Source organism: Tenrec ecaudatus, chromosome 16 (genome assembly GCF_050624435.1).
Source record: "Tenrec ecaudatus isolate mTenEca1 chromosome 16, mTenEca1.hap1, whole genome shotgun sequence".
Lineage (NCBI taxonomy): Eukaryota > Metazoa > Chordata > Mammalia > Afrosoricida > Tenrecidae > Tenrec > Tenrec ecaudatus.
The window spans coordinates 192852-474596 of record NC_134545.1 but is presented as its reverse complement, the minus strand read 5'-3'; the positions used below and the strand labels follow the sequence as shown (position 1 = coordinate 474596).

The 281745-nt window shown below is 51.8% G+C and overlaps 8 protein-coding genes and 2 pseudogenes across 23 annotated transcripts; 6 read left to right on the top strand and 4 right to left on the bottom strand.

The window, feature by feature from the left end:
• The first annotated feature begins 39546 nt into the window (after window positions 1–39546).
• FBRSL1 (fibrosin like 1) lies at window positions 39547–81002 on the top strand. Of its 9 annotated transcripts, none has more exons than XM_075533817.1 (19): window positions 39547–40280; window positions 47326–47523; window positions 55130–55243; window positions 56580–56615; window positions 64152–64181; window positions 70021–70066; window positions 70590–70947; window positions 71040–71278; window positions 71878–72041; window positions 72905–72955; window positions 73071–73166; window positions 73396–73464; window positions 73606–73635; window positions 73796–73867; window positions 73973–74105; window positions 77861–77938; window positions 78133–78207; window positions 78387–78582; window positions 79377–81001. In XM_075533817.1, exons 1-19 carry the CDS (start codon window positions 39978–39980, stop codon window positions 80053–80055), a joined length of 2967 nt encoding a protein of 988 aa, XP_075389932.1. In that variant the 5' UTR covers window positions 39547–39977; the 3' UTR covers window positions 80056–81001. The 9 variants fall into 9 exon arrangements, with proteins under 9 accessions (XP_075389932.1, XP_075389931.1, XP_075389930.1 ...); XM_075533816.1 differs by having other exon boundaries at window positions 71037–71278; XM_075533815.1 differs by lacking the exon at window positions 71878–72041 and adding an exon at window positions 72105–72319 and having other exon boundaries at window positions 71037–71278; window positions 73799–73867; window positions 79377–80951.
• Window positions 81003–99223: 18221 nt separating this feature from the next.
• Window positions 99224–101723, top strand: P2RX2 (purinergic receptor P2X 2). The gene is made up of 12 exons (XM_075534615.1): window positions 99224–99396; window positions 99498–99633; window positions 99739–99810; window positions 99889–99964; window positions 100039–100135; window positions 100206–100286; window positions 100380–100518; window positions 100745–100875; window positions 100990–101080; window positions 101263–101328; window positions 101396–101570; window positions 101605–101723. Exons 1-12 carry the CDS (start codon window positions 99224–99226, stop codon window positions 101721–101723), a joined length of 1356 nt encoding a protein of 451 aa, XP_075390730.1.
• A 3527-nt stretch (window positions 101724–105250) lies between these two features.
• Window positions 105251–141837, bottom strand: POLE (DNA polymerase epsilon, catalytic subunit). Of its 2 annotated transcripts, none has more exons than XM_075533395.1 (49): window positions 141705–141837; window positions 134610–134751; window positions 134037–134117; window positions 133491–133535; window positions 133252–133344; window positions 132759–132913; window positions 131167–131308; window positions 130455–130535; window positions 129479–129586; window positions 128885–128995; window positions 128558–128643; window positions 128243–128362; window positions 127341–127473; window positions 127039–127152; window positions 126195–126407; window positions 125695–125802; window positions 125060–125188; window positions 124875–124977; window positions 124602–124748; window positions 124325–124470; window positions 123846–123994; window positions 123558–123650; window positions 123313–123457; window positions 122470–122627; window positions 121959–122154; window positions 121399–121613; window positions 120816–120918; window positions 120401–120481; window positions 120197–120319; window positions 118429–118638; window positions 118098–118307; window positions 117768–117911; window positions 117111–117251; window positions 116868–117021; window positions 116682–116788; window positions 116343–116519; window positions 115943–116166; window positions 115607–115827; window positions 115328–115532; window positions 114665–114838; window positions 113002–113127; window positions 112623–112755; window positions 112175–112352; window positions 111291–111422; window positions 110994–111187; window positions 106341–106541; window positions 106104–106229; window positions 105723–105812; window positions 105251–105632 (listed from the first exon to the last, which is right to left on the bottom strand). In XM_075533395.1, exons 1-49 carry the CDS (start codon window positions 141764–141766, stop codon window positions 105519–105521), a joined length of 6843 nt encoding a protein of 2280 aa, XP_075389510.1. In that variant the 5' UTR covers window positions 141767–141837; the 3' UTR covers window positions 105251–105518. The 2 variants fall into 2 exon arrangements, with proteins under 2 accessions (XP_075389510.1, XP_075389511.1); XM_075533396.1 differs by having other exon boundaries at window positions 112175–112349.
• A 224-nt stretch (window positions 141838–142061) lies between these two features.
• Window positions 142062–156747, top strand: PXMP2 (peroxisomal membrane protein 2). Its single transcript, XM_075534368.1, has 5 exons — window positions 142062–142257; window positions 145125–145238; window positions 146926–147088; window positions 154300–154419; window positions 156401–156747. The coding sequence occupies exons 1-5, from the start codon at window positions 142136–142138 to the stop codon at window positions 156467–156469; spliced, it is 588 nt and encodes a 195-aa protein (XP_075390483.1). The 5' UTR covers window positions 142062–142135; the 3' UTR covers window positions 156470–156747.
• LOC142429370 (NADH dehydrogenase [ubiquinone] 1 alpha subcomplex subunit 1-like) lies at window positions 149565–150188 on the top strand (annotated as a pseudogene).
• A 2178-nt stretch (window positions 156748–158925) lies between the features above and the next one.
• PGAM5 (PGAM family member 5, mitochondrial serine/threonine protein phosphatase) lies at window positions 158926–165760 on the top strand. 2 transcript variants are annotated; one of them, XM_075534798.1, is made up of 6 exons: window positions 158926–159201; window positions 161039–161217; window positions 163333–163458; window positions 163553–163641; window positions 163883–164013; window positions 164716–165760. In XM_075534798.1, the coding sequence occupies exons 1-6, from the start codon at window positions 159011–159013 to the stop codon at window positions 164864–164866; spliced, it is 867 nt and encodes a 288-aa protein (XP_075390913.1). In that variant the 5' UTR covers window positions 158926–159010; the 3' UTR covers window positions 164867–165760. The 2 variants fall into 2 exon arrangements, with proteins under 2 accessions (XP_075390913.1, XP_075390912.1); XM_075534797.1 differs by having other exon boundaries at window positions 158927–159201; window positions 163880–164013.
• Window positions 165761–166763: 1003 nt separating this feature from the next.
• On the bottom strand, window positions 166764–187073 carry ANKLE2 (ankyrin repeat and LEM domain containing 2). 3 transcript variants are annotated; one of them, XM_075534794.1, is made up of 13 exons: window positions 186819–187073; window positions 179497–179961; window positions 177806–178012; window positions 176548–176741; window positions 176257–176445; window positions 175189–175311; window positions 174069–174135; window positions 173098–173270; window positions 172207–172313; window positions 171178–171362; window positions 168863–169445; window positions 168207–168338; window positions 166764–167771 (listed from the first exon to the last, which is right to left on the bottom strand). In XM_075534794.1, exons 1-13 carry the CDS (start codon window positions 187015–187017, stop codon window positions 167570–167572), a joined length of 2826 nt encoding a protein of 941 aa, XP_075390909.1. In that variant the 5' UTR covers window positions 187018–187073; the 3' UTR covers window positions 166764–167569. The 3 variants fall into 3 exon arrangements, with proteins under 3 accessions (XP_075390909.1, XP_075390910.1, XP_075390911.1); XM_075534795.1 differs by having other exon boundaries at window positions 176548–176723; window positions 186819–187072; XM_075534796.1 differs by lacking the exon at window positions 186819–187073 and adding an exon at window positions 186446–186573.
• A 5299-nt stretch (window positions 187074–192372) lies between these two features.
• GOLGA3 (golgin A3) lies at window positions 192373–235835 on the bottom strand. Of its 3 annotated transcripts, none has more exons than XM_075534455.1 (24): window positions 235548–235835; window positions 226138–226449; window positions 224854–225135; window positions 222456–222568; window positions 221330–222009; window positions 220814–220925; window positions 219303–219609; window positions 217613–217815; window positions 216000–216137; window positions 215093–215254; window positions 214490–214858; window positions 212157–212234; window positions 211091–211354; window positions 210624–210718; window positions 209487–209706; window positions 208028–208171; window positions 207090–207287; window positions 206356–206472; window positions 202748–202887; window positions 201696–201828; window positions 200757–200879; window positions 198048–198212; window positions 196572–196735; window positions 192373–196045 (listed from the first exon to the last, which is right to left on the bottom strand). In XM_075534455.1, the coding sequence occupies exons 2-24, from the start codon at window positions 226262–226264 to the stop codon at window positions 195841–195843; spliced, it is 4539 nt and encodes a 1512-aa protein (XP_075390570.1). In that variant the 5' UTR covers window positions 226265–226449; window positions 235548–235835; the 3' UTR covers window positions 192373–195840. The 3 variants fall into 3 exon arrangements, with proteins under 3 accessions (XP_075390570.1, XP_075390572.1, XP_075390571.1); XM_075534457.1 differs by having other exon boundaries at window positions 224974–225135; XM_075534456.1 differs by lacking the exon at window positions 235548–235835 and adding an exon at window positions 235127–235144.
• A 5407-nt stretch (window positions 235836–241242) lies between these two features.
• LOC142429176 (large ribosomal subunit protein eL27-like) lies at window positions 241243–241673 on the top strand (annotated as a pseudogene).
• A 181-nt stretch (window positions 241674–241854) lies between these two features.
• CHFR (checkpoint with forkhead and ring finger domains) lies at window positions 241855–275466 on the bottom strand. Of its 2 annotated transcripts, none has more exons than XM_075534466.1 (18): window positions 275341–275466; window positions 274999–275157; window positions 270078–270177; window positions 263628–263737; window positions 262072–262131; window positions 261735–261950; window positions 258931–259080; window positions 256534–256672; window positions 255879–256033; window positions 255636–255798; window positions 254668–254807; window positions 254321–254440; window positions 252511–252594; window positions 252029–252099; window positions 251575–251662; window positions 250913–251020; window positions 249093–249165; window positions 241855–247991 (listed from the first exon to the last, which is right to left on the bottom strand). In XM_075534466.1, the coding sequence occupies exons 2-18, from the start codon at window positions 275144–275146 to the stop codon at window positions 247949–247951; spliced, it is 1968 nt and encodes a 655-aa protein (XP_075390581.1). In that variant the 5' UTR covers window positions 275147–275157; window positions 275341–275466; the 3' UTR covers window positions 241855–247948. The 2 variants fall into 2 exon arrangements, with proteins under 2 accessions (XP_075390581.1, XP_075390582.1); XM_075534467.1 differs by having other exon boundaries at window positions 254321–254437.
• Between the last annotated feature and the right edge of the window lie 6279 nt (window positions 275467–281745).

Genomic DNA, 281745 nt, shown 5'->3' with positions numbered 1-281745 from the left:
GGGGGGAGGGGTGTGGCCCAGAAGCCCAGAAGAGGGTGGTCTCGAGGCCTGGGGGAAGCAGACGAGCCTTTGCATGGTGGGGTCCCCCGGCAGGGGTGAACGTGTGACCCTGAGAAGAGGGCCCATGAGCCTGAGGCTGGAGCAGCGACGATGACACCAGGCGTGAAGGTGTGCCAACAGCGCCCAGGCCACATGTGCTGCTTCCCTGGCAGGTGTGTGGTGAGACAGGGCAGCAGGGTTGGGGGGTAGGGCAGGCAGCGGAGAAGGGGTCTAACACCACAGGGAGCTCCTGACCCACTAGCTAGCTCATGTCCGGGCTGCCGTGGTTTGTCCTGGGCCAGCCGGAGTGGGGTACATTTGTGCCTAAGGGTGTGTACATGTGTGTACACACATGTCTGAGCAGACACATGTATATACATGTGTGCAGACCTGCATGGCTGAGCGCTTGCACGTGGGGGTGTGTCTGGGCGAATGCAAACACGTGTAATTGTATGCCTGCTGCATGTGTGTCTGTGTGTGTGTACCTGTGTTAGTGCACACTGTGTGTGTCTGGAGAGATGTGTGCGCATGTACTGTGCACGTGTGTGAGTACGTGCACATCTGAGGGTGTGCGTGGACGTATGTGGATATGTTGCCTGCGCGCACCGGTGCACATGGATGGACTGCGTGCCTGTCTGTGTGTGTGTGTGTGTGTGTGTTTACGTGACTCTGTGTGTGTCTACATGCAGCAGGGGCTCCCCCTAGCTGGGCAGGCATGTGGGACAAATGCTGGGGAAGCTTCCAGAGAAGCATGGCCTCCCCGCCAGCCCGAGGCACCTCGCTCTGAGCAGAGAGGAGGCCGGAGAGGCGGCCGAGATGCCTTGGCTGTGTGTTCCCTCCACTCCCCCTCGGAGGCCATCACTCCGACTCCACTTCAGACTCTTCTTCCCAGAAACGTGGGTCAGTGGGTCTCCCACTGATCCTGTGGGAGAGTGGGAGTCTGCAGCACGGCACAGCAGCAGCCCCGGGTGGCCATTTCCAGAGGACACAGGCCTGGGGTGGGGACAGGACAAGAAGACTGGCTACAGTCCTGGGAGGATTCACTGGCACCGGCTGGGAGAGTGACAGTCCTGGCACAGCTGCCTCACAGCCAAGGGGAGTGAGGTGCTGACACAGCGGCCCACCTGAGGACCCTTCCACCAGAGGTGGGGATGACGCTGGGGGGTGTGTGTGTGTGGTGTGTGTGTGATGTGAGCAGAAGTGGGAGTAGGATGGAACATTCTAGGCAGGAAACCTCCTTGCTGCAAGAGACTCAGAGCAGCCTAGGGGCCACACAGCAGGGGCCAGTGCAGGGACGGTGGTGATGGGTCCCTCCGAAGGCCCAAGGACCTGGTGTGTGGACAGAAGGAAGACAGGGGTGGGGGCACTCATGGAAGCCAGCAGGCCAGACACAGGGGAAGGGCAGGGGCAGGATTGGCAGCATGGAAGTCACCAGTGACCCCCAGATGGGCAGCCAGAGGGAGAGGACACTGGCAGGACCATAAGAGGGAGGCAGGGGGTGGGGGCACCACTGCCAACACTGGATTGTTCTTTGGACACCAAATTGGAGCACAGCTTGCTCAGCATGCTGGGCTATAAGGGGGGCTGCTGAGAGGGGAAAAGAGGTTCCCAGGGGTCCCCTCAGCCCCCATGATACCCCGCCCACGGGGGGCATGCCTACAAGTGTTGGATTCACAACATAAAATCCTTGGAGAGCCCCCACTCCTCCTGCACCTGCAGTTCAGCCATCCCCTCCTCACACACATTCCCTCCCCCACAGGCAAGCATTCACTCCCGACCTTGACCCAGCCCCCACCCCCACGATTCCAGGAGACCAGCCCAGGCCAGGGCATCCCTCCCTCCCCACCCCCAGGCAGCCTGGACTTATCAGTCATGCAGTATTGATCGTAGGAAACGTTCCTCCCCCTGGTGGATTTTCTCGGATCCTTGGGCTGAAGAATTTGTGATATTTATAAGACTCATTAAATTCCTGCTTCTCACTTCCATGGGCTCCCGAGCCCTGATGCTATTTCACAGTGTTCCCCGGTGCTTTCCGAAAAGACTGCTCCCTGCACCCACCCGGCCTTCCCTCTGAGCAGAGGCTGAAGCAGAAAGCAACTCCCACCGGCCCTCTGGGGACTGAACCCCACCCCACCCACTTCCCCAGGCCAGCAGGCAGCAGAAAGAAAACAGGTCACACACACACACACACACACAGTATATATAACACACTTACACACACATTGCATGCACATACTCCCAGGGGCACACACAGTCACAATCAATCAATCAATCAATCAAGGGCCTTCCCAGAACCAAGGAAACGCACTCTGGAGTAATCTGCTGCCTCGATGGTGAAGCAAAAGGAGTCCTGATGGCATCGTGGTTACACGTTGGCAGTCTGACACCATCAGCCGCTCCGCTGGAGAAGCTGGGGCCCCTGCTGCACTGAGGAGTGATAGCTCAGAACCCCAGGGACAGTTCTACCCTGTCCTACAGGGACGCTACGGGGCGGCATCGACTTGATGGCAGTGAATTTGGAGTTTCTCAGTGAGATGATGAAGCAGCCCAGCCCCACCATGAGGGCAGGACGTGGCCTTGATCTAGCCGAGACTGCGTCCTGGCTCCTGACTGGTGTACTGTGGCTGAAGAAATGCAGGCACAGTGAGTGCTGCCACTGGGCCAAGGTCACAAGGTCACACAGCTAGAAAATAGTTGAAATCCAGGGTCTAGCAAAGGGATCTCAGAATCAAACAGGGGCCGGGGGGAGTGAGGGGGTGTTAGGAGGAAGAGACTGGATGAGGAGGTGGAAGGTGAGGACGAAGAGACAGGAGAGACTCAGAGAGACAGAGGACCCCTGGAGACCTCACACTGGAGTCCAGGGCCAGCCTGAGGGCACAGATCCCCTGAGCTCAGGCCTCCCAGCACCTCTTCTGACCTTCAGCCCACAGCTCAGGCCTGGCTGCCCCCAGAGTGAGGGGCCAGCCAAACTATAGGGCTTTGCTGACCCCTGGTGGGCAGTTTGGGCCATGCCATTCGCCCCAGCCAGGACAGGTGGGACCAGCAGGTGCCCGTGGGTTCACAGTAAGCAGGTTAATTGTGTCCACTTACTAAGTTGCAGAGAACGGTGGCACCTGGACGTGGTGAAGCCCAGGTGAAGTGATTCACTATCGATCAGCAGGTAAACATAATTAAGTCTGTACATTTCTTGTGCATGGGACAATCCCTGTCACCTGATAGCTTGCCCTTCTGGGGCCCAGATCCACGTTCTTCTCATTTCAGGGGCCCTGAAATCAAGCAGGGGTTGCTACACAGGACCACCCCCAAGTCTAGCAGGTGACCCTGAAATCCCAGCGCCAAGAGATTGGTCACCATGAAACTGTATCTGCAGGGTCTGATGGCACTGAGCTCCCACCGCCTCCTGCCGTTCAGTACCAATACGACCATCATCATCATCACCACCACCATCACCATCACCACCACCATTGTTTCCACCACCATCCCACTACCATTATGATCGACATAAGTCTCAAGGCCCCTCAGGGCATAAGGGATATCTGTGAGCTTCAGAAGCTGAGGCTCCTTTGGAATTGTTTTAGATTTGCAGAAAAGTCGCAAAGATGCTATGGATTTGCGGTGCATCCGTGTTTCTCAAAGTGGGGAGTGCTGCCCCCTGGCGGGAAGTGCTGGGACGATCCGGGGTGGGGGCTGCAAAAGCTGAGACCTACGGTACTTTATCCTGAATGATGGGTTGCAGTACTGACGATTTTTATTGCCAAGGGGGCACTGAGTAATGTTTTTTTCTGAAAAGGAAGCCGCTCAATCCACCTTCCCCTTTCATCCTCTTCAGCACCGTTCAGCCTGAGACAGTTCTGATAACTCAGAAAGAATACTGGGAACTCAGACAAGTCATCCGAGTTATGTCAAGTCGTCTCTGACTCGTGGCAGCCCTACAGGGCAGAGCTTGACTGCCTGGAAGTTTCCAAGACTGTCAGTACTTAATGGAAGTAGACTGATACCTCGTTGGTCGGTTTGAACGGCCGACCTTGTGGTTAGCAGCCCAATGCTTAACTCACAGAGCCACCGGGTGACTGGGTTACTATTCTGACTCAGAAGAACACTGTTAGGGCTTCCAAGGCTCTCTGTGCTTACAGGGGCAGAAAGCCTCTTCTTTCTTGCTTGGAACTGCTGGTGGGTTTGAACCACTGACCTTGCAGTTAGCAGTACAACGAGCACCCAACAGTGCCTAAAATACTGGTACACACACCAAAAAAAACCCTCACTGCCATTGAATCCATTCCAACTCATAGTGACCCTACATTAAAGAGTAGAACTGCTACTGCTCCTGTGGGCTCTGAGGCTATAAACCTTTACAGGAGCAGAAAACGTTTAGTGGGTTTGAACTGCCAACCTCACAGTTAGCAACCCAGCATGGTTCCCACGACACCACAGGGCCCCTTTACATCCTGCTGCAGATGGAAGCTAATCGTGCACAGAAGCACCAACCAGCTGCAGGCGCTGCCTGCGTGAAACCTTGCCTGTCCTAGGATCCAGGCCCACGTATGCTTAGCCTGTGTCCGCTGGCTTCTTGTGACTTCCAAGGGTTTGAACACCAATGCCGGTCATGTGTGTTCTAGGCCGCCTCTCAGTTTGGGTTGCTGTGGTGTTTTCTTGTGACTCATTTAGGCTGGTAGATTTGGGAGGAATTCCCTTCTGGTCCTGGTGGCATAGTGGTGACTAGTTGGGCGAGTTCAAAACCACCAGCGGCTCTTTGGGAGAAAGATGAGGTTTCCTACTCCTGTAGAGTTGGTCTCAGAAACCCACAGGGGCAGTTCTACCCTATCCTGTAGGATGGAGAAGAGTTGGGTGTAACACCCGGCATGGCCACTAGGTGTCGCTGGTTGATCGTGCTTTGTCCAGGCTCGGTTCTGCCCAGGGGGGCAGCTGGGACACTGGCCGGTCTCCAGGGTCACAGAGGTCACGCGGCTTGTTTTAGTGCAGCCTGAACATGCACAAATGATGAAGTCCCATCGTATATTCCCAATATTGAGAATTGAGCATTTGAAACCCACCCCCTGGGGGCTGCTGGGATTTAGGGTCTTAGTGGGTGTACCCGTCAGCTCCACCTCTTGGCACTTCATAGATCTGCTTGTGGAGCAGGACCCCCAGAAGCATGGTTGAGCATCGGCCAGTACACCAGGGTCCAGGTCCCCTCAGCCACCTGTCAGCCAGCTCCTCTGGGAGGGGGCAGGGGGTGGGGCACTGTCCCATAAGTCACCACCGTCATCCCCAGGAAGCCCGTGAGGGCCAGAGGCTTCCTGGGGATGACGGCCAGGGTGGGGCTGGTGTCACAACCACAGCCCTGCGGGGTCTAGAGAAGAAAGCGGGGTGGGGGCTGTGCCGGCCAGGGTGGGGCTGGTGTCTTCAGGACTCTGTGACAGCACCTACTCCACAGCAGGGACAGGTGGAAAGCAGCAGGCAGCCTGACACACGGCCTGCGTTGTCGGGTTAGGACTGGTGTGACCACAGTCCCAAGTGCCCTGCGATTGGGCACAGGGAGGTGTGATGCCGGCCTTACCCAGGGACCCTCACAGGTAGCCCCTGGAGGAAGGACTGCTTCCTTAGGAAGCCCCCTCCTTGTCAGTGGCCCCCGTACCCTATCTTAAAGGGGTTTGTGGGCTACTTTAACAACTAGGAGTGAAAACATCCCACATGATAAAGCAACCTTCCCCAAAGGTTCCCTAGGTGATGTGATGGTTCATGGGCTCAGCTGTGCCTCCAAAGAAGGGCCTCATGATCCATTTCCCCAGAAATGAGCCGAGGAAACCAATGGAGCCCAGCCTGCTCTGACAGACGTGGGGCTTTGGTTTTACTTACTAAAATTGCTGACCCCTCAGGGCATTGTCCCCAGGATGGGCAGTGATTGAAGGAGAGAGGTTGGGGTAGCCTGTCCCTTCACACCAACGCAGCACCCGAGCATGTGCAAAGGGGTCAGTGAGGTGGTAAGCCTGGTGCCCCGAGTGGCTGTCTGGAGTGCAGCTCCGGGTCTCTCCCTCCCTGAAGTAAAGAAGAACGAGGACCGTCCATGACACATGGGCACAAGCAGTCCAGTGGACTAATGGACCGTGTGCACATCAGTTGCTATGACGCTGAGTCCAGAACTAGGTGAAGCCCCATGGCCACTCCTGGCTGCTCAGAAAGAGATGACACTATTAGGTCTCAGATAGAGTGGGAGGAAAATGTAGAGCAAAACTCAGAATCATGGAAAAAACCAGGCTGCCTGGTTGGAGAGAAACTGGTGGGACCCCTAAGACTCAGCCTTTCGTCAGCCTGCAGGTCTGTAAATGAGCTCACCCCACCCGGCTCCAAGGCTCCATTTTCAGCCAAACTAGACCCACTCCATCAAGTCAACACTGACCCTACAGGGCGGAGTGAAAGTGCACCCTGGGGCTCCCGAGAATGTACATCCTCATGGGAGCAGACAGCCTCTTCTTTCTCTCTCCATGGCCAGTGAATTCGAATTGGTGACCTCACTGAGAGGTCTATAAAGCGAACAATAACTCCTTAGAACAATCAGCTAATTGAGATGAACAGGGTAGCGTTTCCCAAGGACAAAGCTTGGAAAGGAGAAGGAATGGAGACGGAAACACAGGCAGGAAGTGGGATGAGGGGTGCACTGCACACGAGAGGACACAAAACACTATGAACTGTTGACAGACCTGCTCCCAACGCTCCCCTCAATTCACAATACAGACGCTGCTGCCCTGTGACAGACGAGAACACCGAGGCCCACAGGCGGCGTGGTCATCTCTGGCTGTGTAACAAACGACTACCCCAAATCTGGCCACTTGAAACAACTGCTGTTTTTCGACTTTCTCTCTCTTGGGCGGACTCATGGGGGTGGGGGCTGCATGGGCAGCTCGTCTCTGCTGTGCATGTCCGTCCGCTGGGCCAGACCTGCTCCTGATGGCTCTTCCTTAACACACAGGGACTTGACGCAGGTGGCTCACAAGCTCAGGGTGGTGCCCACTGGGGCTGGAGAGGGAAGCGAGTCTTCTTTCTCCCAGGTCCTCTGGGGCCCTCCTCCTCCAGGCGGGCCCTCCCCCTCCAAGTGGGCTCCCAGATAGCCTCCCATCTGTGAACTAACTAGGCCGACCCTGCTTATGCTTAGTCTCTGTGATGAGGCACTCGGGGTGACTAGGCTGCAGCCTCTGCGGCTCTCTCCACAGGCAGTGGAGGCCCAGGTTCACACCGGAAGCTTCCCGGCCACCTAAACTGTCAGAGCGCTGCTCACACAGCCTCCTTTGCTTAAGGGAGGGGACTCCCTGCCCTCGGCTGTGAGCACCATGCCACTGGTGGGACGATCTGTCTTCCACCACGCGTCCTCCCTCCCACCCCCACCTCCCCAACCCTGCAGACTGGCCCAGCATGTACTGGGCCCTGCAGACTGCTGCATTGGCACCCTTGGGCCCTTGGTTTTGGATTGGACCCCAGGGTGCTCACATCTCCCCAGGAGCCCTCCACAGCCGGCTTTTCTCTACGGACAGAGGAGGCAATCAGGGCCTGCAGTGCGTGGGGTTTCTGAGCCATGCCAAGCAAGTCCTGAATGGGAGCTGCAGTGGAAGTCCTCAGGGAGCGAGGCTGCAGATAATGCCTGCCTGGGAGAGGGCGCCCTGGACCAGCCTCTCCACAGCCCCTGATCATGATGGAACTGGGATGCTCTCAGGGAGTGGGGTAGCACCTCTCTCTCTAGATTTAAGGAAGTGGCTCTGGTGGCTGGAGCACGGCCCCACCCAAGGTCAGGGGCTCCAGCCCACTGCACACACAGGAGCAGACTGACGGCCCTCCATCACAGCAGACGGGGGTGGCGGGGGGAGGTAGAGGGGCTTACCTCTGGGGGCTCCACATTTTCTAGCATGGTGGTGGCCTTGTTACTCCTGTTTGTTCCACCAAATAGGTGGATGATGGCAAGCACTTCACAGGGATACGAGAAGAGAGGTCCTGGAATCAATCTATTGATCTGCCCTGGCATAGTGCCTCATCCCTGGGGGTTCCCTATGATGCTTAGCACACCTTTGCCACCCTGTTCCAGTGTGCCATGATGGACTAAAGGACTGTCAGGCAGATTTACATCATCACCATTTCCATCACCAACACTAACCATCATTACCATCAACAATACCACCATCATGCTTGTCACCATCACCACGATCATCATCATCACTATCACCAATATCACCATCCTTACCATCACCAAGACCATCATTTTCATGATCATCATTACCATCACCATCAATATTGTCGCCTTCACCAATGCCCCATCATCGTCATCACCATCACCACTACCACCACCATCACCATCCCCACCACCACCACCGCCACCACCGTAGTCCCTGTCATCATCACCAGCACCTCACCACCATTACCTTACCACCACCACGGTCATTATCATCAAGTGCCAGCCTTAGGATATTGACCTTTGTCTGCTCTGGGGTCATTTTCATGCATGCATGCTCCTGCCCACAAACACATTATCCAAACACTACCTGTACATCAGGAACATGACACAATGACTACAGAAACAAGTCTAGACTCAAATGGTCAGGACGCTGGGATTCAGGGGTCATGGGGGATCTTCACAACACTGAAAGTCCAAGCTCCAAGCTGTGAGTTCTCAGGGCTCTGGGAAGCTCAGCTGGGATGCTTGCCCCAGCCACCCAGATTCCAAGGCAGTCTGGTCCACTCCCTGTCCCTGGGCTTCTCCCAGCACCATGCCATCCCACTGTGCAGCTGGACTTGAGAATCGGCTCCCACTAGATCCCTGCTGCAGTGGCTACAGAAACAAAGATCTTCCGGCCCCTCCCAACGCCTTCACCAGCACCACCAATCTGTTCTCTGGAGGCAGTTCCCCACAAATATGTTTAGATCCCTGAGACAGATCAAAGGCAAGCTTTGACTCTTGGGAGAAACACAGTTGGGTAATTTCAGAAACGTTTAGTTCAACTCCTGGCTTCCTGCAAGAATTCATTTAATTATCTTTAACTTCAATGTCATCTGATGGGGATATGAAAATTGTGTGTGTCAAAGATTGCTTGCCTCTACACTTGCTGTGGCATGTTGACAACATACTGCATTTATCGGGGAGGGGCTGCAAGCTGTTCTCTGTCAGTGCCAGTTGTATCTCACATTACCTTCCACCTGTCAGAGCTGGAACACCCACATGCCCCTGAGTCACTCCCGCTTGGTGAAAGGTAGGTGGAAAGATGAGGTTTTGAACCTCAGTATTAGGCAAAAGGCAACAAAGAGACAGGCTGTAATGATACTTGGAAATTATCTAGGGGTTCTGGGTCCAGGAATTGGACCAAACACCCATACTTACACCCTTGTTCTCGCTATTGGATGCTGTCAAGTCTGATCTGACTCGTAGCACCCCCATGCACAGCAGGAGGGCGCCCTGCCCAGTGCTGCACTATCGCTGGTGCACTAGATCCCATGGTAGCAGCCACAGTGTCCATCCACCCCAGGAAGACCCACTGTCATGAAATGCTTCTTCCTCTCCACTCAGTGCTGGGTCATGAGATGAACCTTTGAGGGTGGTGGCAAATAATCGACCGCTTCTTGGCTACTGAGAATAGTACTATGACGAACATGTGGCATGTTATTTAAATACCTGCTTTCAACTTGTTTGGGTATGTCCTTAAGGAGTAGAATAGCGGGGCCGGATGGCGGTGCTGTGGGTAAGCATTGGACCGCCGACAACAATGAATATGACTCAGCTCACCAGACAATTGTAGGGAGAAAGATGAGGCTGTCTGCTCAGGAAGGACTCTGCCTCCAAACTCCTAGGCAGGGTCCCCGTGAGCTGGAATGAACTCAATGGCAGCAGGTTTGGCATTTGGTTAGTTTGTGCTACTTCTCTGGTCCACTCTTTGAGGGACCATCGGCTTGTGGCCCACAGTGGTTGGGGGAGGGGGGACTCACTCAATGGGAGCAAGGTTTTCTAGGGCAGGGGTGTCAAACTGGCAGACAAAGGGCCACATGCAGCCCTGAGGTAATTTTTGTGACACATGATGCTCTGAAATAAAACGTAACGAGGGAATTGTGTGTACAGTATTGCCTCGATCTCCCCTAAGTACGATTTTCTTTATAACATTTTTTTCTATTTTCATTTCTCCTCCAACCTTACCCTTACACTCCTGGTATGGCTAATCTCGTTATTGGTCCTGAGGGGCTTATCTGTCCTGGATTCCCTGTGTTTCCAGCTCTTATCTGTACCTGTGTACATGCTCTGGTCTAGCCGGATTTTTAAGGTAGAACTGGGATCATGATAGTGGGGGGGAGGGAGCATTAATTTACTAGAGGAAAGTTGTATGTTTCGTCGGTGCTATACTGCACCCTGACTGGTTCATCTCTTCCTTGTGACCCTTCTATAAGGGGATATCCAATTGCCTACTGAGGTAGTTTATTGTGCCAAGCTGGCCGATAAACATATGTGGAGTTAATTGAGGGGCGGAGGGATAAATGGCTCAGTGAGCCTCACCTTTCTAGTTCTCGGGTCTCTTGCTTTGTGATGGTCGGACCAAGGTGCAGCTGCCTTAGTCAGTTCCCTACTTCAGCTGGCAAGACACACTTCCTGCAAGACATCCCTGAGGAGAAGCCACATGGACTTACCTTGATGCAGCCCTGGGTGCTGGAGCAGCCGTGTGGAGACCCCTGCCAGCACTGAGATACTTACACGCTCACTGACTCAGCTTTCCTCCTGCATTCGGCATCATAGTGTGTGTTTTGTGAGACAGAGGAGGACTTTGTGGATTGGTGTCGGACATATGGGTTAATGGGTTGATGTTGGACTTGTGGGCTTGGGCAGCACTGGGTTGGGATGTTTTCTTAAAGTGAAAACCTTTCACTTAACCTTTATATAAAACTCTCTCTTCTACATGAGTTTCTGTGGATTTGTTTATCTAAAGTACCCAGACTAACACCTACAGATGGGCTTTGGGTCTCCACTCTGCACTCCCCCTCACTCACATTTATGATTTTTTGGGTCTTTGATAACTGATCCTATTGACACCTCATGATCACACCGGATGGTATGTTTCTTCCATATGGGCTTTGTTGTTTCTCAGCTATATGGCTGCTTGTTTATCTTCAAGCCTTTAAGACCCCAGATGCTATATCTTTTGATAGCCAGGCACCATCACCATGTCTTCACCACATTTGCTATGCACCCATTTTGTCTTCAGATATAGGGTCGGGCAGGTGAGCATCATGGAATGCTAGGTTATTAGAACAAAGTGTTCTTGTGTTGAGAGAGTACTTGAATAGAGGCCCAATGTCCGTCAAGCAGCCTGAAGCTTAACCCACTGCATCACCTGACGCTTAAGGAGGCTCAAAGCCCACCTACCGCCACAAGCCCACCTCTGGAGCCCAAGCCCCAGGCCAGGGCCCTACTTGTCAGCAGCCCTGTCTCAGCTTCTTCGGCCTAATTGAATTTCCTTGTAAGACATAACGGGCTGCATCCGGGAGGCTCATTTTCTGCAGGATTGAATTCCGGAAATGTGTTGGGGCTGCGGGGGTGTTGTGCGAGAGAGAAGGGGTGGATGGAAGGGGCTGTATGTTAATAGACTTTAGAGTGAAATCCTGACAGCCTGGGATTGTTTCTGCAGCTGGAGAAAGCTGAGCGCAGAGGGGAGATGGGGCTGCCTGTGACCCAGCAGGGAGCATGGGGTCCCAGTGTAGGAACTGAGAGGTAGCCCCATGAGCCAAAGTTGGGTGGGCACGAGACTTCATGATGTCATCAAGGACCTGGTATGGGCACAGTGCAGGGGCAGTATGAACATCATGCAATCACAGCGTCTGAAGTGGCCACGGGGGCCTCTGCTCCCAACTGTGGAGGGGACGTGGGGGGTGGGGAGAGGCTCAATTCCTCTCACTCATCCGCCTGATCCAGGAGGGCGCAGGGGCCGTGTCAGTAGGGGCTGGAGGCTCCCCAGGCACAGACGGCCCTCTGGGCAGGACCTGCTTCCAGGTTCCCCCACGGGACTGTGGGGGTCCCAGGGTTCGAGTCCCATGAGATATTGCCCTGGGGCTTCAGCCCGCTGCCACGTGCGCCTCGGAAGGCCACTCACAGGCAAGACAGCAATTCTGGGGCCAGAAAAAAAGGGCAGAGAGCTAGCAGAGGCCTGTGGGGCCCCAAATTCCCTAGGAGCACCAGTCCCCGTCCAGCCTCCCCCTGCGCGTCTGACTGTGGGATTGGCGAGGATACCCACTTAACCCGCTGGCCGGGACACCCACTTGGGCTCCTGGCTGGACGCCGGCTGGTGAGGATTTGTAATCTGTTGCAAGGCTGCAGACAGGCTCCCCAGGCTGTTGCCGCAGCAACGGCTGAGAGGCGGAGTCAGAGATTGGCGCCCCGCCCACCGCAGTGACTCCGCCCCACTGGGGCCCAGGAGAGCGTTGGGGGCGGTGCTTGAGTGTTCCCCACCAAGAAAAAACAGCAGATGGGCGGCAGGAAGTCAGGTCACAAAATACTACCTGAATTCATTCGTCACCCAACTGACTCTTACCCGGGAACTGTCAACAGGGTCAGGTGGCACCCTCTACAGCACAGGGCACCCTCCCCCTCAAACAGCACCTTCTTCCTCTGCAGGCAGCACTTCTATTCCCGCCCCCCCTGCAAACTCAGAGCTGAACTCACAGAAGAGGGAGGCGTCCAGCTGGCCTCCAGGACCCGGAGGAAGTGGGAACAAGCCCTCTGCCTGGGCTGTGGCTTAAAAGAACGACTCCAGAGAAACCCTGCCCAAACCAGGCCTTCCCTCAGCCCCCTCCCCTGCTGCCCAGGAGTCCACCCCAGAACATGATGAGCTCCTCTCAGACAGGCCTCCAGGCCTTGCTCCTGCTGCCTCAAGACAGCCTGTCAGCCAGGGTTCCACCGTGTTCCCGAGCATACACCTGGAAGCCCAGCAGGAGGCAGGAGGGCAGAAGTAAGCTGGCCAGGCCCTCCTCCCTGCCATTCGGCCACTTGGGCAGGAAGCTCAGAGCCTAGGCCAAGCAGCACAGGCCTCTTAAGGTGGAAGTTGCAGGTGCCCATGGGGCTGGGAGCCTATTTAGGGCAAAGGGACTGGGCAGAATGTGCTAAGGGGTACAGCCTCTGAAGCCTTCCCAGCACCCAGAGGAAAATGCAGGGATACACACCAGGCCACAGACTCAGTCAGCACCCATGGCCACCCCTACGAGGAGCCACCAGAAGGGGTCTGACCTCCTAATGGGATGCAACCTGGACACAGCACTGGGTGACCACCAGGTGGCAATGTGAGAGCATTCGGCCTGGCCTTCTGGCCTGGCCCAGCCAATGGGGAGGGTACCCCCAGCACCCAAGGCAGTGGGGCAGGAGCCGCCTAGGCTAAGATCCTGTGTTCCTGGGCTCCGCAGTCAACACACCTGCAGATACCTGTGCACACACCTGTTGTGAAGATGAGTTGGATTGGTGCCCATAAAGTACAGCGCAGTGCCTTGGGGGCTGCCTCGCTGTTACAGGCATGCCTCGCCTTACCATGCTTCGATTCACTGCACTCCACGAGGCCAGGCCTTCTTACCAAGTGAGGGCGCGTGGCCACTCCACGTCCAGCAATTCTCCCAACAGCGTGTGCGCCCTTGTGGCTCTGGGGACGGTCATTCTCATCACGCCAAAACATTTCGTCATGTGTCTGCACAGTTCAGACTTCAATCTACGGTCAACATCGCTTCCTACGTGAGGGGAGACAACTAGTCCTTGTGGCTGGATCTACTGTGGCAGCAGGTGGGACTGAACCACAGCATCGTCCAAGTACCATACCTGGTGTCATAGTGGCTACACATCTGGCTGTGTGTTAGTCTGGGTGGACTACAGAAACAAATCCAAGGAAACTCACAGGTGTGTAAGAAAGAGCTTTATATACAAGAGCAATTGGATATTGAGAACCCATCCCAGCCCCACCCAGATCAAGTCCATAAGTCATATATTAGCCCATATGTCTGATACTAATCTAAAAATTTCTCTTCAGACTCACGCAGCCATGCAATGACATGGAATGCAGGAAGGTCACAGGCGAGTGCATGCAAAGTCTTGTGGAACCCGTGGTGGTAGAGGCATCTCAGTGCTGGCTGGGTTCTCCAGGTGGCTCCTTCAGCTCCAGGGCTCTAGCACAACTCCATGTGTCTTGTCCGCAGGAATGTCTTGCAGGGAGTGAGTATATATCCCACCTCCAGTGAGCTATTTATCTCTCTAGTGCCTCCAACCTGGTTAACAGGCTAACCTCCACCCCTTCACTCTTAAGTCTCAAATCGGCAGCAGATTATGTAACTACCAGACTGCTTACCCACAAGGTTAGAGCTTGAAACCACCAGTTGTTCCATAGGAGAAAGATGAGGATCCCTACTCCCCTAAAAACTTAGACTCAGAAAGACAGGTGACAGTTCTACCTTGTCCTATAGAATTGACTTGGCTGTGAGTTTGTGGTTTGGCTTAGCGCATCTGGTGTATCTGAATGTGTTATCAGGAGGGACCTGGAGAAGAACATCCTGCTGGCCAGAGCAGAGGGACCATGAAAGAGGAAGGCCTTCCTGGAGATGGACTGACACAGTGGCTGCAACCATGGGCCCCAGCACGGTGGCGATTGTGAGCCTGGCTTGGTGTTTTCTTCTGTTGTACACGGGGTCACGCTGCGTCAGACCTGACTCACCTGCCAACACTGAACAACACCAACTTCCTATGATTACCCTGCCCCCTTTGAGATTATACCCGTGTCCCCCGTGTCCCCCGTGTCATACCCTGTCGCAGCTCCCTCTCAAGCAGGCGCCCCAACTGAGATGGGCAGATGAAGTCTGCTGAGAATGGGCCCAAGTGCACAAGCCCCCAGTAGCTCCGCTGTAATCAGCTGGAGAGCGCTGGGGGTGCTGGGGGTTAGGTGCAAGCCAGCCCTTGAGAGCCGCCAGCTGCTCCCTGGGAGACAGAGGCTACTCCTGTCCGGTTGACAGTCTCAGAAACCCCGTGTGGGATGGTTATGAGCTGGAGTCAACTGGGAGCTGTGTTGTTTACAGGGAGTGTTGGGAACTGGACTGACCAGAGAGTGCAGCACCCTGCAGCTCTTACAGGGTGCGGATTCACTGTGGCTGCGGCTTCCGGTCTTTCCAGAGCACCCTCGCTCTCGTGTCTGGATCTGGGGGTAAGAATCCCATCTTCGCCATGTTCACGGGCTGGTGTCTTAGGGTTCAGGTGGGCCTTGGTTCTGCCTCTGGGCTGGCTGCACTTTGAGCAGCGGCCGAGTCACCAGCAACCTGTGCTGTCTCTTCCTGTGTCCAGCGGCGATGGTGACCCCTGACTTGGCAGTGACCCTGCCAACATCCTAGAAAAGAGAAGCTGGACCCGGAGCTGGTAGGTATCTGAAAGCCCAGGATCGCCTGAGGCACCAGAAGCTGGAAAGGCATGGGTACTGCTCCTTGCCCCCAGCCTTCAGAGAGAGCACAGCCCTGCTGACAGCCAGGACCCAGACTCCAGAGAGAATGACAATCCCACAATCCCCTTTGTGGCAACAGCCCCAGGGAAGGCAGAGACATTTAATGATGAAGATGCTCAATCAACAGAGAAAGTGGGGTCCACAGTCCTTTCTGATGGGGGGTGTCCTGGGTAGGGTCACACTCGTTCTGCTGCCCCTCTCCTCCGAGGGGGTGGGCCTGATGCTGGGAACCAGGCCCACTAGTAGGTGCCACAGAGACAGCCATGCCCTGTCTAGGCCTGGGCCCCTTTCCCTGAGACACTGCCTGGGGCAGCCTGGGCCCTGGGACCGGAGAGCCTTCAGGTGTTGGGCAGGCCTCTGCACTGCCCAGCTCAAAGGGCCAGGGCAGAGGGGGCCAAGCCTGAGACAAGACTGTCAGGGGCACTGGGAAGAAGAGGAGACAGCCCTTGGGGTGAGGGTGTGGGGATGTGGCTCAACTCCACAAGGAAGGGGACGCCAGAAGTGGCCTTGGAAGCCTGCCGCAGCCAGGCTGTCAGCCAGCCTTTCTTTTTGGATGGGACACCTGTCTATCCACCTAATTACCTGTTGTCATGGCAACCAGAACCCCCCTTCCTCTCAACCAGCTGGTTCCTCACTACCACCCTCATGACCACTGCTAGGACCAGGAGTGGTGAGGAGGGGTGATCATGGGGCGAGAAAGAAAGGAACTGGGGCGGGGGAACCCACGTGGTGTAGTGGTTATTCACTGCGGGTAACCACAGGTCAGCAGTTCAAAACACCAGCTGCTCCTCAAGATAAAGACAGGCTTTCTACTCCTATAAAGAGTTTCAGTCTCAGGAACCCACAGGGCACCGAGCAGGGCAGGCTGGGCACGAGGCTGTGAGGGCCGACACCTAGAACCACCGTTGTGCTGAACACACTGAGGGTCCACTTGACCCAGCAGACCCCCCGGCCCAAAGTTAGGAGGCCACGTGACCCTGAGACTCCGTGCTGGCTGCCTCCCAGTCACCCTAGTCTATGGGGCAGGCTGAGATGGGGGCTCCATGTGCGGGGACAGCCCCTGGGACCCGCCTCTGTTGCTTGACATTCAGGATGGGCTGGGCTGGGGGGGTCAGTCAACAGCCACCTGCTCATGGACTGGGGGTGGGGCACTGCCCCTGAGGAGGTTGGTGCAGGGAGAATGGGGTGCTAAGCATGTCCTCACTCAGCCAGGAGGAAGTACCCTAACACCCCATGTCCTCTCTAACACACCCGGTTACAAACAACCTGCAAGGCAACAAGGTCTTTACCCTTTAGAGCAGTGGTTCTCAACCTTCCTAATGCTGCGGCCCTTTAATACAGCTCCTCATGAATTGACCCACCCCACCCATAAAATTATTTTCGTTGCTACCTCATAACTGTCATTTTGCTACTGCTATGAATCGGGCGACCCCTGTGAAAGGGTCGTTTGGCCTCCAAAGGGGCTGTGACCCACAGGTTGAGAACTGCTGCTTTAAAGCATCTGCTCAGAGCCCACTGCTCATCTGTGCGACATGACCAGTGACACAAAGGGACAAGGTGCCAGCCGGCCAAACCCGATTACCTGGGAGCTGACTTGAGGCCCACTCCCTCCAGCCCTGGAAAAATGGGGATCTAGTGCAGAAGACAGGAGGCACTCCAGAAGCAGCTGGCTCCTCTTGGAAAAGCGGGCCCTGGTGGCACTGTGGGTTAAATGCCACTCCAGGGGAGAAAGATGAGGCTGTGTGTGCTCGTAACGACTGTCGGTCTCAGAACCCCTCAGAAGCAGTGCTACTCTGCCCAATGGGGCCCCAGCGTGGAATCGACAGGATAGCAGAGGGTGTGAGCTTGCAAGAGCCAGGTCTACCATTTGTAACTGCAGGGCATCCTGCCCACAGGACTCCCTGGCAAGGCTGGCTCACAGTGGGTCAGGCCCGCTGTTGCCTGACCCTTCCACACAGTATTCGGCATCATCCCACTTCCTCATGTCTGTGCTCACTGGCATTGCACCAGGGTTGACTGGGGACCCTCTGCTGCTCCTCAGTTCCGCCTCTGTGGGTTCACGGCCCCCAGTCCCTCTGCCCGGAGTTCTTGCTCTCCCTGGGCCCTGTCTCCACAGCCCAAGGTCAACAAGCAGCAAGCTGGGCAAGCAGAAGGCGCTCCTCACTGCTTCCTGGCCAGTAGAACAGACACGTCTGCCTAGACCAGTGGTTATCAACCTTCTGCGACCCTTCATACAGTTCCTCATGTGGTGGTAACCCCCCCCCCCAACCATAACATTTTCGTTGGTACTTCATCACTGTCATTTTGCTGCTGTGATGAATTGGGCGACCCTTGTGAAAGGTCATTCAAACCTCCAAAGGGGTCGCAACCCACAGGTCGAGAACCGATGGTCTAGACGAAGTCTAGCCAGAACTTTCCATGGGAAAGAGGATGGTGAAACTTCCTCTCACATGTTGTTGGGAGAGACCAGTTCCTGGAGAAGACTACAAAGCCCGGTCAAGAGGAAGACCCTCAGGGCGACAGACGGATGCAGAGGCTGGCTCAGGATGACGAGGACGATGGGGGCCAGGACGGTGTTTCGCTCTGCTGAATATGGTTTCACTGTGCACGGGGCCCAACACACCAGCACCTGATAAGGCTGCCCAGGCAAGAGAGATCAATGTCCTTTTTGACCTGATATTCGGGGGTTCAAGAGGGAGGTAATGCCCATCTTTGCCAGGCGGCGAAGCTCTCTGATTTGTGTATCTTCACTGGAGTGTTTCAGAGACGCACCAAGGGCATGCTGTGTGGCCACAGGAGACTCCCTCGGCCCGGGCACGCCCAGGGAGGCTCAGAGCCAGCTCCGACCTCTGCTTTCAGCCCTCCCCACCCACCAAGGACACGCTGCCCTCACGCCCACCCTCTCTCCACTTTATGGCTTCCATCAATTTCATCTTGTGGGACTTCTTTCCTTCCTCCTCCTCCTCCTCATTTATTCTTTATCACCGCCTGTGGCAGAGCAGGCCGACAAGGGCAGAACTGTAGATGCCGTCACAGAACCGAGTCCGCCGAAGACGTGTGCGATGACCCCAGGCCAGGCTTCTCAGCACTGTGCCCTTAGCCTCCACTCCGTGACTTGACGGGATTGCCTCATGCGCTATAAACCCTCCCCTTTATGATGTGAGGGAAGCGGTATGTGAAGGAAGCAGGGTGTCGTCTACAGGGTAAGGTGGCACTTTGAGTCAATCTCTTTCCAAATATAAAAGGGATTAAACCGTGAGCAGAAACGAGAGGGACCCAACTACCACCCAGAGGAGCCGGGAGCAAAGCACATCCTTGGGTCCCAGGGTCCCCGAGCTGGGAACTTCCTAGACCCATGGGAAGATTGATGCCCAGGCATGTGGCGATTGCCAAGGAAGACTGATCACACAGATACCAAACGGAGACAAGAAACTTTTTCCAGAGGCAACAGAGAAAAAACGCCTTCCCTGGAGCCGGCGCCCGACATTCAGGCTCTTAGTCACCTAAGTGGTTACACATTGGACTGTTAACTGCAGGGTCAGCAGTCTGAAACCGCCAGCCGCTCTCTGGGAGAGTCGGGACGTTTCACTCCCATAAAGAGTCACAGTCTTGGAAATGGACCGCGGTAGTTTGCACTTTGGGGCCATTGAGTCGGCGGCAGTGAGAGCCACTAAAACTAGGAGAGTACATTTCTCTTTCTCTGTTACAGCAGCAGTAGATACCTAAGATCAAAAATACAAACCCACCGCTGTAGAGTTGATTCTGACACAGGGTTTCCCACACTAAATCTTTATGGGAGCAGACAGCCTCATCATTCCCCCTCAGAGCTGCTTGAAGTTTGAAAACACTGACCTTGCAGTTAACCGCCCACTAGGACTCCCTTTAGATAATCAGGACAGATACTACAAATTCATTATTTAAAAATGACACTCCATCCATAAGGCATAAGGAGCCCTGGTGTCATAGCAGGTTATGTGTTGGGCTCTTAACCTCGACGTCAGCAGTTCGAACCTACAAGCCGCTTAGAGGGAGGAAGATGAGGTTATCTTCTTCCATAAAGACGTGCAGCCGTGGAAACCCACAGCCACAGTTCTACTCTGTCCCGCAGAGTTGCTGTGAGTTAGAATCAACTTGATGGCAGTGAGTTTGGGGCTTTGGCTATAAGGGATGGCCCGCACTCTGTGTCCTCATCTGTCTACTGGGCACCCAGAACCCTGCAGCAGAAATGCCTCAGAGTAACTGTTTCCTGTGCCACCCAAGGGCCCCACCTTCTTGCAGGATGAGCCCAAAATCCACTGGTTCTCCACTGGCCTGACCACACACCATCGAGCTCCACCGTGGAAAAGCAGGGCTCCCTAACATGGTTGTTCTAGAATTACATTGTAAACATGACAATGGCCAAGACCTGCTGACGGTAGAGCACTGGCTTCTGTGTGGAACTCACCCCAGGTTGAGGAGGAAGCAGGCACCCAGGGTGTGTGTGTGTGTGTGTGTGTGTGTGCATGTGTGGCACCTTCCACCCCCTCCCTCAGTCGCCAGGATATGTGCCATGTCAGGCTGGCAGCTGCTTCGAGCATGAATGACCTCAGTGGGCTGCATACCACTTCCTTCTGCAGTCCTAAGGTCCGCTGTCACTCCCCACCCAGATCCACCCATGGTAGCCACCCTCTGGGGGTGAGGACGGAAGGTCAGGGTGAAGGTCAGTGCTGGAAGCTCAGCCCACCTATTCCCACACACCAGCAGCCTACAGGATGCCTCCCACTGCCCCTACCTCCTCCCAGCTTGCATGAAAGGATAGCATCCCTTTAGACTCCACCACTTGAGCAAGGACAGAGGAGCCTGTTACCTAAGTATGAATGCTGCTCCAAGACTGTGTCCATACCAGTAGTCCCTAATGGACGCTGGCCCCACGCGGACGGCCCTGGGCTGCCTTGTACCACAGTAACAGGTGGCAGTGAGACACCAAGTGAGTTCCTGGGCTGGGCCCCAGAAACCTGGTATTTCCCACCCTGGTTTTGTGGAAGGCAGGCTAGCTGCCATGGGAGAAGTTAGGCCCTTGGAGAGAGAGGTGTCAGGCCAGTCTCCAGACATGGCAACCAGGTGAAGGAAGAAGCTAAGGTATTCAGGGCCTGCTCTGCCTTGACTATGCCACACAAGGCACTTGCCAAGCAAGAACCGCCCAGCTGAGCCCAGTCAACTTGCAGTGCTGTAATGATAGTAATAAGTGGCCACTTCAAGCCACAACATTTTGAGGTGTTCATGACACACAATGGGAAGAAAGTGCCCTTTATTAACTAGTGTTTATAATGTTTGCCAACACAGTTGTGAGTGCGTGGCTGTAATACCACACACTTGAGGGAGAAGCCAATCCAATCAAGCATTAGATATTTCCAGCCACATGAACGAGACGAAGCAAAAAAAAAAACCAAACCACCAGCTGAACTGAATATTAAGTGAAGCCAGTGTTAGTACCCGGGGAGTGGTGCTTTGGTGGCGCAGTGGGTTATGAGTGGAGCTACTAACTACAAAGTCACCAGTTTGAACTCACCGGCTGCTTCACAAGACATGGCTGTCTACTCCTATAAAAATTTAAGGTCTCAGAAGCCCGCAGGAGCAACTTGACCCTACCCTATAGTCGCTATGAGCTGGATTGTAGCAGGGTAGTGGTGGTGGCAGGGGTATCCTCGTCAGAGACTCCCCAAGAGAAGAGACCATGTTGGCCTCCAGGCCTTCATGCTTTCCCCAGAGCTGCTGATTGTCACCCTCCCTCAGGCTTGGTGGACTCTTCCTGCTCAGCGAAAGGCCATCCCAGGTTGGTCTTCAACCCAGGAGCTCTCCCGTTTTTTGACAAATTCCGCAACGGACACTCAGTCCTTTTGGTCTTGCTACAGCCCAGAGTGGAGTCCCTGGGCAGGACAGTCAAGCAGGTCTACTAGCCAAACTTACCCAGGAGAAAACAGCCACAGTGATCTGCTTCAACCTTGAGAACACAGTGGAGCCCGTTCAACTCGGCACACACGGGGTCCCCAGGAGCCCAAATAGACTTGATGGCAGCCAGCAAGGTCACCCACATCTCAGCCTACAGTCACCACCATTCTTTATGAATCACTGTAAATTCTAAAAGTGAAACTCTGGGTCAGAGGACCTAGACTGCTGGAACAATGGCTCTCAAATGGGCTGTTGGCTTGTTATCTACTCCTCACTCAACCCATTCATTTTTGTTTTCCAGTGCTGCCATCGCAGACACACCACAAACAGCTGCCTTTAACAAACAGAACGTCCGTAGACTAGAAGTCCAAATTCAGAATTTCAGCTCCAAGGAAGAACTCTGTCAGCTCTGGGGGGAGGTCTTCATCGCCTTTCAAAATCTCCACACCCAGCATCCCTTGGAGCACTCCGTGTGTCAAGACACTGATCTTCTCCAGGGTCTAAAGGAACCGTGGGGGCTGGGTTAGCCTAGGTTGCCTACAGAAACAAATCCAGAGACACTCGTGTGTGTGTAAGAGGTTTTTTTCCCAAGAGTTATTGTATATTAAGAAAACATCCCAGCCCAGTCCAGGTCATGTCCAGAAGTACGATAGTAGCTCATGTGTCTGATACTAGTCCATAAATTCTTTTACAGATGCACGCAGCACATGCAATGATGCCGAAAGGAGGAAGCTCACAGGCCAGTGGGTGGAAAGTATCTCAGTGGCAGCATCTCAGTGCTGGTGTGGCTCTTCATGTGGCTCCTCCAGCTCCAGGGCTCTGGCTGCCATCAGCATAGCTTCATGTGGCTTGTCAACAGAATGTGAAGCAGAGAGACTGTGTGCCCTACCTCCAGGGATGAAGACAGGAGTTCCCAGAATCCTCAGAAGGCCAGGCCCACCCACAGGCATCACTGGCTATGACCTGATTGACAGGCTAGAGTCCACTCCTTCGCTCCAGTTGACAGGAGATTCTGTAACTGTCACAGGGCTTCTTGGGTGAGTGACCATCATCCAGTTTCCCACTTGGCACCATCCCTGACATAGCATAGTGGTGTTATGGTTTGAATTGTGTCCCTCCCCCACGGCTTCCCCCACCAAAATAAGTGTCAACTTGGCTAGACCATGACCCTCAGTATTATGTAATCACCCCCCATTCTGAGATTTGATCTCAGCCCAGGGACCCAAGGTCCACAGGACATGCTCTGCTCCCAGCTCTTCTTCATGGGTGTGCTAAGGGTCCTCTCATCCTGCTCACTTGTTTAATCTCCTTCATATCTCATAAGAGATTGGCTCGAGATATATCTGATTCTGTAGATCATTTCTGTCTTGACTCATGAATAGCGCTGTCTCTGGTCCTGCCCCCTTCACATGACAGTGCGGACGACTTACAGCACGGAGGGCGACTGCACAGATCATACCAATGGCGGGTCCTCACACAACACGGGGTCATGGCCTAACCAAGGTGACACGTAGTTTGGGGACTCAATTCGATCCATAATGACGTCAGGGACTGTGCCATGGGTGAGAGACTGGATGATGGACACTCATCCAAGCCCCCACTACTCCTCATCACTGCACCCCATTTTCCTCTTCACGAAAAGCACCCAATCTTACTTACTTACTTGCTTGTTTTCATACCACTCTATCTATATACCCGTGATTCCCATTTGATATGGGTTAAGTAAATCTATAATTATATAAAAATTCTTTTAATAAATTCTCAGAGCAAATAATTGGAGGGCAAGTTCTCCGCCATTTGTCAGCCAGGCATCGTGCATGGCTTGCATGTCACTGTGATGCTGGAAACCAAGCAACCACTCTTTCCTCCCCTAGCAGGGTCGCTCACAGTGGGCAGGTTTGGGCAGTGTCCATAGGATGGACTGGAGAGAAAGGCATGGGGTGGACTTCCGAAAGCTAGCCAGGGAAAACCCTACGGATCACAAGCGAACAGTGAGCACTGTTGAGCTGAAGACGAAGACGAGCCCCGGGGTTGGGAGCCCCTGAACACACATCATGGCTGCAGCCACACACGCGAGCACGCCCGCAACCATGCAGGTGGGCCCAGGGGCCTTGGACACCATCCTCGGTCGAGCTCCTGATGTGCGTTCTTATATTTCATGGTTTGCTGGCTCCCATTGAGTCTTTTTTCTCAAGTGTCAGTTCTCTGCTGAAAGTCTCCACATTGCGTGCTACCTGACATACTGAACGGTTAGTTGACACTGGTGCATCTGTTTCTGGTATTTCCTCTCTCAAACCTGCTGCTATTTGGGATCTGTCTCCTGGCGTGCCTAGTAATTTCTTGCTGAATTCCATGTATTGTGAATTTTTAAAATGACGGTGGTCTGACATGGTGTCCGCTTCCTCTGAGGGAAACGTCCTTTTACTCTGGGTGGTCATCAGAATAGGAGCCAATCACCTTGATCCTACTGTGACTGACATCGGGGAGGCTGGGCCTTTATCGGGGCTGGTCTAGCATTGGATCCCCTTACTCTTGGGGTGTAGCACTCCAAACGTCTCAGCAAAAAGCCCAAAGGAGGCTCTTCATTGCAGCGTTGTCTCCCCAGTACCGTGAAACTGCTGAACACACAGCTTCCCTTTTAAGACTCTCTTCTCTGTTTCACAGCTCGGAATTTTGCCTTGGGAGTCGGCATCTTCAAAGAAAAAGCAGCCCACAGCATGCTGGACTCAGTTCTGGGGTGGCTCCCAGTTCCCTGAACCTTGGACACCCCGGTAGCGCTGAAGTCCCGTCTTGTCCTCCTCCACAAGCGGAGAGCGTGGTAAGCTCTGAACTCCTGGCCTCTGCTTGGCAATGCAGGTCCACAGTGATTGTCTTCACGGATGCCCCTGGAGAAAAAATGTGTTTCCCTTCTCTCAGGATCCTGGCCCCTCAAGATCTTGCTGTTTCTGATGGCTCCAAACAGCTGCAGCTCACAAGCACAGCCCTTGCAGCTGCACTCACAAGGAGCTTCTGTCTCACACGGGCGACTCCACCAGAAACCGAGGTGACCCTGCAAATGTGCGATCGGCTCGTGCTTATCTGGGGCCCAGACACACCCCTTGCTCCCCCTCTGTTAGTGGCCCTTAGAAGCCGCACGCCAGAAAGGTTAAGACAGCAGTCATTCACTCTCTCACATAAGTCCAGAATCAAGTTACCCGCTGGGCCGAGCACCCTCTGACAGCTCAGGAGAAGATCCTGCCTGGCCCTTTCCCGCTTCCAGGGGCCCTGGACCTTCCTTGGCTGGTGACCTCATCACTCCAATCTTAGCCTCCATCTTCCCATGGCCCTCTGCTCTGTGTGTCTGTGTTCCAGATGGCCTCATGCTCACTGGGAACATCCTTACAGACCCGATTCTGAGCAGGGCCGTATGCTGAGCATTCAGGTGGGCATGAATTGTAGTGTGTGTGTTGGGATGGACTATTCAAACCAATATGCCTTCTCACCCCAAGTAGAAGCCAATTTCCTTAAGGTGGCCCCAAAGCCCCACTTACTCTGACCTTCTGACCTCCTCAAGGGCTGCTGTCCCCATCATACTGACTATCCGTGCTGTCCTCTGCCCTGCCCTGCGCCTCAAATACAATAGGCTCAGGGCCTTTGCACTGGCTGTAACCTCTGCCTGGTCCCCCAGGACTCACCCCTGACTTTCTATTCCACCAACTCCTCCTCAGAAAACCTTCCCTGACTCCCACCTAATACTGAAGGCAATCCCTGGCCACAGCACTATCAGGCAATTTCTAAAGCCACCATGTCTAGCTGGATTCTAAGCCTCCTGTGGACAGGGGCTCTGTTTCCTGCACCCATGTGCCTAAGATTCCCAGGATGGCGCCTGGAGCAAATGCATGGGGGGGGGGCTGGAGGGGGTGAGATGGCCCCTGGGCTCTGCAGGGGGAGTGGGGGGAGGCCTGGGAGCATCCCTAGCAGCAGATCCATTTTGCTCCCAGAGCAATTCCCCGTGGCCAGCTCCTAATTAACTGGTCCAGAGTCGGCTGTTCCCTGCACCTGGCAGGAGGAGGAAGGCTGGTTTAATTGAATTCAGAGTCCCCTCCATGAACAGGGAAATTTATACCTACAATTTGGGGGGGGGGGGGAGCTGAGCAGGCAGATGCCTTTGGGGCCTCATTACTCATCAAATGGGAGGATTTATTGGAGCCAACGAGCTCTGGGGGGCGGTTCTGAGCTGGTGGCTGCTCTGCACTTTGTTCCAATTAACCTGCTGGTCCAGAAGAGCAGCAGTGGGCAGCGGTCTGCCAGCCAGGGCACCTTGCCTGGGCGCCCTGCATAGATGGTGCCCTGGGACTGGGCTGTGGGAAGGGGCCACTTGGCACTCAGCATCAGGGCAACTTTATTAGTCCCATGGGTATCTTAAGGCCTCCCAGGCTGGCAGAGAGGTGCCGGGACAGGGATAGGATGGCGGGGTGGATGGGTAGAAGCCCCATGTGGGGCAGCACCTCCCCAGAGCTCTGGCAATGGAGGGAGAAGATTCTACACCCACCCATCCCCCGCCCTCCCTCCACACACACAAACACACATGGTGCTAACAGCTCACCAAGAGGACGGGGAGGTTCATGTCCACCCAGAAGTGCTGCTTTGGCACCAAGGCAGCTGCGAACCTTAGAATAGAGCTGAGTCTACTCTGACCAGCAAGCACTGGTGGCTTTGGGCGGTTGGGTGGTCAGGGGGTGGGGGAGGGGTGGCCAGAGCCAGCTTTCCTAAACTCTGTGCTATGGCATGGAGCCCCGCCAGGGGAAAGCCAGCGCGGCCCGGAGGTGCTTGGGCAGGTGGGCAGACAGCACTGGTAGCTGAGCCAACAACGGGCTGCAGGGAGGGCTGACCTAGTTTGGGGTCTGGGCAGAAGTGATATTTGATCTGAGACAGGAAGAGCCTGCCCTGTAGGCAGGAGATCCAGGAGGCCAGAGCACCAGGTGCCGCCCTACACCTCAGTCACAGGCATGGTGTGCAGGGCCTCTGTCCGTCCTCACCTCCAGAGGGAATGCATCCTCGTGGGCTCCTCACCCCACAGGCCCTTCCAAGTTCTCCCACTCTCTGCTCTCTGAGGCAGTGGCCAGTTCCAGGAGACTTGGGTCCCTGGGGGCCTTCTCTGGGCCCTCCCTGTGTCCACGCCGGGTGTCACTTGGTGAGCATCTAGCACTGCACAGTGGGCTCCCCCAGCCTCAGCAGCTATGACAACAGTCAGTGCTGGTCAGCCTCCAGCCTGGGCTCCGCTGACCATGCCGAGCTCACACACACGCTGGGTCACCCAGCTGTCCAGGTTTCAGGCTACCTCTACTGGGGTGGCCAGAACTCCTTCAGCCAATCAGCCTGGGCCTGATGTAGAAACACACACACGAATGTCCAAGCTAGTGCCCTGCCTGCTAATGACCCAAGGTGAACCCAAGTCCCCAGGCTGGGACCCCAGGCCCAACCCAAGTCACCAGCTGGGACCTCAGGCCCTAAATCAGGGTTCTAAGGAAGAGAAAAATGGGGGAGGTGAAAAATCAGGGTGTTCAAAGCACTATTGGGTCACAAGATCCATAGCTTCCTGGGTGAAGGGAGATGTCGGAGAGTGTAAGATATAACACAATAATAATTTATAAATTATGAAGCATTCATAAGGAAGGGGGGAGTGAGGAGGGAGAGGGAGAGGGAAAAATGAGGAGCTGATGCCAGGGGCTTACGTGGAGAGCAAATATTTTGAAAATGATGAGGGCAAGGAATGTACCAATGTGCTTTACACAAATGATGTACGTATGGATTGTGATAAGAGTTGTATGAGCCCCCCCAAAATGATTTAAAAAACAAACCACAGCTTCCACCAACCCAAGACCAGAAGAACCCCACTGCACATTTAAGAAAATAATGATGTATTATACAGACTTCTCAAACCACACAATCCCCTAATGAATTAGCTCCCTCCGTGCGACATGATGGCGCCTGCGTACCACTACTGACCACTCCGATCAGGGACACAACAGAAGGTCCTGGACAGAGTGGGAGGAAAAGATGGACCAGAATCCAACATCATAGAAAAGACCAGAAGTGCTGGTCTGATAGTGGCTGGTGGAACCCCCGAGCCTGTGTCCTTGGACAACCTTCCAGCCTGGACCGGAGCTTACTCCCCAGGGTCACCTTTCATTCAACCGGCAGGACAATCAAGCACATGGACCACAAGGGCAGCAGGTGCCTCCAAATAAAGTCCCCTGAAGGCAGGAAGGGGCAGGGATGATGGGCAAAGGGAAATGGGGTCAGAGAGGGGGAGGCAGGAGAGGGCTGTGACATCGAGACCATGGCAACCGAAAGTGGGCTTCCTTGTTGCCTGGGAAGCTGCTCTGTAAACTTTCACAAGACAATGTCTCCAAAGAGAGGAGGGGAAAGCGTCCAGAGGGAGGGCCTGCAGGAGGGACACGTGGTGTGGGGTAGAGCAGCGGGCCAGGGAGACCCTGAGGGAGACCATGAACTGGGCCAGGCCGATGATGAGGAGGACCATCGCAGACAGTGCACAGGCAGCGAGGGCGGGTCAGAATCGACTCAGACTAAGTAGCTACTGTCTCTCACAAGAGCCCCGGCAGCTAACCGTAAGGTGTGTGGTTTGAAGGCACTCGTCCCTCAGAGCGAGGAATATCGGCAGTCTGCTTTCATAAAGCTGGTGGCTGCTGTCAGGTGACACCTGTGGTGGGCTTCACCCCACAGCAGCCTCATGTACATCGGAGCAAAGCACTGCCCAGGCCTGGGCTGTGCTAACCAGCATCGCCATGCCGGAGCTCACTGTGGCCGCCCAGTCCATCCATCTCGTTGAGGGACTTCCTCTCTCTCACTGACCCTCGGCTTTCCAAGCGTGATGTCCTCCTACAGAAATTGGCCTCCTGATAATGTGCCCAAAGTATGTGAGACAGTCTCACCACCCCCGCATCTAAGGAACAGTCTGGCTGTACTTCTTCCAAGATGGATCTGATCATTCTTTTAGAAGTCCGTGGTATTCTCAACATTCTTCCGCAGCACTGTCACTCAAAAGCCTCCAGCCTTCCTTTTTAATCGGCCAGTTTTCACCTGCATGTCAGTCAACTGAACACACCCTGGCGTGGGTCAGGTGTACCCTAGTCCTCAAAGTGACCCCCTTGCTCGCCAACACTTGCAAGAGATCTTGTGCAGCAATACAACCGGCCGCCTGGTTTCTTGACTGGCACTTCCAGGCGCAATGCCAATCCTTGCTCTGCTTATCAGCCTTAGGACCGTGTGGGCAGTTTTCTGTCCTATGGGGCCACTGAGTCAGAACTGGGCTTGGCAGTGTACTTGGTCGGGTTCATGTGAGGATTCCCTCATTACACACGTGCTGGGTGTACAGAGCTGTCTCACGCTGGCAGGGAAATCTTGGAATGTGGTGACCAGGATGAGATCTGAACAAGGGCTCTGGGTGGAGAGTGAGAATGCTTTATGAAACCTGTTCCTCCTTGCAGACAGACCCTCACTAGGAAGCAACTGCTAGGAGGCACGGATTAGTGTCCTGGAGAGGCTATGTGTGCTGCCCTGTTTTAATGGATATCCCCTCAGACCACAGTACTCTCTCCCAGTCAAAAAAACAAGATCTCTCCGCCCAGGAGCTTCAGCTCTGCCAACCCCTGGTCTCCAAAGAGAATGGGAGGGGGCTGTCAGAGATGAGGGGAGGAGGGGCTGGCTCCCCTTAGGACCATAGGGTAAGATCCCGCTGTTTGAGCCCTGGGCCAGCCACACACACCCTCTCCTCCCCACCTTCCCCTCTCCTCTCCTTTCCCATTGCCCTCCTCCCTCCACTCAACTTCAGCAGAGTTGGAGGCAACCTTGGAGGAATGGACAGCAACAAGTCTGGAGCCAGGCAGAAAACCCGGGCTAATCCATCTGCACACTACAGCTATGGCAAGGCTGGCCCCCTGGTGCCCAGCCACCCTCCCGGAGGGCAAAAACAGCTAGTAGGTAACAAATCCATCTAAAACCCAGCAGCTCACAGCAGCAGCCTCTGCTGGAGTGCTCAGGTTCCAAACACGCACCATGGAGCCAGCTCGCCTCTGCCCACGCAGCGTCCACTGGAGAAGGTCTGTGGTGCTCCAAGCTGGCGCCTGGCAAGGCTGGCTAATTGGAACTGGCTGTGAGTGGGGTGCACAGGCAGGGCTGAGGGATTGGGGTCAGTTCCTCTGCACAGGCCCTTTCCACCTGGGCCTTCTACAACTACTTAGGTCACCTTGCAACACGGTGGCCAGGTGGCCAGCTTGCAGGGACCATCAAGGAGCTGCTGGTGGCCTTCTGTAACCCAGCCCCCAGAGTCACTGAATGGCTGTCCCGTGACTTAAAATCTTGTGGGGTGAGCTGAACATAAGGCATAGAAGCATCGTAGTTTTCCTCTCCCCACCCTTAGTCCAGGTGGCTAGCACAGGTTGGATGGATAGCTCAAGTCTGGACTGGCCGGTCGACTACCAGCCAGGGAGGCAGCCGGCCTGGGCTCCAACCCAACTTGGGACTGAAGCTAAACAGCCTTGGGGCAAGCTATTCCACCTGTTTGCACCCACCCTGCTTTCCTGGGCTGTCCACACAGAGGCTAGGAGCCTCCATCTTGGGAGCTAGGAAGCCTGCCTGTCTCTCCAGGTCTGCTCCCCGGCCTGACGTCTGGGAATACTTATGCTCACCCAGTGTGCATTCCTCCTTTATAAACTGGGATAGAAGGGGCAGCCTCACTACACACCCAGATAGAGAGTGAAGGCTGAGGCACATAACAACGCCAAGGACCTGCTAACTGTTGCTATCACTGTCCCCAAGCCCTGGGCACAGAACTTGACCCAAGGATAGTTGGTCTCGTGACAGCAAACCCAGACTGCACTGAGCCTGTCTCTTGGGGGCGCCGTGCTGGTGCAGTGGGAGGTTGGTTTCATTTCATTTGTTCATTCACCTTGCCGATCCAAAGCATGAGCCTGCTCCCACACACGGCCAGCACGGGGGACAACAGAGCCGGTGGGGGGCAGGGTTTTGGTGGATTGACCCAAGACCCTAGAGGTCAGCGTTTCTCAACCTGTGGGTTGCAACCCCTTTGGGGGGGTTGAACGACCCTTTCACAGGGGTCGCCCAATTCCTAACAGTAGCAAAATGACAGTGATGAAGTAGCAACAAAATAATTTTATGGTTGGTGGGGTCACCACAACATGAGGAACTGTATTTAAGGGTCGCGAAATTAGGAAGGTTGAGAACCACTGCCCTAGGTTAAGCTGGCCTGCCCTTTTCAGCTACATGAATAAAGTCCTTATCTTCTCCCTAAGTCAGTGGGTGGCTGGTATAAAGGGTGAAGCACTGGGCTGCTAAACAAAAGTTGGCAGTTCAAATCCATCAGCCGCTCCACAGGAGGAAGGTGAGGCTATCTGCTTCTATATAGATGTCTGACCTTGGAGACCCTATGGGACAGTTCTGTGTTCCGTGAGGTCGCCATCCAGTATAGGGCAGTGGGTTAGTTATTTGACGTTTAGGATTTGGAAAGGGTTCTAACCGATTCCTGGGAGCCAGCGCAGATGGCTGAGGCCTGAGGGTGTGTGAGGGTTGGTCAGTCACGCAAAGTCTGACCAACGAGGTCATAGAGGCAACAACTCAGCCCTGGGCAGTGGAACCTTCCAGAGCTACCCACCAGAGCAGGCTGTGCCTGCACAACTCCAGGGGGTATCACTTTCTCAGCCCACAGCCCTTTAGCTGGTATGACACAATGCAGTCTGAATCTCTCAGGGTCAGCTCAGGCCAGGGTAACCCATTATCTTCAGAAACATGTGGAAATTGACCTAAAGAGTAACTTGAATAGGCAGAAAAGGGCCACATCACCGGAGGTGCCCACGAGAACCAGGTGGGCAGAGGGGTGTAGGAGCTATGGGGACTGTGATGGGCAAGGCCCCCGGATGCATGGCCTTCTGACCCTCTGCCTGTTGGGACAGGCCAGCACAAAAACAAACCAAGATTGGGGTCACTGAAGTGGAGACGTTGAGCCAGATGCACAAAAGAGTCTTATGTCTTCCTGTCGCCACAAAGCTCAGAGCCCTGATAGCAGTGTCCACCTGAGTTAGCCCAAGATGGACACCTGAGAGACCTCAGGGACTGAGGGACCTTGAATGCCTGTGAGATTGCATGTTGCTGTTACCTGCATTCTCATGGACTCCAAATCTTGGTGACCCCACGTGTGCAGAGTGGAACTGCCCCACAGGGTTTTCAAGGCTGGACCCTTTGGTGCAGATGGCTGGCCTTTCTCTCAAGGCACTTCTCTGGGTGGTCTCCATCTGTTAAACTTCCATTTATAGTTGAGTGCTTAAACCAATGGTTCTCAACCGTCCTAATGCTGCCACCATTTAACCCTATAATGGAGAGCATGATGTTTTTGTAACATTTAATTAAATGTATATGTTTATATATATGTGTATATATATATATATATATAACTATGAAAGTCAAGAATAAAAACAAAATTTTTTTTCCTGAAATTAAAAATCCAGGCATTTTAGGGCTAATACAATTCCTCATGTGTGGTGACCCCCCAACCATAAAATTATTTTCGTTGCTACCTCATAACTGTAATTTTGCTACTGTTATGATTTAGGCGACCCTGTGAAAGGGTCGTTTGACCCCAAAAGGGGTTGTGATGTATAGGTTGAGAACTGCTGCCTTAAACCTTTGCACCAAAGGACCCGAACACAAGTCCTCTGCCCGTGAGTATAGGGCACTCATCTACCGAAAGCCAAGAGCTCACACACAGAATCCTTCCTACCCTCCTGAGGCTGTTGTAAGTCCCAGGAGAGACTGCTGCATGCAGGGACGGCTCACAGGATGAACACAAGTGTCTGAAAACTCTTGAGAAGCAAGCATGGCGAGCCTCGGCCCCGCCTCTGGACTGCTGCCCAGGCCCCTAGCACATGAAGTCCCACATCTGGGATCCTCCTACTCCCAGCATCTGCACCTCCACCCCTCTTCAAGGCTCTGAGACCTGCTCACTGACAACCAGGCCCCCACATTCTCAGGCCCGCTCCCTTCTAACAAACGGAACAATGCACATGGGCTTGTGTTTGACTCCCTGGGGTCTGTCAGTGCCCAGAGCCGGGTCTGGCATAGTAACCCACTGTGGTCGACTGAGTCAATTCCAACCCACAGTGACCCTGCAGCTTGACCAGAACTAGCCCCCAGGGAGGGTGAAGCAGAAGCATCCCACAGGGGGCACAGAGCAGAATTACCCCACAGGGCTTTCACGGCGATGGTCTTTCCAGAAGCAGATGGCCAGTGTGCTTCTCCCGCAGAGCAGCTGGTGGGTTTGAACCACTGATCTTACAGTTGGCAGTTGGTAACATACACTACTACATCTTTTTGGCACATAGTAGGTGCTCATACTTACAGAAATCAAGGATGGGTAGGTAATCCGGTAGCTTTGTGAGGGAAGCAAAGTCAGAATCACAGCCCAGCTTCCTATCCACACCTGGTCCCCTTCAACCCGCCCCCCTCCCCCCGCCAGCTCATCATCCTGGTGACAACGTCCCTGGGTGGGCACTCTGGTGAGGTGGGGGTGTAGGCACAATGTGTCACTTCCACATGTAACCAGACAAGAGCTGCAGAACAGGAGGTGGGTATCCTGGTGCAGCAAACTTCCAGAGAACTTTCTGGACACCAGTCCGCACGCCCAGAAACCCAGGCCTCAGGTAGCCCTGTCCATGGTCCTGGGCCCCAAATGGGGAGGAGGAGTCACTGCTTGCTGCTTTAGGATGGAGCTGGCTTTGCTGGCCCCTGTGACCAGGCCAAGGTGTCCTGGTGTGCAAAGGTTAAGCACTAAGCAGCTCACCAGGAGGTTGACAGGTGAAAGTCCTGGTGTGCACTTCTGAATAATAAGTTGTCAAAGACCCTCTAGTTTTCTCAGAAAATACTTCTACAAATGTACAAGGGAGGAGGTTTCAAAAAGCTCATGGGGAAAAGTCCCTAAAAGATGTTGGAATTTTTGACAGACACATTGAAGTCGCCTCGTATTTATGTTTGCTGCAAACAAACATATAGCCACAGAACTAGTCACTCATAAACCCCAAGGCAGGGCCCAATTCTGACTTAGAGTGGAGGGTTTCCAAGACCATGACCTCTATGGGACCAGACAGCTTTACCTTTCTCCCACAGAACAGCTGGGGGTCTGAACCGCCGACTTGCAGCTAGCAGCTTAACCCTAATCGCTTGCTGCTCCGGCAGGCTGCTTACAGGAGGTTCTCGTGCATGCTGGGCTGTCTCACCATGCTTCCCTCCCTGGTGCCCGCCTGCCTGGTGAAGGGCCTGAGCACCTGAGACTGTACTCATCTGAGCACCCACCTGTGTGGCAGGTGCGAGCCTGTTCCTCAGCTGCCTACATCACTGCCTGATGGCTGCCATCTGCCACCTCCACTCCTCCTGCCTGTCAGCCTCATGCTGCCCTCAGATACGGACAGCCCTACACCGAGGGCAGGCAATGGCCGGCCTCAGTCTGGCTGAGTCCCTGGGCCATGCCAGGTCAGGCTGGCCTGGAATTTGGCCCCCAGACATTACCTGGAACCACTGTTCCCTGGGCCCTCTCTCTCTGGCCTGGAACAGGAGTAGGTGTCACTCTGTGGCTGTGGATGCCCACAGTGTGTGTGAACACATGGTCTGGAGGACAACAGAATGGAAGCAGCCACCAGAGGCTGGAAGAGACCAGGCAGGGTGTGTCCCCGGAGCCTACCACACCCTGATCTCCGTTTCTGGCCTCCAGACACTGAGAGCACACTCCTGTTGTCTTCTGCCATCCAGTCCATGTTGACAGCATCCACAGAAAACAGCTCGGAGATCTGTCCTGAACTACTCCATCTGGCTTTGCCTGAAGCAGGCATAACACAAGCTGATGCACAAACCGCACCCCGCCCATACATGCCCCAGACTTTTACATTTTTAAGAGAAGTCTGAGTCAGGGTTTTAGTACCCTGCATGCCTAGGTGGGGGCAGCTTACTTCCAAAGGGACCAGCACCTTCTTCTAACAATCCCAAGTGGGGCACCCAGCTCATGCAATGGCTTTCCATTTACAACTCACAAGGAAACAGCCATGAGTCTGTGTGGGCCTGAGGTCAGCACAGACACCTTCCCACGCCTGCTCAGCAGGAAAGGGGCTGCAGCCACGCAGATAACAGCCAGGCCAGACAGGCGCTCACAGGACGGACGGCGAGCTCCTCAGCCCTCATGGCCAGACAGAGTCCTCATGCAGACAGGGGTCTTTGTCCGGTACTTGTGGCCATGGTCACTGAAGCCTGGGCGTCTTCCTTATGAAGCATGGTCACAGTAAGAGCCGACTGGCACACCTGCTCATCCCATGGTGGGTACCTGATGAGCTGCCCCACAGACCACATCCCCTGGAAATCACCGCAGCACGTAGAATGGACGGGATGCGGTCTCCATCCCCAGATGCCAGGAAAGCCTAGCCTTCTGTGCCACCAGAGGAGCCAACTGGCGGCTCAGAAAGGAGACTCTGCGCATACTTGTTAGAGGGAGAGCAAGCGATCGATTGTCACAAGCAAACAGCACATGGAACACCCCAAAAAAGCAGGTGGCTCGGCTAACCTATAGAGACTGACCTAAATCTGCTGGAGCAGATGGAATTGTGGAGACAATATCATGGCACTTCACCTTCTGGTCAAGAGCCCCAGTAGCGCAGTGGTTGAAGAGCCTGACTGCTAACTGATTCCTGGGTGGTTCAAACCGACCAGCTGCTCCAAAGGAGACCGTTAAGGCACTCTAGTTTTGTGAGAGTGGAGGTGGTTCCACTCTGTTCTATCAGATCACTAGGAGTTGGCATTGACTCAGTGGCAGAGGGTTTGCTTTAGGTCTTGGGTGACTCTGTTCTGTGTCACAGAAGAGCCAGGACAAGCTCTCTAAAGCAAAGCCACATGGCAGAGTGGTGAGGTGTGTCCTTACTCCTATCAGAGTCCATTGTGGGAACGAGTTCTGTGGAGGATGTGGTGGTAACAGGTGACACAACTGCAGCTGATAAACCAGCACCTTTGGGTGGGGACATCTCTGCCAACAGGGCCCACCTATGCAGGGGGTCCCATTCCACCATCAGCCCCTCCACCAGGTGACTAGAGAAGGGCAGGTCCTAATGGGTAAATGTAATACAGCTACAGGAGGGACCTGGGTACTGAGAGGCCAGGTGCCGAACCTAGGAGGTAAGGGACCAGGCACTGAGCCTGTCGTGGGAACTGGGTGGGACTCCGGCACTAGGAAGCCCGGTGCCAAGCCCTGGGGAGGGGTGGGGAGAGAAGCTGCGGGAGAACTCCTTAGACTGCAGAGATAGGGCAGACACGGAACCAGTCATGCACAGAGGCTAGGACACTGAGTGAGTTCTCAGACTCTGATGATGGGGCAGGACCTACAGACACTCACTTGTCACCTTTCCAAGGAGGTGAGAAGCTGGGCACTGGGTGCTCTCTGTGGAACAGCAGCCCTGGCAAGGGGCTTGTTAAAGATACAAATTCTCAGACCCAGCGAATCACAAACTCTGGGGTGGGCCTAGCATGCCCCTCCCCTCATGGTCCTGGAGTTTACCAACGCTCGAGAACCACTGAGTTCAAAACAGTCATAAGTTTCACCTTCAAAATACCTGTAAGGAAGCATTATGATCATCACCACGCCCATGTCATAGATGGGGAAACTGAGGCACAGAGACAGTGGTCTAATTAGAACCCAGACAATCTGGTTCCAAAACTATCCTGTCTAATAACGCAATCACGGGCTCTTAATTCTAGATTTAAATGATAACTTGTACATAAAATGACACAACTTTACCTCTGAAATCAAAGAGGACTTGAAGCACTTACTGATAAAGATCAAAGACTACAGTCTTCAACACACACACACACACACACACACACACACACACTCAAAGACAAAAGTCCTCAAGACTGGGCCAATAAGCAACATCACAATAAATGAAGCAACACTGAAGTTATCAATGATTTCATTTTACTTAGATCCACAAAAGACGCTTGTGGAAGCAGCTGTCAGGAAATCAAACACGTAGCATTAGGCAAATCTGCACACAGGAGCCAGTTAGGGTGCAGTGAAGCAATGATGAAACATACAACTTTCCTCTAGTTCTTTAATGATTCCTCACCACCCCACCCCCACTATCACGATCCTAATTATTCCTTACAAACCGGGCTAGATCAGAGGATGTACATTGGTATAGATAGGAACTGGAAACAGAGGGAATCCAGGACAGATGAACTGCTCGGGACCAGCGGTGAGAGTGGCAATGCCGAGAGGGTGGAGGGAAGGTGGGGTAGAAAGGGGGAACTGATCACAAGGATCTACATATAACCTCCTCCCTGGGGGATGGACAACAGAAAAGTGGGTGAAGGGAGATGTCGAACAGTTTAAGACATGACATGGGAAAGGTGGGGGAAATGAGGAGCTGATATCAAGGGCTCAAGTAGAAAGAAATGTGTTGAGAATGACAGTGGCAACAAATGTACAAATGTGCTTGACACAATGGATGGATGTATGGATTGTGATAAGAGTTGTGAGAGCCCCCAATAAAATTATTTTTAAAAAATCTACTGCACAAAAGTAAAGATAATACTTTGACGTCTAAGGTGTGGTGGTCCCAAACTAAGGTACATTCAATGTCCTCGTGTACTTGTGAAAGGCTGGACAATGGACAAGGGAGGTAAAACAAGAATCGAGCCCTAAAATTAGTGTTGGTGAACAATATTGAATGTATCATGGACTGTGAAAGAAATGAATAAATTTGTAGTAGAGGAAATACAGCCCAGATACTCGTGAGGAGGAGGGAGGGTGGTGAGACTGTGTCACATATTTTGTAGGTTATCAGGAGAGATCAGTCCCTGGAAAAAGACATCATGCTTATTAAAGTAGAGGGTCAGTGAAAGAGAAGACACTCAAGGAGATGGATTAGCATAGTAGTTGCAAAAAAGGCTCAACCGGACCAATAAGCACATCACAATCAACAAAGCAACCACATATGCCAAGGATTGTGAGGATGGCCCAGGACCAGGAAGGGTTCTGTTCTGCTGTACACAAGGAACCAACCTGAGCTGGAACCAACTGGCTGGAACTTGACAGCATCTAACAACATAACAGTATCTAACAACATAACAGCACCTAAAACGCCACAAACTGTTGCCCTAGCCATGTTTCAAGTGCTCAAAGAACCCTGTGACTGTGGCCCTGGTGCTGGATGGCAAAGATATGAAACTTTCCACTGGCTGCACCATGCCAAGGCCCAGCCTCCCACCGGAAGCCCTCTCACGCACCCCAGGTACTTAGCAGCAATGCTGTGTACACAAAAAGCACACCACTAGCAAGCGCAGAGAGGTGAATCACTGGGACTCTGTAAACTTGAGGTGAGAGAGAGTAAGCCCTCTTTTCAAATTGGCCAACACAAGAACGGTCAAGGGCCAGAGCTACATCAGGAAACTCCGATGGGGAGGCTGGCCAAGGCACACCCTCTGGCCTCTCCAGGAAGGGCCAGCCCACCTGGGAATGAATAGGACAGTGGAGCATGGGGCAGAAAGCCTCCTGCCTCATTCTGCAGAGCTCCAGAACCTCCGAGGGAGGCCTGAGGACCTCTCTGACCAGGTCTTCACCAAACACTCCTGTTTCAGGGACCCACAGAGCAAAGCAAGAGCCATATTTAACACTTTATATACTTGTTTCAAGCACAGAGACCCCATCTCTTCCTAAATGAATTTTGGTGGGGGGCGGGGCAGGAAAGGTTTCACAGAGGCCTAAGGGTCTTACCAGCATGTGAGCTGGAGTGGGCTCCAGGGCTGGATAGAGGAGTCCAGGGTGGGGTGTCCCAGACACATGCTGTGCCCTGCATATTTTCTGGGACTCTTCCTCCCAGAAGAATCTCTTCTGGTGGGTACTCTCCTTTCCCACACAGAAAGAGAGGGAAGTCGGGGGGTTGTGGATGGAAGTTTTCATAAGAAAACAATGGGTGGGAGGAGGAGAATGTAAAAGGAGGTGGGAAGGCGGGGAGGGGCGGGGGACTGGATGCAGAAGACCAGCAGTTGGGGGCAGGGATGCATTGCTGGGTGTCTTCAGTAACCAGACTTTTCAGTCACCTCAGGAGAGCCTCTTCTAGGGCCTGAGGCTCCTGGACACACCTTTCCTGCCGCAGGCTCCTGGTGTGGGTGTCAGTGGCCTGAGGCACCAGGTCAGCACTGCCCTCTGGGCCACCACCAGCCATGCTGCTCCCACCTCCGGATCTTTGCATTGCTAGCCGTGTCTCCACTGCTCTGGGGTCTCTCCTCTCTGGGTTCCCGTATTCCTTCTCTGGGTCCCCACTTGCCAGGGCAGCCAGGGTTCGGCTCGGAAGGCCCCTGTGGAAGCCTTCCCTCTAGCCGTTAGCAACTATCCTCGCTTTCTCATGGGGCTCTGTGCTCAGTGCCGGCCGTCGAGGTCATATGGTCAACATGTGGAGCAGGAATTAATGACGGAAGCATTGGGGCAAGGTGGCTCCCATCCCCAGGTCTGCCCCCTGACTGGCAGCACGCCCCTCCCCGCGCACAGGTGGGGGTGGATCTGGGGCCGGAGTGGCTGTGCGGAGGTGATGCCGGAGGGGACCCCCGCTTTCTACTCACAAGTGCCCGCTGAGAAACTATCCAGAGGGCAAGTCCTTGGCCTGCAAATGGGGAGGTGCCTCATAGGTACGAGGGGCGGTGCCCAGGACGGCCACCTCACGGGGCCGAGGAACTGGACGGAGACTCTGAAAGGCGCAACCCCCGACGCGAGGCCTCAGCCCCGTAGCGCCAGCTGGGCGGGGCTTGGAGGTCGGGGGCGGGGTTTCACAGAACGTAGCTCGGACTGGACGGAACCTGGGTGTTGGGGCGGGGCCTAGCTGCCGGGGGCGGGGCCTCCCGTGGAGCAGCGCGTATAAGCGGGGCCTTGCGGGCCGGGGCGGGGCTCGGGAAGCGCAGCAAGGCGCGTCTGGGCGTGACCCGGAGGCCGGGGCGGGGACGGGGCGGGGACGGGACGCGACGGGCCTTGGCCGCACCGCGGCTCACTTCCTCTGGTAATCGCAGCCGGGCGGAAGTACGTCAGTTGTTATCCGCTCTGGGCGCCGCCGCCGCTACTGCTGCCGCCGCCACAGCCTCCTGAGCCCGCCACCGAGGAAGCCCGGCCGCCCACCGGTCGATTTCTTCACCCCGCGCGCATGGGGCGCATCCCCAGCGGAGAGGCCGAGGGCCACTGAGCGCCCCGGCCCGCCTGCTGAATGCGCCGGGCGGTGGGACCGAGGTCGAGCCGGGCCCGGGGCTGAGCCACGGCGGCCGCGGGAAGCAGCACTCGGTGCGTCCCGCCCGCGCCCCGGGCATGCCCGGCCCGGCCCCGCGCGCCCGCCGCCTGCTGCCCAGTCGCCGAGCCCGCGCGGCGCACACGAGGCCCGGCGGCTCCGCGGCTGCCTAGCCGGAGAGGCCAGCCGTCAAGGTCACCAGGCCCGCTGTGCGCCCGCAGCCATGGAGGCCAAGGTCCGTCAGAGCCGGCGCTCGCGCTCGCTGCGGGACCGCGTGAGGCGCCGGGAAGCTGCCGCCGCGGCCCGCGACGCCCGCCCGCGGAGTCCGTCGTCGGGTGACGAGACCGAAGCCAGTCCGGGCAAGGAGAACACGAGCCACAACTGCGCGCCGCCCCGGGGCGCCGCCGCCCCTGCGCCCCGCACCCCGCGCCCCCCGCGCCGCCGCCGTCGCGAGTCTAGCTCACAAGAGGAGGAGCTCATCGACGGCTTTGCCATCGCCAGCTTCAGCACCCTGGAGGCCTTGGAGGTAGGTGGACGGGGGTCCCGGACCCCTGCGGCTCCCAGTCCCCGGGCCTCCCCCTCGGCCGCACCTGCAGGCCCTGCCGCGTGGGGGTTGGCGTTCTCCGCCTCGGTATCACACTTCAAACGGGGGCTGTAGCGGGGCAGCCAGTACGTTTTGCAATTATGTTTCTGTTGTCAAACTATTGTTGCATTCTTCTCAAGACGTGCCTGGGAGGGAGGCGAGGTGAAATGGATGCTTTGGGATTCTCCCAAGCCTAGTGTTTGGAGGAAGAGAGGGGACCACCCCCACCCCCTCTGTCTGCTGCGTGGGTAGGAAGTTGGCAGAAAATATTGCTTGTTTAGCTAAGTTATCTGGGCAATATTTGCTGAGCAAATATTGCTCGTCTTGCCTTGGTGCAGGTGAGCAGAAGATGGAAGGCCATCAGTTGCAGGGATGGGCTGGCTTTGCCCGTGTGTGGGGAGGGGGGAGTGTTACTCCATGGGATCTGGTGTAGTTGGGGGCTGTCTCTTTGAAAGTAGTATAGTTGGGGGCTGGCTTTGTTGGGGGACTGCTAGACCTGGCATGGTTGGGAACTCTCTAAATCTATGTAGTAGAGGCTGCACCCCTAGACCTGGAAGGACAGGATTGAAGACCTCCACCCCAGGCTGTGCCCGCCAGAGGCTCACTGTAGGGACCTGCCTCCACCCAGTCTGGGCCCTGGCAGTTTTGGTGGGTATGGGACAGTGAAGCTGGCTGCTCTGGGGCCAAGCTGCAAGGTTTCAGAGCTTGTCTATGCCTGCCCCCCTCTTCGTACCTTGGTGGCAGTTGGAAAGGGTGTGTGTGTGTGTGTCTCTGCCTGGCCTGGCCGTGACATTGTCGAACACTAACTATGGCCTCCCCGCCTGACTCTACTCCTCCAGATGGGCAGCACCCTGTCGGTGGCCACTGCTATCTCCTCCAGGCCCACAAGTTCCAACAGTCCCCATCTTCTGTTTCTCCTTGAGGACTCATGGCCTCTGAGGGGGTGGGGTTAGTTGTCCTGACCCCAGTGGGTGCTAGAGGGAGGAAGGCGTGAGCAGAAGAGAAACCAAGGCAAAGTTTTGTGTCCATGGTGGCTTGTGGCAGGGGTGTGGCACCAGCAGCATCCCTGTCAGAAGCAGTGTTTCAGGGTGAGGCTCATCAAGTGGGCCAGTTCTGAGCCAGGCGCTGCCTTTACATCACCCCAAGGTTTCTGAGCAGGTCCCTCAGGCAAGGTCAGGTGAGCACCCTCTTCTTCTCAGCTTCTTTTGTCCCAAGAGCATAGTGTCCCCCAAAGCTGAGATGCCTCATGACCATCTAGTTCACATAAGTGGTGTTGGTGGGCATGTGCCTACGTGAGGATGGCCTAAGACACTGCAGGCCGGTGTCCCTGCTCTTCATGACCAGGGCTGGCAGCCACTCTGAAGGTACAAACACTTGGCCTTGGGGACTGGATGCCTGGGGCTTGTGCCCTCCCCACCACCAAGACTTGCCACATCCATAACCTGGACCTGGCCTCTAGGAAGCAGAGGGGCACCGGCCTGACCCCTGTGCCCTGGTGGCTGTGTCCACATGGCAGGCCTTGCCCAGCCAAGACACCCACTCCTATAAGTCCCCAGGCCCAGCTGCTGGAAGGGGCTTTCCTGGGTGACCCCAGCTAGGTGCCCAGAGTTTTAAAAGCCACCAATACAGTTGGCAGCAGTTAAGGCTTTAAAGGGCCCTGCCTCTGTTAGCCTAGCAGGGGCGCGGAGGTGTGTCCCCAGGGTTCTGCTGGTCTGGGGACCATTGCCCCGGGGGCAGCAGCCGGGGGAACAAGGCTGCACTCTCAGCTGCCTGAGGCCATGAGTCTGCGGAAGGTCCCTGCAGCTGACCTCTGGGACTGCTCGTGCACACATACACACACACACTTGATTCTTCCCCCAGCGGTACCACCGCTGGGCACTTATCGAGCTACAGATTGGACTGTATGCGGTGCTGGGGGTAGGACTGAGTGAGGAAGGTTGGCAGAGTGTCTGCCCCCTCCACCGACCTTCAAGGACCCTGAGCTGGGGCCCAGACACTCAGGGCAGTGGGTGCCATGATGGCCGGGCCTGGCTTCCAGACACGATGAGTAGCTAACTGGCTGTCAGAGTCCAAGACTTTGCTCAGTGCGGCTTCCCTCTGCCTTCAGGGCTAGGGAACCCCCCACCCCACCCAAGCTAGACAAGAGCCTCTGGGCCCCTCCACCTGCGAACCCCTTCAGGACCCAGATCCAGCAAGGCTGTCCTCTTCCATTCAACCCCACTGAGCACCTCCCCTTCAACTCTGGTAAGCCCCTCACCTCTAAGCCCCCATAAGGCTTCATTCCCCTACACCCCCCCCCCCATGTGCCCAGTATGTTGTCTGAATAGCAGATTTTCACTAAGTTCAAAGTCAAGCTGTGAAGCATGTCCACTGAAAACAGCTCCCCTTGGCCCAGCCTGCCTGGCCCGCATCTCCCTTCTGGATTGCTCTGTGCAGGTGTGGCCAAGCACACATCTTCTATGCCACCTGCCCATCCAGGTGTGTGCAGGGCAGTAGCTCTCTCCTGTGTGGTCACCAGCTTTACCCCAATAGCCCACATGGGCCAACCTCCCCTGTCAAAGGTGGATCAGCTGTAGCTCAGGGTCTCAGGACGGTGCTGCACTGTGGGCAAGGTTTGTGTGCCCTGCAGGGCCGAGGACAGGGTGGCTGCTGGTGACTCGACCAGCCAAGATGTGGGTGACTGGCAGGAACTTGGCATGTACAAACTGGCCATGGTGGAGCCAGAAGGGACACAACACCCAGGTGAGCCTGGACTGGGTCTGCCCACCCAATGCCCCATGGCACTGCCATACTTGGGCCTCCACACTGGGCACTGACAACTGACATAGATGCCCTTTTATTCACTGACTGAGGCTGCACTTTCCTACCTACCTGTTGTAAGCTAACCAGATCGTCAGAACTCATCTGTCTGCCACCAGCAGGCTGGTTCCTGTGAGCTGGAGGCCGCACGAGCCTCCTTTTACCAACCTTGCACCAGTCCTGAGGCCGCCTATCCAGGCCTCACCGAACTCTGACCAGACGCACGCGTGGGCATAGGTCTTGTATGTCAGGGATGCTGCAGGTCAACTTCATGGTCAAGACTGAACTCCCCGCTTCTGGTTGACTGAGCTAGCCAGCAACCCACCCTCAGGCCTCTGGCCCAGAGGAGGGTGCTAGTTCTTCTCTTGCCGGGAGGCACTCAGCTATCCCTGGCTGGTGGGCTACCTTGTACAGGTCCTTGTTGCTCTGGCTGACTTGGACCAGCTCTGTGGTCTCACACCGTTTCCAGTGTCACTGCTCTGTCTCAGATCAAGCAGGTTCTTGGTACAAGGACCCCAGGTGCACACAACTTGCTCCCTTTCCAGTCTTTTTAAAGATAGTGCCTTCTCCTCCAACCTCTGAAGTTAACCCTTGTAAGCCTGACAGGTCATTAAAAGTTTCCAGTCGTCTTGGTAGGCCACAGCCACCTCATTTACATAATAAGGGGTCTGGTCCCTTTGCCAGACTCCATCCTAGCAGAGCCACCAGCCCCGAGCTGCAGCGTGCATGAGGTCAGCTACATCCACTTTCCATTAAGGCGGCATTTGCCCACAGTGGAAGGCTTAAGTTTCACCCACACTCACAGGCCCATCCCTCAGGATCCTGGGCAGCCCAGCACCCTGTGGGCCCCCAGCCACACACTGCCTCCCCTCAGCAGCAGTGTGCACATTTGAATGCTAAGTGCCTGGGGGAGTGTGTCTGCATGTGCCCCCAAGTGTGAGTGTGCATGTGTTGTATACATGTCCCTGTCCTGGTGAGTGCATGTTCCTCTCTGAGTGTGCATGTGATGGGTGTACATACCTCATCTGGATGTGTATACATGGGTGGATGTGTCTGTCTGCAATGTAGGTGTCCTGTCTGGACCCCACTTGCCCCTTGCCCTCACACTGCTGTCTGCTGACACACTGACCGTCCCTCCGTGTCTGTGTGATAGGCCCACTGCTCTGCTCTACTGTGGTCTGTGTGCAGCCTGAGTGGGGGAACATGGGATATATCCCACCCTCTGCCCTGCCTGCCTGTCTTTGAGACTTGTGTTTGTTGAACCTCACTGAGTCTATGCATTTGGGAGCCACCTGGGGCCGTGAGTGCCTCCCGGGGGTGTCTAGCCATGTCCTTTGCCGAGTCTTGTGGGTGTCTTGGTAGCACCAATGCTGTGCCCCTCGACCATGACCACACTGCTGTGGCTGGAGTCTTGGAAGGCCGCCGATTGTGCAGACCTCCTCTGCCTAACCTGGGGGCTTAAGGATGGCCAGCGTGGCTAGACTGCCAGCGCATTTGAATGACCCCACTCTGGGGTTCAGTGCTGTTCTAGGGGCTGCCCTTCCCAGGCCCAGAGGTGCCATCACAGGGTGGGTGGCAGGTGGTCTGGGAAGAAGCACAGATGGACAGAGAGCCAGAGCCAAGGGAAGGGATGAGATTCTGGGTTGGTGGCCACCTATGAGTGAGGCAGTGGGGTTGGGGTGCTCTGACAGACCCCTTTGGGCAGAGCAGCTCAGGCCACAGATTGTAGCTCTCTCAGCATGCGCATCCTGCCTAACACCTTAAACTTAAACTCTAAGCTGCCCCGAGGTCTTTGGAAGAAAGGCCTGGCAGTCTTTTGGAAAGTTGGGCTGTGAGGACTACTTGGGGACCCCGTGAGGCCCAGGTCTGCTTTGCACACACAGGTTGACTGACTCCATCTTGAATATGAGAGTGGTGTGCCAGGGTGGGTGTGCATGAGTGTGCCTATATCTGGGTATGTGTGCGAGTGTGAATGTAGAAGTGGGTGTGTGTATGTGTATAAGTGTGAATATGAGTGCATGCATGAGCATGTGTGTGTGCTTGGCTGTGTATACAGGTGGGAGTGGCTGTGTGTGAATGTGTTATGTGCCTTAGCTGTATGGGAATGGATGTGTGTTTGTGTGTTTAAGTGTGAGTATGAATGTGGGAGTGGATGTGTGTGGCTATGAGTATGTGCTTATGTGTGGGGGTGCATGAGTGTATGTGGCTGTGTGTGAATATGGAAGTGGATGTGCGTGAGTTTGAGTGTGCTTTGTGTGCATAAGAATGTGTGGGAGTGTGAGTGTGAATATGGGAGTGGGTATGCGTGTGTGTGCTTATGTGTTTAAGTGTGAATACGAATGTGTGGGTGTACATATGTGTGTAGGTGTGGTGGCTTCTTAGAATTGCCCATTTTCCCTCCTGTGCATTTTGCAGCACCAGTTTACTTTGGGACACTCTCCAGGGGAGGCCGACGTGATGAGGACGGCTTCCCCCAGGCCCCAGCTGAGTGGCCCCTTCTCTTTGGCTTCTGTCCGATCTCTATGTAGCTGAGTCCCCTCATCTGTGTCCCTTGCTCCTCGGGATTAGGGTAGCTGCTGGCTCCTCTTGGGAGCCTGAGGGCATCATGCTCCTTCATGCTTACAGAGCCCAATGAGCCATTGCTAGTTCTTGGAACAGAGAGGCTGGGGGCGCCCTCGCCACTCAATCCTGGAGTTGGCCTGATACCCACAGGCAGTCACGACTGTTTAGGATATCCTGAGTTTAGGAATGCACCCCAACACCGTGACTGGGTGGGGCTGGCCCACATTCATGCAGAGGAGGGTGGATCTGGCCCCTACAAACTCCACAGGGCTCAGAGCAGTGAGAAGATGGGTGTTGGAACCTGGAAGTGAATTGAGGCTGCAGAAACAGGCCTGTGGGAAAGTCTGTTTCTGAGTTCAAATGCTCGTGTTTCTGACCATGTCGCTAGGAGATGCCATCTGATCCCTGCCCAAGACCCTTGGTGGGTTCTAGATGAAACTTGGGCCCGGCTCACGTCCCCTTGCCATCTCCTTGCCCATTGTTGGACTCCTGGGCAGCTACAGTCACAAGATGAGCTGGTTGTTCATCTCACCTGCAGAGTCAGGGACAGGTGTTGTCAGAGATGAGTTCATGCAGGTCCAGAGGGTTACAGGTTCAACTCCTGGGAAAGTCTGTGACCTTGTCGATACTCTGATGCAGGCTTATGGTTTATCTCAGAGAGTCTTTAGCAAGGCTGACACCTTTCTGAAGGGTGTGTGTGTGTGTGTGTGTGTGTGTACATATACGTATGTGCATATGGGGTCTGTGCACCCAGCCCTTCCTGACTCTGTCTTCTCTCCTTGCCCACTGCCCCTCAGTTGGACAGGGACAGGCCCTTAACCAAGGCCACCAAGCGGAGATAGGAAATCTGGAACAACTGCCTCTGCCTAAAGGCTTGGGTCCCTGGCTGAGGGGGGGGGGGGGTCTCCCCACATCGGAGGTGTCAGACTACACAAAATCAGGCCAATGAGTTTGCAGGAGGCTCCACACCTCATCTCTGACTCATCGCTGCCTATGATCAGCTGCTGCAGCTACTGATCCCAGCCCAGGATCCCAGGGAGGACCACTCCTGGCTCTGCTTCATGCTAACATTTGTACAAAGCTCTGTACTGGACTTGGGGTCACAGGAGCAGGGATGGAAAGGGTCCATGCCCAGGTGTCCTCTGAGAGGTAGCAGGTCCCCAGAAAGAGCGATGACTTCAGAATTGGGCTTCACTCTTGTTCTTGGATTGAGAATTTGGGGAAACTTGCTCATTTCCCTCTACCATTTTCAGGTTTCAGTGAGTCTACCACTCATCTCTGATCCATCCATCTCCCTTTAACTTTAATCCATCTGTTCCCCTGCACGGAAGTGACTTGCCCAAGATATAAGACCCCTCCCCCAAAGATGTGAAACTCCCTCAGCTGAGATACCCACTCAGATGGGCCAACCCTCCAGGTATGTGCAGTCCAGGAGTAGAAGGCCCAGAGCTTCCCACATGAGCCTGGGGCAGCTCCATCATGGTGTCGCTACTGGGATGACAAGTCTTTGGATGGTGTCACTAGTGGGATATGCTGGCGTCTCACAGGGGTGGCACTCGCAAGTTCCGTGTTTGTGGCCGAGCTGAGACTCTCACACTAACCAACTCTGTCTTTCTCTCCCCTGCAGAAGGACATGGCCCTAAAGCCACATGAGCGGAAGGAAAAATGGGAACGTCGCCTCATCAAGAAGCCCCGGGAGTCAGAAAACTGCCCCTCAGCAGAGCCCAGTGAGAACGGGCGGCCCCTGGAGGCAGGCAGCCCCGAGCAGGACTTAGAACCTGCCTGCGACCGGGGAAAGAAGGTTCCATTACAGCCCACCAAGCAGGTGAGTCCTCGTCTCAGCCTGAGACCCCTCCCCTGGGCACACACTACCCCTACCTTGGGCACTTGGGTTTTACACACTCCCCGGGGGCACCTTCTGGGCCAACATCAGCACCTGGACACCACCCGCCGGCATCTGGGCCTGCCTGGCAATGTATGCCATCTTTGCAGGGCACATGGGGCTGGGGGCCAGAACAGTCAGGGCCGGTATGGGAGGGGTAGCTGCTGCCCAGGGCCACACTGTGCAGAGGCTGTGCCAGGCTGGTTAGATGGGTGGAAGCCCTGTACACTGTGTCCTCTGCGGGGGTGCACTGTGTGGTGTGTGCTTAGCCTAGGGGAGCAGCGACAACACCAGGGTGATAGGCCGGCCCCGTCTCCCTGCTGCGTCTGTCAGGTTCCGCCGAGTACAGGGTGTCCAGTGTGTCTGTAAAGACGGGGGCTGGGGGGAGAAGAGGGGAGTAGCACATGTCTGAGGTACCATTGGCTCACCCTGTGTGACACTTAGTGTCTGTGTGTGAGGGGGTGGAGCTCTTACGCTGTCTCTCGGACCACCTGACTTGTGGTTGTCTGCCCAGGTGCCAGGCTCTGTTCATCAGGCATGGTGGGGGGCACCTGTGGGAAGAGCACCAGGGCAGCGGGGCGGCGTGTGGGTTCCCGTGTGGACGGTGTGGAGTCACTGGCTTGCGCCTGCCTGCCTTCAAAGAGACTGTCTTCTTGGTGTGTCAGGCTTGCTCTGGTCTCTGCCTGGCGGCAGGGCTGCTGGTCGGGGGCCGCATGTCTTGGGCCTGGGCTGGAGGGGAGGGGGTGTGGGCACACCTGCCCAGGTGGACACGTGCTCTTTCTTCCATGCAGGTGTGCTCCCCAGAAGGGGGGCCGCTCCCAGCCAACCCCTGGGACCAGAACAGCCCGGCCCAACGCCAGCAGCAGCTCCAGCCCAGCCAGCCCCAAGGGTCACCCCCAGCCCCGTGTCAGCGCTGCCAGCCCCACCAGGCGCTCCCGGACCCCGGGCAGCACTGCCAGCCCCAGCGGTCACTCCCGGGTCAGCGCAGCTGGCCCCAGCGGTCACTTCTGGGTCTCAGACAGCCTTGCCGGCCCCGGCGGTCACTTCTGGGCCCGGGTCAGTCCTGCCAGCCCCAGCGGCTGCTTCCAGCCCCAGGTCAGCTCTGCCGGCCCCAGCGGCCACTCCTGGCCCAGCCCTCCCGACCCCACTGGGTTCTTCCCAGCCCCCGGCCCCGCTGTCGGCACCTGTCCTCCCTCACGCCGTGGCATCGCTGCCGGCCACTGCGCTCACTCCTGGTGCCGTGCCCCCGCTGCCGGCCACTGCTGTCCCTCGTGGCCCCTTGCCCCCGCTGCCGGCCGCTGCGCTCCCTCCTGGCCCTGCGGCTACGCTGCCGGCCAGCGAGGTCCTGGGCGGTCCCGTGTCTCCGCCACCAGCCAAGTAGGGCATCATCAGGTCAGCGCGGCCGACCGCTGCGCTCCCTACTGGCCCACTGTCCACGGTGCCAGCCCCCACGCTCACTCCTTACTTTGGGCCCACGCCGCCGCCCTCCCCGCTCCTTCCTGGGCCCCTGCCAGTGCTGCCAGCCCCGCAGACCCCTCCTAGGCCACCCCAGCCGTCCCCGGCAGCCCTTGCTGGCCCTCGATCAGCCCCAACAAGTAGGCAAAGTGCCCAAGCGGCCCAGCCTGCTGGGTCCTGGACAGCCCCGCCCACCTAAACGGCCATTCATGGGCCCAGGACAGCCGCACTCAGCCAAGAGACCACTCATGGGCGTGGGTCAGCCCTGCCAGCCCCTGAGGTCACTTCTGGGCCCTGGACAGCTTCGCAAGCCCCGGCCGTTACTGCCGATACCAGAGCGGCCATCGCTCCTCGGCCGGCCTACCCGCCGCCCACTGCTGGGACACCCATGCCAGCCTCGGCGGTCACTTCTGGATTTGGGTCAGGCCCGCCGACCACATGTCTCACTCCTGGCCCCGGGCCATCCCTGCCGACCCTTGAGGTCTCGACGGACTCGAACCTCCACTCTAGGGGTGGCCCGCCAGGCCCCCTACGTGAGCCCTGGGGCCTGACCCCCAGCAGGACCCTCTCTGGATGTACCCTCCGGACCTCACTGGTGGCCGGGTGTCGGAGGGCCCAGGCTGCACCGAGCTGTCTGCCGTCATGACTGAGCCCGTCAGAGCCGCCATGCGCGAAGAGGAGATGGCTCCAGCCTCCCCCCGCCCGCGTCTGTGCAGGGCACCCTGCACTGAGCAATCCCTGTGGTGCGTGTGCCCCTGAGGGGCAGCTCCCAGGGCTCAGAGCCAGGGTCCCCAGCTTCTTCCTGTGCCTCTGAAATGCCAACACTGTTGTCACTGATCCTCCACTGCGCCCTGTGCCTGGGGGGGGGGGGGCGGTGAGAGATTGTGTGTGTGTGTGTGTGTGTGTGTGTGTGTGTGTGTGAAATGGCATGTGTGTGCTCGCTTGCATGTACGACGCGCCTGGCTCCCCCTCAGACAGTGGGGACCCACTGGGGGGTGAGAGAGTATATGTGTCTATGTGCCTGTGTAAGATAGGGTGAGATGATAGGTGGGGGGGCCTGCTGGTGGTGGGCTGGCAGGGCTTGTCCAGTCCCCCTGCTCGGCACTCTGTTGGTTGGGGTTGTCCCTGGACTCTGGCCCCGTCCCTAGAGTGCCCACCCTCAGGTCATGGCCTTGCTGGCCCGGCCTTATCTCAGGGCAGCCTCATTGACCATGGCGCCACACGCCATGGTGGCAGCCTCCCAAGTCGCCCTGTTTTCTGGGCGGGGGTCCACGGTCCCCATGCCATGTTGGTTCTCAGGCCCAGGCAGGCATCCCTGCCCCCTGGGCCCCTGCCCACCTCTCCAGGACCTCCGCACACAGGCCCAGCAGCCGGGACAGCGGCAGGTTTACAGGCGTCAGGTGGTTGCCCCTCCTGCTCGGGAACACGGGTTTATTTTTCTGATGAAAGGAAATAAAGAGTCCCGTGATGTTACTTTCCACATGTGCACCTGCGTCTGTACCTTGGCCAGCGGCGTCTGTGTTGTGCACGCAATGCACACAATCCATCCTGCGTGTAGTCTGTGCCTCAGACTTAGGGCTGGTCCGAGCGCCCCCCAGGGGCTCAAATCTGGCCTGAGTTTGAAACTGACCCTCACAAGAGGGTGGGTTACAGGTGTGCCAGGGGCACCCCTAGGACAGCTGGTCCAAAGTCCAGGAGTATGGTGACCACAGTCACTGTCGGGTGGTGGGCAGGGTGTGGAAGGCCCCAAGAGTGGCCAGAGCCAGATCAGGTGGGGAGCATCCTGGGAGGGATTGGAGCAGGCAGAGGTGGCCTGGTCTGTAGATACCCTGGCTGCATCTGGCTAGGCAGACCCAGGCTGTGCAGGTAACATCAAGACAAGAAGCTGGTGGGGAGGGGGCGAGGCCCCTGCACTGAGGGGCACTTGTCAAGCAGCCCCATGCAGAGCTGAGCTGTGCCATGAGGGACAGCGTGTCATACTGGAACGGATCAGAACCCTAGACCAGGACGATGATGTTGGCACTCAGATGCCCCATGCCCGGCCCCTCCACCGAAGCAGAGCAGAACCCACCTTTACTCATCCGATAAGTAGGAGGCCAGAAAGAAATTGGGGCAGCAGCGGGGCTGGGGCCAGGGGGTCACCCTTTACTCTGGCTTCCATCCGCTCCCAGCCACAGCCAGGCAAGTCTTGCTTCCACCTTCCAAGTCTCCTCTAGACTGGGCCTCACAGGGCAATTTGGACAGAAGCCAAGTGCATTGTGATGGTACCACATCCAGCTTCAGGGCCACTAGAGGCCGCATCAGAACCGAAGCAAAGTCTACAGCCACAACAAAGGATGGGCACTTAGAAAGCTCAGAAAGAAGAGGAAGGAGATACTAGAGACCCAAGATGCACAGGAGCACATGATGCCCACGGCGTGTCTGGGAAAACATGTACACAGCGGAGAAGCCTGTGGACCGGCTTTGAGGATGAGAGCACGCCATGCCCCACTCTTGACCAGTGTAGCGTGGGGTCAGTTTTATGTCGATAAAACCATCCCCCTACATGGATTGGGCATGTTCCTTAAAGTATACACCAGAACTGACACAAAGAGACCCTCTTGTAGACCGCCGTCTGTTCTCAGCACCCTGCGGCAGTGAAACCTTGTGCTGATGGTTCATCACGCAGGATAAAGTACTAACGGCTCTCGCAGCCCCCCCCCCATTGTTCTAATGCCCCAGGGGGGGGAGCCGTCTGTCCTCTTGGAGAAGCACTGTCCAAGAAGTGGGAGTGTGTTATCGGATGCCTATTTCCCCCTCGGGTCAGTCTGCGATCACCTGCCCCAAGCCAGTTGAAGCTAGTCTGTGAAAGTCGTGTCCATGTGCTGGGTTTCTTGGTCAGCATGGAACCAACTTGTTGAACTGGCCACAACTCCATCTTGCGATTCTCCCTTTCTTTCAGATGGGGGGGTTGAGCAGAAACATTAACTAGCTTGCCCCAGTATCAGCATGGAGGGCGGCTCTTGAGTGACAGCCTCCCTCTTGGGTAGCCTTCCCTGGAAGACAGTGTCACCTCCATTAAGAATGCTGGAGGGCTCCCTCTGACCTCAGGGCAGAGTCCACACTTCCTGATAGCCCTGTCCTCTGGGTGCACACACCCTTCCAGCCACGGGCCCTCCTCTGCTATCCCCTGTGCCCCACCCTGACTTTCAGCCTGTCCCTGGGGAGTCATCTGTGGTCCTGGCTGAGCTTGTAGCTGGGTGTGAGGAGGGGCTGGGACTTGGAGACCCTTCCAGGTTAGCCAGGTGGGAGAGCAGGCTGCCTGATCCTACCGGTTTCTCACTGTTCCAGTTTCTCCTCTGCAGCACGGGGGAGGGTTTTCTTCACCTAAGGGACCTTCTCAGGACCAGGGTGGTGACAGCTGGCGTGGTGGCCCATGTGTATGTTAGGGTCAAGCTATGATCGTGGGGTTTCCAGTGACTGAGTTTTGGGGAGGGGAACCACCTTTCTTCAGGTAAATGTTTGCAGCCCTGCCCTCAGCTTTACCTGAGCACGTCCCGACCTCATGGTGGCTGCTGCCCATGCTGTAGAGCGGTGTGGATAATGGCAGGCTCAAGGGGAGGTGGGATGAGAGTACTGGCTGTCTGTTTTGAACACCCCCCACCCGCCCAGGCTACCCGGGCCATGCACATGGTTCTCAGAACTGTGAGGGCAGTGGGCAGGGTCCTAGTCACTACAGGGCTCAGAGGCTCTGACCTGGAATCCACAGTAGGGAGCAAACAGTGGGTGGGGTGCCAGGGTGTGGACGGCTCCTGTGGAGAAGCCAGCCTGGGTGGGCCTTGGTTTAGAAATATTCGATTCAGTCCACGGGCCCTCAGCATGCTAAGTGGTGCCCTGCTGGGGAGAGGGGCTGCTGTCCACCACCTGCAGGAAGTGTGCCCCTGGCACAGCTGCAGCATGCCTTCAGACCAGCAGGCTCAGGAGGAACTCGCAAGTCCAGTGGGCACTACAGTGCCCACTCCATGCCCAGTTGGGGATGGGCTAGGGTTCTTGGTAACATAGACCCTTACTGGTGCTGACCCTGTTGGGTGGCTGCAAACCAAAAAAAACATAGAGGGGCATCTGAGGGATGGGTGGGGTTCTTGGGGGGAGTCGGGGAGGCCTGGAGAGCCAGCATGAGAACAAAGCCTGAAGAACTGCGGGCACACCCTGGAGCCTGGCAGGAGGTGGTGGGGCTTTTGGCCCCTAGTGGGGGTACCCAGGGCCCATGCCTTCCCCACCTCCACTCCTCCCTATGTAGGTGCCAAGCAAGTTTCCCCATCAGGCCACTGGGGGGAGGGCTGCCTTTTCTGGGGTGTGGTTTCTGCGCTCCCTACCTGCATCCATGGGAGACGAGTTCTGGATGAAACGCTTTCCCTGGGCAGGGTCCCCTGCTTCTGGTTCTTCTAACCTGGGCGGAGGCGGGGGTGCTGTGAGACCTCCTCCCCCTCTCCCCCTGCCCCTGGAGACTGAGCCAGTGCTGAGCTCGCCCACCCGGGTTAAGGTTAGCGTCTCCATCAGGTGGAGGGCAGTGGCAGCAGGTGACAGTGCAGAGGCACAGGGCTTCTGGGCCCCTGCTCCCACTTTCAGGTCTCGGGCACTCCCACTGTGGTCCAGACTGTGGGCTGGGGAGGCCTGGAGCCCCGTGCCCCAGTTGGCCAGCCACGTACGCCTGTCTCCACATGGAGGGGCCAACTGCACATAGCAGTGGACGTAGCCTAGTGTTCCGGCTGGGCCTCCCTGCTCAACACTGCGCTCCTCCATCGCTGCTGGCCCTGCCCACAGCTGCAAACCATACCCTAAGACCATCCTCTAAGCTGTAGTGGGTGGAGGGCCCAGCAGAGGTGGGTCCTGAGTGAGGGTCTGGGGTGAGGTGACTCCAGGCAGGGGTCTAGGGTATGCTGACCCATAGGCTTGGGTGTGGACTGTGGGTTGTGACCCCATGATGGGCTGTGTGGTCTGCTGTCCTCCAGCTGGGCTGGATGTATGGTGACCCACTGGCTGGCTGGGCTGTGAATTATGAGCTAGTGACCCCAAGCTGGGCTGTAGGCTCTAGACTGTGGTTGCCCTTGGGCTGGGGTGTGAGTTAAAAAGTGTGGTGACCCCCCAGGCTGGGCAGTGGGCTGTGGTAACCGCTGGCTAAAATGTGGGGTATAGTAACCATGGAATGGGAAGGGGGGTGGAGAGGTGGGCCATGATGACACCTGGCTGGCTGGACTGTGAGCTGTGGGGACCCAGCTGACTGGGTTATATGTGGGCTGTGGGGACCCCAGCTGATTGGGTTATATGTGGGCTATGGGGACCCCAGCTGACTGGGTTATATGTGGGCTATGGGGACCCCAGCTGACTGGGTTATATGTGGGCTGTGGGGACCCCAGCTGACTGGGTTATATGTGAGCTATGGGGACCCCAGCTGACTGGGTTATATGTGGGCTATGGGAACCCCAGCTGACTGGGTTATATGCGGGCTGTGGGGACCCCAGCTGACTGGGTTATATGTGGGCTGTGGGGACCCCAGCTGACTGGGTTATATGTGAGCTATGGGGACCCCAGCTGACTGGGTTATATGTGGGCTATGGGGACCCCAGCTGACTGGGTTATATGTGGGCTATGGGGACCCCAGCTGACTGGGTTATATGTGGGCTGTGGGGACCCCAGCTGACTGGGTTATATGTGGGCTGTGGGGACCCAGCTGACTGGGTTATATGTGAGCTGTGGGGACCCCAGCTGACTGGGTTATATGTGAGCTGTGGGGACCCCAGCTGACTGGGTTATATGTGGGCTGTGGGGACCCCAGCTGACTGGGTTACATGCAGGCTGTGGATACCCAGGCTGGCCAGGTAATGGGCTGTGGGGACCCTTGCCCTGGCCTATGGGCTGTGGGATATGGTGGCTCAGGTTGGCTGTAGTGACTCCCATACTGAGATGTGGGCTGTAGGGACCCAGGCTTGCTGGACTATAGGCTGTGGGGACACACACATACACACACACCACCACCCCCAGCCTCAGCAGCAGGACACAGGCCGCCCTGCCCTGCCGCCAGTGGAGGTACTGACCCTCTTGTCTCCTTCCCCAGCTGAAGGCTGCAGTGCCCAGAGGGGGCGGTATGAACAATGGTGACGACAGTGGGCACGAGGTCACCAGCTCCAGGCGCAGCAGCTCCCGGGACCGGGACCAGCTCAGTGAGGATGTGAGTGTGGCCGGCCAGCCAGGCGGGAGCGGAGTGGGCGGGCCGCTGGCCATGAGAGGACATGCCCTCTGCTGAGAGCCTGGGGCTGAACAATAGTAATCAGAGCCCATGCCTGGCCCAGTGGTCAAGTGTACTGTGGGGCAGACACTCAGGACTGTGCTGGGGACCAGGGAATGTGGGCTGTCCTGGGAACAGGAATTGAAGGGTCCTCTCGAGGGACAAGGACTAAAGGGCTGTTTGGGGACAGGGACTGGGGGTCTTGCAGACAAGCTCAGCCTCTGTGTATGCCACCCATGTTTGTGACTCTGGCCTTGTGTTAGCACTCCCCCCCCCCCCGCAACCTGCCTAGCCCCCAGCCCACTGTGAAGGGGTCGTCCTTTGGAACCATCAGTCAGGAGGGCAGCACAGCTGGACACTTCCCATGGAGCCAACCTGGACCCTAGTAGGGGTTGCACTGGGAAGAGTATGAGAGGGGCCCCAAGCCCCAGTTTGCAGTCAGAGGGGAGGGGAGCAGAGGTGGTGGGGAGACTGTGCGCCAGTTCTTGGTCTGGTGCCCACGACCTGCAGTCACCTTCCTGCATCTGGCTGAGCTGCACCTTCCTCAGCTGGTCTCACTGTCTCCACACTCACCTCCCGCCCCCAGCAGCCTCATGTCAGGGTAGTCGGCCTGGAGTTTCATAAGCGCCCACAGTGGTGGGATACAGCTGGGTCAGCAAACCAGGACTCTCTTCCAGGCAGAATGGGCCTGACCTTCCCACTGGGCCTCACAGCCTCCTTCCTGGTCTGAGCACTGACCCCATCAGATGACATCCCCAGCCCTCCAGTGGGATGCTGTGGCCACTCTGGGGAGCTGGGCCCATGCGGAAGGAGGCTGGGGTCGGAGCAGGCAAGTGAGGTGGGTGTGCAGGGCAAGGCTAGTCTGGGTGCAGAAGGCCCTTCCCACACTCAGAACACCCTGGGCAGCAGCCCACAGCCTTCCTTTGCCCTTGGGGCCTGGCCCTCAAAGAGGGCTGATGGGCTGGCCATGACCCAAGCCCAGGGCAGCTGCAGCCAGTAGAGGAGTCCTGACGCAGGGTGGGCGGTAGGATGGGGCCCCAGAGCTGAGGCCTCCAGAGACGCTGGTCAGGCAGGTTCCTCCTGGGACCCCCAGTCTGTCTCTGGACAAGCCATTGAGGCTCCAGGAGGGGTGTTGGGACCATCAGAGCCACATTGCCCAATGAGGGTTCTGGGCAAGTGGCAGGGCTGTTCTCACGGGATGGTGTACCAGGGGAGGGGCAGAGTGCATGCACAGGCCAGTGCTGGCCCGGTCTTGACTCCCCTGCCCTTCCTCCCACAGAGCTCGGCCCAGGCGGTCTCGGGAAAAGGCTATTCGGTAAGTGTCCCTTCCCTCCTGGTGCTTCGGTTAAAGCTGTCCCATGGGAGAGCACTCTGCCCACCCCTCAAATACTCCATCTTCTCAGAACCCCTTGGGCCAGACCTCGGGGCCACTGTTGGCTCTTCCCTTCACCTGGGTGTGGCTCTCCCCAACTCTGCCATCCTGGGCGGCTAGTCACCAGCCCTAGCACGTGGACCCCATAGCCCCACATGTGTAACCCCCTCTGGAACATCCACTGGGCACCGCATGGATAGCACAGGCTCCTGCCAGGGAGTGGACATTCTGGGCAAGGGGACAGACAGGCCAGATGTGTTTCAGGACACCCTGCAGAACCTGACGGGGTTAGCGGCTTGAGATGAGGGTGCACCCAGGCCCGTCCCCTCAGCAGATGAGCAACATCCCAGCTGGCCGCTGTCTCCACACCCCAGGTTGGGTGTGAGGATTGGGTTCTAGAGCAGGACCCGTGTGTGAGGGTGACACAGTGTCTGGGGGTGTCTATGGCCCCATGCTTTGAATCTATGGCCCCCCTGGGAAGCCCATCCCAGGGGAGGGGGGACTCCTCTGATGGACAGTGGCCCTGTGACTGAGGCCCCGACTGGGGCAGCCAAGGCTCCTGGCTTTCAGCACCCACGGTCCAGTCCATCCTTGGAGGTCCTCCCTCCACCCAACCTCAGCGCGTGTTTGCAGAGAAAGAGCCTTCAGTGGCATGCTTCTTCTGGGGTCTGAGCCACAGGTGGCAGCAGGGAGGGGCTGGGCTGCGGGCCTGCCATGCACACGGGCATGAAGTGGGCAGATGTGGGGTCAGGCTGTGGGTCTGAATGGAACTGCTGCCGTGGGCACCTGTGGTCTTGTGGGCACATCCGCGTACATGTCTGGGTACCCATGTGTGCAACCCCTCCATTTGTACGATCCAGGCCTGTGTACAGACGGTGCCCCCATGACAGGGACCCCACAAGCCCTTGTCACTCCACCTGGGTTCACTGAACGGACTTCGCGGCACCTTAATTTTACAAGGATCCATTCTTAACACATTCCCAAGCACTGCTTTCACCCACACAGCCTCACCAGCACACCCGCGGAGGCCTGCTAGTTAGTGAGGCACCATCGTCCCCTGGTCATCGTAGCCAGGGAGCAGGGCCAAGCTTCCGCTGTCAGGGAGCCAGAGTCTGCCAAGCCCCAGCCCCACCCCCCGAGTGAGTGTGCTGGAGGAGGTCCTTGTGCCCAGCAGCTGTGCCCAAACTGGTTCAAAGTTGGCTAGAAGGTTCAGGACGCCCTGCCAGGGCCTAGCGGGGTTAGCAGCGTGAGATGAGGGTGCATGCATGGCCGTTCCCTCAGCAGCTGAGCCATGTCCCAGCTGACCACTGTCTCGACACCCCAGGTTGGGCGTGAGGTGTGGGTCCCAGAGCAAGGCCCATGTGTGAGGGCGAGACAGTGTCTGGGGGTGTCTGTGGCCCCACACTTTGACTCAATGGCCCCCCTCCTGAGAAGTCCATGCGCTAGGACTAGATCCTGGTAAAATTAAGGCGCCGGTAAGTCCTGACTGTGAACCCATGTAGAGTGCTAACTGCTCGTGGGGCCCCTGTCACGGGGCCAACTGTACAGCAGGTGAGCATGCTCTCCACCATCTGGCCCACGCTGCCATCATTGTCAGCATCTGCACACCCGACTGCCCCAGGTCTCCAGACTTCATCTGGGTCCTGCCAGCACTGGGAGGGAGGGGATGTGAGAGAAGGGGGAGGGGGAGGGGAGTTGGGGAGAGCAGGGACGAAGTCTCAAGGAACATGGGAGTCGTGACAGGAGGGAGGTCTCTAGACCTCTTCCCGGTGCCCTGTGTCATCCCCACACCGCCCCATGCCCTGGCAGCTCCTGGGCCTATAGGGGTCATGTACCCCCACTAGCAGGGGAAGACTCGGCCTCAGTGCCTGCTCGGCACCGGCCCCCCTCCCTGGCCACTTTTTATGAGGCAGGTTTATGACATTCATGGTCCTGTTCACGGGACCCCACGGAGCGGCCATAATTTGTACAGAAGCAATAAACCCGCCATTACTCTCCCCAGAGCCACATAGACATCCTCCTCCAACCTTAGAGAGGGAGGCTCATGGGGATGGCAAAGCATGGGCCCAGCCTAGCTTCTACCTTGCAACCAATAATGCCGCCTCTGAAGTGTCCATGTGTCCTTCTGTCCATATATCCGTCCATCTCTCTGTCAGTCTCTCAACCCATCCATTCCTCTCTCCATCTATCCATCCATCAGTCACTGTTTGCAACAGCTTGTCTGCCCATCCTTTAGTGTAGCCCTGTTTTTTCACCCACCCATTGTCTGACCAGCCACCCATCCACCTATCACCCACCCATCAGTCACTCCCTCCATCCATCCATCTGGCCAGCAGTGCCCAGCACCCCTCCCAGAAGTCCTCTCCGGGTTCCGTGGGGGTGGCCCCAGGCCCCCTAGCTGTGTCCATCCTTCATGGTGTATATACTTCCTCACCACTAGGTGGGCATTTTCAAGGTTGCCAGAGGCCTGCCCAGGACCCAGGCTCTGGGATGGGTGGGGTAAGAAGGAGTCGACTTTGAGGCTGGAGGGGTCCACAGTGCTTGGTCTCAAACAGAGGCAAAGAGATGCCTGGGAAAAGACCCCTTGATGGATGGATATCTGAGGCCAGGATAAGGGTGGGTAAGGCAGGCAGCTGAGGGGCACAACTCCAGGGACAGGCCACAGAGAGCAAGACACCCACGAGGGGTCTGGACTAAGGGATAACAGACTCCTGGCAGGACCCCCTTCAGCAGGAGGCCAGGATCAGGCTGCCAGGGAGGGTGGGCACCGGAGGGCCAGGTTACTCCTGCTTTTGGGGTCTTCCCAGAGTGGCCTGGGCACCTACCTCCTGCCAGAGTTCCTGCCTGTACCCCAGGGAACCCCCAGCTAGCTGCGGCCTATAGTGTTTAAGGTGTCTCCTGTGCCCCAGCAGCCAGAGTTGGGAACCCTGGTGTCTGAGGAGGGGTATTCCTTCCCCTGGGCAGCCCAGTAGAGGAGACCCAGCTAGGGCTTCTGACCAAGGGCCCCAGACAGCAGTATTGGGAGGGTACACTGAGGGCCTGGATCCCCTAATGGCCAGCACCAGAGGAAGGGACAGGCAGGACTGGACGGGCCTTGGGGATACATGTTGAGACCCTGGCCCCTTGCCAAGCTGCCTGAAGAATGTGGAATTCAATTATGCAGACGGGCAAGGCCACTGTGGCACAGGAGGTTAGAAATTACTGTTAACACCGCTTCTGGTTAAGACTTCTGTGTCGATAAATAATTCATGAGGCAGTTAGCACTCGGAGGCTGACAACAGGGGAATAGATGAAGGTCGGCGAGCAGCCGCAGCTCACTGCACAGCGGCATAGCCTCCGGCATCCTTGCAAGGGCCTGCCACACCGGCCACGGCTGCAGACATCCACCTCGCCCCGAGAGGAGAGCCCATGAGCAGATGAACAAGTAGGTGTGGTGTGTCAGATGGTGCAGAACGCAGGACACACTTGGGGCCGGGGATAGGTGGGGGGTGGAGAGCAATGGCGTCATGGTGTGGCTGGTACAACGGGCGGAGTGAGGAGCAGCAGGCTCGGAACCCTAGTGGGGCAGTGACTGTCCCTGTGGTGATCACTGGTTCATGTAGGGAAGATGCCTGGGGACATCTAAGCACCCACTCCCTACTGTGAGGCCAGATCCACATTCACGCTCTCTCTCGTTCATTCACCTACTCGTTCATTCTCACCCACTGACTCACTTATTCATTTCTTTTAATTCTCCCTCTCATTCATCTCTCATTCACTCACTCGTTCATCTTTCATTTTTCACCCACTTGCTTGTTCGTTCATTCATTCAGTCATCTACTCGTTCGTTCATTCATGAACCCTCCCGCTCATTCTCATTCATTCACCCTTCCCCCTCACTCATTTATCCGTTCACCAATCTGTTCACTCACTCATTCTCTCCCCTATTCTTTCACTGATTCTCTCACTCATCCACACATTCACTACCGAGCTCATTCTCACTCATTTACTACTTCCCACCCATTCAGGCCCTGACTACCGACTCCAGTTCACGCATTAACCTCCCTGGTGGACTAATTATGTCAGTAATTTTGTTCATTGAAGGGCGGAGGGATAAATGGCTCGGCGAACCTCACCTTTCTTGTCTCTTGCTCTTTGATCATCGGACCAGTGTGCTGCTGCCTTGTTTGTTCTGTGCCTCAATTTGCAAGCTACACTACCTGTGGGACACCTAACCTGTGGACTGTGTCGCTGTAATTTTGAGGTTCCTTAAGGGACTTCTCTGCAGTGTAATCCCGAGTGTGGCTCGGGGCCACCGCTTCTGACAGTGACCATTGACCCCGAGCCTCACTCGGGATCACCGCCAGGGAGGTTAACTCTCCTTGACTGGCTCACCCGCCGTCCGTTGCCCGCAGCGCTTCCCCTCTGGCCCCGTCTGCCCGAGTGCGGGCTGTCTCCAGGCTGCCCACTGAAGAACCAGGGCTCTGTTAGTGTGGGACTGAGGAGATTTTCATGTGACCAGAGGCCAGTAAACAAATTCGCAACTAACTCAAGAAGCCACATGCAGCTGAACAGCAACTGAATGAACACGGGGACAGGGTGGGCACTAGGTCCCCTGGACAACGTGCAAGTAGATGTGGCCATGAGATGCAGGAGCAGGCCTGCGGGGCCAGGCCTGGGTCTGAGCAGCCAGCCTGGTGGGGCTTCACTTTGTCTTTAGGCCATCTCAGGGATATGAGGGGTGGCTTTTCTCCAGGTTGAGTTCTGCCCTCACTGCGCCCCCCCCCCCCCCCGTGCAAGGGCTGACCCCTTGTAAGGCCAGCTGGAGGTCCCCAGGTGGTGACCATGTAGCACGCTGCTGCAGGGCGCAACTTGGGCAGCCTGCCCGTGGCTTAGGGGCCCCAGAGCTTGGGCTGTGTGCAGGGTCTCGGAGGCTGCAGTGATGTAATTGTTCATTAACTGGGCGCTTAGTGCTTCGTTTGCTTTAAAGCCTGTTCGTTCATAAAAAGTGAATGAGCTGAGTAGACAGGAGCTGTACTCTCAGGACCCACATTCCTGGTTACTGTTCACATGCACCAGACTGGAGTGTGACGCTGCTGCCCTCCCGGCCAATGGAGAGTCTCAAGTGCTGCCGGGCCCCACCCACACCTGAGAGTCCAACTCCGTGGCAGAGGGACACCCTGCGCCTCGGGTCCAGCTGGCACGTGTGTGGCCTGAGCTTTAGGTTCTTTTATCGCCATTGCTACCGGGTTCCTTGGGGCTGCTCAGGGGAGCTGAGAAGGTAGGGCTAGCCAAGACCACCTTCCCCCACCAGAGTCCCCTGGACAGTGCTCAGAACACGGTCACCTATCGGCCCTGTGCCCTGGAGTGGAGGCAGAGCAAGGTCACCAGCACTCCCAGGCCACACACCCCTCTGTCTCTGTTGCTGATCTAGCCTGGCCCCACCCCTCCCCACCTGGCAGCCCTGGACCAGGCAGCACCCCTCCTTGCTGGCATGCTTCATGCCTACCTTGTCTGACAGAGAGGAAGCCCTCCTCGCTGTGCTGTGAAGTGGTCATTAGCATTCACAAGGCTGACAGCCTGGAGATGGGAGGCCACTGCTGGTGGGGCTGATAGTGGTGCTGGCCTGCCTTGTCTCCCAGCCCTAGCCCAGCGGGAGCCACTGGCTTCTGGAAGCGGGGGAAGGACTGAGCTCTGGGTCGGGGGTTACATAGCCCCCACCTATAGTGCTGGTGGGCACACAGGCTCGGCCAGTGGGTGGCACGGACAAATGCAGACACACCCTGTGCCCGCTGAGTCACCACCATGAATCTGAACAGGACTCCTAAGGATTCCACCCTAAATCCATCTGCAGGACATAACGAGGGGCTGAGGGTGCCAGCCCCAGCCTCCTCCTCACTGCTGGAGCAGCCCCTCACCCAGCTGGGTGCTGCCAGAGATCATGGGTGCTGTAGTGTCCTGGGTCTCCCCCAAGCTCAGGGCTCCGACATACACACACACACCCGTCTCTGACAGCATAATGGGAATTGTGCCATTTCCAGCTCACTGGCGCTGCGACGCTAATTAAGTGCACCCAGCCAGCTATTTCTGTGCCAGCTGCTTCTTCAGAGGGGACCCTGCCTGACCCCTGGGCCCTCTACCAGGCTCAGGATTCCTGGCCCTTCCCCCAACCACATTGCTAGCTTCCTGCTTACTCACAAGGTCCCCACTGTCCTCAAGCCAGGCCTCAGCTTCCCGTCACCCTGACTTACACCAGTAGTGCGGCATGTTCCCTCCCTGTCCTCCTTTCTGTGCAGCCCACCAAGCATGCTCCCCACCCTCCCCTCTGTGGGCCTCAGCACACTGCCCCAGTGGCCCTCTCTCCCTGCCAGCCTGTGCCCTGTCCATGGGTGTTCCCTGCAACCAGAGGGCCAGCCCTAAGGCAGGGCTGCACGGAATTTCTGAGACCCCTGGAGCCGCTCATGGAGACCCAAAAGTGGGGATCTGGGATTGGCTGGTGGATGGCCGGAGGAGACCATGTCTGTCCCCCCTGTCACCAAGTCGGAAGTCTCTGGGGTCTGGCCCTATCATGTGTGACAGGCCTGGTGTGAGCCTGGCCTGGGCATGTCCCCTCCACCCTGCAGGCCCTAGACTGCCATCAAGTCAGTGCTTCGGGGTGTGTATCATGCAGGTGCCCGCACATCATGGTTGTGAACATCACAGCCAACCATCAGGGCACACACGAGGGAGCCCTGTCAATGGTTTATCAGGTCAGCCAGCTCATGGAACCAGCCACCCCACCCGAGTCCTGGCAGCTCCGCTCAGTGTGTCATTCCTGCACTCAGTGTGAACAGTCCCTGCTAGGGAGGGATGCTGCTGCTTCTCCGGGGGGTGGGGTAGGGGTGTAGCTGGGATTTCGCCAGCAGGCTTTTCCGTGTCCTCTGCTCACTGGCAGCAGGAGAGGGGGTTGTTTCCCCAACTCTCACAATCTTCCAGTAGCTAGCTGAGCCACCAGTTTCCCCATGGGCCCAGAGCACACCGGCCAGACTGACACTCCAGGGGTCCCAGGCCCAGACCCTCATAGGTGCTGTGTGGGACCAGAAGAGTCTGAGACAGACGGGTGTGCCCCCCTCCCCCGCTGCTCTGTCCTTGGCATGTCACACCCAGGTGACTGGGATGAAGTGGAAGGGTCCGTGTCTCGCTCTTGCCCGGGCCCATGTCCACTCTCCAGGGGCCAACCATCTGCTCCCTCCACCCTAGGCTACAGGCCCTCCCTCTGCCCACACCCGAGGGCACACCTGCTTGAGATCTGAGTGTTCCTGCTTGCTCTCAGCATCGCCAGGCTGTCCCACAGACAGACCCTGGGAAGGGGGTTGGAGGTTCACCCCCAGGCATCCTTTCTCCAGGATGCCCCTCCACCCGTGTCCAGGCCCCAGGCCCCAAGTCAGGGGATGGGAGCCCATGGGGTGGGAGGTGGCAGGTATGTAGTGACACTGACTTTCTTTCTCTCTCTGCCCCCAGTGTGACAGCGAGAGTGACGTGGATGACAAGGTAAGCACCCCTCCTTGGATTCCCACCCATCCTGCGGGCGCCCATTGTGGGTCTTCCTGGCTTGCCATCCATCTTGGTGGGCACTGGCCTAGGAGCCACCACAGAGAGCTGGCTCTTCCCACTTCCTCCAGAGCGGGGTGGTGTTAGTGGTGGTGGTGGTGGTTGCCAGCTCTTAACCAGCCCTGCCACATAGCACTTGCTATGAGGACAGGAGGACACAGGCAGATTGCGGGGGGCGGGGGGGGGGGGCAGGGAGATCCTTGTGGCAAGTTGTGACCTGGCACAGTCGGGGAAGATAAGCCCTAGTGCGTACAGCTCACCACTGTGGATGTTTTCAGATCAGTCTCCCAGTGGGCAGGGAGTGGTTCTGGCTGCAACCAGCCTGTGCTGACTCCAGGGCTCTGGACGCTAGAGGCTTTTGGACACAGGCAGGGGGAAACCTTGGAGCATGGAAGGGTTGAAAGCAGGGCAAGTATCCTGAAGCAGAGCACCAGAAGGGAAGGGCGCCTTCTTTAACTATGTGGGCGGGGCTGACAAGCTGTGGGATCCTGCTGTGGGAGGGGCTTCAGTGTGGGAGAGGCTGACTTGGGGGCAGATCTGAGGAGATGCCCCTCCCAGCCTGTAGCAGCCCTTGCTCTGAGGTGTGAAGAGGCTTCTTGGGTTGGGCGCTGACTAGAGGCTTCATCTGCCCTGATCTGATCATGGAACAAACAGAGCAGGAGTGGGGGACAGCTGGCCCACAGCAGGACCCCTCCTGCAGGGCTGGCCCCGGGGAATGGGGTTGGGGCACCACCAAGGGTGCTGTGTGTGGCAGAGGACACAGCTGGGCAGGCAGGGCCCAATCAGAGCCCTCACCTCTTCCCCCTGGCAGGCCTGGCACTGTAGGCCCCCAAGCATCATCTGTACTTTCTGCCAGGGCCACTCTTTGTGGGTGGAAGCCACGCCCAGCGTGAGGTGCTTCCCATGGGGATGTACTGGACAGGGTACTGCACATGGGGGAAAGACCAGCTGTGGCCTAGGACTGTGGCATATGGGGACCACTTTTAGACTGTCTGGCCAGGAAGCTGTCAAGCCCTGCTGACCTCTCTGCCTGGACACTTGAGAGGCCTGAGTGTGGATAGCTACAGGGGGATAGGGTGGTGACCCCATCCTGAGGGGCAGCCCTGGGTCATAACAACACATGTACACTGAGTCTGGCATGCAACCTATACACATCTGTACACAGACTTCAGAGTGCTTACATCCACATCAAGCACATGCTTCAACATATGCTTCTCCATAGACATACTTCTTTATACACACACGTATGTTCACATGCCTAGGTGCTCAGGGCCTTCAGGCAAACATTGCACATGCTATACACACACTTATGTCCACACATAAGAGGGTCCTCTGGGCTGTCAGATATTTGCTCATCTGCACATACATGCTCACATATACACGCTCAGATAGTCCTACATGCACATGCTCACACACGCTTGTATGCTCATGTGCTCACAAACACAGCCACACAAAGGAAAGGCCCTCGTGGCCATTAGGCACACAGCCATACCCATATACACATGCACATCACATGCTTTTACATGCATGTTCACACACACATGCATGAGTGAGGGTGTGTGGGGCTGTCAGGCACACACTGCACACATGCTCACCCACATCACAGGTCTACAGGGTCACCTGGAACACATCCATGCCTTTTCTCACAGGCTCGCGCACCCCCTCACTGGTGCACACACATGCACACTCCCATGTACGCACACACCAGTGTGTGCAGCACTACCACCTCGGAGGCTGAACTGAAGACATGCTCACACTCAGCAATTAACTCATGGAGGGGGGGGCACCCTCCTTTCTGGAACCTCGAGTTGCACGAGAAGCTCCAGGGAGTCCCAGAGTCCAGGGACAGCAGGGCACAGCAGCCCCACAGCATCACAGGTCCGGGGGCCTTCTTGGGGTCTGGCAACAGCACTCCCTGTCCCCTCCCAGGTGCTGTACGCCCTTTTCATAAGGACTCCCTCCCTTCCTTGGGTGTTGGTTGAGGTTCCTGAAGTCCTTAGCCCCATTCGATGACTGCAGGTGATGAGGACCCTGCTCTAGCTGCTTTCTCCAGGGGCTGAGGTCGTAGCATCAGGTGTCCGGGTGCAATCACCAGGTGCGGCTGGCCTGGCTTGTGCTTCTTTGGAGCCTTGGTCTGGGGAACCCCTGATGCACCCATGCCCCCTCCCGCTCTAGCCACCTGCTCCTAGCCCAACCTCCTGAGGGGTCCAGCATGCATGCATTAACCACCATGTGCCTGGAAATACCAGGGCTCTACATGGGGCAGGGTTTGCAGATGCAGTTCTGGGGCCCCAGGATGTTGCGGTAGATGCAAGGCCCCACTGAGGACCCACGAGATGCTGCCTCACCACCACCACTCCCACCCCCCTGCCATAAGAGGGACCGATAGTTTTACAATGTGGATTGTTGAGAGCCACCATTCAGCTCCTAAACAGATTACAGACTGGGCTTAATATCCAGCCCTCCCCATGGCCACAGGCATTTCTCCCCCTGCACGTAAACCCACTCCATTTCCTTTTAGATTGCTAACCTCATTAAACCTTCATAGCACAGCTATTTCCCTTCCTAAACAGAATTAAACACAGGCTGGCCCCAGGCTTTCTGAGTCTTGTTGCCCCCAGCCAGACGGGCAGCCAGGTTCAAGTTTGTAGCTTTGTTTTTTCATGCCCACCACTACCCAGCCTCAGACTAACTACACCAGCCTCACAGCCAGGCCCTCAGACTGGGCCTTGCTGCCCCTGATGTCTTTCCCACCCCACGACCTGGAAGCACCTGGGGGCTCTGAGGGCCTTGAGAATAAAAAGCTCAGGCAAACCAAGTGCCTGGAGCACAGAGCTCCCTGCTGCATTTCCAGGGTCCTGCGGGTCCCGGTCACAGAGCATGTGCCAGCACAGTGCTGGCTACCTGGTCCTCCTGTCTTCAGGGGACACTGCGGAGAGAAGGTTTAGCCAGTAAAGGTAAACACCCACTCCAGCTGCTTCCTCTCTCTCCCCATGCCCTGACTTGCTCTGTGTCCCTGTACAATGGAAGGGGTCAGGACTGGTCCCCTTCAGCCTCAGTGGCCTCACTATCAGAAAAAGGCAGCTGCCCACGCTCCCTCAATATCCCTGCTGCACCCTAAACTCCTGGACCACTGGGTTTACCAGGCAGGTGCCTCAGGCGCATCTTCTTCACACTTGGCCTTAGGTGTGTGGCACACCTAGGGCCTGCGTTTCACTGGCAGGGGAGGCTTAGAACTGGTCTTAACTGCCCCCAACAGCTTCCCCTGAGAGGTAGTGACATTGCTGCTCTGTGACTCCGTCTTCGCATCTGTACGGTGGATGTTGAGACCGAATGGGTCCAGCCTTACCGCTCTCATCCCCGCCCACAGGCTCGGATCCTTGAAGGCCCTTGAACCCGGGCCCTGGCCCGCTGGGCGGATCCGCGCCTCGGGGCTGGATTAGTCGGGTCTGCCTGTGCCCCGCCTCCGCCCCGCCCCTCCCCTCCTGTCTGCCGCGGCTGCCGGCCCGCCCGCCCCAGCCCCGCGCCCGGGCGCCCCAAGACCGAGCCCCCCCACCCCCGAGCCCGCGCGGCCCGCGAGCCTTCATCGGCCTAGGCTGGATGCACGCCGGGAGGGTCCGGTCGCCACAACCAGCGGGGCGGGGTGGGCTGGGCCCTGCGTTCCGTCTCCCACGTCCATGTCGCCCGAGTTGGAGGGGCGCTCGCCTACAGAGCGCGACAGACCAGGGCGCCCGGGGCCCGCGCGGTGAGTGCGGGCTCGGCCAGGGCAACGGCACTGGGGACCGCAGGTCCCTCCGGACGCGCGTCGTCCAGGACCTGGGTGCCCGGGAACCCTGTGAGGTTCTGCGGAGCGCTCCCAGGGCGCACGTGGCACGCTGGCGGGCGGGCGGGGCGAGCGCACTGAGAGCTGCCTGGGCCTGGGTGCTGTAATGGGCAGCAGCGGTGCCGGGCGCTGTGGGTGGGCGCTTTGTCTGCGCGGGACCAGGTCCCAGAGGCCCGCTCACCTGCCCGGAGTCGGGCCTCTTTGTCTGAGGCGGGGCCCAACCGACGGAGGCCTTGGCGCGTATCTGGGCCAGGGCTGCCCGGAGTCCGGGCCTCGCAGACAAAGCGCGGCCGTGACCTCCCTCTGCCCGGGTCGCCCTCGCACCTGACGGCCTCCCTGCGGACACGCCAGGGCTGCAGCCCGCCGCCCAGACCTTCAGCTCCGGCCTCCCACAAGGGCGCTGTACCCGGAATGGAGACCGTTGTGCGCGCACTGTCACGTCCCCACAGTTCCCGTGGATATGCCGGGAAGTAATGAGCGGACCCCGGCCGCCTCTCTGGGCTGACACCTGGGGAATCCCCGGAAGTCCCCAGGACGCCCACCCTGAGAGGGAACCATGCGGGGCGCAGTCTTAGCAGGCACGTCGCATGCCGTGCAGGGGAAGGGGCTGGGGACCTGCCCCCTGAAACTGGGTGCCGCTCCTGCAAGTGGCTGCCGCGCCTTCGAGGGCGTGGCACCCAGCACTGAGCCTTGAAAGACTGCTAGGTGGGGCCCGAGACCTGCGCACCCGCCCGGCCCACCCACACTTCCCCCGAGGCCCCCTGTGGGCGCGCCGACCGGGAGGCTGCGCCGGGCTTGAAGGGCCGGGAAGCGCTCTGTCCCCCTAACAACCTTCGCTAGTTGTTGACTCCGGCTATTTTTCCCGCGTTCTATGGCGCCGCCTGGTGGCCGTGGGAAGCCAGTGCGCATGTCGGGATTGGAACTGAACTAGAACGCACCTGTTTGGCTTTCCTTGAGGTAGTTGAAGTCGATTCCCTCCACTTGGCTACAGGTGGGGCAGGTAGCAACAAAAAGTCATCCTCCTGCCTGTTGAACAAGGTAGCCTGCAGGTGAGAGCTCCGTGTGCCCCGACGGACCATCTTCCCTGCTTGCCGGGTCCCCCTGCTGCACCAGAATTTGGAAGCCAGGTGGTTAGCGTCTGAGAGGTGTGGAGCATGCCAGGAGGGCCATGTACTGTCTTCAGAACGGAGCTCTTCTGATGGGATTGTTATGCTGTCATGTGAGGTGCCAGGTGCTAAGCGTTCTCTGCTGACCCTGAGGCTCACACCCACCAGCATTCTCTGCTGCCCTTCAGGGTTGCTATGAGCCAGAAGCCCCTGGTGGCAGTTTGGCTTTTGTTTCTTTTTAATCAGTGGGTCAAGGAACCCTGGTGGCATGCTGGGATAAGCGCTGGTGGACTGTTAACTGCATGGTTGGCCGTTTAAACCTACCAGCTGCTTCATGGGAGATAAATGAGACGGTCAGCTCCCATAAAGATGATGTGCTTTGGAGACCCCATGGGGCAGTTTTCCCTGGCCCTCCAAGGTTGCTGTGGCTAGGGATCGCCTCCATAGTGGGTTGGGTTTATTTCAAGTGTACCCCCATCAAATCAGTGTGACTCCATCAAATGCACAGCCATGTGGTACCCAACACCGCCAGCAAGACACATGTGCCTCCCACACAGGGCTTCCTCCCTGAAACTACCGACGCCTTCCTAGCGCTGTAGAATGTTCTAGAACTTCACACATACACAAACTGGCTGTCAGCACTTGTGCTCAGGTTCCATGGTGCAGATGCACACACTGCCCAGAGAGCCCTGGGCAGTCCCTCCCTGGTCCCCTCACGGAGAGCCTCAGCTGGGGGAGAAAGTTCCCCACGGTGCCCTGCCATCTTGCCTACCTGCCTGCCTGCAAGTGTGGTGGCTGTCAGCAGTAAGCAACTCTCGCCCTCTCATTGCCTGCCTTTTCTCTCTCCCAGGCCTCCGTGGGCTCTGAGAAGCTCTTCGCCCCAGCAACTGACAGAGGTACGCAGTTTCCTAGGTCTTGGGGACAGCTAGCCCTGTGGGTGGCCAGAGGGGGTTGCGTGGGTCCTCTGCCTGAGTGCCCAAGGTGCACTGGTGGGAGTGGCCAGGCGCTCTGGAAAGGTGTGCTCTGAACCAGGTCCCTCGGATGCCCCTGGGAAGTGTGCTACTGCCCTCTCTCAGTGGGGGTCTGAATCCTCGGGAGAGTCAGAGTGCCGCTGCTTGGTACCAAGTTGGCAGCTATGCCCCCTGGTGCTGCCAGCATGCTAGCCATCTCCTGGGTGCCCCTGCCCTCCGAGTGGGCAAAGCTGGGACTCACTGGGGTCAGGATGGCTATGGCCCAGTGCTTGCTGAGACTGAGGTGGAGGTCCCAACGCGATGCCCCACTGGAAGAGCTGTGTGGACAGAGTGAGACCTGAGGGCACTGGATATTTGAATCCCGGGGGTGCTGGTGGGCAGGGTGAAGGGAGCTCACCCTGACTCTGGCCTGTGAAGGTGGGACTCACCACCTCTCTCCCCACCCCAGGCCCGTCGCATGGGGAGAAGTTGGAGGCCAAGACTGTGATGGTGCCCAGGGTCTCGGGGCTGGAGCGAAGCCGTGAACTGAGCACCGAGACAGCCTTTTTACCTTCTGTGCCCAGCCCCACGGCTGCTCCTGCGGCCACCACCATTGCTACTGCGCCTCCAACGGGGCCCCCACCAGGCACACGGGCCAGCCCCCTGGTGAAGAAGGAGGCCCCTGCCCTGCCCCGCCACACCCCACAGCCTCTGCTGCCACCCACACATACCCAGTCCCGGGCCCTGCCCCCCACACATGTGCCTCTCTCCCTGGGCACCTTCCCGGGCCCTGGCCAGCTCTCACACAGCAGCCTGCACAGCCTCAGGTAGGGCTGGCCTTCAGGGGAAGGTGGGGGGTTGAGGGGAGCAGGAGGAGGGTGGTTCTCCAACCCTGCATGACCCAACCCACCCCCAGCAGGAGCAGCAGTGCAGCCGGTGGCCCTGGCCTCAGCCTCCCGAAGAACATGGCCCTGTCGCCCCACAGGACGGGCCCCATGCTGGCCCTGCCCAGCCCCAACCTGTCTACCTCGCACTTGGCGCTGAGGGCCCAGGCCCAGCACCAGCAGCCCCTGGCAGCAATGTTCGCTGCCCCCCCGACACTGCCTCCTCCCCCAGCGCTCCCCACCAATAGCCTGGTCCTCCCTGGGCACCCGGCAGGTAGGTGCCAAGCCGTCCACTCATAGCCCCATGGCTTTCTGCCTGCCCCCTCCGGACAGGGAGGGAGGGCGGGTCAGGGCTGCCCAGCTCAGCCCCTCCGAGGGGCTCCCAGCCACGGGCTGTGCTGAGACCATTCCCCTCCCAAACACCTGTGTGCATACTTGTGCCCACACAGAGCAGCAGGTGCACACAAAGACAGGCCTGCACATATATGTGTGCACAGGCACAAACACATGCTCACAGTGCTCAGGTACCACATGCACATTCACACATCTACGAGAGGGTTTTAAAAGGCTACAGGAAATATAATTAAGCGATAATGGCATTTTTCACAAACTTTTTGAGGCCCCTCAGGTACACTCATATGCACGTGTACACACATCTACAGTACACACAGTGTACACACGTGCATCCACCCAGATACCCATGCACACACGTGTACATAGACGTGGGTACGCCTGGCGCCTCCCTGTCCTTGCCCCACTTCCTGTGTCCAGCACATGGTCCCACCTGCCAGGGACCCGTTGCAGTGGCCCTGGTGTTGCAGGGCTGCACAGGGCCAGGGCAGGGGAGCTGACGGTCTTCTCTCTCGCCTCCAGATGCCAGCCTGTCGAACTCCCTCAGCCCACCAACCATGTACTGCCAGCCTCCCTCGGGGATTCTGATTGGTACTTGGTCACAGGCCCCTCTCTTCCCTCCACCCCTGAGTGCACAGCTGGCAGGCAGCCACTACGGCGGGGCCCACCCAGACCGGCAGTGCCAGGTGACTACCGCCTTGTCCTGGAGCCCGTGGCCGACGTGCCTCTCTGTCTCTCTTCTCTCCTAGATCGCGAGCTGCTCAGGCAGGAGCTGAACACGCGCTTTCTGGTCCAGAGCTCAGCACGGCCCGGGGCCCCCCTGGGCCCAGGGGCACCGCTGCGGGCGGAGTTCCACCAGCACCAACACACACACCAGCACACACACCAGCACCAACACTCATTCGCCCCCTTCCCACCAGGGCTGCCCCCGACGCCGCTCATGCCTCCCGCCGCACCCCTGCCGGTGCGTAGGGAGCGGGCGCAGAGGGCGGGGGGCGCGGGCGCTGCGCACTTGCACGCATACACCCATCACAGACGGGCTGTGGTCTCACACCTTTGCTGGGCGGCACCATGGGGGGGAGGGCTGCCCCTTTCCCCGTCCCCCCTGGGGTCATGCTGTGAGGTCCTTGTCCTCACACCCCATAGGATGGGTGCTGGGGCCACATGGGCCCAGGTGGGCCCAGAGGGACTTGAGGACACAGGACACACCCTGTCAGGGTCCCTGATCTCAGGGTACTCCCTGGAGCCCCAGCCCCCTCCAGGTGTCATCAGGTGGCAGCAAGGTCTGGCCCTCGAAGTAGCAGCTAGTCTCCTCTGACTGCTGACCTTCCACAGTCTGGCCAATCATTTGACTGTTGTCCACACTGCCCAGTCCTGTCCCTCCGGGGACAGCAGTGGGAGGGGTTGCTTCCTGGCTGCTGACCTGGGGATGGGGATGGGGCAGGACCGAGGCCGTCTACCACCCCACTCCAAGGGGCCTGCCTGTGGCCCAGCTGGTGTGGGGGGCTGGCCCCGTGGGGTTGTCTCACTCTGTTTTCTTTCCCTCCAGTTTGACAAGTATGCCCCCAAGCTGGACAGCCCCTACTTCCGACATTCCAATGTGAGTGTGCGTGCCCCTCAGGGTGTCCAGGCAGCACTGGGTGCAGGGCCTGACAGGGTGGGCAGGTGGAAGGGTCTGTGGGGTCGTTCAGCCACTCTCGTGCTCCTCTCTGCAGTTCTTCCCATCCTACCTTCCGACTGCCCCAGGGATGCCCGCCCTGCTGCCGCACCCCAGCCCCTTTGGGTCCCTGCAGGGTGCCTTCCAGCCTAAGGTACCAGTGGGTGGGCACTGGGGAGGCGGGGAAGGAGGTGGGTATAGGCACTCAGCCCTGACCCTGTGGGTCTCCCCAACCTGCAGCTCCCTACTCTGACATGCAGGGCCAAGGCCAGGTGTGGTAGGGAAGTCCCTCCCCACCTGGAAGGAGATCCTGCACAAAGAGGCAGGACTGGGGTGGGGGGGTGTCCCACAGGAACAAGGTGGTCACAGCCCCTCTCTCACAGACATCCAGTCCCATTGAGGTGGCAGGCCGGGCCAGTGCTGTCCACGCTTTCCTGCAGAAGGGCCCCTCGGTAGGTGCAGCCTCGCCAGATGACCGCACTTGCTTGTTGGGGCTGATGGTCGGGGGTGGAGGGCAATATCACGCTCCATCCTCCTGGGGCTTGGCCCCCTGGTGGGTGGGTGGGGTGTAAAGTCCCTCTTGCCCTCCACAGGTGCCAGGCCATTGTCGAGCAGTAGCCAGGGTAAGTGTGCCTTCACTGGTGAGTGTGTCTGCACGTGGAAAGCTGTCTCTGGGAGGAAGGGGTGAGGGGCGTCCTGGGGAGGAACCCGAGGCATGTCTGGCAGGTGGGGGTGGGGGTGGGGGTGGAGGTGAAATGGAGCCTGACTCTGGCTGTCCCACAGAAGCCTGGGAAGTGGTGTGCCGTCCACGTGCAGATTGCCTGGCAGATCCATCACCATCAGCAGAAGTTAAAGGTGGGCCAGGCTGTGCAGGGGTGTGGGAGAGGGGCCTGAGAGAGGAGGCTGCCTGCCCCGAGAACCGAGTTCTCAGACACTACCGCCCCACCCCCTGCCTCTCAGCAGATGCAGCTGGACCCTCACAAGCCAGAGATGGGTGCCAAGCTGGACCTGTTCAGTAGGCCCCCGGCCCCAGGTCTGTTTGCCGGACTCCACTGCCCACAGAACCTGGCTCGGCCCCTCTTCTCCAGCACTGGTGAGGCCCAGAGGGCAGCTGGTCCTGAGCTGACCAGGGTGGCCCAGTCACCGCCCCCCATCTTCCCCCCACTTTTCCTGACCCACTTGGCCCCAGGAGGGAGTCTGCTGGCCTCCTGGCTCTCACATGCCAGTCCCTCCCCTTGTGGGCTTCCCTGTTGTGCTCCCTCTGAGGTCAGCAGGGAGGCCTGAGGGGCTGGGCCCCACGGACAGCACAGGGAGGGGATGGGCTTCTAGGCACTGAATTCCCTCGGTGACGAGGAGACCTGAGGTCCCCAGGGAAGCTCCTTGGAGAGGCAGCACCTTGGCCCCGTCACCCCGAGGAAGGAAGTCACATTTGAAGCACGAGCCATCTTGGGCAATGGCTCCTCTCAGCAGTCTAACCTCGAGACGCCACCTGGGCCTGCTGCGGGCACACTTCTGAGCTCCGAGTCTAGCCTAGTCCTGCCTGAAAGCACCCACATGGGATTGGTTGTGGCCTATGAGGGCAGGACCTCATCCCTTCATGCGGGGACCCACAGCATGGGGCATCTGCTCAGCCATAGGTTCGCAGCCCTCTGTGTCCATGCCACACTTTCTCTGCCTTGGGCACCTGCTGTTCTGTCCAGGACCACCTCTGCCTGAGCCCCTGGTCCCCTGGACACACATGGGCCCTGTGTTACCGACTGCAGGCCACACGGCGCCCCTTCTTTACAACCGGGCCAGCACGGCTACCACTGTGGGCCTTTACTGAGGCCGTTAAGGGGAATGAATCCCTGTGTTTGTGGTTTTCTTTCTTTCTTTTTTTTTAAACATTTTATTAGGGGCTCATACAACTCATCACAATCCATACATATACATACATTAATTGTATAAAGCACATCTGTACATTCTTTGCCCTAATCGTTTTTTTTTATTTTTACATTTTATTAGGGACTCATACAACTCTTAACCACAATGCATACATATACATTACATCAATTGTATAAAGCACATCTGCACATTCCCTGCCCCAATCATTCTCAAAGCATTTGCTCTCCACTTAAGCCCTTTGCATCAGGTCCTCTTTTTTTTCCCCCCTCCTTCCCCTCTCCCCCCTCCCTCATGTGCCCTTGGTAATTTATACATCATTATTTTGTCATATCTTGCCCTATCCGGAGTCTCCCTTTCCCCCCTTCTCTGCCATCCATCTCCCAGGGAGGAGGTCACATGTGGATCCTTGTAATCAGTTCCCCCTTTCCAGCCCACTCACCCTCCACTCTCCCAGCATCGCCCCTCACACCCCTGGTCCTGAAGGTATTGTCCACCTTGGATTCCCTGTGCCTCCAGCCCCCATATGCACCAGTGTACAACCTCTGCCCTATCCAGTCCTGCAAGGGAGAATTCGGATCATGGTAGTTGGAGGAAGCATCCAGGATCTGGGGGAAAGCTGTGTTCTTCAAGGGTACTACATCGCACCCTGACTGACCCATCTCCTCTCCTAAACCCCTCTATGAGGGGATCTCCAGTGGCCAACAAATGGGCCTTGGGTTTCCACTCTGCACTTCCTCCTTCATTCATTATGGTGTGTGTGTATACATATATATATATGTATATATACACCATATATATTTAAAAAAGAATATATATATATATATATTTTTTGCATGATGCCTTATACCTGGTACCTTGGCACCTCGTGATCGCACAAGGCTGGTATGCTTCTTCCACGTGGGCTTTATTTCTTCTGAGCTAGATGGCCGCTTGTTCACCTTCAAGCCTTTAAGACCCCAGACACTATCTCTTTCGATAGCTGGGCATCATCAGCTTTCTTTGCCACATTTGCTTATGCACCTGTTTGTCTTCAGCGATCATATCATGGAGGTGTGCAGCCAATGATATGATTTTTTGTTCTTTGATGCCTGATAACTGATCCCTTTGGGACCACGTGATCACACAGGCTGGTGTGTTCTTCCATGTGGGCTTTGTTACTTCTGAGCTAGATGGCCGCTTGTTTATCTTCAAGCCTTTAAGACCCCAGTCACTATCTCTTTTGATAGCCGGGCACCATCAGCTTTCTTCACCACATTTACTTGTTTGTGGTTTTCTTTCTAACCACCTGCATGGTACGTCCCCTCCCCTTCATCTGTTCCTTGGTAGAATGACTCTTAGATGTTTTGTGCTGCTTGTTCGTGTTGTGACTGCAGTCTGTAACTACGGTTGCTAAGAGCTTTTGCCAGAGAGCAGAAATGCATGCTGACGTATCCATGTGTGCAGTGTGTATTCATAGGATAGGAGAGCTGAGAATCTTGCTAAGTTCTTCTCAGGCAGATAGTTCTTCATGGACTCCTTTGCATCTCCTACATAGAGTCACACGTGCAATGATGCTGCTGTGTGTCTTCCTCGAGAGGCCGCGACCCTGTCACACAGTTCCTCGGGCTGTGGTGATCCCCCAACCATAACATTATTTTCACTGCTACTTCCTCACTGTCATTGTGCTACTGTTGTGAATCGGGCGACTCCTGTGAAAGGGTCATTTGACCCCTAAAGGGGTCGTGACCCACAGGTTGAGAGCTGCTGATAAACCAAACAACTTTGGCTCCTCCTCATAGCTTGCTGGCTACCAGTACAGTGACCACAGGGCCTTACGGTTGGTCCTGCTCTTAAAGGGTGACTTCCCCGTGATGATAGCTGTTCCCACTCCCACTGGCTGCTGAGCGCCCACGCAGGCTTTCCCTGCATCGGTTGTGTTCATTGCATCGATTTTCTCTCTTCACTCGGTAAATTGACTTCTTGCTCTTCCTGGAGGCGCTTGTTGGCCATGGTTTCCTGCCTGCCGCTGTCGTCTGCCCCCCTCCCTATCTGATTCAGGAGTTGCCCATCTCCTGTGCCTGGAGGCCTTGTTCTTCTGGTGGAGCCCCCCCTGCTCTGAGAGCTGAGGCGAGACTCCAGCAGAAGCCCTTGCGTGGGGTCTTAGTTTCTGACTGGAAATTGAGCCCCACCATGAGTTCACTTGCAGATCTGAAGGTGGCTGAGAGCCAGTGTCAGGGCAGTAGTTGTGGTGTTTTAACAGATTGTCTGGGAGCGAGCTTTTATATCTACAGCAGGTGGGACTGTTTCAGCCGGAAACTAGTGGGTGCAGAGAGAGAGTTAGAAGCTCTGGGCGTGTTCAACCGCTGGCAGTGGGGCCAGGAGGGGTTGTGGAAAATGTCACTGTCCCAGGATGAAGCTGGAGTGACAGACGAGAGGTCGGTCCACGGAGACCTGACAGCCACTCTGTCTTCCCTCCACCACTACTTTCCAGGGCTGGTCCCCACCTCCACCCCCATCCCCTCATAAACAACTGCTCTTTGGCCCCATAGGGGCTCTGAGGCGGCAGCCCTGGGGGACATTGGTGGGCTTGCCCTGCAGTCTGGGACCCCTCAACGGATGGGGATCAGGTGCCATCTTCAGCTCACATGACACCTGTGCCTTCAAGACAGAAAAATCCATCCCACGTGGGGTCCTAAGGCGATGGAATCATCTGGCTCAGAGGACAAGAATAGCGCCCTCAAGGCAGTGTCTCTGGCTGTGCCTTGGCCATCTGTCCCCCCCACCCCCCGGGGGCAACCAGGGAGGGGAGCCCCTCCCTAGCAGCTTGTTGTAGGTAAAAAGTCACGAGCCTCACCCCAGAGTATGGGAGGGAGTGGTAAACTGGGGTGCCTCATCCCCCTGCAAGAACTACTAAGACCTTCTTAGTTGCCAACAGGACCCCTGGGTCTAAGGCCCTGGTCAGCAGCTACCCCCTCTTTCTACCAGGTGTCCTACACCCTGCCACCAGCCCATTCGGACCCTCTGCCCATCACAGTAGCTTCCTGCCCACCAGTCACCTAGCAGGTAGGTGCCCAGTCCCCTGCTACTCAGACCAGCTTCCTCAGCCAGCCTGAGCTAGGCATGGGAGACCTTGAGCCCAGGGCACTCCATCGTGCCTCGGTAGCACCAGGCCAAGTAAGTCCCTGGAGTGGGGGTAGGTAGGGCTTGCAGGGTCCTGCAAAGCCAACAGATTCTGAGCCCCTATCCTTACCTCACAGACTCTCTCAGCAGATCAAGCACCTTTGCCAGCCTGGGGAGTGCTGCTTTCGGGGGCCTGGGCGGCCACACACTGAGTAAGCCCCCCTCCCATGGCTCTACCCTTGTGGCCCTCCAAATATGACCCCTGGCACTGTTGGCCTCGTGTAGATGGGCAGGCAGACCCCTCTTCTCCCTGCCAGCCCAGACTTCCCAGGATGTGGCAGGTCAGCGGCCTGAGGGGGCCGCCTCACACCCTGCCTGGCTTCCCCTGCAGCCCCCAGCAGCATCTTTGCACACAAGGAGAGCCCAGCACTGCACGGCCTGCCCAGCGCCCACGAGGCCTGGAGCCAGCTGCACCGCACGCCACCCACCTTCCCCATGCTGCCCCCATGGCCCAAGCCCCTGGATATGGAGCGTGTCTCCACCCTGACCAGTCACCACCAGGAGCTGGACAAGGGCAGAGAAGATCGGTGAGTGAGTGAGTGGCAGGGCAGGAGGAAGGGGTGCCACCGGAAGACGCGGTGCATCACGTTCAGGGCCCCGGCCTCAGGTGGCTGCTGGACGCAGGTGGGAAGGGGTGTGAGCTGGCCGGGGTGGGGCTGGAGCAGCACGCTGTGCACTCTGAGGGTCTGACCCTGGCAGACAGATGACGATGAACTGAGGGGTTTTACATCCCGGAGCTAGCTGGCTGGCTGTGGACATGACTCTGTCAACAACCTAGGGAAACAGGAAACACAGCCTGGCTTCCCACCCCTTCCAAGCCCAGGCTGCGATCCCTATCAGCTCTTCCCTGTTCCCAGACTTGAGGAAGGAGGGGCACAGGTAGCACCAGGTGGCCCCCTAAGCACTGGACTTGCAGGGGTGCAGGCCTTACTCTGGTCACTGGAGGGCGATGTCTGTTTACTTTCTAGCGGCAGAGCCGTGGTCAGGTGTGGGGGTAAAGGGGTGCTGTGATGGGGGTGGTACTCTGTGGAGAGACCTCATTCCCATAAGCTTAGGTTGTACCCCCTGCAACAGGGAGGTGGATGAGAGGGGACCCTACAGGTGTGGGACCAGACTCCTGACGTCCAGAGCAGACGACATGGTCAGGGCTGCTCCGCAGGGCCAGAGGTGGCACTGGTTTGGGTGCCCTCCGTCCTGTAAGAGCTAATCAGACATCACCCACCCGACCCGAGAGCCATCGCCCGAGGGTGGGGGGTAGCAGACCTTCGGCCTCCCAAGTGACGGCCCCCCAAGTGACTGTCGCCTTGCCACCCCCACCCAGGGACATGCCGGACAAGGCGCGACTGCTGAGCAGAGCTTCGCCGGCTGCACCGCTGGGCCACCCAGTCAGCAGCCTCCTGCTCCTCCGGGCCGGCAGCCTGGGTGGACCCGGGGTCCCGGGTGAGAGAGAAGCGACGGAGCCCCGGGTCAAGGAGAGCCGCTCTCCTGCCCAGGAGGACTGCCCCAAGGCTCTGGCGCGTCCACAGTCGCCCTACAGCAAAGCGGCCCTGGGGGACAGCCTGCGCCTGGCCGGCCTGCTGGGCCGCCAGCCCGAGCCCGCTGCAGCCACGCCGCCCCAGGCCGCGGTGAAAGTCAAGGAGGAGCGGCGCGAGGAGGTGGACGCGCCCGTGCTGGGGCCCCTGGCCGGCCGCGAGCGCACAGGCTTCCCGTGGGAGCCGCGCCGGGCCTGCCCCGCCGTGCCTGAGCCCGCCGAGCGCGCCTACCGCGACCGGGAACCGCACGACTACAGTCCCGAGCGCCGGCGGACCGCGCGCCACCCGTCTCCGCACCTGGCTGCCCACCTTCCGCCCGGCGGCCCCGCGCTCGACCACTGCCCGCGCCTGCTGCCCGCCGCGCTCGGCGCCCCCCCGCCCCCGGGGGCAACGCCCCCCGCCGCCCCCCGCCGGACTACGCCCCTGGGCCCTGGCGAGGCGCACCCCCCGGAGGTGGAGGCGCGGTAGGGGCGGGCCTGGCGGGCCCACAGCACTGCCGGCACCTTTCCCACTGAAGCACAGGCCCGCAGCCCGGGGTTGGCCGGGCGCTGAGAAGAGGCGGGCGTTGCAACGGAAAAGAATTCGACTTTGTACGTTTTTTCCCAAAGGCGAAACGCGTTTTTAATGGATTTGTAATTTTTTTAATTTTGTGCTCTTTAGATCTTTTAAAGAAACGGGGGGAAAAGCGTTTGCTTTTTCGTTTTTAGTTCAATTTGCCGTTTTACCGCCTCAGATCTCTGCCTAGAACCCAACGGTTCTTTGATCCTATTTATAGAGAAATAAATGGTCACTTAGCCCAGAGCACTGTGCGGCCCAACCTGGCCCTCCGGGACTTGGAAAAAAAGCTACAGAAACACGTATATGGAAATCATTAATGATAATGTACAGAACATTTGGTTTTGCCTTATTCTATTATGCAGAGTGTAAGTTTTTTTGTAAGAAAAAAGTGTAAATAGTCTGCTAATATAAAGACGTGTTATTAAATTCTTAATCTTGGTAGACTTTACAAACCTGGTGTGTAGAAAACTCTGGCTCTGTGTGGCACGCTCACAAAGCAAGCCACACTTGCGCTCTGTGAGCAATGCTCCGAGGCTGCAGGGCACAGGCTCCCCAGTGCGAGCTCCGAGGGTGGTCTGCGGCTGTGGGGGCGGCTTGCACTCAGGAGCTTGCCACAGTGCCTTGGCTGGGACAGAGCAAAAGGGGGCAGGACAGGAGACACCGAGGGTGGCTCAAGGCCTCTAGACCGGCCAGCTCTGCACCTTCCACGGCTGCTCCTGTTCCATTTCTGGGTGTGCCCCCGCCATCTGTCACATCTCCACGTACCTCTGCTGTCACGGTGTCCACAGCAGGTGTCTCTGCTGGGCGTCTGAGCCTTTCAGAGCTGTCACTTGCAGCCCCTGGCTCTGACCATTCATGCATCCTCAGCCCCCTCCACCTGAAACAGTCTGTTCCTGTGTCCATCATAGAGGGAAATACAACCTTGATTGTGGATGGAGTCTTGTGTTTGGTGTGCCACTAGCAATGAGAGCGGACACACACACACACCACCCCCCCACCCCCGGTCATCCTTGTCAGGAGCCTCCTAGACCTGCTGCTTCCCACACCTCCTTTCACCCAGATTGGAAGACTGCCAGCTCCTGCCCCGGGCCTTTTGACACCTGCTCCTCTGTCTCCTGATACACCGTCCTTCCCAGCCTCAGTGGTAGCTCCTGGGCCATGGGATCTCACTTGTCCCAGAGTCCTGCCCTTCCCAAGTGACGTCACAGCCCCTTCCCCAGTCGCCTGCCCTCACCCCACCCCTAGGGTACTGTTTGCTTACGTCAAGCCCTTCAGGTGAGTCTTCATGCCAGCTGTCACAGCACTATGAACCCCAACCTAGCAGAGCTGAGACTGGAGGATACAGGGAGGTGGGGTAACGCAGACAAAAGAGGACAAGGGTGCTGTCCTTGACGGCTCTGGTGTTCGGTGGTGGTACCCCGGAGCCCCTGGCCTTGGTCGTTCTGGGGGCGCGTCCCTGTGGCAGTGTTGGGGCCAGCAGTCTCCTACCAGGTATTCTTCCCTGCTGAGCCTGAGGGGAGGCTGTTACCACGCTGACTGCTACCCTGGGCCCTCTGAGGATGTGACCTGCACGCTGTGAGGTCTCCTGGTAGCTGAACCCTTTCCACACTGAGCTCTTTCCTGAGAAGAGAATTCAGACCAAGCCTCTGTCCACTCTGAGGTTTTCTTCATTTCAAAGGTATTCAATTTCTTCTGGTTTACTGGAGACGCGGTGAGCAATCTCCCAGGGGAGAAGCGTGTGTCGGTTCTGTAACCTGCTGCTTTTCTGCCTTACAATTCCAGCCTTTCTCAATTGTACCTCTCATCAACCTCATTTGATCGCTTTTATTTTTGTCTTCAAAAAACAAAACTGCTGTTTTCCTTCCTTCTCGGTGTCCCCTCCCTGCTCTCTCTTCCCTCTCTATTCGCTCACTCACGCCCCACTCCAGTGAGTCAGCCCCGACTGTGAGCAGATAAAAATCAAGCAAGTTTCCCCAGGCTCTGCACGTCCACCATGCTCTTCAGGCCTCAAAAGAAAGCCTTCCTCTAGCCACCTCCTTCCTAGCTCCAGCTGCCCCTGAGTGGGCCCTGCCATGTATCTGAGCTGGCTGGCCACCCCACGAGCCACCCACCGCTGGGCCCGCTGCATTTCCTCAGAGAGCACAGGGCACACAGCAGTTGGTGCTCCTTGCAGCCAGGGATTGTGGTGAAGGATGTGGGGGGCAAAACAGACAGTTCTGTAAGGGGACAACACTAAGCAGGTAGTCCCCCCTGGAATCACTAATCACAGCTGCTCCCCCAAGTGTAGACAGATCAACCCGTGAAAAACAATCCATGTAATTCACCACCTCAGGCCTTGGGTCCAGGATGCATAAAGAACTCCCTCAACTGAGCAGTAGAAATACAATGCCGTCCCAAAGGATCTCAACAGACCTTCCAACACAGGTCTGTGACAGCCACCAACACAGGTCGTCACTGGAAAAGTACAACTTGAACATAACATGACACCACTGCACGCCTATTTAAGTCGCTCAAGTGAAAACGGCCAGGTCTGGTGAGGGAGTGGAGCCGCGGGAACGGCACGCAGAGGGATGGTGGGTGGCAAAACGACATCACTGCTTGAGTACACTGGCAAGCAGCTTACTATACAACCCAGAAATGTCACTCCTGGGTTTCTCCAATAGAAAAGGAACCTGTGCGCACACGGACACCTGCACAGGAACATTTGTGGCGGCTGAATTCATCATAATCACCAACTAGGTGAACAACAAAGACAACCTGCAGCAGGTGAATGGCAGAGCCGAAGCCTGGCAGCCTGCTCAGCACAGAAAGGAAGGAGCCACCCACACAGCTCAGCCTGGGTGAACCGCCGCCCCCCTTCGCTGAGTGGAAGAGGTCAGAGCTGCCCCACCCCCTCCAAGGCTCTATACTGAATGATCCCACGGAAAAGGTCAACAACTCCGGGAAGCGCAATAGAACACATATGGACGGGGTGGTAGACACGCTCCCGCTCACTGGAGGCCGAGCGCCACAGCGCCAGCCTCACCACTGCCCAGCCCTGGCACCAGTGAGGCGCCCTGGATCCCAGAGAGCTCACACCCGCCTCCGCCTCTGCGTCCTCACCTTGCACACGTACTTGGTGAACTCCAGGGCCAGGTTTTTGAGCACCAGGTGTGAACCTGGGAGCTGTGGGAACATCTCTGAGGGCTCCGTCAAGTTCCGTGAGCCCGTGACCTTCTTCTGAATCTTCTGCGTGATGGTGAAGAAGTTCTGGGTGAGCTCATTTGCCACGTAGTCCTGAGAGAAGGTGATCATTCCTGGGGGAGAGGGAGCGTCCTCTCGTCTCAGCAGTGACATGGATGCCGGGAGAGGGTCTGGGCTGGACCACCCACGTGCCAGCTGTCAGGCAGGGCAGGCAGAGCTCCCTGGAGCTGGAAAACACTTCGAGGATGCTGCCAGAGGCCAGGCCTCCCCCTCCACTTCAGTGACCTCCCAGCCCAGGTGTAGAAGACTGGCCGGTACACACAACTGTGGACATTGTTGCGGACCTGCAGACAGCAAAGGTGCAGTGGGAACTCCCCGTACTCCCTCCCCTAGACCGGGCTACAAAACTCCTCACCTCACCCTGGACAGTGGGACTTCGAGGGCCCCCAGCTGGGAACCTGGGAACCTCACCCGGGAGCTCAGGATGTTCCTGTCCCTTTCTCTGTACTCCCCTCATGGGCAGAGGGACTTCTCTGGCCCCCATTAGGCCCCTGAGAACCTTGCCTGAGAGCTCTGAAATAAACCTTTGAAACATTTTTTACCTCTGCCTTCTTTCTTTCCATTGCCAAGTATACTGCACACCAGCCTCTGAGTCCATTCACTCACCAGCAGAGCCCCAGCTGTGCCCTCTGTCTCCTGAGAGAACTGGCTGACCCAGATCCTCTTTACAGGGGCGAGGGAGTGCCAGGGCGGGAGGAGCAGGCCCCAGCCTGGCTGAAACCCCGGGGTGGGCTGTGACTCATTGCTGCCCGTAAAAGGGGCACCGAGTCTTGAGAGAAGCAGACAGGATCCACAGTGCAGGCCCGCACGGACACGCGCGTCCCTTCTTCATGGGGACAGCGAGAGAGAGAATCCAGCAGGACCAAGCAGAGACAGTGTAGGGGCAATGCTCCTTGGACACTGGGGGCCATACGCCCTGAAGGAGGAGGTCCAAGGGCAAAGGGACAAAGGCAGAAAGCAGTCACAAATCCAACCACCCGCCTCTACTCCCAGAGGGTGTGGGGCACGTCTGTCTGTTCACAGTTGGATCTCAACCACTGGCCCTAGTACCCAGCACGTGGTTGATGCACTCGGTCCCCTGGAGAGCTGACCACAGACATGAGAGGGAGGTGCAGGTGTGCAGGAGACTGAGCACCGGGCAGAGAGTGTGCGCAGGCTTTCCCTCCATGCTCACACGTCCAGGAGCCTGGGAAGCGTACACTCCGTAGAGGGAGGCCTTCACGTCCGTGGGTTAGGATGCATCTCAGTCCCATTCAGTAACTACGGTTGCTCCCCACGATGCCCCCCCCCTGTAATAAGGCCCATGTTAAGGTGCTGCTGCGAGCACATGGCTGCTACTCTACTCAGGAAGGTTCACTGCTTGAAGGTTCACTGAGCCTGAAGGTCAGCTGCCATCAAAAGCAACCAGACCATCTGACCTTCCGTAGGGCCCATTCCCTTCTGATTACCATCAGACTGTCCCCCTTGAGAAGAGCTCAGGGACACTTGAGGTCAAGCCAGCTCCGAGAGGACCACGGCGAGGCCACCACTTTGACTAGAACCCGCCCATCTTGTTGCATACATGCCGTCCTGTCACATGTATGCCTCTGATGCCTGCCCTTCCCACTGCATGTGTGCCCCGGCTTGCGGCCCTCCTGTTTTGTGTATGCCTCTGAAAAAGCGCCTTCCCACTACTCGTGGGAGTGACCTGGCTTACATGCCTGAGATTATATAAGCTTGTGGGAGAATGCATTTGCCCCTCTCTCTCAGACCTTGCTCCTGATACCATGGAGGTGAGCACCCCAAAACTTTTGTCTGCCTCTTAATTTCTTCCCACCAATTACACAACTGTTCTTTCGTATGCAACCAGATGTGGGCTGGATCCCACACAGGTGTCTTGCAGCAGGGAGGCCTTAGAATGCTGGTGACTGGCTTCTACAGTCCCTAATCTCTTGGGGTGGGGGGGGACTTATCTGAGCAGATCTGAGAGCCTCCAGGGCTCACTCAAGAGTGGCCCCTCTACCCAGAGCTCTTGGGTGTCACTTCTCTGAGAACTATCTGGGAAACGACCTCATACAGACTTGTTCTCCATAGTGCAGAAGACAGACACAGGCTCTCAGCCTGATGGAACTTGCAGGGACATTCCTCCAGCTCCAAAGCTCTCCCCTGGGGCTCAACAACCCAGCCCTAGTGCTCACCAAGTATGTTGCAAGGTGAGGAGGTAGAGGTGGGCTTGAGGGCTTTCCTGGGCCCACAGAGCCCAATGGTGCCAAGCTGGGCAGGAGATGAGGCTGGCGCTATGATGCAGGACCAGGTGCAGCAGGTCCCAGTACAGATTGCTGACCTGGTTTGTGATGTCTGGGTCCACGGTCAGCACCTACAGGGCAGCATGTCAGGTGGCTGGTCATCCACTCCCACTGCTTTGAGTGTCCGTACGGCTGGGGTTCTGAAGATGCCCCACCTCCTAGCACACCAACCTTCAGAAGCTCGGAGATGCCCCACACCTAGGCCCACCAGACATTCCATGGGAAAAAGTTGGGCTTGGCAACAGAAAAGGGGGTGAAGGGAGACGTCGGACAGGGCAAGATATGACAAAATAATAATTTATAAATTATCAAGGGTTCATGAGGGAGGGGGGAGTGGGGAGGGAGGGGGGAAAATGAGGAGCTGATGCCAGGGGCTTAACTGGAGAGCAAATGTTTTGAGAATGATGAGGGCAACGAATGTACAAATGTGCATTACATAATTGATGTATGGATTGTGATAAGAGTTGTATGAGCCCCTAATAAAACGATTTTTAAAAATTTAGTCTTGGAAACCCACAGGGGCAGTTCTACCCTGTTTTACAGGGTCACTATGAGTCGGCATCGACTTTTTAAATACTATCTATATGCTCCAGGTTTATTATTCACAGTCTTAATGATGGACCAGACATTCACAAAACAAGCCGTCAATGCAAAACACAGCCTTTTATACCATTAACACCAACAATAGGGAGCCTAGCGTCAATAGGTGTAGTTCTTCTCACAGGTTTTTATTAAAAAATCTTACTCACTGAGACTGCTAATAAATACATTTTATACCAAGGTCTGAGCCCTTTCATTAACTGTAGTCACAACATCTCTTTAGCAGCCGGTTCAGCAGTTTCTTTGCTCATCATCAACCCCATTTCCCCCATGAACTCTAATGGATGAAAAACAACCCTAATTGATGCCATTAAGTACCTTGCATTAGGAAGTATTTCATCTTTTCATGAACCCTCCCTGTAACAACCACCCCTCATTTCACAACACCAAACTACCCCTCCTTCACAGGACCACCAGTAACCTGATAGGGTTTTTCCCTAGCCACTGACCTAAATCTATTAACCCATACCTGAAACTTAACACTCCCTTCTAGTCACATCCGTTTTCTAATATATTTCCCTGTTAATATATATCAATTTTCTCCCTTCTCTAGCCTAACTACTAGTCAGAACTTGGCTTCTACTACCCTTGACTTAATTTGATTAGAAAAATCTTTACCAAAAAATCTAGTCCAATTCAAAAAACAGCCTCCACACTTCTAACCAAAAAGACATGATTAAATTTTATTACCTCTTCTTTTTAACCTCATTATTACCTGGCCTTATTTTATTAATCTAATGCCCCCAGGTAATTTCAGTAACAAGAAAAACACTAAAAATAAAGATCACCCAGCTGTAACTTACTCAACTTCCCTAGTTACACTGTGAACACCACCTACATCATTCTCTGGATTATAACCCGTTTCCTCACCACCAATGGAAGTTACATACTCAAGTGTCAACCGGAGACTATTAAGAGTGAAGGGGTGGTCTAGCCTGTCAATCAGGTCACAGCCTGATGATGCCTCCTTGTGGGGGTGGCCTTCTCATGAGGATTCTGGGAACTTCTTCTCTTTCTACAGGGAGGGGGGCCACAGGCAGAAAGCTGGAGGAATCACGTTGAGACCCTTGCCAGCACTGAGATGCTTCCACTCTTCCACCCTCTGGCCAGTTATCTTCCTGCATTCAGCATCATTGTGTGCTGCGTGCATCTGAAAAGGAATTTATAGACTGGTATCTGGCATATGGGCTAATATCAGACTCGCTGACTTGATCTGGACTGGGCTGGGATGTTTTCTCAATATACAATTGCTCTTTGGTCCAAAGCTCTCTCATACACACATATGAGTGCCTCTGGATTTGTTTCTCTAGTCAACCTGGACTAACATACCACCATAGAAAGCTAAACCTTCCAAACCATTTCAATCATATTCTAAATTACCTCTATTCTCCATATAATAAGTTGTTATTCTTTTTATTAATAAACCCATGCATGACACCCCTAAAGCTGTATGAGGTCCCCAGGTCTCTGGATATTTCCCCTAAATATGTTAAAAATTATATTAATTAAAAAAAAGACCTACCAAAATTTAATACATTTGCACATCCCACACCACTAATAACAATCAAACTTAAACTCCCACTAGAAGTCTTAGAAGCAAATACCTTAAAACGAATCAGTTACCACACTTATGAAAACTGTGTATTTCCTAATTCTGACAGACTTAAACCCGCAGCCAATGACCAAAAAAAAAAATCATTGTAATTCAAGTTTTCCCCCCAAAAGTTGGCAAAATACTGCATTACGTGTTTTTTCTCTAATAAATCGTTTTATTCGGGGCTCTTACAACTCTTATAACAATCCATACATCAATTCTATCGAGCACATTTGTACATGTGTTGCCACCAGCATTTTCAAAACATTTTCTTTATACTTGAGCCCTTAGTATAATCTCTTCTTTTTTCTCTCCCTCCACAACTTCGTGACCCCTTAATACACTGTAGTTTTCATATCTTACACTGTCCGCTGTCTCCCTTCACGCACGTTTCGGTTTGTCCCATGGGGTGGGGGTGGGGTCGAAGATTGTGATCGGTTCTCCCTTTCACCCCTCATCTTCCCCCTGCCTTCATGGGTCCGCTACTCCCATGATTGCATCTGTGCCGGATTCCATGTGTTTCCAGCTCTTACCTGTACCTGCGACATGCTCCGGGCGAGCCGGATTTGTAAGGTGGAACTGGGGTCATGAGAGTGGGGGCGGGGGAGGGAGGAAGCATGAAAGACCGGGAGGACTGTGTCGTCGGCGCTGTACTGCACCTTGAGTGGCTCATCCCATAACAGAGTCTAAGAGCCCTTCGTGAGCACCCTTCGCAAGCTCGCCATTAATTAAAGTCAACCGTTCTTTCCCTGATCACCAGACACCTCAGCAGGATGCACGCTTCCCTCACGGGCGCGGCGGCGGCGGCGGCGGCGGCCGCGCCCACATCCCTCCCGCGTGCTCGGATGCAGTGGCGCCACGTCGAGCTCGCCCGAGACCCCCGGGATCCGCGCGGACGCCCCGCGGCCAGGAGGGCCCGGGCGGCGCTCACCGTCCGCCCTCGGTTCGTCAGGACCAGCCGGCCGCTCCGAGCCCCTCGCAGCAAACTCCCGACAGCGATTGCCGCGCTCCGACCAACTCTCGCGAGAAAACCCGCCGCACGCTCCGCCGCGGCCTAACCTCGGCGTGGCCGCCCCGCCGCGCCCCGCCCCGCCGCGCCCCGCGAGGGACTGAGGGTGAAGTGCGCGCGCGCGCCCCGCGCCCCCCCGCCCCCCCGCGGCGGTGTTCTGGGGCGCCTACCTGAGCTGCCAGAGGAGACCGGCGACGCTCCGTGGAGAGTCACGCTCGCGCCGTGTGGAGCGAGGCGCAGAATCAACATCAGGAATGGGCCTGACTGGAATTCCAGTGACCCGATGGGCAAGGAACTCGAAATCTCCTAAGGCCGAAATCGCCGCTGAGAAGCGCAGCCCCTGACTCCCTGAATGGTAAAATACAGTCCACGTGACTTCAGTCACCGCCTTGGCCGGCACCATAAATAATTGCAGCTGTGAGCCGGCTGACCACACGTGTGGGCGCACGTGGGCTCGCACCTGCCACCGCCGGCCCGCCCTGAACCGCGCTCCGGCCGCCACTGGCCGCCCCCACGCAGGACTGCGCCCCAGGGCCCCGGCGGTGGAGGCGCGGCAGCGGGAGCCCGCCCTGCTGGCCTCGAATGGCCGCTGTCACGTTTTCACCTGTAGTTTCCCACTTCAACACAGGTGCACGGGCCGGCGTTGGGCTGAGGCTCTGAAAAGAGGCGATCTTTGGTAGGAGTGGCTCTCACCACCCACCCCACCTTGTGGGGGGTAATGGAGTTTGAACGTTATTTCCCAAAGGTGAGATGTGCTAATGAATTTTTGATTTTTAAATTCTGTGCTCGTTCGACTTTTAAAGAAACAACAAAAAGCATTTGCATTTTCGTTTTTAGTTCGATTTGCAGTTTAGCCACCTATTTCTGCAGAGCCCAGGGTCCTAGTTCGTATTGATAAGGAAATAGCCCAGCACTGTGCAAAGCAGCCTGGCCCCTCTCACGTGGCACAGAAGCTACAGATATTGAAATAATGGTGCTAATGGACATAACTTAGTTTGGGCCTGTTCTAGTGTACAGAAGTGTAAGTTTTGTTTTTGTTTATTCCCAAGAACACAAGTGTAAGCAGTGTCATGTTCCACAGAGCTGGCCCTCGTGGCTTAACCAGGAACAATTGTAATGGCTGTCTCTCTGGAAGGGATTCCCAGCTCGGAGCAGGCCACACGTGTGTCCAGTCCCCATCAATGACCAGAGCCCGAGGGGGAGTGAGAAGCAGGAGCCATGCTTCACGCTGAACCGGTCCCGGGCACGACCACATCCAGCACAGACATCTCCAGGGTGCAGTTCTTGAGGGCGAGAGCCGGGCTCTTAACGCTACAGGAAAATGTCACACGTTAGACAGCTTGAAAGCACAGACACAGGTGGCTGTTGTTCCTAGGGGCTGCCACGGCAGTCCAAGCTGGCTGTGACCCCTGGGGACAGTCACCTGCCCACAGGGTTTCATGGGCGCCCATCACTAGGAGCATCTCCACACCTTTCTCACGCAGAAAGTGGGCTTCAACAGCAGTGGCAGCGACAGTGGGGGGGGGGCCTCACCGACAGTGGGAGGGGCCTCACCGACAGGGGCAGCGACAGGGGGAGGGGGGCCTCACCGACAGGGGCAGCGACAGGGGGAGGGGGGCCTCACCGACAGGGGCAGTGACAGTGGGAGGGGGGCCTCACCGACAGTGGGAGGGGCCTCAGCGACAGGGGCAGCGACAGAGTGAGGGGGGCCTCACCGACAGGGGCAGCGACAGGGGGAGGGGGGCCTCAGCGACAGGGGCAGCGACAGGGGGAGGGGGGCCTCACCGACAGGGGCAGCGACAGGGGGAGGGGGGGCCTCCCTCACCGACAGGGGCAGCGACAGGGGGAGGGGGGCCTCACCGACAGGGGCAGCGACAGGGGGAGGGGGCCCTCACCGACAGGGGCGGCGACAGTGGGAGGGGGGCCTCACCGACAGTGGGAGGGGGGCCTCACCGACAGGGGCGGCAACAGTGGGAGGGGCCTCACCGACAGGGGCGGCGACAGTGGGATGGGGGCCTCACCGACAGGGGCAGGCACTGGGCGATGAGGCCTCTCCGCGGGAGGCACTGGTGGTGGCTGTGCTCCCTCAGCTTGATGCAGCACCTGCTCAAGCACTCGTCGTGGTGGCTGCAGAACTCCATGTTGGACTGCCGAGACATGAGTCAGCCGGCCTCCAGACGCCTGGGCCCCACCCCCCTCAGGCTGGGTCCCTGGGACGATGGGCTCACCTTGCGCCAGGGCACACACTGTAGGAAGAGAGTCTTGGCCTTGCACAACTTATGCACCCTATCCTCACTCAAGGCGCAGCAAGAGCTCTGGCACTCCTTGTTCTCCGAGCAGCTGTACCTGAGGGGCTGCAGGAATCCGGAGCCTTCCCTTCCTCCAGACCAGTCCGCCCTACCCTCCTTGGCCTCCTCCCCAACCCCAAGGCAGCTGGGACCCACCTTTTTCCAGGGTAGACAGCGAAGGAAGATGGTCTGGGGGGTGCAGAACTTCTGGGGGCTCAGGCTGTTGGTGACGCAGCACTGGCTCTGGCACTCCTGGTGCTCCTGGCACACCTCGCCGATGCCCTGTAAAGCCAGGCTGCCCCTGTGTCACTGCCCCTGGCCCAGGGCCCCTCAGGGAAGGGCTCCTGGGTTTGGAAAAGCTCAGCTTCAAGTCTCCTCATGGCCTGACCCATGACTGGAGCTGTACCGTTTGGGAAGCCTGCCAGAAGGGCTCCCACTGTCAGGGGAGGCAAGAGGGACCTGCAGTCACAGCGTGTGCCCTGATCACAAAGGTAAACTGAGGCACCAGGAGAAGGAAGTTGGTGGGGTGCAGAGCAGCAGGGCCTGGAGGAGACAGCGTCCATGATGGACAGTGCTGGACAGCCGCACAGGACACTACAGCTTAGCTGAAGAAATGGGCTCACATGGGAAGGGAACCAGAGTAAACAGCAAAGGGCCAGGCTTTGCGTCCAGCACCGGAGCCCAGCACTTCCATCACCCTCCAGAGCACGTGAGCCACACGTGCGCTCAACCTGTGTCCCTGCAAACAGAAACTTTAGGCCAAAGCCTTTGGTCTCGAAATGCCATTACAACCTGAGCCAATCCCCGAGGACCCAAGAGCTTCTGTGTATGTGGGTTCTCCGCCGAATTTGACTGTATCTGACACGGATAGAGAACAGTTTCAACTGTGCCTACGGCAGTTAGCCTGTAAATAACAATAATAAATCCCCATGGAGTGGATCTTCATGAAGTATACTTTCCAAACTGGAAATTTAAAAAGTTAACAAGTTTTCAAAGTCTCTATGTCCTGTGTTAGTGCAGATCTTTCAGCATCCAGCTGAGCCCTTTCAAGATGTAGGTATTTTCTGATTTTTGTGTTGTTACTGAAACCACATGTTTTCAGTCATAGGAGGCATTTAGAATGACCTGGGAAAATAGGGATTTTTATAGAATTAGCGATGTACAAATGTCCTGAGGAGTCTCTGGTGCAGAGGGGTGGTTGGATAAGGTACATTTCTTCAAATCCACAAAATTATACAAGCCCTGCCACGAGATGGTAGTGTGATGTTCTGCACCATGTGGACACTCCACTGGATGCCTGAGAAGGGAGAGGGACACAGCTCAGAGTTGGTGTGAATCTAACTTTGACGCCCTGGCCCCCAAAGGCCTGGAGCACCTGGACATGCTGGACCACATGAGGCTGGTTGTCACCAAGGGGATGAAGAAGAGCTGAGTGACTGAGAGGATGTGGGCCAGAGGGAGAACATACGGGAAGTCAGGTCCTAAGGCTGGCTCCCCATTCCCTGGGGGGACAACTTGGGGAGCTCCAGCCAGAGCCTGAGCTTCTGGGGGACCTTTGCTGAGAAGGGAACCAGGAGGAGACCCCTGGGGAAGGATGCGGGAACCCTGCCAGATGATGGCCTCCTACTGTCTTCAGTTCCCAGGCTTCCCCACTGAGAGCTCATGGCAGGACCCAGCTCAAGAGCTTGCTGAGAAGAGCTGACTGCTGATGGAGCCCCAAGGCCCTGTCGGGAGTGGAGGGTCGTACCCCATGTGTGGGAGCACCCTGCACAGACCCTCTTGGGGGGTTGGGGCCCAGATAAGTGGCCAGGAGCACCCAGCGCGTGTGCTCACCTTGTGGTTGTACGTCTGATGGTTGTGACTCCGAGCCTGCTGGAGGAGCACTGGCCTGGGCAGTAGAAACAGCAGCAGCAGCAGAGTCACCGAAGACTGCTCCATGCAAGCCATGTGATCAGTCTGTGGGGGCAGGACCCGTGAGCCTGCACAGCCCACCTCTCCTGGAGCCAAACCAGAGGTGGCAGTCCCTCGCTGTGCTACTCAAAAGGCATCTGCAATGCCCGGGGCTGGGGCAGTCTGGGAGCTCTCTGGGTTTCCCCCATGACCACTGCCCACATTCTTAAGCACTGCACCTGCCTGCCTTCCCCTCCTGATTTGCTGCCCTGCCCCACCTGGTGTGTGGGGACTTTGGGTGGCACTATTCTGGGGAAGAGGCTGTGAGGGTCTGTAGGGCCTTGCTTCTTCTGTTCCTCACTTGCACCCCGTGTGGAGTGCAAGCCTAGCAAGGATGACTCCATCTCCTACCTCCCTCCCTCCCTCCACCAGGAATGGAGTACTCATTCAGCAAGGTACCATCAGAAGAAGCCAAACCCACTACCATAGCCAAGCCTTAGTCCATCACCCTGCCGGCAGAGAACTGCCCCGTGGTGTCTGCAGCTGTCATCTTCCAAGACTCACACCACTTCCTCGTTCCAGGCACAGCCGGTGGGTCTGACAGCTGACCTTAGGGTTAGCAGCCCAACCCTGAACCCCTGCACCACTCAAACCCCTTAGTGAGGCACACGCAGCCTGCTGGTGCTCTCCGACTAGCCCGCAGTGAACCGCCTCCCCTGGGTATCCCCACAGCAAACAGTTCACTACAGATGGAACAGACAAAGGACATACTGCATGTCTACAGTCAGGAACCACGTCAAAGTGGTGTCCTCTTACCGTACTTACTCAATCTGTCTGTTGAGCGAATAAACAGAGAAGCTGGACAGGTGACAAACGTGGCGTCAGGCATAAGCCACCATCAGCGTGCTTGCTTACTGAAAGGAGGGCTTGAGGCACTTGCTCAGGAAGCTCAAGGACCTCAGCCTTCAGTAAGGTTACAACTCATAAAGACCCAAATCTTCACAACTGGTCCAGTGGGTCACATTATGATCAATGGAGAAAAGGTTGAAGTTGTCAAGGATTTTGTCTTGCTTGGATGCAATCAATGCTCATGAAGCAGCAGTCAAGAGAGCAAAACACATTGCACTAGGTGCATCTGCTGCACAAGGCCTCTCCAGAGTACGGAAAAGCAGGATGTTACTCTGAGGACAAAGGTGCATCTGACCCAAGCCACGGCATCTTCAGTCGCCTCGTATGCATGTGAAATAAATAAATGACATTGAATAAAGAAGACCAAGGAAGAATGGATGCATTAGAAACTGTGGTGCTGGCAAAGAATATTGAAAATCTCAAGGACTGCTAAAAGGACAAGCCAAGTAGTCTTGGAAGAGGTACGGCCAGAGTGCTCCTTAGAGGGAAGGGTGGTGAGACCCTGTCTTACATACTCTGCTCATGATGCCAGGAGATCAGTCCCTGTAGAAGGACATCGTGTTTGGTAAAATGGAGGGGCAGCAAAAGAGAGGAAGGAGAGAGAGGTCGACATGGTGGCTTCAACAAAGGGCTCAAACAGGAAAAACAGGCTGCCTCTGTTGTACATAGGACCAAGGGCACCTAACCCCCACCCAATTCCGTGCCCACGTGCTTACTGACACCCCCCCCACCCCCCACCCCCCCTCCCCCCGCCACACACACACACACACACACACACACACACACACACACACACACACACACACACACACACACACACACAGGGCTCTCTCCAGGTTAGCTCTGAGCCTGCCCAGCCCGTCCGCAGCCTCCCTGACGCCCTCTGGCGGGTGGCGGTGGCACCTCCTCTCACCCAGTTGCCGGGATTCCCACTAGGGCTTCTAGCTCACTGGCCGTGAGTTGCCTGAGGACATCTCTGCACCCCCAAGGCTACAGCTTCCTCGCCTCTGTGACAAGGGGCCCTGGGGCCTCTCTGAGCCCGAGACTGGATGGAGCATGTCCAAAGTGTCTCACTGGCTCTGCCCTTGGGTTACAGGAACCCTGGTGGCCTAGTGGGCTGCTGACCCCAAGGTCAAGGTCAAAACCACCAGCCACTCCTCCGAAGAGACCGTGTGCTCTTATAAAAACGCACAGCCTCTGGAATCCCATGGCAGTGGCTGAGGGCCCTGTGGCCAGGTAGCCTTGGGTTTTGATCTTTATAAGTTCCCATATATCCCCCTCCCTGAGCTTCCACAAGGGTGAAGTCCTGGCCATGAGAGCTGACCCTCTGCCCCCGACCTCTCCAGCTCTGTCTGCTTGCCATCCCTCCGGTGGGAGAGGGAGGTGAGACTTGCAGAGTTAGGGGGCTTCTGAGGTTTGGAGGGAAGGTGAATATGGGAGCACCTCAGAAGTGTGGGGCTGGGTGGCTGGGTAGAGAGCATCATAAGGTCAGTCATGAGCCACCTAGTAGGTGTGCGGGGGTTGAGGGGAGAATGGATCTGGGTAACTCAATGCTGGGGGCATCTGACTCTTTGTTCCAAGGTTCCCCAAAGTACGGATGTGGGCTGCACACAGGAAGTGGGGTCTCCTCCAAGCCCTTGGCCTACATCCAGCCACACCTTGTCCGGCTGTGTCCTCCACAGACAGAAGGCTATGACAACCCCCATCCTGCAGGTTGCTCAGCACCATGGTGTAGCAGCACCTGCTCCCAGGCGGCTCAGGGTCCTCCTCTTGATACCTCCACGCCTCTCACTGTGTTGCTGCACACACCATGGACCACAGCAGGCAGGTCTGTTTTGTAAGCACTGTTTTGAAACCACAGATGGTACGCCTCCCCTTTCTGCAATATTCGCTGCAGTAGGGACAGCAGGAAGAGGACCTGAAATACCTCCAAAGCCCACCTATAGCCAAGATTCATATTGTGCCCCCAAGACAGCCAAGCAGCGCCCTGATGCCAGTGTGAACAGACTGCTTCTGCTACTGACCACTCACAGCACAGCAGGGACACGGCCGCTCCACAAAACCTGTCTGTCACCAGGCATAGCCTGGCCACGCTTGGCTTTTTCTGTGCGGGGAGGTTTGAGCTCCCCTATGAAGAAAATCTCATGCAACAAGGTACCTGGGCTGTCTTTTCCCTGCGATATACGGGAGACTCAGCATTGCTGAGCAGATCAGGACGCCATCACTTCCCCCCAACAAAACCGCTATGGAAACCAGTCAGTGCACACACTGAACACAGTCCGTCAGCAAGTCCACATGGTCTCCAGGTGTGCCCAGGTTGTGGGAACAAGGCCACTCTGGCCGCCTTTCCCAGGTGCCTCTGGGAGAGTAAAACTCCAGCCCCCAGACAAGCAGCTCAACGGCCTCACAAGTGCCCTTAAGCCCTGGCTACCTTTCTGAGCATCACACCTCGGGGGGGCTATACCCACCCTGGTTCCCATCACTCCCAGAGCAGCACAAGAAGATGGGCTTCCACCTCCTGGTCCCAATGAAAAGGTCACATCACTACCAACACCCCCAGTCGGCAAGAAGCTGACCTCAGGCCCAACCCAGGTGAGATGGTCCCCAAGTTCCCCAGGGCCTCCTGCTAGCTACACATCAGAAAAGTGAAACACGCAAAGCAGATACAGGCGATGGCTGACTCAGCCGTTTCCTGTCATTCTCGCAGTTAATAACTGAGTGAAGCCTCCAGCAGGCCTACCTATTGGTCCCAGGTCCCACCTGCTCATCTAAGACAGAAGCAAGACCGGCTGGCAAGGCTGCTGCTCTCAGATGCTCACCAAATGCCCACAGGAACAGAGAGGCAGTGAGGTGAATCCTGGCCCTCCCCTTGTACCTGCTCCCGCTCCATCTCCACCTCCACTCCGTGAAAAAGCCTTTGATCTTCCCCTCAAGGGCAGAATGTACGAACAAACCACGCCAGAATGGCCTGAACCTGGTTCACAGCTGCCAATTTCCTTAATCTGTGTTCCTTCTTCCAGCTCAGGACCCTCAGAGGAAGCTAAACACGGTGTTCCTGTGAAGCACCCAAGAAGCAAGCATCCCCATGCCCCCAGGCTCCAGTGGGGCACACCTGAAACCTCCCCTTATTTACTGGAAAATTCTCATTCCCAGGCCCCAAATCTGTGCCAAGGGCAGCAATGGAATTGGACCACTGCCCCCACCCCCCAGAGCTTCCACATGCTCTCCGGGCTGTTTCACCTTTGCACACCGCTGTGCATTTGTAGTCATTGTGTTAGCATCTAGTGTGCCAGAGGCCTGCTGACACCGCAGGTGTGCTTGGCGGATAACCTGAAGGTTGGTGGTTTGTACCTACCAGCTGCCTCACTGGAGAAAGATGAGGCAGTGTTTCCATAAAGATTATAGCCTCGTGGTCACTTAGGGGATAGTAAGTTTGTCAATGGTGGTGGAATAATTTGGAAAAGGATATTGATAATGGTTGTACAACACCATTGTATAATCAATGGCACTGAATTATACAAGTAGAAAGTTCTGGAACTGGAGAATATTTTCTTGTGTGTATTTTTGCCACAATTAGGAAAAATACACGAATAACGATGAGTACAAGGGGAAAATGTTCAAGAACTGAACATGGTGACAAATGTACCTCTCCTTGATGACTAAATGCATGACATGTGGATGAAGTGCTATTAAAACTACTCAAAGCCCCATGGGGCAGTTCTACTGAATCCTTTCGGCTAAGTGAAAACCCACTTGGCTGCAATGGTCTGTTTCGGGATGTATCAGGTACTGCTGGCTCCAAGTGGTCCCTCCCCAAACATCAACTCCCAGTTTGCTTCCAGTCCTCAATCTGCCAAGTAGAAGATTGGTGCTAAAGACAGGACATGTGTCCACAAATGAGTCCCTTCATCTGCAGTCTCTTGATTCCTGGTAGTTGGAGTTCTGGGACTACAGTGTGAAATGAGATGTTTCTATGGGAGATCTGAGCAGGTTGAGGGGAAGGAAGACTTGGGTTGACAAGGGGGCTGGCTGCTCTTCTGGAGAGGACAGGGGGGCTAACAGGTGATGGATGGCAGAGGTCACCCTTACAGGTGAGGCTGACCCCCACCCCACAGCGTGTGGCCAGCAGCAGCTCCTGAATCGTCTTGATCTGTAAGCACAGTGAGCATACAGGACAGCCCCTCTCCTGCCAGCAGCAGGCCCCCTCGGCTCGTCCTTGAACTTGGACCAATACTAGGGTGGGTCCTAGTCCGTGTGGACACTCAAATATGGTCCTAAGCTTCCCCCCCAACCCCCACATGGCCCGTGTCCTTACAGGAACCATGCTGTGGGCCCATGGGCCCTCTCAGAATCATCAGAGGAATGTCATTGATGTGTGTGTGTCGGGGGGGGGGTGTGTGTGGAGGGTCTGGGCTGAGGTTTTGCCCACAGTCCTCTGCCCAGCTGATGCCAGTACCTCACTGGGATTCATTTAAAAAAAATAGGGGAGAGGGAACATAAAAATTGCCATTAAAAAAGCACCACTGGCGGACAGACAACAGAAAAGTGGGTAAAGGGATATATCGGACAGTGTAAGATATGACAAAATAATTTATAAATTATCAAGGATTCATGAATGAAGGCGGAGCTGGGAGGGAGGGGGGTAAATGAGGACCCAATACCAGGGACTTAGGTGGAGCAAATGTTTTGAGAATGATGAGGGCTATGAATGTACAAATGTGCTAAACACAATGGATGGTGATGAGTTGGATGAGCCCTTAATGATTTAAAAAATAAGTACCTGATATAAAAAAAAAACCCACCACCACTTTGGTTTCTAAGGGAAAGCTTAGAAATGGGTGGAAGCCTGATGCAGGTGGGTTGGTAGGGACACACACCCACGGGGCACTTGGACAAGGCAGCGCTCGCAATGCTTGTGCAGAGCCACTGGGTGGCTCTGGAGCCTTTGTTGGCCGGACTTGGGGTCCACTTGGGCTTTACAGGGCGGTGCTCAGTGCCCACGAGGAGACGCCAGGGGGCTGTCTGCTAGTTTCGGCTCACCAGGCTTGCAAACCAAGTCCTCATTGCCGTGGCAGCTGCTCTGCGCAGGGCAGCAGAGACCTATTTCTACCCTCACCCAACAGACCTGGCACAGGAGAGGCACACCTGAGTCACCTGCCTGGGCCAGTAAGACTGGAGCCAGGGCGGGACGGGGGGAGCTGGGGCGGAGCTGCGCGGGCAGCGAGGCGCAGGGTGAGCCCCGGCTCGCAGGGGTCCGGCTATGGCCGCGGTGGAGCCCAAGCCCCCAGAGACAAGTGCAGCACGCCGCCTGGCTCGCGGCTGCTGGTCGGCGTTCTGGGACTACGAGACGCCCAAGGTGGTGGTGGTGAAGGACCGGCCCCTGGGCGTAGTGTACCGCGCGGTGCAGCTCCTCATCCTGCTCTACTTCGTGTGGTACGGAGGGCGGGGCAGGGGGCCGTGGGCTCCGCTGGGCAGGGTCCCTGGGGCAGAACTCTTGGGTCCTGCTCCCCCTGGTCACCTGCCCGTTCCCACAGGTACGTGTTCATTGTGCAGAAGAGCTACCAGGACAGGGAAACCGGCCCAGAGAGCTCTGTCATCACCAAGGTCAAGGGCATCAGCATTTCCGAGCACAAAGTGTGGGATGTGGAGGAGTACGTGAAGCCCCCAGAGGTGCGGCTCTCCCTGACCTAACCACGCCCCTCCCACCCCGCCTGGCAGCCCCCGGTGGCCCAGAAGGGGTGGTGAGGACTGTGGCCCCCTCCCCTCTCTGAGCAGGGAGGCAGTGTGTTCAGCATCATCACGAGAATTGAGGTCACCCCCTCCCAGACCCTTGGAACCTGCCCGGAGGTGAGGATGAGGCTTCCAGGGGTAACCCTAGGGGTGGGGGCCTGTCTATTCGAGGCCAAACCAGCCCCTCTCCCACAGAGCATCAGGGTCAGCAATGCCAGCTGTGACTCAGATGAGGACTGCAAGGCTGGGGAGCTGGACATGCTGGGAAATGGTCTGTGGGAGCCACTGGGGGCAGGGCGGGGGGCAGAGGGGGTGGCCTGTGGTCACTTGGAGTGTTTGCTGCAGGGCTGCGCACCGGGCGCTGTGTGCCCTATTACTACGGCCCCTCAAAGACTTGTGAAGTGTCCGCCTGGTGCCCAGTAGAGGATGGAGCCTCTGTCAGGTGAGTGTGGGGATGGGGGAATGATACCTGGGCCCCAAGGAGAGGGAACAGAGTCTGTCTGTCTCCCCAGCCAGTTTCTGGGCAAGATGGCCCCCAACTTCACCATCCTCATCAAGAATAGCATCCACTACCCCAAGTTCCGGTTCTCCAAGTAAGACTGGATGGGGTGCCTGCTGGGAGCAAGTGTGGGGAGGGGCTTGGGCATCCTCCGGGCTCCTGACCCCTGCCCGCTCTGTTCGCTCAGGGGCAACATCGCCAGCAGGAAGGACAACTACCTGAAGCACTGCACCTTCGATGAGCTCTCCGACCTTTACTGCCCCATCTTCAAGCTGGGCTTCATCGTGCAGGCGGCGGGAGAGAACTTCACGGAGCTGGCCCACAAGGCCAGTGGGCTGCTGGGGAGGACAGGCTCAGGTGGGGGAGCAGGAGCCCTTCCAGCCCCGAGCAGGCAGAGGAAACCCAATCGGCTTGAGCCACTGGGTGTGGGTGGCAGCTGCTGAATTATTGACACCTGGTGTTCCCAGCCAGTCGCCAGTGTCCCCTCAGGATCCCCCGAGGGCTCACGGTCAGGGTCCACCCTAAACTTAGAACAGGGCCCCTCCTCTGCAGGGTGGGGTCATTGGAGTTATCATCAACTGGGACTGTGACCTGGACCTGTCAGCATCCAAATGCAACCCCAAGTACTCCTTCCGGCGGCTCGACCCCAAGCACGTGCCCGCCTCCTCCGGCTACAACTTCAGGTGTGCGCTGCCTCACAGGTGGTCCGCCAGCTGCCCAGTTGCCACACTGCACTCCCCACAGGTAGGGTGGGTGGGCACGGGATCACCCCTGACTTCTCTCCATCTGCCCACCAGGTTTGCCAAGTATTACAATGTGAACGGTACCACCTCCCGCACACTCATCAAGGCCTATGGGATCCGGATTGACGTCATTGTGCACGGACAGGTGGGCAGGGCCTGGGCTGCTCTCCGACGCACTGACCGGCCCCTCGCACCCCATCCCTCCATTGACTAGCCCTTCACACTCTAACCTCCACCCCCTCACCCCCCCCCCCAACTTCTCTGATCGCACGGGCATTAGACTGGCAGGTTGGGACAGGGCAGGGTGCTCACGGCCTATTCTCCTAGGCAGGGAAGTTCAGCCTGATCCCCACCATCATCAACCTGGCCACGGCGCTGACGTCCATCGGGGTGGTAAGGACCTCTGGGGCGGGGTGGGTGGGGGCTGGCCAGGCCCTGAGCAACATCTCTGCTGGCCCAGGGTTCCTTCCTGTGCGACTGGATCCTGCTCACGTTCATGAACAAGAACAAGGTCTACAGCCACAAGAAGTTTGACAAGGTGTGTACACCGCCGAAGCAGGCTACCGCCAGCTGGCCTGTGACCCTGGCCCTGGTGCTGGGCCAGGCCCCTCCCCCAACCCCACATCACCCATCAGGCCGGCCACCCAGCCCTCCCCCGGGACTGGGCAGCTAGCCAGCTCTCTGCCCGGCCCAAGCAGATGGTGGATGGTCCTGGCGCAACTGTGGGACAATGGTTTTCTGCCTCCGAGCCTCCCCAGCAGGACCCCAAAGGTCTGGCCCAACTCTGAGCCTCCGATAACCCACCTTCCTAACACGCTGTGCTGCAGACCCAGGCACGGTGGGAGTTGGCCCCTGAAACCTCAGCTCAAGGCTGAGCCCTGCTCCCCCAGCACCACCAGGGACTCCAGCAATATGGGATGGGTCCTGCCATACATGAACACTGCCCATCTGTAAGCACTAGGACCCGAGGGCCCGTTGGGAGGGCCTCGCCCCAGCCCACCCCCAACCCTCCAGGTCTCCAACAGGAAGAGGCAAGTTCATGTAGAGCTCTTCACCAATCCTGCTCCCCCAGACAGGCCCAGGGCCCCTACATCTCTGCTCCTGGTGAGGGAGGAGCCTGGGCTCTCCATCCTTAGCTCTAGCCTGTCTGTCCCAACCTGTCAAGAGCCTTGTGGCCAGGAGGCCAGCCTATGCTCAGAGCCCATTAAATCAGTGCCCAGACCATCGTCTTGTTTACTGGGGGTACAGGAGGACAACACTGTGGGTGGGTGTCAGCCGGTGTCCTCAGCTGGGATGTGCAAACATGGGCAGCTCATGGCCACTGCCACACCAGCAGCCCTCTGACCAGGGCACTAGTGGCAGTGAGGGCTAAGGCTGGGGCACTGGACCCACCCAGTGCTACCTCAGCCCTCCCAGCCAGGCTCTCCTATAGGAGGCACCCCAGACCCATGTGTGCTGCCCCCAAGTTGAAGTGCAGGGTGAGCTGCCAAGGGCGGGATGTGGGGGACGCAGCTGGCCTCCATGGCCCATATGAAGAACTTGACTCAAACCAGAGCTGGAGGGGGTGGGGGGGCAGTGGGGCCAAGGCGACGGCTAAAGAGGCGGAGAGGAAGGAGCTGGAGCTTAGGGGCTGGCGCAAACCGATCAGGCGGCATGTCATCTGGTTAGGAAGTCCTTGGATGCCGTGGCTGGCGCCTGCCCGGCACAGAACTTGGCTCTGGGTCCTCCCTGGCACTGTGAACAAGGATGGCACTGAGCTCAGTGCACCAGCTCCCCAAGGAGGACCACAGAGGCCAGGAGGCGGGTCCAGACCCACATGGACCCTCCTGTAGCTGTGCCCACGTGTTCTGTGTGGTCCCAGCAACCTCCTCAGTCCACAGGTATTCTCTCTGGGCTCCTGTAGTCAGGCTGGCCGGCTGGCTCTTGCATACAGGGGTCTAGTGTCACAGGTCACCAGGGTCAGTGGCCTCCCACGTACTTGGCTCAAGAGATGTCCAGCTTCTTTTGGGGGAACTGGTTTTTCCAGTTGGGTCCATGCTACAGCCCAGATCCAGGTCAGCTCATGTTTCGGCCCCTCTGAGGCCTCATATGCCCTGTCCTCAGCAAATGGGGCCATGTGTGTAGGACCCAGTGCAGTCACCAGCCCAGGTCCAAACTTCTCAGCTCCAGAGACCCTGGTCCTGCAAGCCAAGCCTGTGCAATGGTCCAGGTAGAGTCCACAGATGGCACGTGGTGTCCCCTGAGCAGATCAGATTCCACCATACCCATCCCTGACCGGCAGCGGCTCCCTTCCAGGAAACTTCATTAGCCCGCTCATCAAGCACAGCCCCCACCCCAGCCCCCGCCAACCCTAATTTGATTTGAGTCCACTCTCGAAGCCTCAGTGCGAGGCTGATGCCGGCTCATCCAGCTGCAGGAACCTCGGGTTTCCTGGGCAGGGGGGTGGCAGACATAGGGGCTCCTTGCTTCTGCTTCCTCAGATGAGGCTCCTCAGATGGTTGTCCTTGTGAGGTACCATCCAGTCAGCCCCGACTCACAGCGGTGGCCCCGCGGATGACAGAACCAACCAGCCCCCAGGCCTGTGCCAGCCTCAGTGTTGCAGCCAGTGTCAACCCACCTCGTAGTCTTCCTCTTCTCCACAGACCCTTGACTTTACCCAGTGCGATGCTCTTCTCCAGGGCCTGGTCCCTCCAGAGAACACACTCAGAGTTTGTGTAGTGAAGTCTTGCCACCCACCCTTCCTCAAAGGGGCACTCCGGCTGTACTTCTTTTGGCTCTCCAGGTAACGCGCCTTTCTTTGGAATGGGCACACACACGGATCTCTTCCAGTCAGTCCGATAGGGAGCTGTCATTCCGATGGGAGCGTCCGGCACTGCATTTGTTTGTGGGAACATCTCGCTAGGTCATCCATCCATTTCGGGAACCTTGTTTTCGCCAGTGCCTCTCGTGCAACTTCGATGTCTCCCTTCAACGGCAGGCACTACCTCTTGAAGCAACTGAGGAGGACTGTTTTCCTTCAGCTTCTGGCGCTTCTGGCCCCAGACCGTGCTTTGCCTCCTGACTCCAGGTGTTTGCACATTTCATATTTTACTTTGTGTCTCGAGCTGCCCTGAGATGTCCTGTCAGTGCTCTTATTTAACCCTTTCTTCCTACTCCTTTAGCTCCTGTATGCTCAAGTGGAAGTTTTCAGAGCCTCTTCTGACATCCACTCTAGTCTTTTTTTCCCTGCTTGTTTTACTGACCTTTCTGCTTTCTTCATGTTTGATGTTCTTGATGTCATCCCACAGCTCATTAGATCTTTAGCGCTCAATGTTCACTCATCAGTGTTCTCTGCACTGACTTTAGAGACAGACAATACATTCAGGTCAGATATACGTACGGTCCTACTTTGGTTCCCTGTGGACTTGTTTTTAATTTTCTCCATCATGAACTTGCAGATGAGCAATTGATGGTCTGTTCCACAGCTGGCCCCTGATCTTGTTCTGACTGATGGTATGGAGCTCACAGATAATAAGCATGTAAGGAAAGGGCAGGTGCAAACTCAGAGTGGAGCAGTGGTCACTGGGTGACCACTCAGGTTCTACCCCTCAGGCTGTTCCCAGGCCAGCCCAGGTCCCATGAGGCACTGTCACTCATGCAGCCGTAAGACGATCTGTGTCTAACAGCTGTCTGTAGCCTCTCTATTTGCTTTTCCTGCCTGCCTTCCGCCAGTCCCAAAGGGTCTGACTCTCCCAGGGACCAGTACAGGCCTGAAGGAATGTGGGCCCTGAGGTTCCGGGAAGCAGGGCCCTGCCCTGCTGAGCAGTGTACACTGAGCGAGAAAGGGCACCTGCAGAGACCTAGCTGATAAAGGAGAGTGTGTGGTGTCTGGGGAGCACCATGAAGCACACAGGTTGAGTCAGTTGAGAACCATTCAAAAGTGGCCATTGAATGCCATGGGGTCCCTGGTGAGACACCCCCGCCCCCCGATTCCCCGCACCCAAGTTCCCTGTTGTAGACCAGGCCGTGTGTGATGGGATACCTTCCCTGGCCCCACTTTGCAGTACAGCAGCACCAGCGCCATCCTCGGTTCCCTGGGGCTACCAGGCCGTCTCTTGCCCCAGTGACAGGGTGCAGGCCTCCAGAACCAGTGGGGTCCAGATGTGCCCAGCCCAGGCCCTCCCACCATGTAGGCCCCACAGCCAATGGGTGGATTCCCCCATCTCACCTGGGCCTCGGGCGCAGGGAAGCTTCCCAGGAGGCAGAAGGGGCTTGGCCCAGGGGGCATGACATTTTTCAACTTTACCCCCAACCCCAAAGAGGAGCAGACAGCAACAAAAGTTACAGTTTTCTATTCAGTGAGGAGGCACCTGCCCCAGGACCACAGTGAAATCCTCTTCACCAATAATAATTTCCCGTAGAGGCAAGTGCCCCTGGCCCACAGCCTGGCTACCACCAGCCCCCATCCTGCCCTCACACCAAGAAGACCCTCTGAGGAAGACAGGCTGCTCTGCGGGAGTGGGGTCCCTAGATGCTCCCTGAAAGCCAACATGCCTGGGTGCCCACCAAGAATGGCCAGTCAGGATCGGACCATGTGGCGTCGGCTAGCAGCATGGGGGAGGGGTCTTCTGCAGTGCCCACTCCAAAGTCTCCAGGAGGTACCACATGCCATAGTGCTGGGCGATGTTCCGGAAGATTCCCATCTGCTCTAAGAAGGCCTGTAGGAGGACACAGCCACAGTAAGACCTGCATCCCACATGGAAGACGCTGAGACTTGAGGGACAGACAGGGGACGTGCTACTGCTCACCGTGGTGTGGATGGTGAGGGTGAAGTCGCCGGCACAGCTGCAGTGGACAGGCATGTGGGTGTCCTTCACAGCGCCGCACTTCAGGCAGACCTGAGACAGGAGTCAGTCAGGATGCAGAGCTGAGGGCACTCGAGTTGAGTGTGCACCCAGACCCTCAATGTCACAGAAGGCCCTCAGCGGGGGGAGTCAGTCACAGACCCTGTGTCCAGACATGTATATATACACCCATGTGTCAACACGCACACGAATCCTCAGGTTCGTGCACACAGACACACGCATTCAGTCCCACGGGCACCTGGACAGAGGCACAGACATTTCATGAAATCCCCCTCTTTGCTGGAGGCTGACTGCAGCGCCACACCCAACAGTCAGGTGTCTCACCAGGTCTTGCTGCATGAAGGCCATCAGCTTTTTCTGTAGCGCTTCCACCAGGGCGGCCTCGATGACAGTGGGGTCATAGGGCTCCTCACAGTTGGAGCAGAGCCACTGAGGCAGGATCGCCCCATCCTGGCAGAGGAGAGACAGGTGGCCCCACAGCCCAGTCCAAGTTACAGGAAGTGCGGGTGTAACAATGGTGCCTGCCCCCCCCCCCCCCATAGGGCGGGTCCCCTGACCCACCTGGGAGAAGGCAGAGTCTTTGCACAGGTCCAGGTCCCGGCAGAAGTTGCAGCTGTGGCAGATGACCTCTGGGAGCACGTAGGAACGGCAAGGGTCTTGGAACTGTGCCTCTGGCGAGAACTCCCCGACACCCACCAGGCGCATCAGGTCCCGGCGCAGCTTGTTGACCTGGTTCGTGATGTTTGTGTCCAGGGACAGCACCTACAGGGCAGCATGTCAGGCGGAGAGAGACACCCCAAGGCTGCTGTCCAGGCTCTCCCAGTGCACCAGCTCCCTGAAGCTCCCAGTGGCCCACAGCTATAACTCACAGCTTCTAGACCCCCTAGATGTTGGGATGTCTGCCGGGCAGTTCCCTGCAAACCCCTCCCCTGCCCCTCTTGGCACCTGCCTCTCAGCCCACAACACACCCAGCTCTTCCATCGGCTGAATGACTCGGGACACTCAAGAAAGAGGGGCTGGGAGGCAGCCCCCTACAAAACTCTTTCTCTGTATTTCTTTTCCAAACAAGGACAGTAACAGAATCCTGCTCAAACTTGAACTCAGAACCTTCTCCAGAAATAACAGCAAAAGCTGTCAGCCACTAAAACCCAGACCCGTGAGGAGAAAGTCTGGTTGTAGAAACCAGAGTCAGGTGACTTGTGGGCAGCAACTGATATAGAGAAACTACCTGGAAGTGGGTGTGGCTACAAGGGCACTCAGAATCTGTAGTATTGGTTGTGAGGCCAGGTGTCCATTAGGGAGGGCTGAAGGCCCTCAGGAGACCACTGACAGCTGGAGGAAGATGCCACCAGTCCAACTCCCAGGAAGGCAGAGACAGTCTGTGGCCCCAAGAGAGCACCTCCCGGCTTAGGCTGGAGGTGAAAACCGGCTCCCTCCAGTGGTGTCGATCAGGTATTGCAAGAGGAATGAGTGGAGGAGAAACTAGTTGATCTCTGGGGGTACAAATGGTTTGTTCTCAGCTGGTAACCCAAAGGTTAGTGGCTGGAAGCCACTGCCCTGAAGAAACATTCCTGGAATCGGCTTCTGTGAGTGTCAAGGCCAAGGAAGCCCTATGGGGCAGTTCTAGGCCTTAAAAGAGGGGCAATCCCAAAAACAGCAGCAAAAGAGCACTGCTCAATAAATCAGCACTGAGGGGCATCTAGAAGGCCCAGGATAGAGCTAGCAAAAGGTTCTTTTTTAATCATTTTATTAGGGGTTCATACAACTCTTATCACAATCCATCCATACATCAATTGTGTAAAACACATCTGTGCATTCACTGCCCTCATCGTTCTCAAAACATTTGTTTTCCACTTAAGCACCTGGCATCAGGTCCCCATTTTTCCTCTCCCTCCCCACTCACTCCTCCCTCATGAGCCTTTGATAATTTATAAATTATCTTGCCCTGTCCGATGTCTCCCTTAACCCACTTTTCTGCTGTCCGTCCCCCAGGGAGGAGGTCACATGTAGATCCTTGTAATCGGTTCCCTCTTTCCCTCATTCACTATGGAAGATTTTCTTGTTCTGATGACAGCAAAAGGTTCTTGAAGTAGTCAATGGCCGCAGTTCATGAGCACACTGGCATGGCCCTTAGTCACCTTTCAGTCTAGAAATAAACTCTCCCAGTGGCTCCATTTCCAGCCACACACAGCCAGTCCTGTGAGAGAAACAACACTAGGGAGACACCCACCCCCTGGATAATCATCCCTGAGAGCCAAAGCACAGCCTTTATCCAAGGAAAAACTTCCGAAGGGCTAGGGAAGGAGCAGATGTGGACAGACAACATACAGGGAGGAGTGGGATACGTAATATTATATTATGTGGAATGCCATCACCAAGATTAAAGCAAAATGTATATGGATTGTTGAATGAAAGACTGATGTCTGATCTGCTTAATAGGCCTTCACCCAATTCATATTTTTAAAAAACGAGTGAGCAATTGAATTGGGAGGAAATGTTGGGCTCTCAGGCAGAGCTCAGGTGCTCACCACTCAAAGCCAGAGAGAGTTTCTAACAAGCACAGTTGTTCCTTCCAACCAGCCCCCCAAAGTGTAGACAGATCAACCCCTGAAAACCAACCCATGCGATTCATCTTAACAGACTAAAGGAGTGGTGAAGAAAGCTTAGGGAGCCCGGCCATCAAAAGATACAGCGTCTGGGGTCTTAAAGGCTTGAAGGTAAACAAGTGGCCATCTAGCTGAGAAGCAACAAAGCCCACATGGAAGAACACACCAGCCTGTGTGATCACGAGGTGTAGAAGGGATCAGGTATCAGGCATCATAAGAACAAAAAATCTTATCACAGTGAATGAGGGGGGGAGTGCGGAGTGGAGACCCAAAGCCCATTTGTAGCCACTGGACATCCCCTTACGGAAGGGTCTCGAGGAGGAGACAAGCCAGTAAGGGTACGATGTAGCAACGATCACAAATACAACTTTCCTCTAGTTCCTAAATGCTTCCCTCCCCCCTCCCCCATCATTATCTGAATTCTACCTTGTAAGTCTGGATAGAGCAGAGGATGTACACTGGTACAGATAGGAACTGGAAACACAGGGGATCCAGGGTGGATGATCCCCTCAGAACCAGGGGTGTGAGTGGCGATACTGGGAGGGTAGAGTGAGGGTGAGTTGGAAAGGGGGAACCGATTACAAGGATCTACCTGTGACCTCCTCCCTGGGGGATGGACAACAGAAAAGTGGGTGAAGGGAGAAGTCGGACAGGGCAAGATATGACAAAATAATAATTTATAAATTATCAAGGGCTCATGAGGGAGGGGAGAGCGGGGAAAATATGAGGACCTGATGCCAGAGGCTTAAGTGGAGAGCAAATGTTTTGAGAATGATGAGGGCAATGAACGTACAGATGTGCTTTACACAATTGATGGATGGATGGATTGTGATACGAGTTGTATGAGCCCCTAATAAAATGATTTTAAAAAAGATAACAGCAAAAAACAAACAAAACGAGGCTAAAGGAGAACATAAAAGACTAGGGGCAACCCGTGTGTGTGTCAGATACATAGCTCCTCAAGGACTTGTATTCAGCATGGTAAGACAGCTGAGTTTCTGAACAAGAAAAAGACCCCAGAAGACCTTTCAATAAAGAGGACATGTGAATGCCAGATTCACACAGATTCACTCAGAGACGCCAACACCGTTAGTCACTAGGGAAAAACGACCAACACCAAGTCTGGCAAGGGCACGGAGCTGCTGGAACGCCATTCCCACAGGGCTGGTGGGAAGCAAAAAGGCGTCGCTGCTGAGAGGACAGCTGGCAGTGTCTCCCAGAACAAGCAGCTTACCATGTGAGTTATACTCAATAGGGCCCTGCCAGCCAGAATCCCTTGTGTGTTAGGGAACGATTCTGCATGTCACACGCATATGGCTGCCGTACCACTTGGGAGGACTTGGTCTGCCAACAGAGATGGGATGAAAATGCTTTCTAACTTCAGACCACACTCTCTGTTGAGTTTTCTTAGTTCTTATTCCTTACACTGGACGTAAGGAGTGACATACGACAGCTGAGCAAAGAAAGAAAACGGTTTCTGGAGTGGCCTGAGAAAAAGCCTGGCTGATTTAAGATCAGTAGAAGCCAATGCCTAAGGGAAGCTCAGATGTGCATAAGTAAGATACAGTCCAGGGGTGGAGACTAGACTATTACATTCGGGTGACCTTTTATTGCACCACGTAACTCCCGCCACACCACCAGCAAGGGTCAGTAAGAAGATGGGAAGATACAGATAGATTCGCCTGTAACTGTAATCAGGGTTCCCTGCTATACATAAAATACTGTATACACTCAAGTGTAGCACAACCCAAATATCAGCCGAGACACCTAATTTTACCACAAAAACTGCATTGAAGATGTACTGAAAAACTCTACTTATACACGAGTATAAAAGTCCACTAAGAAGCAGGAAGTGTGAACTCATCACTGGCAAGAGCCAGGAGTGGGGTGCATCCTCTAGTCCTGACCTTGGGACTGAACTGCATCTACCACCAAGTGAGACATTTCCTTAAACTTTCATGAGCTCTGTGCAGCACCACTGCAATCCAAAGAACCGAGACACAGGAAGGCATAGACTCCAGGGAAGAGCGGGGGGACATGGAGAGGACTAGCATCTTGCAAGAGTTGGATGTTGAATCTCCAATTCCTTTGGACTTGTTTGGTATGAATGCTTAAAAAAGAAATAATTACTGCATGACGTAACCCAAAAATGTCACTCCTGGGTTTATCCAACAGAAAAGGAACCTGTGCGCACACGGACACCTGCACAGGAACGTTTGTGGCGGCTGAATTCATCATAATCACCAACTAGGTGAACAAAGACAACCTGCAGCAGATGAATGGCAGAGCCAAACCCTGGCAGCCTGCTCAGCACAGAAAGGAGGGAGCCACCCGGGTGAACCGCCGCCCCCCATTGCTAAGTGGAAGAGGTCAGAGCTGCCCCACCCCCTCCAAGGCTCTATACTGAACGATCCCACCGACAGGTGCACGGAAAAGGTCAACAACACCGGGAAGCGCAATAGAACACATATGGACAGGTGGTAGACACCCTCTCGTTCACTGGAGGTCAAGCACCACAGCGCCAGCCTCACCGCTGCCCAGCCCTGGCACCCGTGAGGTGCCCTGGATCCCAGAGAGCTCACACCCGCCTCCGCCTCTGCGTCCTCACCTTGCACACGTACTTGGTGAACTCCAGGGCCGGGTTGTTGAGCACCAGGTGTGAACCTGGGAGCTGCGGGAACATCTCTGAGGGCTCCGTCGAGTTCCGTGAGCCCGTGACCTTCTTCTGAATCTTCTGCGTGATGGTGAAGAAGTTCTGGGTGAGCTCATTTGCCACGTAGTCCTGAGAGAAGGTGATCATTCCTGGGGGAGAGGGAGCATCCTCTCGTCTCAGCAGTGACATGGATGCCGGGAGAGGGTCTGGGCTGGACCACCCACGAGTTAGCGTCTGGACCCCATTACTTACCAGGCAGAGCCCCGGCCGTGGCCTCTGTCTCCTGGGAGAATTGGCTGGCCCCTCTCCTCTTCACAGGGGTGCTCCCTGGGACACTGCGCCGCAGCTCCTCCTTCATGCTGTGGTACACAGCCACGATGTAGGCTGTCGGGAGGAAGAAGCGGAGTGCCAGGGCGGGAGGGGCAGGCCCCAGCCTGGCTGACACCCGGGGTGGGCTGTGACTCATTGCTGCCTGTAAAAGGGGCATCGAGTCTTGAGAGAAGCAGACAGGACCCACAGTGCAGGCCCGCATGGACACGCGCGTCCCTTCTTCACGGGGACAGCGAGAGAGAGAGAATCCAGCAGGGCCAAGCGGAGACAGTGTAGGGGCAATGCTCCTTGGACACTGGGGGCCATACGCCCTGAAGGAGGAGGTCCAAGGGCAAAGGGACAAAGGCAGAAAGCAGTCACAAATCCAACCACCCGCCTCTACTCCCAGAGGGTGTGGGGCACGTCTGTCTGTTCAGTTGGATCTCAACCACTGGCCCTAGTACCCAGCGCGTGGTTGATGCACTCCGTCTCCTGGAGAGCTGACCACAGACACGAGAGGGAGGTGCAGGTATCTCACAGGAGGGAGCCCTCAGAATGCTGGTGGCAGTAGCTTCTACAGCCCCTTAATCTATTATGTGGGGAGCTTATCTGGAGCAGAACCGAGAACCTCCAGGGCCCAGTCTGGAGTGGTCCTTCACCCAGAGCTCTTGAGGTGGCATAGAGCCATCGTTCCAACACAGGCGGCCACGTCAGGTGCCTCAGGACTGCACCTTACACATTCACACCAAATGCAACTTCCTTTGGCTCACCTTCACACAGCCGGCTGCATCACAGGCAGCCCTGGGCGGCACGTCCGCACAGCTCACCTGAGATGATCATGAGGAAGTAGCTTTGGCAGGAGGCCGCCTGAGGCAGGTACTGTAAAATGTTCCACTTGTTTTCTAGTAAGTCCTCCACTCTGGCTTCCTCTAAGCTCTCCTCCACCTCCTCATTGTCGTCGTCCTCCTCCTCGTCCTCCCCTTCTGGAGATGCTCGCTGCTGCTGCTGCGGCAGAGGTGAGTCTGCTATGGCTCCGCTTCCCTGCTGTGTGCACAGATCCCCACCTCCACCCGACACCTTTGCTGGCTTCGTGTTTGCTCTGAGCCCTCCCCGTGGACCCGAGTTCTGTGTTTGTGCACGGTCTTTCCCTGCCGTGCTCACTGAGGGGCTGCAGGGGCCTAGAACAGTGCATGGTGCGTGATGGCCAAGGTGAGCACTGGCCCTCAAACTCTTTCTGATTCCACACCAGGGCTCCCCGCCACGCGGATCTCATACCTGCCCACGGTGGGCGCCCGGGGAGACTTTCCCTTTGATCCCCCCATAGTTAGCCGGGTCCATCCAGAGAAGAAACTCCCAGCACCGAGAGAAAGAGATGCTCAAGGAATGGAAGAGCTCCTTGGAATGGATGCTGCAACGGAAGCCACACAGGAGCAAACATTGGTCATCATTGTGGGTGCAACACTTGCGGCCCTCCTTTTGCCAAGCCTGCTCTATGGCCAGACGGCAAGCCTGCCGACCTTGTTAGGCTGTGGCCGTTGCCTGTGGGTACTGTGTTCCTGCGCTGGCCCACCCAGGCACTTGTCAATTCGTCCCAAGTCTCAACCAGGCCCTCTGTGAGGCTGGGCGGGCTGCACCCTGGGGACAGACTGCCCACCTATTGGTGATGTACTCCACGTAGGCCAGGGCGTCCTCTATACGGCGCTTCTTTGTGCAGAGGATAATGCGGTTGAAGTTAGCATACACGATGGACGACCCCAGCCGCTTAAACTCCGCGATGAGCCTGGGACACGAGATGGGAAGTGGGGTCAAGGAGCCACAGGGGCACTGGGGCCTCAGAGCACCTGGAACAGCTTTGAAGGAGCTCTGCTCCACCCTGACGTGGAAATCCCATCCAGCTTGACACACAGGAAAATATCAATTCTGTGTGGCCTAAGAGAAGCCAAACGGTGACCAAAAGAGCCAAAACCATACACGTCGCATCAAGGAAAAGCAGAGTCGGCTTCACAGAGCACAAATCTAACACGGGTCACGCACTGCAAGCAAGAGCCCCGGGGTCACGGCATTGCAAACTGCCTGATGGCCACGGGGCTCATCAGGGCCGGTCAGTGCGGGCCACGGGGCTAATCAGGGCCGGTCAGCACGGGCCACGGGGCTCATCAGGGCCGGTCAGCGCGGGCCATGGGACTAATCAGGGCCAGTCAGCGCAGGCCACGGGGCTAATCAGGACCCGTCAGCATGGGCCACAGGGCTGATCAGGGCCGGTCAGCGTGGGCCACGGGACCAATCAGGGCCGGTCAGCGCAGGGCTGATCAGGGCCGGTCAGCGCGGGCCGCAGGACTAATCAGGACCCGTCAGCGCAGGCCGCAGAGCTCATCAGGGGCGGTCAGCGCGGGCCCCAGGGCTAATCAGGACCCGTCAGCATGGACTACAGGGCTGATCTGGACCTGTCAGCGCGGGCCACGGGACTAATCAGGGCCGGTCAGCGCGGGCTGCCCGCAAGGCTCTTTGTGGCACACAGCTGGCAGGCCTTCCTTCCTTCCTTTTTGGTTTAATAGATCTTTTGTTTTTAAATCATTTTATCGGGGGCTCTTACAACTCTGATCACAATCCATACATACATGTTTGTACCTTCATTACCCTCATTCTCAAAACATTTGCTCTCCACCTAAGCCCCTGGCATCAGCTCCTCATTTTTCCCCTCCCTCCCCACTCACCCTTTCTCATTTACCCTTGATAGTTTATAAATTATTATTTTATCATGTCGTACACTGTCCGACGTCTCCCTTCACCCACTTTTCTGTTGTCTGTCCCCAGGGAGGGGGTTATATGTAGACCTCTGTAAGGCCTTCCTTTCTTACAGCAGCTGCCGAACCCGCCACAGTACAGACACCCCGATCCACAAAACCATTCCTCAACATGTCGTCAGTCCAAGGCTGGACAGAGCCTGAATGCCCACCCGTCCAGTTCACCGCACATGGATCTCCACGGCACAGGACTAGCTCCAAGCGCAAGGGCACAGCCGGAAAACACTAACAATGCCGTGTGCAGAAGACGGGAGAGCACCTGCACGCTTCCCCAGCAGTCTCTGGAGGAACACGGACACACACACACACACACACACACACACACACACACACACACACACACACCGACACAGAACTGCAGTGGCAGCTCGGGACTGCTTCTAGCTGGAGGGACCATTCGCCAGAGCAGAGTGCCTGTCCAAGGGTGACCCCATGGCTCTGGAACAGACCGGCAGTGTGGCCAGGAGATGACGGCAAGCCCTGCCCACCACCCGGGCTGCTCCGACTACTCACTGCAGAAAGAGTTTCTTCATCATGCTGTACAGGGTGCGATGCAGGGCAGGGTCGTGGAGCAGGGAGGATGGGGACCGCAGCCACCGGTAGAAGTGCATCACCTGGTTGTCAGCGTAGACATTGTGGTACTGTGTGATTTCCTTCACCCAGCCCACCACCATGCTCTTCAGGACCCTGGAAGAGATGCACAGGTGCCGCCAACACTGCTCCGTTGCCCGAGGTGATGCACTGGTGCTTTCTGCGCCCACCTCCCGCACAGTCCTGCCTCAGCACACCGTGAGCGGCTCCACGCTGGGGGGAGCTGGACTCGCACAGTGCCTGGGTGGCCATGGGTGGGGCTGTGTGCCTTGAGTCACGTGCTCAGAGTCACGGCCCATCCAAGGACCCCCACAAACCAGACAATTGAGGCCACTCTCCTGAGACACAACCCAGGCCAGCAGCAGCCTGACCTCCAGATCTCCTGCCTGCAGGACCACTGGCTGAGACAACTCACCGAGCCCTGCAGGGACTCACAGGTTCTGGGTCTGCCTCACCTCTTCACATTCACTGTGTCGTGCTCAGCTCTGGTGCCCTCGGCTGATTCTAACTGGGCACCTGGAGCCCAAGGAAACGTCCCAGTGAGAGGAGGAAGGAGGGGAGGGATGTGGCAGGCGCCCACGGTACCTGAAGGTGCTGGAGCACAGAGCCGTCTCATCATAGCTGGCAGGCATGCAGGCCCCCTGGTTGCCCATGATCATGTCCTCCAGGGAGGCCTGTGGGATGGCGTCGAAGCTGATGCCCACACTGGCCGCCCCCTCCATGTCGTTGACACGGTGTGACTGCAGCACAGTGTTGACAGCAAGATTCTGGACGTCCAGCTCGACGCACACTGCACAGAGGATGCTGCTCACTCGAGCCCAGGCCACCAAGATCCGCCCGCCCCCGCCCGGCCAGCCTCTGCACCTGTGGAGTAGCAGCCCGAGCTGTTGATCTCCACCATGGTGCGGTCGTCCAGCTCCATGACCAGGCGGCTGTCATCCGCCTCCCTGCCGCCCAGGTCAGGCCGGGATGTGGGGGACAGCCACAGGAGGTGGCTGTGGCGCTGCAGGTGGCGAGCAAAGAAGAGGTCGGAGCCGAAGGTGGAGATGTCCTCTGGCAGGTTCCCCACGGGAATATGGAAATACCTGTGCCGAGCAGAGATGCCCAGAGTGCTCAGGGCCGGCTGCCACAGGAGCCGTCCCCAGTCCCCCCAGCTCAGCAGCAGCCATGGAGACATCTCACAGAGCAGGTAACACTTACCTGCTCATCTCAAAGGCCTGGGACAGGCAGGTGTCCAGGTGGAGGTAATGGCGGATCATGTGCCGTGCCCCTTGGCGCTGCCAGTCCAGGACCGCGTAGCTGACCTTCTCGACCACCCGCACCGGCACCAGGGGGAACTCCTCCAGCACCGGGACCTCGCTCACCAGCCGCCTCAGCTCCCAGCTGGACTGCACGGCAATCAGAGAGGGCCCCCGGCGCTCCTCCTGGCACAGGGAGAGGGAATCCCGTCAGCACGGGACCAGGGAGGACAGGAGGAGCAGGCAAGGCCTTGGGCAGGGCAGGAGGCGGTCAACGGGGGCCCTCAGGTAGGATGGGGGAGGGAGGGGCAGTGGACCAGAGGCCCAGGGAGGACCGCCCCACAGCCATGTGGGTGTCTCACTTTGTATGCCAGCAGGAGGCGCTGGATGGCTCTGCAGATGGTCTTCAGGTCTGTCTCTGCTCGAACCTCAAAGGTGTGCTTGGGGGGAGGCAGGAAGTCGGGGCCCAGCTGCTCCAGCAGGAGCCCGTGCTCCGAGGAGTACATGGTGCTGAGGCTGGGCATCTGGTTGCTGCGGACCTGACCCCATGAGACCCAGAACACTGGTCAGCCCACACAGGGCGCAGAGCAGAGGGGGCACACGGCGGGGACTTCTGCCCTGGGCCGGCCTGAGATTTCTTTCCCCCGAGCACCATGTACACCCACACCTCTCCCACTGTCCGACACTCGGTCCACACTCACCGTGTCCAGCACAAACACAGATGCCCTGCGCTGCGTGGGGAAGAAGACCCCAAAGAGTGCCTTGTGGCCCTGCAGGTGGTGATACAGGTAGAGGTGGCGGATGCTTCCTGTGGAAAGACAGGCTGTGACCCCGAGTCTGCAGGAGGCAGTGCTGGTCATAGGGGGAGCAGCCAGCACCAGCCCTACCTGGCTCCAGGTAGCTGAACTGGGCCAGAGAACGCATCTCCAGGTGCTCCAGGGAAAAGGTGTTTACTTCCAGGCCAGAGAGGTGCTTCACCAGCTGCTTGTTGACCACACACAAGCAACCGAGCTGCACAAGGGCCCGGAACAGCAGCGGCACCTTGGGAGAGAGACAGTGAGGGCCTGGACCATGGGTTCAGCTCGCCCAGGAGACACAAGAGACAAGCTCTGCCGGTGGGCTGTACGCACCTGAGTCTCGTAGACGCCCTCGATGTCGGGGGAGGACAGCTCCGTGTTGATCTTGTTGATGTGCTCCTGGTACATGTCCTCAGGCACCGAATACTCGTACAGGTTGTGGACCACAGTGGATCGAGGCAGCACCCGGTTCACCTGCGGACACGGGGTGGCGAGGGTCCCTACACAGCTGTTTCAATCCCCCACAGCCTTAAAACCGACGTGCCAGTGTCTTTTCTCCAGAAATCCCAGTGAGAAACGGCAGGAAGACGTTTAAGAAAACTGTGGGGCTGGAGGTAAAGAATGAAACTCCCAGAAAGCATGAAGGTGTCAGGAAGGTGAGACATTTTTGGAAACGCGGCGATGGGCTCACACAGCTGGGGAACGGGCTGGCTCAACAGTCACTTCCTAAAAGAGACTGCAGGAAACCCTCCAACCCAAAGACAGCTCACCTCTAAGCCCCCTCCTCCCTCCTGTGCTGAGCCTGTGACGCACAGGGCAGGCTCCACCTCCAGACGCGTCTCCTGAGCCCCACAGTCTGGAGCCCTAGATGACCCGCTCAGGGCACATGCTCCCTCCACCGTCTCCCCTCCACACTCCTGCCCGCCCTCCCTTCACCCAGCCCTGCCCTTGGAGTCAGCCGCAGGAGCTGGCCTTGCCAGGCTGCCCTACCTTACGACAAGAGGGCCCTTCCTCTGCCTTTGGCACCTGCTTGTTCACATAGAACACTCGAGGGATGCTCAGCTTTATGCAGTGCAGGTCGCTGCCTATGACGGCCCACAGTCTGAACAGGCCCGGCTGGCTGGTCTCGCTGATCTGAGCACAGAGCACATCACACAGGGCCGCGCCTCATCAAACCCATGAGCCTGCCAACAGGGCCACACTCACAGCGCCAGCACGCGGCCCACTGTGGGGCCGCGACCCTGCCCCTCTCCCGCTGCACGGCGGCCTGATGGTGGGCTCCTGGCATGGAGAGCAGGGAGGGGCTGCCCCTGCATGCACCTGCACTATCTGCCAAGGTTGGTCCAGGATGCTGCGGGCGGTCCGCTGCAGGAAGCTCCCCAGCCCCGTGGCAGGGCCCTCTCGGCGCACTCCAGCCCGCAGTGTGTCCTCCGCACCCTCGTGGCGCTGCCTCTTCCTGCGCGCCAGACGCTGCCGGGCCTGCAGCTGCCACTTCTTCTTGTGGAAGCGAAGCCACACCAGAAATTCTTTCTGTGGGTGAAGGGCCGGTCAGTGGGAGAGGGCAGGCTCGCGAGCCAGCAGGTACGACGGCCCCGCAGACAGCTTTCCCAGCAGCTCGCTGCTTGGGCAGACAACCTCCAAGGTCCCCTACCTGGGTGGTTCCCAGTGGGGGGGGCTGCCCCAAGACCTCCTGCCAGGACACCGCCAGCTCCTGGGAGTCCTCCTGGCTCTCCTCCAAGAGGACCCGCTTCCTCTTAGTGACCACAGGAACTGCTGCACGTGGGGGCTTTGCAAGACCGATGTCCTCCATGTCGGGGGCCCTGGGGCTCGGGCTGCCCTCAGGAGCCTGGTTCATCATGACCTGGGAAGGGCCAACCGAATCTCAAGAGCCGACCCCAGGACTCTACTGTGAGCGCCCACTCGGACATGGGGTGAGGTGTGTGCACAGGTATCTGTGCGGGGAGACTCGTCCCCAGTGCAGAAGCAGAGTAACCCCACTTACCCAAGTGCCTGCCACTAACACGAGGCAGGTGCTGACTCTCATATCTGGTGCACAAATCCTGGTACAATAGCATCCTGCTTGTCCCACCGCCCCCCTCCCCGCCCCCCTCCGCGCCCCCCTCGGTCTCTTCCTTCTCCCTCCTTCTGCCAAGAGGCGGCCTTGACCTGAGAGCAGCACCGGCCATTCCTCCTGGTCTACACTCGAGCGGCTTCTCCAGGAGGCCCTGGGCGGGCAAAGGGCTGAGCACCTCTCTACTGGTCAAGAGGGGGGTGGTTTGAAGCCGGGCAGAGGTCCTCTCGGAAGACAGTCTGCACACGAAAGGCCACAGCCTTGAGAGACCCCGGAGCAGCTCTACTCTGCACAGGTGGGGCCGCCATGTGTCTCCGTGGACCCCAAGGCCACCAGTAACTACTTATCCACAAACAGGTGCCCTGCACTTTAAGCAGACACTAACAGCACAACGCCTGTACCGACGGAGCCGCCCACCCTCTCCCTGGAGGCCTGTGTGTGCCATGCCAAGGCCTTGGTCATATATGGACCTCTTTGTGGGCATTCAGTCTAAGGCAGTGGTTCTCAACCTTCCTCACGCCGTGACCCTTCCATACAGTTCCTCGTGTGGTGGTGACCCCCCAACAATAAAATTATTTTCATTGCTACTTCATCGCTGTCACTTTGCTGCTGTGATGAACCGGGCGACCCCTGTGAAAGGGTCATTCCACCCCCCAGGTCGGGAACCGCTGGTCTAAGGACTACGGTCCCAGCTGATGAGGATGTAAACCAAGAAGTCACCGAGAGAGGGGGTCTCCCTCCCAACATCCAAAGCTCATTCCAGTTATTCTCACCCTTCCCATGTGAGTTAGGATCAGCATTTCAGCCAGAGAATACACCGGGCAGGCGTTTTGGTAACTCCATCGGCTCTCATGCACTGATCTGGAGCAAACACCCGGAGACCCGATGTTGCGTGCTTTCCTTCATGCACATGGACAGGGCTCTCTCTGGATTCAGGTGACTGTCACAGGGCTGTACCATCTGCCCCACCCGGGACTCCACTTTTGTCACCATGGATTCACTCTCTGGCACACTGCTTGCTTCTACTGTAAACAGCATTTTGCACAAGTATTTCCTAATCCCCCTAATGTGTAAGAAACTGTAAGTTTTGTGCAGTGGCCTTCCTTGTCTCAGCAACGTCCCATTAGTTCACACAAGGTTTGCTCTCTGTAGTGCACCTGTCAGCTATTGCAGTGTCTCGCCTTCTTCCTAATCCTTAAACTTCTCACTTCTGTGTCTGGCCTAGCTAGGAGGCGCGCCTCCGACCTCCACACGGTGTCGGCTGACTGAAACCTTGGCCGTCCTCCCTCGGATCAGCCAGTGCGCTGGGGCCACGGGAGCCTGCTCAGCTCTCCCGCCCGTCTGTTACCTGTCTCTTGCCCTCCACGACAAACAGCTCGCTGATCTTCTTCTGCTTGTAGGCGTCGTTCTTCTCCAGCAGCTTCTTATGCAGCCAGTCGGGGTGTCTGACTCTGGGCACCGGGTTTTTCACCTGTGGGAGACACACCGTCAGGGGCCCTGTCGGGCCGCCTGGGGGTTGGCCCAGCCCGTGTCCCCGGGCGAGCAGCCTCACCTGCTGCAGAGCTGCGGGGATCGTGATGATCTTCTGGATGGCGCTCCCCAGCCGCTCGATGTAGTAGTCCCAGTCCAGGATCTGAGCGGGCGGGGGCCGTGGCCGCAGGGCACAGCAGAGAAACAGCCAGAGGCTAGCGTCACTCTGTGCCCGGTGTTACGTCCACATCCCCTTACTGGTTCTGTGCTGGGGGGCGCCCATTCCAGAGAGGAGAAAAACCGAAGCTCCAGGCTTCCCTATGACCAGAGCCAGCACTCCCACCCTGGGCACTGGAAGGGCCTTCCTTGCACCTGGAGTCAGTAGCCTGCTGCCTCAGTCACTCGTCAAAGTCACAATCGGGAAATGACCGGTGCTGTATCCTGCTCCGTGTTTCCCTCCCTGAAAGCCTGGGAGCAGTCAGGAAACTGGCACTCACCATGCGGATATCAAACTCCTGCAAGGACGAGCTCTTGAGCCACTTGCGGAGAAAGTGCTTCCTCACCATTGGCTCTGCCTGGAAGATGGCCAGCGGGATGGCCCTGGGGAGGAGACACACACGCTCGTGGGCCATCTATCTGAACAAGCTAAGTGTCACCTGCTCCATGGGGACACACGGCCAGCCTGTGACCTGCCTGTTCCTTAGAGCTGCCCTTTCCTGCGAACAGCACCCTGAAGCGGAGCCCGCACCAAGGCACTGTGCAGCACTTCGCTGGATGGCAGGCCAGGGCTCACCGCACCAGCACTCTGCTGGAGGCCGGCCTTCAGTCTTTAGCCACTGCTGGCCCAAGGCGATGGTGGAATTCACGCCTCCCACCCAGGGACCTGTGCTCGATTCCCAGCCACACAGCTATCCATCTGTTGTTAGAGGACTAAGTGGGCTGCGACCATGCCCACTGGGTTCCAGCGGTGCTTCCACCAGCACTCAGACAGACTGGGAAGGCCCAGCGCTCTGCCTTTGGGAAGGGAAGTAGGTCTGCTGGCGTGCAGGTCTCTGGGGGTCGGAAGAGCGGCTCGCTCACCTCTCCGTGACAGGCGAGCCCTCGGGTTTGCGGGAGATGATGTATCGGCAGCTCAGTCCTGCATCCTTGACCATCTGGTCGCCCAGGAACTCAGCCAGGCGTTTGGCGGTGCTGATAGAGGTTGACTTCTGCTCTCCGTAGTCCTCTAGCTTCCGAGACATGGAGCGGTTCTCTGAGATGAGCTCAAACAGTTCCGAGTCTGGCATGTTGGCCGCCTAGAGAGAGGCAGACAGACAAACAGCACTGCAGAGGTGGACGCAGATCAAGGTCCTCATTTTGAAGGGGCTGGCTGACTCTGACCAGTACGCAGCAAGGCTGTGCACAAAATGCCAAGAAAGGCTGATGGCACCGAGGCCACTAGAAGAGGGACTCTGGTGGCTGCTCCCCCAGGGAGACGAGGATGTGGAGAGAGGGGCCAGAGGAAGGCTGAGAGGGTGGCAGAAGCGACAGTAAAGAATGTTCCCCCAGAGCGTTGCCACTGCAGACATTGGGATCACATCAGAATCGGCTCATTAAGCTCTGTGTTCTGGCTGCTGCGAGAGGGGGCAGGTGAGCCTCACCTTGCTGTACAGCACATCCAGCCAGTAGTCGGCCACCTTGGCCACGGAGCCATACACCTCCTCCAGCGTGCTGCCTTTGAGGAAGGCCTCGAACACCGAGGACTGGAAGATCTTAATCAGCTGCAGCTCGCCCCGCCGTTTGACCTCGAAACCCTTGAGCTCGGCCAGGGAACCATCCTCGTTGAACACAGCGTATCTAGGAGCCAGGGAAGTGGACACTGTGCCAGCTACGCTTCACTCCCTCTTTGCCACCATCAGGGGCCAGCTGCCCCCCCCCCACCCCACCAGATTCACGCTCTGCGAACATGACCGTGATTTAAGGACCTGCAACCCCAGAACCCAACAGAGCTGGTGACCCAGTGTCTACCTCTCTCCGACTCTGAATCAATCAACCAAAAAGAACAACAGAAGCAAGGTCATGGCTACCACTGCGGATAGGTGCCTGAATCTAATCTGCCCACAACACACGACCTCCCTGGCAGGTGCAAGGGGCTGCGAGCGAGCCTCCCACCTCTTCTTCAGTTTCTTGCCTTCTTCCTTGGAGGCCGGCAGGATCATGGCAAGGTAAGGCCCATCGACTTCAAAGAAGATGCTGTTCTCAGAGCGGGTGACGTAGGTGAGCGAGGAGGGCTCAGCCAGCTCCTGGTACTGGTGGTTGGTGAAGCCTTCCTGTAGCCAGTGGGGGGCAGCGTTATTAGAAGCCACCCCAAACCACCCCCGTGTCTCCAGTCAGCTACAGCTACAGGTGCAGTGAAGGGTCAATCCCGAGACAGAGGACAACAGTGGAAAACCGGGTCCCAGGTGCAGTCAGGTGGCCAGCAGCCGTCTTGCAACAACGGAGTCTAATGGGGACCCTTTTCCCACCAGCATGTGCTCACGTGATGTCTCCATGCCCCAGGCTGGTTCTTCTGAGAATACTTCCAACTTTTCTCTCATGCTCTCCACTGTACAAGCAGTACACTGTGGTCTGACTTTATAAACAAGTGTATGATATATGAGTGTGGCTTTGGCGTGCACCGGGAAGCCAAAAGGCTGGTGCAACTTGCTTTATGGAGACACTCGCTTTCCTAATTCTGTCGTCCCATTTTTGCAACTCAGATGGCAGTCTAAAATTATTTCAGAATAAAAAGTTGAAAGCGGAGGAGTCTACAGCCCTAGTTAAATCAGTGATCAAAGCGTTGACAGAGCCTCAGGTCGAGGAACATCCCTGAGCAGGGACCAGGCAGGGAGGCTTGGGAAGCTGAGCCCACCACGTTCAGAGCCAGTAACATCAATTTTCCAAACTGCTCCCGCTCACACCAGGAAAGCGCAGGGTCCCGAGAGGCAGATCCAGGCTCGCTCTGCAGCCCCTCACCTTGACCATGATGTTCAGCATGGCCCCTGGGTAGGAGATGGTCACCTTGGGCTTCTTCACATTGGTTGTCTTGATGACAAAGTTTTCAGGGAAGCTGTTGGGCAGGACGCACCATATCCCGTCTGTGTCCAGCTCTAAGGGCCGCCTGCAGAGGAGACGGACACAGGCCCCCAGGGCAGGCTGTGGCCTCTGTCCACAAAAGCCAGGGTGTCAACTCAGGCCAGTGCCCACAGACAAGCTCTCACCCAATCTGCTCTATGAGCTCCCGGGCTTGCGTGATGATGTTGGCCCCCGTGAAGCAGACGATGCCAGCCATCTCCATGGAGTACCAGCGTGCTCTGCAGGAAGGTGGGGGAGCAGGCATGGCTCAGGGGAGCCAGGGGGCTGCTGAATGCCGTCTCCTCTCCTCACCCGCCCCAGCCCACCCACCCCCACTTCTCCAACACCCTCAAACTCCCTGCTCTACCCCAGTCGCTCCTTCATCCACTGACTTCGAAGGGCCAGGGTTTCTGCCTGTCCCCAACCGCACGCACCCCTTGCGCATGACGTAGCCGTAGAAGGAGTTGAGGATGCACTTGTGGGCCAGCTGCAGGGAGTCGTACAGGATCTCCATGTTCTTGCAGCGCTTCACCTCAGCCGCGTCGCCTGCCTCTGCGGCTGCGGACAATTTCTTCTTCCACACCTGGGGGCACAGAGGCTCACGCACCCGCACCTTCTCCCACGCACCGGCACCATCAACGTCCCAGTGTTTCCATCTTTGGAAGTTTCAAAGCTACAGACCACTTGACAAAGCCGTCCAGTGAAGACCATGCATGCTTCTTCCCGAAGACCTCCGCTTCCAAGGTCAGTGGTTCAGGCGTGTGGGCACCCCATCCCAGCCCCAACTCTCCTTCCTCCTGCCCCCTCTCCACCCCCGTGCTGACTGTGACTTGAACAAGTCTGGAGTCAACTGCCAGCAGGAGCATCCAGGCCAGCATGCCTGGCGAGGCTCCGCCCACCTCCCGGGCCCCACCTTGTGCAGCCCCTTGAATTCATAGCGCCGGTCCCGGAAGGCGCGAACCGTGTCCACATAGAAGGAATTCTCCCGCTGGCAGATAGTGGTGAGGCGCTGCTCCACCCGGGTCACGTGGAGCTTCTTATATGCTTTTCGGCAGTAGTCTGAGGCACAAAAAAACCCAAAAAACACGGGGTTGAGCAGTGGGGAGGACTCGTCCACAGGAGCACACCAGAGGCTGGGTGACACCCCAGAGCCTGGGGACAAGCAATGGGTGAAAGGCCACGTGGCTCACCTGCCAGCCTCCGCTTCTCGTACTTGGCCTGCTCCTCCCGGGACAGCTCGTGAAAGGCGCGGGCCGGGCCCTCTGGGAACAGGGGAGGGAACTTCTCCGACTCGAGCTGGTGCTGGATGCGGTGGTACTCACTGCGGCTGGCTGGCACTGGAAGGAGGTAGAGGGGCAATGACACAGCTCGCTCTGCTCCCTCCCAGGGCCTCAGCTGAGGCAGCAGGGATGTTTGCCGAACCCACTGTGCACACACACCCCCCACCCCTCCGTGTTGCTCACTGAACTCGCCCCTCCACTGCCAAGCCATCTTCCTCTGGCAGTTGGCTCCAGGCTTGTTAAAGTCACAGGCGGCACAGGTGGCCTCCTCCACCATGGCAGAGGGCTGGGGACAGCAGCAGAGGGGGAGTTAGGGTTTTAGGTAGGGCGCGTGTCAGCTCTGCTAAGCGCAGTGAGAGCTTGATCACCTGCAGGCGGTTGGTGAGAATGATGTTGGGGTACATGGCCCCCACATCCAGGTGGTAGATCAGGGGACACTCGATTCGATTAGGGACGTCCTTCAGGGAGGTGAGTCTGCTCTTGATCTGATCACACACCTACAAAGAGACCATGGAGGCAGAGACCAAAGTCAGGAAGGGAGGGAAGCACAGGATGGCCATGAAGGTGTTACCTGGAGCTCTGGGACACAGGTGGGGCACAGGCCCCCTGGAGCTGAGTGAGAACCCCACAGAGAGGCCTATGGCGGAGCCCACTCAAAGAGGCAATGGGAATGACATGGCAGCCAACTGCCAGGGACAGCATCCACCCAGGGCTGGCACAGTCGCCTCTACCACTGCAGACTCACGTCCACTGCCTGACCCCAGTGGCCACCTGTCAATCGCCCTGTTGTGTCACCTCTATCAGTGTGTAACCCAGAGCCAGTTCGTCCATCTGTTGCCGCCTCCACGAAGCACTCCCCTCCCAGAACAGTGCACCTCCCCGCTGACCATGCCCCAGACTGATGCGACCCGAGTTCTGCCTCAGCGCCTGTGGGACCGGCACCTCGTCCTGCCTCCTGCCCTTACCACCTCACCTCACACAGACCCCTGGCCTGCAGTGGTACCTCTTGGAAGTTGGTGACCTGCTCGATGGGCACCTTCTCCTCTTCTTCAACAGCATGGCGCAGGGTCTTCTCAACACGCTGCAGCAGGAAATCGAAGGCTGCAGGGTTCTAGCACAATGACAGGGACTGAGTGAACCAGGGCCCACGGTGCCAGCCCACCTCCACGCATCAGAAGGGAGTGATCGTAGATGCAGACCCCTGCTACGTGCTGGGCACGGCCAGTCAGCACTGCCCACCCCAGGAGGGCCCAGACTCGTGTGCAAGGCCTGGTAGGCCCAGGGAGCACCGCGTGAAGTTGTGCCCCAAATGAGCCTCATGGCAGGACCGCTAGTGGAAGGTCACAAGAAGCGGGGAAGAAAGGACTTTGTCTCTGTATAGGGAGTGGTGGGGGACCCAGGTCTCAGGATTAGAAGAGGGAGGTCAGTGGGGAGATACCCCATCTCAGCCCCGGCTCAGAAAACGGCAGGGACCTGGGACTGAGGGTAGGGGTGGGGACGCACCATCCGGAAGCGACATGGGATGTCACTGCGGAACACTCCTGACTCCAGGGCCTCTACGTGGCCACCCACGTAGGTCTCGGCGTCCAGCACGTGGCCGTCATCCGTCAGCTTGTTGAACTCCTGCTCTTGCTTGTTGGGGAAGACGATGTTGGCGTGGAAAGCCTGCACCATCAGCAAGGCCTCACAGAGGGTTCCGGAGCCCTTCCGCAGCACCTGGTGGGAGAAAGCAGAACCACTCAGAGCCATGACTTGCTGGCAAAGTTCTCCAAATGCCAAGAAGGCACCAAACCTGACTGATGAAAAGGAATCAAAGTCTACTGACACGCAGCTAACCCAGGCCTCGGGCCCAGAGAGAAACGGAGCCGAAGGACGGGACGGCACGGCACAGTACAACGGGACCTCGAGAGCATCACACCAGCTGGAGTTTGCTGCAAACCTACTGTGAGACCGCACTCTAAATGAGCAGGCAGGACCTCGGAGGGCTGGTGACGGGGAGGAGGCGGAGAGTGAGCTTCTGCTCAGGAAGTGCTGAGGGCAGGATTTGGAAAGGCGTGGTGAGAATGACTGCACAATCAGCATCACGGAACTGTATGCGCAGTCTGGTGAGTTGGCAGCTATTCTGTTGTAAGTTTTCACCACAATTTAAAAATTAGTTGCTGTAAGCTCTGCTTTCAGTGGTTCTGGTTTCCCAGGGACACGAGGGCTATCCTCAAACGCTCTGTAGCCACTGCCACTGTGTGTGACCATGGCCACCATACACAACCACGACCACGGAAGTGACCACGGAGCCGAAGGGAGTCAAGAGGGCCTGGGGCAGAGTGGACAGGGCCCAGTCGCCACTGACCTCATCAGGCTCCATGGGGATGATGGTACACAGTGCAAAGATGAAGGGGTGCACGTATTTCATGTACATGTAGTACGTGGCCACGGCGTCCGACACAGAGTATGTGGCCAGGGTCTGGGAAGAGCAGGAGAGAAAACCTTAGCTGTGGCCACTGTACTCTGGGAGCAGGAAAGCCCCAGAGCAGGCGCACCACTGTCCCCCGCAGCTAACAGGGTGGCAGGACACACGTGGCTGCAGATGCTGCCCAGCAGTGGGCGCATATGTCAGAGCGCGGGGCCCTGGGGGTCGGGCGGCTCACGTGCCTGGGGCTGCTCGGTGGCCATGCGGCACATGTCCTCAGGGTCCAGCTCCACAGGGTCATAGCCCAGCTTGGCTTTGGCAGCCGCCTTGAGGTTGTGACTGCCCACAGGGAGGTAGCTGTCTCTCTTGACCCACCTGGGGGTGAAATGGGGTGGAACCCACGGGCTACTCAGACTGGAGGCCAGGGCAGCAGCGCAGACTCGCACAGCGCGGGTGGGGGCAGCTCCTTAGCACACATGGCAGTGCCAGAGGCCACCCTTCTTGCCTGCCTCATGCCGTGATCCTTTCATACAGTTTCTCATGGGGTGAGCCAACCATAAAATTAGTTTCATTGCTACTTCATCGCTGTAGTTTTGTTACTGCTATGAATCGGGCAACCCCTGTGAAAGGGTCATTCAACCCCCAAAGGGGTCGCAACTGACAGGTTGAGAACTGCTATTCTGGCCCCTCCCCTCATCTCTTACCCAGCAAGAGACTCAGCTTCTGCTTCAGAGTGAACAACTGGCCACTGAGCCAGGCCCTTCGTCCCTATCTCTCCCCAAGACCTCGCTCCAAAGCTGGTCTGGTCCCCACTCACACCACTGCTCACCTCTAAGTTTTGCAGGGTTCCCTCACACCAAATTCTTCCTTCAGCATGAGCCACTCAGACACACCCTCACTTCACAAGGCCCTGGGGTCCACCACCCTCCACTCTGAGGTCGACCTGACCCCCCGCTCCCCGACCCAAATGCTGCCTGTGGTGAGCAGCAGGGTTCCAGCAGGGCACTATAGCCAGCAGTGCTGAGCCCCCTCTGTCCTGGTCCTCCCACATCCGACTCTGCCCACCCCGACACCCTCCAGGTCCATGGGCCTCCTTCCTAGAACACCCTGGTGGGACCCTGTGCAGAGCCCGTAGTGGGCATACCGGAGACAGTCCATGTGGATGCACTGGGGGGCCTTATACTCCCCCTGGCCGTCCTTCTGGAACCCGATCTCCTGGCACATGTTCAGGCCGTGCACGGCCGCTCGGGCTTCCACAAATGGCCTGCGGGCAGTCATGGAAACAAAGGCACAGGCTGATTTCCCCTCTGCTCCCCCCCCCACCTCCCCTTGGGGTTTCCAGAATGGATGTTAGTCCACCTCGTATCAGGGCTTCCCCAAATGAGGAGGAAAACCTCCTGGCCTCTCCATCCCTGCCTTCCTCTCCCTCCCATCACACTCACACAGACCCCAGACTCACCAGTCAAAGAAGTCTCCGTTGTAGGTCACCATGATGGTGGGCTTGGTCTCCTGCACATGCTCAAACCACCTCTGGATGAGATGAACCTGCCCCAGTACAGACAGTGGTCAGGGAGCTCCTCTCTCGACTAAGGCCTAGGACCCTTCTCTCTCTAAGTTAGGAAAAGCATCTGCACCTGCACCCACTCAGCCCCATCTCCATGGAGAAGACCATGAGGCCTGATACCCACTCTGGGAGCTTCAGCCCCGACAGAGGCAACCCCAAGCAGCCGCACATGGACCACCAGCACCACAGCACCAGGGCAGCTTCCCGTAGGGCACCTGTTACCTCATCGGGCTCATTGAAGACACAGAATGGCCCTTCATACTCTGGCTTGGGGGTGAACTCAAAGTCGTCAATGTCTTCTGACACAATCTCCCGGTTGGTGATCAGGTAGCCCTGGTAGGGTTTAGAAGCGGTACCGTGAGAGATGGCAGCACCAAGGCACAGCCAGAAACTCGGGATGGAGAAAGACCTTTGCAGCGACATGGAGCCATGCTCAGCCTACAGTGCTTCACCTGCAGGAAGGGGTGGGCCAGGTGCCCCTGGTTTGCTCACCAGACGGCTGGACTCTGTCTACTCATTCAGTCACCCAGCTAGCACACCTTGACTATCATTCTCTGCACTTTGCAGACACTGCCTTTTCACAAATGGAAGGTTTGTGGCAGCCCTGACTCCAGCAAGTCTGTGGGCATCATCTTCCAAGGGCACGTGCTCACTGTGTCTCTGTGCCACGTGTTGGTCATTCTCACGACCCTCCAAACTTTGATAGTGCTGCTGCACACTTACTAGAGCACAGCACAGTGTAACCCTGGCAATGGCTCCGAGGAGGGCTTGGGCTGGCTCTGCAACAGACACAGCTCACAGAGCCATGGCACTCACCTGCCCGTCGATCATGTACGAAATCATCATAATCTGGTCAGTCTCGGCATCAGGGAACTTGAGGGGTAATTTGGTGGTTTCAATGTCAAATGCCAAAACAACAGGGTCCTGAGAGAACAGAAAGAATACAGGTATAGTGAAGTCCACAGCGTACCTGTCTGCCCTCTGAACACCCAGCCAGGTCCTCGCTGCACGCCCCTGCCGGCCTTCTCAGCACCGTCTCTGAGAGCAAGAGTCGCACTGTCACTGGGCGGTTCCGGGGACCGGCTGACCTGTGCCAGCAATGCTCTGTTCATCCAGGGAAAGGACACTTAGAGGCGTAAGAAACAGAATGGGCTGATGAAAACGCTGGCTGCAAAGCCTCGTTAAAATGTGTTACCTCTGTTTGGCCTTTTACCAAAGCTGACCGACCGGTGCCTGTGGTCCAGAGGCTGACAACACTTCATGTTAGAAAAGGGAGCACCTAGTCTGCTGACTTCTCCAAGGTCACGGCCTCGAAGAAAGGTCTTCCATTATAAGCCCAGCGCTTTTCTACCACATCACACGGCTGAAGACCACACCAGCACACTGCCAGTGAATCAACTCTGATGCCGGGACCCCGTACAGGGTGCTTGAAGGTCACAGACAGCCTCTCTCCTCCGCACAGCGGTGGCTTTAAACCATCAACACTGGCGCTTAGCAGCTCATGTTGAAACTACTGAGCCACCTGGGCTCCTTTCTTATCAACCACCAAACGGCAACGATGCCTTTTCCAGCTCGATGGTCATGCCACACGGTAATGCCCAGGTGCTCAATGGAACCGCGGAGGATGAGGGGAACGACAGCTCCCTGAGTCAGGAAGCATTCAGGAAAAGAACCAATGCCATCTCGGAATCGACTTCACCTCTCAGCCCTGGTTTCGATCCGTGCAAACCAGCAGCAGCACGAGGCCCTCAGGAAGTCAGAGACAGTGGACGGAGGTGCAGGCGGTACTCACAGGCCGTTCCACGAGGTCATCTCGGCGGGTGATTTCCACAGGGGAGGCACTGCCCCGGTATCTGATGTTGTACCAGTGAGCCTGTGGAACGGTAATGCTCTAACTAAAGAACCCGACCTCTAGAAGTAGATTTTCTATGGGTTGGCCCTTAAAATAACAGTCCTGCCAACCATCTGAGATCAAAAGGGCAGCACTTAATCAGAGATCAAACTCAGGAGGCCGGAAGGGATAGGAAAGGACACAGAAAGGGGCCCGTGGCAGAAGTGGGGCGAGTGCTGCCACCTGGTGGTGAGTGCAGCCGATGCAACGGAGACGATGCAGATGAACTGCTGGATGGGAAACCAATCTGCTCTTCTCCAACTCACAATAAAAGGCTTTTGAAAACTGTGACGGTCACATAATTTCATGCCAACTTACGGATCTGTAACAGTGTAGGGGTGGCATTCAACCTATCGGGTCCCAGTCTGATGGAGCCTCCTTGTGGGCATGGCCTTCTCATAAGGAGGGCCCTGGAGACCTTCCCCTTCTGCTGGCTGCCACAGCCCTGTGCTGTCACCACGGCCATTGGATCCGAGGGACTTTGCACTCACTGGCTCATGATCTCCCTGCATCCTGCTCGTCACATGTATGAGTGTCACTGGATTTGTTTCCTTAGTCAACCCGGCCTCACACACAAAGAAAGACAGCGCTGGATTCCACACAGCTCACTCACCACATGGATCTTCAGGTCGATGGAGAGGCGGATGTGGTACGGGACGTCGTACTCCCGCATGTCTACGATGTTGTCCATCTGGTCAGCTATCTTTTTAGAGGCTTCTTCTTCATCATTAATTACCCCACTCCCTTGCAGAACACTACAGAAATAAAGAAAGAGCGGTTTTCTCAGCTGCACTCAGGGAGAGGCTGGAGGATGTGAAGACTGGAGTCAAAGGCGGCAGCTGCCACAGGAATATCCCTCCCTCATCTTGGGACCCAATGGCTGCCAGGACAGCCCTTCCTTGAGGAGTAACCTCAGGTGGTCAGCTGTCTAGGTTCAGGGAAGCCCGGTGCCCACCTGGGATTCGTGCATGTCACACACTGTACATTACACCTGTCTGCCAAGAGGACAAGGAAAGCATGCTAAGCTCAGTGCTGCCTGCCAAGGAGTCCACTGTATGGCAAGGCCTCTCCTCCTGCCCCAGCGGTGCCCATCACACACCGTGTCGTCTGCTACACAGAACGTAGGACCCTGCAGAGGGGAAGGGCACCTCTTAGGCAAGCAGGCTCCAACCTTCTAGTGTCCAAAGAGGAGGCCTGGCTGTGTCAAGCTTCAGTCTCTCTAGCACGAAAACACAGATGATCCCAGGCCTATCCTACAGGAGTGTGCACAGGTTCAATGAGGCTAGGTCAACAGGCTCTGTGCACAGGGCCTGAGGCAGTCTAAATGACTGGAAAAAGGAACCACTTCTTTACGACAGTTGGTCTTATTAAATCCAAGTGCTCATTAGAATTTTCGGTCCAAAACTGGCTCAGAAAGCATTCAAACAGGAGCCCTAATGGCACAGTGGTTCAGGATTTCGGCTGCTAACTGAAAAGTCCAGTTAGAACTCACTGCTGGTCAGAGGTAGAAAGATGTGGTAGCCTGCTTCCATAAAGATGTATAGGGTCAAGCACACAACACTGAATGAGTCACAAAGGCAATAAAAACAGACAGCCTGGCCTCCAGGACCCTGGTCTGATTACACCTCAAAAAATATCCTGGAAATTAATCTAGAACAGCACTGGCGTGGTAGGGGACAAAAGAACCTTTCAGGGCTCCAAACGCCTTTTGTTGAAGGTTATTTCCCCTGAGATCACTGCACTAACAACTCAAGATTTTCACCTCTCAGTCTTTTATCCTGCTTCCTACAGTGCTGATGTTCAGCTAGTTGATGACCAGTATCTGAGTATTTAAATGTACTAATGTTAGGCACTTAAGGTGGCCTCATCCTTCCATAAACAAGGAAAACAGACTGTTTTACAGAGTTAGGGCTAAGGTCTTTCTCCTGTGAGCTTTTCCCCCCAATGCTGCTTACTTTTAAAGCCTGAATCTAGCCCGTGTGAGAAAAGAGAGGTCGCTAAAATACACCATCACGACAAGACCTGGAAGTCACTTCACTTGACACAGAGCATGTACCTGGTTGCCCAAGTGTCTCCAAGTCAGCTCGAGTCCACCAGTAAGGTACCTTTATTGGCAAGTGTCCTTACTACGCACACTTGTCATTCACTGTGTGCCCTAGAAAGCAGACCTTCTGAACCACCCGTGGCTTTTGGAGCAGCACGTGCCTGGAGAGCATGGACGTGTAGGTGTCGCTGGCGTGCTCACGCTCTCGGTTCTTCCGCACCGCAGGGGAGATCTCCCTCCTCACTTTCACCAGGTCCTCCACCGTGTTAAAAGACAGCTTTATGTAATTCCGCTTCAAGCCCACCAAGTGATTTGGCTGCAAGGTGAAGAGGCCATGCTTTTGAACTTGACAGAAAAGGGGTTTCTCAGGTGATAAAAAGGGGACTGGAGAGTCAAAGGTGAACACACACCGTCTCCAGTTTGGTAACAATGCCACAGCACCGGAACCCAGTTGTGCACATGGCACCTATCGATGCCAGAGGACTTCTTTCAAGAAGACCTAGAGACAGTGCACCCACCCACCCACCCTCCCAACATTACTTACTCTCTGGACTGTGAATAAACAACCGCCTTTCTAGCTCCCACCCAGTTCACTTGTCACCGCAGCGAGGGCGATGGCCTTACGGACCCCTAGAAAGCAGAGGTTATACCTACCAAGTCCAGATCTTCTTTGGGGACAGTCTCCACTTTAGCAATTTTACCCTGAAACTTCTTGGAGAGAAAAGATGATACTTCTCGTTCACAACCCTGAATCAGGATCGGAATGAGAGGATTTTCCGTTAGCATGATCTATCGGCACCCGTTTCTCTAAAAGATCTTTTCTTTCTGAGATCCAAAGTTCACTACAGGACACAGCACAGGTCAGATGACATGACTCTGAAATACATGCTCACCTTTCTAGTTGCAATGTAGAAATATGGCCTGTAGGGTAACGCCACCTGCAAGAGAGTAGCAGCCCACCCAGGGGTGATGAGAAAGAAAAGAGTGAGAGTTAAAACAAGAAGACAGGCTGTTTGTAGGGCATGAGCAGCGCATCCTTGACTTAGATGCACTGGGAAAAGTTAGCACACAAGGAGGATGGCCAGTCTCAGACACAAGATTAACCCTCACAGTCCTAATGAGCGAAGGTCTTTTCAAGCAAACACTCAAACACATTGCTGCAGGGTCAATTCTGACTCAGAGAGACCCTATAGGACTGGGCAGAACTGCCCCAGTGCTTATCCTACGGAGCAGCAGGTGGCTCCACACTGCGGACCTTGTGGTTAGTGGCCCAACTATGCCCAGGGCTCCCAGGAGATCCCACATGATGACCAGTGAGACCAAGAGGATACAGACAGCTGCACAACACGGGCTGCCTAAACTCATAGGAACCAGTGAATTCTTGTCATTTTGGACCCAGGTTCTCATCATGAGTGGGTCTTAGATTCTTTGGGACTCACCTTAAATCTGCTTCCATCGTCTTGAATAAAGTAGTAATCTACCGCACTGACTACGCGCTTATCTTCATCTAGAACTTCGGTCTGAAAGAGAGTATCGTATAGCAGTCCGAAGGGCACAAGACTCTCCTCTAACACAGTAAAGGACTATTTCCTTCCTACTCGTTCAGAAACTGAGCACTTTAAAATAAAATCCTTCACTCCAGATGTTAACTCCACCTTAGTGGAAATGTTACTTACCTCATTTTCTAGCAGTGATGCAGAACCACCTCTGAATGGGGGTCTCCCTCATATCCCTGGAAAGCTGTGCTCTGACAGCAAACACAGTGGCCTCTCACCTGTCCTCCCACTCACTGCCACTGTGAGTCAATTCTGATTCACGGCGAGTAGAAAGCCCCAATCCCCCCCACCCTCAATCCTCCCACAGAGGCCTCTTTATGGTCGTCCATGTTGTCAAACAACCATCAGGTTCCCACTGTGTGTCACCCATTTCTTGTGAAAGAAATGTGCTACACGAAGAGATGCCACTGCCCAGCGAGCCTGGAGAACGAGTGGTGGGAAGGCCCAAGTGCTCACAGGATGCATGTTGATGAGCCAGCCGGTCTTCTCCCCAGGCTCCTTCAGTCTTTCAAAACCAAACCGTAAATCCATCTTATCTGTCCACTGACTTCGCTCCAGACGTTTGATGGCTGAGGTTGAGGAAGAAGAGCCATCATCCCTGAGGAAGAGGAGAATGGAAATCCAGTCTCCACTTGCATGCTGCCATCTACTCACATAACCCTTACTTTATCCAGGTCAAATGTGACAGCTGTAACAAGGTACATCTATTTCTCAAAAAGCATCTTATCTCCATACCAGCTCTCATAGGAAGCTATGACTGAGGCAGATTACTCAAAGTCTAAGCAATTTTGTAAGCAGCACAATAACAAGCAGTAATTGTGGTATTGCTTCATGAATATTTATAGCAGCTTTACTCCTAAGAGCCCCAAACTGGCACAACCCAGATATTCTTCAAAAGGCAAATGCTTCAACAAGCTGACACATCCACACCATGGAATGCCAAGGAACCCTAAAAAGTACTTATTATCGGGACACTTACAAATTGGATACATCAAAAGGGCACTATGCTGTGTACAAACAGCCAATCCCAGAAAATCACACACTACACGCAAGTACCAGAGAAAAGACCCGGTGAACTGCTCCAATGCGCTGACTCCGTTTCCTCCATGATTTCATGAGGCGCCTGTGAGACCTCTCCCATGTTACTAGACAGAGCCAACTGCCTCAGCAGGACCCAGCAGCTAGCACACCGTAACAGCCATACCGCAACTCCACGCAGACAAGTCAACCACAGTAAATCCCCAAATCAAGGAAAATAATGCAAACAACCGAACGTCACCCAAACCCAGTACAGTGCTCTAAAGAAGAGGAAAGGAGGGAAAGAAAACCAAACCAGTGAGCTTGAACACAGCCACTTGAAAGGAATCCAAAGAAAGTCTGAGAGTGATGTGGGACACTATCAAGAGAAACACAAAATCTACAAAGAAAATAGCACAAGAAATTATGGAAGAAAATTTCCCAACCTCATAAAGGAAGAGAAAATAACTACTCAGGAAGCCGAGAGAACAAAGGTACCAATAAACCCACATACACCGGAGGACACGGGGCGGAGGTCAGCAAACTGGAACTGATCTGATTGCACTGTGACATAAAAACAATTATCCTTATTCGGCTGGAAGCTGTCACCATTGATGAGGAAGAGAAAATTTCGTAAAATCAATTAAAACGCTCACTCACTATTGTGCATGTTTTCTTTTCATATGATTGGGACGTGCAACAGGTATCTCCACCTGCTGTAAGGAGCGTTTGATGCACTATCCAAGTGTGAGCGAGCATTTTACTAGAATAGGCTTGTGAAGAAGCAGGTTTGTTTGTAGAAGGGAACATGAATGGAGTCAGTTCCAGAGAACTTTTGAGACACCGACTGGAGATGCACAGGCACAGATGACTCCTTAGTGATGCCCTTTCACAAGAAATGTTTTTCAGGCACAAGCTCAGGCTTACAAGGAATCCAGTCTGCGGGCTGTGAGGGCGGGGTGGAGGGTCAGGCAGCATGAACCACACACCATCAGCTCTAGGAGTACTTTGAATGTCACCTGGCCAGAGGGTGCCTCACATCAGCTGGGATCAGCCCAGGGAGGGGAAGGGGTTGTTGTCCATTGAGGGCTGCCATGGAAATCTATGATGTGATGCCCCCAGAGAGGTAGAGAGCCCTAGCAAAAGGATGAGGGATACTGACGGGGAAACAACGCAGCAGAGGGGAAAGGGAGCAAACAAGTCTGGGCGAATACAAATGCACGTCTGTTGGTCGGAAAAGAGGCAGGACTGGCCTCCAGCTGCAAATGCTTTTGGGGACACCAGGAGGGGAGAGCCTTTGGTGGTGTGCACCAAATAGGTCACACTGACCCAGACTACCACGTGCCTCCTGGAGACTCAGGCCGGGTGCCATGGAATGCTGGCACCCGAATCCTGGATCTTCAAGGTGCACAGCATGCTCCAGACGCTGCCTCAGTGAGATTCCATGAGGAAACTCCACTGGTTGAACTGGATCTTCCTCAGACACACTTGTAACCTGAGGATTTACGTTGGAAGATACATGGTGTCTGGGGAAGCGGAAGACAGTTGTACCAAGATTGCTGAATTGCTGATAAGTGGACAAACATGGTCTTGCTACATCAATGCTCTATATATTATATAAAGATATGCATGACTCCAGAAAACTTGTGACAGACATTCTGTCTTATTTTGTTTTTGTTGGTGGGGATGGATACAGGGGTGGGGTGGTAAAAGGGAGACGATATCAAGGAGTCCAGGAAGAAAAAGTATGTTTGGAACCTGGTTGTGGAAGTAACTGTACATTCTGCTTGATGTGATTGAACTATGGAATTATATATATTATTAGCTCCCAATTAATAACATTTTTTAAACCCAAAAAACATAGCTCTAGGCATGAGTTTTGGCCTGGCACTAAATCCCAGCTCTAACTTAAGAACAATTAGTTCTTACATCATGGCCCTGCTTGACACTCACCCTCAAGAAGGGAACACAGAAGTTATGGCACTACAGCAAAATGTGGTGAGGAAATTAGATGGTGCCTGGTTATCAGATAAAATAGCGTCCGGGGTTTTAAAGGCTTGTCTCCCATAAGCAGCCATCTAAGTGAGATGTCAACTAAGTCCACGTGGAAGAAGCACACCATCATCAGTCTCTGACAGACTGAAATCATGTCATCTGAAGTTGAAGGAGGGATTCATATCAGAGCATAAATTGTGAGAATCCAGTTTGCGGGAAGCTATAGATAACAGAGGGAACTCAAGATTCATGTGTGGAACCACACAGGAAATAAGCCTCTGGTGCACTCCCTCTATCCACAATTGAGGGATGGGAGGAAAGTGGTCACTACATAGTGCTTTAGAGAGATGAGTGTAGAAAATCAAAGGCATAAATCTGACTTGAACAGTTAAGTCTTTTTTCAGTTGGTCCATCCTCTGATGCATGCTTGACCTGATCTGGTTTTCAACATTTTCTGTATTTTTTAATTTGTTTTATGTGTTCATATTAGGTATTAAATCATTGGAGGTCAGAAGCTGTGTTATGTTCTTCTGTTTCAGTATATGAGACCCAGTATTAATGAACCTATAGGGGCAGCAAGTAGAATAAAGGTTTTGGTGGAGGGGGCGTACAGTGGTGGGCAGGGGGCAAAGGGAGCTGATGTCAAGGAGTCCAGGAAGGAAACAAATGTTTGGAAACTGACTGTGGTAGTGACTGTACAATTCTTCTTGATATGATTGAACTATGGAATGATATATGAACCCCAATTAATAATCATTTTTAAAGTTTTTTTGAAAGAATTAATAAAACTGACAAACTACTGGCAAACTTAAAATAGATGTAAATTGTGGGATATAAAGAGGCTTTTCCCCAGGTTGTTTCCCCCCAGTAGATGCCTTGCTACACATGGTAAACAACTGTACACTTGGGAGGTTGATGCACGCTGTCTAGAAGTTATTCTCCCTAAGGCAGTGGTTCTCAACCTGTGGGTTGCAACCCCTTTGGGGGTTCAACGACCCCTTCACAGGGGTCACCTAAGACCATTGAAATACATATTTCCAATGGTTTTAGGAACCAAGACACCACTCCTCTACCCGTCTCCAGGCAGGTGCACCACATGCAGATGCACCCACATATGAGTACCCAGCGTGAAGACTGTTACCAATGCTACACCATGCTTCAAGACAAAATTTCATTTTATTTATAATTAGAAATAAATATTTGACAATATATAATTACATATTGTTTTTGTGATGAATCACTATGCTTTAATTATGTTCAATTTGTAACAATGAAAATACACCCTGCATATCAGATATTTACATTACAGTTCATAACAGTAGCAAAATTAGTTATGAAGTAGCAATGAAAATAATTTTATGAAAAATAATAATTTTATGGTTGGGGTCACAACACGAGGAACTGTATTGAAGGGTGGTGACATTAGAAAGTTTGAGAACCACTGTCTTAAGGGTTATCAGCCATCTAGAGTAATCAGACTACATAGTCTGTTCCATCCTAAGTAGGGCCCACTCCCTTCTGATAAAGGTAGTGAATTGGTCCCTTCAAGAAGAGCCTAAAGGCAAAAGTCGAGCCCACTCAGGGGTGACCAAGGTGAGGCTACTATTTCCCCTACCCCCAGGCTGCCATCTTGACTCTAGGATCCACCCACCTTTTCCCATGTGTACCCCTAGCCCCTCCCCTTCCTATGACGTGTACAGTCCTAGCTCATCCCCTTCCTGTGACTTATGTGGTTAACCTGAAATCATGTCCCTAAGGACCTACAGACCTTGATTAGAAATAAAGAGATGCTCTCTCCTCCCTCCCTGTCCTCCTGCTCTCTGCAAAGACCTGGCTACTGAGATCATGGCTGTCCTGGAGGTGAGCATGCTACCATAAAATGTGTCTCTCTTCTTTATTTCACGGTCTCCTATCTTCCATGACTGTTCTATGATCTCTGTGTAGTATAACTGTACAGTTGCTCCTGCAGACCCCATAGATGTCAGAGGCTGGTCTACTCTAACAGTAAGTCTCTTGAATTAGAGATGAAGAGGGTGACACTACCACAAATTCATATGAAAAATAACAACACAGTATAGTATGAAACACTATACTTCGAGCCTGATACTCTAGAAAAAAATATACAAGTACCTAAAAATATACCAACTACCCAAATTAACACAGGTGATGTAGAAAACTTAAACAGACCCCTAACAAAAGAATAGAGAAAGTTCCAACCAAGAGAAGTTCAGGACCAGGTGGCTTGACAGGTTATTCTACCAGAAAGAATAGCATCTGGGTTCTTAAAAAGCTTCTTAAACAAGCAGCCATCTAAGCGAGGCTTCAACTAAATCCAAGTGGAAGAAGCACGCCAACACATGTGACCCAAGGATTATAAACAGAATCCAAATACGTTAGAGGGAATGGTATTAGAGTTTAAATTGTGAACACCTGATTTGCAGAAGCCTATGGGTGACAGCAGAAGCCCAAAATGCACTGGCAGGGTTTTCACTTGGATTAAGTCTCAGGTGAATTTACTATGCCCATCTTTCAGGGGTGCGAACAGCCTTGCAACCGGGCAGAGTACTGGAAAGTTGACTATAGCAGATGTAGTTAGGTTAAAAAGCAATACCCTATTGTTTGATCTCCCTTGGTCCATTTTAAAGTTGTTTCAGGCTTTTAATAATTTCTGCTGTTTGACTGAGGGTCTCTATATTTTGTCTAATCGGTATTATTGGATTTAAAAATGTTATTGTTTGTTTTGTATGATTTTCTGTATATGAAATTCAGGACAGGTAGATCACACAGTAATTGGAAAGGGACATGGCACGGGAGGATGGGGGACAAAGGGAGCTAGCTTACAAGTATGAGAAGAAAATGCTCTGAAATGGATGATTGCATAAATCCTAATATGACTGAGTGCTTATATTGTGTGGTATGTGATGTAAATGCCATTTTTTTTTTTAAGATTTGGCGCTAGGAACCCCTTTGGAGCAGTTCTACTCTATCCTATGTGCTTGGTATAATAGAATCAACTCGATGTCACACAACATATCATTATATAGCACCCTTGAAATCATCAAATTAAAACCGTTAGACCAGATAAGTGTTTGTCAGAGATTGGAAGGTGAGTTTGGCCGTGGCTACAAAGAATGTATAAAAGGTACAAAGGATTCTTAGACTAGAACTTTTGTGTATCATTAATGTTTTGGTCACCACACAGGTCTACATGTGATAAATCTGCATAGATCTAAATATACATGCACATAAGCGAGGGCTCTGAGTAATTTGGTTGGATGGCTTCAGTGTTGATTTCCTGGGTGCAGGACCAGGAAACAAGATTTACCATCAGGGGAAACTGAGTGCAAAGTGCTTCCTGTGCATTACTGCTTACAACTGCCTGAGAATGTACAACTATCTCAAAAAGATTTTTTTTCCTTAAAAGCACAAACAACAAAGCCTAAGAGTGAAAATGCTGCCTCTTGAACACTCCAGGCACAAGAGAAAGTGGTTCCTGCCAAACTGAGAACTGTGCAATGCAGGGGTGCACTTCTCTGGGGAGGGAGACCCAGGTGTAGGTGCTTATATTTTCTTACAGTAGAATGCAAAAGGCACATACCTAGGCAACAGCAAGGAAGGGCTTTCTCCTTTGCTACAGTAGCTTCTATTTCCATCCCCTCCATCTCAATTCCCTTTGCCTAGAAACAATTTTCAGTCTCCACATTACACTCATATCATTTCCCAATTTACCAAGCACACAGGAGCTAATTGGTGGGATGGAAAAACCTGTGGACGCAAAGCCACCTACAAATGCAATCTATCCTTCCGGGATACAGATGTCCTGGGTCTAAATGTCGGCTACAGGTATATTTGGGTTATAATGTTGTCCTGTGAGCCCATGTGAGGATTTAGCTCAACTAATGAAGAAATTCGTTTTCCTCTGCTCTACAGGAGCAATTCAATCCACTGGCCTCAAACTTTCCAAGCGTCTTCTGGTTAGATTTTCAAAATAACTCAGGAGGTCTTTACCAAGGGGCGTTAGGGAGTGAGTAACTGATCCTAGGGGTGAGTCCTGGCCTGGTGTGGGGAACACAAACAAGGTGAAGACCCCCTTATAGATTGAAGCAGGAGACAAGTTTTCAAACAAAATTTAAGAAGTCAAAACAGTCCAAGACTGCAATGAAATTCTTGATCCCCGACCCCACCCCACCCCGGAAATGTCTAGGAAAACACAAATGCAAAAGGAAACTCCCAAGATCATGTGGACGCGATCTCAAACCCATCATTGCCAAAGGCTGGTTCTTTGCTGCCAGAAGACCGACTTTCTTAGCTGCAGGCCTAGGAACTTTAAAACGAGCAAGAACCAAGTGGTAAGCGCCACGCCCCAGCTCTCCTCGCACTCCCTCTCGGCCTCGCGGCCGCCCACCCAGCCCCGATGGCCGCGGCCGCGCCCACATCCCTCCCGCGTGCTCGGATGCAGTGGCGCCACGTCGAGCTCGCCCGAGACCCCCGGGATCCGCGCGGACGCCCCGCGGCCAGGAGGGCCCGGGCGGCGCTCACCGTCCGCCCTCGCCGTCCGCGCTCGGTTCTGCGCGCCGCCGCCCGCTGTTGGTTAGGACCATCTTGCAGAGCTGGGCTGCCGCCGGGGACACTTTCTTGACAGAAATTGGCGCGCTCCGACAAGTTCTCGCGAGAAAACTGAAGCGCACCAGCGGGCGTTGTCCAATCAAGAGGTGCGGCCGCGCCCCCCGCCCCGCCCCGCGGAGCGCCAATCCCCGAGGGCGCCCGAGGGGGTGGTGACCCGCTAGGGACTGAGTGTAAAGTGCGCGCAGGCGTTGCTGCGCGTCCCGGATCTAGCCCTAGGCGACGCTACGGGGCACGGCTGGGCGGGAAATGTCAGACCGTCCCCGCTGCGCGACCCGCTACCCGTGCGTGGCTCCCCGCGGCCCCGAGGCGGGGTCCGCACTCCGGCTGGGCTCCGCGAAGAAGCGATGGCGCCGGCGCTGTCGAAGTTGCCGGCTGAGGCCGGGCTCGGGACCCTCCCGCGGCGGGCACTCGCCCAGTACCTGCGCCTTCTACGACTCTACCCGGTGCTCACCAAGGCGGCCACCAGGTCGGCGGGGCGCCCGCGCGGGGCTTGGAGGGCCCAGGTCGCAGTGAGCCTGGGGTATGGTCAGCCCTAGGACCCGGCCAGCCCGGCCCAGCGTTAGCCTGGAGCAGCCAGCCGGGCCCGGTCAGCCTGAGCCGGGGTACAGCGCCACCCGATCCAAGCGACCCGGGGTTTGGATTCCAGAACCGAAATGGTCATGTATTCAAATGACCCTTCAAAGCCCCACATTTAGCCAGAAAGCCTAGCGTATTTAGTCATTCTTGTGTGCTCTAAAATGTGAACATTAGGAAATCAGACACAAGGCCCAGAAGGAAAACTGTCCTGCGGGCAAGCCCCTCGCTTTAGGCACCAAAGTAGAGGGGGGTCTGGGTGGACAAACAACACAGACGACCTTGTCTGCGCTGGTGGCTTTGTCTTATTACCAATCCCAACCTTACTGTTTGCTATTCCCTGCTTTTCAGCGAATGCCCTGTGGGACAACGTGGAAGGACTGGACTGTGAGAGGCGTTGAGAAACTTGTTTTCTCCTTTGGGAGATAAGGGACCTAGGCAGGGAGTTGCCAGCAAAAGGCTCTACCCTTTAATACTGTGCTTTTTATGGGGCATCCTCTATGCATTACTCTTAATTCGTATTTTAACTCATTCACTTCTGAAACCAAACGAAGGGTCCAGCCCACAGTTGCTGTAGCCAATTACAGAGACAGGGAGAGGATCGGTGTGCATTTTCATGAACAGATCTGGAAGAGGATCGGTGGAATAATTCTCCAAGCGTGTGTTGTCTTTTACGGTCAGAGTTTTTGTCATTTTCTAGGAGTCAATATCACATTTTAGTACCAATTTTATAACCTTTACATTCGGAAATACAAACTATTGTGCATATCTGGCTTTTCTCTTTGGGGGTCACACTACCCTTTCACAGGGGTCGCCTTATTCCTAATAGTAGCAACATTACAGTTATGAAGTAGCAACGAAAATAATTTTATGAAAAAAAATTTTTGTGGTTGTTGGGTCACCACATGAGGAACTGGATTAAAGGGTTGTGGCCTTAGGAAGGTTAAGAACCACTGTTCTAGGCTGACTATTTTAACAATGTAAATGAAAATTTTCAGCACTCACTAATTTCAGACACCTGGAGTACATCCAGGGAGAAAGGCGGAGGAGAAGTTCCTCCAGCAGCAGGGAACTAAAACCTAAAATGTGATAAATGAAGCAGGAGACACCCCCCCACCACACACACACACACACACACTCACTCACTTCCACTAATTCTCAGTTTTGTAAATATACATGGAATGCTGCCTGTGTACTGGGCATGCAGCAATGATCAAAGCCCCTACCCTCTTGGAATTGACATTCTAGCAAAGAATTCAAGCAAAAGCAAATATATAAGAGATACAGTGGTCAGGCGAGTTTTTTTGTTTTCCTGAAGAGGTGACATTTGAACAGAGGCCCAGATGAATGGAAGCAACCAACCATGTAAAGAAGGGAAACAAAAACTACCAGCAGAGGGACCAGCCAGTGCAAAGGCCTGAGGGAGAAGCAAGGGATAGAAAGAAGGTCTGTGTTGCTGGAAGAATGCACAGGAGAGTGATGTGTAAGGAAAGGTAGCCTAGACCTGATCAAAAGGTCCTTACCAACTGTATTAGGATGGGTCATATAGAGAAACAAACCAGTGACGCCGGTATAGAAAGAATTGTATATCAAGCCATTTCGGCAGAGTCCAACTCAAGTTCATGGGTCTGGTGCTAGTCAGACCCTCTTCAGATTCAAGTAGCCTAAAGGCTGATGGCCCAGAAAAGTTAAGTGGGTGCAGGAAGATCACAGGCAAATGGGTGGGGAGTTGCATGAATCCGCAGGAGGGCAACAGCTCCCAGAGCCAGCAGCCTACAAGGGGTTGCCCCTGGAGGCTGACCCAGAGGAAGGCTAGGGGCCAGAGGGAGGAAGAGAATTTCTCACTCTCATAGAAAAGGCTAGACCCCCAAGGGAAGTATCAGGTTGTGACCTGATTAAGTTAGTTGGGTTCCACCCCTCCACTTTCACACGGTGTCAAGTTGACACAAAATCTAACTACCATTCCATTAAGCACTGGACTACTAACCACAAGGTCAGAGGTTCAAATCCACCAGCCTCTTTGGAGGGAGAAAAATGAGGCTGTCTACTTCCATAAAGATTTAATCTTGAACCTAGAAAAAAAAAAGATTTAATCTTGAAAGCTATATAAAAGGTCACTATGAGAAACTTCACTCAGTGGCATTAAGTGTGAAGAATTTAGTAGATAGACGGAACCATTGGAATTAGCTGTCTTTTTCCTTTTCAGTGACATTTTTATTCTGTTACTCTGACACGTGCAGTTGCAATAAATAAGATACCTTGTACATTTCCCACATTTCCCCCAATGGGACTATCTTGAAAAATTATAGAATTATTTATCACAAAGTCATAATATCACGAGCAGAATATTGACATGGGTACTCAACTAAATCCAAACCAACCCCTTTCATTTTGGGATGTTCCGATCCATAGGGTCCTGTAGAACAATAAAGTTCCCCTTTAGGGTTTCCAAAGCAGTTTTTACAGCTGTGGGTTAGCTCATCTTGTCCTGCACTACAGAGTGGTGAGTGGACTTGAACCACCTGCCTTTACTAAGGCTGTCAGGCGCCCCCACAACTCCTTGACACGGCTGCAGTTCTCCAGCTTTCCCGTTTGCTTGTGTTCTGTGAGGTTTCGTTTGTCTGTTCTGCAGCCACTCAGCTCTAATAAGGCCTCTGCTCTGGCTGACCACAGCAGGGTCTCTGAGCAGCCTGCGGATTCACATGCAGGAAAGGGCTTCTGCTGGGCCCTCCTGTTTTCTGATGGCCTCTCTGTCTGCAGTGGGTTTTTGTCTGCACTTGGCAACTTCCTGGCTCAGAAGATTGAGAAGAAGCGGAAAAAAGAAAACTCCCAGGATCTTGATGTGAGCGGGCCTCTCAGATATGCCATTTATGGGTGAGTGTCACTGTAGATGGTTCACCTAAGAGGCAGACCAAATGCTAACAAAATCACCCAAAACAATTTTTTTTGAATAATTTGGAAAATTTTTAGTATTAGAAAAAAAACCTGGAAGTAATCATTGTGTGAAAAATTAGAAAGGTATTAGAGTTCTGCCCACTCGAGTCATCTTAGTTCAATGCAGGTTTTTACTTTTAAAAACCTAGGTGGGAAGTAGCTTCCCTAAATGGACCAAGATATAATGACAGCTCACAGGAACTTAAAATCAGAGTTCAAGATTCAAAGACCCTGAGGACGTTTGGGCTTCTGGAAGAGAAAAACGGGGATCCAAACATCAACGATGATGACCTAGTTCTCACTGTTAGTTCCATAGTATGGAGAGCCGTGACTGTGTATCTTGAAATACATGGGAGTCCTGAAGAACTACTTCCGAACTCCTTCCTGAGTTGCAAGCACAGAGGTTCAGGAGTTTGACCCGTTAACTCCAATGTGAGCCTTTTGTCTAACAGTTGTGTTGCATGTGGATAATATGGAAGTTTCCTACAGCTGGTGGATTTTAAGACAGTGTTCAGAGGATTCAAAACAAGTGGGGTGTCAAGGGAAGGGACCAAGTGACTGCTGGTGGGGTGGCAGGGTCTGTGTTGCTGGAGGATGTGACGGAACACTCATGCTGACTTTCGTCATCATGATGCTTAACGTTCAAGAGGGCTTAAAGAATTCATGGGAAAGTGCCGTTCTCTTTCAATTCCAATGTCTCACGAACTTCTTAAAGCCCCCTCATTTAGAGAAGTAGTTCATCCTAAGAGAGAGGATGGCACAGTCACGCAAGAGCAAGAGGCATTTTCAAACCACACAAAAGCTTCGAAGATTTCGAAGAATCGTTGCTATCGGCCATTCAACATCTTATGGTGGAGGGAGGGAGGGAGCACCAACCAACCAGAACCACTTGCTTAAAGAATATTTCAAAGTCAGGAGTTGACAGGCCCTGCCCTCTTTGCGTTATTGAATCAGCTGGCATTGCAGGTGTAGTGTCCCAATAGACGTGTCCCAGAGAGCTCAGTTTCCTGCTAATCGTATACCTTCTGGAATGAATGTACACACCGAGTTTGAGGAGTGGTGCGCTCATTTATGTATTACTGCGTACCATCTATGATCCACACCTCCAATGCAGTCATGAGCGAGACAGACATGAGCTTGCCTTGCGGTGTTTTACTTTCCAGGGGGTGAAAAGGGGGCTATGCCACTAAGCGGAAGAAAGAATTATGCGTGGTGAACAAAAGGGCCTTGGAACAGAAACTGGATGGAGATGGGTACACATGTTGGCTAGGAGTGTTGGGAATGGCCGCTCTGAAAAGATTAGGGCATCTATATATAAATATGTAATTTAGCAGCTATAACATAGATATGATTTAGCAGGGCGCTGACCACAAGAAGATGGGGGTGGGTAGGAGGGTGAGTAGAACACAGTGAGTCAAGGGGACAGCAAGTGAAAGGAGCCATGACTGGTCTGTTGGAGACAAGGAGGGCCTGAAGCCATATCAAAGAAGCATCAGTTTCTCGGTCCATGCAAAGCTGGGTAGTCAGTACGGGTGATACATGACGGAGATGAGGATCCGGACTAGAAGTCTGGGGTGAAGCTAGCCCCAAGTTCCAAAGTCTGGTCCCCCCCACCTTGGGGCCTCAGGTTCTTCTTCACAGGGCCACTGAGTCACTTCTTCTACCTCTTCATGGAGCACTGGATCCCCCCCGAGGTCCCTCTGGCAGGTGTCAAGAGGCTGCTGCTGGACCGCCTCCTCTTCGCCCCAGCCTTCCTGCTGCTCTTCTTCTTCATCATGAACGTTCTGGAGGTGGGTGTCGGGCATGGCCCCTGCAACAGCTTTCCATTTAGTCCATTAGAGGGGCTGTGATGAGTAGCACCCACTGGAAGTTTCTATCCCATAGGCCACAGGCATCACAGATATTGGACTATCACACATCACTTGTTAGCGTGTGTCTCAAAATACCACTTATGTGCATCACAGCTTTGAGATTTTCACTAGTTACTGGATCTGTCATTAGATCTTGTCTCTTAAGGCAAAACAGCACAAAGACTAATCTTTCCAAAAACCAGTTTCTGGATATTTTGATGACTAACTTAATTGGTTTCCTTTGGAATGCCACATAATTTATTTTATACATTATAAATTATTACAGGCATACCTCAGAGTGACTGCAAATTTGGCTTATGAGCACGGCAATAAGGCAGTTATTACAATAAAGTGAATCCCACGCAACTTTTCATCTCCCAGTGCATATAAAAGTTATATTTACACCATGGCCTGGTAGCCTGTTGGTGTGCAGTAGCTCGGAATACTGCATGGATTACTGAAACGTGGCACAGACACACAAAGTGAGCATACGCTGTTGGAAAACTGATGCCCACAGACTTGCTCAGATGCAAAACTTCTGTTTATAAAAATAAATGAAAATGTGTTTCGTTGAAGCCGATAGAGCAGCACACAGAGATGCCTGCCTGCAGTCCTAGAAGGACCCCATCGGCGTTAACTGACAGTCCTGCAGAGCCTATCCTAACACAGAGCTGGAAACATTGGGTCACTAAGTTCCTAATATACACACAGCAGAAATCTAGGGGCATGGGAGGTGTGCCCATGTGTAACAGCCTGCAGATCTGTCTCTAATATATGCTCAATCTAAAACCTGATTCACAATCCTGGGAAACAGGGATTAGGTCAGACTACTTGGCCATGTTCTGGCCCGATAACCTCAGGTTTTATTTGGAAATAGTATCCCCACTTCTTCTTATTAAGCAGAAAACCTTATTTTCTAAAATGACCCTGAGATGATTGGGAAAAAATGGTTAAGCTCTGATTGCTATACAATTCCTGAGAGTTAAATTAGATAAATAAAAACTGGGAAATACTGAACAAATCTGAGGTAGGAGGAAGTCAAGTGGCCAGCCCACACATTAGAAGTATGGAAACACAGGGAATCTTCTCTTGTTCCCATATTCCAGATGTGAAGGACTATACTGTCATCTTTACGAATCTACACGTATAAATGCCAAGTGTTACTGGAGTGTGTGAAATAAGACCACCGTATGTGCCCATGTACGTGCACAAGTACATAAATGACAAAAACAGGACCACATGATAGTGCATATACAAGAGGGCTTCACAAAGTTTGTGGAAAAATGGGCTTACAAGATCAAGGCATTCAAAAAGTTCACAGAAAATTTCCTTTATCTTGTAAGCCCATTTTCCTATGAACTTTTGAAGCCCCTCGGATATGTCTACACCAAACCCACAGCCATCAAGGTGATTCTGCCTCCTAGCAATCCTATAGGACAGAGTGGAACTGCCTCCTCAGTGGTCAGGGTTGTAAATCTTGATGCATCATTCTCCTGTGGAGCCGCTGATACCAGAACAGTTGACTTTCTGATTAGAAGCGAAGCGCTTTATCCACTGTATCACTAGGATGCCTGATACATGTATGTGTTTTATGTTTAGATATGGAAATATATGTGTGTATATACCTTAAACGAAATGCAGCCAGAATGTCCTTAGAGGCAAGGTTGCCGTGACTGTCTCACGTACTTTGGGCACATTCTCAGGAGAATCCAGTCACTGGAAAAGGACTTCGTGCATGGGAGAGTTGAGGGGCAGGGGGAAAGAAGACGGCTTCCTCAGTGAGACGGATTCACACAGTGACAGATGGTGGGGATGGTTTGGGACGAGCACGGTGCGTGGGAACTGACCACTGCACATGGTCCAGATGCATTCCATCCGTCGTTCCTGGAGCGGCGCTCCAAGGAGACGATCAATGCGAACGCCAATGGTGTCCACCAGCAGCGCTGGCACTCGGTGGGCACATGCATTGCACCAGGCCTGCTCAGTCCACGCTCGCTCAGGGAATCCTACATGTGCTCAGCTGCCTCCATGGAGATACATTTCCTTACACTCTTGACTTGTGACAGGATTTGAGCTTTAAGTGATTGGTCATTTCATAGGTGGTAACTACTTCATTTTAATTTCTGTGTCTCTATGAGGTGCAATACATCTGTGCATTTGACTGCTATCTGTAATTCTGTGAACTTGCTTATTTTCTTTTTGAGTGCTGTTTCTTCTGGAGTCGCATGAACCCTTTAATGTGAAGGAAAGCAATCCCTTGCCCAAAACAAGCTGCAAATGTTTTCTCCATGTTCAAGTTTGCCTTTTAACTTCACATAAAGTTTAAAAGCTTACATAATGTTAAAAAGTTACAGTTAGAGGGAGTTGAGCTGAATGCGGGTCACCTTTAAGTGGTCTTGGAGGAAAGCTCTCCGCCATGTAGTTTGAGATTCTCCCCGGACTCGCCATTATGGCGACCTGTCTGGTGAGTCCAGGGATAGCGACGGCTCATATCCACAAGTTCTCTAACGGGGGCAAGAAGAGAGTTGCCCATTTTCCGTACCAGTGGAGTTTGATGGGAAGAGATAGGTGTGTCTCTGGGGTGAATCGTTACTACGTTTCTAAGGGTTTGGAGAACATTGACTAAGGAAGCATTTTTCAGACTGGTGAACAGATGACTTGATAATGTTCACCTCCGCCAGCTACAGAAGCAGATGCAATATATTACGTAGTATGTTATGTAGCAATTAATAAAAGTTAAATTACAAAGAAAAAAAGTTTAAGTTAGATAAATAAAACCATTCATACTATATTTCGCTATATAGAGTTGTTGAGAGACAACTTCTACTCCTATAAGCAGTTAGTCTTGGTAACTCAGAAGGGCAATTCTACCCTGTCCTGTAGGGTCACTATGAGTCAGTATTGACTTGATGGTAGTTGAGTTTGATTGTTATATAGAAGTTTAAAAAAGTCATGTATTCAGATTTTTAAAAATTTTTTCCCAGTCTTTTATTTCTTTTCAGCAATTCATTTCCACTCAAATGGTTTTGTTTTAAAATATTTCCACCATATATAATTTTCCTATTATCAATTCTTGCTTTTGTAAGATTATATTTCTCTTTAGCAATCCTGAGATCTATTTTTTAATCATTTTATTAGGGGCTCATACAACTCTTATCACAATCCATATATCAATTGTGTAAAGTACATTTGTACATTCATTGAGCTCATCATTCTCAAAACATTTGCTCTCCACTTAAGCCCCTGGCATCAGCTCCTCATTTTTCCCCTACCTCCCTGCTCCCTCCTCTCTCATGAACCCTTGGTAATTTATAAATTATTATTTTGTCATATCTTACTCTGCCCGACATCTCCCTTCACCCACTTTTCTGTTGTCCGTCACCCAGGGAGAAGGTTCCCCCTCTCTACCTCACCCTCCCTCCATCCTCCCAGTATTGCCACTCTCACCACTGGTCCTGAAAAGATTTTCCGTCCTGGATTCCTGTTTCCAGTTCCTGTCTGTACCAGTGTACATCCTCTGGTCTAGCCAGATTTGTAAGGTAGAATTGGGATTGTGATAGTGGGTGGGGAGGAAGCATTTAGGAACTAGAAGAAAGTTGTATGTTTCATCGTTGCTATACTGCACCCTGACTAGCTCATCTCCACCCAGAGACCCTTCCGTAAGGGGATGTCCAGTTACCTACAGATGGGCTTTGGCTCCCCACTACACACTCCCCCTCATTCAAAATGATATGATTTTTTGTTCTTCGATGCCTGATACGTCATCCGTTTGACACCTTGTGATCACACAGGCTGGTGTGCTTCTTCTATGTGGGCTTTGTTGCTTCCAAGTTAGACGGCCACTTGTTTACTTCCAAGCCTTTAAGACCCCAGACGCTGTATCTTTTGATAGCCGGGCACCATCAGCTTGCTTCACCACATTTGCTTATGCACTCACTTTTGCCTTCAGCTATCTTGTCGGGAAGGTGAGCATCATGGAATCCCAGTTTAATAGAACAAAGTGTTCTTGCATTGAGGGAGTACTTGAGTGGAGGCCCAACATCCATCTGCTACCTTAATACTAAACCTTTACATATATGCACATAAATCTATTTCCCCATCCTCATTTATATATTTATATATGTACATGCCTTAACTTAGACCTCTATAAATGCCCTTTGCCTCCTTGCTCTTTCCTCTATTTCCTTTTTCTTTCCTCTTGTCCCACCATCATGCTCAGCCTTCATCTGGGTTTCAGTAATTCCTCTCGGTTACATTACCCTTGATCAAGCCCTACCAGGCCTCCTACACCCTCCTCACCACCGACTGGGACCACTTGTTGTTCCCTTGTCCCTGGGTTTGTTAACACCACTTCCTTTCCCCACACCTCCCCCTATCCCATGTCCCCCAGGTCCTGTTGTTTTCTCCTCCAGAGTGTTCATCCAGCCTATCTTATTTAGACAGACCTGTGGAGATAATAACACACAAAAACAAGACAGAGCAAAACCAAGCAAGAAAATAAAACAACAATAAAAACAAAACAAACACAACACAACATCAACAAAAAAGAAAAGCTTGTAGTTAGTTCAAGGACTGTTAGTTGGCATTTAGGAGTGTTTTCCCGTGGAGTGATGGGGTGGGGAGCCAAGCCCTGACCCCAGAGTCTATTTTTGGTATTCCCTGGGGACTTCGTTGCTCTGTTCCCCTTGCTGTTCCGTTGCCTGCCCTTAGTGTTTTGCTTCCAATTCCCACTCTGTGTCTCCAGTGTTGTCCCCTGTAGGGCTATAGGTCAGTGAGGGATGTCATGTCTCATAGTGGGGTTGGCCATGTGGTCTTCTCTGTAGATTGGCTGCTCTGAGCAGGAATATCATCCTCCAGGCTTGGTGGGCTAGGATGTGCTCCACTCTCTCTTCCTCCCCCTTCATTTGCTCCCGTGTGCTCTGATCAGACATGTCCCTCTCCCTGAGCTGCAGCTTCAGTGCTGTCCTCTGAAATAAGTTCTTCTGGGGGGAGGGGCAGCTGTCCACATAGTTGGGATTGGGGCTGGGCCCTCAATGTATTCAGATTTGTTGATCCAGTTTTCTGAAATTCTTTAAAGGCAGGCAATGGAAATAATCTCCTTTACTTTACTGACATGTTTTCATTTTGAGCATCTTGGGACATCTAAAGATGACAGAAGTATTGTTTTATATATCCTTCCTTTCTTCTAGGTCTTATGGTTTAACTGGTGTTTATAAACCAAATCAAATCTGACTAATAGTGACCCTGTCAGACAGGGTAGAACTACTTCTGTGAGTTCCGAGACTTCATCCACATCATACGATTCAATAATTCAGTCATATCAAGAAGAGTTGTAAAATTATTATCACAGCCAATGCTAGAACATTTTCTTTTTCCTTGTATTCATTGTAGTTATTTGTGTAGTTTTTTTTTTATTGTGGCAAAAATATACGCAACAAAACATTCTCCAGGTATCCCTCTGGGATATAAAGCAATTACATTGATAACATCAATAATTTCCCCAATGACAAAGAATTTAAGATTCTGTTGCTATGAAGAGTTTATGCGAGTATTGTCTAACTGCAATCCATGAGTCGGTGCTCGGTACGGATTGATTTAATTGATAGCGCTCAGTTTTACTGAGCATGGGGATTGGTGCTGGGGGAAGAGACTGACTCTTTATGGGAGCAGACAGCCTCATCTTTCTCCTGTGGAGCTGCTGCTGGTTTGAAACTGCTGACCTTGTGACTAGCAGCCCAAGGAGCAGCCGCTGTACCACCAGGGCTCCTCACTTGTCTTAATCGTTGGAGGCAAATTGGCTTGATTTTTTTCCCTACTTGTCTCATTACTATTTATTAAGCAAGCAAATATTTTGAAATTTCTTATTCCCATAAATTAATATAAAGATTTATTTTTCCTTTCTGATGTTTTATTAAATGGGTAAAGATTTACAGAGCAGGTCAGGTTTCCACAATTCATACACATTTTTACATCACTGATTGCAATCCCAGACTGCAATCTGTTCTTTCTGGATTCTGTTTATTTGCAGGTATATGTCTCCCCATCATTACCAGGATATTTTAATTGTTAGCATAATATTTTTTTAGCATAATATTTTTTGTTATCAAATAAGGTAGGCTTTTCTTCATTCCTTTCACAATATTAATTCCTGTGCATTTATTTTTACAAATGAAAAATTTTTTAAAATTTTTATTTTATTTTATTTTATTTTATTTTTTATTTTAACAATTTATTGGGGCTGATACAATTCTTTTCACAGTTCATACATATACATACATCAATTGTATAAAGCACATCTGTACAGTCTTTGCCCTAATCATTTTTTTTCTCTTTTCTTCTTTTACATTTTATTAGGGACTCAAACAACTCTTACCACAATCCATACATATACATACATCAATTGTATAAAGCACATCCATACATTCCCTGCCCCAATCATTCTCAAGGCATTTGCTCTCCACTTAAGCCCCTTGCATCAGGTCCTCTTTTTCCCCCCCCCTCCCTCCCTATTCCCCCCTCCCTCATATGCCCTTGGTAATTTATACATCGTTATTTTGTCATATCTTGCCCTATCTGGAGTCTCCCTTCCCCCCTTCTCTGCTGTCCCTCTCCCAGGGAAGAGGTCACATGTGGATCCTTGTAATCAGTTCACAAATGAAATTTAAGAATCGGTTTGATCTAGTTCTATTTTTCTGATGTCCTAACCAGTTTTGATTGGCAATACATCAACTTGGGAGGAGAATTTGAAAAGAACTGGCAGTGAAGTCACTAGCAATTTCAGTGCCAAGGCCAAAAACATGAATCACACCATCAGATCAATTGTACAGGTAGTGGTCAGGGTTGTGGACAAATGCCACCCACAGGGTGAGCAGTCTGCTGCCTCTCTGTCCTGAGGATTTTCCCAACTAGACGGTCAGCTCCTTATACAGGCGCTACTCTTAAAGTCCACGTATGCCTCGGCGGCGAATAAATGCAACAAGACTAAATGGGATGAGGTGGCTCCAAAATATGGAATGAAACATTTGTGGAATTTTTCGGTCATCTTTTTGAAGTGCCCTGACGCGGATTCTGTTTCATGAACATTGTGGTAGGGCCCAGGGCTAACCCTTCTGATCTGCAGTTGAGGTCACCTGTGCTCCTGTCGCTTCTAGAGAAAAGACATGGCCGCCTTTTCTGTGAAGGTGAGAAGAGGCTTCTGGCCAGCACTGCAGATGAACTGGAAAGTGTGGACACCAGTCCAGTTTGTCAACGTCAACTATGTCCCTGTGCAGGTAGGGGACCAACCTCGCTGGCTTCCCACACAGATGGCCAGAAATGAGGGGGATGGGGTCCTTCCCCACAAGAGTTTTGTCTGGTTTTTAAGTGGTATTGGGATATGATGCACATATTATACAGTTCAAAAGCTCTATCACAGTAGTTGTAGAACACTATCTTCTTGCTTGTACTGCTTGCTGTTAGGTCCCCAGTTTCCCCAAACCTCACCTGTCACACCCTCAAGAAACCATTAATCCAGTTACTGTCGCTATAGATTCACTTATCCTGGAGAATAGAGAAAAACCTCAAAAAGAAAGCAGGAAATATTAAAAACTGTAACAACTTTAAAATGGGTCAAAAGGTAGATCAAATAAGAAGTTATATTTTAACCTAACTAGGGCTACTAGAATCAGCTCTACAACCCTCGATAATTATGGTCAGAGGACTCAGTGGCGGCGTAAGCGAGGTGTGGACCTGCGCATGGAGCTTGGGCTTCCGCTGTTATCCATGGCCCTCTGCAGACATGGTGTTCTCAGTCTGAGCTCTGATACCATTCCCTTCCTTGGATCATTTTCGTTACAGCCCTCAGATCACACAGGCTGCTGTGCTTCTTCCATGTGGACTTAGTTGAAGCCTCACTTATTTTTTTTCTTTTCTTTTTTATTTGAGTGAGACAGTGAGAGAGAGTTGAGTGAGGGAGTGAGAGAGTGAGTCGAAGCCTGACTTATAACAAGCTTTTATGACCCAGACTATTCTGTTAGCTAGCCAGGCACCACCGGGTTCTTTACCACACTATGCTATAGTACCCGTATCTTCAGTAACCTTTTTTTTCGCTTTTTGCTTTCTTCCGACCACCCATTGTTTTCAGAACCCTGGTTGTGTACAGATGTTGCAGGTGTTAAGTAAGATCCTGCAATCGACACATATCCAGGTGACGTTAGCAAGGGCATGTCCCACAAGATCAATTTTAGTGGATCCACAGGGGCTGAGGCCAGAGTGAATTCAGGAGTGAATAAGGACATACAGAAGAGGGCATCTAGAGTGTAGGCCATTCTTCAAGGAAGTGAGTGGGAAGAAACAATATGTAGAAGAGACCATGTGACATGTCCTAAGGGAAAACCATCACGACATAATTGTGAGAAAAACAATTTTATTCTGCATAGATGGTAAAAAAGAGAGATGGGAAATGGACTGACACACCATCAAAGCCGTGTCTGACTGAATACAAAGATATATAGGATTTGCACTGTGTATACACAGTTGGTGGTGGCTTGATTCCTTCAATAAATGAGATACCTAAATATAAACAGTAACTTCTACAGAAACCTTTGTCAAAAGCTTTGTGAGAAAGTCCAGAGGAATCTTTTGTTGATCCATCAGACCAAATTAGGGAGGATAAAGGAGATGGATGGTCCTTCTCTATTTGCCTATCTTTGCCTTTAGAGAGACTTCCCTTAAGTCTTTCTGTTTCTACTCCATCTATTTGCCTCTTGTTTGTGTATGTACCTCCATCCTCTGCCTCTGTGTAAGTTCCTCCTTCATCAGTCTGTCTTCCCAGTAAGCAACATGCTCCTCCCTGTCTCCCTGGGACCTCACCTGGCAGCTTGGCAGTCAGAGAATGGATGTGTGGTATCAGGATGGCATTAGGAGTATTCCAAGCGTTAGGACGAAGTGGGTTCCGTCAGGGGTGCCTTTGGTTTGAGGCACAAACTCAGATGGAAAAGAAGGTGTTGAGGATAGTGTAAGCGTGACCACGTTTGCATAAGATGCAGTGCTGCTTGTGAGATGGGCAAATAAAAGATGCCATTCTGGGTATGGTGCCCCTAACGAGATCGGCAGGATAGGGCTCCAGAGGTTAAGTCAGGACCTGTTCTCGGCAGAGGACCCTCCCAGAAGATGAGAGAGAAGGTAGCTAACTGTAAGTGGGGTGGTGAGAAGGTGAGTGGAGGCGCTCTCATTTCTCAGAAGTCTCTGACTCCCATGTGCTCTCTTTGGCAGTTCCGGGTGCTTTTTGCCAACCTGGTGGCTCTTTTCTGGTATGCCTACCTGGCTTCTCTGGGCAAGTGAAGTTGGCCTGGGGAGAACGACGGAAGCTCTGAGGGACGTTCTCAACCCCTTGATGTCTGAGATCAGAATCAAGAGTCAGCAGTCTCCCTGACTTGAAGACCTATGACCCCCAATGCCCTAAAATGACAGGCAGAGACCAGAAACCGTTTAAAGTCAGAGTCACATGCTGAAAAATGCAGGAGCTGATTGTAACCGGTGCTGCCCTTGAAGAGATAGATTGCTCCTCAGTGACTTCAAACAACCTTGAGTTGAACCAGCGCCCCAATAAACTGAAATGCAGAGGCTTTGGTGGCAGTCTTCATTTCTCAGGGTGGTGGTGCTAACTTTAGGGGAAAAAACACAAAAAACCAAATGTTCAGAGGGCTGCTCAAAAATGTCAAAAAGAATAGTCTCTTCAGAATTCAGGGAGATGGGGTCAGAGTTCCCCAAGGGAAGACACGTAGGACTGAAAAGTAACCAGCTCTTTGTCAAGTGGTAACAAACTCCACTCCAACCCAACCTGCCAGAGATTAACGGGTCAGGAGAAAATATAGATTACTCTTCGAAATCTTCGAAGCATTAACTAACATCTACTGCAGATTTACCTGGTACATGATACTCCTAAGAGCATCATCAAACCAGACCCACTTCCTACTCATCGGGACCGGGTCGATGTCCCAGACTTAACCCACTGCATCACCAGGGCTCTTGGGAACATTACACGAACTCGGTTCACTTCATGCCTTCAATTGTGCACCCATATAGCTTTGTTCTCCACATCTCACACATGGGAGACCGAGGCAATGCCAACACGGCAAGACAGAAATTGATCTAGAATTCAGACACAGTCAGTACAGTCCCCAAGCTACTCCTTTATCATGTTGAAGTCCAAATGGAGAAGCCTGGTGGGTCTTTGAAAAAGAACCATGAGCGCCTATGCCTGACCTATCTGGCCTGCCATCCAGCTCATTCTTTAGCACACAACTGCCAGCCACCTGGTCAGGGCTAGAGTATAGCACTTACTCCCACCCACTTGTACCTTATCAGTCACAGCAAGGCCCAAGGAGAAACAGCAAGGCCCAAGGAGGGGAAAACAGAACTGCCAGAATAGCTGAGGGCTCATCTGGGGCGGGCGGGCGTGCATGCGAAGGAGAGAGTGGCAAAGGTGACACATGACCCTTTCACAAGGAAGGGCTTGGAGCAGAGGATCAGGAGAGATGACACGTTTTTCCTTGAACGGCCATGCAGCTGTCCTTCCTTGGAAAGGCGCAAACGTTTCTGCTCTTAAGCAACCTCCTATGTCTGTGTCTCCAGGAGAAGGGAAAGCTGTTAGTCAAATGGCGGCTCCTTCTCACTCTCCTACCTAGGTTCAAAGGCCGCCTCTCCCATTCCTGTTTCCTGCTGGGCTTCTCCCCATCAGGTCCTCGGACACATTTCGTTTTTTCTGTTTTAATCATTTTATTAGGGGCTCATACAACTCTCATCACAATCCACGCATATACATACATCAATTGTATAAAGCACATCTGTACATTCTTTGCCCTCATCATTTTCAAAGCATTTGCTCTCCACTTAAGCCCCTGGCATCAGGTCCTCGCTCATACAACTCTTATCACAATCCATACACACATCAATTGTGTAAAGCACATTTGTACATTTGTTACACTCATCATTCTCAAAACATTTACTCTCCACTTAAGGCCCTGGCATCAGCTCATTTTTCCCCTCCCTCTCCTCACCCCTTCCCTAATGAACCCTTCATAATATATATATTATTTTGTCATATCTTGCATTGTCCGACGTCTCCCTTCACCCACTTTTCTGATGTCCGTCACCCAGGGAGGAGGTTATATGTAGATCCCTTTCCACCCCACCCTCCCGGTACCACCACTCACACCACTGGTCCTAAAGGGATCATCCGCTCTGGATTCCCTGTGTTTCCAGGTCCTATCTGTTCCAGTGTACATCCTCTGGTCTAGCCAGATTTGTAAGGTAGAAATGGGGTCATGATAGTGGGGGGGCGGCGGGGGGGGGGGAGAGACACATTTCGCTTTACTGCACTTCTCAGGCATTTACAACTGGAAGATTTCTACTACCCTGCCTTGAGCAATCCTGTCGCTTCCATTTTTCCGGTGGCACGTGCTCACGTGTCCCCCCCATTCGGTCATCCTCGCAGGACTTGGAACTTCATCGTGCCGTTGCACCGCTTCTCGGTGGGCTGGAAAACTCACTTCATTGCGATCTCACTTTGCTGCGGTGTGCTGTGGCCGCGCGCGGCGCTATCTCCGAGGTCGGCTGCAGGCTTTCCCCCGCCCCGCCCCTGCAGGTGCCGCCGGAGAGCCTGGGAAGGGGCACTGTGAAAACGTGCCGCGCGCAAGCACGGGGGCTGCCACACTAGCCCCAGACGGCCACGCTTCCAGGCGCAGGAAAACCCCAGGGCACGAGGGGCAGGACTTCCGGCACGGCAGCCGGAAGCGAAGGGCACGCGGAAGTGTGTCCCTGGCGGCGCGCCGTCCGCGTCCGTTGGCGCCTCGGCGTAGCTGCGCGCGGGAGCGGAGCGGCATGGCGTTCCGGCAAGCGCTGCAACTGGCGGCCTGCGGGCTGGCGGGGGGCTCGGCCGCAGTGCTCTTCTCGGCCGTGGCCGTAGGGAAGCCGCGTGCGGGCGGAGACGCGGAGACACGGGCACCCGAGCCGCCCGGGTGGGCGGTGGGCGTGCGTCCCCCGCCCGGCGTCTGGGACCCCAATTGGGACAGGTAGGTGGGCGCGGGCCGCCGGCCCCGGCGGCGGAGATCGGATCTCACCCCGCGAGGGCGTTTGTAGATCCCAGGTTTCTGGTGCGTCCAGGAATTGGCTCCGGAATCGGCTCAGATCCGCCCGCTGCCCAGGTTGCAGGGGTTTCCTATGAATTTTCTTCTTTTGTGGCTTGTCGTGAGCTTCAGCGCGAGGGGCAGTTCGAGTGGCTTTGTACTGCTGGTCCTGGACCCTCGCACCAAAGAAGGGGAAAACCGGCGCCTGGGGATGTTCTCCAGAGCACTTGGGAGAATGGATCAGATCCCCGCTAATGAATCACATCCTTGCCTCAAAACTGCGAGTTAGATGTCAGCGCTGGAAGGACACTAGCCGGAATGGTTGTCAGGGCTTTACAAGGCACTCCCGTTCGCCTGGGCCGGCCCAGTACATGGGAATGGTACAGTGGGACCCTGCGGGCCTTTGGGTTTCTCCTGAGAGATTTCCGGAAGTAGTTTGCTAGGCTTTTCTTTAGTCCCTGGGGTGGAAGCTCCACTGAAATAGTCGGTATAGCAACAGGCAAGCTGCTTCTGATCCTGGTGTTAGCTGTGCTTGCAGCTGCATTGGCCAGTCCCCTGCATGCAGGGCAAGGGTCTGTCCTTTCTCTAGCCGCCCCAGTACCCCTAGACTAGAGGGGACCAATTGGAGGGAATATATGAGCAAGAATCAGTTCTCTGCAGGGACCTGGCTAGCAGGTGTCGGTATTGCTAGTTGCCAGATATAATGAGTTATTAGATACGAGACATCACCTTTTTAACGTGGCTCCTGGAGCTTTTAAATTAAGTCAGTTGCACTGCATTTTTGTTGACCCAGCACTGCTCTAGAGGCAGAGTAGTTGGTGTGGACTATTTCTGCCCAGGCTTAACTCCTTACTGTGTTTGATATTTAACGCTTGGAGAAGGGGCACAGAGCCCGTGTTTATTGCTAGGGGGAATTGTATCAGGAACATCCTCTGTATTTTCATTTTTAACTTTTTTCCCCCCTAAGCCTTTTTATTGTAAACAGCATCAGATTTACAGAGAAGTTGTGAGGTTAGCACAGAGAATTTGCATATGCCCCACACCTAGTTCTTTCTGCCAACATCTTACACAAATAGAGTATTTGTCACCCAAGTATTGAGCCAGCATGCTCTGTCCTGTTACCTAGTTTACATATTGCCACTGAGTTGGTTTCTATGTCATAACGACCCAGAGGACAGAGCAGAACTAACTGCCCTTTTGGGTGTGTGAGAAGCAATCTTTGTGGAAGTAGGCGGGCTCATCTTCCTCCCATGCAGTGTCCAGTGGATTGGAACTGCTGACACTCCAACATGACATTGTCTTAATGTTAGTGACACCGTGGGGAAATGTTAGATTGCTGTCTGAAAGGTTTGACCCTATCAGCTAAGAGATGAGGCAGTCTGCTTCCAGAGACTAACCACCCTGGAAACCTTACAGGGTTCTGTCATTAAGGGCTTGGTATGAGTCAGAATTGATTAGGTGGGAGTGTGTTTGTTTTTAGTTTGACATTGTCTTGTCTTCTGAAGTGAATTAGAACGTAACTTGCACAGAGGCTTAGCTTGCCAGATTTATTCAACTGTTCTTCATAGAACATATGGGATAGTTGAGTAAGGGGACGTGCAGGAGGAGACAAAATGTACCTGGGCTGTTGGCAGAGACACTGCTAGGTGGTTGGAATAGAATGCTGAGGGCCTGGACTCTACCCTGGGCTCTTTGAAAATCTGAATGTCTGCTTTGTCAGAAATACTCCATAGTGAATTAGAAACAAGTCAGCAGAGGTGTCCATCTTAAATTTCAACATTAGGCGGGAACCAGTGTCTCTTGTCAACATTCGGAAAAGGAATGTGGAGTCTGGAGAAGAAGAACTGGCATCCAGGCTGGACCACTGCAAAGCCAAGGCTACGAGGCACATCTTCCTCATCAGGCACTCCCAGTACCACGTGGATGGCTCCCTGGAGAAGGACCGGACCCTCACTCCATTGGGTATGTGGACAGGAGCTTAGACAGACTTACCTATAACCCCATGGAGATGCTCTCTGGGTCCTATGCTGCAACAGATCTGTGTCCGGGATGTATATCCCCATACGCAAATGTAGCAGCTCAAACACACCAACACTGCCATGGAGTCAGTCAGTTCTCACTCAGTGACCCTATAGGACAGAGTAGAACTGCCCCTGTGGGTTTTTCAGATTCTTTTTAATACTTTTATTGGGGGACTCTTACATCTCTTATCACAATCCATACATTCCTTCAGTGTGTCAAGCACATCTGCACATAGGCTGCCATCAACTTCAAAGCATTCTTTCCACTTGAGCCTCTGATAACCTCTCCCCATTTCTTCCCCCATCCTCCCCCACCTACCCTCCCTCACGAACCCTTGATAAGTTATAATTATTTTTTCCATATCTTAACATTGTCGTCCCTTGTTGATCCTTTTGATCGATTTCCTCCTTCCCCCCCCACCTTCCCCTAATCCCCCTGGTATCTCTACTCTCCTTGTTGGCCCTAAGGGGTTTAATCTGTCCTGGATTTCCTGTGTTGGGGTTCTTATCTGTAGCAGTGTGCATGTTCTGGTCTAATCTGATTTGTAGGGTAGAATTGAGGTCATGATGGGGTGAAGGAAGCACCAAAGAACCAGAGGAAAGTTGTTTCATCAGTGCTATATTGCACCCTGACTGGCTCATCTTGACCCGGTGACCCCTCTGAGGGGATGTCCAATTGTCTACAGATGGGCATTGGGTCTCCACTCCACGCCCACTCCCCAGTTCACTTTGGGGTATAGTTATATTCTGGGTCTTGATGCCTGATATCTGGTCCCATTGACACCTCATGATCACATAGGCTGGTGTGCTTCTTCCATGTGGGCTTTGTTGCTTCTCAGCTAGATGGCCACTTGTTTATCTCCAAGTCTTTAAGACCACAGACACTGTCTTTTGATAGCTGTGCACCATCAGCTTTCTTCACATTTACTTATGCATCTGTTTTGTCTTCAGTGATCATGTCGGGAAGGTGAGCATCACAGAATGCAGGATTGTTAGAACAAAGTATTCTTGTGTTAAGGGAGTATTTGAGTTGACGCTCAATGTCCATCTGCATCAGATTAATTCTTTATGGATACAGAAAGCCTAGTTTTTTTTAGTTGTGGATTTGAACTGCTGACCTTGTGGTTAGCAGCCCAACATGTAACCCACAATGCAATTAAGGCTCCTCTTATAATTATCAGTGCACCTTAATTCTGACTTATGACAAGCATGTAAAAAAAAAAACCAAAACACCTAGGATAAAATCTGACCTGTGATGAGGTTGGATACACGCACACACTGAGGGTTGCTTTGAAAACTTCTAGTACATGGGGCTTATAGGCTTGTTCTCCGGCCAGTCTGTTTCTCCTCAAATGTGATCCTATTATGCTCAAAGTAGGCTTTGAAGCCAGGGAGCAATAAGTTTTTATTACGTATAATTTTTAGATTCCAAAACCTGTTTGAGAAAAAGACACTTGTCTTTGTATTCCTTATCTACTTAAAGCTGAGATCTTAAGATGTTTATGTATTAAGATCTGTAAGACTGCATACTTGGTGAGTTAATGGTGGGCGTTGAACTTGGGGTTAGACATTGGATAAGAATGATATGCATAAATAGGTCTCCACTCTGGCTTAAAGGGTCATTACTGTCGGTGGAGTCCAATACCTTTTCTTGGTGTGAGGGTTCACAGAAGCCCAGGTGGTCTTGCTGGTGTTTTCCATTTATGAATGCCTGTCTCACAAGGCCAGGTACTTGCCTGTCTTGTACCCCCTTACTAGAATGGTGGCAGGTGCTCACTCTGGGCTTAAATGTGTCTGGAATAAACGTGGGAGGATTCAAACCCCAACAGCTTGCTGCCCTCATTTCTGACTCGTATTGACCTCACAGGACGGAGCAGAACTCCATGTTTCCGAGGCTGCCAGTCTTCATGGACACAGGCCACCCCATCTTTCTCAGGAACTGCTTGTGGGTTTGAACTGCTGGCCTCAGTGGCCTGGTGCTTAACCCACAGCTCCACCATGGTCTCTTAGAGGAAATCCAGACACATGTAATCCTAAAGTGTATTTTATCATCAAGGTCGTGAACAGGCTGAGCTAACTGGTCTCCGACTAGCAAGCCTGGGGTTGAAGTTTGACAAAATTGTACATTCCTCCATGACTCGAGCTACAGAGACAACAGATATCATCAGCAAGCACCTGCCAGGTGAGTTCTGCTCCATGCATGGGTTCGGGCAGGGACCAGGCGATCTTGTCCAGGATCTGCCAACGCCCCGGGGTCTCACTGTGCTTCTCTTCAGGGGTGTGCAGAGTCAGCACAGACCTGCTCAGGGAAGGCGCCCCCATTGAGCCTGACCCACCTGTGACCCACTGGAAGCCAGAAGCTGTGGTAAAAACCCTAGCCTAACATGGGAGAGTCCCCCTGCCCAGGGCCAGCAGGCCACAGCCCCATTTCCCTGCCCTCGTGGATCCTGGGCCCCCTTGCCTGCTTTCTCCCAGGTCTCTCCATCTTTCTTCATAATGGCTGCTGTGAGATTGGCACACCCCACTCCTTTCACAAGCGGCCCCAAGAGGTGTCCATGTTGCCATCGCCTCTCACACTTAAAGATCCCTTCTTTTGCCCCCAGCAGTATTATGAGGACGGGGCCCGAATTGAGGCTGCATTCCGCAACTACATCCACCGGGCAGATGCCAGGCAGGAAGAAGACAGTTATGAGATCTTCATATGCCATGCCAACGTCATCCGCTACATTGTGTGCAGGTGAGGGCCCCAGGCCTCTCCGTGCTCAGGGAGGTGGAGCCACACCGGTCTGAACCCTTTGCCTGCTGTTTGAGGAGGTGCACTTACAGAAAAATGACAAAAACCATGCAGATTGCTTGCATGTACACCTGGACGGACCTGTAGTCCATAGTAGATACTGTTGACACACAGAGTGTCTCCGGGTCTCTTAAGGGCTGGGCTGGGTCCAGCTGTGCTGTTGTGCATTTCTGATAGGAAGGTGCTATGCCGATCTAGGCTTTGTGTTGGATCCCCCAGGTAAGGGTGTCTGCTGCTGGCTTCCTCACGACATCGTTTCTCCTCCTTGGCTGTATCAACACATGCTCTCGAGCCTGTGTGGCATATGCACTTAGCCTGTTTATTCAAGGACCTTGATAGTGAGCTATACTTTTCCTTCCATGCATTTTTCTTGGTCAGCATGGGCTCACGGTTATTTTAATCTTTGGGTTTATAACCTAGTACAACGTTGGTGATTTTGTTGTTCAAATTGCTCTAGCCAGCTCTTTAGAGAATTCCTTTGCTTAAAACATAGGGACTTGACCCAAGACAGAGGCCTTACCTTGGGGCGCTGTTAGCTTTGCCCAGACCCCCGCTGCATTCGCCAGCCGGGGCGGTGGAAGTGTGACGAAAGCATCACCTCGAACTGTGATCTCACTGCTCATCCACTTGCAATTTCTCTTCCAGAGCCTTGCAGTTTCCACCCGAGGGCTGGCTCCGACTCTCTCTCAACAATGGCAGCATCACCCACCTGGTTATCCGACCCAATGGCAGGGTTGCACTGAGGACCCTTGGGGACACAGGGTTCATGCCTCCGAACAAGATCACCCGGTCCTGAGGGCTAAGCCATGGGCACCCCAGGCAGCCACCAGCCACTCCTGTCCTCATTCTCAGGATTCCATGACCACATGCATCTCCTGACCCCACCTCAGGCTCCTTGTCAGCTGCATTTTCCTGCAGAACAGGACTGTCTGCAGTGATGGGTTCCAGTACTTGCCTTTGACCTGGGATGAGGAAGGAACATTACCCCAGACAGGCAGCCCAGGGTGTCCTCTTCCCATAACACACCCTGGTGTGAGGTGGGCTAGTTTCCCAGACAGAAGCTGGGCTGCCGTGCGTTTGCACGAGGATTGGCAGCTGTCCTCACTGCAGACAGGCATAACCCACACCAAAGGGTCTTCCATTTTGACATCAGCCATGGCCCTGAGGCACGCAGGGACATTAGGAGGGCCGGACCCACTGAACAGTGGTAGCCCATATGGCTCACTTCACTCTGTACTTACTCTTCACTTATAAAAATCATTTGTCCCCTTCATCTCAGTTCTTGCTTTGAAAGTCAGAACCAGGGTTACAGATCCCTGAAGTGGATGGGTAGGTCAGAACATAATGATTTCTTAGACCTTCAGGGTGTGAGGACCCATGCACTGACCAGGGTGCCACGCTCAGTGTGCTAGCATTGAACGTTGGCTTTGTGACAGGAAGATCATGTGTAACAAACTGTATTTTAATACTTAGGACTGCAGTCTTCGCCTTCGTCGTTTGCCTCTGGTTATTGTTAACCTTTTGTTTGTAAAGTGTTTAAAATATTTAGACACAACCTGTCCCAAATATTGTTAAATTAAGAAGGCTACAATTTCTATATTGTGGTTGAGATTTTCTGAATCATGCAACTAATTAGACTATTTGATCCACTTATCTGTCAACTTTGGAAATAAAATTTTCTTTTCCTTTGCTTATTGGTGTAAACAGCAACCGTGTGACACTGAAGTTCTGCTGGAGCGGTTTCTCTGTGTCCTTGTGCTGAGCTGGCATGTGTGCCCAAGAGCCATGCTGTGAGAGGGGGTCTCGGTGGAGGACAGGCTGGTGTCACCGATTGCCCAAGTTTTGTGTCATAGAAAGTGAGTGTCCCTCACTCACTTAGAATTACACTGACCCTGAAAACTGGGAAAGGCTCTGGGAACAACTAGAAATTATTACTGAGGGCTTTTTTGCAGGACAGCTCCCCCCCGCAAAGAGGAACTTGCTAGATCCATGGTGTAGAATTCAAGCATACACGAGTAAAGTGAAGGGCAGCTGATCCTGTCCTCTCCCCACTAGAGTGTACTTTGTCCATCAGAATACTGCTGAGGAGTTGATTAGAAAGGGTATATTCTCTCCAAGCCCAGGCGGGTGAGAACACAAAAGCTGTGAATGACCAGTACATGGTGGTTAAGGTGATGTATTGTCTTAACAGACTATTCTTGGATGGGTAATTATTTTCATGTCTGTACCACTTGTAAAGACAAGTGATTAAAGGCAGTCTAAGACAAGGAAAGCCTATGGTCAGCTGACCAAGAAAGTACGGCAACAATGATAGTCATTCTTTAGTATCCACATAAGACAGGTTCTATATATGAAATGGTGCTGTGTTTGCACGCAACCTACACATATCCTCTTGTACACTCCTTACTATGATGGCTAAGTAGTGTACAAACTAGGCAAATAGCACTTCACCTCCCTTGGAGTCTGAGGGATGGCTTTGATCACTTAATCTGTTTTTAGGAGCCACTCTCCCACCCTTATTTCCCCTACAGGTGGGTCTGCAGATCAATGGAGGGCTATTTTAATTATAACACTACATAGGATTTCAGGTAAAACAGACCTGTGAATAAAACATCAGAATTGATTGATTCTAGTGATTCTACCTGTCCATCGGGAGAGAACACGTACTTCAATTCATACTTAACAAAGGAGAATTTCATGTCTACCTCGTATATTCTCAAAAAATATGTACAAGAAAATTTCAAATGATTTACAAAAGGCACTGAGGTTAGCAAAAGCATCGACAACTTTTGAACCCAACACTGCAATTGGAACAATGTTTAAGAAGAGCCGCTCGAGAACACCAGTAAAGAGACTGCATCTGTGTGTCTCACGTGCCCTGTGGGGAAAGGTTAAGAGAGGCGCAGAAGAATCCCAGAATAAAGGCTACACTGGGAGCCATTGCAAGTGACTGGCAAGTGAACTGGGGGCTGTGGTGGTGGCGAACAAAACCTCCTCCAAGATGGCTGAAGACTTCTGCTGTACAGCTTGTCACTGGCAGGAGAGGTTGAGTTCTTCGGCAGAAAACTAAGGGTCGATCTCCCAGTCAACTTTAATGTTCTTAGTCACCTGTGTGAAAACGCTGGTGCAAGTCCAAGAAGCAAGCTTTCTTTCTGGCCACTGCCTCCACCTGCCTGGCCCGCTGGGACAGTCGGCAAACCAAGCTAGGTTTGTGTTAGGCCTCTTGTCTCCATCACTCTCAAAAACTAAGAACTGCTAACTGAAATGTCTGCCATTACCATCGTGACATTTTCCAGGTAATGTTGCATGAGGCCACTTTCAACTTCTCCCAAATTTTTCAGAACTTTAAACTGAGTACAGAACGTTTTATTTTCTAAACTTCGTTTACCCTCAATGAGGATCAATAAATTAGTATTCCTCTGTGGGTCATTGAGCAGTGAACAAACCCACTTTCTCATAATACAAAAAGCACTTGAGCTTACAGGGCTGGCAGCTCAGCCTAGCGTGCCATCCTGCGGAAGTGGCCCCCGTTTACCGGGCTGTACCGCCCAGGGCTGCCCATGCCAGGCAAGTATGGTTGGACACTAGGCCTCCCTGGGCTGCCAGCAGCAGGTCCCCATTGTCCTGAACTGTAGCTGTGGGCGGAACTGAGATCCAGATGTTGAGACTTGAACTTCCCTTTCAACGCAGGGCTTGGCCAACTAGGGAAACCAACAGAGGCAGGTTATCAGGACTGTACACGTCTGAAAGCAAACAATAGGAGCTGGAGGGTGAGGAGCTAATGGGTGAGAAGGTGGGGGGTGGGGGTGGTGAGGGGCTGGTGGATGAGGAGGTGAGGGCAAGGTGGCAGTGAGCAGGCAGAGCAGCAGCAAAGGAAGGGGACCTAGGTTGTGGGGGGATCTCGGGGGGATCTGTCACCAGCAGCCTTCCCATGGGCCAGTATTGGAAAGTGAAATGGTGAGCAGGACTCCCTGTGGACTCCATCTGCTACCTGGTGGCTACCTGTGAGGGCCCCTGTTCTGTCCACAGCCCCTGGGAGTCAGGGCCCCACACAAGCCCAGCTGCCAGCCTGATGTGCACTGGGCAGAGGGGCTCAGCCAGTGGGGTAAATGGAGACTGCCCGGCTAGCTCCATACCTCTGTCTGACTGAAGGTGAGTAGGCCAGCACGGCCCCTTTCCACCTGAGGATGGCTGGGTACTGTTGAGGGTCGACATCCGCACACTCTAGGGCAGCCAGCACGTCTCGGTCCAGCTTCGAAGGCTTTTCTCTAGAGTGCGTAACAAGGAGAAAGAGTAAGAACAACTCTAACCACCATCCCTGCCTGGGGACAGAAGCACAACAATGACAGGGTGACCAATGGGCCGAGGGGCATGCCACCAATGCATGAGGTTCTGGGGTCACTGGTGTGACCCCTCTAGTCAATTATACTCAAAGTGCAGGGGTGCCAAAGGCCAGCTGGTCTGGAAGGCAGGGCAGCTGAGGGCTCAGTGAGACTGACAGAGGACGTCAGGAACAGGGTGGGGCTTCACATCGGCCAGAACTGAGCAGGGCCCTGTTTCTTTCCTGATGCAAATTAAAACCCTGGAAATGCCAAGGTCCCCTCCCAAAGATGCCATTCCATTAGCTATTAAGAGAGCTGGCAGGACCTTTGTGGGAAGCCCTGGGAGAGAAGCTACAATAAGCCCCAGTCAGGGGCAAGGGCTAAGAGAAAGCCAGTCAAAGTGTGGACAAGCATTTGGATGGTCCAACAAACACCCCCTCCAACCTCCCCAGGGAGTATCACCCTCCTACCCGAGCAGGAAGAGACTGGTGGCCTTGTGTCCAGGCCCACTAGGATCCAGGGACATGTGGGCAACCTCAGCTGCCACCTCATCTGTCCTCAGTGGGTTATTCCCCAGCTCGAGGGCAGCAAAAGCAGGTTCTGACGAGTCATCTCCCACAGAGTCCACTCTTGGAGTCAGGGTGACCTCATTTTCCATTTCTTTGTCACCTGGTGTCTTACAAAAGTCACTTCCCAGGTTTTGAAGATTCAGTTGGTCAAATTTGACAGTTAAGCCGGAGACAGGTGACAGGAAGGAGTCCTCCCCAGCAAGGGGCACCGGGTCCTTCCCCCTGCAGGGCCTGGCCTGACTCAGGGCATCACAGAACCCATTTCTGCCGTCACGCCGACTGCTCACATCCGGGCTGTCTGTGAGGTGCACATCCTGCCCCACGGGAAGTATGTCACGCCTCAAGTCTCCAAAGGTCCCAGTGGGGCGTGGGTTGGCATTCCGAGCGGCATTTTGCCAATTCTTAATTTCTTCCAAGCTCATATCCTCATCTTCATCTAGAAATGCCCTCACGGAGATAGAATTGCTGCACTTCTTACCTGTACCTTTGGGCAACAAAAAGGAGGTCTGAGTCCTGAGACACACAGACTGAGGCACCCCCACGGGCAGCCCAGGCAACTGGCTCTGCTTTAGGTCAAAATTGGCAAGTCCCAGTACGCTGTCCCATGCCTTCCGAGAAAGAGGCACTTGCGAGGCAGGCAGGTTCTGCAACAGGGCACAGAGGACTCCCATGCAGGTGAGTCCAGGCTGTGCCCCGCCCTTGGGCGAGGTGACCCTCAGCAGAAGCTGCTGGATTCGAGGACACAGGGGAAGTATGCGAGCTTCTAGCATGGTCCTAAATACCCTGTGAGACCCAGCCCTCAAGGTGGAGCTCTGCATGTTACCCTCCAGCTGCGGGAGCCACACAGGACTGCTTTAGAGCAGCACTGCGCAGGGGCTTCAGGGGAGAAGCAATGATCACAGTGCTAGCTGAACCCTTGAAACCTTGCTAGAACCGAGGAGCTAACTTACGAAAGTCTAAAACCTGCGACCTGATGTGGAACACAGCTGCAGAGATGATACAGAGTCACTCTATCGAGTGAACAGGTCCATTTGAAATTCCTCAAACTTCCAGCCCTGGTGGGGTGTGGAGTGGGTTAGGGTGGGTAGGCAATGTCAAGGCAGTGGTTTGAATCCACCTCAGGGGAAAGATGAGGCTGTCTGATCTCGTAAAGATCTCCGCCTACAACTCTTTCTGATAGGAGCAACTGTTTTGGCTTAGCTGCTACCCCAGCCTTGACAGGATGCTCCTCTTTGCTCAGCCACCTCTGGTCACAAGCAGCAATGATCGCAGTCACCCCTTGTTCCCCGTTCCTGGAGGGTGCTAGCTCTCCCTGAAGGTGCATCTGAACCACTTTCCGTTCCAGCACCCTCTGGAATAAATACCCTTGGGACCAATGGGCTCCATTTTCGTCACTGAAAGCCACAGATGTAAACTCTTCTATCTGTACTAATTTCTATACTGACAGCTTCTAAACCCTGTTACCAAGGCTTTCTTTGTTAGCTATTTTCCTCATTACCACATTTCGTCAGGCCCATGCCATCGAGCCCACTCCCTCCCACAGCGAGCTGAGCGAGTGTTTCGGGGCTGCCACCTTTCTGTGAGCAGAGCCCCCTTTCTGCTGAGGGGCAGCTGTCTGGTGAGGTTTCAATCTCTTATCTCCAAGTCTGAATGAAAACTGACCTGCCAGTTTTGTTCCCTCCAGGGAGACATCACCCCCTCCCCAGGCCGGGTTTATGAAGGGACTTCCTCCCACTGCTCTGAACGTCCCCTGGAGCCTGCAAGGGTGACAGTGGCGTCATTCCTCCCACGCAAGCTTTTATCTCCTTGGAAAACTTCCTCTCCTTTCTGCCCATCAGGCTTCTAGGACATTTCTGTCTTTTCCTTACTAATGTTTAAGAACCTTGCCCGCTTCTTCTTCGTAAATGCTGTTGATGATCTTAGGAGTCACTTTTAATAACCTCTTCCTAAGTGTTGTTCAAGCTTTAGAAGTCCTTGCTCACTGACATCTGCCTTTGTTTCTTGGAAAACACAGAAAGTACTCAAATGCAAACTATTTAAAAAATTACTTTAAAAAAATTACCTAGGAATATTAGAAAACTCAACTATCATAGATCCTTAATCAGTGGAGTTCAAGGATGATTAGGTCTGGCAACTCAGCCCAGCTGGTGATATTGGTTCTGGGTGATCCTGCTGCCAGCTTTCCCCAAACACACCCCGAGTCTTAGAGCCCTCACCAGAGGCTTTGTTCTGCACATGAGTCTCGTTCTCTCCTGATTCGTGTTGGGTCTTTTCCTCCGCTCCGTGCTGAGTAAGATATTCTTCTAGTTTCTGCAGGCCTTCCTGGGAAGACAGATCAACAAAACAGCCCAGGAATTCCCAGTATTCGACCCAGGGGTACCCCAGGTCATGCGCTAGATCCCTGCAACAAACAAAATAAAATCCATCAGTGTGAAAGTAGAAAAGACACATCACAGAACTGCCTACATGAAAAACAGCACCATCCAGCTGCCTGAGAAGCTCCCACAATGGCTGTGTCATCCTCCACCCTGCTTAGGCGCTCTGGGTCATTGTGCCCTGCATGCTCTGGGCCTCCCTCGTCCCGGCCCAGCAGGGCTGCAGCCCCAGTCCCAGCAGCTCCTCACTCGCCTTGGGTGGCACGGCAAACAAAGTCCTGGATTTAGAAGAGAGGGCCGGGGCAAGACTGCTGTGCTCACAGCCCAACTCTCGCTTTGGCTGGGAAGGGCAGAGGTGGGCTTTTACCCCGTACCTGTTCCCTCAAGGGAACAGAACTGGGCTCCTTCTAAGGCTAGGCTCCACCATAGTCACCGGTGTGGCCTACATTTACCCGCGGATCCAGCTTCCGGAGTCTAAGAATAACACTTTGACGGACCGTTCTCCAGGAGTAGTTTCTAACACAACCATCTCTCCTGTCACTAATTCAGAGGGTATGCAGCCACCTGCATTTCTGAGAAACACCCACCCATACAGTATTTTACATACACAAAAACCCAGACTCCTACATTATAGGTGCAGGGGCCAGTTGAAGGTTTGGGAAGCATTCCTCTAACTGATCTGCCCACCTGCTGTAAGCACAAAGCCGACTAGGAACTACCCCTTGAGCTTCACTGGAAAGAAGATGACACTGGGCCTGTTCTTGGGGACTGCTGTTGCACAGGTTACAGCAACGAGATTATGCCACCAGGCAAGTAGCTACAGGCCCTACTGCATAGTTCCCTGGCTTAGCGCCTTCATATTTGCTGTACCTTCCCACTCTTTCCATGCCTCTCTCTGGATCAGATTTCCGGACATGATGGAAGAAACCTGCTTTCTCCCGTGGTGGTGTTTTCCAGCGTCTGCGGAATTCTTCTGCCTGCAAAGACGATAGGAAAACAAAGGATCCCCGTCACCCCCTTCTAGGAGCCTTTACCATGGAGATGGCCCCAAGTCTCTCAGCGCCAGCCCTTCCTCCTCCTCTAGGTCACAGAACCCAGCATGTCGGTCCTGGATCCCATGCCCCTTCCACTCTGTCTGAACCTCAGAAAGGTGCCTTAGAAGAAAGGGGTCCTTCTCCCTTACAAGTACTCTGGCTTGGGCTGTGGGGGTCATAGCTGGACCCCCGTAGGGCACACGCTAGATCCTGAAGCCAGCAGAACAGAGCACTACCCCTCCCACCCACCACCCCCGCCCCGGGAGCCAGCAGTTAGACCACCTCAGCTCCTCACTCTTCCAATCACATGTGAGGATTCATGCAACGCAGTGTGCAACCTAACCCATACCAACTGCTTCTGGAGACACAGGACTGCAGATCTCTGACGACTTAAGGGCTTTTAACCTAAATAAAGACGACATACAATGCCCATAAATGACAGTCCACTAAGGCGTAGGTGGGGCTGGGCTCTACCTACTGCTGTTGGGCAGTCAGAGACTGAAGAACCTATAAGCAGGGTTCAGCTGAGCTGCTTCCAGGAGACGGGAGCACTCCAGAGGATGTGTGGACACATCCCAGAGAAGCAATGCCAATGACTTGCAGCAGCCGGACAGGAAGCAAGTGGGAGATGAACTCATGGGAACTAAAATCCAGAGGGAGGGCCTCATATGCTCCAGCAGTTGTGTGGGAACACCAGGGAGAGGGCCTGGCAGCTCCCAGAACTTACCTTGGATGGACTCAAGGGCCCTGCGAAGGCTCTCAGGGTCAGAATGGGGTCACAAGGACTGCCTCCGAAGTGACCAGTGAGTGGCACCTCAGCTGGCTGGTCTGAGGACCACAGCTCCCCGATCAGTGGAGAAGATGTGTCCTCTGCCCGAAGGAGCGGCACGTAGCATTGACCTGCAGGGGAGATGACGGAGTGTCCTTTTCATGGTGACCTGTCACCCACTGCGGATGGCAGGTGTCTGGGAAGCAGCTTAAGAAACCACACACGTCATTTGGGGGGTGGGGGTGGCTTTGCCAACAGTCTCATGATAATAGAGGTACAGAAGCTCTGCAGCTCTCAGGACCCGCAGACTTGTCCACTTCCCGCTCATACACTGGGCCCACGGTCCTCTGTTAGAGAGGAAAAGGGCCAGGCTCCCTGACAGGATCAGCAAAGAGTGAGGGCTCAAATCAATGATGGAGCAGCTACATGTTCTTGGTCCCTCCAGTTCCCTGCTCTGGAATCACCCATAGTCCTTGAAGCTGGCCTGGGATCAGGTCAACAACTCTGCCAGGAAGCCCTGGGAGTCCAAAGTCAAGGGCTAGAGGGTTTCCATGGGCCGGCCTTCCCCACTGCTCCTGACAGTGCCTCATTCCTCACCTCATCAATCCGTGACCACTGCAGGGAGGGGCTGGACAGGAGGGACAGAAACGTATACTGGCTGTGAATATAGTTCAGTGTGTTTCTAAATGCCTTTACTTCTGTCCATACTTTTTCAGATGATAAAAATACAATCTTTGTAAAAAACAATACTGACAACCAAAGCAAGGAAAACACCACACTTCACATTTACCATCTCTGAGTTCAGGGTACAGTGTGTCTCTGACAACTTCATCACCCCAGCCATGACCCCCAGCAAACACAGCCCAGCTCAGGTACTTGGCCCCTGCAAAACGAGCCTCAACCTCGGGGTGCCGACGGTCAACACTTACCCTGTAAATATTCTCTGATTTGTTCCTTCAGCTCCAGAGATTTGCTTTTACTTCTTTCACAAATTACCTATCAAATAAACAGAACATTCCATACTGTCTAATTGATCCCTTTTCTGATTACAGTACTTCATGAAGGCAGGTGTTCAACTCAGCATTAAGGGGTGTTTCCTGAGTACTGCTGGGCTGGCAGGGTCCACATCACAATGGAGTGCTGAACCGTGGCATCCATCTTTGGAGATGTTTTAGAAAGGACTCAGGGAAAAGGTGGACAGAGCATGCTCTGGTGGGTCAGTACTATTTTCTCTCCTCACACCCCTCTCCATTTTCTAGCTTCCTCAAAGTGCACCATGGAGTCAGTAGGTACATGGGCCATTTCACTACCACCACCACCATCCCCTCCACCCAGGTCAGCTGGTGTGTACACAGAGGGAGCACTGGACAAAGGACGAGAGGCCACTCAAAACCACTGGTCCAGGGAAAATGCAATCTGCATAAGGAAGAGTGGGAGCACCATTTACCAGGACAAAGCGTGACGGGAATGAGTTGGATTATAATACACGTGCAGGGAGCTTCCAAAGTCCATGGAAAATCCCATTATCTTTTCATCACATTTTTTAACTAACCATTGGAAGCTCCATATATCTCCATGCCATCTAACAAGGGCACAATGTAGTGCCCACCTACATTTTCTGCCTCTGGCATTTGGTGGAGGCTGCCGCCACCTCCCTTTTAGTATATGCTGCCATCTGGTGGGGCATGGAAAAACACATGTCATCCCACCAACCTCAGCACCTAGGACTCCTTGGGGCATATGCGTCCCACTAGTACAAAATGAAACCCATATTACCACATAAACAAAGAGGTCCCAATTTCACTCAAAATGCTTTCTATTACTGAAAACATGTTTTGAACAACAAAAGAAATGGAAAGTATAAAGTAACTTGGTCTTGGAAGTGTCAAGAGACGGAGTTCTGACTTCTTCAGGGTTGCCCAGTTGGAGCTGACTCTCAGTGGGGTGTTTGGGTCGCCAGAGCAACAGGATGGCGAGACTCTCACATCCACACGCTTCCACTTCTAACCACCACCACCGCCCCCTCATGGCATTCCAACAGGGACTTACGTTTTCTGGGGTTTTGCCACTTTTATTCTTACAGTCTTTGACAGTCCAAGGATGGGAAGCGAGGACGTTGACCACGTCTGCATGACCAAATTTGCAGGCGAAATGCAGGGGGGTGTCGTAGCCCTAGAGAATGAAGGAGCAGAAGGGCGCTATGCCGTTTAGCACATTGGTGTTGCAGAAGCAGATCGCTGCCTACACACTCCCAAGGCCCTGCCACGCGCGAGTGATCCTTATCCAGATGGGGGCAAGCACATCCCGGGGCTGCAGCAGTGTCGACACCTGAGGCCTAGAGCTCAGACTGGGAAAGAAACAGGCAGAGGCAATATTGAGCATAAAACAACGCCCACAAAATTGGGCCACTCTCAAAGAAATGTGGACCTAGGTGTTTTTCAGTGTAAGGTGAAGTTGCAATTAGCAGCCGTGGTGTCACCAGAATAATAGCCTCACCACAATCAGAGGGGCTAAGGGCACAGCCTCACAGGGCTGCTGGAAGGTCCCAGAATCACTGACTGGCATAGAACCCTGGGCATTGTGCATGGAAGACCCCGTTCTGACTACTCGCCTCACTCCTGCTGCCCTCAGACCTGACGTCCCAGTGGGCACCTGCATTGTTTCAAGCCCCCCACCCACACCCCCCAGAAGGCAGCAGGGACTGGCTAGTTGGGCTCTCACACATGCCCACAGACAATATACCACCACCAAAATCCGGGCGTGATGGACGTGAGAGGACAGATCCTTTCCCCCATGGGCAAGAAAGGACGTCACACCCTTCCCAGGGTCCCGTCTGACACTTGCAGCTGCCCCGAGGATCATCATGCCAGGCTATCTAAAGGCACAAACATGTCAGCAACAGTCATCTGGCCAAACAACGTGCTCTTCTCCAGGAATACGCGGCACAAGAGGGCCCCCAGTCTGAGAAGTGAGGGACATGCGGCCTGAAGGCTAAGAGGGAGGCAGGCTTTCTCTAGGCCTCCAGACAGAGCCCATGGCCCCTCGTATCTGGGTGCTGTGACCATCCCTCCTTCGCCCGGCACTCACTGAGTTAGTTTGGCCCAAGAGCCCACTCACCATCTTGTCGGGCGTGTTCAGGTAGAGGTCGACGATATAGCGAATGCGCTTCTGTAGCATGCTCCCGTTGTCATCTGGGTACATGAGCCGCATGAACTCGGGGTTCTCCAGCGTCTCCAAGGTCAGCTGGCAGAGGGAAGGCTGGTTCTCCTTGGCAGCAACGTGCATGACGTTGTACCGACAGCCTTCCTGGAAGAAATGGCTTACTCTGAGCCTCCTCTCTCCTCTGTCATGAGAACCAGTGTGCACAGTGACACAGTGTGCTTGACGCGGCGCTGACATCAGGCTTACCTGCACAATGGTGGGATTGTCCCCGGAACCAATGAGATACCGGGGGTTGCTCCAGACAAGGTCGGAAAAGGTGCCCGTCTCTCCACTCTCCACCGCTTTCCGCAGTTTGCCTGTGAGGTCCTGGGTCCGGGGATTTTTGTAGCTGTTAGCACGTTCTGTGTTGACGGTTTCTGACTCTGATAAGTAGAAACCATCTGTCATTGAAAGAAGGATGTAAGGAGACAGAACCTCAGACACTTCTCCTCGCCCCCTCAGTGTGGGAGGAAGAGCCCTCCTGGGCCCACAGCGCATCTGGGAGTGAGGAACACTGATCAGACAGCACGTGACATGTCCTCCGACAGCGGCGCAGACTCAGTGGGATCAACACACAGGCGAGGACAAGCTGGGGTGGTGTGTGGGGAATCTGAACAGAGGTGCTCTTTAGCCTTGGCCAGGGAACATTGCCAGCACGGAAGAGCCCGTAAAGGCAAAGGCTCTAGAGTGATTTATTTTATTTTTTTTCTAGAATGATTTCTAGTGTTAAATTATGACACCTGAGAATCTTGTAATTTTCTTCAGGGATTTCCACAAGCCTCGCAAAGGGAAACTTACAACTAAGGACCTTAGTGCATTGTTGGCCCCAGGTCCTGGGTAAGGCAGCTTGGGGCAGAGGAGAGGGGCAGAGAGGGTTCTTGACACAGACGTGTTCTGAGCAGAAGTCACTGCCCTCTGGGGTCAAGCCAAGTTAAGTGAAGCAGGACAGTTGGGTGAGACTGTTAGTCCAGGCTCAGTCAAACAGGCGGGGTGGAACAAGCACAGCCACAGAGGAGGGCTCCAGCTCTGCAGTGGGTGAGGAATGTGGCCAGATACCAGCTAAGGGGCTCCAGCAGTGAACGTGATTCCACAGGGCCCGAGTCCAGGGCTCAGGGTCTATGAAGGACCTGAGCTAAGGGGCAGCAGGAGAGGATGAGAAAGGAACGGAATCCTGTAGGGTGGTTGCCCACCAGCCATGTTACGTCCCGGCTCCTCAGAGCACCTGACTGACTGACCCTGGGTTAAAGTCTCCTCCACACCCTACATCTGTCTGGTCCTTTCCTCCCTTCATGACACCATCTCACCCCAGACCAGCCTGCAGTCCTTCTCCATGACCAATTCAAGGTACTTCCTGGCAAACAAGACTTACTGCAGCGAGAAAGCGAGCCATCATCTCTCAGGATGGAAGGCACAGGCCATTCTTGGGTAAAACGGAAAGTAATGCTGACAGATGAACTGCCATTACCTTTGAGCCCACCACTGCCAAAGGCCGGGGCTACTTTCACAGGAGAAAGTGGCAAAGCAGTTTTGCTTGGAGAAGGGAAATAATCACAACTTCCTCTAGCAAATCTTTCAGCTTCTTCTCTGCTTGGGAAAGCTTTAAATCGAGATCCCTTGATCATTTTGACAGCCTGCAAGGCTTCTTTTTTATCTTCGTAAACATGAATCCTTTCTGCGGGAGAAAAGCAACAGAGATCATTACTTCTCCACTGGCCACCTGACGACGCGGCAGCACCAGCCCCTCCAGCATGATGTTGGAGCTAACAGGTCATTCTTGTTCAGCTCCCAACCCTAGTGGGAAGCATTCTATCTTTTACCAGGAAGTATCAGGGGGCTCCAAAAAGTTTATAGACAAATTTCACACACTATTCCAGGGTGCTGGTAGCATTTTATGTTACTGACTCTTGTAGTGGTTACAGGGGTATTCACTTGGTAATGATTTATTATATACAGTCTATGTTTCAGGTACTTTCCCTGTAGATATGTCCTATATCTCAAATTTAATGGAGTCAACAGCTTAAAATGTTAATTCTAAATAAATGCTATTTGCAAAAATGAATGAATCATTCTGGTATTTGGGCCCAATTTATCATCATAGAATCAGATGGGAGCAGGTATGAAGAGGGGCATTGTGTTGTTAGTGGCTCTTCAGTCAGCCTTCAACTCTCAATGACCCCATGCATAACCCATGATCCTAACCCATGATCCATGGTGGGTTTTTAAATGGGTGACTCTGAGAAGTAGACCCACAGGCTTTTCTTGCTAGTCCTGTGTGAAAGCCCCACTGAAAGCTGTTTAGTATCTCTCTCTCTCTCACACACACACACACACACACACACACACACACACACACACACGTGTTCGGTATCACAGACACACCCACACTCATTTCCACAGACAGCTGGTGGTTGTATAAGAGCGACATCTGCTGTGGATTATGTGCCAACAAAACCGGGGGGTGGGTGGGGGGGGTGGTAGAGAGGAAAGCTACATCTGCCAGAAATCAAACCAGGTCTCCTACAAGAAAGGCAAGATGCCACCACTGACACAGCCCCTGGAGTGAGACAGAAACCAGCTGCCACAAAGTTGAGTCAGACTCATGGGCATCTCATGTGTGTCAGTGTTTCCCCACCCAGGGACTGTGAGGAGGGATGTGGAGACGGACTATTAAGTAGGTTTATCAACAATAATTAAAATGCAAAATCATAAGTGAACGAAAATGCTAAAGGCTAGCCATTAAAAAAGAAAAAGAAAATGCCAGCAGAATTAGAAAATAATGGAATTTCCCTTGAAACCTTTGAAGTGTCTTCATATATAATATCTAAATCACTAGTTGTTTTTGAAAAAAGGGGAGTCAAGAAAATTTGACCAAAGCATCAAAGGGGCTAGAAAGTAAAGGACAGGCCTCGTGCAGAGTTAGGGGTTCTAAACCACTGCAATGCCGTGACTATCACAATACCATAAGTCACACACGTTTCCTGGTTTCCTAGAGCACAGAAAAGTGTTGTTTGCATCACACTGTAGACCATGACGTATGCAACAGAAGTATGATAAAGTGAAACACTGTGAGAATGAGTAAGGTGGGCATAAAGACTCAAAGTGAGCAGCTGGGAAATGGCGCTGATAAAAAGCAAGACCAGGACTGGGCTGTCTTACCACTCTTCACAGGGACGTCCTCATACACGGGGCACACCCCGTAGAACAGAAGAGGCTCTGTAGAGACGGCCATGGCAGCTCGGTGGCCATCCACCTCCCCCAGAGCGCTGATGGTCCCTGTGCAGGTCTTGGGCATTATGTTCTCCTCCTCAGGAGGCCGTGAATCCACACTGTTGGCAGAGGAACTGGCCCGGTCACTCGCACGCGGCACAGTGCACTGTACATCCCTCTGTGTTTCCTGGCAGAGCTCTGTGATGCCTGCCACACCTTGCACAGCAGGCAATGGGGGCAAGGTTCCACCTCGTTCTATCAATGCCTGAGCCAACTTTTTTTCAAAAATGAACCTTGTAGTTGATGTAATGGGTCCACACTTCAGTCCAGCATTGATGATTTCTTCTCGAAGGTCATCTGGCTTCAGGAGTTTCAACCGAGCCAAAATAGTATCCATTGTCACTTCACCTGTGTCTAAGAAGACCAAAATTTATTGGAGGGTTAGAAGCATGTCTATGTTACACAAACCGCCCCTGCAAACAAAACAGAAAACAAAAATACTGGCTTCAAAGTTTAACTTCAGCATTGCTTCACATTCTTTAGAGCAGACGTCCTCAAACCATGTCCTGCGGGCCACATGCAGCCTGCCGAGGACATTTATCCGGGCCCCCTGGGTGTTTTTGCCCCATTTGTTTTTTTACTTCAAAATAAGATATGTGCAGTGTGCATAGGAATTTGTTCATGGGTTTTTTAAAACTATAGTCCGGCTCTCCAACGGGTCTGAGGGCCAGTTGGCCTCGTTTAAAAAGTTTGAGGACCCCTGCTTCAGAGCCTATGCATTCTCCATAAGATTTTAAATATATTTTCTTTCCATATCCATAATAATCTAAAGAAAATTAAGATAAAATAACTTTCTGTACATAGGAGCACTACCAAATACTGTCACATGAACATGCTTAAGAGAGCATAAAAGAAAGCTTTTTTAGAGTAATATTTCAAACAAGCCTCTGGAAGTCCATTTGACAATATCTATACAAATTCCAACTCTACATTTACATAGTCGCACTGCATTCCGTGAGTGATGAGAAACTGGCCACACACACAGCTCTAGCAGTCATTTTGCTGATCCTAAATAACTGTCTGGTACTCCTCTAAGCACTCCAGGCAAACTAGAGAGAGGGGTGAGGCCCAGGTCGTAAAAAATAAGCAAGTGAATGATAACAAACAGGTTAGAAACGAACAAGCAGATGTGACCCAGAGTTGCCACTTTAATGAACAGATCTGGCTAAATACCCTATGGAGCACGTAGGACTTCAAAAAGTTCATGAAAAAATGTAATTATCTTAATATTTTAAATAGTATTTAATTTTTCATGGTAGAATTTTTCCATGAACTTTTCTTTAAAAAAAAACATTTTATTAGGGGCTTATAAAACTTTTATCACAATTCATACATACATCAATTGTGTAAAACACATCTGTACATTCACTGCCCTCGTCATTTTCAAAACATTAGCTCTCCACTTAAGCCCTTGGCATCAGGTCCTTTTTCCCCCCTCCCTCCACATTCCCTCCTCCCTCATGAGCCCTTGATAATTTATAAATTATTATTTTGTCATACCAACCTCTTCCCTTCACCCCCTTTTCTGTTGTCCATCACCCCCCCCCCCCATGCCTCCAGCTCCTCTGCTCTATGCAGTGTACATCCTCTGCTCTATCCAGACTTGCAAGGTAGAATTCGGATCATGGTAGTTGGGGGGTGGGGGGGGAAGGGAGGAAGCATTTAGGAACTGGAGGAAAGCTGTATTCTTCATAGGTGCTACATCGCACCCTGACTGACTCTCCATGAACTTTTTTTTCCCTCCATGAATTTTTCAAAGCCCCATCATAGGTATAAAGGGTGTGGCCAGCTGGACTCAAGTGGGAGATCGGAAATAGCCAAAGACTATTTTAGCAGCCCTGGGATGGAGACGAGGGTGTCCAGCCAAAACTAACGCACTGTAAAGGAGGGTGGAGAGAGGGGTTTGAGGGGTTGACCTTTACTTCAGATGCCTAGGAGGGGATTCTAAGGAAGAGAATATTAGCTAGAACAAATGGAGGACATCCCACGCCCACCCTCCATGTAGGCACTAGAAGTTTGTTACACACCACTTGGGTCTTCAAATCCGAGTGTTCGAGGACAAAAGTTCAGTGTGTTCAGCTCACTAGCATTTAGGGCTGGGACGCTGTGATTCGGCAATGACCGGACAGCAGCTGGCTTGGGGCTTTAGCATTATATGGAGGCCCGATGGCCGAGTGGGTTAAATGTTGGGCTCCTGCTTTCAAATGGGCTTAGGCACCGGGGCAGTGGCCCGAAGAATGCCGATGTTAAAATGCACTCATTAATGCTGAACTCAAGGGCTTCGATGTGGATCCTCTGGTCAAATGAACCCAGACATGATGAGCTCCTCCATTGAGATGATTCTTGCTAAAAATGTACAAACTGTTTCTCAACCAGAAGGAAAGATTGCACTGAAGAGCAAGAGATCCAGAAGAAACTAAAGAAGCTTGGAAGTAAATTAAGCTTGAAATGCAAGTTAAAAAAAAAGTCTGTCCATCAAGAGTATGCTCGGAACAACTCTGGCAGTGACCAGGCGCGTTGCGGGAAGTCTAGCCAAGGACCCGATAGAGAGAAACTGAAGCCTAGGCTAACAGAGCAGCTCCCAGACCCCTGACCACCGGCTGCTGGAGTCCACAAACACTTGTTCTTTGAACTGCTATGTGCTGGGCTGGCCGGGGTTGCTCTCCCCCAGTCATATACAACAAATGGATATATCAAACATCCTAACCGAGTGTGTCAAACACTTGCAGTTTATATGTCAGTTAAACGTGAAAGTTGTCTCTGGCTATCATATTGGGTCTAGGCCAGGGCGAATGCTGGCAGAAAAGCCAGGTAGAGAAATCAAAGGTGAACTGCAGCAAGGACAGCATGAAGCCAAAATGCTCTACACTCACAACTCGTGGACTGCACATTTCATTCAAGGTGAGAACTCAAGAAAGCCCGCTGGACTGCTCAAGAGCAGTGAGCTCCAGGTGAAAGTGAGAAAGGAGGATAATGAAAAATTCTCCTCTAGTTGACAACACATTCAGATCTTAAAAGACTACAACAAATTCTCTTCAGATGCAGATGAATACAGCAATAGCCACGTATTAGTTATCAGCTCTATGCTGGAGCCACAGGAAATCTTTAAAAAATGCAAACTTCTCCACTTTTCTTTCCTTCTTAAAATCTACCAATGCTCATTCACATCATACCCATCCATCAGTATGCCTTCTCCTAATCTCCTACCCTATTCCAAGATCTTAAAAATGGCTATTCCTTAGTTGTAATGAACATACTACACAGTCTACTCTGAAGGTGCCCAAGAATTTGAAGAGAGGTCCATGGATCACAGGACACTGCTCTGGATGTACTGGACTCTGTATGGATTGGTGCTAAGAAATAACTAAGGTGTCTTGGTGATAAGGAACTGATAGGAAAGATAATAAACACACACACCACCACCACGACCACCCCCTTCCCAGGACAGGGGAAAATTGCCCAAGTTTCCGAGACTGTAACTCTTTACAATTTCACCATGGTCAATTCTAGAACATTTTCTTCTTCCTTGTACTCATCATTATTTAATTATTGTTTTCTAATTGTGGCAAAAACATACACAACAAAACCTCTAATTCAACAACTTCTACATGTATAATTCAGTGTCACTGATTATACTCTTCATGTTGTACAACCTTTATTGACATCCTTTTCCAAACTATTCCATCACTAACAAAACCTCAATGCCTCCTAAGCAACAACTCTTCCTCTATCCATGGTAACCATCGGTCAAGTTTGGTTTCTCTGTGTTTTTTAGCTTTCTTGATAGAGTATTCACATATCATATGCTTCCATGGCTAAATCACTTTTAAAAAAGAGTTGTATATACATCATCTCAATTAGTTCTAATGTTCCCTTTCACCTCCCCACCTGCTCCCCAAGTCCCTTCACTCTACCCACCCTACAGCTCCATATTCTCATAAACCACTGATTGCATCACTGTTGGCTCTGTGCATTCACTCCTATGCTTCAAATGGGTAACAACAGAAACAATAGAAAACAAACAAAAACTTGTAAGCAAATAACAACAACAATATACAGATAAAAATACAAAAAAAAGATTAAGAAAAGACCACACCAATATTTAAAAAGTCAGAGGAAAAAAATTCCTGTCATGGAATTTGCCTAGAGCAAATTCAGGTTGGGTTAAGAGGCAGGTCAACTGACCAATGTCACAGTATATACCATGGTTCAATCCACCACAATCCCTGTCTGACAGTAAAGCTGTGTGAGTGCATTGCCTGTGGCTAAGGGGATCTGCCAGAGGCTTAATCTGACTCGTTTGCATATGGAATTTGGGCTCCCACGGTCCTCCATGGCATTGTACGAATTGGGTGTTCACAATTTTAGCTCATACTTTTCCCTTCAAGACTGGAACTTTAAACAAACCAAAACACAATTACTTTATTGATTTTCTTCTAACCAAATACTGCCAACTAGCATTACTTCAACTCACACATCATTAAAAACAAAAGGATATTTCCTTGGCATTTTCAAGTGATGCATTATACAATAAACAAAAGTTAGAACTTAAAATGTACCCTGATTAATTATGCAAACTGTTAATTTTTAAAAGAAAGCATAACTAATAATTTGGTTCCTTTCTTCATAGTCTTGAGGTTATCATTATAAGTAGTGCACAGTGTGGCACATATAGTTTTATCTAGAAAAACTATAACTCTTTAGGAGAGTAGAAAACCTTATCTTTTCCCTACGAGCAGCTGGTGTTTTCAAACTGCTGACCTTTCTGCTAGTAGCCCAATGCATAACCACTACCCCACCAGGGCGCCAAGAAAAGTAATACTAGGTCTCTATTGGGGTAAGAATCTAGGAAAAAAAAAAAGAGGACTAAGTTTGACAGCCAAAACCAAAACTCACTGCCATTGAGTCGATTTGACCCTAGAGGGCAGGGTAGAGCTGCCCTGTTGGGTTTCCAAGACTGTAAACTCCTTACAGGAGTAGAATGCCTCATCTTTATTCCAAGCACTGGCTGGTGGTTCTGAACTGCTGACGTTGCCATTATCATCCATACTTAAATATTATGCCACCAGAGCTCAGAAGCAAGCAAACGGCCAAAAATCCAACCACCACCAAAAAAGCCCAAATCACTACAAACAACAGTGACCCTAGAGGACAAGGTAGACCTGTCCGTTTCTAAGACTCACTCCGGGAGTAGAAAGTCTGTTCTACATGTACACCTAAGGAGCGGCTAGTAGTTTTCAACTGTTGACATCGCCCAACTGGTTAATAGCCCAACTCCCAATCACTACACCACCAGGGCTGACAGCAGTCACTCTAAGTAGAGGAACTGTATCAGTTTGTGACAATACCTGATTTTTAATATTTGTCTATTTTCCCTTAAGCTACAGTGCCAACTAGGGGTTCTCCCCCCACCTCTTGCAACCAAGCTAAGGCCTGAATGAGGCAATTATATTATATTACAATTAAATCAGTAACTGTCTGACCTGAGGCAAGTTGTTTTACCTCTACCTCTGTTTCCTCGTCTATAAAATGAACATAATAGCTCTACTTCTTAGGTTGCAAGAAAAAATTTCATAAAACAAAGTATGCTGTTTGTATACTGTGCCTGAAACGAGAAATTTCTCAATAACTGTCACCTAGAGCCATCAAGGAATACAGGCTTACTAACTTCTCTCAAGGTGCCCTGATTATGTGTTGGGCTGCAAACCACTAGGTCAGCAGTTCAATGTGCTCCTCGGGGAAAAGATGGGGCTCTCTACACCCGAAAACAGCTACGGCCGCGGAAACTCACAGGGCCAGTGCTACCCTGTCCTGTAGGGCCACTAGTCACTTGATGGCAATGTGTTTAATTTTGGAATTTCCCTCAGAATACATACTATGCTACAAAGTCAGTTTTAATAAGGAATAAAAAGTTTACTCTGCTCCGGATAGGGCAAGATATGACAAAATAACGATGTATAAATTACCAAGGGCACATGAGGGAGGGGGGAAAGGGGAGGGAGGGGGAAAAAAAAGAGGATAAGTGGAGAGCAAATGCCTTGAGAATGATTGGGGCAGGGAATGTATGGATGTGCTTTATACAATTGATGTATGTATATGTATGGATTGTGATAAGAGTTGTATGAGTCCCTAATAAAATTTAAAAAAAAGAAAAGAGGAGAAAAAAATGATTAGGGCAAAGACTGTACAGATGTGCTTTATACAATTGATGTATGTAAATGTATGAACTGTGATAAGAATTGTATGAGCCCCAATAAATTGTTACAAAAAAAAGTTTACTCTGTTACAGTCCTAATATTCTAGATGATAAACCTATTTATTTAGATCAGGTGCTAATGTTTTAAACTGCAATCTAAGCAAAGTGGATGAGGTTTGCTTCTTTCATTAATGAGAGAAAGGGAAATAAAATATATCAGTACCTCTTCATTTGTGCAAAGAAAGCAGAAACGAACCGATTACTTACTCGGCATGTATGGGAAGTGGATGTTAGGAATATAGGAAAACAGAAATAGAGAAGGGATGGAGGAGGAGAGTCTGGTACTTCAAGTATAAACTTTTTATGGTCCTGACTTAGAATCATGCTTGCGATTTACATACTAAAAAAGTAAACAGACAAAAATCAGTAAGAGGAAGAGAGACCGCCAAATAAAATACCAAAATAAACGAGCTTAAATGCATTGCAAAGGGATAACTCAGCCACAACAGGTGTAAGGAAATCCAAAGTAGTAAACTAATCTTGGAAAGCAATACTTTTCTCTCCTAGATCCACCCAAATTTGTTGGACATATCAATAAATAATTCCTGATTCACTGCTGTCTCCATGGTATGGATACATCACCCTCGAGGGCCATCTGGGCTGTTCCGTTTTTGGCAATGGCAAAGTTGTCGCGACGTTTTCGCGCGGAAATAACTTTTCGTTTCTCTAGGATATAGATTCCGAAATGCCAACCCTGGAGCGTACGGTTCGTACGTGTTTTATCTGTGGAGAAACGGCACTAAATCCACTCTCCATCCGTCGCGCCGTCAGTCCGCCAAGCCCATCACAGGCCCCACAGAATAACGGGGGCGCAGGCATTTTCTGCAGGGAGCTCGGCAGGCCCGTCACGGTCATTCCGCGCGGCCTCCCGTCCGCCCCCAGACGCTGCCCGGCAGTTGGGGCGGCGGAGCCAGCCCGGCCGAGGGAAGCGGGCCGCGAAGGTGCCGGGCCTCACCTGCGTGGGGAGCCGGGCCTGAAGCCGGGGGCGGAGAGGCCAGGGGCGGCGGGGCGCAGCCCTCGCTTTGGCTCAGATCGCGCGGCCGCTTCTCCAGCCGCCGCACCAGCCAGCGCACCGCGATCAGCAGCACTGAGGCGCCTAGTAATTCCCAAGCCAGCGCCGTCCACTCGGCCACCGGCAGCCTTGGCCACAGCATCACTGTCGCCCGGCCGCCGCCGCCGCCGCCGCCGCCGCCGCCGCCCCGCCACTAAGGAAGACAGGGTCCTGCTTCTGCCCCGCCCCGCGCCCGGGTTGCCCGCGCCACTGCCTGATGGGAACGCGCCGTGGGCGCGGCCGGCGCGGCGCCGGGGCTCTTCACGCGAGACAGGGCCCACGGCTGCGTTTCCAGAGACTCGGAGCGGGGGCGAGGCCGCGGACGCTGGCTCCGACGGCGCAGGGAGAGCGAGCGCGGTGGTCGGCGGGCGGCGCAGGCAGCCCGGGCCGCAGCCCTCGGAGCTGGGCGGGGCCTGAGGGGGTCGAGTCGGCAGTGGGCGGGGCTGAGGAGGCGGCTGCGGAGGACCGCGCTGGGAGGCTGGCCGGGCGTTGCGCCCGAGACGGAGGCGCGCCCCGGAGGGGAAGCCGTGGAGCTGGAGGCGCGCGCCCCGGGAGCCCGTCGGGCCCGAGTCGGAGGTGGGCGGGGCCTGGCGACGCCCCGCGGAGGACTGGGCTTTGGAAGTCTCCTTGGGTGCCACCTCCCGCGCTTCTCTTCCGCGAGGTGAACCTCGAACGAGTGTGAGGGCGCCGAATTTTGCCGAGCCCGCGCTTGGGCTTGGGTGGCGCCATTCGCGTGTTCCCGGGGCCTCCGTGGCGGGAGAGCGGCTCGGCACGCGGGACGGGGCTTTTCAACCGGTGGGGACCGCGGTGCCGGCCCCTGCCTCGTGAGCCCGCGCGCGGACCTTCCTTTTCAGCTCGGCGACCCGGCCGGTGTGGGAACTTCCCAAGGGTCCCCCCACTTCGCAGCCCACTTTTCGCCAGGCCTGACTTGATCCGGCAGGACACTACTTGCTCAGCTTCGGTTCCTTTTCCTTTCTGCTCACGCCGGCCTGGGGGTTCACCTCCTGTTAGCGTCTAGACAAGTGTCTGCTGTTGGGAAGGTTTTCACCGCGTGGTTTTTTTCAACATAGGTCGCCATTCCTTCGTTGAGTCTGTCTGGATCCGGAAGCGCCTCTGAAACCTGACCACCAGGGGTGATTTCGCTGCTGTGTGGCATAGCTTCGAGCAAACATCCAGTCGACCACACTGACACATGCGTCATGGGAAACTTCACAGGCCAGAGCAGGGGTTGGAGGGCTACCTAAAGACGTATCAAAAGGAATTTGGAGAGCTGATGGCACTGCCCTAGGTTGTGATTGTGGTTACACTGCTTATGCCACTCAAGACTCACAGATATGTACAGTAAAACAGGTTTCAATTTTTAGCAGTAGGTGAGAGATCGCAAATGTTCGTGAGGACCTGAAGTACTTGTGGAACTCATACACTGCCTGCAGGAGATGTAAATCGGGTTAACCACTGGAAATCTGTTAGCAGTTTCTTACAAGGTTAACTACACCTTCCTAATGGCTTAGCACTACAGCCATACGATTTACTCAAAGAGAAATGAAAACATGAGTTCATAGAGACTTGTACAAGAAAGGTCATAGCAATTTTATTCATTATAGCCCCAAATCAGAAGCAACCAGTATATGGACTGACAAATTGTCCTGAATGCCTACTATGCAACTATGTGGTTGAATCTCAAAAACATGCTAAGCAAAAAAAAAAAAGGCCAGACACAAAAGTGAACATACTATATGATTCCATTTATATACACTTAAGAACAAAGCTTACAGTGATAGGAAATTAAAGCAGTGTCTGCCTTAGATAGAATGTGGTTAACTGGGAAGGGGCATGAGAGAACTTTCTCTAGTATGAAAGAAAGGTTCTATATTTCATTTGGGTTGGTAGTTACCCGCGACACATTTGTCAAAACTCATCAAATAAACATGGAAAATCTATGCCTCTTTAATGTGTAAAATATGCCTCCATTTAAAATATGGAATAAAGATTGCTTTTTAACTAAACCCTTACTATACACTTTTAATCGCTAAGTCCTGTGAGACATCTGTCCTTAACCTCTTCTTAATTTTGGCCATTTTATGAGTGTGTCATTTGTGTCGTGATTAAAGAGCACCAGTTACTGCTGGACAGAAAGATACTAAGAGACACATTTGTGTTACTTTGAGTAAGACTATGACCATTATACTAGAACTACAAAAGCAAACAGACCTGGAGCTGTCACCACAGTCTGAAAAAGAAAAAACAGCAGAAAACCACACAGGGCAGACTCGTAAAGAAATGGACTTGCAAAAGTTCCAGAGAACTTTAGGAAGCTGTTTTCATACTTGCTGTCTTGGAGGTATAGGAAGTGGAGAGGTTTGGAGTAGATGGCTAGATACTGACACCTTTCAGGAAAGGGGATGTGTGAAGAAACAGCAGATGTTAAATGAATAAAGTTCAGCCAAAAGGATGGAAAAGGGTTGAAGGGATTTAAGAATATATTCCCACTTAGGTTTGTGATTTTAGGCAGGAAAATTTTTCAAAACTATTTTGCATGTTTTCTTTTTGTATAATTGGGATTTATTTTGTAGATATTGTCACCTATTATATGAGATTTCTTTTGTACTACAGTGGAAGTGTGCTTTTAAAATAAAAGATGAAATATATTTTTTAAAAGGGCATTTTTGTCTCCAGAACTACAAAACTGCCATGATTAGTTCTGCCCTTAGTCTTGGGTGATTGCATGAAAGAGAAACTTCTCATTTTGAGGTGTCTGTTTATAGTAGCTTTGCCAACTGAAGTGGTACCAGGACTTTCTGTGGACTGGAGTCAATAGTAAGGGTGTTCTGGCTCTCTTCTTCACCACCATAATCACAATTTACTTGAAATTCAGTAGCTGGAATAATCAAGGGGAAAAATATAAGGGGCCCCACCTCTTAATTTTCCAAAGGGTATTAATAGAATGCTATTGTTAAATTTTGAGGCAAGAGGGAGAGAATTTGAGATATAAACAACTAAGAGAAGTGGATTTGCAATGAATGACTAGACATGACGCTTGCAAGAATCTATCTTGATCTAATTCCTACTAGTTAAACTCTTAACCCTTATATTCATCCCAGGTTAGGAGACAGTCAAGGACTGATGCATCCCCACCAGTGGCGGAGTTCTTTTCTTAATGCATGTGTGGATATCCTCCTGTGAGAGCAGACTTGTTACAAGAATCAAGAAAAATTGGGGATAGCAGCAGATGAGGTTGAGGTCAGGGGGTGGGAGGCACTATCCATTTTTCTGAGGACTTAATTGTGAGACTAAAGGGAAGTGAATAGAGTTCTGTCAAAGAAATACATAATAAAAAAAAAAGAAATACATAATCTCAGTCTTCACAACCACCAGGAGGTGCAATTTCAGCCATAACAGACACTTGGAGGCTGAGTTTAGAAATGCCCATAGCAGTTGATGGGCTCCCACAGTGACTTTAAAGCCCATGATCCCCATAAGAGTGGGTTGGGTATGCAGACAGTGCTTAGTTCCACCTCACAAATGTGTGTGAGCAAAGGCACCATGAAGAACTCGAAGCTAAGCAACACAGTTTGATATTTTCCTGTTGTTTCAGAGTATACTTTTTACCAGCATCAGTAAACGTACTGTCAAATGAAAACATGCATAAAGGCAAGAAGCAATCTCCATAAATGGTTTTGATTTCAAAGGGGGAACCGATTACAGGGATCTACATATAACCTCCTCCCTGAGGGATAGACAACAGAAAAGTGGGTGAAGGGAGATGTCAGACAGTGTAAGATATGACAAAATAATAAATTATCAAGGGTTCATGAGGGAGGTGGGAGCAGGCAGGGAGGGGGAAAATGAGGAGCTGATGCCAGGGGTTTAAGTGGAGAGCAAATGTTTTGAGAATGAGGGCAATGAATGTACACATGTGCTTTACACAATTGATGTGTATATGGACTGTGATGAGTTATATGAGCCCCCAATAAAATGATTTTTTAAAAGTTTTGATTTTAGAAACTACTATTTGAGAATTCCTCCATGTAATAGAAGCCGGGTCCTCTTTTGACAACCCCATCAAACTAGATGGCAGAGGTGTACACATGCCTCTTTCATATTTCCCACATAACCTGCTTCCTGATGCTGCAACAGGGTGGGATTTTTTTAGTGACGGTGGTTTTTAAAACGCTGTGCCTCCCACCTGAGATTAGTCAGCTGGTCTGTACTGTTGAATCCTGTCTCAGTCACATTGCTGCCAATGTTTGCGACCGCCCTCAGCCAGGAAGTAGCTACTATAACCCGAATCCCAAACTTGTTCACTGAGTCCATTCAGACTAACACAATCCTATCGGACTGATTAGAACTGCCCAGTAGGGTTTCCAAAGCTGTGGTCTTTACCGAAGCAGACTGCCACCTCTTTCTCTCATGGAGCAGCTGGTGGGTTTGAACTACTAACCTTTTAATTAGCTGGACAGTATTTAAACATCGAGTCACCAGGATTCCTAACTACCCATAAATCTATGCCAATTTAGAAAATACATTTATTAACTAGTGAATTCAGTGCCTGCAAATGTTTATGAAAATTTACAGGCAAAAGGAAAAATTTCAATTATATATAAGCCCCTTTAATGGTTGTTACAGGGACCCTGGTGGCCTAATTGTTATGAGGTGGTCAGTGGTTCAAAATCACCAGCGGCTCTGAGGGACAAAGACTGGGCTTTCTACTTTTGTAAATAGTTACCAGTCTCAGAAACGCACAGGGGGTCACTCTGAGTTGGCGTTAACTCGATGGCAGTGAGCTCGGTTTGAGTGAGAATGGTTATTACAGACAGGAAAGCAGTGCATCCGTCACTCTTGTGGCCACACAGGAGGTGGTTCAGGAAACTTTTGTTTTCATGTGTGCCTGATCTTTGGAGCTCCAGGGGATACATACATGCACATGCACACGTACATAGCAATAAAGAATCATTCTGTGATCACCTATTTATTTCTTTATCTGTACATTTTTTACCATGCTGGCTGTTATTGATAACATTGAACTGAAAATTCCTTACTTCTAAACTCTGTTCAAATATAAAGTGCAGATGAAAAAGACAGGAGGAATTAGGGAGTCACAAGACTCTAAAGCTGTGGAGTAGGAGACATCCCAGGTGCGTAAGTTGATAGCCCTAAAGAAAGCCGTCACTGTTTCACTCTCGGTTCCCTGAGAAGAACATTTTGCTGTTCCTATGAACGCTCCCCTCCTCTTGTACCTACGTGGTTCAGCAAGAAATAAGGTAAATTGTCGCCACTCCTGTACTCTAGTCACAATCAAGTTGGAATTCACACCCTGTCTGAAACTTGGGCAAAACGGTAAAATTCTTGAAAACAAGTCATTGGAACAGAGTACTTGATATGAGATAAAAAATCACTCCCAAATATGACAAAATATACTTAAATATTAAAATGAATCCCCCAATGAAATATGAAAATCTTTACCAAAAATAGTTTATTGCACAAAATTTAAGGAATTCCCAAGCACGCTCAAAGTTTTAAAAAAAATCAACATGCTTTTTAAAGTTACAATTATACATGGTGCCACCTTTACCCTAGAAAGTCCCAAACTGCAGGACTCCCTTTGATGAGTAAATGTTTAATAAAAATGAACTAATGACTCCAAACCAGTCTCCTAGAATCTCCCTAAAACATGTACTCCTCAAGGATCATATACCCAAAACAAACATAGGGTGAGACTTGCCTGGAACTTCCCATTTGAAAGAGGTCCACATGTCTCCACATACTATCACTACTCACACACCACAGAGGCATTGACTTTTTTATTTTAAAAAATACTCCTGGAACTAGGACTATATATCATGATGCCTGCAGGCCCGGGTTCTGCAGTATCACTCTACAAAGAAGAGAGAAGTTTTTGAGTAGAGAAAATGGTGCTTAACATGAAAAGCTTTCTAATGCAGCACCAGGGGTTTAGCTGTGCCGCAGACCTCCTTCTTGCGGGGCCAGTTTCATCTGTATTAACTAGAGTCAACAATCAGTTCCACATTCGAAGAAAACCATGGCCTGTCACAAAGTTCCACAGTTGAATCTGTAAGATCCATAACATCTATATGAGCTGGACGTGGAAAAGTCAACGATAAGCATGGTGCAATTATTTTTTCTGGAAATCAAGAAAGGCATGTGACATCAGGACATGGCCAACCCATCACTACTTACACTAAGGATACTCTATCCAGTGGGTATATCTTTAACATGAGCACGTAAACAGTGGGGAACTTGTTTTCATAAAGTAATACTTCAGCTTTAATGATTGTTTTCCCTGACAACAGAAGATGTTTCATGTAATTTCTGTTTTCCTCTGTTCACATGACCCTTAGTTACAGAATCTAATAAGGTGGAGTCTGCCCACAACAAGAGGAAGATTTTAAACTTCAGTGAATGAATAAGACTCTAGCTCTGAGAGGCAGAAATACTGGAAGAGTTCCAGAACAGGTCCAACAGCACGCAAATTAAAAAATCTCTTTTTTCTTTAAGGTGACTTATCAAGGAAGCTTCAAGGTAGTGTCAGCTTTAACTCCAGAGGCCTCAATCTGGAACCCCAAGCTATACAATAAAATAGCAGGAACAAACACAAAATGACCAACACCCAATGGGCGGGAAAAGCAGTCAGTGTCTAATGTCAGTGACAAGGAGCTCACACCCAGAGGCCTGGCATTTCCTGGGTCTGAAGATGGGAACATGCAGTGAACCTGACACACAGAACACAAAGAAGTGGTGCTGTTTTTAGAAGGGTCTCTGTGTGTGGGCACACACATGTGCATGCGCGCTTGAACCAAAGGAAAAAGGAACGAGGAACAGAGCTGGGCTTTCACTTGACGAACCAGTTTAGAATAGTTTATCCTTTCCTCAGAAACAGCACACGTGGAGCACGATACACTTGAAGACCTTCTGTCAGCAAATAGTAGAAAGCAGCTCTGCTGTAGAATAAGTCTAAGTGTTACTTGTTTTAAAAATTCAAACAAAGGATGAGAGCCAAAGTAAATAAATGGACATTACTATTCTTCTCCTCTAATGGTACAAAAACATTTATCCAAAAATGATTTCTAACTTAAGATAAAGAGTAGGGTATATTTGTAGTGAAATTTTCAAGTATTACTTTGAGATCAATTCTGTACAAATGATATACATATTTTAGAAATTCCAAAACTTGCTAAGGAATTTTTTTTAAATACTAAACATCTTTGTAGTTAATGGTACTTAACCCTTTCATTTAACTAACAACATATTACAAGAGAACAATTACAAGAGCTTAAAAATACCATACTGTTTTCTCCACAAAATAGACATATTAATAAGTCAACATGAGCATATCTGGACTGATCAGAAACACTTGATTTTCAGACCAGTCAATCTGAAGGGCCACCTAGCCCCATTCTCTCCTGTCCCTAATTTATAACTATAAATATTATCTTAGATTTCCTTAGCAAAGTATAGGGAAAAAACATTACGAAACTTCAAGTCTCACCACAGTTTCTACAGTGTTGAAATGTTTTACATGGGAAAAAATGGATGCAAACATGTTATGTACTCAAGGTGACTGCATTTTAAAATAAGGCATTCTCTTCATGAACCTCTTCAGGAGGCCGTAATACTTTTCTTCCCAGTGCTGCCGGATCCCTTGCAGACACCACCACCACCATGCCAAGAAGCAATGAAAGGGATTTCTAACCCTTTTGATCAGTGTAACCAAACCAGCACTCAGGGTTTCCTTAGCTAATGCGGTCAGCCCCCCATAAACAGCTTCCCCTTGGTGAAGAAGTCTAAGGAGAATGTCTTGGTGTCTGGCCCAACAAGCAACAGATGGGGTAAGAATGAAGTAAAACACAGGCGTCCCTAAACTACAGGGAGCCCCTGTAGCTCTCACTCTTCCTTCCTCCTTCTCCTCCATCTACCCTGGGCTGCTGCTTCCTCCCCTGCTGTCCTTTCTTCCTGTGTTGACCTCTTTGGTCTCCACTCTCCACAGATTTCAGGGCAACTTTCGAGGACATCACTGCCCCTAGGTGGCCACCAAGTCTAAGGACAGATGCAGGCCAGCACCTCACTGGGGGGAGGGGGAGGTGTGCCAACAGATCATACAGAGCAGAGCTTGTGTACTTTTTTTGGATGAAACAGGCAGTGGAGGAAGAGACACTACAAAATAAACAGAAACTAGAACAAAGAACCCTTTTTGTGCAAGAATATTTGGTTTTAGAAGATATAGTAAATAAAATAATTATATATTTTTTAAAATATAGTTTTCTGACTTAATGTCCCTAAATCCTACATGTACATAATAACCTGACGGCAAATTTCAAAAGGCAATGAATAAAAAGACAATTCAATTCAGGTTGTTCTCAAATTATATAACATATATATATATATTTTTTTTAAAGATTAAGTAATGATTTTCTGTCTTTATATATACATCCTATGATGGGCTGGCTATGTGCAAACAGACAAAATAAAATTAAAAACCAAAGGGGCAAAACAGTTTCAATTCTGCAGGAAAGTAAAGCTCCTGTGGAATCAAACGGGAAAGTGAAGCGTAGCATCATTTGTCCAGGACCTCCTGAGAGATCCTGAGAGAGACCCTCAGAGCAGCATCTACCATCACTCAGAGAACATCACACCCGCAAGTGGCCCTTCGACACACGGGAAACTTCCACTTATAAATACACTGGGTTTTTACAAAGTAGTCATGTCTGGAGAAGTGCTAATGGTGATCTACAAATGACTTGCTTTGGAACTTGGCTCTTGTTATTCTTCTTCTTGTTAAAGGCAAAAGCAAAACCCAAAGTTTCATCTCTTAGAAAAGCATATAGTCACAATAAAATAAATAATGATAAAGAATCTTCCTTTACATAGTTACAACAACTTGCTCAGACAGCGAGGGAATCTCTGGAGGTCACAGCTCCAACACTTCCGTGGGTGCATTGCTTGAATTAAGTTTCTCGGTGTCACCCCTGGGGTTGGCATGATCTTCAGGGAGAGCAGGACTGGGGCCAACCAGGTCCCCCAGGTGGCCTTCAGCCTGCGTCCACGAGCAGAGGGACTCGTGCACAGTGACGGTGTGCTCTTCCACCTGGCGCTGCAAGCTGTCCATCTCCTGCCTGGGAGGAGACAGAATACTCCATCAGACAAAAGCTAAGCCCAAATGCCCACAGCTTCACGAAAAGACGCTGAACTAATTCACCTGCAGCCAACTCAGATTAGAGGGCAGCTTGCTCCCTAGCCTTCGTGAACCTTTCAGGGTCTGACAGGACAACCAAGCAGGCAGCAGTCCCTGAGCTTAAGAAGCTCTTCCAGAACTGCTCCCTGTGTTATGCACATGTGGACTTCCCGTAGGAATGGGGTTGTGACCGTGGAAAGGAAAGATGGACAGGTAAGAGTGTCTGAGTGACCAAGTCACTACTGAGAGGAAGCCCTGCTACAGGCTAGTGTCTTGTATTACTCCATCCCCTTACCTCCCCACAGAGAAGGCTCCACTGGCCAGGGCAAAGCCACCGCCTCACGGATGATTTAACCTGGACTTGGAGGCCGTGTGTGCTGTGTGGAAGAGTAATCGACCAGTCCTAAATGGAGACCTGCGCCACTTGGCTTGTAAAGACCACATGCAAAGGAGCACTAGGTGCGTACTTCAGTTGCTGGAGGCAGCTGTTCAGGCTCTTCAGTGGTTCCTTGCTCACAGCAGGTGGGGGTCGGAGCAGCTCCTCGAGCAGGGAGGCAGGCACTGGGCAGTCAGGGATCTTCACTGGTGTCACGGGGTTGGAGGAGCTGGCTTCACCCTTCAGTTCCTTCCTCTGTTTGAAAGAACGTCATTAGTGTCTCCATTTGAAGGCCTTCTGACCGCCCTGTAGCTGCTGACTACATCACAACACAAGGATTTGGGGTTTGTTCCCCATGGAGCTTACCTCATCTCAAGCGGGGGGGGGGGGGGACGGGACTGGGGACAAGTGAGTAAACGAGTGCAGCTGTAATGAATACAGGGGAGCACCAGCTCCAAGGTTCTATGATTGAAGGGCATGCTCTCTGAGAAGCTGGAGTCTCTGATTTTTCAGAAATATTAACAAGGGATTCACGTGCAACCTCCATGCTCTGATGGAGTCCTGAATACACAAGAGAAAACTCTGTTTTTCAAGAAACCTGTGAGCCATGACTTTGAGTTTTCTAGGAAATTAGGCAGAACTTCCAACTTAATCAGACTCTTTTCTATGGCATACAAGTATAAACTCACTGCCAGTTGATTCACAGTGCCCCCACTGCACAGAGTGAAACCTGCGCCGCTAGGTCTCTGATGCTGTCAGTCTTTATGGGAACAGAAAGCTTTGTCTTGTTCCCTCAGAGTGGTTGGGTTTGAACTGCAGACCTTATGGTTAGCAGCCCAACACATACCGACTGCTACGACAGCTGCCAGTGTAGCCACACCTCACTTTACCGTGCTTCACAGACACTGTGTTTCTCACAAACTCAGCGTTTGTGGCGACCCTGCATTGAGCAAATCTCTCGGTACCATTTTTCCAACGCCATGGGCTCACTTTGTGTGTCTGTGTCCCATTTAGGTCATTCTCACTGAATCAGGACACAAAAAGGTCGGTGGGACTTGCTTTATTGCGGTGGTCTGGAACTAAACCTGCAATATCTCCAAGGTCTGCCTGTGTAACCTTTTCCACAGATAGCAATTGATGCTAAGAAACCTCTGCATTCGGGAGTGCACTCAGTGCGATGCACACGCCCAGACGCCGACTACTCGTGACCAGGGTTCGTTCGAGGCCCTCTGGAAGACGGCAGCCCCCACTGTGCCTGCAGGCGAGCCAGCAGTCAGTGCCGTCAGAAACTAGTCTACTCAATTTATAAAGCACATTCTCACACCATGGGACCTAAACTCATGGAAAATGGCAAATGTTCTGTTGAAAAGACACCAAATACAATGACGAGGCCTACTACCCAGGCAGAACATCCCAATGCTGTTTACTACGCCGGGCTTACAATTGTTCAGTTAAGCATTGGTTACATATATTTATGTCTGGATGACTAAAAATCTGCCATCCTCATATCTAAATAAGACCAAAGTGCATTTGAATTCATCCGGAAGAAACTCGGGGGTCTCCCTACCTTCTTGCCCGAGCTGCGTTTCAGGTCTAGCTTCAGCTGCTGGTTTTGCTGGAGCAAAGTCTTCATGTTATTCTTCAGTTCTGACACTTTCACTTGAAGCATGAACTTATCTTTCTGGGTCGTGGACAGATCTTCCCGTACCGTCTCCAGTTCAGATTTTATATTCTAGACAAAGTGAAATCACAGAGGTTTCAACTAGAGGAGAAAAAGCGAACACATTCCTTGTGAGCAATCATCTACAGTGCAACTATTGGTCTCTGCCCATCCAGAGAAAGAAGAGCCACAAACATCAAGAGACACATGGACACAATTAGTCCAATGAACTCACGGGCCATGAAGACATTAGTCTGGCACAACCTTGCAACCAGAAGAACTACATAGTGCTTGGCTACCGACTGCTCGGCAAAGGGCCACATTCGAAGGCCCTGGACAGAGTGAGAGAGAAATGAGGAACCTAACTCCAAGTCCGAAGAGACCAGGTTTATTTATCAGGTAGAGATGGGTGAGACTCAAAAGACTAAGGCCCTTTCTCATCAGGTCTGTGTTAGAATAATCAACCATTTAGGACCAAAAGGGCAGCATTCATTCAGAGTTCAAAGGGTTGAGGGAAAAAGGAGGAATGGAAACAGGAAACACAGGGAAGAAGTGGGATAAGTGATAATAACTTGAGAGGATTGCAATGGATGAGTTGAATCAGATTATGTAATTGTTGGATGTAAACTAGGATCACCTACAATAAAGAGTTTTGTTTGTTATTTTAGCTAAAACATTTTACCCACATTGCTAAGATCTTGAGATTAAATGAGAAATAATTCTACAAACTAAAAGGCTAACATTGAGCTGCACATGATAAAACGTTGTTTGATAGCTTGGCATAATTTCTCCTCCAGGAGTCTATATTGTGAAGTATCTAGGCACATCCAAATTTCAGCGCCTCTGTCAAGGAACCAACACCACTCCTACATCCACCTTCCACACAATGAATCCTAACTTCAAAGTAAACGACTAGAATAAACCCAACCGTTTCTAAGAAACAGCATTGATCAATTCTAACTGCTGTCCCAGCCACTCACTCACAGGTTGAGTTATCTTAGGAGGTTCGTGCTCTCTCCCTTCCTGAGGCTGGCTGCTAAGGGGCTAAAATTAGAGGTCTTCACTGAACTTTATCACAGATTGGGAATATTAGCACAGGTTCTTTATCCCGTATAGGACTGAATGAAATTCTGTCTCTGGTACATTTCACATGGCTCATGCTAGTGTTCAAAGTTCGGATTCCTAAGTCTCAGCTACACCTCCTTCCGGCTACGTGACTTTACGCAATGATCACAAGCCTTCTCTGTGAGAACTCAACCTCCCCACCCCCACCAAAAAAACACACACAAAAAACAAACCCTTACTGCCACTGAGTCAATTCCGACTCACAGCAACCTGTATAGGGCTTCTGAGACTGCACAGCTTCACACGGGAACAAACAGTCTCATCTCTTTCCTGCAAGCAGTGTGGGTGTGAACTGCGGACCTTCTGATCAGTGGGCCCAGAACTCACCAACAGCCCCGCATGGCCACTGAATGTGAGAGGCTCTTTCTCAGAGAGCACCCCAGGTCTCCCTTAAGCCCAGGCCTCCGAGATGGCCATTCCCAAGGCCTCCCAAGGCAACCGGGGCTAGCTGTGGCCCCAGGGAAGGAACGGCCCACAGGCCCTGGGTACAGTCCTGGGGTCACACTGCAAATCTGAGGCTTTCGCCAGGACAAACATCCTTTAGGACAGGCAGGAAGGCAAGTCTTATGGAAGGGGGCTGTGATAGGCTGAATAGGGTACCCAGAAGGTACTGATTCTTATAGATCACAGGGTTACTTCGATCACCTGGGTGAAGCTGGCAGGCAGCCCTGAAGAAAATCTTCCACAGTCAACAGTGGCTAGGATCCAGGGTGGGCTTGTGGGAGGCTGAGATCCTGCTAGACCCTGGGCATATGCCATCTGTCAGTACGGGACATTCCCATGGCAGTTCCTCCTCCAGGTCAAGTTGGATGGACACACGCCCTGAGGTGCTGGTCTATACCACCCTGTTGACTGGGCTTATGGAAAGCTTCAGGACAGTTTGGGGGAGCATTAAATTAAGGAGGGCTCCTGTTAAACACTTAGCGTAATGCCTGACACTAAGACTTTGAATCTGTGAATTCTGGCTCACCTGCTTGTTGAGAATTTGTATATCTACCCAGATATAGTGAATGAGACTCTACAGTTTAACAAGATCCCAAAGTGATTCTTATGATCTATATGTAAACATTAATAATAATCACTGGGGGGGGGGCGTTGTTAAAATGTCTATTCTGATTCAGTATACCTGAGTGGAAATGCAAATCCTCTGTAAGAGGTTGAACTGAGTCAAAACCATGCCTGGCCCATAGCAGTAAGGAGGCCTCACTTCTGTCTTACACAGTTCGCACATGGTATCAGGAGACACCAGTTGGAGAAGGACATCATGCTTGGTCAAGTACAGGGGCAGTGAAACAGAGGATGGCCCTCAAGGAGATGGGCTGAAACGGTGGCTGCATCAATGGGCCAAGGATGATGCAGGTCTCGGCAGTGTTTTGTTCTGTTGTGCTTCAAATAGGTCGTTACCGGTGGGAAACAACTGCAGGCCTCCTAACAACTTGTGACAGACTCTGACTCTGGGACTCTGCCCCAGGCTTGCACACACACACATACCTGCAGTAGCTGCTGGATTCCTTCTACTTCTCTCTTATTCTGCTCGTCCGTCGAATCTAGTTGTTGTTTTAAGGACTGGATTTCTCTCTCTTTCTGATCCACTTCCCATTTGAGATTTTCCATCTAAAGCAGGGAAAGCAACATCCCGAAAGGATATTCCAAAGGTTTGCTTGCACCAGAAAATTATTCTACATTGTAAAAGGCGAAAGATTTATACGATCTGAAGAGAAACCAGAGTTATCTACATTGTAAAGTCGACTATATGGCAGAAAAGTTAGGTTAAAATGTAGTATCTTATTATTTGATTTTATCCAGTTTGAAGGGAAACGCATGCGATGAAGCCTCTGGTGAGTGCCCTCTGACCACAGGCCCGGGCGTGACTAGCCTCACTGTCATGCAGGACGCACTGCAAAGCGGACGGTTGCCATGCAGTTAGGTTAAATGTAACACCTCATCATTTGCTCTCCCCTTTGATCCATTTTAATTTGTTCTAGTTTGCAATATTTCCTACTTTCTGACTGAGGTTATTGTCTGTTTTATTATGTATGTATTTATTGCTTTAAATGTTTTTCTGTTTTGAAATCCAGCATGGGTAAAGCTATACAGGCAGTAACTGGATTAATGGTTTAGCAGGGGATGCTGCAGAGAAATGGGGAGCTAATAACAGTGAGTATAAGAACAAAGAAAATGTTCTAAAATTGATTGTGGTGCAGATGTACAACTCTTCCTAATGTGACTGAACTGCTGAACTGTATGATACATGAATTATACGCTAATAAAATTGTTAAAAAAAGAAAATTGCTCTACCTGTATTTCTGCTTATCGTGACAAAATTATCATTCAGTACCATACTTAGAGCAAGCTACTATTCCTCCATGAGCAGATAGGGAATAAGACAATTAAATGTGTCAATCAGGAAAGCTGTGCCGTAACCGTCACCTCTTGGTCCCCTGTGGGCTGTCTGCGCAGCTGCTCAGCCAGCTGCTTCTGCAGGAGCTGCAGCTGCTCCCGGGCCTCCGCCAGCTCCTCCTGGAATTGCGCCACTTCCTCAGAGCGCTTCCCCCCCTGAAGCCTGTGAAAGAGGGAAGCATGAAGGAGCACGCAGAGCTGGGGGTTCTCAGCAGAATCTTATTCTGACTAGTGAGGCTCATTTTAATAGGCACCTACTTGCTGAGGACTGGGCAAAGGGCTGTCCCGGTGTTTCACATGCAGGATCGCCACTAACCCATCGGGGACGCTTTCCAAGAGGGATGCTCCATTAACCCTTTTCACAGATTATAAAACTAGGTATCTCCTCCATGACCCCACCGTAAGCGGTGGCCAGAATCTGGCTCCAGAGCCCAACGAGGCTGGTCCACAGGAGGAAGGTGCCTCTCTGCTCCTTTGTGAAATGCCTAGACCAGCGGTTCTCCACCTGGGGGTCACGACCTCTTTGGCCTCTTTCACAAGGGTCGCCCAATTCATAACAGTGGCAAAATTACCGTGACGAAGTAGCAATGAAAATAATTTTATGGTTGGGGAGGGGGTCATCAGAACATGAGGAACTGTATTGAAGGGTCACAGCATTAGGAAGATTGAGAACCACTGGCCTAGACAGTCAACATCTGCCCTGTGTCCTGTCCTGATGCTGACTTGATGTCACCAGTGAAGAATTATGTTGTCTGTATGTGGTGCTCACTGGCATCTGTGCCCACACTGGCTCCTCCTGTGACAAGGCCCCAGAGAAGGGCCAGCTGGCAGGGCGTGGGAAGAAGTGGACAGAGCTGTGATGGAGCTTACATCTCAAGAGTTAAGTGATGGGCTTCTGAAAACAGGCAACAAATACCCTACACTTCTTGGCTTTGTCTCCACAGCACTTAGGTGGGACTGAAGCCCAAGGGATGGGCCTCGTAAGAATGCCCAATGCCTGCCCACCCAGCATGCCCAGGAGGAGCGTTTTTAAGGCCGTGTGGCTGGGCGGCACGCCTGCCTCTGTAGGGGCCAGCACTCACTGTAGGCTGTCCGCCTCGGCCTGCAGCTTCTGCACCAGGTGCTCTTTGGCCTGCAGTTCCTTCTTCACCTCACTCAGCTCTAAGGCGGCAGCCTTAAAGTGGCGGCGGTTGTGGCCTGCCTCAGTCTTGGCTGCAGCAACCTAGAGGAGGAAGCAAGATTCTGGCATAAACAAGAAAGCAGGGACAGAGAGTGCCCCCAAGGGTGTGTGTAGCTGTAGAGTACGTCAGCACTGGCAAACGTTCAATCTTTTCCAGAAACGTTTTAGCTTCTCATTCATGTGTGTACTTCCACGGTGTGTCAAATTCTTTATAAAGGATTCAACAGAGCTTGGCACACAGTAAAGCATTGGTATGTGTTGAATGAACACACTTATTGAGGATTCTTTTGGCTTAGTTTTTTAAAGTCTTCTTCAAGTATACTTGTCTCTTGTTAAATTTGTTCATAGTTCGTGCCTTTTGAATGCTTCTGTGCAAGGGGAAATCTACTTTTCTATCAAACTTACTGTAAAAATCAATTGATCATTATCTAGTTATCACATAATAGTCTCCTTTATGAACTTTTACTGCTTTTCACAGCTTACCAATAGATTTTCATGAGATTTACAAGACAAGAAAACTTTTAGGATATAACATCTTTTCTTTTCCAATAATTTCCTTGTCCAGTTTGAATCGCAAGCACTTCATTTAAAAACCAGTTTCCTACAAGGTGGCAGCAGGCACGTCAATTCAAAACAAGCAAAAATGGCTTGCACTGGACAAAAACAAGACCGTTGTTATAATTAGGAAGGGAAGAGCTCTCCGAGAAGTTCCACAAAATCCACTCATCAAACAAGCTGGTAGGAACGACTGAAAAGATCTTAGTGTCTGAGCAGAAGGAAAGAAGGGAGTCATCACAAAAACCGAGGCCCGTCCAGTGGTGAGGACCTCCCCATGTGGTGAGGACCTCCCCATGAGAACACGCCCCTCACCAAGGACCTCCTTTTCCCTTCTCCAGAGGAGGAGACGCTGGGACATGGGCAGCAGTCCCTGGGCAGAGCCCTGTTCCTCTTTCATAGGCATGATGCCCAGGGAGCTGCAGGGTCTGGCAGCCTGCGAGAGGAGGGAGGTGTCCGGAGGGATGTCCTGCACAAGGAGAAGCCATTTTTGCAGGGTGTCCTAAGAGTGCCGCGAAGCTGCGGGAGGCAGCTTACAGGTGACAAAGCACAGCTTTTAGAAAGAAGTCCGATGGGAGAAGGGAGACTTGCAGGGTTTCCAGGGGATACACTACAAACGGAAACAGTACCAACAACACTGAGCCCAGAGGAATGGGAAGCCATCCCAATAAACATTTTAGACAAAAAAGTACAACAAAAAGTCACAGTCAATAACAAGTTTAGAAAAATATGACAGATACTACTATATGGAGAGTTCTTATAAAATAGTTTTCAAAAAAATCCTACAGAAGATGTTGGCCAGAATTCCATTCAAGGATGAACACTGAAAGGAGGCCTGGTGGCATAGTGAGTGCGTGCTGGATTGCTAACAGCAAGGTTAGCAGTTTGAAACCACCAGCTGCTCGGCAGGAGAAAGACGGGACATTCCACTCCTGTAGAGAGTTATAGTCTCAGAAACTCACAGGTGCAGTTCTACCTTGTCCTGTAGAAACACTGTAACTTGGAATTGACTTGATGGCGGTGAGTTTGATTTTTTGTTTTTTTAACAGTGGTGTCAGAGATTCAAAATTACTTGAACTCTAAGCTCTATGGTTTTAGAACATTTTACTACCTTTTATTATGTTTATAATCAAGACAATAACACTAAATGTATTTTAGAGAAGTAATTAAGCACTGTTCATAATTACTGCCTTAAAATTACTCTTTCATTTCTGAAAACTGAAATAGGACCTAAATTTCACATCATATACAAAAACAGACTGAAGATGGATCAAAGACTGAAAGGTAAAACCTACAATGATGAAGATCATCCATGAAAAAATATGGATAAAATTAGGGGCCCTAACACAGGATATAAATTTACTATCAAATATAATAGAAAGCACTAAACAGCAGAAGACAAAAGAGATCACTAAGACCTCTGAAAATTAAACACATTAAGAGATTTCATGAGAATGAAAACGAAAATCCTGATTGGAGTGGCTGCGTGGGGGGGAGGCAGAGGGGGTGGGTGGGAGTCAGGTAGGCAAGAATATTGGTTAAGGGGCCAATCTGTAAAATGTACAGAAAATTTCAGCACCTCAATAACAAAAGAAAGAAGATCCAATTTAGAAATGGGCAGAAGAAAGGAACAGAGATTTCACCAAAAAAGACATTCAGGCAGCTAATAAATACACAAATAAATGCTTATAATCATTAGCCATTAAGAGGAAAATCAAATTGCTGTATCATCAAGCAATACTACTACTAAATATATGTCCTGAGAATAACAGCTGTGGTTCTCATTCACAATAGCAAAAAGACGGAAACCCCTAAGTGGAAGAATGAATAAACAATTATAGCACATATACATTCACGACGAATCTGCTAAACACCTTATGACACGGATAAACCCAAAGAGCATTATGCTGAGTGAAGTAAGCCCATCATAAATGGGAAAATATTCTTATGTGACTACAACTATAAGAAAACAAGGAAAGGTCTTCAAACAGGAAGAGCATGCTTTGAGGGTTAGGAGAGAATCAGAAGGTTCACATTAACAATGCATATTTACTTGGTGAAGAGGAAGGAAATATGTAACAAAACGGAGATTGGCAAAAGAAGCAAACAATGAAAAGCAGTCACCAATATGCAAGAAATAAATCAATGAAATAACTTACCACAAAGTTTTAAAAGCTGTAGTGAAATCCAGACCATAATAACTAAAGCTTTACTCTTAGATTGAGAAATTAAAATTGTGAAAATAATGCAAACCTCGCAAAGAGAGACACAGTGAGTTGTGAGGCAAAAAACTGCCTCCCGTCCCACCTCTTCTCTCTAAGAAGCCCCGCCTGCTGAGTCATGTCAGTGCCTTCCTGCAGGGGTTTGCTATGTCTATCCAAGTATTTAAACACACGTGCACACACTCAAGCAGCACAAACAAGCATGTGCTGACTACCCACTAGGTCACGGGGACATTAGGGCAGGCAGGAGACGTGACCCTTCTCCCCGTGAAGCTCACATCCTCACAAAGGTAGATTAAGAAGGGGGCACAGGGTCGGTCGAGGTTGACTTCAGGTTTGGGGATGGCCTCTGAGAGAGACCTCGTCTGCCGAGTCAGCTGGCTCAGAAGCATGAGAAGGAGCCACCCACGGAGGGTATCCTACTATGAGAATGACCCGTGCTTTCTGTTTGTTACCTGACAGACACACTCCTCGGTGCTGTGTTACCTCACCCCAGCAGCACACACCCGCATGTGTGCATCAGGCTGCATCCTGGCCCTCCCCGCTTTTCACTGCAGCCAGCAATGTGCTAATGAACAGCAAGAGCACGCATCTTTCCAGTAAATTTACGGAAGGGGAGCGGCTGGACATGTCCCTGGAGCAAGCCCATACTGTTTTTGCAGAACCTGAAGAACTGCACTTACAAGCGGGCCCCTTAGGTTTCCATTCAAACGAGGCAGACGCCACCACGCACCTGTTCCTTGAGGCTGTTCACCTTCACCTTCTCTTTCTCTAACGCGGTCTGTAAAGCCTGGACAAGTTGCTTCATCTGGCGATCCTCCTCCTCTTTGCGCTGCAGGACTGCCTGCACCTAGATGGCGGCACAGAAGGCGAGTAAGGAAGGGTTCAGGAGCGCAGTCACCGAGCCCTGGGAGCACCAGGGCTGCCGGCTGCCGTGGGAGGAGCATCACATATCGTCAGAAGGTCACCCACCAACAGTGCAGCGGGAAAGTAGGGAAGATGCCCGTTTTCTGGAGAATACTGGCAGGAGGGCAGAAATATGACTACAGCAAACTGCTTTTAAACTCTCTGTGGACAGAATTCAAGACTGGCTCCAATTGGCCTTGGTTGTTCTTTGTGAGCCCTCCCTATTCTGGGGTCTGCTGTTTGGTTTCCATGCTGACCAACGCCTGACCCTAAATCCCAAGTGGACTTCAGGAAAGGCTCCCTTCCATAGAGTGCGACTGCTTTCAACTGGAAATCGCCCCGAGAGCACTGCCCCAGTGTCCATGAACCAAGAAACTGCTACGTTGCAGGTAAGTGTTCCAGCTGTGAGCCTGTAGGCTCGGCAGCCTTGCCAACAAATGGGCTGGACACTTTTCCCTTGGAGGCAATGATGAGATTGACACAGATGCTACAGGTGAGGCATTAAGGACGCTACTTGGCCCAAAGTAACTGGGCTTGATTTGGGGTCACTCAGTTGGATACCTGCAGATTCAGCTGGACCAGATCCACCTCCCTCTTGGCTAAGGCAGTCTCCAAGACACTGTTGTGCTCCCGCAGGGCTGCATTGGACTGCCCAAGGCCTGTGAGCTTCCCCCTTTCGTGCTCTAACTCGAGGGCCAACTTCTTGTTTGCCTCCTCCAAGCGCTTGATCTTCCTCTGAAAGCCTCGGGACTCTTGAAGCTGAAACAGAGGAACCACGGGAAGATGAGCTCCATGATGGCGTTCTCGCACACGCCGCGTTGGCAGTTCTCAAGGGCTCATATGCCACCTGCACACAGTGGTTTGAACTGGAAGGGCTCCAGGCTGCAGCCATCAGTGCCACTGCTTCCCCTCGCCGCCACACTTCCTACCCTGCAGCACATGACCATTTCTGTCTTGGGGACCATGAGCTTCTGGAGGAGAAGCACCAAGGACCGCCACCGGCAGAGGCCCAGCCCTTCAGCCCATCTCCCGGGAATGCACTTGGGCAGGGACGCCTCGACTCTCTGCTGAGTGCGAGAGAGGAGTTGAGCTTGGGCAGACTCACCGACAGGAGGCCGGGGAAGGATGAGGACTGTGGTTGTCAGGGAGGGGGAAGCACAGGGGAGAGGAGTGGGGGGAGTCCTTGGTGATGCTGCTGAGCTGCTTACATCCCCATCGCCCAAGTGCATCGGTCAGTGGCTTCAGCCAGCTTGGGTAGGTTTCAAGCCCTCAGAGAAGGGCTTCCATGACCAGTTTCAACCCCTGCACCCATGCTGGAAAGGCTAGTGAATACAGTGGGCCTTACTAGAGTGCTGATGACAAGGCTAAGAGGCACAGCCGGGTGTTGGAAGGCTGCGCAAGCACCATAGCTCTGCTCCCCTAAAAGTGCCTTTCCCTCTGCATCAGGGCCCACGCTTGTTTCCATCCTCTCACTCCAAGTGGCAGAGGCAAGCAGTTACCTCATCTTCGAGTTCCACCACTTTCTCCCGGTGTTCCTCTAGCTCCTGGCTGGTCAGTGCAATGACTTCTTGCAGCTCCTTCTCCAACATCATCTTACTCTGGTTGACGGTCTGCAGCTCCCCCTCCAGGGTCTGCATTCTTTCCTAAGTACAAGAGATGAGACAGGTCTGGTTGCTGGCTTCACTGCACTGGACACTAGGCAGTTGCTCTCTGGTACGACACTGTGGCCACGTGCAGGCTAGTGTGTAACACGCGTGCAGTCATCCAGATGGCGTTCTCAGAATCCTTCCCTAAGCATAGCATGAACATGCTAAGGACACATAAAAAGACATCAGGACAAACAGACACCTTTTGGGATAAATACTTTGAAAATACAGAAAAATGTCAGTATGCAGACAAGAGTTCCTACTTGTGGCAAGTAAGCAGCATTCACAGTACTGTGACGGACACCACATGCCCCCCACCCCACACTCCCCACAGACCAAACACGCAGACAAGCTGTTCCAAGCGCCTGGCACCGAGCACCTCATTTCACCATGCTAAGGCTGTCGGTCTTAGTATTTCCTAATCTCAGCCTTGCCCCACTGAGGAACACAAACATTTGGGAAATTTAACTTTTCTTTTTTTAAAATAATTTCATTGGGGGCTCGTACAACTCTTATCACAATCCATACACATTCATCATGTCCAGCACATTTGTTGCCATCACCCTTATATTTTCTTTCTACTTGAGCCCTTGGCATCAGCTCCTCATTTTCTTCCCTCCCACATCCTCCCTCCTTCACGAACCCTTGATAATTTATAAATCATTATTTTTTCATGTCTTACACTGTCCGATGTCTCCCATTACCCACTTTTTTTTGTTGTCTGTCCGCCATAGAGGGGGGGGGGTTATATGTAGATCACTGGGATCGGTTCACCTTTTCTCCCCCACCTTCCCCTTATCCTCCTGGCACGCTACTTTCATGATTGGTCCTGAGGGGTGAAATTGGACGTGTCAAAGGCCACCTTCTGCTAAGTGATGCTGTTGCAATTGGAACGTATAGTTCAGGCTCCAAGCTCATTGTCTTACTCAGCCTTGGGACACGAAGACAACAGGACCATGGAGCTTCGGCCACGGGGCTGCCATTACTGTGCACACAGCAGTGTGACGTCAGGTCCTTTACACAGTTCTCAGGGGAAAGGCAATGGGACTGATTCTGTACAAAGTCACTGAGGAGGAGCCTTCACCTGACAAGGACGCTTTGCTCTGACATGTGCTTTCTTCCGACTCCTACATCCCTAGATGACCAGGAGAAAGACGCATTCATGGGAGAGGAAATACAAATGATGACGACAACATAAGCCGAGCGAGGCAAAGTGGAGAAAGTAAGTGAAATGTAAGCTCGTTCAGTGGGAAGAGAAATTCTGTGCCTAGTAGTGAAAGCCGGAGGCAGTAATAGCCATGCAGACACCTACACGCAGGGCGAGGCTGCTGCCATCAGCGTCGGTGCCCTGGGCGCGCAGTGTGCCGAGCTCGGCCTCAGCAGCCTCCTTGGCTGTGAGGGCTTCCTGCAGACGGCGGCTGAGGATGCCCACGGCGTTCTCATAGGCCTTGTGCTTGGCCCTCATCTCCTTCTGGGCACTGGTGAGGTCCGAGCCCAGGCGCTTCATCCTCTGCTTCTGCTCTGTGATGGCCCTGGGACCGTGAAACGCAAACAGCTCTTTACCGACAAGGCCACTCCTGCTGATGCCACCGCGGAGTGTGAGTTAGGGGATCCTCACACCCACCCTGCTGGCCTCTCCTCAGACTCCAAGGGGCCTGGATAAGCCACGTGGCCCCCCCGAGCCAGCTCCTATCTGCGTGAGGAGCAAACAGCACCCAGGATGCGGTGGGTGGGATCAGGGCCTCGGCCACACGGTCCACTTTAGTCACTCGTGCCACTCTCAGGACCTATTGTGACACTGAGAAAGGGGTCCTCTCCTGCCACACAAAACCTGTCCAATCCTGTTTCACGCATTAAGCCAGGGACGTCGGCCGGGCCCATTCTCAAGACCCTGGCTGGTATTAAGGGATGTTGGCCAGGAAGTCCCCCAGGAGCACACGTGCCTAACCATGTCTGTGTGCCCTGGTGGGATGCATGCGCACCAAAGGGGGAACCAAGGACAGACACACTGAATGGTCAGGGAGCTCAGGTGGAGGTAGGGCAGAAGTAGGCAACAAATGAAGATAAAACAAGGGGCGTGTTGATTAAAAAGATGCTGAAGTTGGGACAACTCTTGAATATTTTCAAACCACTGAACTGTATGCTACATGAACTACATGTCAATAAGATTTTTAAAATGCTGTAGAAAATTCATGGATGAACTTTGGGACTATTTTTGCAGAGCAAGCAGTTACCCAACTGTGATGGAGTCGATCCTTTATCTTTACGCCTGAAACCCACTTCCTGGGCCACACTGATGACTGTTTCTCAGCAGGACTGGCTACCACGATGAGAGAATGTGCTGCTCTATTCCACGCTGTTCCATGCGTGGCCCTCCCTTACGCACCCACCCAGGAAAACACTGCTCCCTGGGCAGTGATAGCAGCCCGGTCCCCTCGAGTGGACTCACGTCTTGGCTTCTTGCTGCAGCTCCTCGATTTGCTTCTTTAACATCTCGTTGGCCTCAGTGAGAACGAGCATCTGCTCTTTATCAAACTGCAGAGACTTCAGAGAGAAGGGAGGGGCCGGCATGAGATGGGTCCTCGATGGGCGGCACAGAGATATCTGCCCCTGCACCCGGCATCCAGCCTTGTGTTCAGAGCCCTACACTGGAGGTCCCTTTCCACCCTGCCTTCCCCAAGGTGTCTGAGCAGCTCATCTACACGTGTCCAGGGCTGGCTTAGCCATGAGCCAGATGATGGACACGCTCACCACAGTAAATGTCATACATGAATGCACCCCACCCCTTAGAAGTGGTTACCCTCTCACGGACTCTGCTAGCCTGCCCTTGTCAAGGTCACCAGGTGTCCACCCATGCACCCCCTCCTGTGAGTCCTAATGAGACCCCAGGCTGGGCCGTCCTGCACCACTCCTGACCTGCAACTGTGTCTCCATGATGTCTCGCTCCTTCTGCACCATCTGCAGGTGTCCCTCCAGGTCCGCCACCTGGCGATGCACCTGAGAAACTTCCCTCTGCAGCCTCACGTGCTCCACCTCCATTGACTTCTTTTCTCCCTGGACTTTGATCAGATCTTGCCTCAGCTCCTTCAGCTCGGAGTCCAGCCTCTTCTTGGTGGCCTTTAGCTCACTGATGAGCTGGTCTTTGGAGGTGGCATCCCGACGGTAGGCTTCCACCATCACCTTCAGCCAAATACAAGAGTCACCGCTGGGGCGGGGGTGAGGGTGAGGGGCAGGCCAACTCAGGGACCAGAGCGGAGATCCCACTGCTTACAGTAACCATCATCATCATCATGTGGAGCTGCAGGTACTTTCCGCATTTCCCCAAATCAGAGAGCCAACTAGAGAGACCTCACACTAGGTGCTAGTGCCCGACGTCAGCGATGCCCACCCCCTTCCCAGCGTCTGGCGCAGAGCAGCAGCCAGCCACATTGCTTCCAGTTGTTTGAAACACTTCATCTAGCCCAAGGGGTCTGGCGATTTCTCCTGCCTTCAGTTGCCCGAGTCTTGAGGGAGCCCTCGTACGTGACTCTCAATATAAACTAAAGACCACGCCAACGACCGAGAGAGCATGCTTCCTCCGAGCCCTGGAAGCTTCAACCGGTGACATGCAAGGACGTCCACATCGCAGATCTCTGCCCCAGCCGTGCCATGAAGACCCCGACTTGTTCCAGGACCAGGCCATGGGAACACTTTCCAGAGACATTTAAGCCACACAGGCTCTACACGGAGTAGCTCCGGTGCATGCAGCCCTCTGGGCAACGGCACCTCAGGGAAACTGCGCAAGACCCTCCAGCGTGACCCTTGGGGTCCCTGCTCCCAACTTGAGAGACGCTGAAATGGGTGGTGGCTGGGGGCGAGCGTGGGGGTTGAGAGAAGGTGTCCACACACCAAATAAATTAGATGAGTTCTTAAAATAACATTTTTCTTGCTCAGTTATGCTCTACTGAAATAATTATTCAAAAAAGGAAGCACAGTATTTTACCTTCTGTTGAAGAAACTGCTCCTTGACTCTCTGCGTTTGCTTCTTCAGAGTGGCTGTCTCCTGCTGCAAGTGCTCCACCTGCAGGGGACCCATTGGCACAGCAGGTTACTCCAGATGGTGCAGGAAAGATGGGCATGAGCCCGGAACACGTCCCTAAGAGCCGGCCCAGCAGTCACTAAGGATAAGTCCTCAAGGGATGCAGCTCGTGGAGTCAGAGAGGGTGCCTGCCCCTTACTGCTTAAGAATGGAGACAACGACAGGGATGAGAGGCAATGGGAAGCTCTGTATCTGGGTTGGCTAAGTTTTCTGGAAAGCTTCAGTGTACACTTCTCTGACTTCATGGCCACACAGTCTGTGGCCATGTCTTACCCTTGCCACTTACCCTTTCACTGTAGTGCAAACCCAGCCACAGCCATTCCGTCATGAACGAGCCTATATGCCAATCAAACATGATCTACAAAAGCAGGGCTGGGGCTGGGCTGGGCTCTCAGTCACAGCTGGCCAATCCATTCAACATCTCTGTGGTTCATAGTCTAGCCAGAGGCAGGCCATCCGGATATACCATCAGGATCCAGTTGAGATGCAATCTCAGCTCTGCCCAGACCCACATAATCAGAATGCCAATGTACAGGGCCTGGGGGTCCAGGAGCACATGGAATTTGTGAAATGCTACTCTAGATTATTAAAGCATGCGCTTAAATAGAAGAACCAACCCAAGCAACCTAAGGCCCTCACGCGGAAAGCTTCAAAAGACTATGGCCCCGCACGGTCCCCCATGGCACTGTCTGCAGCACAAATGAGACAGTGTTCGTAACACAATATTCCACATAGGAATATGTGGTCATCATCACTGGAAGTGAGAAACGGTCAAGACTCGGATATTTTGTGCCCGCAAGATTCAGACTTGAAGGCCACAGTATACACCACAACTCTAATTATCAGCTGTATCTGACCAGGAAGTGAGCGGGTTTTCCTTCCAGGTGGAGAGGGAAGTCAAGGGCATCCCTCTGGTCTGTTCTATGCCTCACTTATAGGCCAGGTTTGCCAGGGCTATGGTGGTCCGACACAGGGGGCCACGACTCAGAAATGCAGAAGGGAAGCCCTGAGCCCTTCAAGGAGGCATGAGTACGTGGACTCCTATGGATACTCGAGGGACCCAAGGCCCAGTTCTGTGGGTGCTGCTGAGGCAAAAAAGCAGACTCTGGGGCTGGAGAGATAACCCAGTACATCTGGGGCATTGGGAACAATGGGATTGGAGAGATGCCCCCAGGGACTCAAACACTGCCACCAGTCCCTCGACTCTGCTCTCCAGGTAACCTAGCACAGGGAGCCCTATCCTACCAGTGACTCTGAAAAGCAACCCCAGTTGGATTCAGACTTTCTAGTAATCTCACTTCCAAGGATCCCCGAGTCTCAGTGGAGCTCTCCCACCTGAGAGCTAACCACCATAAAATGAAAATCAGAGTCCTCTTGAAAATCCTCACCCTTCCTCCCTAATGCCTCTCCCTGCTGCACATAAGAGGTTAAAGCACTCAGCTGCACACAGGAATGTCAGCGGGTGAGCCCACCAGCTGTCGAATGCAGCCTGTCTCCACCAACAGTTACAGCCTCGGAATCCAATGGAGCCACATGCCCCTCACCTTCAGGGAGGCTGAGTCATACTAGCTTGACATTGGTGGGATTGGCTGTCCTCTGGGGGGCAACGGGCACTAGACATGCCTCCTGCATGTTTTCCTGGCTGTGATCTGCCTAGTGCATCTCTCTCAGAAAAGAATTCTGTTGGAGGTACTTGCCCAACGCAAAATAAATGGATTTCCTCTTGTCCTTGATGCTTATCGGATGCACTCTGAAGAAAGAGTCTCAAACGGCTTCTGCTTCCTTCCACATCATTCTTGAGCTTTTCATTCTACCTACACTTTCCAAGTCTACATCAAAAACCCGTCACGCTACGAGCACGTAGCATCCCTAGCCACGACCACCTGCTGAGCCACGGGCCAGGTTGTGCGCCGCAGTCCCTCCTTTGCTCCCAGGTCCCACACATCTGCAGTGGTGGGCCATTCTGACAACCCCTCGTGTGCATGTGGGGCATCAGAGGTGGGGTTGTGTACAGCCAGGCACACGGACAAGGAAATTCAAAGTGCATGCGTGTTCAGGTAACGTGAGAAAAAGCTGATCTCTGTGTCACAGGAACAGAAATGTGTGTCTCCTTAGCAAACTGATTTCAAAGGTGTCAAGCAAAACCTTCAGCATGCAGCCTGGACACCCTCCAGGTGATGCACAGAGAGAACCACATGCCGCACCTGACTCCCACAGGCAGCAATGGGCCGCATTACCTGGCTGGACTTCACAGCCAAGTCTTGTCTCAGCTGCTCGATCACCTCTGACGTCTCCTCAGCACCCTCTTCCAGGCGTTTTGTGCCCCTGTCCAATTCTTCCTGGCTGCTCCTGGCCGCCTGCAGAGCCACCTCCAGGACGATCTTCTCGTTCTGCAGGAAGTGGATGGCATCGTCCTTGGCAGCTGCCTCGCCCTGTATCTCCTCCAGCCGGGCCTGCAGCTCCTCATGGTGCGTCTGCAGGTCCCCGAGGCTCTGCTCCCTGGCCTGCAGGGCTTCCTGGGCTGCTGTGAGCTGCCTCATCAGGCTGAGCTGCTCCTGCTGCAGGGCCTCCAGCTGCTGGTCTCGTTGGAGCAAAGTCAGCTTCACCTGGACAAAAACAACAACTCTGTGTGGCTCCTGGCAAGTGAGCTTGTACGTTTCCTCTTGTTTGGGCTTGAAGTAAAACTGATGGGCACTTGGGGGAAAGTGTTCTGCATACAAGTCTGCGGATGGCCAGATTTGCAGGGGCCACCTAGCCCCAGCTGTGGCATTCTAAAAGCCAGTCTCAGGCGCAGTGCCACACAGGGAAGTCTTGTTTAAGACAAGCTCAGGTGAGTCTACCTGTTCCAGCTTCTGCTCCAAGGACGCGGCAGAGTCTGCCACCTTCTGTAGGTGCTCCTTCTCATCCTCGAACTCCTCCAGCCTCCTCTGGAGGTCCGCCTCCACCATGGTCTTAGCTTCTTGAATCTGAACGAAGGCAGCTTCCTGGTCCAACATGTCAGCCTGGGCTCAGAAAGCGAAATGTTTTAAAACTCAAGATGGCCTGTAGGTCACCAGCAGCCAGTCAAGGCCCTTCTCCACTGAAGGCGCCAGTGACCCCAGGCTGGCTAGACAGAGCCTGACAGGGAGCAGACATTGCCGGCAGTGCCCTGTATTTTCAACAGTGGAACCTGTGACTGAGATGAACAAATCACAGTGACATTCAGAGAAGCAGGCTCCCAGGAGTGTCCGAGGCTGAGTACAGCCATGTGAGTTTTTAGCTGCTGGCCAATTAATTCAAGGACTGCAAAAGCAGTGGTGCTGCTGCCAGGACTGCACCTGGGAAAGGTGAGGCCCTGTAGCTGCCCTGCTGGAAAGAGGATTTGTCCCTGGTCACTATGTGAAAAAGGGAAGGACCTAGAGGTCAAACCCCAAGATTACGAGGTGATATGACAGACCATGCCCTCAAAGGAGGCAGGCAGCACGTGTGGGGCAAGGTGACAGCCGCTGTGACTGTGTGGTGCAGCCAGCCTGGGACCTTATAACTGAGCTATGTCCTTCAGTGGCACTCCATGTTTGTAGGACGTGGACTACTTCATTCTGGGAAGGAGCAGACCAACAAGAGCCTAGGTCTATATAAAAGGGACCCAAATGCTGGCGGTGAGCATGGCAGGCGCCGTGAACAAGCACACACAGCCTGGCTCCTCTCCAAGGCCACGTACTCACCACACTTCACCAGCACCGTCCAGGCCCGACTGAGCGCACTCACCTCAATGCTCTGCAGCTGGACAGCAATGCGCTCCTTCTCCTTGATGGACCTGTGCTGGGTCTCGGACAGCTGATGGGATAAGGACACGTTCTCCAGTTTCAGGTGCTCCAAGAGGCCCGCCTGGGTCATCTGTCCAACCTTACAGGAGAAAGCCCACATAGAAAGTCACCACACTTACAGACGTGCGGACGCCAGCCTATTCTGGGCCACCAACGGGGCACACCGCCACCAGCACACGACAAGTTACCTGCTGCCATGTGGGCCATACTGCCCACCACCATCAAGCTGGGGCCCCTGCCTCAGTAGAAGGGAGAGCCTGAGACGAAGCAGCTGTGGCAATGTCTGCACAAAAGCTTCCTGGGAGGAAGTCAAGCCACCCTGCCCAACAGGGCTCTGACACGCAAGCCACAGAGAGACTACCTCGAGGAGGCGGGCAGTCGCAGCAGCGTACGTGGGCCCCGCAGGGAGCAAGCAGGCACAAAAGAGAAGCACGGAGAGCAGGCTGGGCTACCAAGTGCCACTCTGCTTCCCAGATCACCAAGAGCGAGCGTCTCGGGGAGACTGGGCTCAGTGGTTCCCCATCAGTGGAAGCACCAAAAGGCCTGCACCCTCCCTCCTCTTGTATCTCAGTCCTCCATTCCCACGTCCTCTTGTCACCTCCTACAGACCAGTCACCCAAGCTGGGAAAGAGAGGGCCTCGCAAGGTCGTAAGATGCATTAAAATGCCCAGCTACTGAGTGCTGAACTAGAGGTGTAAAGGGAATTAATTGTAAAAGGCAGCTAAAGCTCCCAGAGTGCTGCTGCCACTGACCCTCCATAGCTGACTCCAGATTACATCATGACCTGGCTCATGCTGAACACTGTCCCTTCCTAGATGAATATGCCTGCTTCCAAAGGACAGCCCTCATGTCACAGCTTAATTTGGCAAGTTTTAAGTAGAACAAATGTTTTCCTATAACCTACAATGTTTTACCAGAGGCAAGGGGGGACAAGAAAAGGGAGTCCATAAAGTCCACTGCTAAGTGCATGTAGACTAAGTGACCACGCTGAGGTAGGGCTCCTGTTGATAGCAGCCCATCCTCTAAAGCCTCTCCATCGCCTACTGCCTGCTGCTAAGAATCGAGGTAGCCTGAACGTGCGACCTCAGTGCCCTTTGGAGCTCCCAGTCCACAAGTGTCCAACGTGACACCCCCTGAGGGTATGGACGGTCTCCTGTCCTGCAGATGTCGGACAGGTCTGAGCACAACCAGCACAGTAACAACAGAGGACAACTATGCTACAGGCCCCAAACACAAACCACTCCCACGGGGAATGCTGGCATGTCCACAGCGGGAGTGAGCGTTCTAGGAGCAAGTGGACTGGGAGCCAAACCAAAGGACAAAAGTCTCAGAGGGAGGTTGACACTAGGAACAAACATCTGCTCAAAACAGAAGCAGAGACCCCTGAGAGTTCATGGAAGAGGCTCCTGCACAGGAGAAGGGGGTGGGACTGGGGTGAGGGGGGATTTCGCATTTTAATTTTCCTGAGAAATTTAGAAACAACATCTTTGTGATTCAAGGAACCAGCCTCATTAAATACAGCAACAGTGTCAGTCCTGGCCACCGTGTCCACACCTGGATGTGGGCCATCTCGCCCTGCAGCCTGACTCGGGCCTCCTGTGCCATTGTGAGCTGTTGTTGGTACCACTGCCGGACGCTCTGCAAGGACGCGATCTCAGCCTGTGACGCCTTCAGCTTGCTGGTCAGTGTCGTGCGCTCCACCTGCACCTGCTGCAGCTGGCTCTGAAGGGCCGACATCTGCTGTCTCAGGTCATGCACTGAAAAGAATGCACATCACTCAGATACACACACAGACACACACATGCCTGAGTCGCTCACTGAGGACAAGATGCAGACACCATGCTCCTATCCTTGCTGGCCTGGGGGATGTCCTCTTAGCTACCAGCCAAGCCCATGTGGCCTTTGTGCAGTGTGTCACCTCTGGCCAGCCCGTGTGTCAACTCTAACCAGGAGACTGGACTTCACAGACAGCCGAGACAAAATGTAACAGCCTACACAGACTTAAATGACAAAACACTATCCACTCAAGGCTTTCCCCAAATGTAAAATAAAAACAAGACACAGAAAGGGCAAACACAGCAATGCAAACAGCTCAGTGTATACAGGTGACTTGTCCTGGACTGGCTGCAGGATCCCTACCTACCCCATGACCAGTGAGATGGCCTTGCCGTGGTACAAGTTTAGTGAAGCCATGTGGCCTAATTAGAGACCATATGACTGGGAGGGATTTGCATGGTTCACACACAAGAGAGCTTCCTCCTCCGTTAGGGGCCATGTCTGAGGCTGGAAGAGAAGCCCTCTGCTGTGACAGCGGCTGTGAGAGGGAAGCGGGGGTGGAGCCATCCCTCTGTTACCGTGAGAACAAGTCTGCTGAGAGGCCACAGGGCGACACAGTACTGAGGGCCGGCCTTGCCTCTGGCACCCTCAGGGAGAACTGCTGTCACCAACCCCTGGATGCTCAGGGATAGTGACTATCAGGGACTGGACTGAGCCGAGGCGATGCATGAGGTGGGGAGACACAGAACATCCTCAGGAAGAGGGGACATGAGTCCAGCTCACCTGGATGACCACGCCACCTGGTGCCGGCTCTGAAAGAAGGCCACCATCTGACTGGGAACGGAGCCCTCTGCCTGTGGCAGCATGCCAGATTTCACCCAGGCTCTCCTGGTTCCAGCTTGAGGGCAGAGAGAGACTCTCCTCTGGGCCCCCCCCAGCTTCAACCCCAGCTTCCCGTGCACTCCCACTTCTCGTGATCCCCCTTCTTCTGTGGAGGGCAACTTGGGCTGCATTTTCCAGTACTTGCAACTACACAACCCTTAACTGATTCAGACTCTCAATGACCGGCTGTTCACACCCAGCCCCAACTCAGAAGACAAATGTGCTGAGCAGTGGCCAGGCTCCAGGGACTACTGCTGTGGGACCCTAGAGGGACCCCGCTTCCTGGAGGTCAGATCCCAAGTGGGGGAAGATGCCTCAGCAGCACCCTCGGTGGTGGTGTAAATATTTTAAAATCTGAAGCTGTGCATGTGGCCGCTCTACTTCGTCGGTATTTGTATAGGCTCCACAGAAAACCGCCAGGCTCCACTCGCTCCCCTTGTACCTTGTATAAAACCTGTAGGGTGCACTCTCGTTACAGAAGTGTAACTTGTCAAGCAGTCTAAACCCACAGCCGCAGAGATACATGTTACAGCAGTCAGACCATGAACCAGACAAGCCCCACTCTTGAGCAGTGGAGACTCCTCACCTGTGTTATCTTTGCTGAGCATGCTCTTCTGCATGTCTTCCACTTTGGCCAGGAGCCTTTGGTACTGCTCCTCAGCCACCTGCAGGTCATTGTTGGAGGACACCAGGCTGGCATTTTTGGCTTCCAGCATGCTCTGCAGGTCGGTCATGGCACGTTCCAGGTCCCAACAGGACTGCTTCAAGGTGTCCACCTCACAACTGAGCGAGTCCTGCCTCTGCTGGGTGCTCTGGCTGTGCTCAACCTGCGCCTGCAGCCGGGTGTTCAGGGCGGCCAGCTGCGCCTGCAGCTCGGCCTTTTCCTTCAGTGCCTGAAACAGCCCCAACATGCAGTTACTTCACGAGAACCAAGTGAGATGAAGACTGGAAAACTTTACATTAGAACAAAAAAATCTGGCCAGCCACCCAACAGCGTCCCGAGACGAGTCCTCAATAGGCCTGGGAGGCACAGGTTGCGCATCCACTCAAGGCTAGGTGAAACCACGACTGAGCACAGAGACACCCAGGCAGACCGGTGAACGCAGCCACACAGCACAGGGACGGGTCAGAGGAAAACTCAGAGACTAAACTCACAAAAGACTGCAACAACCGAAATGTGAGTGATGATACAAGAGAAACACCAGAGCTTCTAAAAGTTCACGGGAAGATGCCATTATCTTTCATTCAAATCTTCCATAAGCTTCTGAACCCTCTTACATCACCCTCAGAGAACCCCAGAGCCCACATCAGCAAAAGCGCTAATGACACATGGTGCGGGGGGCAGAGAGGCCTGTGGTCAGGGATGCTGGCTTTCCCCACACCCGGCCTGTGTGCTCTCGGACGCACCCAGGGACACAGGAGGCCTTGCACACACCGAAGCCCTCCTCTGGCTGACGAGTCCAGGCAACCTGGACAGTGCATGAGCACACCTCCTTTCATTGCATTTCACTACACTGTGTTGCAGAGACAGTGCAGCTTCCAGAAAAATTCAGGTTTGTGGCAACTCAGCACTGAGCAAGTCTCTCAACACCATTTTGCCAGAAGCATGAATTCGCTTTGTGTCTCTGTGTTCAACTGTTTGCATCACGTGACTGCATAGGTAACAGACGCCAGTGTAGTGGTGTCCACCTCACTTTCCACACATTCCAAAATTCAAACTCATGGCCACGAATAGATTCCAACGGATACTGAGCCTGCAGGAAAGACTAGGACTTCCCCTACAGGTTTCTGAGATGCTAAGTCAGGACAAGGGTAGAAAGCCTCATCTTTCTACTACGGACTGACTGGTGGTTTTGAACTACTGACTGTGCGGTTAGCAGCCTGACATGTAACCCTACTACACCACCAGGCTTCCTCAGAAAGCCAATAAACACATGTAACTTGCTTCATACTGACACTTTTCTCTTGTGGTCTGGAACTGCACCTGCAGTACCTCTGAGGTGTGCCTGTAATATACTAACTGCCAGTAAAAAGCTTCTAGGTAACGACACTTATGCGCCGTTAAAGCCCAGGGCCTGTCTGCACAGAGGAAGTTACCTGGCTGGCCTCCAGTGACAGGGCCTCCAGCTGCCCCTCCAGCCGCATCTTCTCCTTGAGCACCTGCAGCATCTCATCCTGGGCCTCAGCAACAGAGCTCCCCACGGACACGCTGGAGACAAACACATACACCCAGGTAGTCGACATTCCTGCATCTGCTCTGCCTTCTCCACAGTCCACCCTCCCTGCCACTCTGCCCCGAGTGCTTCAGACAAACAGTGAGAAAATCAAAACAGAGAGCTACTGCACAGCACAAAGCGACACCGAACACCCTGCCAGGAGTGCGGCCCTCAGGCCACCGTGGGTTTGGGACACCCTCACCAAACCACGAGCTGGCTAAGAAGCAGTGCGATGTAGAAAAATGCCTGTGCCTGGAAGAAGGCGTGCCAGTGCTGCAGACTCTGAACTCTGCTCCCAGAAAGCAGCAGCCCAGCCTTAGAGGGAGGGAATGCCGGCTGGGGCACGGATGACAGCCCCCAGGGGTGAGCATGCAGACAGGACAGTGCCTGAGCCCACCTGCTCGACAGGCTTCCTCTGCGACTCCGGACGTCCCCGTTGACCTCCAGCCCCTGGCCCTGATGCTCAGCTGCTGCAGCTTGGAGAACATCTTTAATGGAAGGAAACTGTCCCAGGGAATCCGTGGTGACCTCTTGGCCATTGACCATGTAGGATACATCCTGGATACTGGCTGCGGCCAGCACTGTGCCCTGTGCGCCCCAGGTGGACACGCTGCTGTAGGAGGAGCTGTCACTGTCATTCCCGTCCAGCCTGAGCCCAGCCTCACTGCCGTCCACCTCTGAGGCGTCGTCTGGAGCCAGCAAGGCATCCTCTAAGTGGGCGTCAGCCTCGGGGGGCAGGCTGGCCTCAGACACCACAGACGTCATGCTGCCCCTGCTCACAGCACCCCCAGAGGGACTGATGGCTGAGGCGCCACCACCTGAGTCCCTGGCATCTGGATCTGCAGTTCTGTAATCGGCCAGAGACCGAATCTTGCTCGATTTGGGGCTCTTTTTCTCCTTGGAGCGCGCCAGGAGCCCCAAGCTGCCCACCTTCGGCCCACGAGGAACACTGGTGCGCAGGAAAGAATACTCCTTCGTCATGGCCACAGTGCTGGCCCTTGGCAGGTTCTCAGGGTTGAGCATGAGCTCTGGGTCCAAGGTGCTGAAAAGTCTTGTCTTAGTGGCTGGTTGGCTGGACTGAAAAGGAAACAAAATTATAAACATCTTTAAAATGGACAAGAAGCATTCTGAAACAGCCATCCAAATGGTGGTTTCCATTGAGACCACTCACATCTTGCCCCAATTACCCACACCCCTGCTGAGCCAGGCTCGAGCACACACGCTGACTCATCACAGTGGCTTGCAGCACTATGAAAATCACCTGCACCTTCCTCAGCATAAGCCTTCTGGAAAACCTCTCTGGCTAGTCTCTCTTTTTTTGTCCAGATCTACACACACAAAATTGTAAGCAGAACAAAAAAAGTCCTATTCAGTGAAACTGGTCTTACGTTTACAGAGAAGCATGGTTAACAGATGCACCGAACTTGGCAAAGTATGCCAAGGATGGCGCAGATGCTGTCGCGACGCCTAACCTGTGGCCGTGCCGTGCGAAGACGCGGGCACCAGCGCTGGGGGAGACTCACCCTCTCCTGATGCCGCTTCGCCCGGTACTGCCGGAGCTGCTCCTCCAGCCGCTTCCGAGCTTGAAGGCGCACCTGCTCCTCCCTCTCCAGGGGCAGTGAGGCCTCAGTTGAGCCTGCAGCATGACAGTCATTTAAAAAGGCGCAACATGTCACAGCATAGACACATCAGCAGTGATGCACGGACCGTTCTATGCTGAATCACCAATAGGGCTTGTCTGTTTTTAAACGTATGCTTTAGGTCCCTGATAAAGCACAGCCATCAAGTGCAGAAGGGCAATGCCGTGGCCGGCAAAGACACGAGCCTGTCACAGGGCCACCAGCTCCTACCATCCCTTGCATACTGCTGCCACAGGAATCCAGCTTGTACAGCAAAGGACGCGCAATATGGGCTCTTCCATTGCAAAAAGAACTCACTGCCTGACAGCTTTTCCCAAGGCTGAGCGTGCTGTGGCACAGACCTTCAACCTTCATAAAGCCTAACGCTGTGCTCAGACCTCACGAGCGAACTGCAGGGAACCTACAGAACGCAGCCACGGAGCAACAACATGCAGCGATGAGGACCAGGGACAATGCCGGCGAGCAGTTAAGTGGCGCCACACAATGTTTCCTGACGTAGGAAGAGACTGAGAAATATCTGACCCAAAGCTTACCTGAGTTCTAGCCATGTATCTAGATTAGTCGGTTGCTTATCAAAGGCATAACACTATTGAAGACCTGGGCTTCATGGGACAAATCTGGAACTTGCTACAAGGTCAAGGCTGTGGCACCTGCAAGAGCTGTAGTGTTCCACCAGGTGAGAGCCAGCCCAGCAGCTGCACCCAGTGACAGGAGGCAAACCATAACACACTGCCTGAGGATAGGATTGAAATACACATTGCCTAAATCACTTCTTCTGGGACCTAAAGGCCAACTATCTGAATGTAAAAGCACGATGGTTATAAAACCCGAGTGTCGACTCTAGTTTCAAGCTGGTGGCCACGTTTGCCTTCATCACAGTGGCAGAGGGTGCTGTAGAAACTGCAGTCCCACAGCTTTATCCAGCCCACCACCCGCAGATGTGCATCCTGGGAGGTAGGGAGCCGCTGTCTTAAACAAATCCTGCCATCTGAGCAGTCACCAGGAGTTTCCCTAGAAAGGGAACCTGTCACCATTAACATGCAAACTGACCACTGAAAGAACCACCTGCACTTCTTGTTGAGGCTGACTCCATGCAGACAAGACAACTCAGTGAGCTGGATGCAAACCAGTGCTGCAAGTTTCCAGGAAGTGGCAGGAGTCACAGCCTTCAGTGACAGCCAGGGCTGCTCGGCATAGTGTCACAGGGAGTTCATATAGTCAAAAAGGGGCAGCACAACCCAGTAGATCCTGACCATATGGGAAACTAAGAACACAGAGCCACTCACAGCTCTGTGGAGACCCAAGGCCAGTGATTCCCCACTGTTCGGATACGGAGTCCAGACATCCATATGAATCCTCTCAACCTGTGTGTGGGAAGCTAGTTTCCAACAATTTCTAAACCACCCTGCAGCCCTAAAAAAAGTATGCTTTTAAAGAAAAAGACAAATCTCCCCAAAGAAAAATGGGTAGAGATAGGAATAGACTGTTCACAGTTGGGCCAGCTGAAACGGCCAGGGGCAAAAGATGTTCAAATTCCCTGGTGACAGAGAAGTGCAAATCAAAGTAGCAACAAAAACACAACAGCACTGCTGACAGACGAGCATGAGAATGAGGGAGCGCATGGGAGGCGCAGCCCAGCACCATATAGCCGACCCCGGGGTGCTGACCGGTGCCCTACTCCAGGAGCCCGGTCTAGTAGGGAGAGCTGGACTTACAGTGCCCATGCACCATGGTGCTGCTGGAGCACTGGCCACCGGTCAACAGGCGGACATGTACAGAGAACAGGGCCAACTCCCTGTTATCAAAGAGATAAATAAGAAAAACACACCAGTGTTAACAACATAATCCCATTTTTAAAAACTGATCAAAATCCACGGGTATATCTGCCGAGGCCATGAAGAGTGACCTGGTGGGCAGGCAGGCAAAGAAGGGTAAACGGTCCAGAGGGTTCCAGGCTCATGGCCTCTGGTGTGCAGTCCCTCTACCTCTGAAGCCCCAGAGATCAGCGCATGTAAACATTCATTAATGCAAGTCGTACAAAAAGCTGCAAGCACACAGTAGTCGCTGTCTCTTCAACGCAGCCCTGTCAGCCAGCAGACCGCCCCTCGGGTGACTGTGGTGCCGAGGCACGAGGTCAACGAGGGCTTCACACCGAGCACTTGTCTGCTTTTCACAATGGCAGGCACGCACACGTGCACACGCACACATGCACACACACAGAGCAATGCCCATCTGCCTCCGGGAAGGAGAGCAAGAAGGACGTGGGAGGGTGGATGCTTACACAGTTGCGTTTCTTGCATAGGAAGACTTAGTTTGAGAGACTGCAAAGCTTCTTTTCTAACACTGCCCTCAGCACTAGTGCCCTCAGACTTCCTTAGGTTGTCATGGAAACCAGCCACACCTGGAGCTGAGTCAGCACCCACCACAGGGTGAGGGGTGGGGTCGAGAGGTAGCGCAGGGCCTGGGTAGGGCCGCCCCGGCCCATTTGGACAGCTGTGCCCCTGGCTGGGCATTTCCAGGCCTTCTCCTTCACCCGGAGCTGTGCCCGCGGTTCCCCTGGCACCTGGAAAAGAAAGCCGTGGTGAGCATGGCGGCCCTAACACCAGAAGTCATTGTGCAAACACATGGCTTAACTGGGACACAGGGAGAGCCCTCCGGAGAACAAGAGCAGTTTTCACATCTCTTTCGGATGGGCTCACTTGGGAGCAGAGCAGCCCAGACTCTCCTCCCTCCAGCAGATCACGTGGGATGAACCACAACCACCACCCACAGCTGTGCGATTCAAACACTCATATTGCCTTTTCACACTAATAGGCTCTGTGAGAAGCCCCAAGATAATCTGTTTAAGACACAGACAGGAAAAAAAGTACAAGAGGGAGGGAAGGCTGACAATGCAGCAGGGCCACAGTGCCCGCCTCCCCGGGGCGGAGGACGGACTCCAGCGTCACTGCCAAGCACTCGCCCACCCTGCTCAGAGAGAAGCCCCCAGGCAGGCGGAGCCCTGTGGCTCCAGGGGTCAGCACAGAACTCAGGTTCTTGGCCCGCCCGGCCACCAACTGCCAGTGTCCTGCCTGCCAACAGGACTGTTTACTACACCAAGAGACGTGTGGCAGTTGAGCTATTTCCAGTCTTTCCTGCAGTCACTTCTGAAGCCTTGTGTGACCACGGCGGAGAAGTCCCTGAGGGTCCCGGATTTCTGTGTGGGCCTGTGGTGGCTCCAAGGCTGTGCACGGTCCGTCTCCAGGAAAGCCCCTCCGCCCCAGCTAATTCCAGGGGACTCCTGTCACTTTCCATTTGCAAATATGAGTCCCAATCCATGTAGCTCATACACTCATCACCGCTGTGGCCTCAGAAATGCTGCACGGCCACCCTCGTAGCCATCAAACCCTCCATCCCACGACCCAGAACCACGGGGCCCCAGCGCTGTGGCCCCAGAATCACTGAGCACCCGGCTTCCTGTTTATCACCAATGGTGGTAAGTTCAGAATAGGCATCAAATAAGAAACAACACTCAATCAAGAGATGTCTAAAAACACCCTTCAATGAATGAAGACCCGTGACTTACCCCAGGCTGCACCCCACTCGACAGGCTGCACTGGAGAGTCTGGGGAATCCTGAAGGGTCCCGAGACCTGAGGAGGCACCACCATCAGACTCTGAGAGGTCACTACGCACGGCAGACGCACTGTCCATGGTGATGCGCGCGGATGGGGTGATGCAGGATGGCACGCGGTGGTTAGAAACCTCCTAGCAAGGCTGGTTCTCTCTATCAGCAGCAGCGGCACCCTCACTGGAAGGGCTGCACCATGCGTCCCATGGTCTGAAGCAGATCTAGAGTCCCAGCTGGCTTCAAGTACAGCTAACTGATGTCATGATAGCTGGTAGGACAGAAAGAGAAAGAATGTGTCTTCAAGTTCCATTTTTCAGGATTAGAGATACATATAAGGTAGCAGCCCGTAACGGCCTGGGCTCGAAGACTCCGCAGGGACTATTGGTCTGAGAGCACCCAGAAAGGCAGCTATCGTGAAACTGGATAGCAAGCGACCACTTCTCATCTCTGTCCCAGCAGGACCATCACCTAACTCAACCCACTGTGCTCTGTCAAAGAGCACGCATTTGGCAGGCGGTCATCTTTCACTTCTGAAGAGCGCCGATGGAGCACAGACTCCTCCCAGAGGAGCCCCGAGTCCATTTGCAGAGTGCTGACAGTTACTGCCCTTCAGACAAGCTTCATTCTTGCCTTTATGCTCCGTTCTGTGGTGAATACCTTTCATGATAGAAAAACCGCCCACCTGCCTTCTCTGGTCCACAGGGTCTGTATAGAAACCACAGGGTAAACCCAAAGCAGGCCATCCTCCCGCAGAGGGGCTGGCGCCCACTGCCAGCATCAGGACTGTCTGGCTGCCTTCCGGGATTCTGTCCTCCACCCCAGCTCCCTGACAAGAGGCTGGTGATGGGGGCACAGTCCAGACCACCTGTGCAGTCATCACGTGTCCCAGGAATGTCTCCCTGTGAAATGCTATCAGCATGGGCCCGTAACTGATAAACCGTATCCCCCTCTGCTGCCACAGCCCCCACAGGCCAGAGACACAGCACGTAGCTGACAGTGCTGCTGAGCAGCGTGGCAAGGCATGGGGTGACAAACATATGTACCTCTGGTGCAGTGTGTCAGCGCCTGTGAGAACTGCAGGGATCCAGCCCACCACAGCTAATCGAGACAGCACTGTGAGCAAGCCTCCTGGGGTCAGCCCAGGGCCCCCGCAACCCTGGCACCCATCACACAGAAACTACATCTAAACCACAGAAATGAGGCTGCTCTCAAAACCTATCTGTGTGCCATACGAGCTCTTACTCTGCTATGTCTCTGTAAATGTTCAACCTTTCACCTAGACGCGATTCCCAAGGCGGGAGGAAAGCCGAGTGGGTCCCTGGGGCTGGAAGGAGGGTCGGGTAGTTATATAATCTCTTATCAACTTGAGTGTATTAAGAGTGCAGGGGTGAAGTTTAGCCTGTCATTCGGGTCACAGCATGATGACCTCATTTGGAGGCTCTACAACAGTGGTTCTCAACCTGTTCTCAACTCCTTTGGGGGGTCAAATGACCCTTTCACAGGGGTCCCCTAAGACCATCAGAAAACACACATTTCCGATGGTCTCAGGAGCTGAAACACCGCTCCTCTATCCGTCTCCAGGCGGTTCGCCCACATGCAGATGCGCCCACATACAAGGGCCCAGTGTGATAACATCATCGCACGAACCCCATCACCTGCACCATGCACAAATACAGGTGGGTGTATGTGACAGGGTTGGCGCCATAATGTACTTATGTGGACCAGTCACACGTGTAGAGAGCAGCTACCATGTAGAGAGCAGCTACTCTGTTAAAAGCAGCTGCTGTGTTGAAAGCAGCTGTACTGGAGGTAAAACGACACTTCGGGAATTATAGTTACTGGGTAAATGCTTTAATTAATGCTTTAATCACTATTCTTTAATTATGCTCAATTTGTAACAATGAAAATACATCCTGCATATCAAATATTTACATGATGATTTCTAACAGTAGCAAAATTACAGTTACGAAGTAGCTACAAAAAATTTTATAGTTGGGGGTCACCACAACATAAGGAACTGTATTAAAGGGTGGTGGCATTAGGAAGGCTGAGAACCACTGCTCTATGGAGATAAATAGATCATTAGAGGGCAGATCCCCTCTTTTCTCTGCCTTCCCTTTCCTGCTGTTGAGACACTCAGAGGGCTGGAGGAGCCTTGTGGAGACCCACGCCAGCATTGAGATGCTTCCACTGCCACTGGATCCACAAGGCTTTCTACCCACTGGCCTCTGATCTTCCTGCATTCTGCATCATTGCATGTGCTGCATGGGTCTAGAGAGGAATTTTATGGGCTAGTATTGGACATATGGGCTAATATCGGAATTATGGACTTGATCTGGACTGGGCTGGGATGTTTTCTCAATACATAATTGCTCTTTGATATAAAGCTCTCTCTCTTACACACCTGAGTGTCCCTGGATTTGTTTCTCTAGTCAAGTTGGTCTAACAGAGGGGTTTAAACAACACACCTGTTCTGGCATATCCAACATAAAATCACCCCTTCACCAAGTTCATGGACAATCTTGGTGATACGCTACAAGACACAACCAAAATGGTTGGCAGTTCAGCTACAATCCCAGACACCCTATGAAACAGCAAGCATTCTGCTTTGAAAGGTCATGGGTTTTGAACACTTGGTTTCTGCCTTTTGGTACTAATCCCCACAATGTCCTGTGTTCCCACACAGACGGCAGTGGGAAGTGTTTGCTGACTGAACGCTTTTCTTGCACCCATGACTCTGCAGAAGCTGAGCCGCTGGTTAACATGCCCTTCTTCCACCACCGGGAGTGGCCGCCTCCAATGTCTCTGCTCTGCCTCTCTACCCATGTCTCCTACAATGTCTCCCTGCTCTGCCTCTCTACCCATATCTCTGCCAATGTCTCCTCCAATGTCTCCCTCTCTACCCCCGTCTCCTCCAATGTCGCCTCCAATGTCTCTCTGCTCTGCCTCTCTACCCGCATCTCTGCCAATGTCACCTCCAATGTCTCTCTGCTCTGCCTCTCTACCCGCCTCACCTCCAATGTCGCCTCCAATGTCTCTCTGCTCTCCCTCTCTACCCGCGTCTCCTCCAATGTCTCTCTGCTCTGTCTCTCTACCCGGGTCTCCTCCAAAGTCTCTCTGCTCTGCCTCTCTACCTGCATCTCCTCCAAAGTCTCTCTGCTCTGCCTCTCTACCCGCCTCTCCTCCAATGTCGCCTCCAATGTCTCTCTGCTCTGCCTCTCTACCCGCGTCTCCTCCAATGTCTCTCTGCTCTGCCTCTCTACCCGCATCTCCGCCAATGTCGCCTCCAATGTCTCTCTGCTCTGCCTCTCTACCCGCCTCTCCTCCAATGTCTCTCTGCTCTCCCTCTCTACCCGCGTCTCCTCCAAAGTCTCTCTGCTCTGCCTCTCTACCCGCCTCTCCTCCAATGTCGCCTCCAATGTCTCTCTGCTCTGCCTCTCTACCCGCCTCTCCTCCAATGTCTCTCTGCTCTGCCTCTCTACCTGCCTCTCCTCCAATGTCTCCCTGCTCTGCCTCTCTACCCACGTCTCCTCCAAAGTCTCTCTGCTCTGCCTCTCTAACCACGTCTCCTCCAATGTCTCTCTGCTCTGCCTCTCTACCCGCGTCTCCTCCAATGTCTCCTCCAATGTCTCTCTGCTCTGCCTCTCTACCCACGTCTCCTCCAATGTCTCTCTGCTCTGCCTCTCTAACCGCGTCTCCTCCAATGTCTCCTCCAATGTCTCTCTGCTCTCTCTACCTGCGTCTCCTCCAATGTCTCTCTGCTCTGCCTCTCTACCCGCGTCTCCTCCAATGTCTCCTCCAATGTCTCTCTGCTCTGCCTCTCTACCCACGTCTCCTCCAATGTCTCTCTGCTCTGCCTCTCTAACCGCGTCTCCTCCAATGTCTCTCTGCTCTCTCTACCCGTGTCTCCTCCAATGTTGCCTCCAATGTCTCTCTGCTCTCCCTCTCTACCCGCGTCTCCTCCAAAGTCTCTCTGCTCTGCCTCTCTACCTGCGTCTCCTCCAAAGTCTCTCTGCTCTGCCTCTCTAACCGCGTCTCCTCCAATGTCTCTCTGCTCTGCCTCTCTACCCGCGTCTCCACCAATGTCTCTCTGCTCTGCCTCTCTACCCACGTCTCCTCCAATGTCTCTCTGCTCTGCCTCTCTAACCGCGTCTCCTCCAATGTCTCCTCCAATGTCTCTCTGCTCTGACTCTCTACCTGCGTCTCCTCCAATGTCTCCCTGCTCTGCCTCTCTACCCATGTCTCCTCCAATGTCGCCTCCAATGTCTCTCTGCTCTCCCTCTCTACCCGCGTCTCCTCCAATGTCTCCCTGTTCTGCCCCTCTACCCATGTCTCCTCCAATGTCTCTCTGCTCTCCCTCTCTACCTGTGTCTCCGCCAATGTCTCCTCCAATGTCTCTCTGCTCTGCCTCATCCTTTTCCTTTAGCTACCACTATCTTTACCCACATACTGCAACTGTGTGAATGTATGTGTGCTCTTTGCATGCCTGTGCATGAGTGTTTACAAGCATGAGTGTGCATGCATGTGGTCTGTGTATGTCTGTGTGGTGAGTTTATGAGTGGTGTATTTGTTTATGAGTGTGAGCATGTATGTGTATGCTCTATCTGTGGTTTATACATGTCTGTGTGAATGTGATTATGCTTGTGTGTGTGTACATCTATTTAAGTGAGTGTGTATGTCGATGTGTGAATGTGCACACGTCCATCTGTTAGGTAGCTAGAGGCAGAATTAGAGGTTGTCCGTCTACATGCCAAAGCCTCCCTCACCCATTACAGGAAGTTGGAAGCTACTCAGGGCTAGAGGGCATGCGCACATTCAGGTCTTTGAGACAGGAAGCCTGTAACTCTGAGACAGCACGCTCTCCCAGCGGCTACACACAGCTCAGCATAGCTGTGCTGCCATTCCAAACAGTTATGCCACGGACTCTCTCTCTCTGGCTTATGTTCAGTTTACTGTAACGTCTGAAACGGCTTCTATGTAAAATCACTTGGATCACCAACCAGGCTTCAACGTGAATTCTTTCTCTAGGGAAGCCAAGGACAGTGGTATTTCCCACCCGGGGAAAACTAACATATCAACTCCATCCACAACAAGTGGGAAGTCCCTAGAAACAGAGATCCCTATAAGTCTGCCTTCTTACATCGCAGATACTCCCTAGTTCCAAGTACCACTCATCTGAATTACATCCCTGGCTCTGCCAAGTGCCATCCTTAGCAAACAATGGCTCCAAACCAAGAAGACAAAACAACTGTTTCCCCAAGTGTCAATGCTGCCTTTGCACATCCATAAAACTGCTCCTGTGAAAACTACAAGCCAATCAACACTCACAGGGCCTCACCATTTCACCAATGAGAACAGAGCTAACATGTTGCACATGACAGGTGCTCAGCATCATTAGCCCCCAGAACCAAACACCAAACCTACTGCCAGCGACTCAATTCTAACTCACAGCAACTCCACACAGGGCTTCTGAAGCTGTAAGCACTCACGGTGCTGAAAACCTCATCTTTCGCCCTCAGAGTGGTGGTGGGTTTGAATGCGTCTCAGTCCAACACCTAACTCCCAGCTCCTCCAGCCTCCTCTCCTTAGTTAGTAGGGAGATGTAAATCAAAGACACAATGCAGTATCACTTCATCTCCATTAGAATGACAATGGTTTTGCTTTGTTTTTTAAAGGAAAAGTGTTAGCGAGGTTATAGACAAATTGGGCCTCTCACCCACTCAGGGTGGGAAGACACTGGCTCAGCCAGTGTGGTGAACAGGATGGCGATTCCTCAGAGGACTGAACGAACACACACACACACACACAAACACACACACACACACACATACACACCCTCTGCCAATCCCAAGACTAAGTGTTCCTAGAAGAAGCAAAGGAAGAAATGCAAACAGAAATCAGTAGTCCAGCGTTCTTTGCAACACTGTTCACAATAGCCCAAACGCAGAAATAACCAAAATGTCCATCAACAGATGAACGGACAAGTAAGTGGTATACTACTACATGACCACGAGACCAGAAGAACTAGATAGTGCCCGCTTACCATGACCATCTGCTCTGACTAGATCACAACAGAGGGTCCTGGACAAAGCAAGAGCAAAATGTAGAACAATAATCAAATTCATAAAAAAGGTCGGACTCACTGATCTGACAGAAGCTTGAGGGACACACAAGACTATGACCCTACGACACCCTTCTGACCTGGAACTGAGGCCATTCCCAGAGACCGTGTTTCGGCCAAAATGGACAGGCCCTTACAGTAGACACCACCAACCCGAGAGTTGAGGGCACCATAGAACCATCAACATAGATCAGAGTGGCATTTGCCCAAAAGCAAAGATGAGAAGGCAGGAAAGGGTTGAAAATCCAGATTTTAAATAAAGGGAAATTCAGGGTGGAAAAGGGGAGAGTGTTGATACATTGTAGGGACTGCAATTAACATCTCAGAACCTGATGCAAAAGCTACCAAATGGGAAACTAATTTGATCTGTAAAAATTTATCTAAAGCACAGTAAACATTTTCTTTCTTTACCGTAGTGTAATTACACACAATGGCATGCTACTCAGCTCTGAAGAAAAAGCAAATCTTGATGGATGCATGCTGCCACATGGAAAACTGAACTGGAAAACATTACACTGAACGAAAACATGCAGTCACAACATATTTCATGTTCTCATCTAAATGAAATAAGCAAATATAAAGAATCAAGGATTCTTAGTGGTTCCAGGGGTAGGAGGAGCGGGGAGAGGAAGAGCATTTGCTTGAGGGTCACTGAATTTATACTGATTATGGTAGGATATTTCTGCCAAAGGATAGTGAAAATGGTGGCACAACCTGAATGTCATCAATGTCACTGAATTATATATGTAGCAGTTGTTAAGAAGGCACCTGGTTTTTAAGGGTATTGTGGTGGTTCCAGTGAGGGGATAAAATACCCTGGAGTGGTAGACCAGAAGAGCAGTGCACTGTGGTAGCAACACAGAGAAGTAACATCACCTGAGTAAGCAAGAAGAGCAGGTCAATCAACAGAACTAGCCGGATTAACTTCGCCATTAAAGAAAGAACATGACAACCAGTGGGGCAGGTAGAGGAACACTAGCCAAGGACCTATCACAGGGGCAACAGTAAGAGCATCTACACTTGGCACCATCAGGAAAGAACAGCATCCAAGGAAATTCTACTTCCCTGAAGCAGGCAAGCCAAACAGTGTGCCATCTTGGCCCACTCCTGAATTCTCTTCTTTTGAGCTCTTGGCACTAAGGGACTCCACAATGAGAACCAGAGCTCAGGCATACCCAGGACTTCCAATGGCCCTCCTTCCTGGGGTGGGCCAAGTAGGCTAGCTCCATCTCCTCCACTAGGCCTGATCTGAGAAGTTTCCATGGCATTCAGAAACGGCACAGCCCAGCCAAAAGGAAAACAGGATTCCCATTATGGGTAAGTCTGGTTGAGGTCACAACAATGAACACAAGGAAACACAGAAAAGCCTGTATAGGCAGGCAGACATTGGACACATTGCAGGTTTGAATCCAGACCACCGCAATAAAACGATAGCTGCAGTAAAGCAAGTTGTCCCAATTTTCAGGTTTTCCAGTGCATGTTAAAGTGATGCGGACCCTATAATGTGGTCTATTAGGTGTGCGATAGCATAATGAAAGAGACTGAAATATTGCGAAAATGACCAAAACAAGACATAAGGTGAGTGCATGTTGTTGGGGGGTAGGTGGGAGTGGGGAACACCTATAAAACTGCTCAACGCAGGGTTACGCAGTATCAGCAAAGAGCAGTAAAAGGGGGTCTGCCTGTATACAGAGTGAAAACCCAAAATATGACTAGCCATCTCCTTCCTCACAACATAGTGATTATGTCAGATTCCTCGGCTTCAAATTCTGGCTCCTACCTAGATGTGAATTCTAGGGTACATTCCTTGAACTAGTCTGAGCCTATTTCCTTAGCAATAAAGTGCGGTAATCCAGAAATTAGCTCAAAATGGCCCTCAACAAACAGCAGCAATGATGATTATGTTCCCCTTCAACTGACAGATAACGGTCAATTAATGATATTCTCACTTGAGAAATCTAAGTTATATTACATGTACTTTTTTTTCATTACATGTACTTTTAAAGCACCTAAGTTACATTACATGACAAAGTTAAAATACAGATCCCCTTTCTTGCCATTCAAGGTACGTTGTAACTGAAAGCTATCACCTCAGTAAAGGGTTATATATGATATCTTAAAGAGACAACTTTAAAAAATCTATGTAATGGCTCACAATATCCCCGGGGCTGTCAATCACATTGATAACAAAAGTCAAAACTCTACCCAAAACTAATAAAGCCACAGGCAACCTGATCCTGCTTACCTGCAGCCTGTAAGAACCCACTGCATGGACTGTGACCCCAAAGATCCAAGTAGAACTGTCCTTGGGTTTCTGAAATCTGTATGGAAGCTGACTGCCTCGTCCTTTTTTCCAGAGTAGCTGGTTGGTCAGCAGCCCAACATTTAACCCACTGGCCAATGGGGCTACTTTTATTTCCCATACTGTCCTACTTTTCGACCAAACTCTGGTCACATTTTTCTACCTAAGAACCCCAAACTTACTCCTCCCTCGGGGTCTTTATACTTGCTAGTTCTCCAGGACCATTCTCTCACAGCTTTTAAGGTTAGCTTCCTCTCCCTAGAGGCACTGGCTCAAGAGTCACCTACTTCCCCTAGCCTTTCCACGTCGCCTAAATTAGCCTGCCTGCCCCCCCCCCAGCCAATATTCATTTATGGTCTGTGTCCCTCCACCAGACTTAAGGGCAGGCCCTGAAACACTTGACCACTGCGTCCCAACACCGACGGTGACACTACCTGTCACACAAGTGGCGCTCAGCAACCTAGTTCACACCTAGTGACAAGCGCCTGGCCCACTCCCCGTGGAAGAAGCATATCTAAGCACCTGGAGTACAGAAGACAATTCGTTTGTCCGGAGAGAGGCAAACCAAGGGGCGCACCATCAGGCTTTCTGCTCCCGCTCATACAGACCACAGGGTCGTAACCCTGGTTGACTAGCGAGAACGCCTGCAAAAGGACCCCAGGGCTGCAACGCGTGCAGCGCCACGGACTCTGCAATATGCCGCAAGGCAGCGTGCGCCTTTGAAATGATCCACGGCCTTTCAGGCGATGATCAACCCCCCCGAGGTGCAGTGTCAGCTCCGCTGACAGCAGAACGCGGCGTCCAGGCCCCGCGGCCAATGTCAGGGAAAGACCGTAACTCACTGGCCCGCCGGCCGCGCCGCCGCGGGTAACTGGCGCGCCCGCCCTGTCCCGTCCTCCGCCAGTCTAGCCCACCCTCTCCGGGGGGCACCTGCAATCCTCACCCAGGAAATGCGGCCTCGGGAAGGTAGCCCCACCCGGCGCCTCCAGCGGCTCCGGCGGAGACGTGGCGGGACGAGGGGCGGGGCCCGGCGGTGCAACGGCCGCGGAGTCCCCGGGGAACCAGTGAGGCGCGCTGCCTGCGTTCCGGAAGCGAGACTGCCCTCTTCCGCCCGCCAGTCGGGCTGGGAAAGCCCCGGGCCTAGGGTCGAGATTCTGCCCACTCAAGCCAGGCAAGAGGAGGTATCAAGAACGTGAACCTCGGAGCCTGTGACCCTTTCTCCAGAGATACCCAATCTCCGGACTCGTAGGGCTAAACCGCGATAGGAAGTCCGACATCGAGCTTCCGGGGGAAGTGACGTCATTCTGGTCCCCGCCCTTGCCCCGCCAGTCGGCCTTTATGTACCCGCCTCGCCTTAGTGCGGTTTACAGGTAGAGGGCACTGAGCTGGCCCGTTATTTATGGAGAAATTGTAAGTGGCATCGTGTTTTTATCTTACACATACCCAGTTTTAGTATATAGAAATATGGCTTTTGTGTAATTCAAATCACAAACTCGTGTATGCTGAGATCTTGTTGATTTCACTTACTAGTTTCTATAGACATTGTTTTGTATATTTCGTGTTCTTTCGATGTAATCAATCATATGTAAATGTAAACTGGCCCGTACTTTCACTTAACAAAGCTTTTAGAAGTATAGAAAAATGAAAGAAAAAAAGTATAGAAAAATGTTGACACTTAGAGCTTGAATAAGCGTTGACGATTGTATAACCCTACTTGGTGGAATTGAACAACAGAATTGTATGTGAATGGGTATATTGGATTGTGTCAGATATAGCAAAAACAAAGGGTTCCTGGGGGGTAGGGTGGGGGAGGACTGGGATAAAGGGGAGCCGATAAGTTCAAGAAGAAAGAAAATGTTTTGTAACTAATTGTAGCAACTGTACAATATTGCTTGATGTGATTGAACTATGAAATGTTATATCTGTAAGAGCTCCCAATACAATGAATACATTTAAAAAAAGAGTTCTTAGACCTTATATCAAAAGCATAATCCATAAAAGAAAAATTGAATCAAAATTGTTATTCTGAAAAGTATCCTGTTAAGACGGTGAAAAGACAGGTTAACAGGTTGTGAGGGAGAAAAAGATGGCAAATTATATTATCTGAGAGAGGGCAACTAGTGTCAAAACTTAACACTAAGAAATTATATAAAATGATAAAATGGGCAAAAGGCTTTAAGAGATATTTCTAGTTGATGGAAATTTGGGTTGCTTCCAACTCCTTGCAATTGTGAACTGTGCCGCAATGAACATTGGAGCACAGATGTCTGGTCTTGGTTTGTTTCTTGCCTCTTCTGGGTATATGCCCAGTAGGGGGATTGCTGGGTCATATGGTAACTCTATTTCCATCTGTTTTAGGTATCGCCAGATTGATTTCCATGGTGGCTGTACGTACTTACAGTCCCACCAGCAGTGGATGAGAGTTCCTGTCTCCCCACAGCCCCTCCAACACTTGTTGCTTTCTGATTTTTTGAATTGGGCTACCTTTGAGGGTGTCAGGTGGTACCTCATTGTTGTTTTAATTTGCATTTCTCTTATGGCTAAAGATCGGGAACATTTTCTCATATGTTTGTTGGCCATTCGTATTTCTGCCCCTGTGAAACTTGTTTAAGTCCTTTGCCCACCTTTCAAGTGGGCTATTGTTTTTTTTCTTTTTGGAAGCTAGCAGTGTACTGTAGATTTTAGTAATAAGGCCTTTGTCTGATGTGTCATTGCTAAAGATGTTTTCCCAGTCTGTGGACTCTCTTATTACTCTCTTGGTGAATTCTTTAGATGTACACAAGTGTTTTATCTTCAGTATATCCCATTTGTCGAGTTGTGCCTCCTCTGTGTTTGTGTCCTTCCCTATTTCTGATAGCCTGTGTATTCCCTGCACCAAAGTTCTCAAGTTGGTCCCAATTCCCTCATTGATGGCCCTAATAGTTTGGGGTTTAACTTCAAGGTCTGTGATCCACCTTGAGTTTATTCTTGTGCATGGAGTGAGATAAGGGTCTTGCTTCATTTTTCTGCATGTTGATATCCATTTTTTCCAGCACCACTTGTTAAAGAGGGCATCTGCTTCCCATTTGATCTTTTTGGGGCCCTTGTCAAAGATCAGCTGTGTGTATGCTGATGCTTTTATTTCTGGGTTTTCAGTTCTTTTCCATTGGTCTGAGTATCTGTCATTTTACCAATACCATGCAGTTTTGAGAACTGTGGCTGTATAGTATGTGCCAAAGTCAGGTAAAGCAAGCCCTCCCACGGTGTCCTTCTTCTTGAGGAGTTCTCTGCTAATTGTGGGCTTTTTCCCTCTCCATATGAAGTTGGTAATCAGTTTTTCCATTTCTTTGAAGAAAGATGATGGTAATTGTATCGGGATAGCATTAAACTTATATAGTGCCTTTGGCAGAACTGACATCTTAACTATATTAAGTCTCCCAATCCAAGAGCAAGGAATATTCTTCCATTTGTTGAGGTCGCTCTTGGTTTCTTGTAATAGTGTTCTATAGTTTTCCCTATATAGATCTTTTGTTTTTTCAGTCAAGTGTATCCCTAGATATTTCAGTTTGTGTTTGGCTATTGTGAAGGGTACCACCTTTTTGATCTCTTCTTCTGTGGTCTTATCTGATGTGTATAACAGTCCGATGGACTTCTGTTTGTTGATCTTGTATCCTGCCACTCTGCCAAACTCTTCTATTGCTTCCAGTACTCCCCTTGTGGAACTTTTGGGATTTTCCATATATAAAATCATATCATCTGCAAATAACGATAGTTTCACCTCTTCCTTCCCCAGACGAATACCTTTGATGTCACTTCTTTGCCTTATGCTGTTAGCTAAAACCTCCAGCACGATATTAAATAGGAGTGGAGACAAGGGGCATCCTTGTCTGGTCCCCTTTTTCAGTGGGACTGTGTTAGTCTTTTCTCCATTGACTATGACTTTGGCTGTTGGTTTTTCATATATAGCTTGTATTGTCTTGAGGAACTTTCCTTCCATTCCTATTTTCGCTAGTGTCTTAAACAGGAATTGGTGTTGGATGTTGTCGAATGCTTTTTCTGCGTCTATTGATATTATCATGTGATTCTTATACTTTTTCATGTCAATGTGACGAATAATACTAATGGTCTTTCGTATGTTGAACCATCCCTGCATCCCTGGTATGAATCCCACTTGGTCATGGTGAATTATTTGTTTTATATAATTTTGTATTCTGTTGGCTAGTATTTTGTTAAGGATTTTTGCATCAATGTTCATTAGGGATATCGGTCTGTAGTTCTCGATTCTTGTGGGATCCTTGCCCGGTTTGGGTATCAGAGTTATACTAGCTTCATAGAAGGAGTTTGGGAGTTTGCCATCTTTTTCTATGTTCTGGAAAAGTTTTTATAGGATTGGTATTAGTTCTTCCCTGAATGCTTGGTAGAATTCTCCAGTGTATCCATCTGGTCCAGGGGATTTTTTTGTTGGTAATCCCTTGATAACCTTTTCTATGTCGACCAATGGAGATCCCCTCATAGAGGGGTTTAGGAGAGGAGATGGGTTAATTAGGGTGTGAGGTAGTATCGATGAAGAACACAGCTTTCCCCCAGATCCTGGATGCTTCCTCCCCCCAACTACCATGATCCGAATTCTACCTTGCAGGGCTGGATAGGACAGAGGCTGTACACTGGTGCATATGAGGGTTGGAGGTACAGGGAATCCAGGGTGGATGATACCTTCAGGACCAAGGGTGTGAGGGACGATGCTGGGAGAGTGGAGGGTGAGTGGGTTGGAAAGGGGGAACTGATTACAAGGATCCACATGTGACCTCTTCCTTGGGAGAAGGACAGCAGAGAAGGGGGGAAGGGAGACTCCGGATAGGGCAAGATATGACAAAATAACGATGTATGAATTACCAAGGGCATATGAGGGAGGGGGGAATGGGGAGGGAGGGGGGAAAAAAAGAGGACCTGATGCAAGGGGCTTAAGTGGAGAGCAAATGCCTTGAGAATGATTGGGGCAGGGAATGTATGGATGTGCTTTATACAATTGATGTATGTATATGTATGGATTGTGGTAAGAGTTGTATGAGTCCCTAATAAAATATAAAAGAAGAGAAAAAAATGATTAGGGCAAAGACTGTACAGATGTGCTTTATACAATTGATGTATGTATATGTATGAACTGTGAAAAGAATTGTATGAGCCCCAATAAACTGTTAAAAAAATAACAAAAAAAGAGACCTTCTTAGACATAACTGCAATACATTGAGAGACAGATCCACTGATCCAGGGTGATTAGGACCACAGTATCCAGAAACAAAGGGCAATTGGGAATGTTCTGCATCAAGCTTTAGTAAACAGCATCAGAAGAAGGAAAAGTGAACAAAGAAGCATCAGAAGAAGGAAAAGTGAACAAATTAAAAAATGTGTGGAAAAAAATTCTTGCAATAGACTTATAGACCACACAAATATGAATCTGCACAACCTTGAGACCACAAGAACTCTATGCCCCCTGGTTATTGCTAATAATTGCTCTGAAAGAGACCACATTAAGAAGGCCTACTCCCCCCAACTACCATGATCCGAATTCTACCTTGCAGGGCTGGATAGGACAGAGGCTGTTCACTGGTACATATGAGGGTTGGAGGTACAGGGAATCCAGGGTGGATGATACCTTCAGGACCAAGAGTGTGAGGGACGATGCTGGGAGAGTGGAGGGTGAGTGGGTTGGAAAGGGGGAACTGATTACAAGGATCCACATGTGACCTCTTCCTTGGGAGAGGGACAGCAGAGAAGGGGGGAAGGGAGACTCCGGATAGGGCAAGATATGACAAAATAACGATGTATAAATTACCAAGGGCACATGAGGGAGGGGGGAAAGGGGAGGGAGGGAAAAAAAAAAAAGAGGACCTGATGCAAGGGGCTTAAGTGGAGAGCAAATGCCTTGAGAATGATTGGGGCAGGGAATGTATGGTTGTGCTTTATACAATTGATGTATGTATATGTATGGATGGTGATAAGATTTGTATGAGTCCCTAATAAAATGTAAAAAAAGAGGAGAAAAAAATGATTAGGGCAAAGACTGTACAGATGTGCTTTATATAATTGATGTATGTATATGTATGAACTGTGATAAGAATTGTATGAGCCCCAATAAATTGTTTTTTAAAAAAAGAGATATTTCATGAAAAAGGTCAAACAGATGACAATAAACCAAATGAAATATGTTGCCAGCTAGTGGATTCCGACTCACAGCAACCTGTGCAGGGTTTCCAAAGATGTAAATCTGACTAGAGCAGCTGGTAGGTTTGAATGGCTGACCTTACAGTTAACAGTCCACATTGTTACTCACCACCACCACCAAGGCTCCTTAAACAGGTAGCAATGGACTTGTTAAAAGATGTTCAACATCAGTAATCATTAGGGAAGTGCAAAAGTAAGACCACATTGAAATATTACTGCATACCTCTTTGAACAGCTAAAATTCAATGAAAATAGCAACAATACAAAGTACTGCCGAGGGTGTGGAAGAACTAGATCGTCCAAACTTTGTTAATAGGGATGTAAAATAGAACAGTCACCTGGAAAATAGTTTGGCATTTTCATAAGAGAATTATGCGTCTTCCTGTGGTGAAAGGTCCACGGAAGTGCTGGTTCTTCCTTTCTGTTGTCGGCCTGAGAGCCTGTTGTCGAAATGGGCAAGTTCATGAAACCCGGGAAGGTGGTGCTTGTCCTGGCGGGATGCTATTCGGGATGCAAAGCCCTCATCGTGAAGAACATTGACAACGGCACCTCAGACCGCCCCTACAACCACGCCCTGGTGGCTGGAATCGACCTATATCCCCGCAAAGTGACAGCCGCCATGGGCAAGAAGAAAATTGCCAAGAGGTCGAAGATCAAGTCTTTTGTGAAGGTGTTTAACTAAAATCACCTCATGCCCATGAGGTACTCCGTAGACATCCCCTCGGACAAAACTATCATCAACAAGGACCCTGCTCTTAAATGCAAGGCCAGTCGGGAGGCCAAGGTCAAATTTGAGGAGAGGTACAAGACAGGCAAAAACAAGTGGTTCTTCCAGAAGCTGAGATTCTAGGTCTTGAGTCAAAATCATTAAAAATGGCCCCAAAATTAAAAAAAATTATGCATCGCTTAACTATGTAACCCAGGAATTGGAATCCTGGGCATTTTTCCCCAGAGAAATTAATCTGTGTGCACACAAAAATCTAGTTAATCTGAAACTCTATGGGATACTGCAAAAGATGTCAGTCTGAGTCAATTTGAACATAAAAATATATTATGGCAATCATTTATTATAACACATTGATAAAAAGGAATCCATGAGTACAGATACTAAAACAAATGAGTAGGATGGACATAAAACTTCCTTTTAGCAAATGACAACTCATAAATTTAAAATAAATGAGTCTGAGGAAATTGACATTTTAAACACTCTATGTAGCTTTGAACACTATAGTATTAAATTATGCAGGAAGCATTAAAAGACATGAGGAATATAGAGCCACAGGTAACCCCCCCTCACAAAATTGGCCAATGTTCAGTCATTACAGGAGGTAGCATATATGGATCAAGAAACCAGGGTACTGAAGGAAGAACATGTAGCAGCTCTGAAGGCTTTAATGAAAACCAAGGCTCCGGGAATTGACAGAATACCAGCTGAAATGTACGTTGATGAAGCGCGGGAAGCACTCATTCGGTTATGCCAAGAAATTTGGGCCAATTGACTGGAAGAGATCCATATTTGCTCCCATTCCAAGGAAAGGTGAGTCAACAGAATGTGGAACTTATAGAACATTATTATTATCACATGCAAGTAAGCTGTTGACGATCATTCAACAACTGAATGCAGTGCATTGAAGGGAGATGCCAGAAATTCAGCTGGAATTCAGAAGAGGATGTGGCGTATGGAATATCATTGCTGATGTCAGGTGGATCTTAGTTGAAAGCAGAGAATTTCAGAAAGATATATACTTGTGCTTTCTTGGCTATGCAAAGGCATTCAACTTTGTGGATCATACCAAACTGTAGGTAACTGTAGATAATGAGAAGTCCAGAATACTTCACTGTATGCACGTAGAACCTCTACATGGACCAACAGGCAGTTGTTCAAATAGAACAAGACTAGTGCATGGTTTAAAATCAGGAAAGGTATCCATCAGGGTTACACACTTTCACCATATTTACTCCATCTGTACAGTGAACATGTAACTCAAGAAGCTGGATTATATGAAGGAGGTGGCATCAGAATTGAAGGCTTACTAACATCCTGTGTTATGCAATTGGTATAACCCTGCTTGTTGAAAGCCAAGAGGACTTGATGCACTTCTGATGGAGACCAAATACTGCAGCTTTCAGTATGGCTTGTAACAATACAAAGAAACAAAAGTCCTCACAACACATCAAAGTTGTCAAGGATCTCGTCTTGCTTGGATCCAGTCAGTGCTCATGGCAGCAGCACAAACTCAAATGACATACTGTTTGGGGCATATCTGCTGCCCAAGAGCTCTTTAAAGTGTTGAGGAACAATGGCACCACTTTGCACACTAAGGTGCACTTGACAAACCAGGGTGTTTCCAGTTGCCCCATAGGCAATAAATCAGGCCAAAGCAGCACTGATGCACATCCATTATGGCCCAGGTGAGGACTATTGCTCACCATGGGAACAACTGTAAGGACGATGCAGGACTTGGCAGTGTTTCATTTTGTTGTCCATGGGGGTCATCGTGGGTCTAAGTCGACAGTAGGTAAACTCGGATAGATAGCTGGCCTTTACACATTTCATGAGACAAAAGCTGATGGTCAATGTAAGGTTAGACTACAAACAGCTGAATTCAGCACCTATTTCTGGACTGGAAAACAAAATGGTCTGAGTATCGATAAAATAATTGATGCACAAGGTAGAGACCACATTAGGTGATAGTGATGTATCAATATTTAATTTCATGAATTTGGTAATTATACTGGTTAAGTAAGAGCATTTTTTTTACTAAGGAGATAGGGACTGTTTGTGTAATGCTTTTTCCCTCTATGGCCTATCAGATTAGTATGTATGGAAATCATGTGGGATGATACAAAGCAAATCTGGGGGAAAGGAAACAATTGGTGACTCTAGATCACCAACTGGTTTGTAGATGTTCATAACATTATTTTCCAAACTATCAGATTAGTATGTATGGAAATCATGTGGGATGATACAAAGCAAATCTGGGGGAAAGGAAACAATTGGTGACTCTAGATCACCAACTGGTTTGTAGATGTTCATAACATTATTTTCCAAACTTGGAAAAGCAGCTTAGGAAGTGGCTTCTGGATGGGTATACCATTATCTAGAACCTCCAAAGTTGTGATACATCAGTGTGTATACCCACAAGAGCTTATTCTGTAGCCAAAGGGGATATGCTAACCCTTTAATAACCCATGGGACATTTGTAGGCATAGTAGGAAATGCTTATTCCGCTTTTAGTGTCTGTTGCCATCTAGTGCAGGTCTGCATAACAGCATGAATCTAAAGAAACGAGTCTTATTCCACTAATGTCCGCCACCAGACACCCCTTGGGATCTATGTCTCACACTAATTTCCATATTACCTTAAAACACACTTCCCCACCCCACCCCCATCATTCAAAATTCATTCATTATTGAAAAGATAATGGTTTCAGCAAGAAATTCAAAGCAGAAAATAATTCGATCTTGAAAGGGTTAATGGAAATGATGAGTTGAGTGTATTTTACTGTAATCCAGGTCAGTAGTTCAGCCCCATCAGCTGCTCCACGGGAGATGAGGCCATCTGCGCCTTTGAAAATACAGTCTCAGGGATTCAACGGGGGCAGTTCCAGTGGATGGCAATATAGTTCCATGCTTAACAATTATAGGTTTGCAAAACCCCCAAATAACTGCTGGCTCCCTGGAACTGGTGAGCCTGGCTCCCTCGCCTTTGGCAGGTCCTGCTCAACTGCGAGGCTCCGCCTCTGCCCTCGACACTTCACATTCACAGAGGAACACACACTGCCTTCTGTTGTCCCACTGTTGGGGATGCTGCTGTAGCTGGGCGCACCTGTGGGCCGGGGCAGCACTGACCGCCTGCACACAGGGATCACTCCACTGAATGGATGGAAGTGACAGATGTAAGTCTGACAAGCTCATCTGGGCAGCCATGTAGACTGGAGAGCAGATGCCTCTGGAGGGGTGGGTGAGGGGGACTACAGAGAACATAGAGGTAAGGATCACAAGACTGGCACACTGAAACAGGAGCAAATGACGATTCGTAGGGTTTTGGTGTCAGCTGGCAAGGTGAGAGAATGGCAGAGAAAAAGGCACACAAAACTGAAATGTCATGAGACAGCATGTGGCAAACCCCAGGAAGTGCTGGGAGACTGCCGGAAGGCAGCACCCTGCCATTTACTGAACATGTCCCCTGGGCCACTTTATTGATGCCATATCCCTCAACATCCAGGGTCCCTTTGTATGGATACCAAGACTGAAGTGACGGGGCCTGCTGAGAGAGTCCCATCTCCTCCACACCTGGAATTCTCTTCTAGGTCCCCAGCCAGCTCCCAGAGAGCAAGGTCTCATTCTTGCAGATTCAGACCCAGAGGCTATGTGGTTACTGCTGGGTAGGCCTGCCCTTTCAGAGTCACCTTCTCTCATCCTGCCTGTGGAGAGCTCTGCACCACCCACCTGCCTGGATGGAGTCAGGCAGACCGTGCCCCTCCTGGACTTTAGTCCTGGATCTGAGCTGAGGCTTCCAGCAGGGCGATACTCGTATGCAGTCACCCATGCCTCAGTTGTCTCTGAAATTACTAACCCCAAATGTCCCCTTTGTGTTCTTCCTCCAGAGACCAATGGTGTCACCAGCAGATGGTTCCTGTTCGGTGTCACGCTGAGCCTATAAGGTTGGTTCAGCGCCACAGAGGGGGTGTCACCAGACCTCTGCAAGGGCCCAGTGCTGCCACCACCACCCACATCTAGCCCCATTGACTTATCTTCCTACTCCCAAGGCGTTCAGTATGATTTAGAACCTGTCCCAACTATCCCATGTGACCAGCTGTGAACTGGGACAGACTCACAGAAAGCCTGCTTCTGGAGACAGCCTATTTTGAAAGGACCACCTTCCACACTCACCAACCAGTGGGAGTCCAGTGCCTTTCAGGTCAGGAAGTGGAAGTCCCTAGAGCTGGAGGTGCACAATGATGTGAGGACAGAGATGACCCCCTCAGAACCCAAGGGACGAGGGAGGAGGCTGAGGGAGAGTGTTGTCCTTCGTTCTTTGGTGACGTGGGAGGGGCCAGGGAAGCTGCAGACCCAGCAGTGCTCAGCCCTCTCAGCTGACACTGACCCACACCCATGCAGCCAGGAGCTGGGAGAGGGGGACGCAGGCAACAGCCTTTCAGAGCCACATGGAAGTTCTTTTTTGTGGGGCGGCTGGTTCAGAAGAACAGAAGTACAAAAACCGAGCCAACACTGCAGGAGTCCACCTTCCAACCCCCCAGATGCTTTGCTGCTTGCTGTTCAGCCACCATGGGCCTCCTTCGTGGCTCAGCACCAGGTCATGGCTCCATCCCAGAGACCCAAGAGCTTGCTGGAACCAGGCTCCGCAGGTCCCATGATCGCTGGAGGAAGGAGGGTGGCAGTGTGCACCACTGGAGCTGCCTTCCTTCCATGGGCAGACTCAGAAAACCCTGGGGGCATAACATGTTCCCTGATAGCGTGTCCTCTGGATCAGGACACCAGTGATGTATGTCTGCGCTGGGCAGTAGGGCCACCTGAATCACAGACCAAGGACTAGCAGGAGCACGCTCCCCCCGCTGGCCTGTGCCCACAGCTGCTAGGTCTTCACATGGTGACTCGGCCATACCCTGGGCAGGTGCCTCTGGTAATGGAACCCACATCTGTCTATAGACAGCAGGGAGAACTGTCCCTTTGTCACCAAGAGCTGGAGCCTCAGGTCAGGTGTGAGATGGGCCTGAGGGCAGGGAGACCACACAGCTGGCTACTAGAGAGCAAAAAAAAAAGGCCTTTCCCAAAGACAGAAAGCTGCTTCTCAGTGTGTGTATCAAGAGCAAGGCAGTTGAAAATCGTATTCCTGAGAAGCAAAAAGTTTTTAAGTTTGCAAACAAATATAACATGTGATTTCAACAAAAGGTTAAACACATACACAAATTGTTTTTTAAAAACCAACAGCATTTCAAGTATTATTCCAGATGGGATGGCGATCCTACTATGGGCAGAATGAGGGAGCGGAGGTCCCACCGCACTGAAAGCTGACCCCAGGGGCTCTCTCCATGGGATCTGGGACCTTGGCAAGATGGACAGAGGGAAGTGAAGCCAGAGCATGTGGCAAGGACACAAGGGGCAGAGCTGGGTCAAGGGGGCTGTTTTGTACTCTCACAGCACCTGGCCTCCAACACCACATCTTCAAAGGCCCCAGGGACACAGTGAGGGATGAAAGATGTGAAATAAGCAAGGACGACCTGGTTGTGGCAAAGAACAAGAGGAGAAGAGCTCGGCAGGGTCCCGGCCTGCCTGAGAGATCCCTGAAACTGAGTGCTGGTGGCTGCTGTGCCCGGCTGCACCGCTCACTGCTGGCGGGAGAGCAGCGCACAGGAACCACACTACCACTCGGAGCTGTGCAGACACCTGACTTACACGTGTCTGCAGGGGAGTGGTGCTGACAACACCGGGAGCGCCAAGGTTAGCAGTTGTGGTTTTTTAAAAAAGAAACAGGACCATTCTTCCAAATACCACACTATTTCAAATTTTAGTCAATTTGTAAATTATATTATTTGTGCTACTGCTGTGATATTTAAATCTTATTAGGAGGTAAGCACCAAACCTACGGAAATAAAATCTATCAAGAGCTGTGGTTTCCCGCAGCAGCTGTAAACTCCCACCCCTGTTCCCGAAACAAGGTGGTCGGATGCACTTGTTTTTCTCCAAGGAGGCTTTGCCTGAAAAGAGGTGTACTGCAAACAAGTTGTAGAAAATGTAGGAAGACCAAACCTCGATCTTGTCATCTGTACAGAGGAGCATGGTTTTCCAATGGTAAGCTCTCAGACGCCTGTCTCTGGCTGCCTGCGGACGCTGAAGGAGCTCGGGGGCTCGTGACCCCGGGACCCTGTGCTGGAGTCAAGCACCTAGTGGGAAGACGGTGGCGGGTGAGCCAGGTCTCCGGGCACTTGGGAATATCTCACCCGAGGAGAAAACGCCACAAAGTGAGTGTCATGCCCGAATGCTGGACTTAAGAACCCCCTTCCCCTGAGAAGGGAACCAAGAGCATGCCCTTAGGATGTGTACGTTCAGAGCAAAGTCTTTGAAAAACGTGTCATTTAAACTTCGGCTTGCCAGTCATTTCTGCACTTCATCTGATACTTAGTTCTTGAATCGCGTTTGTTCACAAATATGATTAAATTTCCTACAAGAAGAAAATGGTCAAATTACACAAAAGGAACATTAGTCATTCTTCACATAAATGACAATTTGGAAGAACATGGGAGAATTAAATAAGAAAATGGAAAGAATCTGGTGCATCTCCAGAGGCAGCTTTTTCCTCCTTTCTTATATTTAAAAACACAAGTCAACATGCTTTAGAAAACTTTCCAGGCGAAGAGGTTTAAAAGCTGAGGTCTATGGGAGTGCCCCTGGGTACTGTGGGCACCCCACTACCACCAGGAGGGGGCATGAAGCTGGGTGGGATGAAAGCCACCTCTGATCCATGACTGAAGCAGACATGGGTGCAGTATGCATGGGATAACAAGGCTGAGAGTGGTTTGCCACTTACTAATGAGATCTCTTCCCAGAACAATACAGTCCCTTCCATACACTGCTTAGACTCAGAGGCAGAACTAACTGTTCCTCCCACAAGACTGTTCCCTGGAAGGAGTGGTTGTCTCTCAAGCATCACTCTATTTCACACTACAAACTGCTATTCGGAGATGACGTATTAGTCTGAAACAACGTGGATCTGTGGCTCATTCTGGATCTATGCAGCAGTCAACTTATTCACAGTTTGAAGATGGATGTGGAAAAATGATTGTCAGACGTGTGAGCTCTTTGTTGCAGAGGAATGCTGAGCGTGAACAAGCCTCACAGGCATGATCACACAACTCAGGTAGCACTCCCAAACACCTGGTGTTCACACGTGCTACGTCTCACACTGCCCGGAGGAAGGAATGCTGTGCTCTGGAAGGATGCCAGGAGCCTGGAACATGAGTGTAAGCCGACGTGGAGTTGATGGTGACAACATCAGCTGTATGAAAGCACTTTGTGACAGCCAGCAGGTAATCAAGTTCAGCAATGCACAATTCTTAACTGTTTCACAGTGTGTGACTTCATGGAGCTGTAAAAGCTCAAGTTAGAATATTCATATGCAGGCTATTGACGGTTTTAGATATATCCCTAAAAGGATATATGCCTTATAACCCTGTATCAGGCTGGCTAAAATGCTTACACAAAACCATTGGAAAAATGAGATGGCCTCCCTGGCGGGAGGCCCCGGCTAAACCCACTCACTTACATGGCATGGTGTGCTTTCACCTGAGTTCTGCAGTTGCGACCCCAGTAGCAATCAGGACGGGATGTGACAGCCACTGAGAGGGAGAAAACAACATGGAACATGAAAACATACACACTGCATTTGAGTAGAGCCCTACGCAGAAAGTGCAGCCCAAATACACACTGTTGGACCACTTTTTAACTACAGGCAGTCCCCTGGTGATACAGCCTAGTTATAATACAAACCATGTTACAGACAGGAACTGGAAACAGGGAATCCAGGACCCATGATTCCTTCAGGACCAGTGCTGAGAGTGGCAATACTGAGAGGGTGTTGGGAGGGTGGGTTGGAAAGGGAGAACCGATTACAAGGATCTACATATTACCTTGTCCCTGGGGGATGGACAACAGAAAAGTGGGTCAAGGGAAACGTCAGGGCAAGACAGGACAAAATAATAATATATAAATTATCAAGGGTTCATGAAGGGAGGAGGGAGCGGGGAGGGGGGGAAAATGAGGTCCTGACGCCAGGGGCTTAAGTGGAGAACAAATATTTGAGGGCAATGAATGTACAAATGTGCTTTAAAAAAAAAGCCACAGAGTGGCAGAATAGATTATTTTTAAATAAAGCATCATCGTGGAGAGCAAATGTTTTGAGAATTATGAGGGTAGCGAATGTATTAATGTGCTTTATTCAGTTGCTGTATGTATGGATTGTGATAAAAGTTGTATGAGCCCACAATAAAATGACTTAAAAGGAAAAAAACAATACAAACCATGCTTACAGGCATCGAGGGAAGGGTAAGGGGAATACCCTCAGGGCATGTGGGGAACAATTACTGAGTTAAGTGAGCGCCTTCCCACCATCTGATCGTGATGACAAAGCGGAAGAGCTAAGTGGGAAAACTGTCCATTTCTCATGAACACCAAACTGAGAACTTGGCCTCACTGATAATGGACTAGCTCAGCGATGAGCAGGTAGTGGAACTGAGAGATGACGACAGAATGGCTTTTGAAGTGGAGAGAGATGCTGAAGAAGAAGAAAGAGTAAATAAGAAGGGGTCACCGTGTGTTACAGTGGAAAGACTAGCTGGAGTTTCCCTATATGAAACCCGGGGTTTGAAAACATACACGCTTACTGCAGAGCAATATGCAGATTTCGCAAGTAGTGAAATGTAGCCGCAAAATATATACAGAAAAAGAGATAAGGACCTACTCTCCCTGGTCTTCTGACTAGAAACGCCAGCTGCATTCCCAGGACTACTGCAGAAGCTCCCACAAGCAGAGTTGTTATTGCACACGGCAAAATGCCAATGTTGTCCAACAGTTGGTCACTGAGAAAACTTTTACGGTTTGTGTGTTCATGTCTGTATGTCGTCAAATATGTATAAGCTTCCAACCCTCAAAGACACAGAAGGATGAGATAGATTCCCAAAGATTAGGACAATAAAAAGCAATGAACAATGAAAAGGAAGGGTTTAACTTCCATCAGCTCAGACTTACAATGGAGTGTCCAGGAACAGAACCCTGTTGTACACTGGGAATATTTATATTTGGGGAAAGGAAGGGAAGCAATGTTTAATTAAAAACCCAATTTGAGAAAATAAATTAAGTAGGTGCCCACAAGATGCTGTCATGCATCTTTAGAAAAGCTGCCCTGCCTCAAATCAGGATCAGCAAACAGAGCTTGTCCCTTGGTACACACCAGCTGGCTGCCGGCTGCCACAGGGAACCTTCACCTTATCTGTCGGCTCCCCAGGGTGTGCTGGGCCCACAGAGCGAAGTCCCAGGGACTGCGCTGAAGGGACAGACAGAAGCGCATTGTGCCTGAGAGTTCCTTACCTGGCAGTTCAGAAGCAGGAATGTTCTGCCGGTACTGGTAGGCCAGCTCCCGGAAGCTTCGCAGGCCGCAGCAGTAGCACAGCACTGTGTTTCCCGTGATCCTGTAGTCTAGAAGGAACACAAACTCCTGAAGGGTTCAGCCGGCGACCACCGATTTCTATGCACATGGTGGTAACAAGCCAAGAGAGACCAGGTGGGAGTCACCATGACACCATCAATGGCTGGGAACCCAGTCTTTTGCTCTTCCCTTACAAACTATCTAATTGTTTTTTCCTTTCGTGTGAGCCATATAATCCTCACATAAATGACATGACCACTAAAGAGGAAGTATTAAGACCCAGCTTATGGGTTTCCATGGGTAATTCAACCAGGGAGCTGCTCTCCCGCCCAAAAGACCAATAGAGGGAAGAATCTATCTATCTATCTGTCTCTCTCTCTCTCTATCTATCATCTAATCTATCTACTTTAAAGGTCCAAGCTCAATGTTTCTTTAAAATTCTAAAGTCCTCTGAGCTCTGATTTCTCTGCTGGGGTGTGGAGAGTCCAAGCCATGACACACCGAACAGATAGGCCCTGAGGTTAGGAGCAGCCAGCACACACACACTGCGTTCTCTCAGGTCAAGGTGCCACCTGAAGGGAGCTTCAGGCAGGACAACGCGTACCTGACAGAAGAAACACCCCCCTCTGCAGAGCCACCAGACTGTCTGTCAACAGGTTCTTCCAGGTCAAGCCCCGGGCTGCCAGGTAATTCTGTAAGGAGAGGAGAAGAGAGGACAATCAGGTGTTCATTTCGAGAACTATACTGTGACGGAGAGGGCAGACCGGGTTGTGAGGGATCTACGCAAGGTGGTACAAAGGCACAGCGACCTCAACAGACACAGCTGTCCTCCCACTGCCAGGACAGGAAAGCAAAATGGCAGCAAAGGGGCAAGACAGCAGTGATGTCAGAGGACCCAGCGACTGTGGGTTCATGCCTGATGGGTACAATCTGGAGCAGAGGGAAAACACTGGCCCACGGTGGGCTGATTGAGTCCCTGCCTCCAGCAAGGAGCAGTGTAGATGGCAGCGAGGTCTCTTCTGAGCCTCCCCAGCTCAGCAGGCTTTGACACACGATACCTTCAGGATGTCTGACTCATAGTTGTTGTTGTTCAGCACACCATCCAGACACTTGTCCCCAAGATTGAGCTCTGCTGACAGAAAGGCAGCATGTGATCACTAAGTAAGGACATTTAATGAAAGACCACTTTCTTGGCAATTAGATGACATTCCCTTCCAGCTATAGGTTCTAGGAAGAGGTAAGCTCATAGTGAAAGACAACCTTAAACCGAGTGACTATGTACTTGGAAGCTGTGGCAGGCAGCACTGGGTGAGCTGCTTTTCTGAAGGGCAACTTAGCTGCCCCTCTGAACCCAGCACTTCTCGTGACTAATGCCACTGCTAGGTTCTGATGCTTCTAAGAATGGGAAACCAGTGCAGTTCAGCAGGAAGAAGCAGTTACACACTAGGTGACTAGCAAGGCCCCTTCCCCTTCCACATGGCGTTGGCAGGGCATACCCCCACCCCACTCTGCCCTACCCCACCCACCTGGGCCGCCTTACCGCAGAGCTGGGCCAAGCAGCCGAAGCAGCCAGCTCGGGTGCAGCCCCAGTACAAGTGGCAGAAGGGCTGCAGACAGGCAGCACCTGGGGACAGGGGACAGTGGTCAGACTCGGGTTCCTGTGGGGTGGGAGTCCTCCTCCCAGCTAGTACACAAGGTGTGTGCTCCGTGGCGCCCACACTTCCAAACACTGCTGCGGCCACTACTCAGTCATCTTCAGCAAAACTTGACTACTGTGTGATAGGAACACTCTCACCTAAGAATCTCCAGATTCCGTTGCGTCATCTTAAAACAACAGGTTGGCTTACCTAGTAGCAAAAGGTCTGCTTTGGGCATTAAGCTCTGCTTAAGAATCATCAATTTGGGATCACACCTTGAAAGATTAGATAACCACGTAGGGGAGAGTGAGCCGTGGTTAAAGGGGGGGGGGAGAGGGGGGCAACTCAGTGAAGGAGGGTGACAACTGCACAACCCAAGGTCAATGTCATAGAATTGGACATGTAGAAACTATTTATTGGTAGCTGGTATCAAGTAGAAAGCAAATGTGAGGATGACAACAAATGTACAAATGTGCTTGACACAATGAATGGATGTATGGTTTGTGATAAAGAGTTGTATGAGCCCCCAATAAAATGATTTAAAAAAACCTGTTTATTGGTGCATCATGTTTTGCTGTGCATATGTTCACCAAAAGAAATATACATATTTTAAGGTGGCAAGGGTAGGATCATATTAGTATAAAGAGAAAAACACAAAATTAAAAATTTTTTTTTAAATCACAAAGAAAGCATCAGTGGGAGAAGATCCCCATCAACATTCAAAAACCCAGGGAAGAAATTTCTGTCCTGGAACAACTAAGAGATGTTTAAAACAAATTCAGGTCGCATCTATGGGGAGGTGGACTGGCCAGGGATCCAGAGTGATCCAGCATCAAGATGACAGTGGTCTCTGCCTGTGAGCAGGGCTGTTCAGTACCCTTGCCTTTGCTCGAGCAGATCTGCCATCGGGTCGGTCTGACTATATACTTTATAGATGGGTTTTGGGTTCCCACTGTCCTCCAGAGCCTTACACAAATCGAGTGTTTATAATTTTAGCTCTGAAACTTTTCTATTAACCATATTTGAGGTTTGTAATTGCCATCTTCAGATCACACAAGCTGGTGTGCTGCTTCTGTGTGGACTCAGTTGATTTCTTGATTAAATGGCTGCTTGGTTATCAAGAAATAAAATTGGGGGGAGGAGGAATTCTTACAAATAAGTATGAAAAAACAAAATTCCATTTAAAAAAGCAAAAATTTGAGCCGACATTTTATTATTTTTTTTCATATGACAATTGTTTAGTTTTCTTTTTTATATATATCAAATCACTTTATCGGGGGCTAGTACAAATTTTATCACAATCCATACATCCATCCATTGTGTCAAGCACATTTGTACATTTGTTGCCATCCTCATTCTCACATTTGCTTTCTACTTGAGCCCTTATCAGCTCATTTTTCCTCCTCCTCCCCCCTCCCTTATGAACCCTTGTTAATTTATAAATTTTTTTTTTGTCATAAGAGCCGACATTTAAACAAGGGATAAACACACATTTCCATTAACTGAATGAAAAGCTCAGTTTGGTGGTGACTGAAACACTAGGATCAGGGGCTGCAGTTTAGTTCTTCACCTGGTGTCGTAGGACAGAGCAGACGGGGCTGGGTGGGGACACCTGGTCAAGCAGGTGAGAGGTAGGTTGGTACCTAACTTCAAGTGTGAGCAAGCCCAGAGGGCCTGAGGGGTGGAAGGTGGGGCCACAAAGCAGGTACTCACACTGCTGAGGTGCAACTCGAGGGTCCTGCTCTCGCTCCGCTCTCCGGTCAGGCATAGGCTGGAAGCAGCAGGTGCAGACGGCATGACTCCCCTGGGCTGGGCATACGTAGTCCTGGGCTGCTGTAGCAGTGGATGGACACCAGCATCCACGAAGACCATGGGTGAAAAGCACACATCAGAAGCAGCCTCAGGTGAAGGCAGGTAAACACAAGAGTGCAAATGGCTAACCCCCACCACAGAAACCAAGTCAGAACACATTCAGCATCTTTCCAATGAACAGACACAAAAGAGCCAGTTACATGAAGAACCGAAGGTCAACACAAGGGTGGGGGTGGGCAGTTTCTCACCTGTTGGGAGGCTAGCAGATGTGGATGGGGCCTCCCCTGGGACTTGCAGAGCCCCCTGCTCACTGTTGGGCCCTGGGCAGGGCAGTGGCTGCGCCTGCCTCCTGGACTCCGGGCACTGTCTGCACACGATGTACGGTTGACTGCAGCGAAGCATGGAAGAGATGTGATCATCGATGTGGACAGCACAGGGGAGCCTGGGCCCTGGACACACACTCACTGCATCTCTCAGAAAAAGGCCTGCAGCCTCTCTGGCAGGGCCACTAAGCTAAACTTCTTTGGGCCTGATGTTTGCCCAATCTCACCACTCCTCGGGTCTAGCCACCTCAAGTGTCTGAAGGACTTCTCCAGCCGCAGAGGAGTCCGTGGTAGGGCCGTACCCAGTGCCCAGCACTCAACACTGAACAGCACACTTGAGGGACCCAAGACTTCACTTCCAGGCTCTGCTCACATATTTGACAGACAACACAGTACACTAAGCCACTGCCCGGGACTGACTGCCTGCTTATCCCCACCACTCGAGAGTGTGCTTGCAGTTCTGAGGTTTTGACGGAGCTCACAGGCGCATGTGGTGGCCTCAAGCTACGCTCCCAGGCGTTCCCCAGCCTGTCCTGGAACCAGGCACGATGCTCACATGATGGTGAATCCGAACACAGTGAAGAGTGCACTGGTGGGACCACCACCAGGCCTGCCTTAGGTCTTCAACGTACTCGGCAGATGTCCAAAGAATATGTGCAAAGGGTCTTGCACGCTGATGGACAGGAGGAGGAAACCTAGCACGCCTGCTTGAAAGTGACCACTGTGACCCCTTCCCCACAGGCCCATACTACACCTCCACACCACTCGCCAGACTCATGCATGACAATGAGGCCTCAGTGTGGGCAGGACATTGTGCCTGCCTAGCACCTCTCCTCTCAGCATGGTGCCTATGGCACCACTATCCCCACGCCCCAGTGCTGTGAGGGCATCACCTGATGTCCGAGGACTCGCTGTCAACATCCGACAGCTCCAGCAGGTCTTCTGAGCTGCCCTCCTCATCTGAGAATGACCTCCTGACCTTGGGCTGCAGCATGTCCTGAGTGATCTTGTTCCTGGCATCCATGCTCCGCATGTCTTCCTCAGTGCGGCCCTTGTCTGCAATTCAGAGCAGCCATTCAGGGGGGCGTGCTCTGGCATGCAGAGGGCTGCCCGGTGGACCCAGTGGCCCAGCTTGCCTGGGTGCTGGGTGAGGTAGGCCTCCACCAGGTTGTTGAGGATGTGGTTCTTGCAGATCCGCTCCACCAGGCAGCGGCACGTGGGGCACAGGGACGAGCGCTCCATCCAGCCAGAGTAGCAGGCAGCGCAGAAGGTGTGCATGCAGGGCTGCAGGCTGCAAGTATAGGGGGCGGGATGCAGTCCTCTGTTGGGACGTGGTGGGAGGGGGGTCTTTCGTCCTCTGGAGGTGGGGGGCGGGGGGACCTGCAATCCTCTATGTGGGTGAAGGTGCGGAAGGGCTGCAGTCTTCTGTGTCGTGTAGAGATGTCATTGGCTCACACGGGTCTGGGCTGGGACCATTAATCTAAATTTTGCAACTTCCAAAACACAAACAGCAGAGAAACTAAAAGTACGCTAAAAAGATCCTTGTTAAGGCCGAAATCCACATAGGCTGTAAGCCTCACATTCCCACAGAGAAGTGAGGTGGAGGCTCCTCCAGGGCTGTTATTCCTGTGATACTTGTTCCAGATTAAATAACACATTTCTTTAACTAGGAGACCCTTCAGATGCCATCAATGGTCACAGGATGGATTCTACCCTCAACCCCCTGAAAGCTATGTGGCCCCATCCCTGACAAACATGCGCCTACGACGTGCGTGCTCCCACTCAGCGCACCTCACGCAGTCGTGCAGCAGCTCCTGACAGATGATGCAGGTGAGAGTCTCCTCCATTCTGTCTGGCTTCACAGCTGTAGCTCGGCTGTCCTCTCGCCCGGCCAAGGGATCCTCACACGGGTTGAGAACAGCTGCCCCGGCTGTGGGAAGACAGGGCAGCTTTAGTCTCGACTAGGGAAGAGATAAATGCTTGGTCTCTTAGGTTTCAGCTTACAAAACGGAAACAACTTCATGAGTACCGAGTCCATACCAAGTCATCTCGACCCTGGAGGGCAGAGTGGAGTTGCTCCATCGGTTTCCTAAGTGTAAAAATATTTAGAAGCAGGGCTGGCTGGTGGGTTTGAACCACCCACCTTTGACCTAGTAGTCAAGTTTTCAACCACTGTGCCACAGACTCAGAAAATCCTTAAGGTGGCTCCCCCCACCCCCACCACAGATGGGTGTACACACACACACACACAGTGAATGCCATAAAGTGATGACCAACACACAATATGATTAGTTGTCAGACAGCACATGTACGTGATGTCATCTTATTTTGGCGTGCAGACAGGAACAGGAAAAGTTGGAAAGCAAATGTTGGGGGATGCTAATTATGGGTTTTCATCAGTTTTACTGTCGTCTGCTTCAGTGCCACTTCTTAAATTTTTCTAGAATGATGTCATGAATTACTAACAATTTTTTAACTTTAAATACGATATTTAAAAGAAAACACAAGGATACTGTCTGTATCCCTCCTTGAAGGAACAACTTGTACATCTTTTGGGAGGTTTCTTACATCACTTTTCCCTGCATTTCTGAATTATAATTTATCAATTTCAGACATCACCTAACAACATCTACTTAGATTCTACTCCCCTTGCTCCCTCTCCCCAATATTTTAACACCATTAGTATATTCCATTTGTTGACAATACAACTATATTGTATTAGTTATTGTCTTATACACCGTTAGTAAATTGTATTTGTTATTGTTTTATTGTATTTGTTATTGTCTGCTTCCAAGTCTGTGAAAAATGGAATTAAAAGATAAAAGGTCTTTTCCACGAACGTTTTAAAGCTCCCTAACATAAGCACTGTTCACTGTTGAGTCAATTGGTATTCTGTAATTGTTCTCCCTTACACAAATGTTCATTTTTGCTGGAACTAAAAACTGCCCAGTCTTCACACTTGATTTACAAAAAAAATATGGACTACCCACAAATACTTTCCATGCCCTCTTAAAAGTCTAGCGCTTATCAGACAGTCTACCCTCCCTTTCCTGGCAGCTCCCTCCACATGGCTTCAGCCTGGCCAGCTGGCATCTGGTCTGATACATAGCTACGATTGTCCGATAAATACATTTCAAGTATATCTTATGAGATCTTTAACCTAAGTTTTCAAAGTATAGATTTTCTTTAAATCTCTCCTGCGAAGATTAAAAGAAAGATAAAATGAGGAGGGTTGAAGCACTTGCTGCTGAGGACTAAGGACTGCAGCCTTCGGTATAAATTACACTTTACTGTAAAGAACAAAACGCTCACAACTGGACCTACTGGTAACATCACAATAAATGGAGAAAAGATTGAAGTCATCAAAGATTTAATCTTGCTTGGATCCACAATCAATGCTCATGGAGGCAGTAGTCAACAGATTAAAACATGTAGTATAATGTATTATAATGGGCAAACCTGCTGCATAAGACTTCTTTAACTTGCTGAAAGACAAAGACGTCACGTTAATGACTAAGGTACACCAGACCATCACTGTGCTACTCTCAATCACCTCACGTGCACGTGAAAGCGGGACTGGAAAGGGCTGGGGAAGAATACGGAAAGGGCCATGGACTGTCAAAAGAAATAACACAGCTGTCCTAAAAGAAGTACAACGACTGAACTACTGAACTGCAATGTATGGAAAATATATGCTGATAAAACATTTGGTTTTTGTGTTTTTTTAAGACCTTAAAAAAAATTGTAGTACAGTAGGAATGCTCCCTAGAGGCAAGAATGGCAAGAATTCATCTCATGTACTTTGATTATGTTATCAGTCCCTGGAGAGGGACATCGTGCTTGAATCTTTACATTGGTGCTGTCAGGTGTCCACGAATTAGGCCCACATGGTAGTGACCCTCTGTACTACAGAACAAAACGCTGCCTGCCTGGGCCTGCGTCACCTCACGATTGTTCTGATGCTTGAGCCCATTGCCGCAGCCACTGCGGCCATCTCAGTGAGGACGGCCGGCACTGCCTCTCCACTTCACCAAGCAGGATGTCAGATTTTCACTTTGGAATCATGAGCATTTGCAAGTGTCAGTCTGAGGCTGTGTCACTTTGAGAGTGACACATGGAAACGAGCAGTCTGTGGAGCAGATCTGGCATGCACCAAGGCAAAGAGCCCTCATCACTGCCATTTCTCACCTTCTCTCATCTTCTTTCTCACGGGCTCCCAGTCCTCCTGATCCTGGGACTCCAACAATGGCGGCGTGCCCCCTCTGTCATGAAGCACAGCCGTGCTGCGGGAGGCCTCCTCATCCACCATGGTGAGACTGTGTCCCTGTGAGGGGGAGCCTGCAGCAAAGAAAGCAAGACGTTCTGTCTATTCAGTTTGGCGAAAGTCCAATGAGCTGAGGCTAAATTTGTTCTCACACACGATGGTAATGCAAGACAGCACAGGCTAATGGTTTATTTGGAATGTTCCATTGAGATAGTTGATATTTTCTTTCACTCAAGGGCTTGAGATCCAAGCCAAACCAAACTCGCTTCCTTCAAGTCAATTCTGACATCGAGTAACCCTAAAGGAGAGAACAGAAGTATCCCACGGGCTTCCGAGACTATGAATCTGTACTGGAGCAGAAAGCCTCAACTTTCTCATGACAACCCCTGCTGTCTTTGAACTGCTGACCTTGTAGTCAGCAGCCCAATTCATAACTCACAATGCCACCAGGCATCTGAGATCTTTCAAATGAATTAGGGCTTAACAGACTATCAGGAGATGGCCTGGCAGGAATCCTCCGAGCTGTTCTCCTGGCTTCAGAAGCAGTGGTGAGGGCCGGTGCTTGCTGTGCACTGGCCTTCTTGCAACTACAGAACCAGGAGAACATAGGCCTTTATCGTGTGTCCCAGAAAAGTCACAACAGCATATGGGAATATTGTTTTTTAGGGGGCTGAGTGGCATAGGTCTGGGGAGAGTGCAGAATAATTTTGCAGCTAAAGACCCAAGTTAGGTAAAGGGGCTCCGGGACATGGAAAGTGGCAGATGCTACAAGGCCTTAAAGACAGTCAAAAACAGGGCAGGGTGATTGCCTGTATTCCATAGTACTAAGAAATTAAAGAACAAAGCAAATCGTAAAGGAGACAGGGTCAAGTAACATGTGAGAGACTTCTAGAAGGCCTCTTAGAAGACATGCTGAGTGCCCACGTTTACTGCCTCTCCTGCCCCAAACCCCATTGTCATGGATTGAATTGTGTCTCCTGAAATACACATCAACTTGACTGGGCTATGATTCTCAAGGTTTAAGCAGCTGTGCTGTTGTCCCCCATGATGTGATAAATCAATCAGTTATTAGTAGATAAGGGTGAAATAAGTGGATTAAATGGGATTAGGTTGGCAACCCTATCCAATGTAAAGGGAGTTCCTCTGGGATGTGGCCCATAGGACCTCTGAACTCTTGTAGGCTAAAAGGAGAGAGAAGTAATCAGAGAAAGTGGGGATCCACTATTGTCAAGAAAGAAGAACAGAAAGTGGAGCATGTCCTGTGGATCAGGAGGTCCCTCAGCTGGGAACTTCCTAGAACCAGAAGACACAGAAAGAAAGCATTCTTCGAAAACTGGTACTTTAAATGTGGACTTCTAGCTTCCTAAGCAGTGAGAAAAGCCATCCATGTGCTAAAGCCCCCATTATAGCAGCACTAGCTATTAAAATGATCGTTCGAGAGAGACAAAAACAAAGAATATCCTGTAGTGAAGTCGCCAAGCTGACCAATGAGATAGTGGGAGAAAGTTGCATAGAGAAGATGAACTGACAAAGCCATGTCAACAAATGTCCTGCTTCCTGACGCACCCTGTTGACTGTCTTTGAATGCTGTTGTGATGCTTGGAACAGTGGAAGCCACTTTGTAAGGAAAAGATGAAAAGTATAAGGACAGGCAACCTGCCACAGCACTGAGGGATGCTCAGAGTTTTATGGGCTATCAGAGAGAGAACTGGGAGCCAGCCGCTTTTTCCCAGGCTTCTTGTTCCACCCACATTGTAACTGAGATTTAAAAGACTCTTACACCCTACCCTCAATCTGAAAACTGCTACACAGTCTAAGAATGGGGAAACCAAAAGTTCTATGAAATAGGACCCATTCCCAAGTAGGTAGAAAATATGATAAAATGTCACTAAAGAACATCACACAGCTTAGGGGAGAGAAAACACTATTGCTGATGGCTGTAGCTCATCAAAATTGACATTGTACAAAATGTCAATTCTTCCCAAATAAAAATCTTGGGAAGAGCAGAAAGGCAATACAGACTAGCTAAGGTTAAAAAAAAAAACACACCAAAAAATTAGCATATGTAATGTGCTCAAATTTAGGAAACTTACATACACATATACGTATACACACCACCACCACCACCTACGAGGGAGCACTCATGCCATACTAAACCTAGATAAAGTGAGTGAGTGCTTCCTGGTGACCTGGAGGAAGGAGAAAGGACAAGTGCAAGGGTGGTAACCTGGCTTGATAGCACACATTCAACAACGTGAAAGAAGCCAGACACCAAAGACCTCGTGTTATGTGACAACAATGACATGAAATCTTCCGAAAGGCAGAACCACAGAGACAGGAAGCAGGTCAGTGGTTGTTTGGGACCGGGGGCGGAGCAGCTAGAGAGTGGCTGCTCATGGAAACAGGAGTGTTGGGGCACTCGTGATGGTTGCACACCTTGGGAAGGTCCTGGAAGACTTGGACAGTCTATCTGTAATCCTATCTCAGCAAAGCTGAGGGGGCTGGGGAAGAATACACACTGCAGTCCTAGCCTTCAACAGTTCTCTCAGGGATGGAGTTACAAGGTCCTATCCCCCACTACGCAAATCTTACTGCAGAAGATCTTATGCTGAGTCCTCTAGCAGCTCTTTGGCCTTCATGACAATATAGACTAGGACTAACTCATGAGGAACACTGGCTTTGCGGGCCCTCTGAGAGCTGTTGGATGCGGGCAGGGGCTCCGCCTCACCAGGCTCGGAGGGGTCCTCATGCCCCACAGAAGCAGGCTCCGTGCACGAGGTAGAGGCCGTGTGGAAGAGGTCTGATGTCGACGTTGATGGCTGCGGCTCCTCAAAGCATGCCGGGGTGGCAGGTGGAGGTGGCAGGGGCAGGGTCCGGGCACCACTACCACTCCCTGTTCCTGAGGTATCTTTGGTCACGAGGAACACATTTTCTTTATTCGCGTCTGTAACCACAAAGTGAAGAAGATCAGGCACTCAGGGCTCATTGGGACACTGTTGCTGAAGCAGAGAAACCACAGCGAGGATGTTTTCCAGAGAGAACATGCACTACTTTGCTGTACTCACCAAAGGGCTCGTGTGCGGTGCCTGGCTTTTCCTGTAGAGACTCATAGAGGTATGCCACATCTAAAAGGAAACAACTGAAATCAGAGGCCTCCTGACCCATGAGGAAGTGAAAACTTTGTTTTCTCCATTTGTTCCCCAAATCCTCGGATGTCTCCCACTAGTCACTTCTTTGTCACATGGTCTTTATTGGCTAGTCTCACTTTTCAGCCACTAGCTCAAATGACCAAGTACAATGATTTTGAAACAAGTGATGAAAAACCTCTTGCCCAACTGTAAAATAAGTCAGCCTCAGGAACAAATATCTGAATTCAAAAAGTTGATTCAGGAAAGGCAGAGCAACTGCAAGGTAAGAAAGCCACGCCTGCTTACAGCCCCACTGGGGTAAACTGAGGGCCTGGATGAGAATGTAATGCAATGCAGCTAAATCACCCATGAGCATAATTACAGATCTGGAAAGCCAACTCTGGTGGGGAAAGACCCTCACAATTATGAGATATAAGTAAGTCTTAATATACATTCTCATGACTGGACACAGTCCTTCCAATAATCCCTGATCATAAAAGAACTGTCATAAAAGAGCTACCATATAAGATGAACCATTTCTGTGTCTGGCTACTTCACAATGCCTAAAGGTTATCTGTAGGTAAGAGCAATCAGGTTCTATAACCAACCCACCATAGACATACCAAACTCGACTTTGACACCTCTTGCTGAGGCTGACCAGAGATCACTGGGGTGCCCTGGGGAAGGCTCAGGGAGTTTTCAGATCAAGTAGCACCAGGTCAAGACAATGACTCATCTCACTGCTTGTTTATTTGCTTATGATATCACTCATCGGCTTTGTAATATGATAGCTGTATGCTGTGCATGCCTGATGAAAAGACCTGCAAGCCCCATTATATACTGTACCCGTTGGAAACACCATTCACTCTCTCAGCCCTGACATGGGATGAGGAGCCCCTGTGCCCCACTGTCAGTCTGTCTGTCTTTAATATTTCCCACAATCACAAAGTCGCTCCGGAGGACCTTTCTGAGTGTTAGGGATCCCCTCGCCCCAACAATCCACACTTTTCAATGAATGGACTCAAGAGCCCTTCCTATGGTTGTGCTGGAAGTGACCTGGAGCATATATGTTCGCTTCTTCCGATGATCTGGAAATATTTCCCCCCGGCTCTTATAAGGTCCCCCATATCTACCGGTCCTATACTATTCTTTCAGAAACCTGAGCACAAATTCATGGACCTGAAAAGGCTCGGGAGCCAGTCCAAACTTTTATCTTGATGTGCAGTCTCCAAAAACAGAATCATCCAAAATGCCAGTCCCGGGTTCCCAGGCTATATTGCCATAAGGCTAATGTCTTCTATGCTACAACCTATCCCATCTCCATTCACTTTTCCTTGGCTGCCACGTGAGAGTCACAGCTAATGGCACGATAGCATTCTGAAAATAAGGCTAGGCCTTGCCCTGATCCCCATGGAGAAGCATGCTCTCCATCACCAGCAGGATTTTCCCTGCAGCACCCCTCTGATCCACCCAATGAGGGCCTTTTCTCTTACTGTGTTCCGGCTCATTCTTTCTGTATACCACGTAGATGACATCCCCTGTGTGCAGAGGGCAGGTCTGCTTCTTGACAACCTTCAGTTTGTTAATTACTGTTCCGTTGGTGCTGTAAAGAAGACAATAGAAGGAGACGGGTCAGTCAGGGTGCGACGTAGTACCTATGAACACAGCTTTCCCCCAGATCCTGGATGCTTCCTCCCCCCAACTACCATGATCCGAATTCTACCTTGCAGGACTGGATAGGGCAGAGGTTGTACACTGGTGCATATGGGAGCTGGAGGCACAGGGAATCCAGGGTGAACGATACCTTCAGGACCAGGGGTGTGAGGGGCGAGGCTGGGAGAGTGGAGGGTGAGTGGTTTGGAAAGGGGGAACTGATTAAAAGGATCCACATGTGACCTCCTCCCTGGGAGATGAATGGCAGAGAAGGGGGTAAGGGAGACTCCGGATAGGGCAAGATATGACAAAATAACAATCTGTGGATTATCAGGGCTCATGAAGGAGGGGGGAGCGGGGAGGGAGGGGGGAAAAAAAGAGGACCTGATGCAGAGGGCTTAAGTGGAGAGCAAATGCTTTGAGAGTGATTAGGGCAAAGAATGCACAGATGTGCTTTATACAATTGATGTATGTATATGTATGGATTGTGATAAGAGTTGTATGAGTCCCTAATAAAATGGTTTTTAAAAAAAAGAGAAGACAATAGAATTTACCACACCTGCAAAAGCTTAAAGTTAAAAACCGTGTCCTAGCACCACTAAGAAAACAGGTCTTTATCACCATTTATAAATATTAAGAAGTGTTGTAGTATTTGAAGAGTTACATGTGCAAGTAAGAGGAGACATGCTGATGAAGACCAAGGGCTGCAGCCTTCAGCATGGATCATCATTCAATGTGAAGAAAATCCTCACCGTCGAACCAGTAGGTAAATCATGGCAAATGGAGTAAAGGTTGAAGTTGTCATGGATTTTGTCTTGCTTGAATCCATAAATCAATGTTCACAGAAGCAGCAGTCAAGTGATCAAAAGATGCATTATATGCAAGAATACTTGGTTCTATTAAACTGGCATTCCAAGATGCTCACCTTCCCGACACAATCGCCGAAGACAAAGTGGGTGAATAAGCAAATGTGGTGAAAAAAGCTGATGGTGCCTGGCTGTCAAAAGATATAGTGTCTGTGGTCTTAAAGGCTGGAAAGTAAACAAGCGGCCACTAGCTCAGAAGCAACAAAGCCCACATGGAGGAAGCACATCAGCCTGCATGCTCATGACATGCTGAAAGGACCAGTTATCAGGCATCAAATTAAAAAATTGATATTATATGCTCACCTCCCTGATACAATCGCTGAAGACAAATGGGTGCATAGCAAATGTGGCAAAGAAAGCTGATGGTACCTGGCTATCAAAAGATATAGCATCTAGGGTCTTAAAAGCTTGAAGGTAAACAAGCGGCCATCTAGCTCAGAAACAACAAAGCCCACATGGAAGAAGCACACCAGCCTGTGCGATCATGAGGGCTTGAAGGGATCAGGTATCAGGCATCATCAGAACAAAATATCCTATCATTATGAATGAGGGGGAGTGCAGAGTGGAGACCCAAAGCCCATCTGTAGGCAACTGTACATCCCTTACGGAAGGGTCGCAGGGAGGAATGAGGGTGCAGTACAGCAACAATGAAACACAACTTTCCTCTAGTTCCTAAATGCTTCCTCCCTACCCACTATTATGATCCAATTCTACTTTACAAATCTGGCTAGACCAGAGGATATACACTGGTACAGATAGGAACTGGAAACACAGGGAATCCAGGGTGGATGATCCCTTTAGGACGAGTGGTGAGAGCGGTGATACCAGAAGGGTGGAGGGAGGGTGGGGTGGAAAGGGGGAACCGATTACAAGGATCTACATATAACCTCCTCCCTGGGGGATGGACAACAGAAAAGTGGGTGAAGGGAGATGTCAGACAAGACAAGATATGACAAAATAATAATTGATAAATTATCAAGGGTTCATGAGGGAGGGGGGAGCGGGGAGAGAGGGGATGCCAGGGGCTTAAGTAGAGAGCAAATGCTTTGAGAATGATGAAGGCAATGAATGTACAAATGTGCTTTACACAATTGGTATATGTATGGATTGTATCACCCCTAATAAGATGATTTTTTAAAAAATATGCATTGCATTAGGTAAATCTGCTGTAAAAGACCTCTTTAGAATGTTGAAAAGCATGTCCACCACCGGCCAGGACCTTTCTGGGGCAGCTCCCAGCAGCTCCTGGCAAATGAGACGATTAAAGGGCTAGCGCTGGTGATGGGCTCTCTGCACACAGGGAGACACACAGGTTCAAGGCTCTGCAGTTGAGTCAGCAGTGGTGTTGATGCAGACGGTTAACTGTAACTAAAATGTGATATTCTGCCCTGGAGTGGCACTTGCTTGGGCAGCCCAGACAGCCCATCATGGCTGAACGTTTGCTTGGACAGCATGTCCACTCTGCCGAAAGGCTGGGACCCTCTGAGTTCAGGCTTCTTGTCTGAATCCCGGGCTGGTGGGAGGGGGGGTGTCCCTAGGGGCCTGGCACCAGCATTGCCATGGTCCTCAGCTCAGCCAAGGTGAAAAAAAAAATAGAATATTGATAAGCAAGGATGTTACTTTGAGGAGCCATGGTGTTTCCAATGGCTTCATAGGCACGTCAGAGTTGTTATTGAATAAAGACCCAAGAAGAGTCAACCCATGGAATTGTGGTGCTGAAGAAGAAGACTGAAAGTACCATGGACTGCTAAAAGGACAAACCAATCTGCTTAGAACAGGTACGGCCAGAGTGCTCCTTAGAGGCAAGGATGATGAGACTTTGTTTTCCAGACTTTGGGTGTGTTGCTCTCCGGTTCCTGGAGAAGGACATTATGTTTGGTAAAGTGGAGGGGCAACAGAAAAGAGGAAGGCCCTCAAGGTGATGAACTGACACAGTGGCTGCAACAATGGGCTCCCACACAGTAACAATTGTGAGGGTGGTGGAGGACTGGGCAGTGTTTTGTTCTGTTGTGCATAAAGTTTCTATCAATATCTAACAAGAACAATGTGCAAGTACTGCTTTGAGATTCGCTTGAGAAGGAAATTGCCTATTACACGCTTACTGCCAAACAACCTGCCAATCACACAGTCTTGTCAAGAGTTTTAACATTTCTATCATTCCAATGCCCTGCTACCCTGGCCTCCCTCCTCCTGGGCCCTTACATTCCACCAAACAATTCTGTGCTTTGGATTTTGAGCTACATCATGTGTCTGTGCTCAGGTCTGCACCCTTCCCTCAGTAGGCCAGGTTCACAGCTCTTAATCCTTAAAGAATAGCGACCCAATGGTAAAAAGCTCTAGCCAAAACCAAGAAGCATGCCATTAAGTGACAGTCCATTTCTGGGAGGAACATCACTGCCACTTGACCAAGCCTTGGGCACCACAGATGCTGGACATTAGTCTCCTGTGGTGACTGTAACAAAAATAGTGGCTTAACCGGACTTTATTCTCCTAAGGATCTGCCATCAGAAGCCCTGAGATCAAGGCATCTCTAGGGCTGTGATCCTCCAAGGAAAATCCTTGGCTTTGCATTACTTTGCTCGTGGCCCCTTTCTTCCTCTTCAAAGCCAGCACCTGCATCACTCCATACTCTGCTTCTATCAGCAGAGCAACTTCTATGACTGACCTGTCTCTGTATGTCCCTCTCATAATTGTGTAACTGTAACCTTGTGTTTAGTTAGGATGCAACCCAGAAAATCCCACTAGAGATGAACCTGGTTGGACCCACGGCAACTACATGGGTCCTTGAAAGAGAAAGGCAAAAGAGTTCAGATCAGAGGGAAAGCCCTGTGTGAGAGATCGAGATTCAACCAGCCATTCCAAGAGATGACAAAACCAAACCATTGCTATTGGGTGGACTTTGAATCGCAGTGATCCTGTAGGGCAGCGTAGAACTGGCCCATAGGGCTTCCGAGGCTGTGAATCTTTACAGAAGCAGACGGCCTCGTCTTTTACCTATGTAGCAGCTAGAGGGTTTGAGTTGCCAACCTTTCAGTCAGTAGACAATGTTTAACCAGCTGGGCCACCAGGGATCCTAACTAGACATTACTGGCTTGAGAACAGGAGGAAGCCATGAGTCACAGCCATGTGGCAGCCTCCGGAGGTCAGAAAGGTGGGATATGAATTCAAACCCAGAACTGCCAGAAGCAATACAGCCTGTCCACTTTTGGATTTTAGCCAGTAAGGTCTGGTCAGGACAGCTGAGCTTAGCCCTGTCAGAAAATGTGTGTTGTGTTAAACCTCTGATTTGTGGACATCTGTCACAGCCACCAAGAAAAACCCCTGTAGTCATATGGTCCCAGGCAGGGCAGCTCCTGAATCAGCTCTTCATTATTCCACATTGTGCTTGAAAACACAAGCCTACCTCAAACATACCTTAGGTTTGGTTTCCACATATGCAAATGAAGTAGACACTTGGCTGCAATCTATGAAGTGTGCAATCACATGATGACAAAGCTTAAAATATTCTGAGAACAGCCAGAACGGGATACGGAGAGACATGAAATGGGAATGTGCCAAATGGTGCTGAGAGACTTGTTCAGTGCAGGGCTGACACAAACCTCAATTAGTAAAAAACACAGTATCTGAAAAGCATAAAACCAAGGTCAAAAAAAACAAACAAAACCAAGTGCAATAAAACCAGATAGGCCTATAACTCGTGATAAGCTACCTCCTAGATTAAAAATGGGGCATCAGTTCCTCTTAATAGCAGGCATCAGTCCATAGTCCTCTACCTTTGAACTGCTCACAAACTCTCTTCAGCTCCTGGTGGGCACAAAGAATCCTTAGTCCTCCTGGAAGGCCACTGAGCCTCTTGTACTTGTTTTAAAACATCCACATTCCAACACAGGAAATAAAAATGAACACAAAGATTTCTGAACAAGGGCACTCACGACAGTGTTTTCTACAAGAAGTAAAACTCAAGATAAGTGTCCAGGTGACAGTCACAGGTCAGAGAGATGCTAATGTATGAAATAAAGAGAGGCTGAGAAAGATGAGATGAATGTAGACATGCTGGCATGTTAAGCAGTCCACAAATATAAGTGGAAAAAAACAACAAGCAATATACAGTTTAATCCCATTTATATGAAATTAGTGTTTTGTTGGATGCTGCTAATTTGCCGTGGAACCATGAGAATCCCATGCACAATAGAATGAAGCATTGTTCCATTTCATAATGGCCTGCAGACAGCACAGGGTTTTCTTTGCTCATTTTTATAACTAGATTGCTAGGTCTGTCTTCCTAGTCCATCTTTGTGTGGAAGCTCACAGAAACCTGCTTAGCATCCAAGCGACACTGACAGATGGGAACCTGAACATCAGCAGGGAACCAAACCTGTGCATGGAAAGTGAGAATTCGACCACTTATACTAAACATTTTAAATATGTGAGTGGGATTATGAGAAGCTTTTCAGTTTGTGTACTATTTCAGATTTGTAAGAATTTATTAATTAAATTTTTTTTCAAAAAACATGGACAGCTTTGTAAGCAGCACACATTTGCAATTCATTTTGAAATCTTATGTTGAGGTTCTTGTTTTATTTTGAATACATTCAAGAAGAGTCACAGATGTTAAAAGTGTTATTGAAACCCTCAAAATCAGAGCACGTCAGGAGAAGCAAAGTTCCCAGGTTGTATAAAATGAGCCATTACAGACTCAGCTTGTTTGCGCTTCACTCTCCTGCCCTCTGCAGATACTGCATCTGCAGCAAAAGGAAGATCTGTGGCAGGCCTACATCCCACAAGTCTATCAGCGCCATTTCCCAGCAGTATGTGCTCACCTTGCATAGCTTTTGGGACATTCTCCCCGTATTTCTAATTGACCATAATGGTGTTGCATTCTTCAGTGCCAACATAACTTCTACATTCACTAGGAAACCAAAAACTCCGTATGACTTGCTTAATTGTGCTCTGTGCTTTGCTGCGGTGCACTGGGAGTGCCTGTACGTTCTCATTAGAAACTCAACCGTTTTCCTCCTCCTCAGTCAAGATGCTTAACATACATGCCCACTTCAAGTTGGGCTCTTTTTTAATCATTTTATTGGGGGCTCATACAACTCTGATCACAATCCATATGTACATCAACTGTATAAAGCACATTTGTACCTTCGTTACCCTGATCATTCTCAAAACATTTGCTCTTCACGTAAGCCCCTGGTATCAGCTCCTCATTTTTCCCCTCCCTCCCCAAATCCCCCTCCTTCAAGAACCCTTGATAATTTATAAATCATTACTTTGTCATATCTTACACTGTCCGGCCTCTCCCTTCACCCACTTTTCTGTTGTCCGCCCCCCAGGGAAGAGGTTATCTGTAGATCCTTGTAATCGGTTCCCCCTTCAAGTTGGACTCTTTGAGTGACAAGAGGAAACAGAAAGAGTGCTCACCTGGTATCCTGCAGTGACACCTGACCAGACTTTCCATCCACTATGATCTTACAGTGGTCGCCAGAGACCAACTTATTGCCAGGGAATGAAAGGTCACAACCTACAATGAAGGGAAAGGAAATGGCAAGGTATTATTCTTGGTATTATAAACAACACTGTCCTTTGCTTTTCCAAAGTACTGAAATTAAAAATTAGGGTCCCCATTATATATACCCAAATAAACAGTCAAACAAGGAACAAAGAAAGAAAAAGAAGAAACATATTTAGGTAATAACTCAAAGTAAATGGGCAGGAATTGCTTTGTCAACCTTTTTGAATTTCCACAACTTAGTAGACACCCTGTTAACGCTTACAGCCACACCTTAACCTTGTAATATGCATGCATAGTCACCTGATGAGTGGTATCAGAATTTGAAAAAAAGGGTATGTAATTGTAATTAATTGTTCAGTATCTTTAACTCAGTCCTTAATTTTTTCTCTGTGTATTCTAAGTGTGTGCATATTATCACTCAGTTGCAGAAGTAACCAAAAAAAAAAACAAAACCAGAAAACCTGACAACATATTATTATGAGTACACGTACCTGTGTAACATATGAAACAGAAAGGGAATACAGGTATAGGTGAATATAATTGTTATGCCCTCATTAAATGCAAGAGAAACATCCTCGAATATTGTTCACCCCATTAAAAAGAATTCAGAAACTTCTTAGTATCTAATCACGATAGTACTCGATGGTCATATAGAAAAATATTGTACGGCGTTCAAGGCAAATAGCAAGGTGATAATGACAAGGTAAGAGTGTAACAAGAAGACAGTGAATGTGACAGCTGATTTTTTTTCCTGAGTACATACAAGGAGCTGGAATCCTAGTCCAATGGGCTATCTGCTCGAGGTCTTGCTCTACCTCTGAGTTGTGTCTCAGAAGACTTAGCACCATTAAAATGCCAATTCTTCCCGGTGAAGTATTGTATGCTAAGCACTGGATTAAAACTGGAGTTAATGTTCAAAAAAAAAAAAAAAAAAGCCAATTCTTCTTCCCTGTTGTTGTTTAAAAATTCACTGCAATCCTGAAAAATATCCCAGTTTTCCAAAAATTGTTGTAGAAATGTATAAGCTGGTTCTAAAGCTCAGAAGAAAAGTAATATAAAATAAACAAAGTAATTCTGTAAAAGAATAAAGCTAGAGGGCTCAATACAGTGATCGAGTCACTTTTATATGGCCATTCTCACCATAGTAACACTTACCACGTGACTGGGTGGGATTATGCAAACAAAGTGCTTGGGGCTCACAATGAGAAGTGGATTGCTTCCTTATATTGGCACCTTGGTGGGGGTGTTTGGAACCCCACCTGGGAGCTTGGTAGCTTACAGTCCCTCTCGTTTTAAAATGAGTCATTCCAGAGGCACACAGGGGAGATCTGAGTATCTCCAGGAAAAGCTAGAAGTGGACCCAGGGCCCCTAGAGCAAGGAGACAGAGAGGGAGAGAGCTGTGTCACTGGACATAGCCAGTGGCAAAGAGGAGTGACAGCAGAGAAATGGTGGAAGCAGAACCAGGAGACTGGCAGGAGCTGGTGTGGTGGGTTTCCTTGTCTGTGGTGCAAGAAAGATGAGCACCTTTCTGTGGGGAGCTTGCTGGCTGAGTGGAGTGCCTCCAGAAACTTAAAAGGAGGAGCCATAAAAAGCTTTGTAGCAGGGCAGAAGCTTATGGGGCTAAGAGACCAAGGGTCAGAGAGGTCTATCTGTGGGCGAGGCTGAGAAGAAGTTGTTCGGAGCTATTTCTGGTCTTAAAGTGCAAGCTGATATTTCCCTAATAAACTTGTAATTGTATTATCTGTGAGCTGTGTGGTCCTTGCAACAAATTTCCAAACCCCGCTGAGAAGCAGAGGGTGGGCTGTTGTCAGAATGGGTACACTGGTGGGCGGTTGGAGGCACACCTGACCTCCACCTTACAGGAAATCAGCCGATCCTACTGGCATCCCGTATTTATACCCATTTACTGAGTAATAAGACTTCCTGACTACAGAAACCAAAACACTGCTATGTTCTTGTAAGGATGGATAGCACATGGAGATGTTACACAAAAAGTTAAACTATTTTAAAAAACTGCAAAGTTTCTGGAAGAAAACCTAGGAGAAAATCTTACTGCTTTTGATCCAGACAAGGAATCCTTAGAATATATACCATAAGCATAAACCAGAAAGGGAAGAATTGAAAATTAGATTAGATGTCATCAAAATACAAATTTCTGTTCTCTAAAAGACATTATCAAGGAGATAAAAGACAAGCCACAGGCCAGGAGGAACAATTACCCGCCCAAGGTCTCGTACCCAAAATTTATAGAGAATCCTTAGCACTCAGCAATAACCCCAACAAACCAACACCATCATTAAAAAAAAAGATAAAAGACTTGAACAGACTTCAACGAAGAAATACAGATGCAAATGGTCACATGAGAAGATGCTCAGCATTAGTCATCGGAGAAAGGTGCACTGTTCCCGAGACACCTCCATGCTGTTCTAATGACAGCACACACTGAAGAGAGCATGCTAAGCCAGGGTGCCTTCTGAGCACTTCACAAGCTGCTCTCATTAACTCCTCACAGCAAGTCTATGACGTAGGTGGGCAAAACAGTGAGAGGAGTAATCAGCCTGAAGGGAGGATGACAGCGTGGAAACCCACACAGTTTGTCTCGGGTGCACTACGCTCAGCAAACCTCTTATTATCTCCATTAAAGGTAATTAAAGGTATTCTTAATGATATGTAAATACTTTCAAAGTTGAATAAAACAACAACAAAACAACATTGAGATTTAAGACTACTAAAAAGCAAGAACAAATGCAGGTACATTAGAAGGGATAAAATGAAACAAAATCGCTTCTGGTTCTGAATAGTTGTCTCTCTTTCTCTCTCTCAAGCATAAAGCTTGCGTGCTTCTTTATAAATTCTCAGGCACACTAAATATTTTGGTTGGCTTTATCAGCAAATTTCTCTCCCTGTAGAAAAACTACCTACTACTCATCTGTCAGTGTGTCATACCATGGTGTCTTCAGGACGCCTGGGATCCTGGAAGCTCTGTCGTTGGTATTTAAAATACCAGCAGGGTCACTCATGGTGGACAGGTTTCAACAGAGCTTCCAGACTCTGGCAGAATAGGAAAAAGAAAGCAGTGTTCCACTCTGAAAAACTAGCAACTAAAAACCTTATGAGTAACAGTGGACCATTATCTGTTTGGAAGGCACTCAAAATTATGACTGGGTAAGCGCTGACACAGTGGTTGCAACAATGAACTAAAAAAACCAAACCAACAATAAACTCAAGCATAACCCTGATTATCAAGATGATACAGGACCAGGCAATGTTTTGTTATGGTGTACATGGGTGCCTATGAATCAGAAAGCTGTAAAGGAGATGAAATGACCAGACAGTAACTTCTGAATCTAAGGGAATAGACATCTTGTGGCGTTTGAGAGCAATCTGTTAACAATCTGTGAGATCTTGCTCAATTCTTTTGCCTACTAGATTCATTAAACAACTATTTGGGTGCCTCTATTCCAAGAGCTAGGTGTATGGGTTGTGAATGAGCTGTTAATCCAAAGGTCAGCAGTTTGAATCCTGAATCCACCAGTTGTTCTGAGAAAGATGAGACTGTCTGGTCCGATAAAGATATACAGCTTCAGAAACCCTAAGTAGCAGTTCTCTGTCCTATAGGATCAATGTAGCAGTGGGTTTTGATTTGGGGTATTGAGCTAAGGGGTCTTGTTGGCAGTGTGGGATAGACACTGAACTGTTAACCACAAGGTCAGTAGTTCAAACCCATTAGCCACTCTGAGGGAAAAAGATGAGGTGTATGCTTATCAGTAAAATATGTATTGTCTTGGAAACCTTACCTAGGGTCACTCACTGTAAGTCAGAATCAACTAGACGGCAGTTGGTTTGGAATTCTAGGAGCTGGGCTTCCAGCAATGAACAGAACAAAGCAATAGACTTGATATTTTGGCTTATTTTTAAAATGTGGCCATTTACAGATATCAATGTCTGTCTGATCACTGCATTAACTGCATTTGTAAGTTTTAGCATCTTATTGTTTCCCCTGCATTCCTCTCAAAGTAATTCCTAACTTGGCTGTGCAATTCTTTCTTTAAACCTTTTGGTTACCTCCAGAGACCTGGGATTGACTCAGTGGTAGCGAGTTCGGTTTGTTTTGGGCATTCTAGTGAGTTACTTATGAACCTGGTGGCATGGTAGGTTAAGCCCTGGATTGCTAACTACAAGGTTAGTAGTATGAAACTACAGACTCTACTCTTTTAAAAGAATTAGTCGTGGAAACCCACAGAGGCAGTTCTGCTCTGTCCCATAGGGTTGCTTTAAGTTGTAATCAACTCAATAGCGGTGAGGGAGGAGTGAGTGACTTACTGGGCTGCTGACTGCAAAGCCAGCAAGTTGGAAACCACCAGTTGGGGAACTAGGAAGGCTGTCTGCTCTGCTCTGTCCTTAATCGACTTCCTGGCTCTTTCGGGGTATGTTGCTTAATTTCCACATCATGTGCAAATGCTCCAGTTTTCCTTCGGCCAATGATCTCCAGTTTGATTCCACGTTGACCAGAAAAGGCACTTTGTATTATGGACTTGAGGACCTTCCCCGCTAGAGGTCCGGGCATCGCAGTGACTTCAGGAAGTTGTAATGAGAATTAAAGAAAATGCTCGGGGCACTTCGGGGAGCGACTAGCTGGCAAAATAAACGGCAGCTATAATACAAGAGCGCATTCCACTGGAAAAACTGGAGCCAACACTGTGTCCCTTGCCCTGTGGCTTCCAGGCTGCCAAGTGGGCGCCGCCCCCGCCCCTCCCCCCGCCGAGTACCCGTCCGTCTCCCCGGCCCCCTCCCCCGCCTCCATACCCCAAGCCCCTGGCGCCCCGCACCTCGCCTCCGCCCGATGGTCCACTCCGGTTTCCATAGCAGGATGTGCGCCTCGCCCTCCTCGGCGCCCAGGCGGAGGAGCCTCCCCCAAGGCTGTGGCTGTGGCTGTGGCTGCGGCTGCGGCGGGTCGCCTTCCTCGGGCGGCTCCATCGAATTCACATCTAACAGCACGGGCGTCGGGTAAGGCTCGCCCACCCCAAAGACTGTCGCCGGCGCGCCCCACTTCCCCGCGACCCCCGCAGCTTTCGAGGCCGCCGCCAGCGCCGCCCCCTCCCCAGCGCCGGGAAAGGACGCGGGCGGGCGCCTATCCCGCGGCCGCAGTCCCCTCCGCCCGCCTCGCTTACCCCCCGACCCGCGCCGAACCCGGAACCGGCTGCGCCGCCGCTGTCAACAGACATCGCCGTTCCCTCAGCTGATCCACGGGGCGGGGCTAGTCGACGACCGCGCCTTGCGATTGGCCGGCGGTGAGGTCCACCGAGAGGAGCGCCTAGAAGGGACCCGGGAGCCGCCTCGGAGAAAGGGGGCGTGGAGACGACCGGCGCGTGCGCAGACTGGAGGGTGAAGGCCACCACGCCATATTTGATGCTGTCTTAGTTCGCTTCTCTTCAGGATCACGGAAGTAGCTGCTATTGGGCGCCATGTTTGGTTAGGGCAAAGGCCACCAAATAATTATGGAATTGGGAGTCGAGGTCCGTCCAGGTGACCAGAGGCCAACCGGTAAGCGGCCAGGCTTAGTGTCGGCACTTTGAACCTGCCACCGAAGATGTGACATTTGCTTTCGTAAAGGTTTACAGCCTCGGAAATCCTTCTCGGTCTTTCATGGCCTCTCGGAGTTGGAATCATGGAGGTACACAAGTGGAGGTAATGCCGACAGTTTCCTTTAAATACTTAAGTTTGTAAATACTTAGGGGGAACCTAACGAGACAATGCCGAAATGACTTTGGACTCATCTTTCACACGTTGGGAGCGAAAGGGAAAAAACACTTGGCGAGGAGAGGAACGCTAGTGTTCCTGTCCCACCCACCCTCAACTCTGAAGGAGCCTTTGCAGCTTGTGTCCACTGTAAATACACACTCCCTTTGAGTCAGCGATCGGGGCTTGCCAGCGTTCTCCTGGGTGCTTCAGGTGGCAGAAAGTAAATTTCAATCTTTTAAGGTATGAAAGAAGAAAGTGGTCGCATCCCACAGTTCTGGGGACCGAGGGAGTTACCTGCACTGGTAAAGGTTTCCACAATGGAGTTACACCACGTGAAGGGGAAAATCACTGGTGTAAATCAAACTACCTCAGCGACTAACCAAGGAGTCAAGAGAATACCACAATTACGTGAGCCCCTCATATGAAAGGTATTCTGACACAAGGCTGTGCCTAAGTCCTTGTGCAATAGCATGGTGGAAACGTTTGAAATAGTGAGAATGGCCAAAAGGGAACACAGCCATGAGGTGAGCCCATGCTGTTGGGAAAAATGGTGCCAGCAGACATGGAATTCAGGGTTGCCACAAACTTTCAAAGCACAATAGAATGAGGTATACGGTGTACACTTGTATATTTTGTTTTATGTATTTGTTACACTTGTATTTTTTTTAAACGTTTTATTAGGGGCTCATACAACTCTTATCACAGTCCATACATATACATACATCAATTGTATAAAGCACATCTGTACATTCTTTGCCCTAATCATTTTCTTTTCTTTCTTTCTTTTCCCTTTTCTTTTTTTACATTTTATTAGGGACTCATACAACTCTTATCACAATCCATACATATACATACATCAATTGTATAAAGCACATCCATACATTCCTCGCCCCAATCATTCTCAAAGCATTTGCTCTCCACTTAAGCCCTTTGCATCAGGTCCTCTTTTTCCCCCCCTCCCTCCCCGCTCCCCCCTACACTTGTATTTTTATGCATTTATAAAATTACTCTGGACACCTTCAACGCACAATAAAATAAGGTGTGCTGTGTACATTTGTGTTTTTTGTTTTGTGTATTTATGTTACACTTCTATTTATATGCACATAAAATTACGCTGGAAGGATAAAAGGGCAGCGGTTGCCATAGAAAAGGACTAGAAACCAAGGGTGTGAGGGAAGGAGGCATCTCTTGCACTGTGTACTTTATTAATCAGGGTTCCACCAGAGAGTGAGGGTCAGAAGGATTTATATGAGACTTGTCCCAAGGAGTTAGCTTCATAATCATAGGAGCTGGAATTGGCAGGTTTGAAACTTGTGGGGCAGACAGGAGCTAAGGCAGAATTTCTTCTTGATGGAAGCCAATGTTCTCATAGGGCCTTTTTAACGGAATGAGTCATAACACACCCAGATTATCTAGGATAATCTTCCTTAAATTGATCATAAAATTTAATTACATCTACAAAAATAGTCTCTCAAGCCATCCCTCAATTAGTGTTTGAATTCATAAAGTGAGGAAAGCGGCGCTGGTGACACTAGGTTAGACATTTGAGCTTTTAACAGCAAGTTTGTTGTTTTTTATTACAACCATCTGTCACTCCTTGGGAGAAAGGTGAGGCTTGTCTGTTCTGGTAAAGATTTACTGTCTCAGTGGGCGGAGGAGGGAGGGGCAAGAAATGGGGAGCTGATATCAGGGACTCAAGTGGGAAGAGAATGCTTTGAAAATGATGGCGGCATATGTGCAAAAGTGTTCGACACATTGGAGGAGTGTATGGATTGTGATAAGAAATGTAAGAGCCCCCAATAAAAGTATTTTAAAAAAAAGATTTACAGTCTCAGGAACAATAGGGTCACTGTGAGGTGAAATCTATTGGATGACAAGGGATGAGTGGCCTATTTAGGAGACCTGAAAGTGCAGTGGGTTAAGCTGTGGACTGCTAACCAAAAGGTCAGTGGTTTGAAGCCACCAGCCACATGCCCTGCCTGAAGTAGTTCAAACCTACCAGCTGCTATGAGGCTGACTGCTTTCCTAAAGGTTTAAAGTCCCTGAAAAACCTTAGACAGAGCAGCTTACTCAGTCCTATAGGCTCCACATTCATCAGACTCAGTTTGAGGGCAGTGGGTTTGGAGGCTTGTTTAGGAAGCCAGTGGCACAGTAGTTTAGCCTGTGTCTTGTTAATGAAAACATTGGTGGTTCGAATGTACCAGCTGCATGTAACAGTCTGCTCTTTCTGTCAAGATTTACAGCATCGGCAATAATGTAGGACAGTTGTCCTAACTCCTGTAGTTTCTCTGAGGCAGAATTGACTCTGACAACAGGTTTGGTTTGGTGACAAGTGGTCTATTTGATGTAAATACTCTACCCTTTGTCAACTTAGCACCCATATATATATATATATATATATATATATATATATATATATATATATATATATATATATCCTTAATCTATACTTAATAAAGACAAACATCATCGTGGGCACAGCTGAAAACCTGCTCTGAAAAGGATACAAAGCTCTTCTCATTGATATTGTGTAACTTGCGTGCTGTGAAAAAAACAACACTGCTATTGAGTTGATTCTGATTCATAGTGGTGACCATTCAGGATAAAGTAGACCTACTCCTTAGGGTTTCCAGGTTGTAAATATTTATTTACATGAGGAGCAGACAACCTTTCCCTCCCCAACAGAGGGGCTGGTGGGTTAAACCATCAACCTCTTTGTTGTGTAACCTACTATACCAATGAAGTTTGTCAGGGGAGCCAGCCCCTAACAAATCATCACAGACCCGGTAGGTGCAATTGTACAGTGATGATAAGTAAAGATTATAGTAAAGTCATAGAGACTATGATAGAAGAAAGATTGAAATAATGGAGTCAAGACTCATTTTATGGTAGCATACTCACCTTTGTAGTACAGGGCAGGAGAGACAGATTTATTGCTAACCAAGGCTAATCTATCTTTTGGGGACGTGCAAGCCCCCTAATTACAGGTAAAGACATATGTCACAGCAAAGGGTTGTGCTATAGGTAATACAGTAATGGGACGAGGAGAATTTCGGGGTATACATGCAATAGGAAGAGGAGGGATTAAGGGTATACATGTGACAAGATGGGCAGATCCTAGATTCATGATGGTGGCCTAACCTTGATTGCCCTAGAGCTGGAGACTTTATTTAACCTAAGCTTTCAGGGGAAGCAATCCACTGTCCCTAACAGCAGGGAGTGAGCCATTGTATCTATTGTGGGAGAAACAATGGTGTCTGCTTGCTCTGGATGGCTGGAGTCTTCAGGGAGATAACTTGACAATCATTTACCATTAGTTGCAAGCAGTGTCCTAAGTCTAACATATATTTGGGGGAGTCAAGCTGGGGAACAGTCTTTTTGTATCCCACACAAGTTAACCATTATTTATACATCTCATGTTAGAAGATGTGATTGTGTTAGTCTGGGTAGACTAGAGAAACAGATTCGTAGACACACACATATAAGAAAGAGCTTTATATACAAGAGCAATTTTATATTGAGAAAATATCCCAGCCCAGTCCAGATCAAGTCCATAAGTCTGATATTAGACCATATGTCTGATACCAATCTATATTTTCCTCCAGACTCACAAAACACATGCAATGATGCCGAATGCAGGAAGATCATCGGCCAGCGGGTGCAAAGTCTTGTGGATCCAATGGCCGTAGAAGCATCTCAGCACTGCCAGGGGTCTCCAAGTGGCTACTCCAGTTGCCAGGGCATGGGGTCTATCAGTGTAGTGGCATGTATCTTGTCAGTAAAGCATCTCTCAGTGAGAAAATAGTGTGTCTACCGCCTCCAAGGAGGAAATAAAGGAGTTTCCAGAATTCTCAGGAGAAGGCCATGCCCACACAGAAGCCTCATTGGCTATGACCTGATTGACAGACTAGACTCCACCCCTTTACTCTTAATCCTCTCAAATCCCAAACTGACACCAGATTATGTAACTACCACAATCATGGTGTAGTGGATTGCGCCATTGGCTGCTAACTGCAAGGCGGGTAGTTCAAAACCACCAGCAACTACTCTCATAGAAATTTACAATCTCAGAAAACCACAAGGGCAGTTCCACTTTATCCTATAAGGAGACTATGAGTCAAAATTGGCCTATGACAAGTAACATATTACTCTGAAGACCAAGGTGTGCCTGACCCAAGCCAAGGTCTTTTCAATTATTTCATAAGCATGTGAATGATGGACAAAAAGAAAGGGGAAAAAACGGTTTTATGGCATTGAGTTTGGTTTTGGGTTATAGATATAAGTGTATTTTTAACAAATTACTCATTTCTACCAGTGGGCACTTGGTTGTAGCTGGTATGAATAACTACCTTCTTCACTGCCTATTCTACATTTCCTTTGCCCTCAGCAGCAGCTCAGCCAGTTGTGGTTCATTGTCGGTGATATAAGGCTTTATCCCTCTGGGGCCATTAGCAGTGCTGCCTGAATTGGACTGTTGTAATTTTCTATTGATTTTAATGACAGGATATGATAACACTTCCCTGTATAGTTCCAACCCAGTATTCCCATGGTAATTGGTATAAATCAATCCAGTCAGTATGTAAAACCTTTGCCTTTTGTTTTCTGAAGTATTAGGGAACCCAAAGTGTCTGGGTGACAGTATCTACTTCCAACACCGTGAACTCCCTGTTTTATCTCTTAGTGCAGCGTTTCTCAATCTATGGGTCGCAACCCCTTTGGGGGGGTCGAACGACCCTTTCACAGAGGTCACCTAAGACCCTTGGAAAACACATATTTCTGATGGTCTTAGGAACCGAGACATGGCTCCTCTATCCGTCTCTAGGAGGATAAGACCCTATGAATAAGAATCAACTTTGCTAGTGAATCACTGAAAAATAGGAAAGGGAAAGCACCCTAATTTTCATCCTTTGATTTTTTTGGACCCACAAACCATGGGAGAAGTATGGAAGAAATAACAGCATAGAGTGGATGTTGATTTAGAGCTTATTTCGCCTTGTAGAGGACATTGTCCCAGGCTCAAGTCCGCATGTGATAATTTGTAACCTAATGTGGAGAAGTTTGTTTCTCAGTAAAAATCCTGTTGTGGACCAAGGGTGTGAGGGACGATGCTGGGAGAGTGGAGGGTGAGTGGGTTGGAAAGGGGGAACTGATTACAAGGATCCACATGTGACCTCTTCCCTGGGAGAGGGACAGCAGAGAAGGGGGGAAGGGAGACTCCGGATAGAGCAAGATATGACAAAATAACGATGTATAAATTACCAAGGGCATATGAGGGAGGGGGGAATGGGGAGGGAGGGGGGAAAAAAAAGAGGACCTGATGCAAGGGGCTTAAGTGGAGAGCAAATGCCTTGAGAATGATTGGGGCAGGGAATGTATGGATGTGCTTTATACAATTGATGTATGTATATGTATGGATTGTGGTAAGAGTTGTATGAGTCCCTAATAAAATGTAAAAGAAGAAAAGAGAAAAAAATGATTAGGGCAAAGACTGTACAGATGTGCTTTATACAATTGATGTATGTATATGTATGAACTGTGAAAAGAATTGTATGAGCCCCAATAAATTGTTAAAAAAAAAATCCTGTTGTATTTATTTGTATTTTTCAAGACCAGATTTTCCCTAGAAATAAATGTTGCTGCCAGTACTAATTTAACATTTTCTCTAAAAAGAAAACATACATTCTGTTCAGTCAGTTCTGTTCAACAGTAATGGACTCATTAGAATACAGGCATACCTCAGAGGTACTGTGAGTTCGGCTCCAGTCCACCACAGTACAGTGAGTTATCATATTAAAATGTCATACTTTTTTCCTCCATTGTATTGTAGGTTCAAG

Coding starts and splice junctions, on each gene's coding strand:
- FBRSL1 (XM_075533812.1), top strand. CDS start 39,978: ATGGAGGCCAAGGTCCGTCAGAGCCGGCGCTCGCGCTCGCTGCGGGAC. Junction 70,067..70,589: donor CGCCCCAGCAACTGACAGAG/GTACGCAGTTTC, acceptor TCCCCACCCCAG/GCCCGTCGCATGGGGAGAAG. Junction 70,948..71,036: donor AGCAGCCTGCACAGCCTCAG/GTAGGGCTGGCC, acceptor ACCCACCCCCAG/CAGGAGCAGCAGTGCAGCCG.
- P2RX2 (XM_075534615.1), top strand. CDS start 99,224: ATGGCCGCGGTGGAGCCCAAGCCCCCAGAGACAAGTGCAGCACGCCGC. Junction 99,397..99,497: donor ATCCTGCTCTACTTCGTGTG/GTACGGAGGGCG, acceptor CCGTTCCCACAG/GTACGTGTTCATTGTGCAGA. Junction 100,519..100,744: donor TCACGGAGCTGGCCCACAAG/GCCAGTGGGCTG, acceptor CCTCCTCTGCAG/GGTGGGGTCATTGGAGTTAT.
- POLE (XM_075533395.1), bottom strand. CDS start 141,766: ATGGTCCTAACCAACAGCGGGCGGCGGCGCGCAGAACCGAGCGCGGAC. Junction 123,995..124,324: donor AATTCAAGGGGCTGCACAAG/GTGGGGCCCGGG, acceptor CTGTGCCCCCAG/GTGTGGAAGAAGAAATTGTC. Junction 105,813..106,103: donor CCTTCATGCAGCAAGACCTG/GTGAGACACCTG, acceptor CTCCTGTCTCAG/GTCTGCCTGAAGTGCGGCGC.
- PXMP2 (XM_075534368.1), top strand. CDS start 142,136: ATGGCGCCGGCGCTGTCGAAGTTGCCGGCTGAGGCCGGGCTCGGGACC. Junction 147,089..154,299: donor TCATCATGAACGTTCTGGAG/GTGGGTGTCGGG, acceptor TGTCGCTTCTAG/AGAAAAGACATGGCCGCCTT. Junction 154,420..156,400: donor TCAACTATGTCCCTGTGCAG/GTAGGGGACCAA, acceptor TCTCTTTGGCAG/TTCCGGGTGCTTTTTGCCAA.
- PGAM5 (XM_075534797.1), top strand. CDS start 159,011: ATGGCGTTCCGGCAAGCGCTGCAACTGGCGGCCTGCGGGCTGGCGGGG. Junction 163,642..163,879: donor ACTGGAAGCCAGAAGCTGTG/GTAAAAACCCTA, acceptor TTTTGCCCCCAG/CAGTATTATGAGGACGGGGC. Junction 164,014..164,715: donor ATCCGCTACATTGTGTGCAG/GTGAGGGCCCCA, acceptor TTTCTCTTCCAG/AGCCTTGCAGTTTCCACCCG.
- ANKLE2 (XM_075534794.1), bottom strand. CDS start 187,017: ATGCTGTGGCCAAGGCTGCCGGTGGCCGAGTGGACGGCGCTGGCTTGG. Junction 174,136..175,188: donor GTGGCAAAACCCCAGAAAAC/GTAAGTCCCTGT, acceptor TTTATTTGATAG/GTAATTTGTGAAAGAAGTAA. Junction 173,271..174,068: donor AATCAGAGAATATTTACAGG/GTAAGTGTTGAC, acceptor TCTCCCCTGCAG/GTCAATGCTACGTGCCGCTC.
- GOLGA3 (XM_075534455.1), bottom strand. CDS start 226,264: ATGGACAGTGCGTCTGCCGTGCGTAGTGACCTCTCAGAGTCTGATGGT. Junction 211,355..212,156: donor AGCAGTTTCTTCAACAGAAG/GTAAAATACTGT, acceptor ATTTGGCTGAAG/GTGATGGTGGAAGCCTACCG. Junction 196,736..198,047: donor AACGCAGCTCGGGCAAGAAG/GTAGGGAGACCC, acceptor TCTTTCAAACAG/AGGAAGGAACTGAAGGGTGA.
- CHFR (XM_075534466.1), bottom strand. CDS start 275,146: ATGGAGCCGCCCGAGGAAGGCGACCCGCCGCAGCCGCAGCCACAGCCA. Junction 259,081..261,734: donor TGAGGACCCCTCCGAGCCTG/GTGAGGCGGAGC, acceptor TCTTTGCTGCAG/GCTCCCCCTCACAGGGACAC. Junction 254,441..254,667: donor ATCTGCTAGCCTCCCAACAG/GTGAGAAACTGC, acceptor CCACTGCTACAG/CAGCCCAGGACTACGTATGC.